Source organism: Sebastes umbrosus, chromosome 16 (assembly GCF_015220745.1).
Source record: "Sebastes umbrosus isolate fSebUmb1 chromosome 16, fSebUmb1.pri, whole genome shotgun sequence".
Taxonomy (NCBI): domain Eukaryota; kingdom Metazoa; phylum Chordata; class Actinopteri; order Perciformes; family Sebastidae; genus Sebastes; species Sebastes umbrosus.
In genome coordinates, this window is record NC_051284.1 from 12,984,553 (window position 1) to 13,218,219 (window position 233,667).

A 233,667-nucleotide genomic window follows, 5' to 3' on the forward strand; every position below is an offset into this window, starting at 1 on the left:
GGTTATGACAACAAGAAAAAAACTGAGACACACAATCGCTGATTATTGTTAATTCTCACCTGTTTTCATGAATTGCACCAGATCTAATCTTATTGCATCAACAAGATATGCGTGACACTATGTTGCCACACTGACCTTGCCATCATCTGCTTAATTTGGAACACATTCATACACCCATCTCCTCCATCACCCACCCACCAGATTTTCAAGCATACTATGACATCACCAGTCTGCAGCTTGTCCCTGAGGCGCCTCGCCATGACATCAGCGTCTGCACCCAGGCGGGGGGTGTCTCTCTCCTTCCCGTGACCCAATAACTTACCTCGTCTTGCCGGTCAGCGACCCCAGTACAGTAACCTTATCCTGGACCTCAGGCTGTACGCAGAGAGGGAGGTGGGGGGGGGGTGAGGCGGTGTGCAGCGAGTGGCGACACTGGAGCAAGGTGAAGAGTGAGGACTGAAGTGGAGGGAGGAGGGGAGGCTATGGTCAGCTAAACTCCTTTCAGGTGTGGAGGCCACACTGAGGTGTGAAGGGCCTGGGAGGGAGCCAGAGGGAGCGAGATTACAAACCTTGGAACCATGTAACAAAAGAGGTGTGAACGAGGAGAAGAGTCTCAGAGGAGTGTGAAAAAGCGGAGAACAAAAGGAAGGCAATGTGGAAGCGCAGATGATGATGGGGCATTGGGAGGTCTGCTGAGAGTGGCGGGGAGATGAGAAAGACTAACATTGAAAGACAGTTTGTTTTCATATTTGGAAGGGTCGTAAGGTTAAGTTTTTGTTCCTTGAAGTTACACCTCTTTGTGAAAATGTCTACCTGAGATTGAAATTTAAGATTTATGTAAAAGAAAGAAACATAAGGGTGAACACTTACCCATTCTATTCTACTAAATTTCACTGCAGTTATCAATTTGTTCGAGCACACTTAACCACATCCCTTCATTCTGTCTCTAAAATATCCCCCCTAGGTAAGTCAGGGGGGGGCAAATAAAGAAAGAATGATCTCACTGTGGGAAACGCCCACAGATCCACTTTCGTTATGAATTGACGATTTCATCACACAGTGGTAGAGTTACATGTGTGGCAGACAGGATATTTCAAGGCAATTTGATCGAAATGATTCTTTGTGGTGCGGTGCTTCCTTACAAAGCCTATATTATAAGTGCTTTGTGGTTTGTCGACGTCCTTTCAAATGGGCCGTTTCTCCCAGACTGTTTAGTTTTTCATAGCAGTTATATTGACTGGCTGTAGCGTCATACCACGCACTTATAGTATTTAAACTTGCACTTTGAAATGAAAAGTGTAGCTGTAACTGATGGAAACTGCAATTAGTGCTGACATAAACTCAAAGGAAAGCAACAACAATGGTTGGGGTGAAAAGTGGTTGAGTTAACCCTCCGAGACCCGCAGGATCACGGCCTCTTTCAGAGGCTGTGGCAGGTTCAGTTTTAAGGCTAGAGTGAAGGTACAGATATCATGTGAAACTAGAACCAAAGGAATCCATTGGTACCAATCATGACATACTAGCTTGTTGGGAAGGAGGCTAAATAACGCTTCAAAGTTAGGCTAATATTTGGCAAGGAAAAACTGGCTTGGCCATTTTTTCAGGTCAGAGGTAAAGGGACCCCTTTGAAAATGCCAGTTTTTCCTTTCCAAAATTTAGCGCAAGTTTGGAGCATTATTTAGCCTCCTTTATGACAAGCTAGTATAACATGGTTGGTACCAATGGATTCCTGAAGTTTTCTAGTTTCATATGATACCACTCTAGCTTTATAAGTGAGCCCACTACAACCTCCGAAAGATCGATTGTGTTATGCGTTAAAGAAATTAGTGGTGTTAAAAGGAATTTGCGTTAACGCGTTACTATCGCCCTAGCCCTAGTAAATGATGGTTAAATTTAGCACCAAATCTGTGTAACAAATGGTATCAACCCAAAAAATTGCTGCAACAACTTATGAGACATAATTGAGCATGGGAATGACCATCATATACTTCCATCATAATGTTCTCAACACGTATCCACTTTCACAATTTATTTTAATTCATTAATTCATGTTTATTTTTTATTTATGAGTAGAACAACTTGACACACAGTGGTGAGCTGCATCTCAGATTAATCTTCAGGTTCCCAGCTTTCAGATGATGTACACCACTTCTATGTGACATCTACTGCTGACCTGCTATCTCCCCCTAAAGACCCCCTGTACCCTCCCTAAAAAAGACAAAAGATGGGTCTATTGTGGGTCTCAGAGGGTTAATCGATGCATTCAGCAGCTCCTGGGTCAATCCAGTGGGTACAAACAAGCCTCAGAGAAATAAATGACCCAACAAATATAATGATATTTAGAACTAATTAAAAACTGTCCCACAATTGTGTCATCTGTGCACATGCATTAAGTCTAACACTGATGTAGCACTTCACTGTCACCAACCTCCACTACTAATGCAAAAATATGAATGATTTAATTTTCATTTCAAATGCAAGTAAACATTCATTTCATAAGCATCGACATGATACTTTCTTTGCAAACAGCTTCCAGATTGAGTTGCTGCTAAAAGCTAAACCTCGTCAAAATGTCCTTGTGTTTCCATTATTTGAATTTAATGGAGGTGATGATGGAAAGGAATCTTTTAACCCCCTGAGATCACTGTAAAGGGGCTTGCCCTGGTCACTGTCCTGATGTGGGGGGGACATAAATAGTCATCCCAGCTTGACCTCTGAGAGCTCCCTTTGTTGATCATTCCTGGGCCGTCCTCAGCTGCAGGTGGTCAGGAGCTCCCTGCTGAGCTCTGGAGAATCCCAGAGTCAGCACATTAGCCTGTCAAAGGGAGCAGATTAGGCAAGCGGGGAGGGCTGGAGGGAGAGACCCCCGCACCTCCACTCACACACTGACTGCTGCTGGTTTACTGCTGTAAACGTTTCTCTTTGTTTTACCAACTAATAAACTTAAATGTATTGTACTGCTTTTTTAGGCCTCTGGGATTTATACTTTACTTGTTATTACTTATACGTTCTGGCACTTGTCAAACAGTGTTTGCTTTAATTGATGCATTCTCAGTGCTATATTTACTGTAGCGCTGCATTATGTATACTGTATAGTTAATCTCCCGAGGAAATTCAAATTAATATTCAAAGAAGAATGTCAAGGAGTTCAGTGAGCAATCCGCAGCGAATAAATGAGGCAAATAAAACAGCGGTGTATTTAGAGATTAATTTCCCTGACCAGTTGGATGGAAATAAACAAACATGACCCTCCATCGAGCTCACTCTCGACTCCCACCTCAATCCTCGTACCCCCTACATCACCGCGCCAGTCGAGAGAAAACTTCACAGCACATTTTTCTGGTCTAAAAAAAATCAATAAAACTGCTTTCATGTGAACTTCACGGGAAAGAACGACCCTGAAACACTCACAGAGGTTCATTAGTGATTATGCTTGTTTTTTTGTTTTACTTCAGCAGACAGGAGACTGTAGTACTTGCCTATGGGCAAAGTGAAAAGGGCAAAAAGACAGAGAAGGAAGATGTTTTCACTGCAAAGCCTATTGGCGCTATACAGTACATCTCTTCGCCATATGGGACTGCCAGCATAAAATATGCATGTTAATCCATATGTTGAGTCTTTTGCCCATGAATATTTAACATTCCAGCCACATCGCGGGTTATAACACAAGGCTTTACATTGTCTAACAACAGTGGAGAGGTCCTAAGTGCAGTGCCAATCTCTCTTTTTCCCTGATCATCACCGGCATCCCGATCAATAAATCATAGCTTCTGACAAGCTGAATCAAAAGATTTCAAAACCGTACAAAAAAAAAAAACTTTTTTGGCCACCTGAATCAAAACATGAAAGAACAAAGCCACACTAGGGGGAAAATATTGATCGAGAGCCACGGCGAGGTGTGGAGAGTTCAGGTGCGTGTGAATATGGATCTGGGCTTCCATAGTTTGGAGGGACAGATGTGGGGTTACGTGGAGGGGAAGGTTACAGGTTCAGACTCACAGCTGTGGAACGATCTGAAGGTTACAGGAAGGTCATATCTTTTGTTGGCGCAAGAATGCATCTTTTCAAAACAATCTGGAACGTGCAACAGAAGCTTTTGTTTTACATGAGAAGTGGCTCTAAAAAGTATGATTTTTTAAAGCATTTGAATACCTTGAGGATGTTATTTGCAAAAGATGGATTTTGTTTGATTTTCATTAAGTCTCCCACTTGAAAGGGGACCCTTCCCCTCCATTAATAATTGACATCTTATTACTTATCCCCCTCGTCGTGGCAGACGCATGCTTTGATGTGTTCTTTTATCAGCACGGTGCTACGTATTGATCGCCGGGCAGATAGGAGCACTATCAAAGGGATTCCTCGTGGGGCAGTCAACACCCGGTCACCTCATACTCCTGGCATGTGGTCAAGCGCCGGTCCAGCTCACTCTCGGTATCACATCCCTCTATACTTCTGAGTCGACTCATCCTGTCTGAGCGTGGCGCTTATCTGGGTTAAATATTCACAAAGAATAACAAAGCAGTTGGAATGACATCATCTGAAAGTGGAAGGAGAGGATGTGTTCAGTAGGAAAGGGGGGTTCCACCAAAAGAAACTGTCGGCTGTCTGAACATTACAGCGGACGATGATCTCATTCATAATGCGCATTATGGTTCACTGGAGATGCTTATCATCAGAGTCACAAACAACTGCAGACGGTATGTAAACAGTGTATAATACAGCAGGTTGTGGTGCATTAAATATGGTATTTCTCTTCTTAATTGAAAAGAATGTGAATATTTGGTAACACTTCATTTTTTTGTATTTATTACTGCCAAATTACCCCAATATTTACCTCAAAATGTGTAAAAAATTACTTTATTATAAACATTATTTAATAATTATATGCTAAAATAGCATATAATGGTTAAAATAGGGCCCTTAGGCTTGAGAGGCGGCTGTACGCTGCTCTTCATCGTCGGTGGAAAACCAAAACTAATAGAAGACACTTCTGATCAGGCACAAATCTCACCATTGTGTGACTTATTGTCTACACAAATGTAACCTGGTCGCATAATGTCATGATTCAGGGAGTTTTTTAAGAAATTTCAATGAAGTTATTTGCTAATTATTATCAGACAGACATGGAAATAAAGCATATCAATTTACTTATTTTCCTGGAAATGTATTGAATAAATTACCAGCTATTGGGAAATAATGGAATATAATTATTAAATAATCTTTATAATAAAGTAATTATTAAATAAATGCTAAAAAGGTAAATATTGTGGTAATTTGGCAGTAATTCCAAAGAAATTTCAAATAGGTTACTTGCTATTTATCACCTAATTACCATGAAATTTGCGGACCTGTAAAATGAAGTGTAATCGAATATTTTATTGGGATGCACTGGGTTTGGCTTGTTATCATACCAACAACAACCTACTCAAACAATAACCAGAAAACCAAAAGCGTATTAGTCACACGGGAGGGAAAAGTGTTCAAGAGTGTCGAGAGAATGATAAGCACCATCCCGCTACACGTGAGTCGGATTATAATTTCAGGAGATTTAAATAATCCGTCCATATTGGCAAACTACAGAACTCCTTTGTTTATTCTACCAGACACTCTCCCATCTAAAGACATGTCGTACATTTAAGTCCCATATGCAGCCTTAAAGGCCACGAGGCATCGATTGTTATTCGACACTCAGAGACCAATCGTCAAAAGCACTTACAATAAAAACACAGAGCATAGTCATAATGAGCGTATCCTATTTAACCGAACAGAAAATACATTTTCACTAGTGCACACTTAGAGACCATTAGCAGTAGTAGTGTAAAAGCCAGGCGTCTCTCCATCATCAATATCCCATAAGTGGGCCGCCGCTTGTACGCCGAGGGCCTGCGTGCTGAAATTCTCCCATGGCTGCCGGTGTTGCTGTTGTTGTTGATGACTTGTCCAGCCTGACTGACAGCACTTTTGTTTTCCGAGGATTAGGCAATCTGACTTCATCGCGGTCCACGAGGGGGTTCACGTAACGCTGCCTGGAGGTCACTACACCCATGTGACCCCCTCCTGTCTACTGGCTGCCCCGATGACAGGCCGTCAGCCCTCCAGACCGAGACTAGACAGTGGACGTAGTGAACCCACCCCACACACCGTCTCCTCCGCACACACACACACATACATACATACATGCACAAACTTGACACACTCTCCGACCGGAGTGTAAATTTTTAATGGACTATACATTAAGGCGCATTCATAGGCTGATATATGATGTTTCCCCGCAGCTAATATTTCAGCAGACTGTGTATCAGATCGGGATTGAATGATTGATTTTCTATCAGGCTGCTTTTCTTGAATGAATAATTCAGGGTCATAGCTTGTGACACCTCCAGCATATTCCGTTACATGCTTTTCAGTTTGATTTTTTTAAAATATTATTAGAAAATGGTAAAAAAAAGTGATAAAAACATTTAGGATCAGACGAAGGAGGACTCTATCTCTATGCCTGCCTAATGTATGTTTTTGTCATAGTACCGTGTACTTGTGTATGCGCGGATCCATGTATTCATACGTTTCTTTTTAGCGTGCTTTTAAGGAGTTTGAGGCGAGTAAAGCGTACGTGCCTGTTGACGACTTTCTCTCTTGGCCTCCTGTCTGTGATGAGAAACGAGAGACGGCGGTGTCTGAGGTCACGCAATGATTACTTGTCCTCACACGGGGTCAAATGACTCTTAAATGTTTTGTTTACACTTCTACAACCTGGAGTAGGCTCTGAAACAAGTATTGTGAGACCTAAAGATTGCATAAAACTGTGGGGTGTCCACATTTTCAGTGGTGTCGTGGCCAATGTGTCATACAATGTGACAAGGAGGGAAAACATGTCATGACTCTGGGGAGATACAGATGTTTGTGAAAAACATGACAACTGTGAAAAAATATATTTTACCAAGATATTTATAAAAGCTACCTCACCAAATAACTGAAATAACACCAAGTACTAATCAAATCTGTGAGTTCTTACTTTATATTTTCATTAGGGCTGTCAAAGTTAACACGGTAATAATGCATTAACGCAAATTTGTTTTAATGACAGTAATTTCTTTAATGCATTAACGCAACTTGTGATTTTTAGGTTGTAGTGGATTCAGTTTTAAAGCTAGAGTGAAGATACTGGCATCATATGAAACTTGAAAACCTAAGGAATCCATTGGTACCAACCTTGTCGGGAAGGAGGTTAAATAACGCTCCAAACCTACGCTCAATTTTGACGAGGAAAAACTGTCATGGCCATTTTCAAAGGGGTCCCTTGACCTCTGACCTCAAGATATGTGAATGAGAATGGGTTCTATGGGTACCAACGCTAAATGCAGTACTTGTGAGGGTTTCGGACAATATTTGTCATTGTTTTGTGTTGTTAATTGATTTTCAGTAATAGATATATACATACATTTGCATAAAGCAATCATATTTGCCCACTCCCATCTTGATAAAAGTATTAAATACTTGACAAATCTCCCTCCCACAAAAAATTTGCAATTAATGAACACTATGGACAATCATGCGATTAATCACGATTAAATATATTAATCGATTGACAGCCCAAATGTTTGTGGTTTCAATGCTGAGTAAATTATGGCCTACTGTTTGTGTGGGTTTACGATAATCAGTGTTTAATTTTCACTCCCAGATCCATAAAATCATAACGGGAGAAATCAGTTACAACGGGACTAGATTCATGTGTTGATTCACAGCTCAAAGAAACAGGATATTGCAGTGTTTTTTGTTTAATAGCTCCTGCATCTTTCAGGAGCATCTCCAGTTTCTGGCTGGCTGGAGTCCTAGAACTGGACGAACAAGTGCTGGATAATTATCCGCACCAGTGTTAAGTACAAATTGCACAGGCCGGCTCCTGAAAGGACTTGCTGAAGCACATCAGATACAGTAACTCTCCAGTTGGCCGCTAACTTGCTATCACAGACGGCCTTTTTACTTGCGCAAATAAAGAAATGACAAGTGAAAACACACACAGACTATAGCCAAATCCCCCACAAAAAAACATGACACTGATTACTTATGATGAAACTGTCTCCGTCGCATGATAAGTGAAGAGCATGACTCGGTGGATTCTGTTTCAACCTGCATGACAATAACAAGGGCAGGTGTCCTGGGCAGACCAAAGTCATATTTGATGTCCAACATGAGACTACTTACACCTGAAGAGTGTGACATCATGATGACTCTAAAGCTGATAACCCAGCAACACACCGGCAGTTGTTGTGAGGATAAAGGATTAGCCTCTGTTTGCTTTCGCTGCTCTTTGAACCAGAAAACACTGAAAAGAAAAGGAGCTCACATGAAAGGACCAAGTTGCTGAGAAAGCACAGAATTGAGGCGCTACGTCTCATCAAAGAGGTTGAGTCACTTCAAGAGCAGAGACATCTTTCCAAAAACCCCATTGACGTGGGGGGGCGCTTATGCGTCGCTGCTATTTGTCTTTGCAGGTGGCGGTTTGTGTGTGTGTGACGTTGTCTATTCTGTCTGTATGTTGACCGTGTCTGTCTGGCATATCAGGTAAGGTCTCTGTCTCCTTCCTACATTGTTGCTGGATAATGAGGTGTGATTAAATATGAATGCTAAGTGTTTGGTGGCTGGAGCCCAAAGCTGAAACCGGATCCAGTCGGGGCCCACAGGCAGCATAATTAGTAGCTGATGATAGATGCCATTAATGGTGCTTTTCCACACGCTGCTCGCAGGCCTCTAAGCTGGACCTCCACGCAGCAGCAGCAGCAGCAGCAGTCTGCCTTTGAGCCATCCACAGTTAATTAACTTGCAAACAAATAAATCCTGATATAAAGCTGTGGTGGTTCTGTACTGTTTTAAAAGCCTGATTGTAATCAGCTTTACTTAAATCGTTTAATGAATAACAGTGATTAAATATTAAGCCATTTGTTCCATTTATTTGATCTTTCTCTTATTATTCCCTCTGGGGGATTTCAATGTTGAAAGCATGACGAAAATCCTGTGGAAAACAATATCAGCATTTCAAAGCGTTGAAGGACCAGTGTGACGCCTTTAATGGTGGAGAAAAAGCCCTTTGTGCACGCTTGAAGGGCTGTGTTGGGTTTTGAGGGTTCTCTTTGGATTGTCATAACCCCGGTGTGAGATTGACTCATTCATGGTGAGCAGTCTCCAAGTCTTCATCCTATGCTTCTCTGGCTGCACGGCTGCGGACACCGCTGTGCTGCCTCACTTCAGAGAGAGAGACGGAGTCATGTCCACAGCTGTTAGGACATGCCTGCTTTGAGGTGCCGTGGCTTTAATGTGTGGAGCAGATTAAACAGGGCGCCTTTGTGGAGGCTGGATAACTGGTCAGCTCTCCCACACAGTTATCCAATCTTATCTGCTGTGTGCATGTTCGTGCACGAGCGTTGCTGCTGCCTGCCACACATACACCCTCGTATTCTCCACAGAGTGAGCAGAACAGCTTGACACACCAGTCAGTCTCATTAAGTGAAGCCCACAGTTTTCAAGACCACTCCTGCCTACGAGTAGCCGGCGGGCAAAATACTGGTGAAACTTGAAGACAGGCCTTTCAATTGATTCTTCGCGCTTGACTTGAAAGTATCACCTGCAGTCTGAGAATTGCTGGACTTCAATGTGTATCCACTATAATATAAAGTGCAACGTATCATGCGGGGCTGTGCTACGCTGCCTGCAGTGAAGATCAAATGGTGGTTGGTTCAGGGAAGGTTCAGCGTATGTAGAGCAGTTACACACGCCACAATAGTTCAGTTTTCCTCTTTTTCCCACACAGGAGAGCCTCCATGAGGTGGGATTAATAGAGGAATGAAATGAACATGTCTAAACTACAGACCACGGTGAACTGATGTGGTGACCGTGGTTAGCCTCATAAAGTCATCACAGGCGACAGCCCGTCAAAGGTTCAACAGTCAATCAAAGAAAAACAAATAATCCCCTGTAAAACTAAATTCATATCTCAATCATGCCCACACTTAATGCCAAAAAATAATAACAAGAGTGTCTATTTGCACCCGGATGAGAATGATCACATGGCACAGCATGTATTCAGCTATTTACACACGGACAAGTTGCATATGCTACTTAATTTAACAATAGTTAGCTAGCCGAAAGAGCTTTCTCGCAGAAAGATTTAGTAGTAGTAGTAATACTAGTATTAATATAAATAGCGACAAAGTATGTACTTACAGGGAGTAGGTTGTAGTGGACTAATGAGTCAAACTCAGGTCTTAAATTATCATTTTTCGGTCGCAGTTTGGTTAGGTTTAGGCAACAAAACTACTTGGTTAGGTTTAAGCAACAAAACTACTTGGTTAGGTTTAAGAAAAACATACATACAGTACATGTATACATACAGTATCTAATGTGTGATCGGGTCGTGTGTAAATAGCATTGTTTGCTACGGACACCTGGGTGCTTGTCTCTACCATGCTATATACACCTTGGTGTAAATAGCCACATTGGCTATTCCACCCCCGGGTGCAAATAGTATTGTTGGCTACTGACACCTGGGTGCTAATAGCAGCTGCCAAAAATAATTTGAAGGATTAAATTAAAACAAACTATATTACAGAATTTATTTTGAACCAAAGGGCTGAATTTGGCTAAAAAGGATAAGGATGGCAATATTGTATATTTTTGTAAAAGAAAATCTCATGAACAGACCAAAACCAACAATGTGTTAGTGCGTTTCTCAATACTTTCCAGCTTTTTCTGTGGCACTCAGCCCCAAGCCCAAGCGTAATCTTTAAAAATGCACTTTATATAAGAAATATACACAAGGATAAATTATTCTTTAAAACAACTTGGAACTGTAGTTTTCAGCAAACATTACTCAAAGAGCAGTAATCAGCACATTTGTTAGGGTCTATTTTCAGTCGAGTATTTGTTACGGACAGTGTATGTGGGATTGACTCAAAATAAGCTGCAGTATACCCACATTTATGGTAGTGAAGGAACATGTCACTCAGTGAAAACAGTGTAGTTGTTGGACAACAGTGGATCTATGTCACAGAGGAATAAGGTATATCAGGCTTTGGTTAAGCAGACAATTCATTGTTGGTTTTTGGTCTTTTCATGGGATTTTTTGACAAAAAGAAAAATATAGAATGATACCAACTTTATGTTTACACCTTTGAGACACATGACGTAGCCTAAATTTTCGTATTGTTCTGATAATTGTAGCCTACTTATAACATTGAATCTAATATGATACATTCTGTTTGTTTTACTGATGAAAGGAAGGAAACAAAAGCCTGTTTACTCCACCTAAATGCACTTATTTGGTCTCATATATAAAGTATTTAACATGTGTATATGTTTTTAATAACACATGCATGGAACAAAGTTGTGATTTATCAAACCTGTATCTCTTCAAAATGTCTGGTTTACCTATTCAAGATAATATAAGGTGGTGTGGAAATGGGAGTAAAAATGGTCAGGAATGTTCATATATGCACAAATGTGCTTTTCTCACCATTTATAGATAAGGCCTGTTGTGAATTGGGTCGCGATGGTTTGTCATTTTTAAAAAGTTGGTTCCCAGAAAGAAAATTAGGAAACACTGTTTGACAGGGAAATTTCAGAGTGATGGTGTCTCCAGTCATCATCAAGACTACTGGAAAGACAAACAAGTGGGATGTTCCTTACAGTAAGCAGCTCTGATGTGATGACCTCATTCACTGAGGCATCCTGAAACGCACATATTTGGATATTTTTATACCAAACACATCTGGCTTCTTCAGTCTATAGTTCTCTTGAGAATGAGTTTTGTAAGTGTGAGATGATCCCCCACAACAACAACAACAACAACAACAACAAAGACCTTTGTATCTGAGTCATTCTGAGAGTGTGAGGTTTGGCCGGTAGTCTGCAGCCAGACGGGGATGTATGATTACCAGACAGCCCTTACAAAGGTGGCTGTTCGAGTCAGTGCTCTCAGTTACGGCGGTCAGATCGGGTGTCATTGCTCTCATAACTTGCCTCACCTTCACAATTTCTAAAAGAGGCTGGGATCAAGCACAAAATTACCCCAGCTCCACCTCTCCACACCTGCTGCATTATTCAATCCGTCTTCACCCGAGAGGACCTGACTGACAGAAAAATAAACACACTTTCACCATTTGTCTTGACGATGATAACAAACCTAAGGCGATTCCCACAGAAGATTTACATAGATGCCTACATGGGTGTGTGTGCATACCTAACCGTACAGCTTCAGATACTGTCAAATTCTTTGGTCTAGATCAGACTCTGCTGATCCTGAACATGTCGCCAAGTTCCCAGGGGGGAAATCCCTAAAACACTACTTGAATTACATTGATATCTTTGAGGTCTTTAGGGCTATCTTTAGCTGAAGTTGACATGAGGAGTGCCAGAGAGGGCAGAGAAGCAAGCCCCCTTTTGTTATCAGGTCACTGCTCCAGTATGATCTCTGCCATTGGGTCAGTGTGCCGCACACGCCTCATCCAACTGGCTCGCAGTCAGGATGCGGTTGCCATGGAACTTGTCCAGTTGGAGCAAATGAAATCCCTCCTTTCTAGTTTCCAGGCAGGATTCACATGCTGGAGAATGTTTTGGTGGGAGATAGCTAGGCAGTGTGTGTGTGTGTGTGTGTGTGTGTGTTTGTGATAGATGTGTGTATGCATAGAGAGAATGAGATATCAAGGGTGGAGAATGGGATTTTGAGGTTACAGAGGAAGTAGGGCATGTGATTGTGCAGCCATGTGTGTTTGTGCGTGCTCGCGTGCGTGTATGCTTCTGTAAGTGGGTGTGGTTGTGCATGCATCGCTTTTCAGAAACAGCTTTCTGCTGTAACATAAACTGATGGAAGCCTTCTCTCTCCCAGGGATCTCAGGCGTCCATGAGAACGTATTTATGAACACTTGCTTTCCACAATGCAAACACAAGTCAGGCATCGTATGCTGTTAATGTATCCTCATTTCGGTGACAGTTTTGTCTGGATAAAGTGTACAAATGTAATGGGTGTGCACTTCAAAGACTTTGAAACGCGTCTTTCGTCAACGCAAAGCCATAATCCACATACTGATAGACATGGCTCAGTTAGTTAAGTCAACAACGTGCTGAATTTAAAATTCATGTTCCTGGAGAGCGATGAGAGCTGCGGTGAATTCATCCATATTCATTATTTATGTTATAGAGGCCTGTCTATGTGTCCCACAGAGAGCTGCCTTATGGCTTCTGCAGCTACTCTCACGTGCTAATACATCACACGCTAATGCACGCTAATGAATAAGTTAGGTTTGTTTTCTTAAGATATATGTACTGTAATATTATATACTTAGGTGTTTCATTAATATTTCATTTCAAGGCTTTCGAGTAACGAACCAGTCAAACGCTTCCTAACAAATTACCATGAAAAGGTTATCTGACTTATGATCACAACTGCACTGGGACACTTTAACCTGCATACTGTGTCTATATGACAATGCCTTGTCTTTAAAAGGATTCTGACTTTCTCTTTGGTAATTACAGGTGTTTTCTTGATAGCCTCTTAAGTAGAGAGGGGGTGGGGTGGGGGGTCTCCTTTGTTTGGCTGGAGCACAAAAGGAAGCTGCAACTAATGCTCCCACTTCTTTCAGCCTTTTGTTGTTTACAGTGGTCACTCATGCAAAGAAGTGATCAAGTTTCCAATATCACAGTGAGCGAGGAAACCAATCCCCACTCAAACAGCGAATCCCCACCTCTCTGGAGAGGCCGCAGGTGGGACAAAGTCCGAAAACCTAGAGGTCTATCCAATTCAGGCAGGACAGAGGAGGCAGGGACCCGTGACTTCTCACGCAGCATCACAGCTGAGGGCCAGGGGAGAGAGAAAGGGGGAGGTGGGGGCAGGGTGATGCTCTGTGAGACAATGCAGAGGGTCAGCTTCAGCTGTCCGAGGGCTTATTGATCAGTGATGGCCCTGAGGGGAGGGAGGAGGAGGTCATCAGCACCTGCATCAGCTCAGCGTGGAAATGGTTAACTGTCAAGCTACGACCAAGAAAATAAAAGGAATGCTGGAATATCTGAACTGAAAAATGTTTGTGGTTATACTGGCTGATGCGTTGAGCCTCCCATGATGACTGTTTTAGCTGTCAAGGAGGATCTATGTCAAAAACCCTGTTTGTTTTCTGTGACACAAACAACCTACACACACATTGATGTGTGGTCTCTTCTACAGGTGTCTAATTATACTGATGGAGATCTAGGCCACTTACAGTAGTATCTAGGTCATTTCCACTGATGATAAACAAAAACTCACAACTGTTTCTGAGATAACAGTTTGTTGATTCAAGCAGAACATACTAGGGTGTTCAAACATGTAAGATCTGGCATTGAAATGTGAATTATAAAATGAAATGTGGGCAATGTTGTAATAAAACGGGAAAAATCTACTGTCAGTTTATAGACCTACAGTATACGCCTCAAGTTGGAACAGATAGATAGATAGATAGATAGATAGTGTTGAAGGAAAAATGCCCCGACCTTGGGCCAGCGAAAGATAGGGCGTCCTCCTTCAGCACTTTTATCGTTATAAATTTAAAAGTATTGGAGTTCTCAAAAATCAGGTTCAAAAATTGGTCGAGAGAAGTCAACAGATCTTGATGCAAAAGTGTTTATTTCTGTTACCAAAAACAAACACGAGTTGTCAGTTCGAACGGAGGACTGACTTACATGACAAACCAGTCCTCCTTAAATACCATGAGCTTCATTCACAATTCTCTTTCATGTTCTTTACCCTCGGTGGGCAAAATGCCCAAAACTCATTATTTTCTTACAAACTCAGCGATTCGGACTTATTTTGGTCCTACCTCTGACAGATTTACGATTCTGAACTTTTTACCCCGAGCCTCCTCCATTCATGCCACCAGCTCAAGGTGTAAAATCTCAGAGCCTTCTCATCAGCCCTCGTTCGTGTGTCGCCACTCGCTTGCAAACTGCCCCCCCCTCGCACATGTCTACAAGCCTGGATGTAACGTTACATCTGATGCTGCAGGCTCGCTGGAGCCTTGCTGGCCTCATCGCCCTTCTGCTAGAAACCCCCTGCCATACTCTACTCCTCCCAACTAGAGAGCCAGTGTGCTTTTCCCTCACTAATACATCAGACACTTTTTATTTTTTCAACATTTTTATGTAATATTAACATTAGCTTGTGTGACAAAATATATGATATTTGATTGTCTCTAAGTTTATATTTGAACCAAAAATACCCTAGAATATGAACATTTTGTGTAATTACATGATATAGTTATCTTAGATTGTACTTTTATAAAAACACTATGAAAATGTACCACAACAATAGATCGATAGATAGATAGACACACTAGTCCTTTATCTCTTTATCCAACCCCTGTGCAATATGCAACCTACCTTGTATTTAGTTATATTTTATTGTATTATATTTTATATGTCCATGTTCATATTTACTATATTGCTTCTTCATTTTGTTATTATATTTTACTGTATCATATTTTATATGTCCTTGTATATTTACTATTTATTTTTCTTTCTTTTATGGGGCCTCCCAGCAAAAGCATTTCACAGGATTTTACTTGTATAACCGGAGTGACAATAAACCTCTTGAATCTTGAATCTAATATGTGTACACTGAATATGCACTGCATATTGTTATAAGACAATATAAGCTAGCCAGACACAAACGTTTTCATGAAGTAGGCCTAGTATTCGCCTATTTACAGAACTAATACACATTCATTTGCCTAATAAACTCTTAAATGTGGATAAATATGGAGGGCATTTGGTTCTTATATTCAAATTTTTTATTGGCACAAAAAGTACAATGAAGCAGTACAACTATAAAGAAATCAGTGTTTTACATGTTTGAAACAGTGTTATCCTAGACCCGTATATCCTGGAATTTGCTCCAAAATGACCTAAAAATCAAGGAGCTGGTATCATTAAATATTTTTAGATCTAAAATGAAGGCTTTAAAAGCAGACTCTATGGCATGCCAATGTTTTTAGCCCCCTTGTTGTACAGCTGACTCCCAGAAAAGTTCCTTTTTGTACCCCCATTTGTCTTTAGATAGTTCTCTTTTAATGCAAATTTTAGTGCTTTTAGTATTTGTGAATTGTATTTTATCTCTATTTGTGTCTGTGTCTGCAACTTTGTGTTCTTGCTGCTGACCGTCTTGGCCAGGTCTCCCTTGGAAAAGAGGTTCTTAATCTCAATGGGACTAACCTGGTTAAATAAAGGTTAAATAAAAAAAAAATAAAATAAAAACATACCCATATACTGTACATATGTATACATACACATATAAATAATAATAATAAAACTGTAATACATAAACCAAAATAAAATAAAAGTTGCTGACACTCAGGCTATGCCCTGTAGGATTATTGAAGGGCATTTGGTTCTTTAAAGTCACTTTTTATAGTTTCTCTTTAATATAACTTTTATGGGGCCCCCCAGCAAAAGCATTTCACATGATTTTACTTGTATAACCGGAGTGACAATAAACCTCTTGAATCTTGAATCTAATATGTATACACTGAATATGCACTGCATATTGTTATAAGATAATATAAGCTAGCCAGACACAAACGTTTTCATTTATTAGGCCTAGTATTAGCCTATATTTACAGAATTAATACACATTAATTTGTCTAATAAACTCTTAAATGTGGATAAATATGGCGGGCAATTGGGTCTTTAATGTTACTTTTTATAGCTTCTCTCTTTAATATAACTGTGCATGTAAGCCAGGGCTGCCCAAAGTGGGGCCCGCGGGCCAAAGTTGTCCCGCCATAAGGTTTGATTTGGCCCGCCAGATGTTTCTGGCAAATTTAGTTTTTTTAATTAAAAGACCTGCGGGATAGCTGGCGATTGTGACCGTCTTTACTCTCTTTTGGAGGTTGTAGCAGGCTCAGTTTTAGAGCTATACTGGTATCATATTAAACTAGAACCTAATGAATCCATTGAAAACAACCATGTCATACTTGTCAGGAAGGAGGCTAAATAACGCTCCAAAGTTAGGCAAAATTTTGGCGAGGAAAAACTGGCACTGGCCATTTTCACAGGAGTCCCTTGACCTCTGACCTCAATATATGGGAATGAAAATGGGAGCTAAGGGTACCCACGAGTCTCCCTTTTACAGACATCTCCACTATATGATAATCCCATGCAGTTTGGGGCAGAAACATGCAGTTTTTGCATGCAGTATAAATGTGTTATTTTCTCATATTCTAAAAATAGTGTATTTGAATATTTCTGCTGGGGTCCATAAACAGTCTTGGAATTGCATAAATTGACTGGAAATGAGCCCACTTGTATTCAGCAGGTACAGTAGGTTTTGAGGAGTTAACTATGTAAAAGTTAAAAGAATCTTCTATTTAGGGAACTTGGGATCCTACTACCATTTGGCATCTTAACAAAACAAAACAACAGGTGTTTGCTTTTGGCTCGTGGCCCACCATTAAGTTCCAGTTTTGGCCCTAAAAAGGGAAAAAGTTTGATGTAAGCACTTCACTGCAACAGATGATCACGCTAGGTAGTAGCGTGAAAGCGGTCTCGTGCTACGGGGAATTTCCCGTCCACGTGTCTGAAGACGCGCTGGAGGAGGCGGGACAAAAACAAACGCGCCGATTGGCTGCAGCGTCTGGATGTAAATCTGCATGCAATGCTCCGCCTCGGCTGAGATGCATAGAGAGAGTGGACGGACAGAAACACTGGCGTTTCTTTTTGAGAGAGAGGGGGGTTTATTTACTAATTTCCATCACCACGCCCAGACGGAGGAGTCAGTTTTTTTTGGAGAGCTGACGTCGGCGAAATGAAATCGGCTCGCAGCACTTTTCCTCCCAGAATGGAAGTAGTAGTCGTGGAGGTGATACGGACTTAAACTCGCCTGACTTGCCAGGATATTGAACCCGTTGTCCTTTTTCTTTTTTTCCCCCCTCTCTCTGAGTATAAGACAGCTTTTTACAACGAAGCCCATCTCTGTGGTAAGAAACACCAAAAACAACACCTTTAAATGTCCTTCAGTGTGTGGACACTTTACGCACCAGCTCTCACCGTTTAGTAACATCCGCGTCCTTAAAGAGGCAACAACGTGTTGCTGTTGTTGTTGAAAACAGCTGCAACTAACTTTGTTTCCATAGTTAGTACTTTACTGTATAAAAACCTTCAAAGGAATCCAACTAAAAAACTGTTTTTTAGTGTAATTCAGTCTGTAGTTCACACGACAGGTTTGAATTATACCGGCTTTCCCGGTTTACGCAGCTCAGTCGGTGAATGAGACTTCACACTGCAGCTCTGTCTGTTTGTGTTGTGTTTCTGCCTGTATTCATATGTTTATTATTATGTTATTACGATGTTATTATAGTATTTAACGCGTGTAAACGTGTAATTACACATTTTAGACGTGTCCATGTAGACAAATGTGTTTATTTTTTTACTTTCTTTTATGTCACTACACATGTGTTTTCAAGTCTCATTTTCTTTCTGACATAATTTAGGATTTAGAATTTTTTAGGTTTAGATTTTTTTTTATTTAAAATATCGCGAGATTCTGTCACCGCGTTGAGTAAGAAAAATGTAATTGATTTATTGCTAATTAATTTATTGCTTTTATTGGCCTTTTCTTGACTGTCTTGTTACCTGTTTATGTGTCTTTGTCCTCATTTGTTTGTTTTGTTGTGTTTTTAGCTTGACAGCCCTGTTGCTTGTCATTGCTACTTTTAATATTGACTGATGTATTTTTTATTATTGTAAAGCACTTTGTGATTTTGTATCGTTAAAGGTGCTATACAAATAAACTTTACTTACTTACTTGCTAAGAAGAGCTTATAAGTCAATTATAATGTGCATTCATTTAATAGACATGGTGTGATGTGAAGCTTTGGATACTATAGTGGATGGAAAGTGTGTCAAAACAGAGCTGCTGCCTCACCACCACCACCACCACCCTCCTCATCTCTCCCTCCTTCCCTTTTGTTAGGGTTGTTTAGTTTGCAGCAGGGGGAGCCACTGTCTGACACAAACACACACAACAGCCTGGACAGTATATAGAGCAAACCCTGGGTATCTTATCTGGAAGTTTTTCTGAGCCTTCCATGTTCTTACTCTTGTGTTTGTCAAAACAAAGCATTAAGTGGTTTTACACACAGGGTTTATTGTGAACGCACACAGTATAACGGTGAGGTCTGGGCATGCTATGAGAGAGACGGGCCCAATCTGCTTATGTTGGGTGAAGAAATGAAAACTCCTTCCCAGAGAGCTGGCAGGCTGACAGACCAGACCAGGGCAAGGAGAGTGGCTTAGGATTTTTCCTCAAAGACTGTCATTACCATTTTGCTGTGGACCCTAATTTGGAAGTGTGGTAGTAGTCTAACCCTGTATTACAACTCCATTGTGACTCGGGGGCTAGCTGTGTTGATGCAACTTGAGTTTCACCCATTATTTTGATAACTCTTTGACCCCACTATAAGATTCAGGGTCGAATGCAGTGCATCATTCGACTCTCTGGAGGGATTCCCAAGTGCTCCCTGAGACTCTTGCCACACTGCGGTAGAGATTTATAATCATTTTAATTATTGCTGTCATCAAGTTTCAGATATTTATATGTGCAGTGATACCTGTAATTGTTTGCTGTAAAAAAAAAAGTACCTGATATTATAAGTTAGTAATCATGGCACAGTTATTTAAGTAGCCAGGCTCCTGTCTACAGGGCTGCTTAGCACAGACAAAGAGATATTCTACCTCTCATTTAATCCAGTCAGCCAAAGTCTCATTTATGTAAATGTGGCTCAATCGAGTCTCCCGACCGCAGTGGATAGTGTGGTTTCATCACTGAGATGAACAGAGCCATTTGTCTATATAAGCACTGAGCTCTTTGCCACAAGTGAAGGCAGATCGTTTGCCTTTTTTTTTTTTTTTCTCTCTCTCTTCGCCAACTTGTCCATGTCCAGTGTGGTTTTATTGATTTGAGGGCACTCATTATAACCTAGACAGGTTGTCTGTAATAATAATGAATGCTTTGGAGGCATATTGAATGTGGCTGAGATCATCTCATCATGCCTAATGCAGACTCGTCCAAGGTTACAACCATCATTAGTGAAGGGATCTTAGGATGACAACTACTGTAGCGGTAATCTTTCTTTCTCTGCCCTGCTTCTTTTCAGGCTGCTCATTTTACAGTGCCCCCGTATGGACGATGAGGAGGATGATGTGTTTGAGCCAGACCCCCACTACTGCTGGCGCACCACATTCAGAGAGATAAAGTGCGAGGACCGGGGCACACAGACACCTGGCCCTGCCCTGGCACCCAACAACGGCATGCTGCCCTGTGGAGTCGCAGAGGAGCCCAGACCACTCTTCTACGGTGAGGCTGTGATGACATACCGTATTTCATAAGAGAAAAAGGAACATTGTCTCGTGCGTGATAGCCAGTGTTATAAAACCGAAGCACGAAACTATAATGCGAGACTTAGTGTGAGAAATGGGTAACAATGTTGCTGCACTGATCTCACGCCTGGCGCCTGATAGTCGTGATCACAGTGGCTTTTATGGTCTGCATGGAGTGTACCCAGCTGCTTTGCTATTCAAAAGGCGCCAGGCTGGCAGTGCAACTGAAAAGGACGTGACAGAAGTGCTCACCTGCGTAAGCAGCAACTGCACAGAGAAGTGATTATCAGTGACAGCAGAGTTACATTGGCGCCATATACAAGTAATCATTCCAGAGTAGCTCCATAACAACTCACTGACCTCAAATCTGTGTCATGTGAGATTGTTGTGTGTCAGTGACTGATGAAACACTTACATGACTCATATTGTTTGATTACAAAAAAAACACACACACACAACTGGGAAAGTTGTGGTTAAAAGTTATGCAATCGGATCGGTCAAAGACACGTTCAGCAACACTTGGCTGCTCTTTGTACCTGTTGCATAATTGGCATAGACGTAATAACAGTAAGACAAGAAAAACACCTTGTCAGGTGTCATTGCTGCACTTACATTTTTATATGGTTGTTGACAAAAATAATAAGTCTCAACCTTGACACTCAACAGGCAACGCGGGTTTTCGATTGCACTTCCCGGCACGCTTTGAGCTTGTCGGGGATCAGGAAGTGAGGCGACAAGAAAGTGAAGGGGAGCAAAACGGGATGGAGCAGCTACCCCGGCAGCAACCTGTGGCCCGCAGTGTGGAGGCCTGCATTGGCCAGAAACTCCAGCTGATAGGAGACCAGTTTCACCGGGAACACCTACAACTGGTGAGGAGATAATATGCATCCTGCTGACTGTACAAGACAGACTCCTTTTTGGCCTCTAGTTTGATGGCAGTAAACAAGTGCAACTGGCCAACCACTACCCCCAGCAGTAACAGAATCTCCACTTAGCGCACTTCATGAAGTGTTGCGTGCAGACAATCCTGATGTAGGAGTGTTTGACAGTTTTTACATTTGTTTAACAGATTGCTACCTGTGACTGCCATCAGGCAAACAAATCTTTTCCCGTTATTTGGATAGCATCTAGATAGGACACTTAAGCTGAGCTGGCAAAAATAAAATGCAGTAAAGCCAGGAGGATACACCGTTATACAAACCAGACTCTGACATTCACTTTATTATTATACTGATATGAGAAAAACACCATAAACGCCTCTTGTTTCTTCGCCTTTACAACACAGAAGTAGTAAAAAAAAACAGTGAAGAATTTCTCACCTCATTACTTTTTAATGCCGGAGGAAATTTAATTTGTTAAATAAGCCACTTTAGAAGCCAAATACTGCACAAGAACCAATTTGAAGGTGGAGGAGAGACTGATTTTTACCAGGAGCCGTATGCCCTTTTAAATGGGATTTGTTTAGTATGGACTGAAGACAGCTGGGGATCAATTAGCAGCTGAAACTTAATGTTAATGCTATATTTTGTTCTGATTATGGCTCATTGTATCTCGTAGTTTATATGGGTTTTACATGGACAGTCCACACAGCTCCACTGGCTTTACAACAGTGCCAAGCTGCAGATTAAGCATAACTCCACTGCCATCAAACTAGATGTTGTTGTGTTTGCGTGTGTCTTAATTATTTGATGTCAGGTTGGTAGGGGTGGGGGTAAAATCCAAGCAGAAAAAAGTGCAGTCCGCACAGTTTTTTTTTATTATATTACTTTAATCCCATGTTGATCCGACAAAAATTTATGGCGGGACAAAAGTTTGCTCTCTTTTATTGTGTTTGCTCAATATTTGTTTTGGAGAGACTGTGCACATGCAGGACTTGCAGAGCCCAGCGTTTCTTCCCCCCCCCCTCACCTACCCTCAAGCCGAAAACATTGCTGAACAAGGACAGCCCTTCCCCCCCACCTCGCCAACCCCACGCTCTCCCCCTGCCTCCTCTTCCTGTTTATTTCTCTCTCTCTCTCTTTTCTCCTGTTTCCTCCTGTGTGTGGAGGCAAGTGGCATGAAGGATGCCTGCCCTCAAACAACACATTACACTGTGGTCAGGGTGACACTGTCCACTGAGTCTGTGCGCTGCGTAAAGCTGCTTCTATGTGGGAGTGTCGTACAATCGTGACACCCCTGTCGCTGTAACATCAGAAAATATACACAAACCCTCGGGAGATATTCTGCAGTCTCTTTCTTGCACAAGTGGTTAACAGTCTTCACACGCATATTTATTCACATGTGCACACTTAAAAACATTCACACATGCTGATACGTCCAGGAAAAAGCAGAAGTGGCGGGAGAAGGTAAACATGTTGTAACCCGAAGCTCAGCGTCTGAGCCCCCAGGGGGACAGCTGTGGTCCCTTCCCTCGGCAAGGAGCGGCCACAGGAGACACTCAAATAAGAGGTCTACGCAGACATAAAGAAGGGGGGGCGGGGGGGGGGTAGGCTCCATAATGATGGTATAAGCATGTATATGAGGGAAGGAGGTTTGGAAATGAGCCGCAAATGATCAAGTAACAACCATCTTCAGTTGTCTTAAAACCTCCCTTTCGGGAAACGGGACCCTCCCTTCTCTGCACATAATATAATTACTTTTTTTTCACTTCATACTCTGAAGATAGTTTCTGATTTTACTCATGCACTTATCAAGTTATTTATATACCCCTGCAGATCAGCATGACTCATGTATTGTGACACTGGCAAACATGCACAGACAACCAGACATGAGAGTTGCTGCTGCGATGTGTGTGTCTGTGTGGCTGGGATCTACTGACGCACAACGGTGGCAGGCCTGGGTCAGGGGATGAGGAAGTAGCTTGTGCTCTTCTTTTGCTGGTTGAGTAAACAGCAGAGCGGACAGTCAGAGTGAGAACGGCCCTGTGAAGTCACATCCTGAAGCTACAAGTGACAGCACACAGATGCAATGATAGTGCGATAGTAAAAGAGCTATTAAGAGAATAATATTTGCACATGTATCGTGAAGAGTGAGGGAATTTTAATGCTAACTTGCATAGATACCAGCGTGACTACTGTTGACACTTCAAGTGGAGCATAACTTCATTTCTGCCAGTGTGTGTGTGAGTGTTCAGAGCCTGCGTGGCTGGCTGTTGCTGAGGGATGTTTTTACAACCCAAACACTGATGTGTGGTTTTGGATGTGTGATTCAACTGCAGCGTCTGTAATTGCTATTTCTGGCTCAGGTTGTGCAATTAATTACTGTATTGTGCCGTGTGTGTGTTTGTGTACATGCTCATGCATGAATACACCCATACTTGTTTTTCTGCATTTTGCCGTGTCTCACTTCTCACTATCACATGGTCTGACAGTCAGCACAAAAACTCTCACCTCATAATAGTGTTTCTGTTTGTCAGGTCTCATTCCTGTCTGCTCCTGTCAGTAGGCGATTGCGGTTATTCAGTGCAGACACTTGTCCCTGAGCCATTCAAGTGCCTTTGACTGCCATCGTCTTGATGGATTTGGGAGCAATGTGGCTGCGAGTGTGCTCCATGGGAGCCTGAGGCCCCTGGCGAAAGCAGGGATTAGGTAGCGAAGGAGTGCTGGTGGATGCTGACAGATAAATTGCTCCTCAGTCAGAGAGGGCTGGAGGGGACGCCGAGGTCCCATGAGTATGGCTGACATTAGCCGGCCCGCCATTCGAGACAAGGCAATAATGACTGTCACAATGGCAGGAAGACTGCTCCAGCCTGCACAGGGCAAGGAGCAGGGTTAGGTTTCATCCCCATGTTTTTTTAAGAGAGACGACTCCTGATGCTTTCGATAGAAGGTGTTGAAAGCAGGGTTGAATATCGCCTGTGTGTGTGTGTGTGTGTGTGTCTGTGTGTGTGTGTGTGTGTCTGCACACACGCAGTGTTTGTGGCGTTATCTCTTGACTGTTCCAGTAAGGGCACGGCACTCTTTCCTTTCAGCACTTGTAGAGTGGAGTTGCACTGGAAATAAAAACATATGAAGCTAGCTTTGGATATTTACTTTTCATGAATTATTCTGTGATGATGATAGTCTATTTGTGCAGCTCTCTTTTATCTAATACCACAGCTCTTTGTAATTCTCCTCGTCTCCTCCCTCATGTGACTAATCCAGAGTTTCTTGCTATTGAGGCCGGTTTGTTTGCACAAGCGATAAGGCAGAGCTTCTGAGCAGCTGGCTTGACAGACAGCCCACATGGGGCACTGATAAAGCACATCAGGCTGGTGTCAGAGTGACGACACCGAGCATCTGGCTAGAGTCTGCCGCTCTATCGCTGGCTAAATTTAGAGCCCGGGTCTCAGTTTGACAGTTGGTGGCGTGACTCATGACTATAAGAGTTGTGAAAGGCCTTTGCACACCTCTTTTTCTCACTCTCCCCCTCTCTTTCTTTCTGTTTGTCTCTCTCTCGGCTTGATAGAGAAAAGGGCAAAAGGTCACCGTCACAGGAACATTCTGTTTCTGTTTATAAAGATTAACTGCTTCTCATGTAGCTTGTAGTAAATACACAAGCTCTGTAGCGTCGGTTGACTCATCTTACTCCTACAACTTTTACTATCTAATGTTGAAACTCTGAGCTTCATTAAAGCAGCAGTGGGTAGAGCAAATAGGATTTAAAAAAAGTTATTTTTATCAAACGGTCACTATATCCTGACAGTAGTGCATGAGACAGGTAATCTGAAAAAAGTGTGCCTCTGTGTCCTCCGGTGCTCCTAATGCATCTGAAAACAGTTGAGGAAATATCAAACACCGCCCACCAGCCGGAGCACAGCCAATAGGAACGCTCTCTCTGAAATGACCTGTGATTGGCCAAAGTCTCCCGTCATGAGCTAGATGTTTTTTAAAGCCTGAAAACAGAGCTATGAGGAGATGAAGAAGTCTAGTTATCTCTCAGAGCACTTGGATTACAATATGCTGAAAGGTTATTATGGGATTTTTTGCCCGATGATGCCAAAAACGTTCTGCCTACTGAAACTTAAAGTATTACACATATATACAATATACATATAATTGCACATATGCAGCCATTCTGCCGTCCTCTTCTTTGATCCCAGAGTTGTAACTTGACTGTAGTCTCTCATGTACTTTAGTTTCAGATTTAAAAGACGTGCCAAGTCAAGCCATGCTGGCTGCCAGCTCATCCACTCTGTGCTGCATATAAATACTGCCTTATGTTTATATGAAGCAGACATTATGCTATTATCATGTCCTTATCAAAATATCCCCAGGCAAGATTTAGATAAGTCATAACAGAGAACTGATTTCATCAAGGCTCCCATGGTCTTTTTTTTTACCTCTCCATTTTTCTTTTGAACAAAAAGCCAGCAAGAGTAAGAGAGTAGTAACATACACACATGCTGGTCGGAAACCTGGCGAAGCTTATGCAACACCCCGCAATGTTCACCACAAATTGATAAGAGCAAAGAGAGGCTTATCACAATGGCAGTTCTTGGCTGCTAACTAGGTCAATGTTTGGACACCACCTTAACAGTCATGTCAATACGGGGCGTATCTAATCTCTGCCTTTAGATATTTTGGCTTTAGTAAACAATAGCAGAATGTTGCAGAGGAAAAGGTAGTTCACTTTGGTGCATTGTCATGAGAAAAGTAATCTCAAGTCTCCCTCCGTTTACAACTATTATGGTCTGTAAATAGCCGCTGCATTATCAGGCGTGGTGGAGTCTGCCTTTCGTCTGCTGATGAGCAGACAGACTACTGTACCTCTCATACAGATACGTGTTTCCAGAGCGCTCCCTCTCTCTCATCAAGAGCTCCCTAATCCCATTCAGTGCAATTATCTTATCTCAGCTTCTCAATGGCAGCGATAGCATTATCCCCCTAATCGCACACAATCCAATTGGCTCGCAAACCCGAGAGAGTCTCCGCTCCTGAGCCACTGGCTGCCGGTCTCCGCCGGGAAGATTAGAAAAAGTGTGACCGTATAATGAATGTGTTGCATGTCTGTTGGGAAGCCCGGATTGTGATCCCGAACACAAAGGGAGGCCTCTCTAATAAGTATTGTTGGGGACAGAAGCAGACTGTTGTGGAAATATGAGCGTTGTTCCGGTGTCTAGTTTTGACTTACCCTGTTCTCAGTTGACCCCTTTCACTGTTTTCACTGTCAATCAGCACACATCACACGCAACACCAACTAGTGACTATTTCTAGCACTGTATTTTGTTATTGAGTTCCAGTAGAGTGCACTAACCTGTATGTTTTTGTCTTCATTTGTTGCTCCAGTATCATCGAAACCAAAGGAACCAGGGGCGGATGTGGTGGCGCCTGGCCGCGACTCTGCTCAGCCTTCTGTTTGACAGGGGGTTCATTGCTGGAGGAGGTGGAGCAGGACGGAGGTGAGGGGGCTCTCCCCGTCTGTCTGAGGGACTGGACTCCTAATGGCACTGTCAAATCTAACACGGGTCTGTTTTGGGGGGGGGAAAGAAAGGAGACAAAGGGTCACCGCGGGACGGAGACAACCAACTTTTATACAAGGTCGTGTGTTTTTTTTCTTTCCGAGAAGATGCCATGATGCTCCGAGATTCCTCTACAGGACAATGTTCATATTTTGGTATACGTGTGGTGTAGTCGTTTTGTACAGTACAACGTTCCTGTTGAAATTTTTGCACTTCAACATGTATCCATCTTTAATGACCTCCACAGACCCTGGGAATGCCTTATTCAACTGCCAGAATGAGTATTGAGCAATTTTGAGATGAGGCGAGATGAGATGGTTAGGAAATGAAAGGAAACGTGGCGTGAGGTTTTCTGAAGTTTCCCAAGTGACCAGACAAAGTTGATTTACTAATTTCCAAAGAGGCAACTTCTCAGAACAAAAGCATTTTGCACCTCACCTCAATGGGACATTTATCTTTTCTTAATTTCTTTATTTTGCTGTCTGTTTTTAGTTTTTCTTACTTCTCCATTTTCTTTGGTATGGTATTACGTTTGAACACGATCCCTCAGTAGCATTCACAAATATTGGGAACAAAGTTTCTGCACATGAAAAAAGTCTGCACACTTTAACTTGTGATCTAAATATCCTTTTTTTTTAATATGCACAGTTGTTTGTAAGGCAAGCCTTTCTTCAGTCGCGTGCTACATGACAGAACATTTAGATGACTCAGGAAGTATCGGGGTGGAGTTTGCAGTACTGAACGTCATTGACTGGTCAAACACGCCTGGTGACTGCCAGCACACCTGTGAACAACAGCATACAACAGCTAATATTGATATTAGAAATTGGGGATAATGAAACTGAAAACAAATTTTTAAAAAGCAGTTAGCTGTAATTAATGAGTATTATTTTTAAATGACAGCGAGAAGTGCATAATCAACAGTCATTACTTTTAATACCAACACACTGTTTAAATCTTTTGGGCTACACCCAAACATTTGAAGAGATCATTTTTATTGACATATTATATATGACTTATTACTACCGTTACTGATTCATTTCAAGTTCTGATTATGCAACTCCCCTTATTGTATTATTACTTCCTTAACACAGCTACTCTGTGTCTGCATGTTGTCTGAGATGTAGCACACTAAAGAAGGCGCGGAAAGAACCTTTAAAGGATGCATGAAAAGATATTTAGATTAAAGTTATGTCGTGCTGACTTTTGCATGCGTTTTAGAGGTCTAGCACCTGTGCACTAAATTTTAACATTAGAGTAAAGCACATTGTTTGTAATACAGAGCAAATTTAAGTATTCTTTACCTAAATAGTAACAAAACAATTTGGCTACCATAAAGATTTTAAAACTTCAGTGAGAACACCCGATATTCTTCCCTCCGTTGTTCCCACATTCATTCCCACATTCAAGTCATCCCTGTGTTTTCCGTGTGTTCTTTTCATGTGATTGTTTTCAGACCTCCATGCCCTTGAAGTGGAGCTGTGGATCCACTGTTTTTGCACTAGACGTACACCCTTCAAGAGTTCAGATTGTTACCACGCTAACCTCTGTCTTGTATGAAGGTTTTCAGTTATGACTTGTTTTCACGCCTCAACATTTCAGATGTATTCACTCTTTATGTCCAAGACAAATAATCAATGTTGAGAGACCTGACTGAACGCAGTCTGGGATATGGATTGGATTCTGGAAATTTCACGCACCAGTGTTTCAGGCTACAATAGAGTTACAATAGAGCCTCAATTGAAAGGTTTCTGTCCTGTTTTGTTTTGTTTTTTTCTTTTTCACAGCCCGTGTGTGTTCTGAACACCAAACAATACTGCATAATCAATCTGTGAAACAGATCGTCTCAGGCTACTTTTACGGGGTTTTACATCATTTTATATTCTGTTGGGTGATCTTGTATTGTCTTTGGTGCTCAGATCCAGATTTGAGACATTTTTAGTACATATAACCACTCAGCAGACAAAAAGACAAAAGTGAAAAAGACTGTAATTATTGTTGAAATATGAATATGTTTAAAGACACTGTTGAAGATGCTGTTTGTTATATTTTCCATTGCTGAACCCAGGCCAACTCGTGGACCCAAGGAGCAGTACATATCAGGGGTCTGTAATTACTCGCTCCTTACAATGTGTCAAGTTTATCACTGCATAATTAGGGTTTCCTCTCATTCTCTTAAAGATGTCTCAGGGACAGACTTTGTGGGCTACTGGTGACCTTGAGAATCTGTTACATGGTTAGAAGAAGAGCAGTGTTTTCATCCGTTTTATTTATGACAAAACCCCTCGAGGTGTCGTCAAGTCTTTCATTTTCATTTCAGTTTTAAAAATCCTCTCGGCCAATTTCTCAGCACACATATATAAAGGTACAGTTTGACTGAGGAGACTGAGGCTGGCTTGCAGACTGTGGTGGTGACGGGGGCTACTGAACGTGTAGACGTGTGAGGTGCACTGAATGTGGTTGTGGTTATATAGTTTCCTGCGGATCCTGAACGCTGAGCCAGTCCCTGTAGCGCCCCTGTCTCACCACTGGCTCTTGACTTCCTTTTTGTGCTGCTCCTTTATTACATTGTTCATCATTGGTTCATTTTTCTTTGTAATTTATTTTCTTCCTTCTTATTTATTTTTGTATATTTGCCCATTTCTACTGTATACACCCGTGTGTGCAATTACTTTCCTTTTTTTTTGTTTTGGTCTTGGACTTGCTTCAGTTGTTTGACTGTGCAGAGCAAGTTGGACTGCATTGTACTGGACATTTCTTCATATGATACTCAACCCAAATTCTACTTTTTGGAGTATCGCTCATCTCCTGTAGGCTCTAAGAAGGGTTTAGTTTTATGAAGAACAGCAGCTATGGTCTGTTAGAATTCATGTTGGTTACAACGTTTGCATAGTGCAATAACACGGTCATTGTTTCGCCAAAATCCACTGCTTCTGTCAGCGCTTCATAGCAATGAGGTGGACAATATTGAGTAGAAGAAATAGCGTATTCATCCATATATCCAAAATGTAACTGTTGGAATACATTGAAACCAACATGAATTCACCGTGACCACAGCTGCTGCTCTTCATGAAGAAGAAAACTACAAGCCTCACCTTTCAAGCCTACGGGATGGGTGTTTGATTCTCAAAAAATAGATTCTGGGTGGAGCGTTTCACTTAAAAGGTTGTGATTTTCCAGGGAAGGGCCCAACCAATTCAGACCTTTTTCATTATCTTCCACCACCCCATTTCACCAGTCATCATGGGTAGATTCACAAAATGCGGTTTAGAAAAGCAGCAGCTTCAACGCAATTTAACCTTTCAACAGGATGTGACCTTTCCTTTGTAATTAATGAGTCATTACCCATCCCACCCATCGCTAATGATACACATGACAGTAGAAATGCTTCAAAACAGAAAAAAGGTTGCCTTCATATTAAGTCACAGGGCGTTTGTTTATGTGTTCAATTCTTTAATCTTGATCATTGTGTTGTAATCAACATGCACTGGAAAGTACTTTGTTTCTGTAGATCCCATGGGTCCCTTATCTGTTGTGTGTTAACGTATAGTATATACTCTGGATTGTTCTCTCGGGCTAGTCTTGCCATGTGTCAGACGTATATCTGTGCATTGACCAAGTAGGCTCGGATTGACGGCCTGTTTGATTTATTGGAAAGGGAAACAAGCCACCGTGGTGCCCTGTATAATTGTGTTAGAATGAGGTTCCCAAACTGCACTCATCACATTATATGTGAGTGTGGAGGATCCCTAGAGTGGGACATGTATTTTATGGAAACCGTCAGTGTCTTGAATTTTGTAGTCCACTTTATATAAATTTGAAGTTTTTCGAGGAAGGTTTTGATTTTTGATTTTTTTTTAATGATAACATTTCTTCTTCGTGGTCTTTCTTAACTTTTTAAAATGTATTTTCTTAAGAAAAAGGGTGTGCTTTTATAAGGACAGTTCATTGCTTGTAAAATAATTTTGAATACGAGTAGGATCCTTTTGAAGTCCATGAGATCAAGGGCATTTTTTTTTATATGAAAAATGAACTTGCAACATTCCTTGCACATCTCATCGTGGTGTATAAAGAAAAAACCAAGCAAACCAAAATATTTCATGGTTGTGGTTAACTTGGCTCATGAGCTTATAGCTGTGGACTATTTGCCCTTCTTTAAAGAACAGATAAAGTGTACATGTATTTCTAAAAAACCCTGGAATATGCCTTTAACTGCTCAGTTTCAACGAAGTCTTGATTATCACACACTCTCTGTATACCAAGAAATGAGACCCAGCGAAAATGTAGCATTTTTGTAAACATTGACTGTGTGTTTTCGAGACTCTACTGTGCACTCATTTTTTTGTGTTTATATATATTTTTTGGTTGTTGATATAATATGGAAGTAAAGACAATTTGTTATGTAGTGCAATATGCTGTACATATGGAGCTTTGCTCTACAAATCTTTTTTCTGGATTTCTTGTTGTTTATTGGTACTTTTTTTTTTTCAATAAAATTTTATTGAAGGTGTCAAGTTGAATCAAGTTTATGTCTTTACATCAACGCATACTACCATGGTACCCATGCTCTACTTAAAGCTAGAGTTGGTAATGTTGAGAAATTAGCAAGAGAACGCTAGATTTTTAAAATTATCCAACCGAAAAACCCAGCCCAGTGTTGCCAACTCATTTCCAATGAAAGTAGCTATAACATCAGCTCCAAAAGTCCCTAACTCTAGAGAGAAAGTTGGCAACACTGACAACCCGTCCCTTCAGGCCTCCCTCCAAAGCCACTCCCCCACAATTATCATAATGAACATAAACAACGAACATGGCTATTGTGGGTACTTACAGCTGTCAACCTGGCAGCTTGTGGAAGACTCCGGTCATTTGATTTATTGACTGCTGTCGAGATGTAATGAGAAATTCAAAAAAATATAACAAAAACTGTTTTTGAAGAAAACTACCAACCCTAGCTTTAAGACAAAGAAAAAAAACTTCAAATTGTCCTTAACGTGTAAGAAAAACAGGAGAAACGTGTGAATTCAGAGAAATACAACTCCACTAATGGCTCAAGTGCAATAGGAACATCAGATGAGGAAGAACATACATAAGTCCAGTCTTTCACACCTGAAAACTGCTGCTGTTTTCTCTTCACTTGATGTCGATGCTCCTGCACTTGGACTAAAAAAATAGTACAGAAGAATTAATTTCCTCCTTTGCTCTTTTAAGCCCAAGCTTTTACTTTATGGACTTGTATTGTGAAAGTAAGCCACTGATGGATTAGCCTTAGTATCTGAAGCTAGCCATGCGTATGACAGAAACTGTGCCCATCACATCCCTCCTGCTGTTAGGTCATTAAATTAGTGGGAGCACCGGGGCTTCCAACCCTCTCTAATAACCGCTGTCTGCACTCTACACACATACAAGCAAGTGTTGCATGACAACTGAATGAGCCTATGTATAGAGCAAATGAGCAGAGTTACCTCACACTGCATTGCTGTCGCCTCCTGAAAGGTTAAGGCCAACGCTGCTGAGCCTGCAGATTAGTTACACTGCAGCGTGGACGCCCTCGAGGCATGGGACTGATTGATTACTTTTGACACATATAAACATAGAAGTTTAGTGGGTATTGCTGGTCTGTGTGGCGAGAAAAAGTGCAGTTTTTTTTTTATATGGATGATAGTTTTTAATATCTGTCCAATATATAAGTACTTTTGTTACAAAGTGCGTACAAACACACCTTGTTGCTCTTTTATTCACCAGACCAGACTACTTACAGTCACCCCCCTGGAGGCTGACGCGTGGCACTTCCATTGTCATACGTGCCAGGTACGGTTTCACGCTTCGCTGACACCTGACTCACCTGTTTGGCCACTTCCAGCAAAAGAACTACCTTGTCTGCGGCCCCCCCGACGCAAACACATGCACACAATGACATAGTGTGTCAGAGGATGTGGTTGAAACAGAACAACAGCTCCTACCCCAGTCACGGTTGGTTGAGAGTACACAACTGCTCAGCGCTCCCCTCCTAATCCTGTTTCTTTAGGTGTTCTTAGTGTAGGAATCTCAAGCCTTAATAGGAGCTAATTAACGGTGCTATTTATACAACTGTCAAAACATATAAAGATCATGTGACTAGAGACCTGGGTGTCATCTGTGCAGAGGGGATATTAGCCTAAATTTCAACCCTGTGTGCCAAGGATGCCCCCTGTCTCCTTCGTTGTTTACCTCGGCTTCATGGCTCCTACGGCCCCTTCCTCTATGCTCAGCACTTTAATAGGGAGAGCATCGGCTTTCCCTGGCCCAAACAATGGCTCCTCTGTTCCCCTGGCCTGGCCGCCTGCTGAAAGAGACACCCATTAGAGAAGCGTCTATCTCTGGGGTCAGGCCCGGGGGTCACGCACAAGTACGGCTCTTGTTTATGTCTGCAAAGCCAATGAAAACAGTGCAGCCTACGTCGTTAACTCCTACTCGCCCGGCTCTCCGGCAGACTGAAGAGGAGTTTCTGCTCGAGTTAAAGTTGCAGAGTGCAACGCATTCAAGCACAGCTTCAATTTGTCCCTCTCACTACTGCGCTAAAGTGGTGCCACTAAGTGAATAAAGTAGCTGCGTGAGAGAGAAAAACAGCAAATTAGCGTTGACAGGCACCTCGGCACCTGCTCTGCAGCACCAGCCGCAGATTCTCCCCCCAGCCCCGAGAGCCGCTTCAAGTAGTTCCTCACTCAAGCACACAGGGGCAATTACTAAATTATCACCTGTGAGCTCATCCTTTTCATTGAGCTGTAATTTTAATGTAGGTATGATTTGAGGACAGGAACTCTGAAAGTCTGAAATTACATTAATGAGTCTGTGACTGTTTTAATTTGCTAACAGCAACATAGAAAGGGCTGCACAGAGAAAAAATTAAGACTAAATGAATTGTTTTCAGATTCCATTACATCAGTGAGGAAGCTTGTTTATGAGTCATATCTCACACTACAGCTCAAACTGGAACTGGTGTGCATGAATGGTTCCTGTCCAAAATAAGAGAGACAAGTAACTTAAGGATTGACATGAAGTTTTGTACATTCATAATAAATCCTACTGACTTGTTGACTTGTTTTTTAGTGAAATATCTCCACAGCTATTGGATGGATTGCATTGAAATTTGGTAGAGACACTTGTGTCGCCCCTTAGGATGAATTGTGATAACATTGTCGATCCTCTGACTTTCCATCTAACGCCATCATCAAGCTGTAATTTGTCCAATACTTTAGGTTATGACCAAACACTGCAAAGCTAATAACATTCCCATCAACCTCAGCTGTATGTTACTATTGGCACGTTTCCACCAAGCAGTCCAGTTCATTCAGTTCAGTTTGTTACACATTAGAACGGTTATTTTTGCGTTTCCTTTAACAAAAGTTGTGGATGGTACCAATAGAACCGCTCCATTCTTGGTACCACTTCAGCCGAGGTTCCAAGCGAGCTCAGCCTATACTAGAAGGTGGAGTTAAAACACTGTAGACCACTGATTGAGAGAGAATCGCCACTAGTGCGACTGCACAAACCCTCTGTTTTCAAATAGACAAGTTACAGTACGGTAGCGATCCCAATTTTGAGTTCACAAACCAGATTCTTAAAAAATGGCAGCTCGCAACACTCAACTACGCCGTACAATTAACAGCTCAAAGCTGTGTACAGCCTCACAGAGCTGCTAGCACGGCTGTTGACTCTTGGGTCTCGTTGGTTTGATTGTGGTTATGTTCTTAGCACGCATGTTTGAGCGGTCCACGTCTATCACTATGTTGAACAATGAAGATGATATCTGCCATGTGTGAACCACACAGCCACTCCCACTACCCATACTCCCAAACAGCCCCAAACATACACCTAATCCTCCCTTTTTCAAACCTGACAGCAGCAAAACACGGCAGGCACGACAGCTCCACTTTGAATTAAATGGAATGGTAATTGTTAGTTATGCAAAAATGCAAAGTTTTCCTTCTTTGTTGAACAAAACCATTGTGAACTCGCACGCTTCGGCTTCATGTCAAATGAAAAACTCAGTGAATTAATAGTGCATTTGGGAAAAGTGATAAATCTGTTTACACATGAGTAGAAAACATGTTACACCAAACTTAACTCCTTCTAGTGTCAGGGCGAAGGAACGTCGCCGCCTCAGCCATAGATGTGTTTGAACACTTTCCATTCTCCTTTCTCCCCTCGTTGCACACATCTGGTGCTCAGGCGGGAAGTTGTCATGGGAATAAGCGGCTAAGCCAACAGTGTTGCATGTCGCCGTGCAGGGGGAGAAGGAGGGATCGGGGTTCAGCTGGGCATGCCGTGGGCGCAGCAACTCAGCAACCATCCCCTCCTCTCTCTGCTGTGACTGAACACAGCTGACCTCCTCTGGCACCAAGACACCAACCCTAACCCCCACCTCAGCCACCCTATCACAGCTGGGAGGAGAGCGTGCAGAAATTGATCTGTTAACACTTTGTAGCTGATAATCAAATAAACAGTTCTAGTTTTGCTTGTGTAACTGGGTCATTTTCTCACTTTTAAAACTCCCCCGTTTCCAACTTCTCCTTTAATCTGCCGTGCTCGACCGGCTCTTTTCTTTACGCTCTCTGCTAGAGGAGAGGTTGGGCAATCACTACACAGCACTGTGAGTTCCCTTTGTTTACCAAGAGCAACCCAGCAGAGCGCAGTGCTTTGTTGAGCAGCAGTCACTCCCGGCCTCACAGCTGTGACACACACACACATGCACAGAGCTGAAATCTCTGACTCACAAACACACTAGCAGTATCCTGTGGTCAAGGGGAGGGATTTAAAAAATCCTCAGAGCACAGCACATGAACCTGCTGAACTTGTCCTCTCTCCGTCTCCTGCTGGCTATTGTTCTTCCCCTCTACGTTTTCCAACTTTATCGCAAAATCTTCGTACTCAACCACCACCATTTGGACCCAATTAAAAGATACACCCTGTAAAGCCTGCACACAGCAGGCAGCTGTCTCTCCCCACGTGTGAAAATCCATTCACTCGGCGTGTAGCTGCGAGAGACACTCGCCCAGCCTAATTATGATGGGGGATGTCACTCAATAGACAGTACATAAACAAGCAGGGTCATTGTTGGGAGCTAATTGGCAGGAAAAAGGTTCCTGTAGCAAGATAAAAATAAGGAGTCACTGTGGTTTCCTGAGGACACACGAGGAGCCCTCTGCGCTGGCACGGCCTGTGGTGTGCAGTAATGAGAGAAGAGCCCGCCTCATGCCCGCTTTCCAGACGCACTGTCGTCGTGAGCAGGCAGCACGCATAAAGAGCTGCATAAAGCCCTCCGAGCTACAGAACCGGGCCAGTTCAGCGGGTGCGTTTTTTTTCCTACCCAGCAGGTTGGCAGCGCGCCAGAGACGTCAGCCTGTCTTGTTAGCACACCTCACCTTGATAACAGGAGTGTGGAGAGAGGGATGAGGCCGAGGAAGAAAAACAACCAGCACACCAGGGGTGGGGCTCTGGGACAAATGTACGTGTGTGTGTTTGTGTAGGTTTCAGTGCGTGTCGGCTCATGCAATGGACCTCCTCCAAACAGTAACAACTGCAAAAACATTGGGTTGAGTGTTAAACTCAGAGCAGTTTTTCCGAGCTCATGTTTCACAACAGAGCACCAGGCGCTCCCTCCCTCCCTCTCTCTCTCTCCTTTTCTCTGACTTTTTGTCTCTGGCCTCCCATCCCCCACTTCCCTCCTACTCTCTTTTTTCCTCGCTTATTGGCCCTGTTTTTCTGCACTCCCTCTTTATCTGTATGTCTATCACATACACATACACACAAAACTTCTCAATCGCCTCCCCCCCCACCCTCCATCCTTACATACATAACCCTCCTCCCCCCCTCCCTGTGTTGCTGGCTGTTGTTGCTGACTGACAGTGCTGATTTACTCCAGGTTTGGCCGTCCGCCAGCTCATCTCAAACAATTGCATGAGCCACAGGGCCGGCTGGCTGAGCCAAGTTTGGATGGCAATAAACAAAGTCGTAGATTGGCTCCTCTCCTCTCCTCCCAGTCCAACCCCAATCTTTGTGATCACTATGAAACTTTGAGAACATTACTCTTTAGATTTTACTGTTACCAAATGTTCGGAGTCCCTGGGAGACCCCTTACTGGGATTAAATATAGCTGCACATTATTTATCCAAACGAGCAAAACCAAGTCTTTCTATTACATTACCTTTGTCTATTTCTATCTCTTTCTCTCTATTTCCCTCCGTCCTTAATTGTCCCTCAGGAAGAACAGTCCAGACGTTGACCAACCAGTTCATCTCGTCTCTTCACACACAGCTGTCTCAGCTAGCCGTCGCTATCCCTACACGCTGATTGGCTAATTCCATTTCCCAGACGACTGTGGGTAAACTCTTGAACCCGTACTTCTCAAAGACAGTGCTCGGGACCTGAAACGGGGGAACCACCTGGGACCAAAGCTCAGAGAACGGAACGCACTCCAATCATCTCGTTTGTTGCGTCTCATCATTAACCTGCGATCACCTCCATCCCACCGTGGGAGGACATGAAAACCCTGTTTAAGATAAACAAAACAACAGATACACAGAATCTCACTAATAACTTCGGGGAAATTGGGACAGTGGATATGTTTGTGCGGGGATTATCATAATGTCTGTAATGAAGCTGTAATTATATTCCTGTTTTTCAAAAACAGTAACTTTTTGTAGCGTGTTTTTGGCAGAATGGCTCCATTAAAAAACAAAAAAACGGTGATTCTGACAGGCGGTCCCTGCAGAACTCCATCAGGGGAGCGCGGTAAAGCAAAAACAAGACAAGCCATTCCAATGAACAGATTTGCTCATAAATAATTCTCTTCCAAGACAGTTGTATGAATTTCAAATGCAGATGGAGATGAGGGTGGGCTGGAAAACAAAGTATAACGTGCACTCGTGTGCAACATTTGTCTTTGACAAGTCCAACCCAACAGTTAAACAGATTGCGGCGATGATAAAAAAAAATAGCTCACCACTTCTATTCGCATGCTGTTTGTTGGACAAACCTACAAATACTATTATGGCCTGAAGGGTTGACCTTAGCTCCTTGGTATTTCACTTTGTGCTCCATGTAGAGCTGTGAACCGTCGTGTGCTAACTATATGCGATGTGGTTGGGTTGACCTTGCGACGTTTATGTCTACTCCTATTACAGATAATTGTGCTTTCCAGCAGTGACCTTCTTGTTCTGAGAAAATTAGTTTTTGGTCTTAGTCTACTCCACCAACCTGACACCACACACGCACTGAAACAAAACAACAACTGCACATCACCCACTCAAGGTGATGTGAAACTCCTACAACCAGCATGATGTGAAAGTATCACCGTGGTGTGCTCGCTTTTGTGGCGTGCATTGTGTTCCCCTCTGCGCTGCGACACCAGGCAGACAGCTCTGCAGACTTGTGAGGGGTGTGAGGGTTTCATGTGACTGTGGCTGTGCGCTGTGTTGTGGTGCGGTGAGGTGTGGTAAGGACGGGCCCTGCCTACCGAACGGCTGCGACGCCGAAGAGAGACGGCGGTGAGCCTTGTGGTCGCAGCAGACGGGAGTGCGGTCGCTGAAACTCACCATGCAAGGCAAAAAGTAGGCAGGGGCTCTCAACTGTAGCCTGACCGCTCCGAAAGCCACCAGCATACCATGTTATTACATCCTATTGAGCATTATAACATGGCTGATCATTTGGGTTCGACATGCACGGAGCTGACCAGCTTGTCACAATTGCAGTGTAGAGATGTCTGCAAAACCGCGAGCCCCCACCTATCCCGCTGGCAAAATGTTTATACAAATCAAGGTTGTTTTGCACAATGCCTCCTGATACTGTTTTCAAGGTTTCCTGGTGGAAAACAGTGAGTGAGCACGATCTGGCACAAAGGAGATAACACAGATGTAAATAACTCCTCATCTGCCGCTTTCGGTGACAACAAGAATGCCTAACACCATTGTTTTTGGCACACCCTGACCTATGACAGTTGTCCGTGTTTGACAAGATCACAGCCCGGCCAGATAATCGCACAGAAGTTGGCTCTTACTTGAAAACAGAGAGAGTTCTCTATCATCTCCCCCTGTCGTTATCTTACCTCCAGCATGTCCCCTATAATGGGTTTACACTGAGAATCAAGCAGATTAACAGCATTAGGCTTAATAAATCCAGTCATGGGCGTGATAAAGACGGGGCTGGGGAATCTAAGCTGTAGCCGGTCCCTCCCTGCTGGGCTCCAACATGGGAGCGCCGCTCTAATCTGGATACCAGTGGGGGGATATCACTCTGGGAGAAATGACATCAGCTCTTACTGGTAAAGGTAAAAAACTGATGCAATAATGGACATGGTGAATATTTATATCAAGCATCAGAGTGTGTAATGAAATGCAAAGATGGTACAATAGAAATTCAGAAGAAGCTCCATGGAAGCAATGACTCAATATAACAGTATGCTAAATCTGCTGTAAAGTATGTAGCTATGGAAACTTTTGCCCATTTCCTACTGGACAAAAAAAACAACACCCACTAACATCTGGATTCTGTCTTCAGCGGGAATGGTTACAATCGGCCTTCATTCTTGGGACAAATAACTCTGCAGTAGTCACAGGTATTTATCGGCTCCAGGTCCAATTGACAGTGATGGAAATATGACACCCTGGTGGACATGCTCATTTTTACCCCTTTTCCAGTGCAATGCTATGTGACGCATGTTGAAGTGAACATATAATAAATAAAATCAACAGGGATTTGGACAATTATTATGTAAGGGATAATGTACAGCGAGCTGGTCATTGTTGTGAAATAAACCCAGACAGGGTTTTGCATCGGAGGTCCACCATCGGGTGCCGCATCGCCCTGGTTTATTTCACAACAATGACCGGCTAGCCGTTCATTATCCCGCTTATAACACGGCTACTTACTGAAGAAATCAATAATTTGTCACAAAAATGGTCGACCAGAGTCCGACATCAGAATTGCATCCATAGCAACGGTCTGTTATAAAGAAATAACAGACCATAGAACGCCATGATTGGCCAATCAGAATTGAGTATTTAACAAAGCCGTGTGATAACATTTATTAACGCACATTACGGATGGTAAATGTGCTCCTCAAAGCCACCAGACTCCATTGACAGAAACAGTAATTTTACCTCACTGATCATTGTAAAACACACTCTTTTAAACTGGACGGAAACAAAATATAACTCATTGAAACCGTCTTTGTCAGTCTTTCCACTGTTCCAACAATCACCAAATATGGTTTGAAAGAGACACTGAATAAGTAACAGATATAAAAAAGAAGCAACCACCTTAACATTTTCACTGTTTACTGACCCTGCTGTCCGGTGTGTTCGTCACGTCGAACGTGACACACCAGAAAAAAACAGAAAGGCATCTACTGGCAATGGGAAAAGAGTCTATCGCCTATTTTTAGCGGGCTTTCCCGTGTTTAACAAAACTGCATGTGCGCCCTAATTTCGGTGGAAAAAGGGTATTTGTGTCCGCCTATAACAACGTGGAGCCACAGTCGGTCTCATTTAGGCTGGTTGCCTAATTCAATATAGTGACACACTGTCACACTGTATCATTTAGCGGGCCAGTCTCAGTCGACTCATTCAAACACGTTGCTCCCTCCAAAAAACAGATTTCTTGTAAAGGCCGTTCCACCTCAGTAAATAGAGGGCGCCCAGGGATGAATGGTGACTGCTCTCATGGGCCCCCAGACAATACTGACTCCTACAATGCCTTTAGCTGGCACACAGATTTCAGTAATTAGACTGTGACTGTTGCTGGCAGGGGGCCAGGGTCAGAGCCAGAGGAAGGGGGTAAAGGCGCTGTTCACTTGCACACACACATATATACACACATGCCCATATCTTTCCCCTCCTGCTGCCCTGCCATGTTTGCCCTTATGAGCTACTATCCTCCAACCCCCCCTTCTTCTATTCTCTTGTGTCGTGTTTTTATGGGTCTGAGTCAGGGTCCCGGGGTTTGTTGGGTTTGTTTACAGCTGGGTAGTTTGGGCTTTTTAGGGGGGGTTGGGGGGGGTAATTACAATGGTGGGGAAAACAAACAGAGGATGGAGCGAAATGGGACTTGGCCCGTGGTCACATGGGAGCTATTTATTCATTATTGGACCAATGGGAACCTTTGTTTTTCTTTGCTTTAGGATGTTTTGACGAGGAGGTGCAGACAACAAATATATTGTGGACCCGTAAACCTGCTGATTCATTAGTGGGCTTATGATGTAGTTAATATGATAGTACTACCATGTCGTTTTTGGCTTGTTATTTCCATTTCTAAAAACAGATCAGTGTGCAGCAGAGGTGGAGTTGAGCAGGCGTCTCTGCAGAGTTCACTGCACTGCTGTTGGCTTGACTTTGCTTCTCCCCTCCTTTTTGCTCTCTCTCTTTCTTTCTCTCAAGACTACCTCCATGAACTCAGGCTGAACCGTCCCCGTACCGCCGAGGTTTTATGATCTACGTATCATGGTCAGTCACCCCAAACCAGCGCCGGTTGGCAGAGTGGCGTCGAGCGGTTTGCAACACAAGACAAACTATCCAGATACGATCTTGAACTCTTGAACTTATCGCAGATATACAGCGAGAGCAATCAGTCTCACTCCGTCTCCTTAAATCTGTGTCTCTATCTCTCTTTTTGTCTTTCAGCCTCATGGCAATTCAACTTGGCAGTGAATATCCCAGCGCCGCCAAATGTCTATGTTGTTACTATGATGTTGCAAACAATCGCCTCTCATGATGGTTGTTTTTATGAGTTTGAGCGGCGAGAGTCTGGACATCGTCTTACCCACTCCAGCCCAGTGTAGCTCCGAGCGTTCCCCAAGGAGGAGTGCAGGGGAGGTGGGGGAAGGGATGTTGGCAATCCCCTGCTCTCACGCACCCCCTGGATTAGAGCATTAGAAATCACAAGGAGAGAACGAGACAGAAATACCCTCAGTGCCTTACAGCCCATCCTCCTCCCTCTGTGACCCCGGGGTCATCTGCTTGGTAGTGACCTCTGCAAACCCACGGCTCGACTCGCGGGGATTGCCTTGTCGTGTCAGTGGAGTTGTTTACATATGGAGGGCAGTTTGTGCTGAAGAGTATGAACAAGGAAAATACTGCTATTAATCAGGAAATTAAGTTCACAGGGAACACTGAGAGCACTGAGTTGTTCAATTTGACATGGAACAGCGATTCATCTTTTGAAAAAGGACCATGGCTTTCTTTAAAAATACGACCTAATTGATGTAACAGTCAGATTTTCTTAAGTTATTTTCTCAAGCACAGGTTTGATTTCAAACAAGAGCTCCATACAACAATATATTTGAAATGCAGATGTTAGTAGCAGTTTGTTGCATCTTGCTCAGTCTCTGGGTAAACAAGTAACCATCTAGTAATTGCTGATAGTGTATTTATTGTGCTAAAGAGAGACGTATCAAATGATATCACATTATCTCCTCCGATCTCTCTTCCCCAATTCCCTGACAGCGGATCGTTTGACTCGCTTATTAGCACGAGCTGAGTGAATGTTTGCGGCACAGGCCCTCGTGTAGCAGTGTTTACCAGTGGCTGTATTAATTCAGTGTCATGCTGAAGCATTTGAATAATGAAAGCTGCAGCAGCTGGGCCTCTGAGAGCAAGAGACAAGAGACCTTGTCTCCCTTTTTCTCGCACTCTCTCTTTCTGTTTTTGTCCTCTCGACAACTTGTCTCACGTGGTTCTCACACCCTGAAACCTCACGCTTTCAATCACGCCCATGAGGTTCGAGTCTGTTACAATGGCACCAATTCCCTGGAGTCCACAGAGCCAAGTCATGCTCATGCTGCTGCTGCTGCAAGGGACAAGGAGGGTTGTGTTTGAAATAATGTGATAATCAGCACAGAGAATGCACATTTTATGTTGTACAGTATGCACCCTGTGACCTTGTCAATGTTCACGGTAAAGGCGCCATACATATGCAGCCTATATGTGGGCAATAAAGTTTTCTATCATGTGCTTAAACCTTTGTATGGTTCATGAACACCCTGATTTGTTTACATGTGACACACGGATGGCTTTCTGCACAGTTGTAAGCCTGTTTATTGGGATTGCATGACTGTTTGGCAAAGTGTTGATGCCTGAAGGCTGAACTTCTAAGAATTATCAATAAAGGGTTAATGACTTGACCTTTAGCGACTCTCTGGTTAAATCACGCTTGGAAATCCCCCTCAAAGAGTGGCACTTCATCTGCACAGCTTAGATTCGTCCCCCTTCCCCCATTAACTTTCAGTCAACCTCCAGCTAACATCATTCTGACAACCCCCCCCCCCCCCAGTCAGCCTCTTTATCAGCTGTAGTGCTACAAACACCTTCTTACTGGTTGGTCCGTAAATCGACCTCAATCCCTCAATGCCCGAAGGCCTGTGAGGATGTGTCAATCAGAGTTCAATCGTATGTTTAAACTGTGATGGTTTACTTATCAAAGCAAGAAGTCCGCGTATAACTGCTACTGTGTGTTATGTTCGTTATCTGGAGGAATTTACCCAGCTTTGAGTGCTTGAACATCTTTCGTGGCATGGCCGCCCGGAGTGCAGTTTTGTTGGGGGCGTTCGGAGCGGGGCAATTGCTTGGTAGCCTCGCGGTATTGCTGCTTGCAGCGTTGTCAAGGGCTCATGCCCTTTCAGAGCATGTGGCGGTTCGCAGCGAGTGACCGTTCGCAGCGAGTCCCGGTTTGCAGCGAGTGTCCGTTTGCAGCACGTGGCCGTTCGGAGCGGCCCCAAGGAAGTGCTGCTTGCAGCAATGTCGAACGCTCAGTGTTTGTTGATTCCAGGGAAGTGAAGGTTCAGTTGTAACGTCAGTACAACCAGCATCCAGCAGCAAAACTGAACTACAATCAATGAGCCACGGTTTGCCAGCTGCGGACGACATGCTGGACTCGGTCTGCAAAGCCCTGAAGCCCGCCCCCCGCTGCTGCACAGAGCACCGTTCGCTTGTTTATTCAAAGTTTATTAATATTGAACATGTCGCATGTCCAAATGCAACAAAGCACTCCCTTGGGTCCCCAGCAATACACCCGCAAAGTGTTAAGTATGCAAAGGACATACAGAAAGGATTCCTCGCTTTATAGTTAGATGCCTCAAAATTAACATGAGAGGAAATTTCATTTTACAAATTGCAGCTGGCTTGTCACAAATTTGGTGAAACGGGCTCCAGGACTCAAGAGAGCCGAGCAAGACTTTCTGGAGCAGCAGTCTGAGATACTGAGGTTGTGATTGCACTGATGACATACAAGATTGTTATGATACCGTTTCTGATTCAAGTAAACTTTCCCAGCTCAGAAAGTGCATCTCACATTCATCAGAATCACTGCTGGTAACATTGCAAAAATCTTTAGGAGAGAGTGGAGCATGCAGAGTATTGATTCCCAAATCAATTCGGATCAATGAGCAGAAAGAAAACTAGGAATTCTGCTTTAGGGGTTGTTTTACCATTGAGGTGATCGCTGACAAACTTGAGCCAGAGGTGAATCAGAGATTATGATGTTTTCGGTTTGGATTGAAGGCCACTGGATCCCTGAAGCGTCCCGATTGTTTATACTGGAGCCTGATGCTCATCTGTTTGCACAAATAAAAGACAAGCAGATTAGAATCACTTCTGATAACTGCTCCATACCAGAATAGTCAGGGTTTGTATGGCGATTACGGACTTAACCATGTGCAGTGACCTTTTGCCTAAAGGCTTTTCTTCATTGCCTCTATATTTAATCAGAGCATCTGCTTAGTAGAATCACTGTAAAACGCATTACGGCTCTTACTCTGTCTGCCTCTCTCTCTCTTTCTTTGTTATCCTTCTGGTACGTCCGACCCTGATCCGCGGAGTTAAACTAAACAAGCTGATGTCTTCCTGGCCAGCTATTACTGCTGGAGGAAGCCAGCAGAGGCTCCGGTCTGAGGTAATCACACCACCGGGGTAATTGCACTCTGTAAAACTCTAACTGGATGTTTATGTCCAGGCGCAGAGGGAAGTCATTAATGCCATCTTAATTAAGGGTAATAAAGCTCTTTTTTGCCTTTTGGGATGAAGCGACCTTGACTTGATCTCTAACGCTCTGTATGGGTCAATTAAGAGACTATCATTTGCTAAACATGTTTTCACAGCTACACTCTGTGGGTGTGTGTAAGCACACATGACTGTTCTAGCACATATGCATGACTGTGTGTGTTTACTTTTGCTGGTTAATCTTTTCTGTGCCAAACCAAAAACACTCATTTCACTGTGGCAAAATTTATAACCAACAAAGCGGAGAACAATGAATAATTCATCAACAGGTCCTCAGTAACTTTTCCCTCCGCGCGGTTATATGATAAATAATTCCAGGCACTATGATATTGGGAAATGATTAAGCTTGACAAGCATTTCAAATTAGTTGTTTCAACCGCTGCGGCAGGAAAAACAGCCCGCCAGAGTTAGGCCAACGCAGTCATACAGTGACTGTAGCTCCAGTGGCTTAGAAAGAATAACACTGGGTCAGGGAGGGAGAGAGGGAGCACACACTGATATGAGTAATGGCAAACAGCTGCTCGGCCAGGCCGCTAAAAATACACTCACATGTGTGTGACAGGTGTGCGTGTGAGCATGTGTGCGTGCGTGTTGTAAACTGCAGTGTAGTGCAAGCTTCATTTCATCGATGAGAAGATTACAATTAAATAGATGAGAAAGTGTACTGACTTAGCACCACAGAGTTAGCGTGAAAGATTGTGCGAAAGATTGGCAGGCACTATTTTACAATGGTGGATGAAATATTCAGTTTTAAAGCTAGAGGGAAGATACTGGTATTATATGAACCAACCATGTCATACTAGCTTGTCGCAAAGGAGGATAAATAATGCTCCAAACTTGCGCTAAATTTTGGCGAGGAAAAAGTGGCATGGCCATTTTCAAAGGGGTCCCTTGACCTCTGACCTCAAGATATGTTTATGAAAATGGGTTCTCTGGGTACCCACGAGTCTCCCCTTTACAGACATGCCCACTTTATGATAATCACATGCAGTTTGGGGCAAGTCATAGTCAAGTCAGCACACTGACACACTGACAGCTGTTGTTGTCTGTTAAGCTTGAGTTTGCCATGTTATGATTTGGGCATATTTTTTATGCTAAATGCAGTACCTGTGAGGGTTTCTGGACAATATTTGTCATTGTTTTGTGTTGTTAATTGATTAACAATAATAAATACATACATACATTTGCATAAGGAAAACATATTTGTCCACTCCCGTGTTGATAACAGTATTAAATACTTGATAAATCTCCGTTTAAGGTACATTTTAAACAGATGAAAAATGTGTCATTAATTTGTGATTAATCATGATTAAATATTTTTGATCAATTGACAGCCCTACTTATTATATATCATGATATCCGGTGAAGGTGGATCTGATTTTAACTACTCTATATGCTTGAGATTGACAGTTCATTCTTAACCTTGGAAACAGCAGTTGACAGAACAATTTCCACTCAAGGGCTGCGTACTTGCTCGTTCTGGAGCTTTTGGCCACCTCACACAGTCATCAACAGCAGATGATAATGTTTGCTCAGCTGTTGTAAAACAGTGGGTGAAACTTTGAGATTGTCAATCTATTGTTGACCTTGGAAAGATGACAAAACAATCTCCACTCAAGGTCAACTTACTCACTTGTTCAATATTGACAAAAAGTCTTAAAAGTGCTCAGACTAATGGAAAGATTAGAAGGAGATTGTTTTGTCAACTATTTATGTACTCATGGTTAATCTAGAACAATGCATCAACAATGCACGAATCTTATGAACTGATTATATGCTTTGCTTGTTTAAACTTGTACAAGTAGCACTATGGAGCATTGTTTTCACGTGTGGGTCCCCGTTTTGTTTGTTCATGTGCACAAGGACACAGATATATGCTCACGTGATCCATATTCCCACCAACGGTTTCACACTATTCCACTGATCTACAGGTGGCGATAGCCTAATGCTAACTTAGGTACACAGCAATGTGCTGCTAGCAAGACGCTAGACTGTCAAATCTCCCTTTAAAGTACATTTTGAACAAGCACGGATATAAACAAGGCAGTTTAAACATTTTTGTTTTTTATTTTAATTTTACGCTAAAAGTAAATGCATTCAATATGTGTGTTAATTAAGGTTACACACAATGCATTTTGTTGAGTAACACTGAATGTAAACAGTTAATGTTTGCTTACAAGAAAACTCCACAGGGCACCTTTAATCTGTAGTAACTAGAGCTTCCACATTAAATGTAGTGGAGTAAAAATACAATATTTCCCTCTGAAATGTGGTGCAGAAAATGGAAATACTCAAAATTGTTCTTCAGTACAGTACTACTAAATGCCTTAATCTTAAATACTTTCTACCGCTGCTATTTTCATCCACATCAGTGCTGCTGTAGCTGAAAGCAAATAAAAAGACAATCTATTTTAAATGATGTAAACTGTTAAGATTTGTGTTTGGGTTGCAGTTTCATCTGGCTCCCGCTCTTTGTGTCCAACTCTCGGCGGGAACCCTGTGGATGGGTCCACAGTTCCAGTAACAGGATCTGGAGAGCTAGGGTCTGGACCTCAGGCAGCAAAAACAATCATCTGGCTTCTACTGGGAGTTAGGAGCAGGCCCTCGGCCAATAATAACAACTCTCTCATCAACCCAGGGAGAGCGAGCGAAAGAGAGCAGCGAGGGGGAGTAGAAGTGTTTATCTCTCGTGTGTTGTGTAGGTGGCTACGAGCGTTTTTCGGCGATGCCTTGCTTGTGGGATCGAACGTCAGAGGGACTTGTGTGTGACCACAAAGTCAGCGTCGTGACCTTTTGTTCTGTCACATGCACAAACACACGTACTGTACACACACTGTCAAACAGCAGAAGAGGCAACAGGAGGTACCTCTCACTGCCGCTGCCACCATCCTCCAACACACGCACACTCACAGCAGTGTATCCATGCAAAATAAAAACTGCTCTTATCAAGGACATACGTAGCTACTTCTCTCCGGTGTGGGTTTGCACCCTCACACACCAGCTAACACACAACAACCACAATCTTATCTGTCTGTTAGTATCATAAAAAGAATGATAAAGTCAACACATCATGCAGGCCGTAAAAAAGCTACAAACACACATCTATAGCTGCTAAACGGCGGCAATGACTGTGCACGTTTCTGGACCGAAACTCGCTCCCCTTGTGTCCTTCTCAAATGTAAAATTCTTTTGGAAATCCTCCAGTGGAAATCTAAAGAAAGGATAACTATACACACACACACACAGAAAAACAAACACAGATGTAAGCAAGAAAACAAATTTAGTGATATCCTGTTTTCTTTTGAATCGCTTCCCCTAAATATAGTTTGTGTGCGTGTGTGTGTGGGGGGTGGGGGGGGGGGGGGGGGGGGGGGGGGGGGGGGGGGGGGGGGGGGAGGGTGGGGGTGGTGTGGGGGTGTGTATGTGTGTGTGTGTGTGTGATTTTGGTTTAACTAAAGGGATTAGGGAGGTCTGTCTTAAATATTCTGTCTGGTTTCCCCTGAGGCCTTCTGGTGAGGACAGATCCCTGCTGGAGACTGACTCTGTCTACATGAATCACAGCGTGGGCGTGTATGTGTGTGTAAGTGTGTGTGTGTGATATCTTGCGTGTTTATATGTATCGGACTTTGTTTGTTCCTGCCAGCGTGCTTTGCTGTCCATCTTATCCCCAGATTTCTCCCTCTCTCTTTTCATTATTTTCTGCCTGACAGCCATCCTCCGTTCAAAACATCACCCATAGGCTCCCAGCTGAATAGACCTAGCCGCTGTCGTTTACGCCTGTTATAAAAAGGCTAACTCTTGTCTTCACTTCTGATTGGCTGAGTCACATTCAAAGCTGCTGTACAACACCCCATTAACGCACACCTGTGACCACACAACAGCCACCCACACCGGTGCTTATGTGTCATTTAGCAAACCAGTGTTCAGCTACTGTTCATGCTTGGATGAACATTTAAGGCATTTTAAAAAAGGACTTCATTACCCAGAAATCCATCTGTCTGTCTGTTAGCAGCTGATGGAGGTGGAAGTGGGGAAAACAGTATTTCAGAAACATACTATATACATTTGCTCAAGTACTGTAAGTATTTTTCTGCATTAAACACTTTTATTTTTAAAGGTGCAGTGTGTACAATCTGGTGGCATCTAGTGGTGAGGTTGCAGATTGCAACCACCTGAAACTTCTCCCGGGTGCCAAGCGTGTAACTACGGTGGCCGAAGAGAAAACGTGAAAATGCGAATGGCCCTATCTAGAGCCAGTGTTTGGTTTGTCCATTCTGGGCTACTGTAGAAACATGGCGACAGGCTCCGTGAAGAGGACCCACTCCCTATGTAGATATAAAAGGCTCATTCTAAGGTAACGAAAACACAACGACTCTTGATTCCTTTAAAGGAACAGTGTGTAACAATTTGAGGATCTATGTGCAGAAATGGAATATAATATTCATAACTATGTTTTTATTAGTGTATAATCACCTGAAACAAAGATTTGTTGTGTTTTCATGAGTCGTTAAATCTACATAGGGAGCGGGTCCTCTGCACGGAGACCACCATGTTGCCAGCCTTTTGCATTTTTTACGTTACCTGAAGGCCACCGTAGTTCTCCGACATGCTTGTGAAACTGAGGTAACGTGAGCCGCAGACTGCAGAACTGTTGTACTGCCAGCTGCCGTCTGATTGCCATTGCTTCAAAAGTAGTGTTATTATAGTAAGGATGGCCTCTGAGCGGGGTAAACGGCGTTACCACAGTTTTGCACTCTGCGGCTCACGTTACCGCAGTCTTGGAAAGGGAGGAGTGAGCTGAGGGGTACTTAGTTGGTTGCAATCTGCAACCACACCACTAGATGCTGCCAAATTCTACACACTGTCCCTTTAACACTTGAAGTACATTTTCCTGATTATCATTACATAGTTTTACCTTAGTAACATTTAATACAGGAGTTTTACTTCTTTACAGTGTGGTATTACTGCTTTTACTTAAGTAAAGGATCTGAATACTTCCTCCACCACTGTCACTTCTTGAAAACAAAGAAAACTCACCACCATTGCCAATACTGTAAATGCAATTAAGTCACACTGTCCTCTGCAGAATACCCAATGGGAGATTTACAGTAGTCTGAAAAGAGGGGTGAATTTTTAAATAAACATCAGTGAACATTAACATTCATTGTTTTTGATAAAACTGTCTCAAGGCTGCTTTTCTTAAAGCCATAAACCTCTCTCTCCTGTGAATTACAGCAACTCAAGTACAGCTAACAGTGGATTTTACTCCCCTTTGTGTCACCTAACGGCTCTTAGTCGTCCTCACATCACTGTAAAATACAACCTCTAATAGCTTTCTGCTTAAATGAGGTTGAGAGTCAAGAAATCCTGACACTATTCGTGTTGAGAGAAGAGAGTATTATTCTGTTTGAGACGAGCTGTAATGTTGGCCACTTGTGTGGGTTTAAAAGTTCAGCAGTCAGACAGATGGAAGTTGAACAGGGTGGTGCTGTGAAAAACCTCTGCGGCCGAGTCGAGTAACCGACGTGTGTGTGTGTGCATGAATAAGTGTGTACGTGCCAACATATGCGTGTCCTTTGCAGAGGCAAGTGCGACCTAGTTAACTTGCATCTTCCAGCAGCAGATACTAAGAAAGACTCTTATCTACTGTGTGCATCTGCAGGGTCTGTGACAGGGAGGGGTAAAGTCTGCGGTTATTCCCGTCTTTCACCACATCGCAGTCTTTCACAGTACTGATCGGCTGACTTGAAGTTGACTTGTAAGCTACAGACTAGATGGTGAAGATCAGTCGCTTATCATGATTACGTTTTCTCTGCAGAATCAATCATGATTCAGACTGAGTCACACAGCGTGTTTGACTCCACGACTTTACTGCAGCAACACTGACAGCACCACGCTATACGTCACAGTTACAATTAATCTATTTGCCAAGTACAATGGATGTATAAAAAGTACCACAGGAATCCAACTTTGTTGTAAAATCAGAGGTTGTAAAGGCGTTTGTGGCGCTCAGCTCAGATTTGGAACGAGCAAGAGCTTTCCGCTACAACACCTGCGGTCTGTTTCTGGTTATGTCATGAGTGTCAGGTCACAGTGTTCCAGTTAGGTCCATGACTGCTGAGAGGATTTGTCACCACAGCAGGGACACATCCTGCTGACTGAGGACTCAGAAGAAAAGCGTAGAAGTTGTACTGTGCCTGTCAATGAAATCCAGCCTGTCATAGAGGTTTGCTTCACACTAATAGTTAGTAATAGTGAGAAAGTTTGTGTCAGAAGAAAAACATTTTTTTCTTTCATTCCACTTTCACTTCTATTTCTTGGCACTTGCACCACTTAATCTCTGGAGATTGTATTAAAAAGCTAGAGAAGTCTGTAAACACTGTAAATTGAGCAAAGTGTGCATCTGTTGCAGGTTGTTTTTCCTCCTCCGGAGCCTGCAGGGTCTGCCCAGGCTGTTTTGATTTCACAGCGGGTGAATGGCAGCCTCGACCCCACCTGACCCCCAGCCCCGGCTTCTGCTGATGTCAGCGTCTTGCAGCAGATTGGAGCGTGTAGTTTTTAAACAAAGCCCCAGTCTCGGCCCCTCTCGAGGGGGGCTCATCCACTCCGTTCCTTAAAGGGGCCGTGCAACCAATTCAGCTGTTTGGATCTCTGCTTTCTCACAGCACATATGGCTCCGCTTTTCACCTCCACATCGCACGGTTGATCCTGTGCACCTAACAGTTTTAACACCAGCTAGATGTGTGTCACTACTCGTTACATAAGCGAGAATAATTTGGATGTCGTGCCTGGTCAGGATATCCTGCCATGCCCTCTTCTTGTCTGAATGAGCTCTCTGTGGAGGAGGAACAGACATCATTATGAAACCTACTCATAACTTGTCCTCTTATCACCATTGTCTGTCTTCTCTCCCATCTTAGACACACTTAGCCACATCGCATTCATCAGATTTATTGGCCTTTTTTTACGCTACAGAGCCAGAGTTTAGTAAACATATTTCTTCTGTTTTATTTTCCTTGGCCTGGACATTCTCAGAAAGCACAGTGGAGGCTTTTAATGGTTAAATAAGGTTAAATAATGCCCTTTTTGTAATTAAATCCATGATGTGAAACAGACAGCAGCCTGTGCTGGAACAGGCTAATAACCGCGTTGTGGCTGCGTTGCAACAGTCCGATATGTCTCAATAGTGAATGCAATACAAATGTTTGACTTTGTGTTTTTCAGTGCTTCGACACTTGTGGTTTTTGCATGCTGCATTTCGTGTCTGTGGTCAGCTCACAGTTGGAACAAATAAAGCAGACACACAGACACACTGTCATGGTGATTCACGCCAGATATCAGTACATCAGATTTTGCAATAAGCCAAAAGAGGTTCGGGAGACAGTCTGCACAGGAACATAACAGACTACAGCTCAGTTAGGTCAATGCAAACATCCCATACAAAACGCCCTATACATTCATGCACTACACTCACTCATAGTGCTGGCATAGTCGTCTGCACCTGACCCAACTTTATTGCCCCTGCGTGCCCTCTGTGGCTGAGTGTGTTGTGTGTGTGTGTGTGTTGAGGTTTTGTGTGAACAGCTGGGTTGAAGACTCCAGGCTCCAGAGCCCGGTCATCTAATATCTCCTGACTGGCCCTGAGGTCTCCAGTCCTGGGGAAACACCATCCATAAAGAACCTCTTATCTGGACGGGGCCCCCTTTACATCACGCTGCTAATAAAACACCACAGAGTCTCTTTGACTGTATTCTAAATCCCTGCCATATTGTAGATAACAACTCTGGATCAAAAGAGTGAATCACTGAGGGTTTTGCCATCTTAATCTTTCTGTTATTTGTTTGGTTTAGGCTAAGTCTCATTCCTCCAAATGAAATTACACACGGTGAATCAGTTATTTAACAGACAGCTGTCCTTCTCGGTTACCCCGGCAACAAAACAAGGAGTTAACTCTAGCTTTGATAGCGTCAGAGTTATTAGGCTTATCAGTCGATTTAATCTCCTCTTACTTTATGCCATTTCAAATCCAATCAGTTAAAAAGCCACCGTTTAAGTAAAGTTACTACACAGATCTCTGGGAATCACATAAGAAGAAATGATCTAACACTGGCGCCACTGTCTGTGAAGCCACACAACACTGCTGACCGTCTCATCATGAGATTCCCATTAGTTTTTCATGAGAACACTCTGGCTTAGTGCACGCATGTCGTGAAGAGGGGGAGAGTAAAAGGCAGCATCACTGGCAGACATTAAAAGGGATACATTAAAGTTCAGATTTTCATGATATCAAAACCCATTTTTGATACCATTTATATCATTCAATGTGTTTGCGTTCTGTAATTTCATCTCGCAGTACTTATCAGGGTTACTGGCGGGTTTCGCCTTTCCTGCAAATTGTGGACCCACGAACAAGGGATTCACAGATGCATGCACATACTGGATGTGACACAGCAGACACAAGTTTGCGTTTCACACGCTATGCTCATAGTTAATTTGGGGTGTGCTGTGATAAGATGCATCAGTTGCCTCTTCCTCACTAACCGTTGATAGACGTGTCATTTTGAAATGAACTCTGGGACCTGTTATTATCAAAATGTTGTTTTAATTACCATCAGTAACCACAGATGTCGCCAAATGAACCAGGGCTAAAATCGTAATGGTTTATAACTTTATAGCGGCTATAATCATTTTTTTCTAATAACAATGGATCAAAGAAAATAAAGAACGAGCGGCAAATGCCAAAAGTTGCCAAAAACTGCAGTTCATTGAATGGCCACTTGAGGGTGACTCCAAAAGTGAGTCAATCCCCATAGATCCAAACGTTAAAATGGACAACTTTACAGCAGAAATAAACTAATAAAATAAATGTACAGCCTGGTACAAAAAACGTTTTTGTTTTTTATAGCTAATATCCCTGTTCATGACAACTGTACGGGGCAAACTTTTATATAACTCATCCGCTTAAAATTACTTTTTAAAGTCTGCTCTGCTGCGTCATCTGTGCCCACCTCAGCTCCACCGACCATCCACCTCTTTACCCATTTTTGGATTAAATGGTCTTGTATTTGCATTTATATAGCGCTTTTCTAGTCTTCCGACCACTCAAAGCGCTTTACAGTACATGTCAGCATTCACCCATTCACATTCATACACACCTGCCCATCAGGAGCTAATCTAAATACTCATTCACACAACGATGGCACAGCCTTCAGGAGCAATTTGGGGTTAAGTATCTTGCTCAAGGACACTTGAGCAAGATACAGGAGGACCCGGGATCGAACCGCCTACCTTACGATTGGTGGGCGACCCGCTCTACCTCTGAGCTTGGATTTAGCTGTCGTCACTACCAAGATGGCGACGGCTGGAGCCACCCACTTTGAGCTTCACAACGGCTCTTGATAAACTTATAGTGACATCACGGAGACTACGGCCATATTTAATACAGTCTATAATAGAGACGAACCCGCAGATAGTTATCACCCAACTCTGCAGTTCCACTCAGCTCTATGGAGTGTTTTAGCTTGTTTAAACCATTGTTTCAGTAAAAAGCGCTAAAAATTGTGTCTGCACTACCTGCCTAGCACCAAACTGCAAACAGACAAAGTAAGCAACTAGCTGGTGAACATATTGGCACATTTGGTAATTTAAGAGCCACATATTTCCCTCAGGAGTTGCCTCCACCAAGTGGCCAAAAAAAAGAGTTATTGCAGGTTAAAATCCAGATATGTGAACTTGTATCCGGGCTCAGTGCAGCCTCTGTTGTGTTGGCCACTGAGTTCCTCCACTGGAGAGTTCGGAGCAGACGTGCCTTCCACAGCCGTAGTTATGGAGTTATGGGAGTGACCCTTGACCCTGTGGTCTCAGATTTGTTTTTGTAGCCTCCAGGCCACTGCTGCCTCATATACAGTACATTACTCTACTTCTGTCTAGTCTGCCTTTCTTCCTCCTGGCATCTCTCCAGTGCCTTAAGCCATCTGAACGGGATGACTCTGTCATCCCGACAAATCTCAGCGGAGGCTGGCCGATTGTTTTAGGTCCTAATGAGCTGCTTATAAAAGCGCCACTTCCTGTCTTTCCTTCCTACATTTCAACAACCTAACAAGTCCAAAATCAATACCACCGGACAATATCAAGGAAATATTAAAAGATTCTTATAACGTTAATAAAAATGTTTTCTTTTCTTTTATTTCGATAATGTTTTTCCTTCAACGTCTGCATTGCTTTGCCCTCTGCAGCGCTACCAAAGAGCTTCAGGGGAACAGAGAGGTGAAGGGGTGAAGTAGAGAAGGGACATGAGGCCAGTTTGGTGGGGAAGGGTCAATGCTCTTGGCAAAAACTAGAGAAATCTGATCCAAGATTACAAACATGCCCATGACAATAACACACATCCATTGTGACAGTTTAGGACAAAGAGGCATGAAGTGCACTGAAATTACAAACGTGGACTTACTTAAAACAGCAGTAGGCGAGATTGGAGCAAATATGATTAAAAAAAGTTATTTTTATAAAACGGTCGCTATATCATGACAGTAGTACATAACAGGTGACCTGAAAAAAATCATGTGCCTGTGTCCTCCGGTGCTCCTGACTACGTCTGCAAGATTTCACAGACCGGAGGAAAACAAGCAGTCAGAGCTGATCTGAGGTCTGCAAATTTGTGTCATTTGTGTAGCCATTGTGAGTTCTCTTGTAGGAACGCCAAATTACTGGTGACATGACCGGAGCACAGCCAATAGGAACGCTCTCTCTCTGAAATGACCTGTGATTGGTCAAAGTCTCCTGTCACTGGCTTTTTTAAAGCCTGAAAACAGAGCCATGAGGAGGTGCTGAAGTCTAGTTTTCTCTCAGAACACTTGAATTACAATATGCTGAAAGGTTATTATGGAATTTTTGCCCCATAAAATATACTGCCTACTGCCACTTTAACCCTCATGAACATTTATTGTCCTGATGAAAAGATGTGTGGTCTTTGCATTTGGAATGAAAATTTAAAAAAAAAGGTTTAGGTTGTATATGATGTTAGACGATTACTTTATTGCTGTATTTAAGCATTTTTCTCATCCTCATCCTGCGGCTGTGATGTTTTACAGGCTCAACAAGCTGGGCTTAAACCAGCCTGTCACCGTCTGAGAACAATTAACATAATAAGCATCTAATATTGAGAGTCATTACAAGGGGGGCTATTAAATGGCAGAGGTGGTAACCACAATGTGACTCAGCACACACAGAGTACACGCACGCACGCACGCCCACACACATACAGTACATACGCACACAGCGGCAATTAAATCTCCCAATCCAGTACAGCGAGCTGCTAGATTCGTGTCCTGACATGTACCCTGACCTCAGCAGAGAGAGAGAAGCAGCCCGAGGCATGAATCCACAATTTAATAAGCCTGAACGTGCAGCTTCGGCTACAGTCTGCTGCTCCCGGCAATGTGACATTTAAAAAAAGTTAAATAAAATCCCTCAATTTCCAACAGCATCCTGCCTCTAGTAATGAAGTTACAAACAAACTCTGCTCTTGCAGAGGGTATGCATGACTGACATACGCTGCTTTTGAAATCTTTTTGGACGTGTTGCCCTCTCCTTCAGCTCCTCCAGCTCCAGCACAATGTGCAACATAAAAGCCAGCCACTTCAGAGAGCTTGTTGAGCTTTCAACTTCAACATGCGCCTCCTGAGACCTCCACTCACTGTCAGAGCGCCCAGAACAAAGCATGCCATCCACACGGCAGCCGCTGGAAACATTCGGCTGCAGTGTGTGTATGTGTATGTGTATGTGAGAGACAGTGGGGAGGGCATTCTGCATTAATGTATGGAGATACTGTTTCATAAGGTTGCTGTTTATCCTTGTTTGCTTTCTAACTTGACTGACATTGATTTGGGTTGCTGCGTTAGTGTTCAAATGCTGTTACGCACGGCGTGTCAGTCAGAGAAACTCTGTTAAACATGATGCTTATCCATTTGGCATGGACAAGACGTTTGTGGTATTGCAATGACGCATATTATCACAACTTAAGAATAAACCTGTGCAGATGTGCAACCCTCGAGCAAACATCATAAAAACCCTGAGAAGAAAAAAGTGAATGTCATGTGTTTGTAATGTACATAATGAAATGCCCTTGTGTTTCTCTCCCCGTCATACAGGCTGTAAATTATACAGCAAAACTTTGGACAGTTGGAGGACAAGAAAGCACAATGGCAAAGCTTGAAAGCAAAATGACTCAGATGACTAGAAGCACACCTAACTAAACTGCAAGCCATGCTCATTCAATCTAATTTTCCTCTTCTTTTTATGTTGTCCTTGGCTTGGACGCAAACACGTCTTCAAAGGGAATAGTTGACCCGTGTCCTGCCTCCCTCCACCCAACACACACCCTCTACCCCTAGCCAACACACTCTGGTTTCTAAAACTCCTTGAAGATGGACACATCAAAGACATCCGTTGGCGTGAGTGACCTGGTCTGACCACTATGACTGGAACCTAGTTTCTTTACACAAGCAAGACTCCAAGCTATGACTCTGCAGGTCACCTGTCTCACCACAGCCTGTGGGAGAAGAGGGGGTGAGGAGAAGCTGGGGGTTTGTTTTTTCCCTCCTCACCAACACCTGTAGTGGCGCAATTTCCTTCACACTCCTCAGGATCCTGTACTCCTGTCTCTTTTCAACATGTAGCCTTCCTCTCACCTCCCTCCCCCCCACCTCCTCTCTCCATCCTTCTCTCTTCACCTCATCTGGGCGGCATTAGCGGTGCCGCTGACACGCATGGCTCTGATAGGCGAGCGGAGCAGTGTGGAGACATTCTAAGTGTGCCAGTGGAAAATTCTACCCTCAGCCTAAAACATCAAGCCCCAAAGCCAGGCCACAACAATACTGCCACCTGGCTCAGCTGGGCGTTTGCACCGGGGCGCTGCGGTGGAAGAGCGGTCCCAGAGGAACGATGAGGAAAAGTTTAAGAGGAAAAGAGAGAGAGAGATACAAGACTTTCCAATGAATGGTGGATTGAGCCGACAGGAGGTCGGTCCTGACCCGTCACTCAGGTTGATGGATTAATCTGTTGACGAGCCCAGCTGCTCCCGCGGCTCAAGCCTTCTCAGAGAGCCTCGGCTCAGAGCAAATTGGCCCGTCCGCTCCAGTCAGAGCTGCCTGACTCAGATCTATGGGCTTAGCTGTTACCTGAGGCGAGTGCAGGCCAAGAGGCCGCCTCCCTCCCTAAATTATAGCCTTGCTCGGTTCGTAGCGCCTGAGGCCATGTGTGTGTGTGTGTGTAAATGCGGTGGCTAACTCATTGCTTTACACATAAACACAAGTACAGGCACCAGCACACACAGAAAAACACAGAAAGAGAGACAGGGGCCCTATCTCGTCCACTTATCTTGGTACAGAGTGTTCCAGATGAGCAGCTTCAGCGGCCTTGGACGTCCTCCCCTCCAGACAGAACTGTATGCTGTAATTATCCTGTAATATGGCTGCTAGCAGTAAATGCTCTGTGCTCAACTAGTTTATATTCCCTGAGGAAGAAGCCTCGGGCATTCCCACAACCTGCACACTCACACTGCTGCTTACAGTACAACTACAACCAGGTGACAGTATGTGATTTCTCCACACACAGGACAACATCTGACCATCTCCACGTTTCAGCACATGCATTGGTCCTCATTGGATTAATTAGTCTTACAAATAACGTTGTTCACATGTCACTGAATGCAAGGATTTTACAGAAACGTCAATAATGATATTCTGTTTGTTTCCCACAACTGTTTTTCCACTGAGGTTATTAAATGCCCGCAGTCATCATTAAGTGAATTTAACTGGACTGAAATCTAATTACACACTTGTGTGCTTTTGCTAAACGCCACATAAACTGCTGTGCATCATACAATATCTCCCCTTTAATTAATAGCTTGGTGAAGACAAGATGACAGGATGTCCCTGCTCCCATCAACATACTTTAAATGGACTACAGACTAATAGTATTTTACAACCCTTTTCTCTACAGTAAATTACTTTTGCTGTCAGACATGTGTCATTTTTAATTGTAGATCAGAAGATGTAAGATATGTAAAATCTCAAATCCCATTCCCATGGGAAAGCGTATAAATAGTGCAACATTAAAGGACATTCCACGTGTCATGAGAGTGCATTTTAGCCTTTTCACGTGTAATTTTTACGCCACGCAAAAAAAGTACGGTAACGGACACTGTTAGGTTTGGGCAAGAAAATCCACTTAGTTAGGTTTAGGAAAATAATCATGGTTGGGCTAAAACTAAGTACGTAAACTAAGTAAAATACGTACGGAAACAACGTAACAGAAGTACAGAAAACACGTCAACTTACATGCACTAATGTCCCTAACATAACTTCAAAATAACTCAACTGGTTGAAAGTCCTGTGTTTGTTGGACCCATCCAGCTCCGCTTCCGCCACCATAAGCAGTCTTTCTCACTTTTCATTTTAAGTCACTAGCTCTGACCGTAACATATTTACGTGGATACATTTACATTGCAGTATACAGACTAAATGGCGTAAATGACATGCCAAAAGCAAGAACAGCGTTCTTATTGCAGTTGCGAATTACAGTGTCATTCATACGCCATTTAGTGCGACCGGGCTGGTAAAATACTGACAAAGTTCTAATACAGGATGTGTTGGCCGGTCAACTCATCCTCCTCCACATACTCATCATCATTGGGATGCTGAGGATTCATTCATACAAGAGCAGTATGCCTCTACTAATGAATGGATGCCACTACACTTCTTTCCCTAAATAAGTTTTGCACTCAAACATGTTTTTCTTTTAGGCTGTTGTGTCAAGTGTTTATTAGAAGATGTCTCAGTGACAGGATGTCATTCATCAGACATTATCTACAGGTGTTAGTGACTTGTAATTGTAAGTAAAATATCACATTTTCACAACTTATATAGAGGGAAATAAATGTGTAACTATCTTTTTGCAATGGTGCTCTATATTCTCTGTATTCGTAAGTGTTTTTAAAAGTTTATCTTACGCTTCAAACGTCAGTGAATAAATATAGGCAGCTAAGCTTTTGACATGTTTATTTCCTGCTGGTAAGAGGCCTGTCATTAGGCTGTCACACAAGTGTCATCACCATCCATCAATAAAGGAACAATCTTTTGTGTTTCAGTTGTGATAAATGAGGTTAATTACAGTCTTTGAAACCACAAACAAAGGTTTCTAGTTCCATAAAACCGAGATGTGCAATGTTTAAACCTGCAGCAATAATGAATGCACATTCATTTCATTTAAACAGAGAAACAAATTTACAGCAACACAAAATTCAACGATGGCTGTCATGTGAGTAATGGAGATTGCAGATTCCACAGATCATCACACCTCAGCACATAATACAGCCACCTGTTACACAGATAGACAAAAACTTGACAACATTAAACACGTGTTTACTGCGACCGAAAAGTGTGACGCTGAGTGGTCTGACAAAGCGTCAGTAATGTGACGAGTTGGGTTGAGAACGTGTTGAGATAGACCACGTTCAGCAACACTTTGCCTGTAGAGCACATGATGATAACTTCAAAGCTGTTCTCACAGAATGCTCTTATCTGGTCCAGGAGGTCTCATTGTACTGTCAATGTAATAAAAGCCATTATGGATACCACTATACTGACATGTGTAATATCTCCCCTCTGCAACAGTTGTCCTTGCTACCACGGTGAAAATTGACTGTTGCATTTTTATACTTTGATTTCACGGTCACAACTTCCACAATGCCCAAACCAATCCATTACAAACTGAAGGTCTTGTGACAGTCTTGAGATTTGGTTGGAAGTTAGAGGTTTTGACGGCGAGAGCCAAACAAATAAGTCTCTAGGCCAAACAATTTAGGGTTAACCCTTATTAGTGGTCTGAATTATACATTCGCACTATCAAGTGTCTGCATGGGAAAGGACTGAGACCTGCAAATCCAGGTCGGTGCAGTTAATGTAGGTGCCTGATTGAAGATGCTTCAACAAAGACTAGTTACACAGTTGAATTTTGGAAAATATGTAATGATTAAGTCACACAAAGTATATCCAGGTTAAAGGGGGAATAGCTAACTAACAAATGGTGCTGGTCTCTTTGGTACAAATTACATAATGTAGCAGTAAAAATAACATCTGTTGCATACACAATGCTATACTTGAATAGGCCAGCTAAAGCTACATGGTATATGATATGGACTTGCATTTATATAGCGACTTTCTAGTCTTCCTACAACTCAAAGCGCTTTACACTACATGCCAACATATACCCATTCACACACACATTCATACACTGATGGCAGAGGCTGCAATGTACGAGCCAAGCTGCCCATCAGGATCTAATCTGATCATTCGCACACACACACACACACACACACTGATGGCACAGCCTTCAGTGGCAATTTGGAGTTCAGTATCTTGCCCAAGGACACATCGGCATGCGCACTGGAGAAGCCGGGGATGAGCCACAGCCGCCTGTATATCTGTCGACAAGTACAATTCTCAAACAGAATTTATTGCTTGCTGTCGCTCATGGCAACATGTTAAGCTATCTTGACGTGACTGGCCTTGAGGACTAACCTGACGCGCCAGATGGTTTGTTACACAGAACCATGCGAGAAGCCGGCCATGGAAACTGTTTGGAAAAGGGCAGGCACTTTCAAAAAATATTTGGCAGGTGATTGATCTGTCAATCAAACTCTTACTGATGCCCAGTCGGGAGAAGAGCGGAAACGTCTTTTCCATCGAGAAAAGCCTCCAGTGGCGTTCTTTGCTCTTATATCAATGAAGAAATACTCTCCAGTTCTGATATCACTGCGGCTATAGCAGCTATGCTAATCTCTTCAGGAGCCCCCATTGTTGTTTAGAACGAACAAACAAACCTAAGCCACGGCCATAGCTGCCAGTAGCTGCTCCCCACAGGACGCTGATTGGTCCATGTAGTGATGTTACATGCTGTGCCGAGGCTTCGGAGCATGTGTCGAGTAATCCAGGAAGTTTTCCGCGATGCACGTATCGAGGCTTGTATCGTTTTAGACCAATTACGTCATTGATGACGTCCGAAGCCTCGCTGCCCGGCCATACCGCTGACTGGTTCAGGAAGTGGTTCAGATCTTCACTGGTTAAACCAATGCCACTTTCCAGAAGTGAAACAGAACATTAATATTACCCCTCCTGCCATTATTATATTATATTACATTACACTACAATACAATTATTGACCAAAGGATTGGTTTACACACATAAGCTGCATTACTTATAAAACAATTACAGTTTATTATACATGTATGTTGTATACTCATAATATACTTACTAGAAAATATACATTATATTATATATTATATAGATATAAATGGATTACATGGTAATATATATTTTTTTTCATTGTTTATAGTCATTCCCAACAGCCTTTACTGACGCAAAATACAGTATATCACAGATCACATGGTTAAGATCATATCTGCCCGTTACACTCTTTGGCCACCAGGTGGTTTCGTGTGCACATGAAGCCCCGAGAAATGAACCCCTCTCCGAACCAATTTGCTGGAAAGCTTCAATGCTTCATGAAGCTTCAGCTCGCCATCACTGGGTCCATGCTCTGGCTTGCCGGACACAAACGTATTACTTGAAGCCTGACAAGATTGATTTTCGAATGATATGTGATCCTGCGATTCTCACGTGATCTCGTGACATTGCGAGAATCCAGCTGCCTTGCAAGGTAACATGAGGACACCTCTGTCTGAAAACCCAAAACAAGAAGACATCAGTTATATAACTGAAAAAAAGCCCATGTGATTTCAATAAAAACAATCCATCATTACATCCATCCATCCATCCATTATCTGTAACCACTTATTCTATTCAGGGTTTCGCGGGGAGGGGGGGGGGGCAAAGGCAAGGTACATCCTGGAGAGGTCCAATAAAAACATAAATCTTAATGTGAGTGAATGTGAAATAAATGAAAAGGGAAGTATAAATGAAAGACGTCTCGACTTAAAAGAGGAAACCAAAACTGAAAACTTTTTTTTCATTAAAACATTTCCCATAATTTTAAACTCTTTTCACTTTCACAACATATTTCACTTTCAAACTTTTTCACTTTCAAAACTTTTCTTTTTTTTCAAAATATGACTGCAGGGGCCCTAAATTAAGCACCAAATCCTGTGATTTAACTATACTGTATATACGAGCAAGAGAAAAAGAGGTGGAGAAGGTGGATAATAAGAGAAATGGGTAGAGAAAGAGACAGATAGAGATAGAGAGAGATGTCACAGTCAGAGACAGAAAGAGTGTGTGTAAAGTCAGTGTTGTCGAGGTCTGGTGTCTTTGATGTCGGCCGGGTAGTGCCCACATGTCCAGCCCCTCTCTGCCAGGAAATTACAAACTCCGTCCCCCTGGAGCCCCGCTGACTGCTGGGAGAAACGGTCTGTGTTTGATGTTCTAAAGAGGGATCTCCAATGCAATTTAGCCTTTCATCTCTCCCCTTCTCTTTTGTCTGTGATTCATCCAGACTCTGGCAAAGTTACTAACATTTTCACAAGTCAGAAGTAATATTGTACTGCCTCGTAAAATAAACAGCGCGTGAGACAAAGAGAGAAATGCAACAATAAGCAGAATGATATGGAGAATGTATAACCTCTGTCCTTTTAACCAACAGACATCAATGATAATCATTGTGTTAATATACCATATTCAAATAAATGATGTTACCACTGAGTGTCAACAGTGTGATCTCAATTCAAGGACCATTTCACCATATTTCAAATTTCCATTTTTTTTTACCACTTTAAAGCTGCTATAATAAATATTTTTATGTTAACAATGTATCAAATGACGCTCGTAGTGACGATCCCACATTTAATTATCTCCTGACTCTTGGCTTTACAGAGCAATTTAGCATCTTTCTGCGTCATCATTTTTGGTTTTACTGCCAACAACTGTTTTGATTGCGTCACAGCTCTCATTAGCATGGTTTCTACACGCAGCAGGACGCCACTCCAGCAAAACAAACCCTCTGTTAAACCCAATGTACACCACCTGCCCAGCACCAATCGGCTGACAGGACACGTTAGTGACAAGCTGGTGGAGCATTTAGCCGCTAAAGTGCCAGATTTTTTCTCTCAGAAGTGGTGGAGGTCAGACCAGAGCTAAAAAGAGAGTGAATTTTGGACTTATATTCGTCATGCGGCCAGACACACAACTCCAAATGAATGCACATGTTTCTCTACGTCTGCTGGATGTGTAAATAGGCAAATGTTTGCTAGCATGTTTGTCGTATCAACTTTATAAGGTGATAATATGTAATTATTGTGATTACAGTTTGTTGTGCTGCCGCCGAGTGGCCACCAAAAAACCCCATAAAATGCAGGTTAAAGGCATGGTCACACAGGCAAGTGATAATCGCCTGCAGAGGCAATATTCACATGAAAGTAGGGCTGCACAATTAATCGAATATTAATCGCGATACTGATTTTGGCTTCCCACAGTTAAATCAGGGATGCACCAATCCAACTTTTTTTCAGTCCCGATACAGATACCGATACCTGGGCTTTGGGTATCAGCCAATACCGAGTACTAATCCGATACCAGTGTTTGATTGAGAAGATGAATGCCTCACTGTGTGGAAGTGACTGGGATCATTCTTTTATGTGTAAGACAACATCAGGCTTGACTTAAGCATTGCTTTCCTAACTTTGTAAAACAAAATGTGAAAAATAAATACATATATATAAATTTACTGAATTGATTGATCTTATTTTGATGCAAAGAAATTGTACATTATAGCAGGAATGCAGCACAATGTGGAAGCGAAAGCAGTGCTCCGTTTATTTAAATGTGAAAGTGCAATGGAATGATTTTGTCCCTAAAATCTATGAATATTCATGATAAATAATCGTGACCTCAATATTGATCAATATAAAAGTGATTATCATTTTGGCCATAATCACACAGCCCTATCTGAAAGTCCACCAAAGTTGAACTCGCAAATTTGAAGATGTGAATTTGCTACGCCACCAGAGGCAGATGTTTTTTCACCCCTTTGCTTGCATAGAACAGAAGTGAACAGGAGGCAAATGTTAATTTCTTGCATGTGTGACCGTGCTTAGGAAAAAAAGGAAATTTGAAAATACAATTCCATGACAACTGAACCAGTACCATCTAATGATGAAAAATGGACATTGAGATGAGCATGCTTTGCAGTCTCCAAAGTTAAGAATTAACTTTTCACCTTAATCATGTTACTATTATTTCTGAATGAGTCACTGAAATCCTATACTGTAGCTTTATTGCTGGATTTAGTTTTTAACACTGTATCTTATGGCTGTTACTGTTATGCTTTCAACATTATTTACTGACCATGTTGACCTTGAGGTAGCAATAAGTCAATAATGCAACACTCCCTTTTCCTTCCACCCTTTTGACAAGTGCAGCTCTTTTCCCCTCAGAGCCTCTGTTTGGACCGTAACTCGGCAGATCTGCCAGTGTACAAACTTGAGATCCAACATCTGTCTTCTTTCTATTGTGGAAAGGGCTTGGCGCTCTTTTACTTTGGATAGGGTCAGTTTCAGATTTTTATACCCAACCAAAAAAAGAAACTGGCTTCTCAGGATTCATAAGCCATCGCTGATGGGTTCATGCAGGCACAAACAGCTGTTTTGGGTTGCCCTCCATTTGCTCTGAGTTTTATTAATCAGCTCTTGGTTCACCATGGTGATTTATGACACAGTAACGGTTTTGCATTGGACCGAAGGAGGAGGGAAAACACAGCAAAGCCTGCAGACGCAGCTGGGGGTGTTTGACTTCGCACTGAGTGGGATTAATGTTCAACAGGCTGTTGTTTGGCCAAAGTGAAGATTGCTTTTCAAATGTGGCACCACCCGACCTCCACTCTGTATCAACACAACATCCTTGCCAACTAACCGGGGTTCACTACATTCATGAGGTTGCATGGGAAGGTCAGGTGATAAAACTTCTTCTGGTTTTGGTTTCTTCTTCTAATGTGACATCCTTTCTTAACCAGTGAGGCAAGATAAATAAGTGTGACCGCAGCAGATCATTTGATTGTTTTTGGAGAAAAGGACACCATTCATGACACGACCACAATGTCACTACCGCAGTTGACAATGTTTTATTCTGAGAACCAGGTTTTTCCTTTTACCACTGGACCTCAGCCTGGAGTTGAGTGAATAACAGCCTGGCTCTGGTTGACCTGGTGAGCATTAGACCTGTCCCCTCTGACTCTGCTTAAATAGCCTCTTTGTAACTTTACAACCCAATAAAGCAGAATTATCAGACTAATAGCAGTGATGGAGAACCGCTTTCTCAGAGGTGAGACAGACTCTTTGACTTCAAGTACACTCAAGAGTGCAAAACGTGGGCAACTTGCTTGTATGCACAGTCACAACAAACAGTGTAATTAGCAGGTCAGTGAGAGCACTGATGACTGATGATCAGACTGACAATATTTGACAGCGTGCAAGTACATCATCATTACCTAAGCCAAATAACACCGGTCCATCCATAAGTGAGTTGTACTTCTCCTAATTGTATACGATTGGACTGTGCAGCCAGGGGATTTGTTTTGAGTTAGCCTCAACCTGAAACATATGGAGCACTATAATTTCTTGGCAGGCTATGTGGCAAGTGCCTTACCTCTTCCTGTGGCTCTTTTGTTCTGAGAGGGGCCAGGAGGTATCGGGGGATTGCTTATCACTCTGACACAGGATGCCAGCAGGGGTCATGGTGCAAGAGGGGAAGTGACAGTGTGGCACTTCGCTTGTTTTCATGGGAATGAGGCGATATTGTGACACGCGGCTGTGCACCTCAACGAAAACAGGAACAGCGATGACGTCCCCGAAGATTGTCAACTGCAATGAACGGTGAAGTTATTTTCTGCTGCATATACATGGTGATAGTGCTGAGTTTAGCTGCTTTTTGTTACATTTTCAATGATGCATTCTGTCTGTCTTCACCTTGGGTTCATTATATCACTTCACAAGTGCATAAGAACACCACTAGAAAAACGAAGAGAGCAGGAATGGGGCCGATACAGTGTCGTGCGCTGGTTTTGGGTGTAGGTGTCCTGGCGAGGGGATGTGGTTTCTCAGGTCAGGCTAGACACGGGGGGTGATAATCTCTCTCTGTCGCAGGTGCATTTCCCTCGAGTATCTGCGGTTTTACACACGAGTCGCACAGCTGTGCGTGTTTGCGTCGCTCTGTAACATAGAGAAGACAGCTGCAGAAGTTTCAGTAAGAAGTAAGTGTGACGACAAGTGACCAAATGATTTGTGGAGATTGTGGGGAAACTAGGTTACATGGTCTTGAGTTTCTGGAATGATTTATGATTAACAACATTGCCATTACTAGAAATGTAAATCTGCATGCTGTGGGGTGTGATGCAAAACAGCTAACCAACAATGCCTAGAAATGCTCTTTATGATAAGCTTGTGAGAAATTGCCACTGTCAGTGTTGGAAGAAGAACTGCGACAAATGCATTGATGTTCACACGAACTGGTGGTAAAGGGTATATTCAGCTCATATCGGCAGCAACAAGATGAAAGATCCTCATAAACACATTACTAAGCGCTTTGTATCCTTGCTGTAGTTTTTGCACAGTTACAGATTTACATGCAGCAAGTGGAAAAGGTTAAAGTCGTAAATGTCCAGCGGGATAAAAGCTGTGCAAGAACAAAAGTCACATCATGTGTAAAAAAAAAGAAGAAAAAAGTCTATCAGCTCATAAATCATAGTTGAACATGTTTGTCTTGTGACTGGTTTCCACAGAAAGGAGAACAGAGGTTAGCGTTGGTCAAACGTCTCCACCCCCTATGACCTCTTGACCCCTGATCCCTGGGTCCTCTTCAGGCCTCAGACTTGGAGGTCAGGGTTTGACCTCACCCGCTTTAGCTCAGCAGGCTAATGGCCTGCCACTGTCACCGGCCTGCCACAGTCTGACAGCTCTATGAGGCCTCATCACACTGGGCAAACCAGAGAGCTGGGCCAAGGGGCAGGCAAAGGGGGTTCGTCTGTGTGCTTCAGATCTCTATGTGCATTAGTGTGACACAACACTGATTTCTGTTATGCTAGAAACACACATGAACACAGAAGCTATAGTTGCAGACATGAACACTGAGGGACTGTGTGTTTATAGTCAGTGGAAGCATGTGGAAGCATGTAACCCACAGAATATTAAAACAAGGGCGACTCTGGTGGTCACACGAATGGGAAGGAGAATTGTGTGTGTCTGTGTTAAGAGGTCCTGTGATGCCGAACAATGGTTCCTCTTCATCTGGTCATGTGGTGAGTGTGTGTGTGTGTGTGTGTGTGTGTGTGCACGTGTGATTTTGTATGCAACTGTTTGAAAGTGTGTGTGTCCCTTGCGGTGCAGCTTGGTCACATGAAAATAGTGCTAATGAGGGACTACTGTTCACAGCTGGCACCGGGGGTCAGACCTCTGCTGCGCGTGCACACACACACACGCACACACACACGCACACACACACACACACACAACACACACACAGTCAGAGATTAGAAAGTCTTGCACAGAATAATGTCAACATTTTCACCAGGTCTCACCGACAAAGACGGATGAACAACAGCTAATAACTGTAAATGCTACAGCTGATTTACAGTAAGCTACTACTTAACCTACCCACCCAGCATCAAATAACAGTTAGCCAACTAGCGTGTGAAAAAAGTCAAATTTAACAAGCTACAGTCCCAGATTTTTTTCTTAAGAGTTGGTGGAGACCAAAGAAGAGCTAAAAGCAGGCTAATCTGCTAGCAGGCTAATCTGCTTGTAGGCCAATCTGCTACTAGGCTATCTGTGCATTCTAATACCCATACTACCATATTATTTACTATGCCAGAAAAAAAATGTAGTGTGTCCAATGCCATAATATGTCAAATGCAGTATGCAGGTTGCATTTTGCAGAATGCAAGCCAGCATGCTTTTCTGGCTATTCTGACCACAATCCCCCAATGTTATGAGGAAGTAGTATGTGACAATTGTATGCATACTGCACGCAACAGTACGCACTTTGTAAGGGCAGCTGCAGGGCATGCCAAAAAGTAAAAAAGAGAAAGTATGCAATTTGGAAGTAGCCTATGTTACTATCGGCTGGCTGCCAGCATCTGTGCAAGCTAGGCTTTTTAATTTGTCAATGCTTTAAAAATATGGTACAATAGAAGTAACCGGTGTTTGCACACAAACGTACATTGCACTGGTGGACAAACGCATCATTCTCGTCACACAAACGACGACACATTTCTGTAGGAATAGACTATTAAGAATTATGATTGTGGGTCTCTTTACTATAATATCACAGAGCCGTGCCCTCTTCCTTATGGTTGTGTATTTCTTAGATTGTTTTGACGGTTCTCTACCCCCTAGTGGCCAAATATATATCATGCTTGAATTAAAACAATAATATTCAATAATAATAATAATAATAATAATAATGTTAATACTGATAACAATAGCACGTCAGTTAGGTATGTTTCAATGCATATATTGGTAATGATTTTGAAATAAATGTGTTTCAAAAGATGTCTGCAGAAGAAAATGCAAATCCTTAACTACTATTATTATGGAATATTATGAAGAGGGCGCAACAAGATGACATAATCAAAAGGCAGCCTGTCACAGCAATTTCCCACTGAGATTAATAAAGTACTTTGTCTGTGAAAAGATAAATTAATTTTCCCTATCTCACTGTTTTGTTAACCTGGAACATCATAGTACTTCATCGCTGCTTTCCTACCTAATCTATGTGACTTTTATGAGTTATATTTTTGCTTCTGTTTACACATACTTCATTTAGTTTTGTCTGGTGCTATTTTTACTTGTTTGACTGTTCCCTCCTCTAGGCTGCAGAAGCCTGGAATAGGGAATATAGGAACAGTCAAAAAAGGATTTTAGTTGTGGGTTAGCTCACACCGGGTGCACACAAACACTTGCACACATGAGTATTCACTCATATTCACATGTGCACACCAGCACATGCATGCTGACAGTTGAGGGCCTATTGTACCAGTCAGTAATCACTGTCCCATTAGGAGGCTTTTGGCCATAGAGGGTTCTTTTAAAACCTTAATCCCTTGTACCAGCGGGGCGCTTTTGCTGGCCACTGCCCAGCATCCAGGTGATACATTATAGGAGGGCAGTGGATGCCATTTGCTGTGTGTGTGTGTGTGCGTGTGTGTGTGTGTGTGTCTGGCTCACAGAGTTTCTCATTGGAAACGAGCCAGCTGACAGTATTTGGCAGCGCCTGTTGAGTCTTTGTGTGAAAACTTTCCTCAGCCAGAGAACCAAACACACTGTGTAATTGTTGTTCGTGTCAGACACAATCTACTACAACGTGCAGTTATTGCAGCCAGATGAAGATGCTATGGGTCTCTGTGTTTGACTCATTTCGGAAAACAAAGCTTTTTTTTTTTTTTCTTCGTTTGCTCTTCTGGTGCCTAATTAGAGAGCTAGATTAAAGCAGCCGGCATGACTCAAGAGCAGCCATCTCATCCCCGGCTCCTTTTGATGGAGGAGATCCGCTGCTTTAATTACTGCTCTTCATTCATTCATGTTTCACTCAAATTGCTCCATGGTCACATGATGGGGATAATCTGCTACTCGTGGTCACGGTCGGTTGTTTGAAGATCACACAGCTTCTGAAGCTCTGATCACACAAACACACCAGCTAACAAAACACTTTCCCTCGTCAGCTTCATCTCATCAACGCGTTGCACCGCCTGATGCAACACGTAATCTTTAAGAAACTAAGGCTATCAAAGATCTATTCTTTCTGCTATTTATCAAAGTGCATATTCATGAATCCCAGGCTGGTAAATCAGTGTAGAGAGAACACAAAATATTCAACAAAAGTGTATAGAAGAGGGAACTAGTTGTATTTCTGGTAGGGCTGTCAAAGTTAACGCGATTAATAACGCAAATTTGTTTTAACGCCACTAATTTCTTTAACGCATTAACACAACTTGCGATTTTTATGTTGTAGCGGGCTCAGTTTTAAAGCTAGAAAACCTAAGTAATCCATTGGTACCAACCATGTCATAGTAGCTTATCGCAACGGAGGTTGAATAACGCTCCAAACTTAGGCTAAATTTTGACGAGGAAAAACTGGCATGGTCATTTTCAAACGGGTCCCTTGACCTCTGACCTCAAGATATGTGAATGAAAATAGGTTCTATGGGTACCCACGAGTCTCTCCTTTACAGACATGCCCACTTTATGATAATCACATGCAGTTTGGTCAAGTTATAGTCAAGTCAACACACTGAAACACTGACAGCTGTTGTTGCCTGTTGGGCTGCAGTTTGCCATGTTATGATTTGAGCATATTGTTTTTATGCTAAATGCAGTACCTGTGAGGGTTTCTGGACATTATTTATCATTTTTGTGTGTTGTTAATTGATTTACAATAATAAATATATACATATATTTGCACAAAGCAAGCATATTTGCCCACTCCTATATAAGAGTATTAAATACTTGACAAATGTCCATTTAAGGTACATTTTGAACAGATAAAAAAATATGTGATTAATTGTGATTTAAATATTTAATCACGATTAATCGCATGATTGTCCATAGTTTATCGATTGACAGCCTTAGTATATATTCAAGAAAAATGTATAAAAGAGGGAACTAACGTATTTTTGTAATAATTCAGTTACTGACTCCTCTGAACTTTAGATTGCTGCTCTGAATGCAACATCAGATCCTGCAGGGAAACAGATGCAGTTAGTCCATACAGTACATTGGTCAATACTGAGGAAAAGAGAATGATTGCTCCATGGCAGTACGTCTACTAATGAAAACCATACACAATCCCGCTGGCCAAGGGGGAAGATGTGCAGTGGAAACAGTAGAAGAGCCCGAGGCCGTGAGTGATACATTACTGCCTAACCTTGAGGGACTGCTTGGCTGACAGTGGGATCAGAATAGTGCAATCAATGCCACATGCCGCCAGGAGCGAATGCATGCAGAGTGGGAATCCATCACTTCTACCGTGACAAGACGGTCTTAAAGTTATGTTTCTGTTAAGAAATGTCTTGATATGAGGTTACTGCGTGTGAATGTACACATGTGCGCTGAAGCAGAAATGCAAAACAAGTGAATAAGAAAAAAAAAAGAGTGGAAGCAAGGAAGGGCTATTAAAACCATGTGTTTGGGGCAGTGCCATGCGGATGTGAGTGCCAGGAAGGAGAGATGGCAGGGTTATTTTGCAAGCCTGCGCGTTGGCTCTGGGTTTCAAATCAGGGAGAGAAGTGACAAAGAATGAAGGCTCGCGGAGCAGAGATGCGTGGAGGGGGGAGAACTGCCTGGCAAGCTGTGGTCATGGGGATGTGGAAATAAAAGTTTTTACATCCCCAGCTGTTTTATAGTGCCATTTACTAGAGAGCAGGTGCAGGCTATTGAAATCTCCCTTTACTAGTAAAAATCAAATCAGAACGACTTGCACAGGCTAGTGTGTGACGACAAATAAGGAGTTGGAGCAATGTAGTAGCAACAAGTGAAGATAAGAAGCAGGGAGGAGTAGCCTCATGGGTTGGAGGTTAGTGCTGCAAGAGTTGAGTCACCCCAAGTACACAAACTTATCTGTTGTTCAGCTAAAAGTCTGACTTCTTAGCTGCACATGAGGGGATGTGGGTAAATAAATGTGTTCCCACAATTTCATACACAAATGCATGTGCAGCTCCTCACACACAAATCAGTGAAGCACGGAGAGAAAGGCACTCCCTCTCACGCAAAGAGCCGAGATTGTGTCAGCGCATCGGGCGTCCTGCCAAAAGGGAGGGGGAGTGAAAAAGTTTTAGGTGGGGGAGGGGCACACAGGTGCCGACACTGAAGCCTGGGGGAGGAGGAGTGGAAGCAGGAGAAATCAAGGGGAGAGGCAAGTGGATGCACTAAGAGGAGAGGGAGAGGGAGAGGGAGAGGGAGAGAGAGAGGGAGAGGGAGGGAGCCAGCAGCTCCCCTCCAAACCTTCTTCCTCCCTGGTCTGTTTATTCTCCTGTGAGGATGGGCAAATGAAGGCCAGCAGCACACATTTTTATGACTTCATAACAGCAAAATGTCCTCAAAAGGACAACAGCACGCCAAGGCCTGTGGCAGAAAAGGCTAAAAGGGAATAATAGCGTGACATCCGAATGTGTCAACAAAAGGAACTGAAGCGCTTTCTAAAGATATCCGAGCCATGACATATGCTCGCATTGCTGCATGATGAATGCTTTCCGTGAGCTTTTCCAAAATGTTGAGAGAGAAGCAGTATAAAAATATGATGTGTGAAGAGTCTTTTCACTTCAACTATTGACTTCCTAGAACTAGTTTTCTCCTCGCTTCTCTGTCCCCCACTCACACACATATTAAATTAGCTCCTTTCAAAAAGAAAGAGAGACGAGGGAGGTGGGAGGGGGGCGGGGGGGGGGAGAGAGAGAGAACATGCTGGTAGATTGTATTTGCTCAGCAGAATTTAATATGAGCTTTTCTTCTGAGGCCAATTCCCTGGAGACACATCCATCTCTGGGAGATGGTTGGGAGGACCAAAAGGAGGACTGCCCCCGAGGCTCAGCCCAGGCGTGCTTAAACACCCACACATGATCACGCACGCAGATATCAACAGTTGCGAGCACACACATAGACGTGCACACAGATGCACTTATTCACACAAGCAGCAGTGCTCAGACAGAGACCGCCTTGTCTGACAAGCAACTACAGACTTTGTCAAACGGAGGAGGGAGGAGGGTAGAAAAAGAGTTGAAAGGGACACAGAGAGGTAGAGATACTATGAAGTAAATGGATGGAGTAAAGGAGAAGGCATTTAATAGAAAGTGACATGCTGGATGTTGGGACTTGAAAGCCAGGGGAGGTTACTTTGGTGCCGCTAGAGAGAGAATGGAGGAAATAGAGGAAAAGAGGGTTGTAGTGAGCAGTAATGCCCCGTGACAGCCGTGTCAGACTGAGGAAACGCGTGAGGACGTGTTTATATCCAGAGTTGTGGCAGGTTTGCCAGGCGGCAAGTGCTGAATTTTTGACGCAACACTTCACCTACTTATGTTACAGCTTCTGTCCGTTCCATGCTTCCCATTCATTGTCTATGTAAGCAGCCATGCAATGCATTCTGGTAACGTGGCGGCGCGATTTAAGAGACGGGGCATCAAGTTTTTCGTGCAACTATTTTCATGATATAAGAAAAGAACGTTTCCAAGCGTTGTCGATCCAAAATAAAGTCAGATTCAGCACTGCGTGGCTTATTTCTTGCATAAAATGTTTTCAGAAACATTCCGGATCCGGTTTGAAAGCTGGGAGCAGCAGCATATGAGGGAAAGTGTTCGTCCAATCAGGTGCCGGGTGCCTTATGTCTAGTGGCAGCCCATCAAGCGTCCAATACTGGGAAGCGAGGCAATCCCTAGTGATAACAAACGCCCCTGTTGACATCTACCATTATGGTAGATGTCCACAGCTTCCATCTTTTCCACGCTTTCCGTTCATTGTCTATGTAAGCAGCCGTTCAATGCATTCTGTAGCGTGGCGGCGCGATTCGAGAGAGGGGGCGTCATGTTGGCCGCTCCTCATTTGCTTAAAGTTGAGGTCTAGGCTACTTTACGCAAATCACGGGCGTCCGACGCGACTCGCCGCCTCTGGAAACTCCCAAGAAACTTTTTAAACTACGCGTTGTCGATCCAAAATAAAGACAGACTCAGCAACTGCATGGCTCATATCTCGCATTAAAATGTTTTCAGAAACACATTTCGGTGAACTGTTTCAAACGAGCCGCCCTATTGGTTCAGGTTTAAAAGCTGGGAGCTGCAGCCCCAAGAGGGAAAGTATTCGTCCATTCAGGTGTTGAGTGCCTTGTGTCTACTAGCAGCCGATCACTGTCAGTGGCTGTCAATCATCTCAGGCGTCTGTCTGACAGCTGACGACCCAGTTAACGATATATTCTCTGAAACAAATCTGACCAGAGCTAGACAATAAGCAAACTCCTTCAACTGTAACCCCACACACTTACTTCAACATATCAAAACCAACTGCAACCTATTATACAAATGTAATATGTAGTTAAGGAATTGGGTAATTGTGTTTTGGTTAGTTGTATAAAAAGTCGCTCTAGTGCCGAACCCCCCGGGAGGATTCATGCCCTGGAACAGCCCATAGCCTCGCTTAGTTCATTTCCTGTTCCCTGGCGGAGGCAATGAGAGATAATAAGCTCTACGCTACGCTTACTGCTCTTGATGATGCGGTCCACAAACCTCACTAATATGCCAATCAGAGCAGAGTTAGAGAGAAAAGGGGCAAGACAGAGAGCTGTCTCACTAAATCCCCTCTCCCCCCCCACCCCCCCCTGGTAATAATGGATGTGATTGGATACAGAGCGTCCCCCCCGGAGAGAAAACTAGTAAGACTTCTTTTCACAAAGACCACAAAATGCGATGCAACCCAAAAGGAGATTGCTCATCTTCTTGTCTGAAAGTGACGGCTACAGTGAACCACTCCTCTGGTGTGGTGCGGTGTGGAAAAGAGACAGCCAGCGAGATATAAAAGTCCCCTGAGGAACATTGGCAAGACGGGCTGTTCTCGACGGAAACTTGAAAGATCATATTTCTGGCCGAGGGGGCTCCACAATGTTGCTGTCGACAGAATTGTGACGGGTTATTAAAGAGAGATGATGCGCTGCTAGCCGCCAAACCTTGAGTCCCATGTGTCATTTTTAGCTTTTCCACCAATGACAACAAGCCATAACATGTAAATACTGCCGAGGCCGTTAAATAAAACGCACTCCAACAACGCATGATTACACCAGAAACCAATAAAAACGGGGTTTGCGAGTGATTCATATTACATCCTGCCAAGCTCGAACCGAAATTAAATGTGATTGCTGCGCAGCTCCACTCACGCCCTCCCGTCCCCCCCACAGCACTCCCCAAATCATAAACAGATCCTCGGTTATTCCGTTGGTGCTGCCGCCTGGGTCACATTTACCCCAGCCTGGTCGCAGATACCATGACCAACCTTATTACACACTTACCCAATTACCTAGTGAGACTGGGCAGGTGGAGGGTGGAAATGGGGCACGCACCACACACACACAAACGTAGAAGAACGCAGGGTTAGCGGGAGGCTACAGGGGTCGTCAAGTGCAAAGAGGGTGTGAGTGGATACTGACAAAGTGCATTGGGTTGCGTCCAGGCCTGGACTCGGCCCAGCTGGCCTCAGGCCACGATACAGGTGCCACCCTAGATCACGCACCCTACAACCCCCCCCCCCTCACAACATATCGCTCTCCAGCTAGTGTGAGCCTCCACAACAGGTGCAGTAGGTTAGGCTGCAGGCCCCGACATGCGAGGAAACAGACTGTTATTGTGGGCCTTCCTTCCATCATCTCCTATTTTTTCGCTCCCCCCCCTTCCACCTCCACCTCTTCTCTTCCCAACAGCCCTGGGGAGCAATCGAGAGGTCCAACCTGAACGTGTAACCCGAGCGCAACTCTTCTGTATTGTGCAAGGATGTTGAAAAGAGGAGGGGAAAGAAAAAAGTGGAGGATACGTTGCAGAGGAATCGGACAGCTCGGTGGTGAGTTATGTGTGTGCGCTCGTGTGTATCGGGTGTATTTTGGAAGCGTAAATAAGAGCGTGAAATGATAGATTCCTCACCCCTGTTGGCTGGCAACGGCGCAGTCGGTGGCCGGATTAGACACGCTGCTTTCGTCGCTGACAGTTCATCCATCTGTCCGGGTCTACCAATGGTGGCGATATGAAAACTGCAAAAAATGTAAATAAGTGCTCATCGATTGTGCATAAAAAAAAGCTGTGTTGCAAGTTTTTAAACTGACATTCGCAGCCCTCTCTACTGTATATTTGCACAGGAAAAACTTTGCAGCCTACTGCATTTCATTATGAGAAATCCAGATGTGCTTCTTGGCTGCGGGAATGTCTTAGCTGTGTATGACACTGTTGTTGGCCTCGCTGCGCCGAGTGCAGACAGAGAAACGACACCTCAGGGCAAGACTTCTGCTCTCTCCCTCTTCCTCTCCTCTCTCTATCTGCCATCTCTTCCTTCTGCGATCTCCCTCTCCTTTGTCTCTTTCTTTCACGCTCCTCCACTTACTCGCACTTTTGCACCCCTCTTGCCTGTCGCACCTCTCATCTTTTTTTTTTTGCTCTGGATGCCCAGTCTTGCTTTTCATCCTCTCTTCCTCTAACTTGCTCTCTCTCTCTCTGCCATCTCTTATCGCATCATCTGCTCAGAGAGACGAGGTTGGTCTGACCAGTGACAGGTAATCAGAGGGCATGTGGGAGTCGGCTCCAGAAAGTCTGCCCCTATACCTACTTTGACTCTCCACTCTCTTTCTTTCTCACACACACACACACACATTAATTTGCAGCCTACATGGTGGATCATGTCAAATGTCAGTTAAGAAAGTAATCAGAGGAGCATGAAGGTTTCAAAGACAGAAAGGTGTTGCTGTATCTACTGAGCCACACACTACGTGAAGGTAGTCATTGTTTTGAATGAATAACACACCCCCCAGTAACTGTATGGTAGATTTACGAATAATATGGGAGCAAAGGTTAAGGTGCAGTCTTGTCTTCTCTTATATAAAAAAACACCAACACCAACTGTTCTTCTAACCACACTGATGATAGTTAGGAGGGAAGTTTGCGGTAGGATTTTTATTGTAAAACATTGACTTTACTGAACATAAGATGAGCAATCAGCTTGATTTTATGCCACACCTCTGGGCCTTCACAACAGTAGACAACCATTGTTCTTCGTGTTGCCTTGATGGGTCGGCGGCAGTGCTAGTCGCAACAATGATTACCAAGCTATGAAACCTCTCTCGAATGATTCTGTATTCTTTTTTGACCTGAAATTGATCAATAATCATTCTCACTGTGCAATGAACATTAAATTACCTTCTTCTACATCTTTGACCGAAGTGACCTTAAAGAAACCCTGAGTATTGGACTGTTGGAATCAGTCTCCCTCTATTGATAAATCATGCAATTGCAGGATTAACTGATTAACTTTTAGTTCTGGATTTTATTTTATTTCGGTGTTGCTTAGGGATCTATTATTATTGATTATTATATTATATTCCCATTATTACCATTCCAGACTTTTGCTAGCTTATCATTTTTACCTCTACCACCTAAAGCAATGCATTGATCTCTTGTCACATAAAGAAAGCATACAAATCCACATGATTCTTAACAGGTTGGATCAGGTTCGGAAAATGCAATATGCAAAGAGCAGGATGTATCAGAATTACATTTTAAATGTCATCTATAAATTACTTTACAAGCATTTCATTCATGCTCACGCTCACACTTCAGGACTATTTAGAGTCGCCTATCAACCCAACATCTTTACATTGTGGGAGAAAACCGGAGTACCCGGAGAAAACCCAGGAAGGCAGAGGGTGAACGTGCAAACTCCACACAGAAAGAGAAATGCCGAGAACCTTCTTGCGTTGAGGCAACTAACTCCTGGACCACTGTGCCTCCCTAAATTATGTCATTTTTGTGTTAATTTGATGCACATCCGTGTTTGTACAGTGGATGGTGTGAAGTCACTGAGTCTCAAGACGAGCTGACCGAGAGGACTCCTCTCTATGTGTTGATAGTGAAGTGAGTGAGGGTCACTTGTTTTAAAGCGTCATTCCATTTATATAGAACTTAAAGAGTGTAGGACTCAGCCTGTCTAACACCATGGGTCAGTCCTGTTTGATCTTATTTGACTCAAGGTTCAAGGTTCTTTATTTGTCATATGTCAATTCCAGCAAAGCAGTCAAACGCAATGAAAATCTTTGGTCCCTGGCTCCTTCAACAAAGCTCATAAAGTATGTGTATATACAGTAAAAGGGGAAATCAAACAAGCAAAATGATAATCTAAGGCATACAATAGTGCAGTTAAAATAAATATAAACATAAGTATAAAATAAGAGTGTAAATGTGCATTTGTAATTTTGTTGATGAAAGTATTTCAGATGGGAAAACTGAATGTAAACAGGATGTATATGCATGATGAGAAGTAATATATGTACACAGAGGTGTAAACAGAAATGTAGCATGTAATAATGAGAAGTACTAAAAATACATATACAGAGGTGTAGACAGGATTGTAGTACGTATGGAGAAGTAATATATATGTATGTATATACACAGAGGTGTAACAGTTTGTAAAACAGGAAGGTAAAGTGACAAGTGATGAGCTGAGGAGCTCAAGTGTTCAGCAGTTTTACGGCCTGCAGGACTGAACACTGGCCTCAGTAGTGTCGGTGACCTCAGCCAGACAGGTCAGCTGTCTTGGCTGTTGTTGAGCTGCACACTGAATCAAATCAGACGCAGCTGACAGATCACCGTCTAGACAAAGAGCAGACCCCTTCCTAGTATTGTTTGTTGGTGGTTAGTGGCGGGAGAAAAACAGGAAGAGTGTGTGTGACTAAGCCAGTAAAAACCTGGGCCCAGGAGGAATAAAGACTTCCTGCCTTTAGATGTTTTCTCCTCTCACACATGAGTTGACGGGCAGGAAGGCAGAATTATGAAGTTTATGTTATGTGTGATAAAATGAGCCTGAACGCCACGGGCCGAGGTGAATCTCTAGTGAAAATGCACTGCCTGCATTCCACCACACGGTGGCAGCACCACACAAAGGTAAAAAAGGTCATTTCAACACTAGTTTTCTGTTTCTCTCTGGCACTGACAGCTCACACCTCTCAGACCATGCAACAAAGGTAGCTGGCCAGGCTCAAACCGTGCAATTAAAGGAATAGTTTGACATTTTGGGAAATACTGTATGCTTATTCGCTTTCTTGACAAGAGTTAGATGAGAGGATTGCTACCATAAGAGTGAAAGCAATCTTCTCATCAAACTCTCATGTTGAACATCTTTTTTAAAACCCTAGGCTACCAGGGCTACCCGACTCCAGAATCTTTAAGACAAAATTGGCCTTTCCACTCCTCTTTGCCATGAAGCGACAGTTCAAGCTATTTACATCTCTGACGTATGTTGTATACAGTGTTTCAAGTAAACATGAAGTTTATGGATTCACAGATGTATTTATATAACATACCTAACTTACACTCTCCCCCTCATTTGACCTGTATCTACTTTCCTTTGGCCCATGTGACTGCAAGCACGCACATGTCAGCTATGGTAATGATGTCAACCCGTTGCTTCACCTTCATAAAGGTCAGAGGACTCGCACATTTCTCACATTCTTGCTCCTGCCGTCTCTCCTTCACCCCCCCACACACACACACAAAGATGGGAGTAAATCTGTGTCCCAGACATAACATTTAACCAGTGATCATTTTCCCCTCGCAAGGTGGTTGTTTCACCTCCATGTTTGAGTTAGTGGCACTGTAATTATGTCAGAATTTACAGCTGAAACACAGGTTGTGACATTCCTCTGCCAGCTGGAGAGCTGCCTGTAAATCTGGCACCTTTACCTGAGGATCCTCCCCTCACAGCCCACAGAAACCGCTAGAAGCATCTATGTAAAGTCACAGGTGGATGTTTGTACGTGCAGAGTGAGCACAGGATTTGATAGGATTCAATCAAGATGATGGAGTGCAAGGAGATGGAGTTAATTCTATGGTCATAATACATAAGAAGCCTCGTAAGCTTGATTCAATTTCACTAGATGAACACGCAGATTATTTAAGAGACAGAGACTGCTTTTGTTTTATTGTTCTTGTCAAGATAGGAGAGTTTATAATTCAGTTGTTCTGACTTCTCACTGGGTAAAGTAAGAGAAGAAGAGTCAGACAATATTTGAGAAAGGAAACTGGGACACAATCTCAAACAAGGAAGACCAAGAGTTTTAGATGGTTGGAAGACATCAGTGACACATGATGACACAAGTGGACCTACTCATCGAGGTCAAAGTTATGCTACCAATTGACTAATTTGATTTATTACACGGCTTTGTTGAATACTCGATTCTGATTGGTCAATTATGGCATTCTACAGTCTGTTATTTCTTTATAACAGACCGTTGCTATGTATAAAAGACCATTGCTATGGGCGCAGTTCTGATGTTGGACCGTTTTTGTGTCAAAATATTGATTTCTTAAGTAAGTAACCATGTAATAAGTGGGATAATGTACAGCAAACGGGTCATTGTTACCTCCGCCAAGGCCAAAGGCCTTGAAGTTATGTTTTCACCAGCGTTGGTTTTTTTGTCAGTCTGTTAGCAGGATTACTCAAAAAGTTTGTGATGGATTTGAATGAAATTGGAGGGGTGGGGTGTAGCACAATGAACAATCCATCAGATTTTGGTGATCCCGATCATGATCCGGATTCAGGAATTCTTTAAGGATTCCGATCAGCCTGAGCATTAAGACCACAGGGTATATGATGACGCGTGACCCTGCCTCCTTCTGAGAGCAGAGAGATACGTGTGTGGATGTGTGGCGAGACATCAAGGTGCAGGAGCTGCTGTCCGTCCGCGGAAAAAGAAAAAAACGGTAGATGACGGGATGGCAGACAACGTAATGTAACGTTATACAGACATAACAAGACTGCTGAAAGACAGAGGCATCCGCCGATACGTCACATGGAAACACCGTGTTAATAATAAGCCGACCACCTCACGGTACCGCCAGCTGTGAGCTGTGATCTGTTTTTAAAGTCAGGCACCTTGGCGGAGGTCTGCGCTCTCCAAGTGCCATTCTAGTTGCTAATGCTTCGCATGTGTGTGATGTGTGAATAAGCAACTGTTGGCTCACACATTTGCCAACAACAACAAATGTATAAGGTGATAATTATGTTCATGTTTACAGTTTGTTGCACTGGGACAAAATATCAGTTAATGAAAGTTTATAACAATTCTGGCCAAAAAAGGCTGCGTTCACTCTGTAAACCATTTGTGTTACAATGTTATCATACAACATAATGCCTCAAAACACTCTAGAAATACAAAATCATGTCTGTTCATGTCAAACCCCATGAACTACCAAATATGAACCTTTTAAAAGGGAAAATTGGACTTCAGGCTCGTTGGAACTTGACAGTTTCAGTTCATCTACATGACAAATATTTCCAGCTACACCCACTCAAAGTTTATGACCAGGTAGAATCTGGGTTACTGCCTCGCCCTACACTCACTTAGTGTAACCGTAGACCTCCCGAGGCTCACTAGTCCTATAGTCTCAATGATCCCATGTATGAAAGGGAAGATTACGCCAGGCAGGTGTTGTGGGAATGGGACACAAGGGTTCTTTTAGGTCTCAATCCACTGAGGAATTCATCATCTTCACATAGATTTTCAGATTAAAACTTCTGAGAGGCCCACTTAACGTTCCGCCGGAGCACGACAGGGGCGAGCAAGTATGCCACTTATAATTGTCAAACAAGCTGGTGGCCGTTCGCTCCGCAAGGTCACAGGATCTCACGGCAGACAGGGGATGGAGGGAGAGTGAGAGGCCCAGAGTTGGGCATAATCTACAGCCAGAGGATTTGAGCCATGACTGTAAGAAGGAAGGGTCTGGGGGCTGAGTCATAACAACTCTTGATGCCAATCGAACCCAGAAACCTCATGTGTCATTACAGTGCTTTTAGAAAGTGTTGATGGAGTTGGTAACAGAACATGTTGTAAGTAGACACTGTGTGTGGTGTAGAGTTTATGGTTATTCTATTGGCACTAAACGGCTGGCTTAAACTTTGTTACTTTATCCACGGCTGATATGTGCTCCTCACAAAACAAGACTACAGCCACGCTAGGAGTTCTCTGAGGCTGTACTAAGGCACAGCGGTGCTTTGAGCTAAATGCTAACATCAGAATGCTAACATATTGATGTTTGGCAGATATAATGATTAGCATGTTTACCATCTTAGTTTAGCATGTTAGCAGCTACATTTCAGGCATTTAGTAATAAACCAAAGTTTTGGACAAATTGAAATTTGACCTGATGGGGCTATATAAAAAGTTAAAGAAGACATATTGCTATGTCATCAAAATTACCAGGAATTACAATTTAACAGGAAAAAAAAAACTTTAACAGGAATTCCAGTATATAATGTATGTAGTATATAAACATAGAATTCAATTTAATAGATTAGCCCCATTGTCACCTATACCCAATCCAGCTATTTGAGTCAGCAACGACACCAATATCCGATCCAGTATCGGTGCATCCCTATTGCCCTCCTTATGAAAACAACTTAGCAAAAATTACCTCACACAGCAATGATTTACATGTCAATATCTAGGATGCATGACTGAGCCTACTAGGTGACTGGACATCTGATTAGATTTACGCCCTGTTCCCATTACTTCACAGAAAACAGCTAATTCACAGACTACAGAGACAAAGTGGAATACCTAACCCTCAGGGCCGGTTGAACCCACTGAACCCTTTAACGTTCAAGCAGAACTGCTTAGAGCCAGAACAAGACGGGAGACGAAGGAGGGGGACTTGTAGTTTTGTATCACTGCTGCTGTGATGACTCTGAGAGAAAAAGACAGCAGGAGACCCGACGGTGTCACAACACATTACTATAGTCCTCGTAAGGAAAACAGCAACTGGACCAGACCTCACAGAGAGAAAGAAACAACAGAGGCTGAGGGAGCAGAGAAGCAGAAGAGAAAGAGTCAAGGACAGAGGAGAAAAGATAAGAGGACAGCATGGATAAAATAATGATGTTCAGTGTTTTTGTAAACTAGACATGGGAATCAGCTCTGATCTCCTGCAAGATGAGTTACTCTTTCTGTTGGACTCCTCCGACTGTTTCCGATCTCCTTCTACAGAGGTCCAAACAAATGAAGAGTGCAAAAGTGAGAAACAAAAGCTCTTGTGAGTCCCTTTGGATGGCAGTAATGGAAAAGAGAAGTAATCATCTCTGTCGATTATTACCTCAATACAGCAGTCTGTTTCAAAAGAAAATCGTGTTTTGGCCTATTTTCTGAAAAGTTTTGTTGTGTTCACTCCTCTTTGTCATGTATCTCACGTTTCTGGCTAGTTTGAAAAAGGCCATTCATTAGCGTCTATGTGTTGCTCACTAAATGCTCCATATTTTCCGCAATTTCGTAGACGTCTGAATGGCTTTGAAACTCTTTCAACCGTCATTGCCATTATAAACCCCCTCACCACCCCACCAACCCCATCAACCCCACCCCTTGGCCTGGATCTGCAAAGTATGGTTCAGTCCAGCACCATGCGCTCACAGATAAGCAAAGCAAGGGCGATAACCAGCACTGTACACTGAATCCCGGAGCACATCCTGAGGACTTGTTATCAGGTGTGCCGCACGCTGTCCACTTGACACGCACTCAACGCTCCATATCACACTCCACGTTCGGCCCCGTGCCGCCCTCAGCTTTGTATTGCTGCTGCCAGTGAGCTCGCCTCCAAAACCATCATTCACACCCATCTACATCCCAGAAACACCTCCTCACCACCAGCCTGACGCCACCACAGCCGGCGGGTGTAAATTAGTTGCCTGTGGAGTGGGTAGATGAGAAGCAACAGAGAGAGGTCATCCAATCTCTGGAACAGATCCCACCCACCGTGACCCATTCATCTTCTAGGGATGATTATGTCCACCTGAAACTGGTTCCACAAGCCCGGATCACAATCATCACACCAGGGACCACAGTGGAGAGAGGGAAACTGGCGCCCCTACTGCTGTATTTTCCAAAAGATCTGTGACTCACAACATCATTAGCACATGTACACTACGGTTATTCAGGCCGTGCGAAACGCCCTTGACTGCCCCACCTTCTCCCCCTGTTTGCTCCACTCAGAGACTCACAACTCTGGTTTTAGTGTACATGGCACTCAAGAAATGTGATTAGCTTTGTTTGGGTCTGATCTGCACTTATTTGAAATAAAAAGAAACAAGGCATAAATGATGTTCGACGCCAGACTTAACAACGGGGAAGTTTTCCCAATGCCGAATTCATGCAACATTTGACATATGAGTCTAATGAGGGTGTATTCTAGTTTGGTCCCAGTCATTGTATTGTTGATTGCTGCCCCTCTGAGAGGAAAATGCCCCCTTTATGATCCTCTAGAGCGTTTATACATGTAATTACTAGTAAAGATGGTAGAAAGAGGACCATAAGGTGCTGCGGTGACCTTTCGGTTGGCAAAAACAAACCTCCGGTCCATGATAGCGGGAAGAGAAGCCTCTGAGAGTAGCCAGCTGGCCCCCCGTTTGAAAGCCCAATGCCCATGCAGGCAAATAGGTCAATGCCGCTGGTAACCGAGGCTCTCCAAGGTCCTGGCCTGATCTGTCGTCAACCAGCAGCGGGTGTCCGGCCAGCGGTCAGCGGGTCGGCCCATTTGACAAGAGCTTTAAGGAGGGGACGGAGCGAGGGAGGGTGGAGGGAGAGCCGGAGGACAAGAGCCGAGTTGTGTTGCAAGGGCTGATTATGCGTGCTGTGGGCTTGTTTCCTGGATGTTGTGTTTGTGTTGGAGCCGGTGGCTCCAGGCAGATGTTGCAAATGAAGGAGGTGCTGTTGTGTGTTGACATTGGGGGGAAAATCATCCCGGATGACATCTGATTTGGTGTTTGAAGAGGAAATGTTTCCATAAAATCTGCAAAATTGGACCATCCTCACACATTTTGATACGTGATATCTGTTATTGTATCATTTACTTTCCAGTAATTTGTATTAGTTGCTCAGAGCTGGCAGCCAGCTTTGAGGAAAGCAGACTTATCACACTTGACTGGTTTTGAAGACTACACGATCTGTCACCGTGGGAAAAAAAAGATCTGTCTGCTTTGCTCTTGCTCACTTGTGCAGCAGAAAGGGGGGACAAACAGTGTTTTTATATTGCTTTCTCTAGGTCTTCAGTGTCTGTGGCACTGACACAATCAGCCTCCAGCTGTGCCCACTGCCCCACACACACCATCCATCTTGCCAAAGTAAGCACACAAACACTGCCTCAACAAACACCAGATGACCTTTTGCCTTTCCAAAGCCACCTGCATATACAATCGGGACACCTACAAACACAAGTAAGCACGCACTCATCCACACACAAAAGGTAAGGTGGTGTAATGATATACAGCCCTGATAATGTTTGATTGTGGGGCTTTGACGGACTTTATGGCTTTATTGTTGAGCGGAGATAGAGAACAATTAGGGGGTTGGTGATAAGAGCACAGCTGTAAATGCACTCCGTGACATAAAAGATACAATCTTAATGAGGGAGTGTAGACTATACTGTATTGTATTCTATTTAGGGCTGCAACTAACGACTATTTTCATTGTTGATTCATCTGTTTGTGACCCTGCAGCCATGTTGAGATCTGTTGAGGAAATACCAAGCACCGCCAACCAGCCGGCGCAAACTTTCCAATTTTACAGCTAAACAGTGCACTACAAGATGTTTCTGAAACATTTGAGGCGAGAAATAGGCATTACAGTAACAGAATATTGATTCATATTTGAACAGCGCTGCCTAGTTTGACCTTTTGATCGGACTTTGTGAGTGATTGACAGCTGCCTCCGTTGAATGAACAGCCAATAGGAACGCTCTCTCTCTCTCCGAAATGACCTGTGATTGGCCAAAGTCTTCCGTCACAGGCTAGATTTTCTAAAGCCTGAAAACAGAGCCATGAGGAGGTGCAGAAGTCTAGTTTTCTCTCCGAGCTGTTGAGTTACAATATGCTGAAAGGTTATTATGGATTTTTTGCCCAATGATGCCAAAAACATTCTGCCTACTGCAGGTTTAATCTGTCGATTATTTTTTCTCGATTAATCGATTAGTTGTTTGTTTTATAAAATGTCAGAAAATTGCGAAACATGTCAATCAGTGTTTCCCAAAGCCCAAGATGACATCCCCAAATATCTTGTTTTGTTCACAACTCAAAAACATTCAATTTACTGTCATAGAGGAGTAAAGAAACCAAAAAATAATCACATTTAAGAAGCTGGAATCAGAAAATTTGGATTTTTTTTATTAAAAAATTACTCAAACCAATGAAATTTATATCAAAATAGTTAGCGATTAATTTAATAGCTGACAACTAATCAATTAAGCGATTAATCGCTGCAGCTCTAATTCTGATTTTATTGCCATATGGTTTCACATACTTTAATTATGTAAAGTATAGTCTACCCTCCTTTACTGGCGTGTATATGATTTAGATTCATAATGTATAGGCTAATAATAGTGTGACCTAAAGCAAGGACTTTAGATTGAGACATTCATGCTTTTTTTTATAAGGAAACACTACATTGCTGTAACACATTTGTAACAAGTATTTTTAACTGCTAAATCCGTTTTCATGGCTCTCAAAGACGCAGAATTGCAGTGATTTACAGTGTGACGCAGAAAAGCAACTTGCACCCTGCAACAATGACCCTCCCTTCCGCTCCCCCCCCCTTTTTATTTTCTATTAACTTATTTGTTGATTTAATTTATTATTACTCGTATTTTTGTACTATTATTGTTGTTTGTTTTTTTTATGTGTGTTTTGTTTTTGTTTTGGGGGGGGAGGGTTTGTTTGCTTTGTTGTTTTGTTTTTTTAACTCTACTCTTTCTTTTTATCATTATTATTATTGTTATTTCTTTTCTTGGTTCTATTTTGGTTTTGAATGTTGAGGTTGTTTTCTCTATAGTGTACTTGATGGGTTTGTCTGTAAGCTTATCTACTTAAAAGTTGGTTTATAGACTGTTATAATTACAAACAGTGGATTACATATGAAAACAACCTTGAAAAAAGGGAAAAAATAAAGTATTAAAAAAAAAAAAAAAGCAACTTGCACTGAAGGCATTCAAAGTTGCATCATTGCGCAACACGGAGACGAGTTGCCGAGCTGGGGACGCATCAGTTCAAATCCTCCCTCCTCCTTTTGGCTCCTTGTGACTGGTCGCTGGTGGTGTCAGTCAGGAGGAGGGGTGCCCACCTAATTTCTATATGCCTCCTGGATGTCAATTGAAGAGTCAGATTGCCTTCTCTAGCGTCGCTGTCAGCAGCAGCAGCAGCAGCAGCCTCACTAACTGGACGTCCACAGCCAGTCTGGGATCTGGAACTGAAATCAGAGGAGACGCTGGAGACGCGCGTCTACCTGAAGCTTGTTGGATATTGCTGCATCCGCACACTTCAGTCTAGTGGTATTTTTTTTGCTTCTGAAGTGTGTGTTAAAAACTTTAAAGAAGACTTTGCAAGTTTGGAGTTCCATGTAGTATAGTGCGCATGTGGTTTATCATCTGAACGAAGCAGGACTATTTCTCTGGGAAGCTTCTTTTTTTTTCTTTATTTTAAACATGTTCAGCATGTGCTCCGTTGTGTTACTGAATGTCATTTTTCTGGTACGGGCACTCTCGGCTCACGAGTGCACGCCGTGTAATCTCCGGACTTGTACCGTCAAAGTACCCTCGCACGGCTGCGAGGGTGGCCGGAGGACCTTGGCCAGAGATCCGTGCGGATGCTGCGAGCAGTGCGCCCGGCTGGAGTGGGAGCCCTGCGGCGGACAGGACTGGACGCACGGCTACTGCGCTCTGGGGCTGACCTGCGCCTCTGTTAACAACACTGGAGCAGCCCAAATACCACAAACTGGAGTATGTAAAGGTGGGTAATGTCATTTATTAAAGGTCCCATATTGTGCTCATTTTCAGGTTCATACTTGTATTAGTATCTAGTAGAAACACAATTCTACTACAACATGTTTACATACTGTAATGTTAAAAAAAAACTTTATTTCCCTCATACTATCGGCCTAAATATGCCTATATTTACCCTCTGTCTTAAATGCTCCGTTTTAGCACATTTCGAAGGAATCGCATTGCTAGGCAACAGCTTGGGTCCATGTGTACTTCCTGTCAGCTGATGACATTCACATACACTGCAACAGGAATAAACTGGGACAAATTTAGAATGTTTACATTCAAAACTGTGTAAAGGGTCTAAATATTGTACATTTGTGACATCACAAATGGACAGAAATTCTTACAGCTTGTTTCAAATGGTTTCAGTTTCTGAATACGCGCTGTGTGTATTTCCCTGTGGATTGAGCATTTCGATACTTTCACAGTATCTATATAGGACTTAAGCCTGTTTTATAATAAAAAAAACGTGGAAATCTAATTTTTTTTATAATATGGGACCTTTAAATCATATGACTTGTGGCAGTATTGAGAGACTGCTGTTGAGTCTTTTTTAACAGCGCAATAAAAAGAGAGGTGTCAATTCATTTGGTAGGCAACCATCCCCTTCCTTTGAGTGGCTTGAGGGCATCACTATTCAGATGTCAGCTGAGTCCTGACTGCAGCGACTGTGTCAGTGTTTACCTTGTCTCTGGCTGCCTGGAGCAGCTCCCCCAGGTCTGAGGGGCTCTTGACTTGCCAGGAGAGGAGTCATGTTCAACTGCTCTTTCTCCTTCTCCTCAAAGCTTCATTCACTCTCAGCTCCGAGGCATGACAATAAGTTTGGCAGCAGTGATTTGGCACTAGGTCACACTTCAGCTTTAGTCAGCTCTGTTCACTTTGCTTCACAACTCAAAGAGACATTCATAAAAAGTGAATTAAAATAAGTCAAAAATGATTGTTTGAATCGGTGCGAGGGGTAAAATTGTGGATTACCCATGGCGTGACCGACAATGATGATTGTGTTTTTTAAACTATAATTTAATAAGAAGCTGCCCCTTTCCAGCACAACTGCAAAAGTCCCCAGCAGATTGTTGTTATTGTGAATCTACAGTGCTATACTGTGCTGCTATATCATGGATTTGCTCACTTTACGCACAATTTAGCAACTTTCTCAACTTCAAAGAGATGTGTAGGGTGTCAGGTTCCTCACAGTGAACGCAGTAAGCAGCAATGGCCTTCCCCTGAGGAACAAATAGCCAAGGTCCACCCCACCAGCTCCTCCACCTGCACTGTGTCCAGCTTGTTTCGGGATGATTGAAATGGGCTGACAGGACTGTAGGAGAGAGTAAGCAGCTCTCAGTGGGTGTCTGGACCCTGCCCTCCCACATCATCCCTCTGTGGGGTGGTCCAAGAGGGTTTTCCAGGGGTCTCAGGCCCCAGGCCATCCCAGGAGACACTGCTGCTGATTGTGCCGCGTGTACAGGTTAGGCTGGCGCCTGCAGGACATCTCCTCTGCAAATTAACAGCTTTTGGAGACCTAATGGCTCCTTTGATTGAGTGGTGCCTCTTCTGGTCCTGTGTGGCTCCAGGAGCCTCGGAGCACGCCGCTGACCCCTAAATCAGACGCACGAACACACACACACAATCTCAATTTCCCAGAGGGTCTAGGTGGGGGTAAATCAACACCTCCCGGTGTGTTTTCAGGGGCCACAGTAGGCAGGCTGCTGGAGGCTGATCCCAGATTTCCCTCCTCAAGCTGCGAGGGTCTTAAAGTGATTAGACTCGCAATCAGGAGAAGGGGGTAAATGTTTCCGCTTTCTGATCCCTTGCTTTTCTGCGCACAGTTTTGATTTTCTGGGTGGCCAAAATCTGTAAGTGTGGAGACGCAACAACCTGTGACAGGTGACATGTTGCACATTATATGAGAGGTATACCTTGGTAATGCGTCATCATCCAGTTTTTAATCTGTCATTGTTAATGGGATTGAAAAACTTGTTGGAATAGCTATCAGATATAAACATTTCAGGGCTCCTGCGGTCAAGGGGAAACTGCAATAGTCATTGATTTTGACTGTTATGTAAGATACTGGTATCTAAAAAGAATTGGAAATGTGCTGGAGATTAACTGATAACTGAGGAAGTGTTAAATCCAGGCATTGTTGCTATTTAAAAAGGTATAATAACCAAAAAAATAATAGCTTGAACCAACTAATGGTTGTAGCTTTCCAAAAACAATACTTTGGATATTTAAATCAGCTATTCTCATGAAGGAATTTGGCACTAAAACACTTAAAAAATGAATCAAATGTTGAATCAAGTTGCAGGTTGAGTCTGTCAAGCGTGTTCTGAGCACACAGGCACCTGCTCTGGGGAAAAGTCCTTTCAACTTCTCATATTTGCTTCAGCGATCAGCCCGTTAGTCAGGTGAAATCATTCAGCCTTTGCAGCTAAATGATTTGTTTTGATGTCGTCACTGTAGTCTCATCGTCTGTCCTCCCGCGCAAGTTTTCACTGAGCTCTACAGGCACTAACATACCACGTAACAGAATGTCTGTCTTACAGGGACGCTATGTCCACTGCACTCCTTCGCATGCCTTCTACTTCTCCCTTCCTCTGGTATTATCTAATGTTTCAAAGACTTCCTTTTTAGCTCGCTATCAGCCACAGGGCCTCTAGAGGTCAGCTTTCCCATCCTGGCCCTGGATGCCAAGACAAGCCGCAGCTGAGAGAGGAATCCCCCTGGGATGAAGCCATAGACCCTGGCTAGAGTCATGCCAGGCCAGATAATAGATAGCGAGGCCAGACTAGACTGGACCAGGGTCAGGCTAAAGGGGGGCTAGGCTGAGGCAGACCAGCTTGGAAGAAACTGGGTTGACAGGGGTCAAGCTAAAAATGAGTTAGCGAGACAATGTCTTTAGTGTTCACGCTTTCATTCATTGTTTTTATTCATTTTCTACATGCCAGATTTAGCACCCCACACAGACAGGCACCCCTGCCACCGCCACCTCAAATGAAAATACCCTCCCAGGCACAGGAAAGCCTCGGGATGGAAAAAATGTGGAGCCGAGGATCATTTTAAGGTGAAAGGAAATCACTGGGAAAGTTTTGGTGCGGTTTATTCAAAAGGCTGCTTGTACTTTGCCAGTCTCGCTGGCCGTCTGGGAGAGCTATTAACAGCACAGGCTGGCTCAGGTTAAAGGTAGTATTACCTTCACCTGTTCCATTGGCCGCCGTTTACTAGCATCGTCCATCACCGATGACTCATGCACACAATTAAACGTTAAAGGAATATTTCAGGTGTTTTGAAGTGGAGTTGTATGAGGTACTTATTCATAGTCAGTGTATTACTTACAGTAGATAACAGTCGGCACGCCCCCAGTTTGGAGAAACAGACAGGAGTACTGGCACGGAAGCAAAGCAATGTACTGCTGGGGACGGGGACAGCAGCAAAACATATTTCAGCCACCTAAAAAAATCAATATCAGTTTAAGTGTACGCTATATTTAGAATATTTTCACCAGTTTACCTTGTCGTCAGACAGCCCTTTCTGACAGGGAACTGAAGCCGTTGTATCTTTCTATGCTCTCGCCAAAGCCACCAGACTCCATTGAAAAAACTTGTAATTTTTCCTCGCAAAACACGGGGGTTGCTGCTTTGTGTGACTTTGGTGAATTTGAACTGGCGAGCATGGATAACAGCTTTAGTTCCACGTCCGAAACATAGACTGTATAGCCATCTCACAGCAAGGTAAACCGGTGAAAATAATCTAAATATAGTATACACTTAAACTGATGTTGATTTTTTTAGGTGGGCCTTTCTTTTAGGTGGCTAAAATACATTTTGCTGCCAGCCCCGTCCACAGCAGTACATTGCTTTGCTTTTGTGCGCTAACACGGTCTGATTCTCCAAACTGGGGGCGCGCCGATCGTCATCTACTGTAGGTAATACACTGACTATGGATAGGTACCTCATACAACCCCACTTCAAAACACCCAGACTATCCCTTTAACTTAGGGGAAAGTGACTGCACGCATGCTGTCTTCTACAGTCACATCGATTCACTCCAGCAGTAAGATTTATTACAGTAAGGGACTGACTTTTTCCCATGGTGGAATATCTGTTTTCAATCAACATGTGTTTTATTATGATTTACAGCATTTAAAAGCAAAGCCATTCCATTTCTTTCCCGTCACAGTTGAGTCTTCATATTATCGTTTTTCTTACCCCTAACTGGGAATGAAAATGATTTTCATTTTAAGAGGCTTTATTTCAGGTAGGATCGCTACAGTAGTCTGATAAATGTACCATGAAGTGCTTGTGTTTATATTGGATAGTTAAACCTTTTCACCTTTTCCTCTGGTGCATTGTGGTGTGTAGAGAAGAAAGCCAGAGTATTATGATAAGCTCCAATCAGGCTTCCACACTGTTGATTGAGCCTGGGAGCTAAATGCTTGGGAAGGGGTTACTCGGGGTTACAGTTTGTCTCATCCCGTTTACTCTGCTGCCACTCTTATAAGATTGGACAACTGTGAAGGAGGGTATAAATATGCGTTTATTCATGCGTGCATGGGAAAGGAACACTATGGTCGATGTGTATGTTGGGACACATTTACTCCCTCATACATTCCTTCCTATGGTGAAGTTTCGTCCAAGTTTGGCTAAGCCCCGAGGTGCCATCTCACTAGCGAAGGAACAATATGTGGGTATGGTGCAAGTGGCCTTGGTACAGAAGAGGCGTTCCAGCAGCCCACAGAGATGGAAACCCTGGGAGGGCCCCCATGCTGTGGAACAAAAGCAAACAAATGGGCTCAATGGCTGAAGTAGCGTGGCGCGACGAGGAAGGAGGAGGGATGGTAGCCCAAAAATACACTGGTCACTTCAGACGGTGGTGCCAGGGCAAATGTGTTGCAACCGAGGCTGTAAGCTGGCTAACCCTTCCGCACTTTCGGAGACACAAATCTCAGTTTCTGGCACATTTTAGCTTGTGATTACGATATTATCTGTAACTCTGCCCAATCTCTCTTTATTCCCAGTTAAAATGGACAAACACTTCAAAGTGAGATGTTTATGATATTTCTCTATTCTAATGTCATCTATCATCCTCCTCGCAGTGCTCCCTGAGCATCCAGAGGCCGGCCTGGTGGACGAGCGCTGTCCCCTGATGACAGGCTGCGACAGAGCCGGAGGTCAGTGCGTGTGCGATGCCCGTCACTCCTGCTTGGGCTCTTTCACCTACCCAGACCAAGAAACCTGCATGAAGGCCAGCAAGTCAGGTGAGCCCTGTCCTCCCATCACATAGTGAAATACAGATGCACACACAGTTAGAGGGAATAATACTGTCCATTGAGAGGAGCTAATCCATAACAGATGTGGCTCTGAGGTGACTAATGCTACTTACATTTCATAGTGATGACACACATGCTAAAGCTTTGTGTAGTGGTTCTCCGCTCACCCTTGAGTGGTGCCATTGTCTGTGACTCATTGATGACTGTGGTTTGTGTGTGTGTGTTTGTGTGTGTCCACGGTTGGATTTCAGAGGGCCGAAGGCACGAGCACCGGGACAGACACAGAGAGAAGTATGTGGGGCCATCCAACCCGGCCTGCATGTTCTCTGGGTGTAACCTGACCACCGAGGGCTGTGTGTGTGAGTCTCAGAGCTGCCACCACCACTTCGCCTACATCAACCGCAGCCAGTGCCAGGAAGCCGCAGGTAACCTTCAAATGACCTGCAACTGGAAACTGACAAACCACACAAAAGGCAACGAACCATAGCTTTACTCCTCTCAAGTTATTTAGTACTGAGATGTGAGGATTTATACCCAACAAAGTCACTTTCACTTAACAGAATTATATCAGTCCTACCTGTAGTCCATGCTTAGTATAAACACTGATATAAAGTGTGCTACACCACTTGCCCCTCTCTTGTACAAATCACCTCTCTGAGTGGAACACAGATTCCTTATGTCTCTGCTCATTATGGTTGAAAGGAAGCATATTGCCGCCCACCAATGAAAACCTTTTGACTCTAAGTTTGCTCACCTTTCATTTTAAGCGAAGACATTAGAATAGGTAGAATAGACTTTAAAGAACAAGTGCTTAAAACTGTTTGCGATTGTACAAATGAATCTACCTGAATATTTGCGTGGAATCACTGGGAAAGCTGGCAGGCAGATCACATGATGCACGGCACTTCCCATGATAACATGCACAGAGAGAGAGAAGTAAAGGAGGAGGAGGATGAGGGAAGAAAAAAGGTGTGAATCTGACAGAGTAGCAAAAACAGAAAAGGTCTCCATTAGAAAGAGTTGCCGAGACTGAAGATGGAAATTGTTGGGGATCCTCAGTGACAGGATACAGTCCTTAAAGGGATAGTTTAGGTGTTTTGAAGTGGGGATCTATGAGGTACTTATCCATAGTCAGTGTATTAGCTACAGTAGATGACGGTCAGCACGCCCCCAGCTTGGAGAAGCAGACACGAGTTAGCACACGGAAGCAAAGCAATGTACTGCTGTGGACGGGGCCGGCAACAAAACTTATTTTAGCCACCTAAAAGAAAGGCCCACCTAAAAATGAGACATGAGACAGCTATACGGTCTATGTTTCTGACACGGAACTGAAGCCTTTATCTATGCTCTCACCAAAGCAACCAGACAAAAACACAGCAGTACATTGCTTTACTCCTGTGCGGTAACTCCTGTCTGCTTCTCCAAGCTGAATGATCCCTTTAAGGTTTAATTATATAGAGTGTAAGATGAATGCTTGCCCTTGAATGATGTGAGAAAATGTGCGTTTACCTCCACTCTTAGCACCCTCTGTGATTGACACTTCTAAGTGAAAAAGTGTTATTGGCACCGAGAGTTTAGCTTCCTCATTTGGATTGTGAGGTGTCTGGTAGATAGACAGGCGCAAAGTGGCGGCTGCCACCTGACTGACACTTGCAAAATAGGACAGGAGTGCCACTGAGTGAACTCAATGAACCTCTGTGTATGTTGGGTAAACCTCATTTTACTGAACAAGCCAGGAAAACCTGGAGACAAAAAAATAGTCCAGTGCTGTGGTGAACCGATTAAGTCCAAAGCATGTGACTGTGGCTGGTTTTATTCACATGTTGCTCTCCTTTGATACTTTTTCTGGCATTTCACATGAAGAACTGCTCTTCAGATAGACTAAACGGTGGCTGGCGACGTGCCACGGAAACATATTTGAGATTATTTAGTCTGCAAATAACAGCCGTTCTCCCACACTACAGCTGTGTGTGAGGATGTTCTTGATCGGTGAATCCCACAGGAAGCGTGTTCATCAAACACTATATTGTTTAGACGTATCATCATTGAAGTCTAGCGTTACAGTGAAAGATATACTATTGTTTCGTAACTCCCTCATCTAAAAAAGCCGACGGATGACAGTTTAAACTAACACCAGCGAAAACTGTAAACAACATTTTTCAGCAGCTTATGAGTTCTCGCTGCAACACACCCGCCCTTCTGATGGCCCCTCATTAAGTAAGAGACCAGGATGTGTGCGTCTGTTATGTCTGCGAGTATGCATGTGGAAAGATGCACACGTGTGTTTATATATCATCACGTGTGTGTGTGATAAGACTATATATGTGCGCAATGCGTGTCTGTGTGCGATAATTATCTTGTTTGTCTAGATTTCCCTTCGTCTGTCACCAGCGAGAGTTTCCTCTGCGACCAGACCGGGACTTTGTGGTTAGGATCTTATTTGCTCCATAGAAACTGCGTCAATCAACCCCTCGTTGGTTTTAAACACAAGCAGTTATTAAGATGTGTTAGCATGCACTGCTAGTGTTTGACAGCAAATAATAAATATCCTATAAAACCTCATGAAAGTTCCACTGATCGCACTTCACACGCATTAGCAGAGTCCCAACATCAGTCGGAAAGATCCTCTTATTGAGTGAGCTCACGGTAAGAGTTTGGCCTCTCACTTTCCCTCTGACTCACTCAGTGGTCTTGTTAGTTCATCCCTCCCCTGTGACACACTGTGATCTGTTAAAGCTCAACATCTCCTCTGCTTCCCCACTGTTGCTGTTCAATCACCTCGGGTTGTTTCAAGTGGGATCCTGTTCTCTGCCGGTGTTCAAGACGCTGATGTAATTTGGCTGCAAACGCTCAATCGGAAGCAACGGACGTCTTTAGCTGCATGTCGGGGAAAGAGGATGTGATAAGTGTAAGAGAGGGAGGGGGGGGGAAGGCAGACGCAGGAAGATAGGGAAATCGCAACTGAGGCCGACCGTTTTGTTGAGGTATTTGTGTCAAGTACAGGCCCCGGGGTCTTGGTAGGGTGGTGTTTGGTAATTTTACACTCTAGGATGGTTTACATATTTCATTCACGATAAGGCCCCTAACTGCTATTGTAGAGGAATTCCCCTGCTGTTGCTCACTGACGGGAACAAGCAACGGCGGTCTGCACATTTTTGGAAGTGTTTAGGTGATTCATACGACTGGCATCACTTAATACTAACATCTGCTCAGACATAGTGAAAACCGAAGCAAAGCTGGAGCAGTCAGGTTGTACTTACTTGCTCTGATAATGGGGATAGAGTAGAGTAAACTCTGTCCCTCACAGGCATGTGGAAGTTCACGAGCGGTTCATCAGACAGGGAAGCAATACCCACTATGATGCCATGGCAACAACTAATCTACTTGCCCACCTGTGCCACCTCCATCCTGCCCCTCTCCGCCCTTGTGAAAGGACCGTTAGTTCTGCTTGGCTGCAGCCCCTTTGTGGCGGAGCTATTACTGGCTGAGCCAGACCGCCGCCGGCTGGCGCGAGACGTCTCAGCGCTGTGTGTGCTGTCTGCGGAAGCAGTGGCCCCTGTCGTACCCTGCGAGCTGCTCGTTTCCCAGTGTGTGCGTATTTGTATGTGTGTGGGTAGTCAGTGATTTCAAAGAGGAAACAAAACTCTTGTGTGGTGATTGAGACAAAGAGCTTCCCTTGAAGGCATGCTGGGATTGCTGTCAACCCACTCGCTACTCGTGGTCAGCCGCTAAACCGAACCAGCCGACGGGAAAGCCAAGACACACACCATGAAGTCAGACCATTCCGGCACGTCCAGCTCTCAATCCATTCACTAAATCTAGATCCAACCATGACCAATGACGAATCAAAGACACCCCAACTGTAGCCTAAGACAACTCCTTCAGTTCCAAGGCACATTTTATCCATCATCAGCCATTCTTTTCCCCTGAAAGGGAACAAATCCATATGGCTAAAATCCATACATAACTCCTATACATTTGCTATAGAGTTATTTTTTGAGGTATAGTGTCCCTTGAGTGCCAGTACACGTGACAACTGTTCCCAGCGCTTTATGTTCAGCACCCTGGAGCAGAGTATGTTCACCCTTTTCATATGCATTTTGTGCCTGATATAACGATTGACCATGCATGGTGATGATCTCTAAGGGACAGGCCCTTTAGCAAGATAGAAAGCCCTCGCGCTCTCTGTCATTGGCCTAATCTTATTGGCCATCTGACGGCAAGGAAAGGGTGTGTTTCAATGGAATGCACACATGCTATGTACACTTGCTATGCACACACACAAACACATGAAAAGTCCATGTGCAAATGTGCACCTACATGTGGACATGCTCATTACCTCACCCCAAACATGCTCATTCACAGCTGCGAAGCGGTGTTACTCGTGACGCTGAGATCACGTTTTTCATCTGCAAATATTTAGCCAAAGAGCGAGAGAGCAAAGGCATGCAGGCAGCAGATGCCGGCCTGCCGGCATCTGCTGCTGCGTGCCAACGCCCGTCTACCTCAAGCTTCTGACCATAGTGTGAAGTTCCCACCGAGTGTTTCTGCCCGGTGACCCCGTCTGTGCCTTTTGGCTTAGACCTGCTCCGCGGTCCACACACATATACTCGCACACGCCGACACACACTGAGTGGACAATGCAGACTTTCTCAGCTGTAACTGCTGGTGGGCGCCGGGCCAGGCCCCCACAGCTTTTACGTGAGAGACCGGCCCTGATGTGTCCATTTTTGCGGAGCAACTTTATAAAACCTGAGGACAGACCAGAAACCCACGGAGGGCAGCTGGACTGAGACAGCTTTGTTCTCCGCTGACTTGCTTCCAAAGTTGGTCGGCGAACAGAACTCACATTGTGCACTTTTTCCATGAGTAAACTCAGGCTGTCAACACAGCCTCCTCTGCCTGGCCGAGCCGCTCCGGTTCGGGGAAAGACTGCGCTCCTTGTACCCGGGCTTGAAGAGAAGAAAAACCCATTTAGATAGGAGGTGTTTTTCTTTCTTCAATGAGCTGCCGAGGTACCAAAAATATGCATTGTTGACAAAAGAGACCATTCTGTGGTAATGAAGCAATTTCCGTATCCCACCTCTTCCAGACCAGCGTCAGGTGTGCATTGAGGTCAAAGGTTTTCCATTCTTTGCCATATTACGGTCGTACAGGAGCGCATGTTGCCTAATCTGCAGAGAATTTATCAAGCATACCAAATCAGGCCTTTTGTGTTTGTGCAAGCTGGAGTATGGCCACCATTGTGATAGGAAGATTGCTTCTGTGGTTGCTGACTCTCTAATTACAGCCATTTACGCTCAGAGATAGAACACAAACAGAACAGGATAAAATCCATTTGCTGCTGACTTCTCCCGTCCTCTCCGTCGGCCTATTGTGCTTATGAATGTGCCAGCTAGAAAATTATATTAATTGGACCTGCAAGGGTTGGACCATTTCCATGGATGGATACAATTCTATTCATTTGAATGACAATGGTGTGTCTGCCAGCTGCTTTTCCCAGCGCACTTTAACCCCCAGTGATTATCACAACTGAAGGAGTAATCAGCCTTCTCTGGGACACATACAATACACAGAAAGTGTTTTTCAGTGTTGAAGATCGTCCCAGGGCGTTTTCTATGGCTTTAAACAGTGTGAGGTTTTCATATGCAAAACCAGTCTTCCAACTGAGCAGCAGCAGACTTCGTTAGACTTTATTGGAAGTAAAACATTCGCCAATCAGCGCCTCCAACTGAAGTTTATTTAACTCCAGCTTAGGAATTAGGCCAAAAACCGTTAAAAGGGTTGTAGCCTCCCTTAATTCAGGGGTTTTCCCCTCATTTTCTATGACACTATTCAGCTACAAAGTTTATCAATGAGAGCTTTGTGGCGGTCCTCACTGTTCCCAGGTTGCTTGGGTAAACAGTACAGTACAGATACCTCACACTCCGGCTCTATTTATCTGGAGCCAGAAAAATTCAACGTTTCCCTTATCCTCAATTTCATCTGTCAGAAATGTTACCCCCACCCAGCAAAATACAGCAGTCACAGTCATACAGCCCCACTCCTCCATCCATGTTTATTGGGTCAGGTAGACATCAAACAGCTACTTAACCGCGATGTCGGCAGAGCATCGGAGATGGAATGGTTGAGAATTTACGATTCAGAGGTCCGGCGGCTGTTGAGTAGAGGACTGGCAGAGCAGAACCATTATCAGGAGATCAGGAGTCTGGACCCCGAACTCCTCACCGGTTCAGTTCCCCCCCCATCTTGGGGAAGAACCCAGAGAGATCCATTTACAGGTCTTCAAATGTCAGGGATGAGGCACATCCTCTGAGAGACTCGTGTTGCACCGTGGAGCCAGGGCCAATCTGGGAAGACCATCAAGAAAACTCAGCTTCTGGAAACGCTACCAAAACCCCAAGCGCTGTTACACAACCTCAGCCTATACGAGTCCCTCTCCTCAAAAACCATATTATGCAAAGATTGTCAAGAATTCCTCATAACTGAATCATAATTTAACTTTCTTATAAGGCAGTCATTTGTTGACACGTTTTCTCCTTTAAAATGTCAGGTACGATTTAAATTACCAGATTTTCCTCTTTCTCATCCATAATTCCTGTGCTAGTTGATGCTGCCTTTCCACTCTCCCTCTCAGCTGTCAGAGCGCTACAAAGTGTGTATTTACGGTGCTTTCAGCAGGGGATCTGGGAAATCACTCAGTGATTGACAATTATAGGACAGGACGTGAATCTGCTCTCCCCAATCCTTCTCCTCTGCCTGCACTGTGTACATTACAGTGACACTGAGAACCAAAATAAACACGTCCCTTTGGTTTGGGTAATCCAATCTTTGTAAGGTAGCTACTGTTCTCATACAATGGCTGTACAGAGGGGCGCTCCACTTTTCTTTTCCTGAACAGGCTCCAAAATACACCCCTGAGCCCCTTGCCCAGATTTCCAGTACCCCTGCACCTCTTTCCCCTTTAAAAAGGGGTATCAGAGCTTATTATGTTGGCTCTGGCGAATGAAAAGACAAACACATCCTGGTATGCTAAGTGAAGGGGGAGATTCTAGACTGGCAAGAAGAAAAGCTCTGTTGAAGGTTGGCTGGTATTAATGACTGGTTTTAGAGCGCGAGAGGCTGTTTGGATTGCGAGCCTGGCTGGGTGGGATCAGAGGTCCGCAGACAGGATATGCGGAGAGCCTTGTCGTGTCTAGAGCGCCCGCTCTCGCTTCTCTGACAGGATGCTGTGAAGCTGTCACGGACTGAAGTGGGGATCTGATGACTGTGCACAGTGAGTTTGTGTTGGGTGACTGTGTGAACTCTGCCTTTAGAGCGTAACACGAGTAGCGCTGTTCTGAAGTGGCTCGACTGACACTACAAGGAGGCAGCACTCGCACACACACACATGCACACACACGTGCAAGCACAGAAAAAAACTCCTCTAGGAGAACAGTATGGGCACTGTCGGAGCCTGGAGCAGTTGAAGGTGGCGTTACAGGATGTGTTACAGAAAAAGAAGAAAAATTATGCAAAAGCTGTGTCCCTTTCACTAAATTCTATGCTACATGCGATACCGACCGGCTTTACTGTCTTTCAGAGATATATCATATGAAACTAGAAAACCTAAGGAATCCATTGGTGCCAACCATGTCATGCTAGCTTGTCAGGAAGGAGGGTAAATAATGCTCCAAGTTAGGCTAAATTTTGGCGAGGAAAAAACTGGCATGGCCATTTTCAAAAGGGTCCCTTGACCTCTGACCTCAAGATATGTGAATGAAAATGGGTTCTATGGGTACCCACGAGTCTCCCCTTTACAGACATGCCCACTTTATGATAATCACATGCCGTTTGGGGCAAAACTCTTGCAGTTTTTTCCATGTAGTATAAATGTGTTATTTTCGCCTATTCTAAAAATGGTGTATTTGTCCCTAAACAGTCTTAGAATTACGAAATTTGACCTCACTGTATAAAATGACCTGTTGCGACCTATAGGATTATCACAGCCTCATGAAACATTACAGCCACAAACTAGAGACCTAGGGCATTCAGATGGTGGATGGCTTTCCTAGGTATATTGGCAATAAGGGGGTTTCTGAGCAGTTTCCAGAGCAGAAGTGTATGACAGACAACTGAGAACCCAGTTCACCCGTCCTGGAGCGTTAACTTAGCAGCCATGATGCTGCGTGTAGTGTCGCAGACATGCAGACACTTTCCCATTAACATAACTTGACACAGTGCTGAGCTGCATCTCAAATTAATCTTCAGGTTCCCAGCTTTCAGATGATGTACACCACTTCTATGTGACATCTACTGCTGACCTGCTATCTCCCCCTAAAAGACTCCCTGTACCCTCCTAAAAAAGACAAAAACTGGTCTATTGGAGGTCTCCGAGTGTTAATGTCAACGTGCATCCTTGTCTGTATGTTTCAGAGGAGCTGAGGTGTGCTGGGGCGACGTGTCCCGCTCTGCAGGTGCCCTCCTGCCCCGAGGGTTCTGTCCTGACCAAGAGTTACACGCCCCCTGCTGGTTGCTGCCCCTCCATACCGCCCCAGTGCACTTGCGACCTCCGTGACTGCCACAAGCCCCAGTGCCCGAGCGGACAGCGCGCTGTTTCGCTCAGCCAGGCCAGCGGTCAGCCAGGAGACTGCTGTGACGTCTTCGAGTGCCAGAAAGGTGATTTCACTGAACAGTCTGTTTCGATTGGTCTCCCGCCGGGTGTAGCAGTGGCACGGTCGGTGTGAGATTCATCGCCTTTGAGGAAGCAATTATTTTCCTCCGAGTGAGGCTTTCCTCCCTGCTGACCAAATGTCCACAGATGAAAAGGAAAGCTGCTGATTGGATAATTACTGTTGGGCTGTTTATCAGGCCGGGCCAATGCCTCCCAGGGTTAGGACCATGGTTCAAAGACATTTTTGCAGGGGTGTATACACAAATACTTCTATTGCCTGAAGGGACATTAAATATAATAGGTCTTTTAAAGCAGATTGCTGGTCTGAAGTACACTCTTGTACCATTTTCTCACCTGGTGAGAAAGAGACAGGAAATGCAGAGAAAAAGTGGCGAGAGAGAGAGCAGATGTTGTGAGCTCAGTGCTCTGTGACGTGGCCCAGAGGCAGCCAGAAGAGTCAGGAAGGCAGGGAGGGGACCTGTGGTATTGGTCTGTTTACTCTGCGCTCCCAACAAATATTCGCTGTTTTACCAACAGAACAAATTCCCATTCTGGCCCCTCCACCCGCATAAATGAGCGCCGTGTCCCGGAATTAATGGACTTAACGAGCCCAGTGACCAGAAAAGTGCTTAGGCTACGAATTTGCTCAACAGAAGTGCAGTGTCAAAGGGTTCCTGTCTGGTCACACGTCCAAAGGGAAAAGGTTCAACAGTTCATTGATGGGAATGCTTTTTATGTGCTCCAGTCTGCCAGTGGGGAGGGTAATCGAGTCCGGCAGGCCGGCGGGGGCTGAATGGCAGCCGTGGGGGCCATGGGATCAGTGTTTTGATAACAAGTGTCTGCTGCTCTTTGGGCCCGGGGCTTGATGCCTTTTGTGCTGCCCCTACCGTCCGTTAGGCCTGCATGACTGCGCGCCATGTCAGAAAGCTCCACAGACAGGGACAAGGACACACACTGGGCCCCCTAGTCACCACCCCGGTCCTGCATGGGCCCCCCAAAGCACTGGCTACTACCAATTCTCCTACACTAGGGCTGTCGCAATAACCACAATATTGACAAGCCAACCGCAGGGCATGGCAAGCAACCGCCACAACCGCTATGTTCACATTTTTTTTAATTCTTTGCAATGGCGGCGCCACATTTTTACACTTTGCTACAAACGGGAGCAGCGTTTCGAGGCGCTGAGCGTCTATTCTGCGCTGAGCGATGCATGTATGTTTTTTTTTATCTGGTCGTCAAGAGTTGAAAAATATTTAACTTTGGGTAAATCTTCACAATGACCAACCCCTACATGTTAGGGGTGTAAGAAAATATCGAACAAATTTAGAATATCGCGATATAATGTTTTGTGATTGTCATTTAAAAAGCAACAATATACTGAATCATAGCCTAACAATAAATCATATTTATATAACACTAAAATCAGGATAAATAAAGGAATTTGCAAAATAAAATAATTCTTGAAATAATATTGCGCTGTTGAACCAATCATTATCACCGTGGGGGTAATTTCTTCACCGCGACAGCCCTATCTGACACATATAAAGTCTACGTCTCTTTCAGATACCATACCTCTTCTCTAATGGAACACACTTTAACACGGCCCCCTATTGTCTCTGCGTGTCAGGCCTGGACTGATTAACTTGTTTCCATTGCCCATTTGGCTCAGGGTTCATATTTAGTCAGGGTCAGTGTGCTGTGACAATAAATCCCACCTGTGTGTTTTGGCCTCCGATAGACTCTTTCCACTGTTGGCTGGAGAATGGCTGTATCTGGGTGGCAGAGCCAAATCTGGCAGCAGCCCCATCCTGACCTGATGTCATCTGATGTTACAGATGATCCTGTTTGGTCCTGTTTAGCTGTTGCCTGCTGTTTATCAACACGTTGGCTGCATATGTCCCCTGCAGTGAGCCCTGGACACAGACTAGCTTCAGCACTGCACATGTTCTTTTGACATTTACGCCGGTGTTAGGCAATAAGGCTGAGATCACCAAACTAATGGTTCTCAGGGGGCTTAGCTTGAGTTTGTTATAAACACGCCTCAACCACGTCTTTCGATATTGATGAGTGGTTGTTTTGGTAACACAAGTTAAACTTGTCATTTGATATTCTGAGCTGATCAAAAAGTATCACTGCGAAGTTGAAATCCCATCATTATTCTTCTCTGGGAAAAAGTCATGTTTCCCTCTGTGGTTTTGCTTCATTCGCCTGTAAACCACGAGAAGCGGCTGTATGACAGTCCATTATGAATGATTTAGACAGCCTCAGGGTCAATGCTTTATGACCCATCCATCTCTACATCCAATCCTCACCTCAATTTAGAGAACATCACAAAGCATGACTGGAATTTAGACTCTGTGCTGCAAGTTGTTTTAGGGATTACCATTAACAAACACTGCGGAAATCACATGTGAGCATCCCCCTCATGTGACTTCCTATTGCTTCTGTGAGCGTTAAAATACGTTGCCCTGCCTTTTGATTTCGGCCAGCTAAAGTGCTTATTGCATTTTCTCTGCTTGGTTTTGCTGCACGCAAAGCAGGACGGCAGAGATACAGAGAGAGAGAGAGAAAGGAAAAGGCAGAAAGAATGGAACAGAAAGGAAGAGAATAAAAGATCAACAAATGCCCGCCCTACTTTCAACTCAGTTGGCCCACCTGCTTTGTATTAGAGACTGCACTACAGTCTGGTTGTCGTGAGGCATGGGGTCATTGGCGCAGACGCTATAAGTCTGCACTCAAAAGGTATGGCGTACAGATGCCGCCGTAACCTCTCATTTATAGAAACCGCTGGCCCCACATCTGCTTGCATCTGTGCAATGCATTTGCTCTCCCTGACTAGCGTAGCTACTCCTCCGTGAGTCTGGGGACTTTCTTACATAACCGCATTGCCTCACTCCCCTGATGTCGGAGTGGGTCTGATGAAAAGTTGCTGTGTGGTTTGTGTGGAGTCACCCAAACCACTATGGTACATTTGACTGTGTAATCTAGCATTACCATTAAGATGTCATGCTGTAATCTTCTCCTTCGGCTACAAAACTTACACCACTCGTTTTGAATAATTCATCATATTAGTTTCATTTTGTGGAAATTGAAACTTAGGTTGTTATTATAGATATTTTGATTACAGACATTTATGCACAGATTCAGACACTTTAAGGGCCAATAGTGCAATGAGGTCAAGGTTTTCCCAAACGTATTCTGGTCTTTACTTGGCCTGTTTGCACACTGGGGATGTGATGGTGAGAACATTTTGTCACCGGTTAATAAACTTGTGACAACACCGGTGTTGCCGATTACACTGGACATTTTACAAGAAAAGACGGCGGTCAACATGTAGAGCGCTTACTTTGGTCTTTACCGTCGGATAGCTGTGTGTCTGGCCTCACCGGTCCAGCTTTCATTGCGAGGCCACAGGTTTCCATCTGGAGCCGCTGCGCTGTGCACACCGGCTGTGACCGCTCCGTCCTCCACACGGAGATGTTTAACGTTATGGTTCCCTTATAGCATTTGGTTTAAATCCGAAGTATTGCCAAATAGGCGTTTTGCTTTTCGCTTTGACATCAAATCCTCCACCATCATCTTGTTTGTCAACTCTCTCTCGTCCGTGTGGGAAATCTGACTCCTGCTGCTCTTTGCTGACACTTTCAGATTGTAGCATCCGTCGTATGTTTTGATAACACGGCGCTGACATGCCAAAATGAACTAAATGAGTTTTATTTCTATAAAAAAATGCATACGACAGTAGGGCCGTTGAGTACGTAATGTAATCAGTGTATGCCCGACCACCGTGTAACCCCGGTAACACCGACTACCACGGCAAGCCTATTGCACAACAAGACCAGATCTTGGTTTTCCAACAGTGCTGTAACTAAGCTCATTTAATTTCATAGTAGAGGGAACACAGAGAAAAAGAGATTCTAAGTGCTTGGATGCTTTCGGGAAAGGCAGGCCAGAGCATTGATTCACTCCACCTGCCAGCCACACACTGAGCCCAGATTCTGCCAAAGCCTCAGACCCACTACTGTTTTCCTTTTACTCGCCACTGCAAGAGTTTGACGCCTTTTCAAGACTTGATATATCCCTGTGAAATTCCTCCTCGTGGACTTGGCTTCATTGTCTGATAAATGCCATTCCACCCCACAGGCTTAACCTCAGCCATCAGCGTCTGCCTCGGCACCATTTGGTTCAGATAAACATTTCCATCAATAGCAGAAAGTGAATGGATGTGTTTATGAATTTTTAAGTGATTGTGTATGGTCGTGATAGTCTAAGTTTGACATCTGTGATGAGAAACTGCATTTTTCTGTCATATAGTCATGAGGAGAAAATCTTTGTGTTAATCTTTGCCAAATGTGATAGACACCTGACAGAGCACAGCGCCCTGTTCATCAACCGCAGAGTGTGTTAAGCATTATCATCCCCACATGGTATTCAGCAGCCGTCTGACTCCTCTTTCCCTCTCCTCAGTCTCTCCCAGTGTGTCCACAATGGGAAGGAGTTCTCCGAGGGAGAGGTCTACCGCATGGACCCCTGCTGGCTGTGTCAGTGCCGGGGAGGAATCTCCTTCTGCTCCAAGGCAGAGTGCGCTGAGCTGGACTGTGAAAACTTCTACATTCCTGAGGGCGAGTGTTGCCCCGTCTGCATAGGTACACGCATCTACCTTATTATTTTGTTAAGATGTGGCCACTTAATTCTTAAATTTGCCAAAAGTTACACTATTGAAACTAGGATATTCTGATGTGGCATAGACAAGAAGGCCTGTGTGGCCAGCTGGCAGAGTGGAAAGTTGATGTAGGAGAGGTAGAGGTGATATCAAAATCCACCATGCCCAACACTTGCCTCCAGTGACCCTGCCTTAATGGCTTCCTCATATAACCAGTTTCCACACTTGTTAACATACCTGGCATACAAGACGCACACTAAAGAGCCAGCCAGGGATTCATTTCAACTGTGGGGAGACTAAAGAACATAAAAACCCTCTTTCAGAGTGTACAGCTTGGCTTTGTAACATCTCGCTCTGGCTTAATGGGGGGACCCAATCGCAAAACACATGTGTTCAAAGCAGGTAGGGAGCTCTGATATGTGCACTTGTTAAAGAAATGGGGTTGCAGCGCATATGGCAACCACATTACAGTCTGCCAGAAGCCAGTGGATGGAGACGGCAGCCAGTTTTAGCCTCTGCCCGCTTGGCTACAGTTCACCTGGAATATGTAGGCATTTACTGTAGATGGTATGGAATGCTTTCATCTTTTACTTATGGAAAGCTGCTCTTACTTACTGCATGGCTCACTGCGGAGAACATTGCCTGTAATGCTCTTAATCTGGATTATGAGATGTATTAAGAGCTACCTGGTTGTGATTATATCAAAAGATGTGCTAATCAATATTTCTTACAGTAGATCAAATTACTATTTGTAATGTCAAGGGATTAGTTGTAATGATAAACTCACAGAGAATTATCACTGGCCACTTTAGCGTCTATTGTTTTGGTTTTACAGCCCACGACTTTACTGTTTTGGTTCATTCTTACCAGTCTCATCAATGCCGTTTACAGCAGGGGCAGACAGCTTGTTTTTAGCAAAAAAGCTAACCAAACCAGATAGATAAAGTTAGAGCCTAGCTGGTGGACATAGTGCCGTATTTAGCAGTTTAAAAGCCAGATATTTTGTCATGAGTAGGAGGAGACCAAAAACAGAGCTAAAAGTATTGTTAACTTTGTTGGCTATTTTTATTTTAGTGTCAGTCCTAGTTCAAATGTCCTTGTCAGTTTTTTTGTCAAGTTTTAGTTGACTAAAAGTCTGGAAAACCGTAACTACTTTATTATAGTTTTTAGACAAATTATCACCTTGTTTCTTTCTCCCGTGCCCTTTTGTTGTCATTGTTAACTTTAACTTAAGTAGCACAGGAAATGGAAATGCTACACTGAAAAAAAAAAAAAACAGTCTATACTATTTTATCTCCTCTTTAACGAAAATAAAGAGAGATTTTGGTAATGTTTCATTTTTAAACTACATTTTAGTCTCGTCTTTTTTCGTCAGCAATATTGCATGTTGATATAGTCACGGTCAGTGTTTAATGACTTCTTAGTCATGGGAAAAAAAGGTTGTTCATGAATATATTTAGTCATCGTTTTTGTTAACGAAATTACCATGGACTAAAAGCAAAGTGAATATTGGACTTAGATTTATAAAATGGCAAGAAACACGACTCCATGTCTGCTGGATGAAATTAATAGGGTAATAATAGGTTAATGCTGTGTTTTCAGCTTGTCCTGGTAGTCATCTGCGTATTACGTCAAGATACGGTGAGCTTTAAGTGGACAGACTTTTTTACACTGAAATCTCAATAGCCTCGTCTCGGATTTGGAGACAACAAATTTTTAACAGGAAGCAAACTGAAAGATACTATGCGTTGCATTATGGAAGTGTAGGCTTCAGGGTTTTAGAGCTTGACCAGTAATGGGGACAAAAACATCACAATATCTAGGCGTCTGCCGCATCTAGGGCTGTCCTCGACCAAAGAAATTCTTAGTCAACTAACACTTATATGATTTTGTCAAAATTGATTTGTTGATTTAATCAACAGAGCTATAAAACTGAGTTTCTCCACAAAGAATCACACAAAAGCGCCACTTTAAATGTTTGTTTACCAGAGATGTGCTCATAAGTTTCTTGGAAACAAGTCATTCTGCAAGAAAAAGCATGAAAAAGCATAAAAAACGACTAATCGACTTAAGAAATCTTAGTCGACTAAGACCAAAACAACCGATTAGTCAACTAATCGACTAAGAGGGGGCAACACTAGCCACATCACTCTCTACCACTCTGAGTCCCCCAGCTTTAAGGAAGTGAAAAACAAAAATCCTGAAGCGACCCTTTAAAGTTTCATAATAAGGGTCATGGTACAGCAATAGAGAAAAAATAGTTCCTGTTCAGGTTAATCACAGCCAGATGGACGGAACCTCAGCAGCCAAAACTCAGCTGGGATCAGATGGGGCAAATAGGATCACCCTTTCTCCCTCCGACACACATTCAGCAAACCACACCAAACACATAAACACACACAGATATATGAACCCCCTTTTGTTTCGCACTGACGTACAAAGAAAATGCTGAGACCTACTTCTAACCTGCCTCTGTTACCAATAAACAGTGTAAGAAAAACAATTAAAACTGTTTATAGTAAATGAAAAACTTCCAGGCATCATACATCACCTCAAGCTGAGCAGCATGGCTTCACAGATTGGCTTTTAAACTGTCTCAGACTTTGTGGTTCCTACTTAAGACTAATGGCTACAGATCTAAAATGTTGCTTTCAAGTTCTTTTGTTTCCTTCAGACTCAAATTTATCAAACGCTGACCTAGCCTTTGACCTTAGAGGTCACAGCTGAAGCTCAGATGGATGAGTTCAAGCTTTCAGTCAAAAGGTGAGCAGACACTGTGGGGACCAGCAGTTATGAATGTCATCACCCCTGCTGCGTTTCCAATGATCAAATCTCTCCCCGGGACGACACGGCGATACCCTGTCTCATGTCTGTCTCATTTCACTTAACCCTATGTATGTTGTCGCGAAGCCAGAGGCCTCTCCTGCCCCCCCCTCCTTATAAATGTAGATAAGTCATTTAAATTCAACAGCTCTTGGTGACAAGCCAGTTTCCATATCTTGTTAGCTCCCTCATGGAGTATCCTGCTTCCTTCAGCTCCGCTATCACTCGGTCCTCCTGTTAATTCAATTACAGTAGAGGATGTAGTATAAAGGACATTGGACTGTAGTTTTGAGTTCAATTCATGGTAGCCAAATCAAACTATACATGTGACTTTGCTGAGAATCAGATCAAAGATTCACCTCTTCTCTTCACTTCATTCCTTAACCCAGTGATTCTCAAAGTGGGGTCCGGGGACCCCCAGGGTCCATGGCAAAAATTTGCTATAAATTATAAAACTATGCTGTATCCTTAAACAGTGCATATCTACAGATGTGGACCATTTGCACCAATAAACAAGCATATTGTGTCCATTACTCCCCACGTTAGCTTTGGGCCAATAGAAGCTATTACTACTTTCTCACTATGAAACAGGTCTGAAGTATTGAGGTTGAATACCAATAGTCCCAATGGCATCTAAGAGTACAAATAGTGGTAAGCATTAATCAGTGTTACGATTACTAGGGGGTTCTTGGAAACTTTTCTCCCCTGCAAGGGGTCCCTGGCCCCAAAGAGTTTGGGAACCCCTGCTTTAACCCACAATGTGTCTTTCTTTCCTCTCAGATGTGGAGTTACTGTCGATGGACAGCACTAAGGCCAGTTGCTGGGTGAATAACAAGCTGCGAGCCCACGAGGAGCAGTGGAAAGAGGACGACTGCACCTTCTGCCAGTGTGTGGATGGAGAACCGCACTGCACGGCCATGGCCTGCAAACAGAGCTGCCAATACCCGGTCAAGATCCCCGGAGAGTGCTGTCCCTTCTGTGAAGGTATACAGTTGTGTTGGCCTTTTTATTCATCATAGGGCTGCACAATGAATCAAATATTATTCGCGATCACGATTTTGGCTTCCCACAATTAAATGAACACAATCGACTTTGGTACTGACGTTTAAAATGCTCTGCTCATAGAAAAAACTCTGCTGCATAAATCAAGCGCTTCCTAAACTAACATCTAGAGATGATCTGCCAATTGCAGCCGATTGAAGCCAGACGGTTTTCAGCAGTCTCATATCAGATTTTTGCCATTCACACACACATATGTGCAGCCGGCACATGATGGTTTTACGTCGGCACACAGCGGCACAGTCAGTAATATTTAAATAAAAATACAATCATATTTTTCTTAATCATTTGAATTGTGTGATTTTATGCAAATAACCATTATAGATGGCAAAAACAAAGTAAAAGGATAAAACTTAGAGTTTTTGACGGTTGGAATGTAGCACAACATGGAAGTAAAAGCCGCACTCTCGTTATTTGAATGTTTTAATTGCAATAAAAGCATTTTGTCCCTAAAATCAATGAATAATCGTGATAATAATCGTGATCTCAGTATTGATCAAAATAATCATGATTATCATTTTGCCATAATCGTGCAGCCCTAATTTATCATATAGCTTATATCTATATGAGGTGCATATTAGCCCACATACCACATGTCGGAGGCTCCTGTGGCCCCGCCAGCTTTGCTACAGAGGCCATGTCGGCATGGGCTCATTAAAGGGGAGGCCACGGAGCATTCTTCAAGCTGCAGGGTTCTTTGTGGTCCTTTATTACCCTTGCCCGCCAAAATGAGACCCACCTGTGTGTGTGAGGCCGTGCCGTGCTTTTAACACAGGAGGCTGCATAATTGAAGTGGATCCCTTTTTTGTGAGTGTAATTAGTTACAGCTCATTGGGCTGCTCCTCCCACTGAACGTGGCGAGAGAGATGGGAATAACTATGGTGCTATGTCTGTACGTGTATCCTCACTTAGAGTGTGGCTTCACAATAAAGCGGCCCTGATTCAAGAGGTCCAGTCCAGGGGACATACCATTGTCTTCACTCCTAGTCCTACAGCTAAAACATGCCTTTATAGACACATTCATCTTATTAACGGTAGACAGTTCCATACAATACGGCGGGAGAGGTATAATCCCCCTTACAGTGCGACCCACCCTGGTGTAATTGCTCTACATTTATCTGTAATTACTGTTTATCCAAAAACAACAGCAGTGTAAAGGTAGCTATTACAGTTGGCACAAAAAAGCATCGGTGAGGTACAACACCTGAGGGATCCTAGCACACGTATATAAAAAAAAACAGAAAGAAAGTCATAAAAGAAATCACAGTTTGTTCTTTGTTGTATACTGCTGCTCTCATGCAACGTTCTTACCCTCCATCATCTCTTTTGTTCTCCAGAGCCTTCTTACGAAACAGTTAGCCCCATGCTGTGCCCTCCCCTGGAAAACTGCTCGCTGTCAGGGAACGAATGCCCATACGGCTTCCAGCAAGACAAGAATGGATGTCTGCTCTGCCAATGTCTCAACAGTAAGTTTCCTCGCTTTACGTTCAACCTAAAGGGTTAAGTTACAGGGATACATTCTTCGGACATGCTGCTTCTTGCATTAAAACGGTGGACATACAGCTCTGTATTTACCTGTTTGCTCATGCTGATGTCAAAACAATTTTGCCAGACCCTTGGTTGTGACAGCAACAGACGTGTTCATATTCATGGCAGCTTATTTGTGTACAAGGTCCAGGAATGTTCCCGTGACCTCATGCTCTTGCTTTTGATGGATTGTTGTCCCATGATCAAGGTGACCTCTCCCTAAACTCTTTCAGATGACTCCTGCCCTGACCTGGGAAAATACTGTTCCCTGCAATGCCCGATGGGGTACAAGAGGATTATTTTGACTGCGAGGTGTGCGAGTGCAGCATCCCCGTGCCCAAGTGCCGACCTTTGACCTGCACTAAGACCTGCCCCTATGGATATGTGTAAGTACAACCAGTAACCCCGTGGGTTTCTCATACCCCCAAGTCCAGCTACACTCATTTGTCCATCCGTGTTTTCAGCCCGTTTACAGACATCGGTGGCAGTCAGTGACGTGATGTGCAGATATATGAGGAACTATACACCTTTGCTTATACATTCTCATAAGACAGAAAAAACCAAGTGGATAGTGATGTTATGTCAGTGAGAGGTGGAAAGATACTAGAATATTGCAACTCAAGCAAAGTACGGTTCTTTAAAGACATTTACTCAAGTAAAAGTAAAAGTAGTTGTGTAAAAAGTAAAAAGTAGGTCAGTTAAAATGTACTCTGGGTAAACAATACTGTGTTAGATTTAAATGAGGAGGGGGGTGATACTGTTAAATTAAAAAAACATCTTTAGGTTACAAAATAGATTTGCCTTCTGTCCAAACCAACAGACTGTGTCTGTGCATACAACTGATTATCAATTATATAAATATACACCTGCCTTCCACAGTGGAGCCTCACAAGAAGAAACCAGTAAAGAGATTAAACTCTGACAATTAAACAAAAATGATCGACCATAAATAAAACCAGCTAACACCACGGGCCGCATATGAAACTACTTTTAACAGCAGAAAAAAACAACAATAACAATGCAGACAATGTGGACATGTAAACAATATAAACTAAACACATATTACTGCAAAGGAGAGACTACACAGGTTTTACACACACCGCCCAGGTGTTTTTGACGTTCTCCTCTGGAGAGTTCAGCAGTGTGTTGTTGTACCAAAGAGTATATAAACAAAGAGACAAAGAACAGTTGACTTTCACCTTTTGGCATATATATGTTCTTTGGTTGTACTCACCTGTCTGAACGGCATCCTGCCAGTCTTGTCCCGAGGTCCTTCATCACAATGTGCTCCAGGTTCAACTCCTCTTCTCGTTCATCCTCAAAGCATAATTTAACCAGTCCACTCTGCCTCTCTGTCCCAGTAAAACCAGTCCACTCTGCCTCTCTGTCCCAGTATAACCAGTCCACTCGGCCTCTCTGTTCCCCAGTAAAACCAGTCCACTCTGCCCCTCTGGTCCCAGTATAACCAGTCCACTCTGCCCCTCTGTCCCAGTATAACCAGTCAACTCTGCCTCCTTCAGCTAGCCAACAGCACCAACAGCACAACACAACCAGCTAAGTAACACAACGGTTTTCATGACCGGTAACTAGGGACCGGTAACTAGGGACCGGTAACCAGGGCAACGCTGGGTCTGGTTAGCATGCGATGCTAACATGCTCAGTTAATGCGCATTAACTCCGTCATTAATTAAGATAACGTTAGACATAGACATGTTTTAACTATGCAGAGGTACAATAATGCTAACCAACCTTTGTGTGCTGCTTAATTTAATTGTACATGAAGTCGCATCCGCGCGTGAACTCTGAGGCCCGTTAATGTAAACATTTATGACGTATCATTTCCGGAGCGTCACCTATCTGACGTGAAGCTGACGTCATCCTGCGGCCGCAGACACACCTGCAGCAGCTGCTGGTTTCCATTTCACACTTTATCAGGACTTTTCATGTGACTTTTGTTCTAAATCATTTACAGATGCGACTTAAAATGTAGCAAAGTACTATACTTGTAATAAATTATTATTAAATAAAAGTAAAATTTCTGATTAAATGGGCATATGCTCATAAAACAGAAAAATCCAGTAATTTTGGGGAATTCTGTTATGTCGGTGAGAGGTGGAAAGAGTAGCCAACTAGTAAAATAAATATTATTTTAAAGAAATTTGACTCTAGTAAAAGGGAAAGTTCTTGTGCACAAAATGTAATTAAGTGAAAGTAATGTTTGGAAATTCCGTTATGTCAGTGAGAGGTGATCAGTTTCATAACGTACAACCCTTACCAAATAGAAGGTTATTCAAGTGTACTATTAGTATATTTATTTTATAATTAAAATAGGAGAGTATTTCTGTTATATATTTTCTGTTTACTGTTTATGTACTTATCAGAGATATACTTAAGTATACCTAGCTTATACTGACAAGTATACAGAAAAGTCTAAGTATATTGGCTTATACTTGTACTTAATCTTTTGATCGATATATACTTAAGAATAATTAAGTATTCTTGCCTTATAGGCCTACAGAAAAGTACACTTAGCTTGTAGTTGTGCTTACTTTTTGATAGAATAGTCTATTAAAGTGTGTGAGATGTTTGTAAACAAATGTTTTGATATGAATTTACTTCAATTCATCAAGAATTTTCTACGTTTTTGGATTCTCCGTTCACCGTGGAGGCATGTGAGAAAAATCTTTTTTTATCATCACAAATCATCAAGTCAAATAGCAAAAGGAGCAAGTCTCTTTATGTAATACACAAATCAAGTACTAAAAGTTAAAGCATGCAAAGTATACTCTCTTGAACTAAAAAGTGGGCCACTAGTATATACAAGTATACTTGCAGTATGAAAACTATTAAACTGAGAGTACTTTAAAGTGTGCTTTCATAAACAAAAAATTGGGCTACAAGTATATAACTACTAAACTAACAGTATACCTATTCACTTGTAGTATAGTTCATAGTATAGTTGAAGTACAAAATACAACATAGATGTAAACTAATTGTGTACTCAAAGTTTACTGTTCTTACACTTAAAGTACACTTAAAGGTATACTTTTATAAACTAAAAAGTGGGCAAATTTAGTACCAAGAAGTATTGAATTAGTGCACTTATAAGTATACTACTAGTACATTGATATTAGTATTCTTACTACATAAAGTATACTTCGGGGAAATATACTTGAACTTTACTCAAGTATACTTCATAAACTACACTTAATAACTTTTTCGTAAGGGAATGTACGTGAGTTTTTCTTGAGCCTTAAAATCGGTTTTCGCCTAGTCACCTCCTGTATTTAAATTGGTATGGCTGAATGACACTTTCAATACTTCTATTATCAAGTGCTGCCCAGAGGCCAGTGCCTGTCTGGTCCTGATCTAAAGGAAGTAGAGCAGGCTATTGCAACAGTAGTTTGGCATCCGAGATCAAAGGGCCCACCTTGGTGGCCGATCCCAGGTCTCTAAATCTGTTTGTTCGTGTTTGTGTGCGAGTAATTCACTGTGAGGTCCTCACCAGCCTCTCAGCCCCCCTGCAACTCCTCTCCACCTAATCCCATTTAACCCAATCAAACATCTGGAAGTGCTCTCTCTGCTGGGACGCTCGGTCCCCAGGCACCACTCTCATTTCATAAATCATCGTTCCGTCTCAAAACAACGATCAAAAACACATCAGGACAAAAGCGGCCTTTATGAAACGTATACAGTTGGGATTCTTTCGGGTATCTCAACCGTGCTCTTGTGGAGCCACGGCTCAAGATGGGCCCGATATGTCTGCGTGGGATGCCAGAGGAGAGTAGAAGAGAGGATGAGGGGGACCCTGTGGGGAAAAGAGGAGCAGGAAGTCCTGGCTTTATCCTTTATAAGCAGCTGTTTAGGTCCAGCCTCAGAAGTCTGAAATCCTCTGAGAGCTTGCCAGCCTTACAATGCAGATCTGTCCTCTCACACACACACACTCTGCATGCAGCCACAACAAAGAAACAAAAGACACAAAGGATCTCTGTGTTTACACTGGTTGTATTGATGACATCCTGTGTGTACTGTAATGTACATATCCAACTGAAGGCCTCTGAATGTAAACTATGCGTAACCATGTGCTGACACCCCATTCTCAGGGCTGTTCTATACGAATATAAGTGGTGTTTTCAATCCTTCATAGCTCAAAATCATCACAGTGGACCTCACGGGGTCATGAATGGCATCCTTCTTGGCCAATCCACAGTTTGCTGCACACTGGAAATTGTGCCGAGCCAGCAGTCCCGTGGCCCCAGGGGCCACCAGTGGCCTCCGCCAAGCCCCTCTCTATCCCCTCTGGAGGCCCAAAGCGCTGCTTGGCATTCCACATGCCATCTTAAACAAGCCTTGCTCTAAGGTCGCCCAGCACTCTCTGTCTCTTGTATTTGTACAGTGAGGCACTAGCCAATGTTGTTTCAATAGCTGTTATTGCTGGTTCAGCATAGATAGGGTGCTCTATTTGCTGAGCCCGAAATGTTCTGTCCTCTTTATGGGACGCAGCACGGTCCATGGGTTCGAGGGCTTCTTTTTATTTATGCTGCCCTGGCAGATGAAGATGAATAGAGTCATTACCCAGTGCCTAATGAGGCCAATGCTTCATAAAATGGGTATCATCACTCACTTACCTTGAGGGAGAGACGCTAGTGAGGGAGGCCTGGCTGGGTGAGAGAGGCTGAATGAGATAAGTGTACATACAGGTCATTCTTTCATCTGGGTTTTTCACAACTTATCAACCTGCAGCTCATCCATGTTTTATTAGGCAGATAATTGGATCCAACCGGCCTATTTCCACCCTCTGCTGCTTACGCACTTCATACTGCTCCGGTGTCTTTGTATGTGACGATATATCCCTTTAATGCTGCTTTGCTCTGACCATGACTCAAGTTTCGCTTCTGGCCAGTTTAGTTAAATTACGAATCAGCCTGGCCATTAGAAGGTTCTATCTGTCTCTCTTTTTCTGTACTTCCCAGTCAACATGCCCACCTCATCCTATTATCCGGCCGCTGCTCTTGGTGCTCTTATCTGTCCGCCAAAGGCTTTTGAGAGCAATAAGGATGGCAAACAGGGTGAATTGGAAGCATCTGAATTGGCTTTAGATTACTCCTTCCAGAGTCGTTGGGTTGGCATGATGTGCAAACCGCAGGATGTCACGTGTCGGCCTTTTATTTGGTCCTCCTTCAAAGGCGGCTAATGTAGAGAGGGGGGAAAGCAGGTCCAGATGTTGATTATACAGACCCGAAGCATCTGGGTTTCACTCAATCCAACGCCATGTTGCTCCACAGACCTCTGCTCAGTCTTGGAGATATCCAATTTTAAACTATTTGAGCTGCACATGAGTGGTGTTGTTTACTTCCTGACATGCTCCTAAAGTAATTAATTCATTATGTGTATGTGTTGCCCTGCAGGAGGAACAAGCACGGCTGTGAGATGTGTCGCTGCGTCAAGTGTCCACCCTTCACCTGCGACAAGCACTGCAGCGAAGCTATCGGCAGAACAGGAAGAGCTGCTCCATCTGCATGTGTAAAGGTAACTGGCAATATTTTCCTGATCCGAATAATACTGATAATGTGAAAATAGTTTGGGGGTGATCACTGATGCTTTCACGAGAAATATAGTGATTGATGAGTCCTAACGATGTTGATGACCTCTGACCTTACTGTGGTTGAACCGTGCTGCTTGTGGCTTGGCCTTCCCTCTGCCACTAGTCTCAAGCCAAAATTTTCATTCTCATACATAACAAATCGTAACATCAAATAGAGACTTTTGTATATGTAGAATTTTTTTTTATTTCTTTATTGCCTTTATACATATACAAATTAAACAAACAAAAAACCATTGAAACTTACAACTGCAAAGAGGAGGATAGAGTTTACACACTATGATGCCGCATAAAGTACTATTTGCTTATTGTCGCTTTTATACAGCAATTTACATTATTGTAGTTAAATTATACAGTTCCTATGCTTTATTTCTAAACCTAATCCATTTTTCCCAATTTTCTGTTAAACTCATCTCTTTCAACTTTTAGAGAATAAGTCATTTTTTCCATCTCAAATATTATATTTCCTGTACTATATCTAACCACCGTCTACCATAGGGATATTTAACCCTTTCCCCGATATGTATATCAATATATTACCCATACTTTAAATTGAGTCATAGCTGCATCTTAAGCTGTCATATATCAAGAGTTATCTCCTGATAACATAACTACAGCTCCACCACTGTGCACAGTGTGCAGGTTAGTGGATAGAAGGGAGATAGGAGAGCTCTGTTAGTGGAGTTGAACTTCTGCCACTAAAAGCTGAAGCGTTGATTTCCTGTGACACTTCTGCTGCTTTACTGTGGACACTTTTATGTTGCATTGTTTTGGTTCTTGTTGGTGTTTAGCTTATCCCAGGAGGCTGTGTGTGCAGCTCTAATTAGATTCCCTCAAGTATGCCCATGCCACATTTATGCTGCACCACATTTAATGCGATGTGGTTATCTTGCCAGTTTAGCTGCATTATAAATATTTCACTATTAAATATACTTGTGTTTTCCTGTATGGTGAGATGATCAGTGCAGCCGGCTCCTCACCACACAGACTTGTGCCTATAAACTGCTGTTTACACTTATTTGAAGCCTTATATCAGTCTCTCTGTGGACTGTTAAAATATTTAGGGGTAGGAAACTTTTTTTTGGAAATATGTGTGTGTGTGTTTTTTTTAAAGATTTAAATAAAAGAGAAGAGACAAGAAACATCTGCCGAACTCTGCAACATCGTACAGGTCACTGTGTTTGTTCCGGATCCCAGTGGATCCCTGCAACTTTAAGAGTTTAAACACATGCTGGGGCCCTTCATAAGTTCTCTGTGTCCCTCAGCTACAACTTTTTCAGTAAGTTGACAAAAAACTGTGGGAAAAGTATGAAGCTTTTGTTTGTGGCTGGATTACAAATGATTATTGGGACATAAATACACAATAAAGGAAGATCAAATACTCCTGACTGATGAGTGTTCCAGTATATGGAACCATAACCACTTAGCTCCCACCTTTAGCCTCTCATGAAATTGGAAACTGGAGACAATAACACTGGCCCATTTACTGTAAATCAATAAATGTACTTAATGAAATTTCCACAGTGGATTTACAGGATCCCATGCCATAGCAGGCTATGCTGCCTTTTGAAGTTTTTACACAGCTGTTCCTCAGCCACCCAGTAATGTCTGTGCCTCTCATGTTTGCGTCTCCAGAAAGTGGCCATGTCCCAAGCACCACTGCACAGGCCTCGATGCCCAGCTATTGCCTCACCTCCAACCGGGCAAAACGCTACGAGGAAGGTGACGGTTGGACCACGACGGCTGTCGTGACTGCTACTGCCATTCCGGACGGGATGATGTGTGTGCTCATATCCTGCCCTCGTGCCCAGCTGTTCTAATCCAGTTGTGAGGCCCAACCAGTGTTGTCCCACGTGTGAAGGTAATGTCTCCGCAATTCAAACGGGGACTTTATTTATAAATCCAGTTTTTAAGACGATTCCTCTGGTTATTATAACTTGGGACTAGCATTTATTGTAGTTTTAGGCCATTATTCCTGTTGGTTATAAGAACATTGTACTCATCAAGTTGATTGTTGAGATCTGGGAATGTGGTGGCAGTCACACAGCTTTAAAGAAACTCCCAATAATTCATATAATAATAAAAATGATGGCCAAAAATGAGACCGCTAAGTTTTGATCAACCAGAATAATCCTTTAATAATCTTGTCCTCATTTGAAAAGACAAACTGTATCAATGGTATAAGAGCAGTTTGAGTGTTTCTTTGTTTCTGTTTGACTTTTTTCATTCTCATGAAGCAATTTACATCAAGGTCATCGCTCCACATGTGTCATCTCTAGCTTTGTTACCTCAAAAGCTAGACGAGGTTATGTTTTTGGCCTTGGTTTGTTCCGTCTGTTAGTCAGTAGGATTACTGGAAACACGTACTGGCCCGGAATTTGCCAGATTACCAGAGGAGAACCCATTCATTTTGAGAGAATCTGATCACAGGGCGGATACACAAGATTAATTTCCACTTTCGTTGCGAGACATTGCGAGATAGAGCATGACCTTGATGGAGATCTGCTCTCTCCAAGGGCCTGTCTAGTTAAAATTGAAATAACATTTTAGAACTCAATTTGACACCCGATTACTCGTTGGAAATTGTTGTAATTAATACACATGCTTGAATTGCACACACACACATCATCCTGGCAATGCACAGTCCCTTAACAGCTCATGCAGCAGAGAGCTTTGGATTCATTAGCTGTGCTTTTAGACATTCAGACTTGCTGGCCACTTACACTCTCATACATACAGTCTCTGTCTGGTTTCTCTAGAAGTGGGAGGCGACACTGATCCCCACCCACCTCTTTTTTTTTTTTTTTTTTATCCAACAACCCTCCGACTCATGCGGATATTTTATGGAGGGTTGACTCAGTTGGCTGTTCACAATATTTAGGAGTGAATAGAATGTCTACAACTTTCAGAAGCTTCGCACCAACTTTGCAGTCGGGGGACAACAGGATAACTGTTTGCAGATGTCTGCTACTCTGCTGGACAGAAAAGAATGTTTTTTCCAACTAGTGTCAAAACACAACTTGGACATCAGCCACCCTATACGGCCCCGAGGCTTCTTTTTAATGGCTAGTGGTCTCCCATGCATCTTGTTCCAATAACCTTTGACTCTGTTTACGCTCTCAAGATTGTTCTCTCATCGTGTAGCAGTTATTGTTATGAATGGATGTTTGGTTGGTGAATTTTGATAGGCACAAGCAATGAGGCATGATGTTTCTTTTCTTTTCCTCTTTCTACTGTAGATGAGTCAGGCAGCGGTCAGATGGAGGGGATGGACATGGTGGTGTGCAGAGCGCCCGGGGGGGAGTTTTACGTGGAGGGGGAGACCTGGAAACCTGGACGAGTGCACGCGGGTGCACCTGCAGGAAGGGGACGCGTCCTGTGCGACACCGAAGTGTGTCCCCGGCTCTCTGCCAGACACCGATCAGGAAACAAGGGACAACCTGTTGCCATGTATTGCTCAGGTAAAAAAAACAGGAAAGCAGAAGTGAATTCAGATAAAAAGTCAGCGGGCGTCACAAGTTGGGGTTGTGGGTAGGGAAGTCTAAATCTGGTTTTGGATGTGCTATCAGCATGTGGTTTTGGAAGGGTCGCACTCTGTTGGCAGTTTTATGTCAGGCACACAGACTCATAAGAAACCAGCCAAGACCGGTTGGATTTAAATAGTGATCCTTCACGCATGCAGGCAGCAGCCACATGTGGACCGCTTTCCACCCGGCGGCCCACAGTCGGCGTTTCATCCAACGCTCTTATAGCTGGAAGGGTGATTCCACTGAATCTGTGCTATTCCGCCCGGTTATGGGAATATACTTTGACACAAATGTCTAGCCGCGAACGCAAAACATACGCATATTTTATTTACAGCCGTACCCCAAACCACTCGAGCCTCTTCTCATACACTCAGAATCAACATATCCCAAGCACTCCGGAGCATGAAGGGCCAACAAATCAGCAATGCATGACTGCGCCTGAGAGCTGCTCCTCGAGAATGCCGGGCCCACCTTATCGCTGCATCTCCCTTCACAAAAGCAGAGGCCTGCCTTTGATATATGTATGGGCCTGGTCACCAGGAATGTGGGGAATAATACACATCTCACTGACAGGCCCCTGTGATGTATGTATACAGTATGGTAGTGCAGTGTGTGTACACGCTAACTAAAGACTTTGGTCGTGAGAAAGCCATAGATCTCAGGCCCGCGGGGGGCTGATGAGACGGAGAGATAAGGCCTTCCGAGTGAACTGACATCTGCCATATGGAGTCACATGTGTTTAACATACAGTCTATCTCGAACGCAACCCTAAGGCCCATAACTTTGGTGGATTTAGATGTTATACAGCTGGGATAAATGCAGGAGTCATGTAGAAGCAGGCCTCTCTAGAAGCAGTTATATATAACTCAGACAGAATTAGGCTTCTTCCCTTTGAAAAATGGCGATTCTCTAAAAGCTATAACCTTACCCTGTCCAAATCCTATTAAGTGAGGAAATAGTCTGGAACACAACCTAGCACACAACCCCCATGTCTTACACTTAACCTTTGTGTAATTTCATTAATAACCCTCCTTTCTAACAACCAAATTTCTGCAACCACAGAGGAGACACTAAGCCCCTTGCTGCCGGTGAACAACAGCCAGCAGGAGTACTGCATCACCAGCGACGGAGACGTGCTGCTGGCCGGTGACTCCTGGAAGGCCAACGCCTGCACCAGCTGCACCTGCAACAACGGCACCATTCAGTGTTTTCTCTCAGCGCTGTCCGGCCGCCAACTGCAGGGTGCCCGTCTTACGCAAGGGCCAGTGCTGCCCACCTGTCTTGGTGAGTATGTAGGTGCATCTCATTAGAGAGAAAGCTGGCCTTTTATAAGTATTTGTGCCGCTTTATTGCACTAAAAATACACCCAACTTTGAGTTTATGTAACACTTCCACAAACTGAGAGCAAGAACTGTCAAAGTTGTACACAACTGCCATCCTTTTTATAACAAGTGGTACCACTGAACAGGGCACAGCCTGTTTGTTGGGGTAAGTTATAATAATTCATGTCAAAAAGAGGGCGTAACTGAGGAATGTGTGAGGCTGAATGTGTTTGTTCGTTAGACACAGCCACTCTGGCGCTAACATGGGCAAACACCATCATTCGCAACAACATTCCATGTGACACACACACAAACACACGGAGCGAAAACATTCCTCGAGCATCCGCACATTCACACGTGTTTCCTGTTCCCGGCTGAATCGGGAGTCGCAACGCTCTCTCTGTGGCGGCACAGGAAGGCAAAGCTCTATGTCAGCTTTTCCTATAGAGGAAAACCTCGGCATAGGCTCCCATTGTTCACCCTGATATGTCTGCCTGTTTTCTGCCCTTTGTTTTGTTTATTTGACCTGTGGAAAACAGCTTTTAAACGTAGTGTACAAAGCAGTACGGTGGAAATTAAGGGGATAGTTCCTATGAATGCAGCTCATACACTGACTCACAGATGGAAATGTTTATGTCTGGATTGTTTTGCATTACACCAGCGTTGTTAGTAATGGATGTTATTCCTGTCTGAACAGAAATTACGACGTCAATGCCGGTGATGGTGGCCACCACGCCCCCAAGAAAAAACGGCCACTGTTACAGTGGAGAGTGCAATTGGTGGATCACCACCGTCACAGGACCGCCTGTCATCGCTGAAACAGTACCATGCTCATTACATTCCTCCACACTCTCCGTGTTCTCTTTAATACACTGTTAGTGGTGGTAACCTCATCCTAGCTTAGGGTGACCAGGTGTGCCACTTTACGAGGGACGGTACAGCGTTTTTTATCCCTTGTCCCACATATTGAGACGATGTCGCCACATTTTCATTGGCTCTAGTTTTTTAAAAAGTCAAACCACTGCAGGACAGACGCTTTTTTTTAAATCTGGCTTTTATCCAATGGCTGTGAAGAAAGCAGGGAAGGCTGTCATCACGGCGCTGTGTTCGCTGTCAACTGCGGCACACGTGGGGTCAAATGCGGTTAACATTTCACAGTATTGTGCTACGCTATGCCCAACAGGGAAAATTGCGAGTCACCGCAAAGTCACAAGCTATGCAGATTTAGGGAAACTACCACAAAGAAAGGAAGAAGGCAGCTACAACAAAGACTGTGAAACTACTTATAAGTATTTATATGCCGGTGGAATGCGATTCTCAGAGTTTTTTGTGAAATTTGCCAGTTATTTTTTCAATTTCCACCGGGGGGAATACGACTTGAAGCGACACAGTTTCATGCGAGTCTCACAAGAAACGTGGGGCTCAAAGAGAGAATGTGCAGATCTATGGATGCATTCGGGCAGAGCATAGAGATGTTACAGATAAGGGGCAGAAGTAGATATGTTTATTATTTAAGTTAGATAGACATTATATCAAAATAGTAGACTAACTCTCAGCCTTGGTAACGTGTTCCACATTGTCCACACAAACATACTCTTTGTCCCACATTTGTTTGTTGGGATCTGGTCACCCTATCCTAGCTATTGGCATCATTAGTGTGTACTCTCCTCTGCCAATCCCTGCAGATGTTTATATAAATAAAGAGTGTTTGGGATACCTGGATTAATGAGTGAAAGTTATACGAACTCGTGCTGAACTAAAACAATAATGATAAATGGACACTGGCTAGCTCTCTCAGCTCAGCTCTCCTGAGAGAGAAATGAGCTGTTTCCAATTTAGAATTTGGTAATAGAGAGGGCACGGTTAATGAAAAAGCAATCGGATATCAATGTTGTCTATGTTCCACAGGATGAGCCAGCTTTGGTGAGAATTACCCCAGCCAAACAGAATGGCCATCATCTACCAATCTGCAGCCTGGATCCTGGCAGGTCTCCTCCTGGCCATCATCATCTTCCTCGTCGTGGCGTTGCTCATCAACAAGAAGAAGAAGTGGGGTGCAGATGTCGTGCTACAGTTGCACCAAAGAAGTGAGATTCTGTTATTCACATAAATCAGATCATTGTTTTGAAGGCTTAGACCGTGTTAAAAGGCAGTGTGCAGCAATTAAGGGGATCTATTGGCAGAAATGGAATATAAAATTAATAAGTATGTTTTCTTTAGTGTATAATCACCTGACAATAAGAGTTGTTGTGGTTTTGTTACCTTAGAATTAGTCGTTTATATTTACATAGTGAGCGGGTCCTCTTCCATGGAGTCCGCTATGTTGCACCGCCATGTTTGAACAGTAGCCCAGAATGGACAAACCAAAACACTGTAAACTTTTCCTGCTTGGGCCGGAGTCGATAACGTTACTCACTCCTGTCGCCGCTGCTCTCTCTCTCTCTTGCTTCACCACTCACTTCCCACGTACACACACACTCTACTACGCGCTGGCTCTGCTCTAAATGGCTCTAGATGGGGCCATTGCGTGTTTTCGTGTCGGCCAACCGCAGCGCAGAGGATTGGTGGGTCAGAATTGTCAGAACGGCATGCTGGCTTGTAAAACTGCAAAATGAGACTCGATCTAAGTAGGACATTCTGGTATTTTTGGCATACTTGCCATTTGACATACTATTGTATGGTGACATAATAAACTATTTGATACGCACAGAGGGAGATTTCCTTGATTTCCAGCTTCTGCTACAACCAGTGCTAAAGCTGTCATGACATTAGGATTAATGTAGTTTTCCCCTCGCGCTGCAGCTTTCAACTGGAGCAGAGGCCACGTCCATCATAAAGGTCTACAACCCGACCATGAAATGAGATTGTAGTGTCAGAAAATCAGAATTCGTCAGCGAGAATTATCAGAAGCTAACATAAATTAGTAGGCCTTTCTCCCCGTCATTCTAATAAACAAAGGGATTATGTTCTTTTCTCCTTTTCCTGCTTAGACTGTGATCCTAAAGAAGCATGTGAACAAGAACTCGGTGGTCTACATGGAGCCCTCCAAGGAGAACAAATTTCAGAATGTATAGAAGAACGACTGCGGCATCATCCATTTCTCGCCAGAAATGAGCTCTAGCTGCGCGGACAAGATGACCATGCCCAGGGCCAAAGCTGAGCATGCATGGGCAATGACTGGACGCCGCGCTTAAAGAAAACTCAAACTCTGCAGATCACAGCTGTCCGGCACCTCCCACTCTCTCTTAACTGCTGTATCCATGGTGATTAGTGCAACAGTGCACACACACACACCTTGGTCGCCGCTGCCTTGTTCCCACCCTTCTGCCTGAGGATGCTCTACAAGAGACAAAGACCTCGGTTTCTTTTAATATGTGTCCATATTCTTCTTTGTGATGGAGTGAGACGCTGGGAGGTGGACGGACGGGTGGACACATAAAGGACACACCCACTCCGGGCTCTGCTTTAAAACAGAGAGGGAGGACGCCAGAGAGGCTCCTCTGTCAGAATCAGACTTTGACTGTGAACATTGTAATATTGTCGCTTTATATTATTCGCCTTTGAAACTGGAACTTTGAGGCAATAAGAGGAGCATAAAAAGCTTTAGGACGGGGGTTCGGGCTGTAGTTAAAACGGGGTGTAGAGGACGCTGCCTCCCCCACCCCCACCCTGAGTCCAGCAGTGCTTCATGGATCTAATCATTGTCATCAGCAGGGAGGCCAAAGGAACTGATAATCCAGTTGGATCAAATTGGGTTCAGCAGCCAAATCATAATAAGTCAACAGGCTTTATAGAGTCCCAGATCCAACCCCCTGCTTTAGAATGTGTGGTTTCCATCTTAGTTTTTGTATATTTCTACAGTATTTGTACTAGTTGTAGTGTTGTTCTTGGCCACCTCTCGTTTTTATTATGGGTGTCTCCGTGGGGCCACATTGAAACATTTTTGCCAGAAACATTCCCGCCGCGGTCAAGTTCAGGAAGGATACGCTTCCCAAATAATAGCCTCCTTTCTACCTTCAAATGACCCGAGTCATTCCATTCAGAAAACGCAGGCAATAAACCGCAATTCTACGAAATTAAATATGTGAACCCTTTCCACAATACAGTAGTCTCCGTCTTTCCCCTCGGCCTCAGCCGACCTTGGCTCTTCCAGAAGGAATCGGTCAAATCATCGCTGCAAAAACTGCAGCGCTGAAGTGGAGTGATGTTTGTCCAGGAAGAATGTCATTTTACTGACTGCAGCGCGGTGCCAGACGAATCATCTAGACCTACGGGGAATGTCTTTGATACCATGCCTCGCTTCATAACTTCATTCACAGCTGTGTTTGGAGCTACCGTTCACACCGAATGTTAGCGATAGTATTGATTTTAAAGCCTTAATTCTATAGCCTTAATGCATATCTTGTTTTCATTTAATAATTATATCAAGGAGTCTTCACCCAATATTAAAGGGGAACTACGCCCATTTTCTAATTCATACATGTTATTCATATGGTCTAAGACAGTCCAAAATATAAGTAAACATGAAAAACTCTCCCAAATCCCCAAACCAGAGCGCTAAAACTCAAATATGTGATGTCATCAAGTATAAAGTGTGGACCGCCCCGGGGAATGATCTGAGTATATGGGAACATTTTCTGTTTCACAACTGACAACAATACAATAGAATAAAGATCATTTGGGTATAAAAAAAGAAAAACATTCTGTGGGTCCATAAAATCAGCCTCCCTATTCATTGTCTATGGAGCAGCTCCAAACTTTATACCCGATGACATCACAAGTTTGAGTATTAGTGCTCTAGTTTTTGGATTTGGGAGAGGAGTTGTTCATGATTACTAATATGTTTTGGACTGTCTTAGACCATAGGAATAACATGTATGAATTTTGAAAAATTGCCGTAGTTCCCCTTTAAGATGAACAGATATTGCTGTACAGTGTCACTGATGGTTCTCGTCAACTCTTCATATACAAATGAATGATGTGGAAGAGTCTAAGGGGAACTCGCTAGTAACTGTACATAATGGTACACATTACAGAGCATGTTAAAGAGACGTAGCACTTTTCTTTGGAGCCAGTGTTTGTTTTTTTTAGTAAGAAAGCTCCCTGCAGGATTCTTGTAGGGATAAAGTCCCTAATCAGGGATTTGATAGGCATATTAAGCCCACGGAGATGTTAAACCACTCAAGTGAACACGCCGTCGCAGCTAGCGGCTCCGTACCAATCTGATCAGTACGGGGGAAAGCATTACGAAACAAACTGGGGTTTCATAGGAAAAGGTTTTGGATCAGAGCTCTCGATCCATTGCCAGTTTTTCTCAATACAAAGACCGTTCTGATGCCAAAATTGGTTGGAGACCATTTATATTGAAGTGTTTTTAGTAACTCTGTGTCTGTTTGAATCATGACCATGTGCTTTAAAAATGAAGAGGCCGACTGTAAAAGCTTACGCAATTCTTTGTTCTTCTACGTGTAAAAAAAAAAGTAGTTTAAATTAGTAGGACAGAAGAGTACCTTATTTATTTTTTCACATAGCTTTATTTATTATTACTAAACTATAGTTTGAGATTTTTTTTTTTTCTTTTTGGAAAATGAACCTTTTGGTAGCCAAAGCTGCTGTACATTGTAGACTATTTACCATTTCTATCTGCTATATTCTATACAACCTTATTTATTTCACTGTTGCAAAAACCTGTAAATATGTTTCCTAGATGATGAACTGTAACATTTACACCTTATTTTGAAAAATAAATGTGTGAACCAAAGTGGCCCGCACGGATGATAATTTAAGTGGCTTAGAGGAACAATTTCCCTTAAGTGCAGTGATGTCATTCAAGATGGTATCTGTTAGTGATTTTTAACTTTGTGGGCTCTTGCACATCTGGTCCTGGAGTTGTGCCCCAAATGGGACTTTGTATTCTCTTAGTTGTTTTAAATCTGATCATTTCCCCTTGTTCTCTTATCTCGGTAGCAGATGTCTTTAGTGGTGGTAGGTTGTTTCTGAGGGGGGGTCCTCTGAGATTTGAGTCCTATAGCGAAGAGCAAGTAGTCATCCTCATCTATCCTATGGGCTATATAAACACTGGAAATGACATGCAGGTCAGACCTGGAAACCTGGATAATCCTCAGTGCATACTGTGCTGTTGTTTTGACTTGTCCGTCAAAGCTCGCTCATAAACTTCAAGGTGAGGGAAGCTTCTCCGGAAGGATCAATAAGTCAACATTAGGGTCAGTTTCCCAGGCCTCGAATACGTCAAATACTGCAACACAAAGCCTTCAGACTACTCAAAAGTAGTCATATTTGACTGGAGATATTTTCAACTCCTCAACTGAGCAACAACTGGATTCATAATCATCAGTTACAAGAAGGATAATGTGTAATACTCACATGTACAATTAAATCAGACGAAACCACAGCTCCATGTGGGAAAAGGTGATTTATTCCTACCATCCATCCGGTTGCTGATTAGAAATGTAAAATCTTCATGACACATAATCTTCAGTATAAAGCTCTTCTATGGTTCTATTAAGGCAATAAAGTCGAGTGAACCTCTTGTCCACTGAGAAAGACAACAAAACATTGGAAACTTCTGGGAAAGTTGTGGATTTTTGGGGTAAAATAGCTGAATTACCATTAAACGTGGTAAACATGATGTCTCTGGGAATCTTGCTTTCCAAAAATAAAAGCTTTGAGTCTGTCAGTCTTCAAGCATAATCTGTAGGTCCGAGGGTGAAAATAGTCTCTGGGAGTCCACGGAGCCTCAAGCAAAGCGGGCCAACCTCTTGGCTTTCAGAGAAGGATCTTGTAGTAGTCGTCCTTGTAGCTGTACAAGACCACCACCGCCACCCTGCAAGAGGACATCGCTCAGTTAGATTCAAAAGAATATTAAAAAAAAACATTATGGAGAACTTCCAAATGGGACATCTCAAAATCAGGACAATGAAATTTAGCCGGGAGGGCTTCCAAGATCTTAGATTTCTCTAGATAAAGAGGTCAGTCTAGTTCAAATAACACAGGATTCAACCATGTCAAGAGTCCACGTCAAGAAAGACCCACAACTCAGTGCAGTGCATGTGTGAAAGGGGGTTCAGTGTAGAAATGGACATCACCTATTCCAAAAAAAAGTCAAAATGACTCCACTTATTTTCATTATCACTTAAAGGGTACGTGCATTTCATGGATGTATCATAAGAACTAGATACTGGACCTGCACCTATTCATTCCAATGAGAAATGCTCGCCACCAGACCAGACTCCATTCACAAAAATAGTGATTTTACCTCACAGACCACAGGAGTGCTGGTCTCCCGCTGCATTGACCGGTTAGACTGTTTGTGTTATTGTGTGACTTTCGGTGACCACAGTGGTGTCCACAGCAGTACATTGCTGAGCTTGCATGCCGGTACGGTCTGCTTCTCCAAACTGGGAGCGTGCAGACTTACTGTATGTAATACATTGACTATAAGGATGTATATATATTGTATATGCAGCGACATCATCATGCAGAAACCTGGAAGGCTTGGAATGGGTTGGGAACTGGATTTGAATACATAAGGAACACAACAGGGAAGCTACAGAATGATATAAAAAGCATAAAACAAACAAAATAATGGACCCGTCCTTTAAAATATTGGTACTCTCCAGAGGTTAGCCATGCTAGCGGCATCTAATTCATGCTGAGGGGACATTTATGTTCTACTCAGGACATCAACATGTTAGCATGTTACCTCAAAGTGCAGCCTCACAGAGCTACTAGCATGGCTGTAGACTTGTTAAATGGTAACTTTTGTATTTTTCAACCCTATTTTCCCTTGTTTTTGTGTCTAATTGACTAATGGGGACAACAATTTCTGAAATCGGTCCAGTATTGAGAGAAAGCGCTGTAACCGGCAGCTGCGAAACGAGCTGCGAGGGCAAGTGAGCAGCGTCAATGTAACATTACGTCCACAAAAAAGTGCTTGTTTTTGCCACTGACAGGCTCAGATTGTTATTTTAAGTATCTGACAGCATTATGGAAAGGACCCTGCAGAGAAATAAAATGTTTTTTTTACCTTTCTATTGATCCGGTCTATTTGTTATTGTGTCCAAGTCCCGCTCAAGGAGAAGTCTCGTTGTGAAATCTGAATATCCGCATACTCTGGCTCAAATAAAAACGGGTGACCATCGAATTCAAAGACCTCATCCACATTGTGGTAATCATCTAAATATTCAGCCATGACATTGAAAATCTTTTAGATAACACTAAGCTACGCTGTCTGTACTCCAACACAACAAACTCTTTCTGGCACTCACGTTTCCACCATGGATGAATTCCACCATTCCATCGTTATCTTACAGCAACTCAACACCTCGCCAGATTACACAACAAGACGTCTCCTTGAGCGAGACTCTTTGCATAATGTCAGCCATAACAATCAGAGCCTGTCATGGCAAAAACAAGCACTTTTAGTGGACGTAAATGACGGTGCCAGCTTGCCCCAATAGCACCATATTGCACCCAGTGAGAAGCTGCCATCTACAGCGCTCTACCTCAACACTGGACCAATTTCAGAACTTGTTGTCCTATTAGTCAGTTGGGTTGAAAAATACCAGCTGTAAGTGTGGGAAGCCTTTGGGATCAGTGTAGTTTATGGTCTTGCTGCAGCCAGGTGACTGCGTGAGCCCTTTAGCCCACTCATCTGGCCTCAGTTGCCTGTGCCCCACATTCGATGAAAACAACTAAACAAACACATGCTGAATAAATCCATTGTTGCCTCTGTGACGCTCATTTATCAGTAGAGACTTTTTTTTTCCAGACAGGAAATTAAAACCAACTGCTCTGGAGAGGCGAACGGGAAGGCAGAAAAGAGGAGCTTTGATTTTTTTTTTTTTGTTAGCATCTCATTCATGAAAGAGAAAATCCTCTGAATCCCTCACAGGGTTGCTCCTCTATGGGCATACACAAGCGTCACAACACTAGAAGCTCAAACACTGAGGATTTAGCTCGGGCTTTGAAAAAAAAAAAACGTTCTGCTGGGAAGCTTGTGAATATTAACCGCTCCGTCCACGACCACAGCAATGGGTGAAGTTAACCCCCCCCCCCTGTGCTGCAACCTCAGCATCAATCAACTTGGGTGTTAAGAGACAGACATCAGAGGACCAAACAAGGCAAATCCTTCTCCAGATTTCACCTCAGGAAATGGGATCAGCTGAGGATTTGATGTTCTGCAAGGCAGTAGTTATCCGTATTACAGCTGCCTTTGAAGGGCCGACTGTCACTGTTACACCTGGAGTGTGTGGTGCTCGGTCGGAGCTTTGGAGTGGCAGCTGCCCGTAAAAGGAAGTCTGCCTTTTTTTAAAGTGGTCTTTAACATATTCTACTGTTTGCCTCAGGTTTCATTTTAATAAAAAATAACAAGTCAGTAGTTGATGGAAACATGTGGGGGGTGAGCAGTGAGGCCAGGCCATGGGGTCTCTGGCTCATCTTCCACTAGGGCTCCTGCTGAGACGAGAACTCTACAACTGTTTGTTCGGAAAATGTCTAAACAGTTTTGAGATCCTGCTGTTTCTTTTCTTCAAGGTGGAAAAACATGTTGACACTAAAGACAAGGCTGTGCTTCTAAAAATGGAGTTTTGAGAGTGTTTTTTCATTGGATTCTTGTACTTTCTCTTCTTCAAATCTTTTCTGCATTTCTTAAAATAGTTTCTATGTAATGTTGGTCCACCACTTTGACCCTGTTTCAAATATCTCAACACCCACTGGATGGATTACCATGATTCCTTAGCTTACCACAAGCACCACCAGAAGCATAACATTTTTGGTCTTTAGTCATAACAACTATTGAATTGGTAGGATTGCCGAACTTTGCCATGAATGATCCCCTGACTTTTCGTCTAGCGCAACCATGAGGTCAAAGTTTTCACTTATCCAGCAAATTATCTCAACATCTACTTGATGGATTAGCACAAACTGTTCATGGTCCCCAGAGAATGAATCCTACTGACTTTGGTGTTCCCTGACTACTAAAGCTGCAGTTGGTAACTTTTAGCAAATATGATTACAAGTTATTTTATAAAACTGTCATTATATCCTGACAGTAGTGCATGAGACAGATAATCTGAAAAAAAAATCATGTTCATCTGTGTTCTCCTGTGTTCTTAATGGCATCTGCAAGATTTCAACATGTCGAAAGGAAAACAACCAATCAGAGACAAGGATTCTCTTCATCAGCGACAACTTGTTTTGCGTTTGACAATAACAACAAAAGTAACTCATCAGTACAGGACTCCAAAGGCACCAAACTCACTTTTTCGTGATTTTTAAATGGTGGATCTCCTCGCAGATGGACTTCAGGTAGCGCTGCTTGGGGAGACGAGACAGCAGGGTCTTCACGCTGCTGTTGAACTGCTCTTCGCTATCAAACTGGACAGAAAGAGAAAGAGAAAGAGAAAGAGAAAGAGAAAGAGAAAGAGAAGGGGTTAATGCAACGAAATGGGAAAGAGTGATAAAAGCACAAGGCCTCACAGTTTCAGTTTCTTCATGTTTGCTAACAGTAAAGGAGGAATAAATGGGGTTTTTCATCTGCAGCCTTGGAGTATATTTTTGCATGTCAAGTGCAGCGGGGCAGTGACGGCTACAAAGCTACAGCGGGTTTATAGATTTCCACGGCTCTTTGTGTGACTTGAGGTAATTTGCCGTATTTAAAACAGGCCTTTCCTGCACGCCTGGCTGTACCCACTGTGTATTGTCATGCGTTTTATATACTGAACATGTTTTCTTTGACACATGTGCTGCGAGGGGGCCGACTGTATAGGTGGCCCATTCATTTATGGAGTGGAGTCTTTTGCTTATATAACAGTGGTGTTAAGAGAGTTTTCCAGCTTTCTTCATGCTTCTTAGCACAATGTAAGTATTTTTTTTTTCAACCTCTGCTTCGAGGAACCGGGGTTTTTATGAGTGCAGCCTTGGTCAGGAGTTAGGAATGTGAATATTAACACCTCTTAAGTTTGTGTTTTGTTAACTGTAGCATGCGTCTGTCCCATATGTGAGCCTTGTTAAAGGACTTAAACGGATCTCCGTGGCTGTAGAGAAAGGCAGGGGTGTTCCCTCACTCCGCTCCTCATCAGGACTGTAAGGAAGCAGACGGGATCCCCTCTTCCTGTCTGGGATGTTGACCTCTATTGGCCGTTCTTTCCACTTCCCTACCTCCCTCCCATTTAAGGATGTAGCCTTTTATTAACTCTGCAATAGTCTGGATGAAGCCAGTATAGGGAACCAACCTCCAGAGACAGGAAGTTGATCAGCGTTTCCTTCTGCAGGTCCACCTGCGGGATACAAAACAAGCATGGTTACACAAGAAAAAACACAATGGAGCCTTATCTCGTTACACAAACGTATTCATAATCGAGCTAAAAATACGCAACCGTTGCCCGATAGCTTGTGTAATTCTTTCAACACAAGATTATCCAGTCCAACTGACATCAGTAAATTACTTATAATTCCACTTTCACAATGCTCTCCCAGGGCTGAAAGCACTCCATGTCCCTTTCACAGGAAGGCTCTAATGGGGTTTATCATTGGAAAATGAGAACTGCTGCGTTCCAGTCTGACTGATAGACTAGCAGGCTGCTGACATGCAACAACTCAGACTTATATGATTGTGCAACTGCTTACCGGAATCAAGGTAATTATGTTGCAATAACTTGTATTTACTGTTGCATCGTTGATTCAATCCAGACCCCAGCGGGGATGACAAATGCATTTGGAATATGCGTCGACATGCTAAATAAGAGAAGCAGGGATGATTTACTTTGAGAATATCTGGCCATAAATCTCCAACGCGACCACAAATAAACTGAATATGGCAGCCATTTACATCCCCCGAAATGACACGGTGACTGCCTTCTGTTTAGTGTTCATTGTTCTGTAGCGGCTGGATCGGACTCGCAGCCATCTTAACCTCCAGCAGGGGATTTTAGCACGAGGCAAAACTGCTATAAAAGGGCTGCTCCTGGTGATGTTTGCGGTTTTAGCTATCAAAGCTCTTTACCTCGCTCTGTGATTTCACACATGAATTCAAGAGATAAGGTGGGAGAGCAGAAAAGGGGGAGCTGGGATCGGGAGGGGTAAACAAACAAATGACTTACTGCCAGAACCTCGATGTCATTGCTTTTGTTCTGCAAATTGCTACCGAGATTCTGTAATCTGGTTTGGATCTGAAAGAGAGAGAAGAAAGAAATGGAAAAGGGTGGCAGAAAATAATAGTTGTTCCCATGATCAAAATGAACCGGCAGGAAAAAAAATCATCTTCAAATGCAGTCATTTTATAAGCAAACCATTGTCCTGGCCTACAGTTATAGGCACCATATTCTCCAATAAAGACGCTGACAGAGAGACTACTATGATTTCATAGTAAGGACTTCGAAAAAAAAACATGTTAACTGTTGGTGTGGGTCGATGAGTTGAGACCTGGCAGCAAGAACTTGGTCTTTTTTCATGGGTATGACAATGCTCGGTTTTCTTATTGATGGGTGAACATGGTTTGCTTTGGAACGGCAGGATGTCCCTATCATGATCCAATAATCTGAAAACATTCAGCTGTTTCTCTACAAAACACAGTTGCGCATTGCACTGAGCTTCAAATAAAGGTTTCAAATAAAGACGAGTGCAGGTATGAGGAGGAGACAACCTCTCTTTATGTCAAAAATAAACAGTAACCTATTTGAAGTTACAATCTCGAGGATCTCCGTTTTGTTCTCTTTGGCAGCACTTATGGCGATAAGCAGTAATTGCAGGTGTGTTTTTGGAGTTCACTTCCCAGAGATCCAAACGGTGTCGCCTGAGTGACGTCAGTCAGTTGGCACCTGTGAACTTTTCTTTGTTTGTTCAACCATACTAACTGTTTAGTCGCAATGCTAGCAGGGAAAACAGTACGCCGCTTCACACACGTGAGTTTAAGAACGAGTCTGTACCGTCACATTTTTAGAATTTTGGCATCGACTTGGTACCGAAGCATCGGTTCTTGTGACATCCCTGCTACCCTCTCTGCCGGACCAACCACTGCTGGGTGATGGAAAACTCATCACTAACTGTGTGCCGCTTGTGATCTTTCCCGGGAATGTCGTCACGGACACCCAGTTTGTACTACTGCAAATGCAAGGGCTTTCATCAGTGAGCCACAGGCTCAATCACCACTGTGTTACCTCATGCGGCGATAGATAGCAGCTAAACAGACATTTATTTAAATTAAAATCTTCAAGATTATTACTTTAAGTTTGAATTAAATGTTCAATCAACAGCTGCACTTTAAAGGGTTATTATTCCAACAGCAACAATCACTGAAACTGGGAGAAATCAACCTTTTTTAAGCCAACGTTGTTGTGTTTACTTCTCTCGCGACGCTCAGTCAATTAAAGTACGTCATTAAGTTTTTCCCCACTTGTGGAGCTGTAGAGAAATGTTTAGATGAGCAGGTGCAGAGACAAACTCCAGTGTTGACTGAGTGGCAAACACTGATGACTAATTTTGATTAACCACATTAGAATATCTGGCAGAACCCAATCATTGATTTCAGTAATGAAATAAAAAAAAAAGCCAATCAGAACAAGTAGCAGGAGAAGCAGAATACTAATGTGTGTGCGCGTGTGTGTGTGTATGTGTGTGTGTGTGTGCTACACAAACCTGAGTCTCGTAGCGTCGTCTAGCACTGGAAGAAACTTTATCCAGGCTGATGACGTTCACATTCATGTTGGTGGTGCTGCTGCTGCCGTGCTGCTCTGAGGAGCCTGGACACAGAAAAAGGACCGTTTCCGCATTTTATCCAAATATAAGGCTTTTTACATTTCCAACATCCAACAGTTCAACATCTGAGTGGAATGCATAAATGTGAGATTAAGGTGTGATTTTCTGTTATTCAATTTAATTAAAACAGTTGTAGGCTACCTGCGTGCCTGCCAGAAGTTGGTGTGAAATTTAACACTACCTCCTCTACTGCACTAATCGTACGTCACTCTGGGTAACAAATCAGTTAAATGCCAGAAGTGGAAATGCAACACCAGGATCAGTCATACTTTGAGGCCACACTGATCACAATATTTGTGGCTCATAACACTTTTATTGCAGCACTTTAGTGAAGTTAGAGCACAACTGTATAAAAACAGAGGTGTGACTGCTCCATGCTGCTGTAAGACTACAAACAGACAGTTTAACTGTATACAGAGGCTGACTGTAAAGAGTAAGTGGTAATCAGACCTGTGGTGTTGGGCAGGGATCCTTTGGGGTTCTGAGACATGCTTTCAGAGATCTCTCTGCAGAGGCACAAGGACAACATTATATTAGAACAACTCCTTACTGTACATCACTCAGACATCTGAGCAGCACATTAAAGCCAAATGTTTTTACCTGCTGCTTCTCTCCTCCAAGAATTTGTTCCGACATTTCTGAATGATGTGGTCCACCAAGTCCGACTCCGGAATCCGTTTCTCAGACTGTCTGTCCTTCTCAAAGGATTTGACCTGAACACAGAAAATTACTTTAACACGTACACAACCTTACCATAATTCTCTCTTATCAAAACAGCTTGGAAAGCATCACAATCTGCAATGCTACTCACAGAAAAGGTGTCTTCTTAAAGGGACAGTGTGTACGATTTGGCGGCATCTAGTGGTGTGGTTGCAGATTGCAACCAAGAGAGTATCCCTCCACTCACTCCTCTATTTCCAAGACTGCGGTAACGTGAGCCGCCGAATGCAAAACTGTGGTAATGCCATTCACCTCGGAAGTGAGATGGCGGCTGCAGTACCACGGTTACCAGTTTTACAAGCGTGTCGGAGACGGTAGCCTTCAGGTCACGTAAACATGTGAAAGGCTCTCGCTAGAGTCAGTGTTTGGTTTGTCCGTTCCAGGCTACTGTAGAAACATGGAGGAGCAACATGGCGGACTCCGTGAAGAGAACCCGCAACCTATGTAGATATGAAGCGCTCATTCTAAGCTAACGAAAACACAACGATTCTTAGTTTCAGGTGATTATACACTAATGAAAACATGAATATTATATTCCATTTCTGCTCATAAATCACCTGAAATGTTACACACTGGCCCTTTAAGTAAAAAAAGACGTTGCCTTCTTAAAATGTAAATGAATACTGCACAATGCTTTGCTGCACTGTACGGCTGGTTTACCTTCACATAGTTTCCCTCCTTGTCAGAGACCAGGGCCATGCAGTTGATGCCGGCCAGCCTGCAGTGCTCCATCAACGTCTCCTGAGACTAAACACACAAAACGACAAAAGGCTGAACACACACAATGTGAGTGATGATTTAAAGGGTGCAACTCAGCTGAACCAGGAGTGCATTTAAAAAATAATTCTTGTTGTAATGGCTTGATTGTGACCTTTCCCCATGTTTCACTGTTGGGGCTTGAGGATGCCGGCCAGAGGGCCTGCGTGGGTTGAGTTTAAAGGGAGGCGTTCAGAGCTGAATTTCTGAAAACTGCAGACTGCTGAAAGCTTGCTGCCGTCATAAGAGTTTTACAGAGTGTTCTCTTCTATTAATTACTAAAAGAGTCATGAGTCAAGTTTGGCATTTGGGTTGGAAAATCTTTGTTTAAAAAATGAAAGCTCATTCTGGGGAGAACACTGGATTCACAAAAACTCTTCTATAGCGGCAGTCAGTCAGTTTAAGAGGAGTTTTGCTTGGAACGAGAGTGTGCGCTGTGCTGGGAGTCACGACCAAAGCCAATGTGTATTCAGGTAATGCATTCAACCATGACAGTGTGTATGCATGTATATGTTTGTGTCAGCCCAATTAATTCCCACCAGCTTCAGCCCTTCATCAGGCTGCTCCGCTACCGGATTAACGCTGCTGCAGAACAAACCCTTCTGTGTGTGTGTGTGTGTGTGTGTGTGTGTGTGTGTGTGTGTGTGTGTGTGTGTGTACGTGTGCATGTGTCGCTTCGCCTCGTCATCATGTAAGCACTAAAACTTCCTCTTTTCTTACAACTCTCTCATTGACAGAACAAATTAAGCCAAAGGTAAGCCATTGCAGCGGCGGGCAGCTCTGGGCTATGTGCCTGAGCTGACCGCATGTGGAAGGGGGTTTGCCATATTTGGCTAATAAAAGCTAAAAGAGTGGAACCGTCTCCTGAGGATGAATTAAAGCTGCAGATTCGGGGCCTGTTAAGAGGCCAGCATGTGAAAGGTGTTAACAAAAGTCTAGCGAAGGATGGGGGGGGGGATGGGTGAGGAGGTCTGAACAAGGTGTTCTCAACATGTTGCCACTGGTCAAGGCAACCGCCTGCATACGTAATCAACAAATACACACAAACACTGTCTGGACATAATGTTGCTCGTTTTCAGCCAAACCTTTCCTAATTGCTTCTAAGTGGAAATGAAGGAGGGCAATCACTTATGTCCTGCGCCAGTACAAAAGACAATGAGGACCATTAAAAGCAAAACACTTGCAGAAGTGGAAAGTTAAAACAATAGGTTATAAAGGAGGACAAAAAAAACCCGAGGAGTGTTTAAATGTGGGCACAGCGGTATGCCAGGGAGGGCGTTCACACCAACACAAGGCTGAGATCAGTTTGTCACATAAACATGAAGAATGTGACAGAGGCATGGCATCAGGAGGTTTTTGGACCAGAAGATAAATAACTTCCCTTTGAAGGGGACTGATCTCGGCTCGGCTGTTCCCCTAACGAGAGCTTATCATAAAAGTTTATTGGAAGCTTGTCTAACAGATGACTGAGGCGATTATAGCAGAAATGACTCCACATTGTTGTATTGTCCCAATATGGCCTGTAAGCCGTCTTTTCAGCTCATTCTCTGGGATGTTTACTATTTCTGATGTTGTCACGATAAGTCTGCTGCTGACAGATGAGGGGCTTTTTGCCCCTCAGGAACGGAAGTCAGGTGTCGCCCTCTGTAGGAGGGCTGACGTTACTGCAGGACAAGTAGGAAATCACTCATTTTACACAACGGCTAATTCTCATTCAGGGATCTGCAAAGTCCGAAATGTGGCTCAATTGTATAATTATTAGTTAAACTCAAAGAAATCCTTCTGCTTGAACTACATGTACAGTGCTGCTCCAGCTACATCCACTCCTGCAGGTTCCTTCCTTTCGCAGGTCCGGAAACAACACTGAGAGAGTGACTTATTGAGAAGTGGACTCTGCTTCCTTTAGCTGAGAAGTATTCAGGCTTGGGCCTTAATGGCTCTGGCGTGACTAGGTTTAAAGGAGTTACTGTGCATTTTTACTGCATTATTGCTTATTTAAATGTCGATTGTCTGCACTTTTTTGATATTTTCAATTTAATATTTTCTTGAAAATACATTTAAAACATATGAGAAGCTTACAAGCATTTGTGGCATATTTGGTTCTCATGATGAACTTCATATATGTGAAAAAATGTCATGACATTTTTGTCATTAATAAATGCAGACAAAGCGCAACTGAAGACATTTCATTGAATCCAGTTAAAAAGGTACCATCTAGAGTTTTTGACCGGTAGAAGCGCTATGGTGCAATATTTGTATGTGCATGCGCATATGGTTGACAGGTTACACATTCTCCAGGTGGTGGTAATGCACCAACAAATACAGCAACGCACTAGCAGCGGCGGGGAAGTAGATTGACTGCTAGCAAGCAAACATCAATGCAGGTTTCAAAATGTTTTAGAAATTGGCTCTGCAAATGTTACCCTTGCCCGGCAGCTGGATTCTCGTGATGTTATGAGATCATGAGAGAATCGTGGTATCACATATCACACAGCAATCCATCTTTTCAGATTTCAAGTAATGAGTTTGTGTCCCGGCAAGCAAGAGCACGGACCAATCAGCATCCTGTGAGGAGCTACTGGCAGCCACGGGTGTGGTTTAGATATGTGAAACGACACAGAGAGGCCACTGTTTGTTCTAAACAACAATAGCGGCTCCTGAAGAGGTTAGCGTAGCTGCAATAGCATCAGTTATATCAGAACTGGAGAGTATTTCTCCATTGAAGGAAGAGCAAAGAACGACACTGAAGGCTTTTCTCAATGGAAATTATGTTTTTGCTCTTCTCCTGACTGGCTTCAGTAAGAGTTTGATTGACAGGTGGTTCATCCAATCACCTGCTAAGCATTTTTTTAAAGTGCCTGCCATTTCCCAAACAGTTTTCAATGACGGCTTCTCTGATGGTTCTGTGTAACAAACCATCTGGTGGGTAATGTTACTGCAAATGCTCTATGAGGAAGGAAATGCAGTCAACACTTTTGAAAGACCTCAAGGATACACACAATGCATATTGGCATTCAGTTTACAAGAAAGCTCCACATGCGGGCAGGCCGCTCACCTGTGAGACATCATAGGCGATGTCTGCAGAGACGCCGGAGTTCCACAGCTTCTGGACAACGTTGATGGCTCTAGACATTGAAGAATGACCCACTGGGACCACCAGCGCATCGCAGGAGCTCACTGATGGCTGATACAAAGAAATAAATAGAGAATGTCAAATACTGAAAGATGCAGTGAACTGTAGCAGAAATAACTCTGTCTTCAGATCTATACACAGTCTGGGCACATCATTTCACAATCTGAATATTGCAAATATAGAAAATGATGCACCTCCAAAAATAACTCCATGGCGTCAAGAGTCACAGTGATCATAGTTATTAACATGTTGCTAAAAGTAGCTGTGTGGCGGCCGACTGCTGTAATAAGGCATCATTAAATATGGAGCTGTCTGCTGCTCCTTCATTACAATAATTAGGAATGTCAGATCCCAGTGTGTGTGTGTGTGTGTGTGTGTGTGTGTGTGTGTGTGTGTGTGTGTCTCTCACTGGCTCCTCCATGTTGGCCATAGCAAGACAGACTTTGTCCAGGGCCACACTGGCCCCCACTGCAGAGGGCACCGGCACTGTGGGAGCTGGTCCTCGAAACTCCAGGATCTAGAGAACAAAGCACATAAAGGTACCACGTAGTCTGCATCATATGGAGTTAATGGAGTACAGACAGAAGAGCTATATTTGGAAATGGAAGAAATATGGTTCATGTCTGGAAAGAAAAGGTTTTGACACATTTTTTAAATAATAGCTGCAGATTTATGTCATGACATAGACTGCATATAAAGATGGACGACACGTCTCCCCTTCCTCCCACTGTATAAAAAGGGAAGGCAAAATATCCCGGATACGGGAGCTGCCGTCTTGAGATTTTGACGTCATTTGGAGACAGAGTCTGCGCAGTAGTTATTGGGAGCTGGAGCCGTGGTATCGAGGTCCCGCCCATACACCCGCCCACACACCCGCCCAAACCAAACACGAGCCGAGCTTGTTAGCGAGAGAGAATCACAGCTGTCAATCATGACGTCTCACCCCTTTTTTAGAGCATCAAATAACAAATTAAAACCAAACTTATCAGAAAAATGAACACTTGAACATACATCAGCGTGATAAGAACGACCTAAAATGACAGAAACCATCTTTGGTAAAAATATATTTGACGTGTGCTTTGACTTTTTAGTTTGGCCCATGTCCCATCCGCTAACATGGATTTATGATCTATACTGCAGCCAGCCACCAGGGGGGCGATCCAGATGTTTTGGCTTCACTTTTGGGGAGCTGTCATGTCGTCCATCTTTATACACACAGTCTATGACGTGACAGAAAACCTACCAAGTGGTCGTAGCGCCCTCCAGCAGCCACTATGTCCGGCACAGTTCGCTTGCGTTTCCTGATGAATGCCACGAACTGGAAGATGACCCCAGAGTGATGCTGCACCTTGTACACCAAGCCTAAGTTAACCACCACCTATAGAGAGGATACATTTGTGTTAAAAGGGGAGAAAACCTCTTTAAGACAGATCATTCATTTACCCACAATCCAAATCACCTGCAGTTTAACTCCCAGTTTATGCAGCAGCACTGTGAGCTCCTCCAGGTCCTTGAGGCCCTGCTTGGCCAGCTGGGTGACGGCGGTCTTCTGTTTGGTGAGTGATGTCAGCATTGGCGCCAGCTCCTGCAGACTCCCCTTCTGCTCTATGTACTTGAACAGCGTCTGCAACTGGACGCAACAGAGGGAGAGATGTTTTACGAGTGAGAACTGCAGCAGGACTGATTATTTTTACAGGAGGAGCTTCATGCGGCCCCGGTGGACACTTACACTGTTGGTTGACAGTGAAAAGTTGCAGAACTTTGCCTCCACCTCACGTTTGGTCAGCTTTTCGCTCTAGGGGGCAAATACAGGGAAAAAAAGGACCAGGAATGTTACTACTGCTATATTTGGGAGGAACACTATTTATATATGTTCATACCAGCGTATCGGCAACAGTCACGCATTGTGAATAACATCTGTGGTGCACGTGTGACCTGCACTGACCATGGCGTCGCACAGTATCGTGGAGGCCTGACTCAGTTTGTCCTCGGGGACTCCGCTGTGGAGGAGGATGGCCTTCAACAAGCTGGTGTGGTTCAGGTAAATGTTATAGTTCCTTTCCTGCGGTCACAAAACACACCTTTAACCCTCTCAGCTGCAATTACAGTCAAAACCAAGATCCCTACTGTACAACGAGCGCCTCAGTGAATAATGACTGTTGTGTCCGGCTGCCCTCTCATTCCGTCTGACTCACGTATTCTTAAAAGCTTTCACACAAAGAGCAGGGTGGTGTAGAGGATCAGAAACAGGATCTATGAGGGATGAACCAGAGGCCAGACCCGGGGTCGACCGGGTTCATGAAACACGCAAGGAGAGCTGCTGCTGGAGACCGACGCGACACTGGGATGTGTGGACAGGAAATGGATTGGACTGGGAGGCATGGAAGGAAGTGGACATAGCTGCGCTTAACAGATTTACTATGCAAATAATAAATACGCCGTAAATCCGTCAGGCTTAGACATACTTTGGTATGTCAGGAATGTGAGTGGGAAGTTAAATGGGAAAAAACAACAGCGGAACAGGTTGCGTTGATAGCATCCGTAGGAAAATAAAGAACAATGATGCGTCCAGGCCAAAAACAAACTGCTCTGAATGTGAATGAGGGTGAGGCAGCAGCACGGCACAAACTGTATGCTCACTGGACCATTTCAAATACAGGTAGTTCATGTGTGTAACCTGGAGCACGGGGAATTCCTGGACTATTTCAGAGATGGTGTAAATGGTCTCGGCTTCGGGGAGCAGGCTGTTAGTGACGGGGGTGATGATGTCAAAGGCACACTCCAGAAGCTCCCTTGGGTGCGCGCGATCAAGCTTCCTGGGGCGGAATACGCGTTCGATGCTGTACCTTGAGAAAGACATAAACCCTTGTGTTTATTCTCAACATTAATGTCAGTTTTGCATGTTAACCGTTAGGGGTGGGAACCACCAGAGGCCCCACAATACGATGTTATCACGATACTTCAAGTCACAATACGATCTTATTGCAATATGCCGAGTATTGCGATAAGATATACCGCAATTTATTACCTTTTTTCTACTGCAAATTATGCAGTTTGTTAACATCTGTTTTATCTAATAAGATACAGTTTTCACTCTGTTCATCTCAGAGATATCTTGAGGTCAGACGTCAAGGGAACCCTTTGAAAAATAGCAGTTTTTGACAGTTTTTCTCGCCCAAATTTTGCGTAACTTCACTTCACCATAAACTAATCTTCATTCTAGCTTTAAGACTGAAACCCGCTACAACCTCTGAAAGACAGAGACAGATTGTTGAGGGGTTGACATAGATTTAGGTTGCATATAATAAATTATTGATACTTGACGCCTGTGTATCGATACAATATCGCCACGCAAAATATTGCGATGCTATGCTGTAAAGATATTTTCCCCCACCCCTATTATCTATTTTACTTTACTTAATATTAGCCAACAAAAATACAATGATCCTTCATTGTATTTTTGTTAGATAATATTGTTAGATGCTATTGACTATATCACCCCTATCACAAAAACATATATATACATAAATACACATCCTACAAAAGATAAAAGATCTTTTAAGTAAAAAGAAATTTATGTACAGCTGCAAACAGTTTTATACCATATGAAACAGTGATTGTGATTTATACGTTAACAATACGTTAGTAACATACACACATATATATAGCTTATAGCTATAAACAAAGGATTATTGGCACATAAATGTGTTAAATCATTCAGCTTTACCTCTTCAGATGCGTTATATTATTGCGGGCGACGAATCTTGAAAACGCCATCTAAAGTAAAAAGAGAGGTGAGACATTAGGTGCAGTGAAGTCAGTGCATGCCGGGCTGTAATCAATCACAGTGTGGAAACAACCATTTAGTCCTCAGGGTTTCCTGAGGTAGCAGGATCTGAAGGCGGCTGCTGATTGCAGCCTCACACTATGTGTGTGTCCGCATGCGCTGATGCTAATAGTTGTATAATTAGTGTTTGTGTGCAAGCGCGGACATGTAGGCCTGCGCGCGTGTTGTGTGTGTATGTTCAGCTCACGCGAAGGTCGTAGGGCAGTGTAACCAGCATTCCGCTGTGGTCCATGAAGCAGGCCAGCTCGCTGCCATCATACAACTTCCTGTTTCTGGGGAGGAACAGCGGTGTCTGGAGACGCACCGCACCTGAGAGCAAACATCACGTATTACTGCAACATCTGCATAAGATACGTAAGAACATAACCCTCACCCTGAAAGAGATGATGCATGAGAGCAGATACAAACGGAGCATAAACAAATAAGTACAGCTGGACATCATCAGCAGCAGCGTTCACAAAAACACAACACCAGCACCTGCAGGGAATCTGCGCTGCCCAACAGTGCACTTATTGTTTAGCTGCCATTCACTGGAGCAGATGTTGGGGTCCCGAAAAACAGGCTTACAGTGGGGTCAGGAGTCCAAGTGGTTCGCAGTGGAGAGTCAACAAAGACTCACACGCAAGACTCATCAAACAGCCGTAGTGTACTCACCGTGCTTCTTGAAGATCCTGGTGATTGTTTCGTACACATGCTGCTGCAATTTGGCACCGTACAAGCTGAAGCTGCCCTGGAGGGAGACCAAACAAACAGCCTCTGTTAGGGATCAGGAGACATCGATTAAGCACTGCCAGGCCTTCTGCTGGTCGCCTATACAGACCAGATGAGTGCAGTAGTGCTGAGGGGTCGGTGCAGCCATTCATATGTTTGCAGTGACATCTCCAGGTAGAGAGGGGAACAACATGCAGAGTAGTAAACTGCCTTTTTACCATGGCTTTACATTTACATTCACCAAAATCCATATAAGTCTTCTATACCTAAATAAACAAAATCACACATCCCTATGTCTCTAAGGACAACTGCCCGTTAAATAAATTCCCTAAATTTTGACTGAATATGTTTGAGTCGTGGACAAAACAAGACATTTGAGGACGTCATTTTGGGCTTTGGGAAACACCGATTGATTTTTCCTACCATTTTCTGACATTTTATAGATCAAAAAACAAATTGATTAATCAAGAAAATAATCAACAGATTAATCAACAATGAAAATAATCGTTAGTTGCAGCCCTAACAAAACTAAAGCAGTAGCACATACCTTGTGTAGGTCTATGTCGTAGGTGTATTCCATGACCGGAGAGGTGTTCTGTGCGAACAGCTGGCCCACCATGGTGCGGTAGGCCTTGCCGTTGATGTTGGCCATGGTGTGCTGCAGCACCTCATGCAGCTCCGACTCCTCCATCTGTGGTGGAGGCAGCAGTTCGCTCTTCAGGAGCTCCTGGGCGGTGGGCCGCAGGGCCGGGTCGTGGTTCAACAGCCACTCTATCACTTTCCTCTGACAGATGCAAAGAAGAGACACAGATTATATCGTTAGATTAGGAACGCATAGGAGAAAGAGTCATATCTACATGTTGTGCTTCAGCGTTCTCACCTGTATCCCTTGCTCATACTCAGCAAAGTCCTCAGGGAAGATCATTGGCTCCTGCAGCGTGAAAAGAGAGGAGGTCAGTTTCAAAGCCCTACGCTTCCTAAATTACCTTCATGTACACGCTTCCAGTTCTGAACATGGACGTACCACACGTAGCTGGCTCAGGACGGTGATGCGCTCGGCCCCCGTGGTCATGGGCCGGTAGGACATCTCAAACAGGATGATGCCCAGGCTAAACAGGTCAACTTTCTGAGCACAGAAAGAACCAGACACTCAAAACCTCAGTAGTGGAACAAGGACAAACAAAAGTTGCATGGAGGCAATTGGACAAGCTTAAATTATATCTATAATTCAATACAAATCTGAAATCGTACTTGGTTGTAGGTGGCTTTGGTGTTTCCTTGAACCTCAGGACTGACGTAGAGCGCAGTACCAACCATGCCTGTCATATTACCTGTAGAATAGCAACACAACGTGTCAGGGAAGAACATGCATATCAGATAAAGCACAGTAACACCATGTGAATGTTTTCAAACACACCTGTTGGGTCTGGTTTGGGCATCACTGCAGTGCCGCTCTCCTCTACTTCAAATTTACCTGCAGCCTGAGAGAGATAAACAGTATCTCCAGAAATTGATAACATCTTCATCACTGTCGTTATACATTTTATAGAGATGCACAAGAAGCTACTATTTGGTTAACTATCAAGCCGAGACACTACAGGCAAAAACATCATTTGTTTCTATATCATTCATAGCCTGATTTATAGAAGATTTGTCTCCCCTTAAGCTAAGCATTGAGTCACAGCTAAACAGTTTCGATGATTCACATGAAGTCCTCCACAGTGCAGCCTGTCAGCAGGGTGAAGCTGTTAACTGAATATCACATCAGGGTAATGCATACCACATTAGCAGGGTGGTCTGTAGCCAGGCCAAAGTCCCCAATCTTCACGTGGTCCTGCGAGTCGAGGAAGATGTTGACTGGCTTCAAGTCCCTGTGAATCATGCCCTAAAAGAGAGGAGGATGGATGAAGGGATCTGCTCGGTTATGGGTAACTGAAAACATGGCTTCCCTCTTGTTAACATTTATGCTATTGCTATGCTATAACCACACAAAAAGCAGTGGAAGTATGAAAAACACATGGCTTTGCGGTTACGGGACACTTCTGTGGCAAATGGACTTATTAGCTTTAAAGGAGGGTGGAAACTAAAACACTCAGATAAACACCTGCTCGTGGATGTAAGCAATGCCGTCCAGTATTTCCCTGAAGAGTCTCCATAACCGGTTCTGGTCCTGGTGCAGGTTGTGATCTATTGTGTCCCTTAAAGTGCTCTTTTCACAGTATTCCATCTGTCAGGAAACAGAAAACGTGCATTAGATGTGAGGCAGAGACCTCTAGTGGTGAAGAACGGTGCATGACGGCAGTGAAGCTTACTTGTATGTACAAGTGATGTGCTATAAGGAGGGATCGATCTGAGTCTGTGCTCTCTGATGTGTCGATCGGCGGCCTTTCGCTCGGCTCGACCTGCGAGAGGAAACATCTGTTAGTTGCACTGACAGACACTAACAAGTGAATGATTAATGAAGTGTAAATATTCAAACCTGTGACATCTCGTCTGTGCTTTCATCGCCATTGTCAAAGACGATGTCACTACTTGAGTCACTGTCTGATGGCCTAAAACAAAAGAAAAAAAATACAATGATGTAGCAAGAGTTTGTGCAGGAGGAAGTCTTACTGCCACTAAAAACAACACTTACAAAAAAGAGGCACCAAACACATCTTCATCGTCATCATCGTCCTCCTCATCGCTCGACTGGCGCCTGCTACATTTGGCACTGGAGGATCTCTCGATGGAGGTGGACCACTCTACCGAGCTGGACAGGGCCAGAGGCGGCGCGGCGTCCTCCACGTTGTCGGCGAGGCCCAGCTCGTTGATGCGCTGCGGAGACTCTTTGCGCCGAGGAGGCTTTTCGGGAGTGCTCCATGGCTCGGAGCTGTCGGTGTTGCTCAGCATCCCTCCAGAGGGCGACTCATGCCGCTCGATCCACGCGTTGTAGTAGCGGACGATATTCTCATGGTTGAGGCGCGAGAGCAGCGTCACCTCGCCTTTGATCCGTCTGAACTGTTTACTGGCCGGGTTGACCAGGATGCGCTTCACAGCATAGTAGCAACCATCTAGCTTGTTCTGAACCTGGAGATGGAGGAGAGGGAAAGAGGAAGAGACAAAGTGGACACAAAGAATTAGCAGTCAGCTTTCTTGCCAGTGTAACGTCATCTCTCAATAAAGCTGGTGTGTAAAAAAAAAAAAGAGCTTACCTTAATCACAGCACCAAAGGCTCCCTTTCCAAGAAGCTGGAGTTCCTCAAACTCATTGAAGTAGCGAGAAAACTGCCTCTGCACCCCGAGGCTGAACGGAGCATTGAGGATGTGACTCCGGGGGAAGACTGATGATGCAAAATCCACGCCAGGATCTGAGATGAGGAAAAACTAGAATTACCACCTCACGGTTGTATTCCTCCACCAACCAGTCAAGTTGCAGTTTACTTCCATATCTGTCCAAAATGTCATCACTTCATCATTTGATCCTGTTAGACATTTGTGTGACATTTTCATAATCATAATATCAATTCTTATTATCTTAGTTATGGCCAAAAACTTGTTTTGTTAGGTCACAGTGACCTCGACCTTTGACCACCAAAATCTAATCAGTTCATTCTTGAGTCCAAGTGGAGGTCTGTGCCAAATTTGAAGAAATTACCTCCAAGCGTTCCTAAACTATCACTTTCACGAGAATGGTCCAGACGGAGATACGGACGTACAAACAACCTGAAACATGATGCATTCGGCCATGGCTGTCGCCGGCGCGGAGGCAGCAAAACGTGACAAACTATTGGACTGTCTTGTTGGAGTTGAACAGTATGACATCACAAATTTGGGGGTGGAATCAGCTCCCTCTTCTTTACACTGTAGACACTTGTTTTGGACAAAATAAGCTATTTGAAGACGTCACCTTGCTTAATTGTAATGTACATTTTTCACCAAGTTCTAACATTTTATATACTAAAGGATTGTATGGTTCAGTTTTTCTGTAGAAATCTCAAATTTAATTGTTTGTTGACTCAATTTTAGGACACTTTGGTTGCACTTTGTAGTTTTGTTGTACTGACTTTTCAAAGGTGATTTTAACATTTTGTCCACCTCATTTCCACATATATGTATGTGGACGTGCGTATCACCTTCTGGGCTGGACTCCTGGTGCTGTGGCAGGTCTTTAGGCGATGGAGGCTTGAGGAAGGAGTGGTCTAAAAGCTGCTGGGTCGTCCAGCGTTCAGCATCATTCAGGCACACACACCTACAGTATGACAAAGACACAGTATAATAGAGGGTTCAACTGTAGAACAGGAACACTCTAGTCTACTGTACAAATCCACGTTGTGCTGGTGGTCTGCATATTAAAAACAAAGAAAATGAAACCTGTGTATAAAACAACTTCATGTGAAACCCATATTTAAACAGCCAGCAAAGCAAGTAGACAGAAAGCCTAAAAAATATCACGACCTAAAGGAACAAACCACATTTCAGCCTATTTACAACAAATTACATATGCTTCACATTACTGCCAACCATTTTCCATGACACGGTCCTCAGCTTTAGAGTTTTGAATGTGTTTTTTCCTCCCTTCCAGGTAGGCACTGGTTTCCCTTCATGTTTGTACGTACGGCATGACAATCAACTCATAGAGACATGACTTGGCATTATATCTTTCAGTGTAGAGCTGCAACGATTAGTCAGGTAATCAATTGGAATTTGTCGATTGAAAGAAAATCAACTGGCAACTATTTCCGTAATTGAGTACTCATTTGATTTGCTGCTTTTCTTGGTCTTACATTTTAGTAAATTAAATATTTGGGGGTTTTGGACTAACGGTCAAGTAAAACTATCTAGGATCTAGAATAATATGACGGACATTTTTCACTGTTTCCTGATAAGGAAAATAATCGCTCTACTTCAATGAACATTCTGTTTTTGTCATTATAATAATAATGTTCAGACTTTTTAAAATCAATCTGCCTATAAATTTGCATTACCACGTGATAATAACATGACTCTGATAACAAAAACAGCTGCAGTGAGAGTGCAGCTATGTTACATGGTCAGCACCAAAGGTTGATGATGATCAACTATTTCTAGTAAATGAGCTGAAACGCTGGTATACTCCTTTAAAAAGCTGGTGATGTATCCATCCATACATACTTGTGGAGGAAATCCTGGAAGTCTGGAGGCAGGCTGGCTGGCACCATCACTGGATACTCCTGCGTCTCCTTCCCCTGACTCAGAGCCAGCAGCATCAGCCCCAAGTTCCAGATGTCCCCCTTTTTGCCCGTTTTCGTCGGCATCGCCGTATCCTCTGAGAAACGCACGTGGGCTTGCTCAAAAATGTCTTCTTTGCAGATATCCGCAAATCTCTTGGATAAGCTGTAATCAGTCAGTCGAATGTTGCCCTCGGAGTCCACCAGCACGCTGGAGGCCCCCAGCTGTTTGTGAACCACGGAGTTGGAGTGAAGGTAGTCGAGGGCAGCCAGCAGCTGGGCCGTGTATTGGCACAGTTTCTCCAAAGGGACTGGGGTGTTTGTGATGAGGCTCTGGGTCAAGTTGATGCCGGCCACGTGCTCCACCAGCAGGTTGACCACGAGGCAGTCCTCCTTCTCAGTAGAGCTCAGCGCCATGTACTGCACCAAGTTTGGGTGATCCAGCCGCAGGAGGGAGTTGAACTCGTTCTCTGCCCCGTGGATCTACACAGGAATTCAGAAGTATGGTATGGTATTTCAGAAGTGTTTAGCAGTTAAATAATACATTTGACCACCAAATTCATAATGATAATAACCGCTTCCTCCTCTACTTGCCTGCTTTTTGCAGTTCTCAATCCGTCCTTTCTCCTGGCTGGTGAAGAACTTGCCCATCTTCTTGTTCCAGAGGAGCGACCACTCGTAGATCACAGCAAAGTCTCCAGAGTTCGCCTCAAATCCATAATAGACGTTACGGCGAAGCCTCTCGCTTGCACCTGTCAGAATCATGAACACAGACACAAACATGTTACTCAAGTGGATTAAATGACTTTTGCAGTGGACTAGCTGCATCGTGTCAGACGGCTCTCACCTAAGCTTTTCCCTCTGTGGACAACAAGTTCTCCAAATGTGCTGCTGTAGAAGTGAAGGAGCTCTTGTGAGCGAGGGTTGTCTTCATTTACCGTGTCACGTCTGGGAAAACAGCAGCGGTGGAAAGTTACGAAAAATACATTCACTCAAGTACTGTACTTCACTTTTTAGGTCCTTGTACTTTACTTGAGTATTTCCATTTTCTGCTACTTTATACTTTATACTTTATACTCCATTACAATTCAGAGGCAAATATTGCACATTTACTCCACTACATTTATTTAAAAAGTTAGTTGTTACTTTGCAGATTCAGAATAATTGTAAAAAATGTAATCAACAAATAAATTATGATGTAATGTTATAGATTAAGATTAAACTTTATTGATCCCCGCAAAAATAAAATTCCCAAGCTGATCAGCAGATAAAGTATATAAAGTAGCCGGGATTAACTCCACCTTTACCAGTTGAAACAATAAAGTATTGTATATAATAATGCATCAATAATTAGAATAATCCAGTGATATTATACACATTATTCTGCATAATGAGTACTTTTACTTTTGGTACTTTAAGTATATGTTGATGCCAATACTTTTCCTGAAGTAAACATTTGAATGTAGGTCTTTTGCGTGTAACCGAGTATTTCCACACTGTGGTATTGCTACTTTTACTTAAGTACAAGATCTGAGTACGTTTTCCAGCTCTGGAAAACAAAAACAACTTTAAGCATTATCACATGGAGAGCATCGGTGGGTTTGCTGTGTACCTGTGGCGTGTATTCGAGGTAGTCCGACGGCGGTTACTTGCTGCTTTCTTTGCCTCCATCAGCTCAGGGCTGGGTGGGCTCTTCCCTAACAGGGAGGTGCTGGCAGCAGGTAACTGCTCCATGCTATCAAGTCGCTCCTGTGATATAAACACCACACAAAAAGGTAAATTACAACGATTTTTCTGCAGGCGACATAACATAAAGTGTGCACGCTTTTCGGTGGAGATCAGTAGAAATAGTGCGGCGCAGACACCTGTTTGGCGATCTCCTTTCTCCTCTTTTCTTCTCGCTTCTCCTCCTCTCTTCTTTGGATTACAGCCATGATCTCTTTTTCCTATAAGAACGAAAAATACCGCAGTCAACATCCCGTTCAACTGGAACTTCTGTCAGTTGTTGGGGTTCAGTTATGTAAGGAAATAGCAACAAGGCGCATCGTTTTTCACATGATCCTTAGTACTTACAGGTCAGGCAAGTAACAAAAATCCCAAATTCAGAGGTCTTTCAGCAAAAGCAATCCAATAGAGAGGTATCTAATTCTGCATTTTTATGTGTAGTTAGTAGTTATGTGTATCAGTTACATAACAAGTGTAGGATTTCTATTATTTAATAATTAGCTGATGGGTTTTCTGCATTTTCTTCACAGCATTAGTGGTAAGGATTTAGTTTCAATTACATAGAAAAGATAAGATTATTGCTCCCACAAGAGGAAATTCAAGATCCTTTGTGAATGAGCCGAACAAATCAATTAGAAATAACATCAGCGCAAAACCACAGATAAAACAAATCCAGCATGAATTGCTTTTTGTCCCTTTTCTTAACCAACCGTGTCCTCCTCCTGTTTGCGCCGCTGGTCTATCTTCTGCTGCTCCTCCCGGGCTAGTTTCTCTTCCTGCCTCCGGTGGTTCTTCAGCATCTCCTCGTGGAAGGAGCTCGACGGGGGCTTGTTGTGCTCGCTCAGGAAGCTCTGGATGTAGACCGCCAGCTCGTAAATCATCACCTGGGTGGACAGGTAAGTTGGTTAAAAGCAGTCTGTGTATGTACTTGTATCTGTGGGTATGTGTTTGCATCCTCACCTCCCCACATCGCGCTGCCGCCAGTTTGGTGAGTTCATTCTGGAGAGTCTGGATGTTTTCGTTGGACAGACCTTTGGCGTTGTTCAGCTCCAGCTCCGGGGGCCTGTTGGTGCCACAACAAGACATAAATTACCAAAGAGTGAATGATCACTGGTAAACACTGAGATTACACTTACAACTCCACACTGGATCTTTGTTTAGATTGTGCCTGGATCAAGTACTAACTGGAATGTTAAAAGCCACAGTTTGGCCTGTAGCAGCATCTTTCTCATTTCTTTCCAATCATGTGGGCTCATGTGGTCAGTTAGTCCGTTAGTGGAAAAATCTCAGTATTCATTTAGTTGTGTTGTTTAGCTTTTGGGTCATTTCCTTCAAGCTATACTGTGTGTATTTATGCATGTGCTTATGTGAAAAAATCACAAGTCAAATATCTAACATTCTAGACATTAAAAGCTGTAACTTTGATTTCTAACTTGTATGATATGAGACACACTGTACTTGGTGGGCACAGGAAGGAACAGCTAATATGGAAATGTAGAGAGCGGACAATGCTGATAAAAGACACAAAAGAGTGGAGTGGAGGTGGGGCAGTAGGGGCCCATTAAAGAACATAAATTCTAATTAAAATGAATACAGTCAAGATGTTGACCTGAGCAGATGTACAAGAACTTTGCCTGAAAAATATCTCAAGGTTACTGCTGATATGGAAAGTTGAATCGTTACAGAGCGTCCTATTAGAACTGGCACAGTCACTGTTTCTCAGCTGAGAAACAGTGACTGTGCCTTGAATCGCACACTTGGTCGTTCCACTTGAACCGTTTCTTTATTGTTGCCATATATTGAAGGTGTGTAAGGATAGGTGGGTGTGGTTCTGAAACAAATATGTATAGGGAAATAGGGAAATTTACAGCATATATTGAACCACAGCAAATAATTACACATTATGGAGGAAATGATTTCCCTTTGTTACTAAATCAACTTAGCACTTAAAGTGAGGAAAACATAGCAAAGAATAGTTCGACCACAACTATCATTACCCAAATTATCTATAATGGCTCCTATGCACAGCATGAACAGGAATTGTGGTGGGTAATAACCTTAATAACAGTTCATTAACAAAGTAATGATATTTAAATCCAAATTAAGGTCACATGCACACCAAGCCTTAATGAGTAACACCTGCACATCTGCTTTCATCACCATACAACAATGCATTATGGTAGTTCAGTTCAATCATGGCAATTACGAGCAATTAACTGCATCCTTATGTTAAATATAATAGTCTAAAATTCGGATTTATATCTGGAACTATCTGATCAAAGAAAAAGTAAACAAGAGTATGACTCATTCAGTGTCAGCTTTTGGTATGTGACATGTGTTGGTTATCGGTGCTGCAGAAACATTTTGGTTGGTACTCTTACTGGTACAAACATTTACTTGTAATCCACTCAAACTGATAAATATTTAATTTATTCTACTTTATTGTAATACAGACGTCAACAACATAAAGTAAATAGATTGTATTTGGGATCAAATATACCCTTGTCTAGACTAGAAAACGGTAGACATGTTCATTCGATTGTAAATTGTTGTATATTGTATGTATGCATGTATATATAACACAACATATATTTATTATGTTTACCCTATCAGGAGCTATAACCCCATTATTTGTTATATCTTAAACTGTGCAACACTGACTTAACAGAACAATAATTTAGTGCAATAATCTGATTAACTCCGGCATTAACACTGCATTTATTTACACAGTACATTTAAACTGATATTCTTATTTTATACTATTCTTGCATTTTTTATAAATGCATGCATTTATATTATTTGCATAGATCCTATTTTTCAGCATTATTATTATTTGCACTGTTGTTATATATATATATATTTCTTATTTATATTTTGGCAAAAAAATGACTTGCTCCAGCACACACTTTTCTCTGCTTTATTAGTCAACGTTTCAGTCAACAAGGACCTTCATCAGGACATTAAAGTTTTAATGTAAAAGTACATATATTGACAAAGTACATATTGGAGGGGATCTACTCCCAGTACCACAAACAATTTTGAGAATGTGCATGTTTTCCTCTCCTTATTTATATTTTGGGCCATAGTGAATACATGGCAGAGGGCAGAGGTCAGGGGTCAGTACTCACCTGTCTGGGTATGTGGGTGGACATTTGACCTGCAAGTCCACAGTCACATAGCACTCCTGTCCATTGTTGAGCCCGTTGGGCCGCAGGTAGAGGTGCACCTCTGGAGGCCTTTTAACCTGAAAACACAGATAATGGACACCTCAAATCACTACAGGTAAGTTAACAGTAATAATGTATCCATGCATTCTGATAATATATATATATATATATATATATATATATATATATATATATATATATATATATATGTGTATATATATATATGTGTATATATATATATGTGTATATATATATGTATGTGTATATATATATATATATATATATATATATGTATGTGTATATATATATATATATATATGTGTATATATATATATATATATATGTGTATATATATATATATATATATATATATATGTGTGTATATATATATATATATATACATATATATATATATACACACATATATATACACATATATATATATACACATATATATATAATATCTCTAGCTAACCTTCCACGGATCCTTGTCCCGCAGGTCCTGGAAATCATCTCCAAAGATAGACGCCAGAGCCTCCAGCTCGTTCGCCTGCTGCACCGTGTGTTCGTCTGTCCTCTCTGCTGGAGGCTGCTGCTGCTGCTGACGGCTCATTCTGCAGCTGAAGGCTACATGGCAGTCCTCCTGTCCTCCAGTCCTCCTGTCCTCCAGTCCTCCAGTCCTCCAGTCCTCCTGTCCTCCAGTCCTCCTGTCCTCCAGTCCTCCAGTCCTCCTGTCCTCCAGTCCTCCTGTCCTCCTGTCCTCCTGTCCTCCTGTCCTCCAGTCCTCCGGTATCGTCACACTCACAGCCGTCGGACAAGAGGAGGAAGCTCGCCGCTCCTCTGTCACTTCGTGAGCTCTAAACTTCCGCAGATAGTCGCCTCGCTGTCATTAAACTACTCAGCAGTCTCTAACTTAGCACACAGGCGACCACAACATTGCTGCAAACTGGCGCGTAGCTGTCGCAAGCTGCGTCGCAGGTGAAACGTCATCACGTTGCTTTGTCATAAACTCGCCGCTAGAGGGCGTTATTTTTTATTGAACAAATTCAAATTTACAAACATGGCTCATAGATCATTGCATTAGAGTAAAAGGACAAGATGCATACAGAACAAGAACATTATACATGAAAATAATAATACATTCAATTAAGGGGTATAAGGGCTGTACCTGTAATTCATATTCTTCTATTATACTAAGAAGTTTCAAAGCATTTTTGTTTTTCATGACTTTAAGGGCTTTTATGTAAGAAAGAAACTCAGAATGAAACACATTAAACCTATAGGTTTCACTTTCATATACTTGGATTTGTGCAAATAAAATTTTCCAAGAATGAGAATGTTATTCACCAGAAAGTCTTCTTCTTTATTGTCCATGACAAGACCATAAACAATGTCATGTATATCCAGCCATAAAGCTCCAGAATACAAACAGTGAAAAAATAAATGATCAGTAGTTTCAGTATCATCACAAAATACACAGTTATTGGTTTTAATTCCAAATCGTTGACGCAACAAATCACTAGAGAGAGGGAGGTAATTATCCTGTACTGATGCTGGGGACGGAATGTACAGTGTGTCTCTTCACAAGTACTTCTTGTAGTAACGGTGGTGTACCAGTACTGATAGGTACAAGGGGAGGAATGCGAAGTTAGAGAATAAAGGGGTAATAATTTATACTGTAGGTGTAGGAGGTTCCTGTCCTGTTATTACTTGTACAGTATGACATTTTGGACATGTCATAGCAGGGTAAACACAGGTGCAATTGATCAATTTGATTATGGTCCCGTTCTATTTAGGGTGTCACAGCCATTCCAGTGAGCCACCATGCACAATACCAGAGCCCTGGCCCACCTAAATGGAACATAACCATAATTAATGTGATTAATTACACCTGTTTTTAACTTGCAATAACATGTTAAAATTGCTGCAGTGAAAAGGGCCTTCCATGGAGCACTGTAGGGATGCTATAAATGATTTAATGCTACAGAACTAATTTACCCCATCTTCCCCCACCCTTCTAGCTCTCTTGCTAAGTAATGGTCATACTGTAATAACAAAATAGCCTATGTATCCAGTACGCCAGGTTAAAAAATACTTACAGTAAAACTTATTTTTAAGTTCCCACGTTGTTATTATTCCCCAACTACGTACTGTACTGGTGGGCTACGTAGTCAGTACAAACAATGTGCTGTGCTGGTCGGGCTGGTCCTCATCCTCCTGGCTGGTGGGTGAAGAGGGTGGTGTCGGGGTTTGGGGTGGAGGTGCAGACGATGCTTGGTGGATGCTGGAGGTGAGTAAGGTGCTGAGAGTGGTTCTGTGGTCTGCTGTGGTGCTGGGCCTTCCTGGGATGTTTGGTTGATGTCCACTCTCAGCAGCAGCCCGAGGAGTCCTGCCCTATGAAACAGAAAAACAGGTAATGAATAATGTTGGACACAACTATACATCCTCTGCATTGTTGAATTTGACCTCCAATGACGGAATGACATTCTAAACAATGGAATATTATCCGGGTTCCTATATTAAATATAATCCACATATGTAAAGTTAACTTATCACCATGTTATCTCACTATTTTTTTGTAGTCTTAGTGAGGGGATGACTTACTTAATCACAGAATTATAAAGAAATTGATAATACAATTTCATGGAGACTTTTCTTAATGTTAGTAGTTATTACCTTACCTCTGTCTGTTACAGCCACAGAGTGAGTAAAACATGCCACCTAAATATTAAAGTACAGTACAAGTGCCTCCAATGTGTACTTCAGTAGCCTACAGTATTTGATTAAAAGTACTTAATCACAATCCACCACTAAAAACTTATTTTAAAGATAAGACGGGTAGGAGTACCAGGGTGAGAGGGTCAAAGGTCAAGATGGATAAATAAGTAATTTTACTCTTGGCTATCAAAGTGGATAGTAAACCTAAGGCCTGTTGCAATATTAAACATACTTCTCAATGATACAGTAGATATAGAAAAAGATTTGTAACAATTATGCTCCAAAAATGTATTTATAACCCTTCAATTTCCTTTCCCTGCACTGCAGTGATTTAGTATGCTTCCATAAAGTTGGGGGGCTCACAAGAGTAAGATTTGAAGAAAGAATAGTCAAAATGTATGCAGCAGAGGCAGAGATATCCTGACCTTTAGTACCTAGTATCCAAAAACACTGGATCCTACACTTCCCACAATACACTCTACCTATCTAGTGCATCGTCTTTTTAAACCTCACACAGGCTCTTTGACATTCAGATAACGGTGAGATGCTTCAGCTGCATCCAGCTCTGTGGAGATAGAGAGGAAACACAGCTATATATAGGAGTCTTTGTATCTGGTAGAGCAGCCTGGAGCGAAAGAATGCTCTCACATACCTCCAGCTCTGATATAAAGTCACATATTACTGCTCTTGAGCCATTCTTCCTCACCTGAAGACCGGAATTACAAATACATGACTGGTATCCCCTGAGATCTGACCATATATGATATTTTCTCTGGAAATGATGTTGCATCAACAAATAATCAGTCAAATGAGTGTATCATTCCTGCAGAGATGAGAGTATTACCTCATAAGGTACACTGTACATCAAGGAAAATATATGGATAAGTGGGTGGCACAAATATGGACCTCCTCCTTGCAGACCTCAGTGGCTGCGTCTCATTAATGACTCTGCTGCTCACCATAACCCTACAAGGAGACAGCCGGGCCAATCAGCTCACAGCACAGACACCACATGCCACTACTCAGACAGCCAGATCCCACACAGAGCCCGGCTGGCGTTACCATCAGCTGTTCCCCAAGTGGAGGAAGCTCAGAGTGCATACCAGCAGCGTGGTTCACAGACATATGCAATGTTTTCATCTCCTTAACAAGTCACCGATGACGCTATCCTGACTGGGTCATCATAGTGGGCTTTCTGAGTATATTAACACCTCTTAGAGATATTATGCATCATAGTTTTAAAATACAATATTTGAAAACTGATTGCATGACATCCATAATGTCTGGATTTTAATTTATGATTGCAGGGCTATAAAGAAATTATACTCACATACAAGTATGCATTGTTTTAAGGCATGAAGTTACATATTTCATAAAGTTCATGATATAAACTTCCATCTTAGAAATGCAGACTAGTCTTTATGTTCCTTTCAGAAAACAAATGCATTATTTTTACTATGTTCTCTTGTATTAAACATTGCAATAAATACAATAATATTCTATTAACTATCACATTAACTTCTAAACTTTTTTTGTTTTCTACCAACATTTCATTAAAACTGTGTCAGTCAAGTGACTTCATCCCATCCCATGTATGTAAAACACACTTTTCCCGTGGCTTGTTGATTTTTTGCCAGCAGCTCTTATTTGGACTTGTGTGAACCCCCCCCCCCCAGCCCCGCCTCTGGTCCCTAGACCCGGTCTGGGTCTTATTTAAGGGGCTCCTCTCACCCTCAGCCTTTGTCCCAGTGGAAGCATCCGCCTATACCAGAGCACCTTGGTGAGTACATTTCACAACTTGTTCCTCTGATTCGCTGTGGATGTTATCTGTATCACTTGTGTGATTATGGTTTCACAAAGTCACAATGAGTTGATGAGACTTAAATGAATGAATGAACGATGTAACTTCAGCTAACTAATAGTGTTCACATGTTGTAACGACTAACTGAACAATTAAAACTGGAGATATGCTAGGTGGTCTGCCATAGGATGTTGAAATTAACTTTATTAGATGATGTGATTTTCTGTGATAAAGGCACTCCATGCTATGGAAAAAGCATAGACATAACTACTGTATATTAAACATATCCTGTGGGAGTATTACTTGGATCAGAGCACAAAAGCTGGGGAGAAGTGCCAAATTCAACCGCACTCCAATGAATGAAGTTAGCTGGGGCATGGAGCCATGTAGTAAAACAAAAGTGTGCAGACCGATGGGTGCTGGCTGCCAAGCTCTCTCACTCAGACCTGAAATAGCAAGAGGTCCATGTGTCACTTGTTTTACCCTGTTAAGCACAGTGTGGGCGCCAAGAGCTTAAAATCTTAAAATAGATCACATGCAGGTCTCTGTGTTATGCCCCTTTTTGGTGCTACCTCAGCAGCTCTGAGATGTCCCGAGAACAATCAGGGCTGTGGTGATACGGTATCAGTAGTAGTACGACAAGGTTGGGACCCAAATAGCATCCAAAGGCATGTCTAATTAGCGCTCTATAAATAGCACCCATTGAGTTAGTGTTAATAACTTTAGAGCAGTTATGAGAGAGTGTTGGCAGATCCTCAAAGGCACTCTGGATCACAGCTAATACATGTATTAATCATATTAATCTATTGGTCTAGTCACTTCATCACATCATCAGCCAATCCAGTGATGAAGTGTCTGTGATTTTTCAATTACAAGAGGCCTTGGTGCTATGTATTCCAGTTTAGACAGCTGTTCCTAACACCCATCCTAAACCTCCTTGGTGCTATGTATTCTATGATGGCCAGTTTAGACAGCTGTTCCTAACACCCATCCTAAACCTCCTTGGTGCTATGTATTCTACGATGGCCAGTTTAGTCAGCTGTTCCTAACACTTATCTTAAACCTTCTTGTGTTTCTACCCCACCCCTCAAATTTTTTAGACCACCCCAGTAAAGCCTAATCATGTGTGACGACGACGAGACCACCGCCCTCGTGTGCGACAACGGCTCTGGCTTGGTCAAGGCTGGATTCGCCGGAGATGACGCTCCCCGTGCTGTCTTCCCTTCCATTGTTGGAAGGCCCCGCCACCAGGTACGAAGCTAAAATAAAACTCTTCTTAGAAAAGTTTGAGTAAGAGTAGCATCTTCCTATGCCTTATGTTCCTTTTGTGCTTCTTCCCTCAGGGTGTGATGGTGGGTATGGGTCAGAAGGACAGCTACGTAGGTGATGAGGCCCAGAGCAAGAGGGGTATCCTGACTTTGAAGTACCCCATCGAGCACGGCATCATCACCAACTGGGATGATATGGAGAAGGTGTGTGTGTTGACAGTGAGACTCGTTTACAACATTCGCGGCAGCTGACCTTTCCGCATCCTTGAGAAATCGCAGCCATCGTAAAAGCTGCTTGTTTTTAGAGGACCTGGTTGTTGTTTCAGTTGTGACATCAGCTGTTCTCGCTCCTCCTTTGTGTAGATCTGGCACCACACCTTTTACAATGAGCTGCGTGTGGCCCCTGAGGAGCACCCCACCCTGCTCACTGAGGCCCCCCTGAACCCCAAAGCCAACAGAGAGAAGATGACCCAGGTACTTTTACAGTCACTGCTCCGCTTTCTCAGTATTTGTTCTCGAGTTAAGACAAACCTTTCACACTCTGCTTGCTTTTTCTCGCAGATCATGTTTGAGACCTTCAACGTTCCCGCCATGTACGTGGCCATCCAGGCTGTCCTGTCCCTGTACGCATCTGGTCGTACCACCGGTCAGTACGCTGCAGCTTTTTCACCAATTTAGTCTGTGGTCAGGAGCTAAAATAAGAGGAAATGTTGCTGCGAGGGAGAAACTGTTGAACATTTACACTCTGCGGGTGTCTATCATCTGTATGGATTCCTGTGTCATTGTCAGAGGGAGGTGTTAATCCCTCTGCAGCAGGGTTTGTGCCAAGTGATGTCAGCAGCATTGTATAGTTTATGAAGTGAGACATACTTGGCGAGACCTTCACAGGCATGAATAGCTGACTGGTCCTTTTCTGCTTGCTAAAGGTATCGTGCTGGACTCTGGCGATGGTGTGACCCACAACGTCCCCATCTACGAGGGTTACGCTCTGCCACACGCCATCATGCGTCTGGATCTGGCCGGTCGTGACCTGACTGACTACCTGATGAAGATCCTGACTGAGCGTGGCTATTCCTTCGTCACAACTGGTAGGTCTCTAATGTCATTCATTTGTTTAGTGAGAGGTGTGTGAAGTGTTGTTTCTCAATACGTGAACTTTCTGCTTCTTAGCTGAGCGTGAGATCGTGCGTGACATCAAGGAGAAGCTGTGCTACGTGGCTCTTGACTTTGAGAATGAGATGGCCACGGCTGCCTCCTCGTCCTCCCTGGAAAAGAGCTATGAGCTGCCCGACGGTCAGGTCATCACCATTGGTAACGAGCGTTTCCGTTGCCCAGAGACCCTCTTCCAGCCTTCCTTCATTGGTAAGTATTGGTTGCATTTGTCTTTTTGATAGCCAGTATTTTGTCTCAGACAAAACTCATCTTTTTCGCTTGACGCCTACTAGGTATGGAGTCTGCTGGTATCCATGAGACCGCCTACAACAGCATCATGAAATGTGACATTGACATCCGTAAGGACCTGTACGCCAACAATGTGCTGTCCGGTGGTACCACCATGTACCCTGGTATTGCTGACCGTATGCAGAAGGAGATTACAGCTCTGGCCCCAAGCACCATGAAGATCAAGGTGAGAGAACTGCAAAGATTTTAAGTCACCAAGTTCATTTACAAAGCGAATGGACACTCAATAAACGGTGTTTATTCCTCGCCTAGATCATCGCTCCACCTGAGAGGAAGTACTCCGTCTGGATCGGCGGCTCCATCCTGGCTTCCCTGTCCACCTTCCAGCAGATGTGGATCAGCAAGCAGGAGTACGATGAGGCCGGCCCCTCCATTGTCCACAGGAAATGCTTCTAAACATACCACCAACCTCCTTCCATACATGCCTTTGTACGTTATTGTCTCCTGTATATATATGTGTATGTTCTATTGTAATAAAGATAAGCCCTTGTGAGAGTATCTCCTGTACTGTGCTTGCTTACAGCAATGCAAATACACAGAATAATGAGTGACACTGTCATTATACTGTGACATTTCTGCATACACCACAGATTGCATATTATGAATGACCCTCACATGAATGATCAAGAGTTTGCTGAAACATGGTGATGTTTTTCACCTAATGGTTAAAGACAGAAGTGAACATTCACTTTTACTTGTCTTGAGAAACTGAACAAGTACTGCAATTGTCTTACTTTCCTTATTCTCTCTGGTTATTTCTTTGTTTTAAAGACATATACGGATGAATATAGAAAGATAAGTTGATAAAGCCATCATCAATATGGGCTGTGAAGAGCTCTTGCCACAAATGAGACCATTTTGCAGATGACGTTACATTACAAGGCTTTCTTACAGCTAGGACAGAGGATGTGATGGCAGTCACCAGGGTGTTTTAGGTTTAAAGGTACTATTGATAACACTGATAACATTCAGCCACTAGATGTCACATTCTCCCTCCCTGTTCCATTGCATTTACTTCACAACAAGTTGTTGCCATACACTTACCGTTAATTTCAGCCATTTATCCATTTTTTCCCCACTAACTGACGACACAGAGATTCCATGTGATGCCAATCTTGTTTTACTATTGGCTCAAAAGCCTTGTTAGAAGTGGGAACCTAACGTCAGACATCTTCCACAGAGATAAAAAAAAAGATTAATTCTGCCATTTGAAAAAAAAAAAAAGATTAATTCACAATTATAATAATTTTTTTCCAGGAAAAGCCATTTGGCACCTTTCTAAAGGCCATGTAGATGTATTATTTTCACAAATTGATTCATCTACATAAAATGTTTTGCGCCATAAATACACAAAAACGAGGATTCATCAGCTAATAATTTAAACCTAATCAAATATGGGAATAAGATAAGATAAGATAAGATATTCCTTTATTTGTCCTGCAGTGGGGAAATTTGCAGTGTACAGCAGCAAAGGGGATAGTGCAAAAAACAAAATGCATCAGCTAACACAGTAAAAAAAAAAGAGCTAAACAAACTGTAACAAAATATGAACCATTTAAATAGAAGGAAGTATAAAAATAGGAGCAGTATATACAGTATTGACAATAAACAGACTATTAACAAAATTGCACAAGTGGAAAATGATATTGCACCGTGAGAATTACACCTGAGTAGTACTGATAGACAGTTGGTGTACAGTAAAGTGCAATTCTTGTCAGATGACGCTTTCTCTAACTTCTGTCCTCAAATCACAAAGTAGCTTTTGCATCTGAAACTGTGCACGTATTCATTAGATGTCCACATACTGAGACACTCTGGAAAGATTTTGAAAAACTAAAAAAAAGTTATTCATCAGAGAAACTCAGTGTTGAGGATGTCTATATCTTAGAACAACTTACATTTATTGTAAACCTTTACATTCTTTTGGCAAGTTCTTTATTCATACAATGAGTGGCCTCAGAAAAAAACTGATGGGGAGTCCTATCAAAAGCTATAAAAAGCATGAGATATGTATCTGAATGTGGGATTATAATTTGGTGACACTGCTGGATTTTTTGTTATATTATATAAGAATTAAAATTCCACTTGAAAATATCAGGTTATTGTCAGCTTTTGGTGTGCACGTGTAAGTGGTCTACTGGGTATGTATCTATTAAAATCCCGGACGTGGTTATAATGTTTATAAAATGAGCAATACGTGCAGTACACTGCATTTTCCATTTTAAAGGTGCGTTTAGTTTGAATTACAGAGGCCACCGGTTGACAAGAAGCATCCAGTTTGAAGCCTGACAAAAAACAGCCCCGCCCACTAGGGTTACCCCGGTTAATAAAACACTCGCCCCAGAGAATGTTGTTCGAACCGTGACCAGCCAATCAGAGCGCAGAGCGAAGGGAGCGCCTCTGTTTGAATGCTCAACCGGAAACGGTCAGTTAGCGTGGAAACCGACCTGACGAGCTAACCACACCACAATGCAGGTAGCCAGCTAGAAAACGACTTAAATCTATGTAATTCACACGGGTTTTCGGTTTGAGAAGAGGTGAACACGAACTGTAATTCGTGTGACATCGATAAGCTGTTTTGTTTTTTCGTATGAGCTAATGTGGCTTGCCAACTGCATTGTAGTTAACCGCAACACGAAGCTAGCTGGAGGCGTCAGGTCGTTTACGTCTCATTGAGACTGCGTAGCTTTGAGGGTACAGTTAATAATCAAGCGTCTTGTGAGCAGTTCAAGATCTACCTGAGGATGACTTAGAGTCAGGTATCTGGTGATAAAGTTAGAAAGACTATAGGGTCAGAAGAGAGTGAATCAAACTACAAGATAGGACAGGAAAGGAGTGTTAAAATGAAAGTCATGGAGAGAAATGTGATGCGTCTGGTGGCTGTGCAACACCTCCGAGCAGCGTTTGCGATCAAGACAAAGAACTGGAACAAAAACAAAGCAGCCAGCTGTAAGACAACAACCAGCAACTCGGTAAGTTTAAAGAACAAATTAAGATAAGATGAGATATTCCTTTATTAGTCATGCAGTGGGGGAATTTGCAGTGTACAGCAGCAAAGGGGATAGTGCAAAAACAATATGCATCAGCTAACACAGTAAAAAAAAAAAAAGAGTTAAACAAAGTGTAACAAAATATGAATAATTTAAATAGAAGGAAGTATAAAAATAAGAGCAGATATACAGTATTGACAATAAACAGACTATTAACAAAATTACACAAGTGGAAAATGATATTGCACAGTGAGAATGAATGAATTAAATTCCACCTGAAAATATCATCTACCAATGTCAGCAAAGAAAGTTGTCCACTTGACAATCTGTTATTATGGCAAACCAACGAATCAACAAGTTTTTTTTGTTTTTTTTTAAACAATATTTTTATTGAATTTTACATATAGACATATATACACATACAGACAGACTAACAATATTAATAATTAAATTATACAATGAAATGTTTAGTCAGAATTTCAAAGAAACAGAGACATGACATTTCATGTATTTCACTTATCTAACAAAGAAAACAAAGAAAATAAAAGGTAAGATAAAATAAATAAATACCTCAAAAAAGAAGAACAAAAAACACAACAATTTCAACAACAGCACTCAGCACCACACAGCAGTTTCAATTTGACTGTGTCCCCTGACGTCCAAGAAACTCCGACAAAGGTTTCCACACTTTTTCAAACTCTGCTGCTTTTCCTCTGGTTATGTCTATAAGTCTCTCCAGTACAACACAAGATGCCATCTCCCTCACCCATACATGTATCGAAGGTAAATCCATTTTTCTCCAAGACAGAGCTATCATTCTCCTGGCCTGCAGGAGTCCAAAGTCAATTCAAATTAACTGTTTAGAGCTAACGATAAAGTTATCTGGATATAAACCTAGTATACAACGAATCAACAAGTTCACAGTATCAGCCTCAGACCCACTATTGTTTAGGCAATTGAATCAAATTAGCATATTACTGAACAGCTTGCCCCCATTGATGAGACCCATTTGTTCACAGACCGTGGTCGCCCATGTCAGTCACTGCAGATGCTTTGTTTGGCTCTTCTCGGGATTATTCACACCGTAAACTTCTTTACCAGTCATAGAAAGCCAAGTCTAGCAAAGCACAAAGGGGCTATGTTTTCTCATAAATCTCTTATGGCACCTTGTTGTGATGGATTTTTGGGATATTTTGGCAGTAGAAACTTATATCTTGCTGAATTTAATTACAGTTAATTTAATAACCCCAAAGGCCCTGTTTCTTCTTGTGTACTTTTCTCGTAAGTGGCTCACAGGAGTCACAAGGTATGCTGCAAACAGACGTTGTGACTTTTCAAATCAACTTCCGCATTTGCAGGGAATGCCCTAAGATGTGGTAATAGAAAACAAATGCCACAAAACTTTAGTTCAGACTAGGTGAAGAAATCAGGAACTGAAAAACAATAGACAATCAAAGACCAGATCATTGAGGTTAAAACCAGCATGAAATGTCAGTTGTAGCTTTCATCACCCTCCCCTTAAACACAGGAATGTGCGGCAGTGAAATTCCTGTCAGACAACTCTTAAGCATTTTGATAAATATGGTAAAATAAAACGCCGCAGGTCCAAGAGTTAGACTTAGATTAATACTTATTTATCAGCTGATTGGGCTTTTTCTCTTATTGTTCAGACTTCCTGTTTAAAATCTAGCAGTTAATGTTTTTATTTTTCATTGTTTGATTGTTCCCTCAGACAAAGGTTTTTGGAGTATCCCTGGAGACCTTGCCGTACTATAATATGGAATGTGGGGGCGTGCCAAGGCAAGTGGATATGCTTATGTAATTTTAACAGGGCCGTTGGCAGGTTATTTCTTGTCCTGTCTTGTACATTTTATTCTAATGGTATTTCCCTGCCTTCTTATAGCTTCCTGGTCGATGCATGTATGATACTGCTGGCACATATTGACACAGAGGGCTTGTTCAGAAAATCGGGCTCTGTCGTCCGCCTGAAAGCACTCAGGGTGAGTGATGGCTAAAGTTGACCTTGCATACACTGAGGCATCTTGACCCTGAGAAGGGTCTAACACAAAACAGAGTGTTTTCAGACTGTGTTTTGTCTGTCCAGGCTAAACTGGACACGGGTGAGGAGTGTTTGTCCACTGCTCTTCCCTGTGACGTGGCCGGCCTGGTGAAGCAGTTCTTCAGGGAGCTGCCAGAGCCGGTGCTGCCCGCGGAGCTGCAGGAGGCCTTTCTCAAGGCCCAGCAGCTCCCCACCGAGGAGGACAGGACCTCCGCCACCATGCTGCTGTCTTGTGTGCTACCCGACAAAAACCTAAGCATCCTGCGTCACTTTTTTGACTTCCTCCAGAATGTGTCTAAGAGGTGCCAGAATTATTAACAGTTACATCTTTTTTTTCTTCTTGATTTTTTTTACAAACATCCATCTACCATTTAAATATGTTTTTCTTTTTCTTTGCTTAAATCACAGGAGCGCAGAGAATAAGATGGATAGCAGTAACTTGTCTGTAATCTTGGCTCCCAACATCCTCCACGCTGGAGACGGTACAGAGAAGATGAACGCCAACACCGAGAGACGCCTCAAGCTGCAGGCAGCCACAGTGCACTGCTTCATCGAGAATGCTCACAACTTTGGTACAACTTGAGGCATCTTACCTGCAGGTTATCTTTGTGTCTGTAGCTTTTTAGCACTAAATGTTTGTCTCACTCTTTGTCTGTGTGTCACAGGTGTGTTACCACAGTTCCTTCTAGAGAAAGTTCCAGCCATGATGGGCTGCGAGGCGGGCATTCTGTCCCCTACTCACGATGGACTCGAGGAGCTTGACTTAAACTCAGGGATGAAGAGGAGACACAGACGCAGCTTCGGAGGTAAGACTATATCATTAGAGATTTATTTATTTATTTATTTGCATGCAAACTCAAATCTCGGGTTGGCCAGATAGATTCCAGTTGCACTGGTGCAACCACCCTGGACATATCTAGAGACATTAAACAAACAAGTGAAATGGAGCCCTGTATCTCCGTATCTGTAAATAAATCATGTCATGTTGAAGCAGCTTTAGTCAGTAAATACTGTTCATATGGTTCGGTTTGTCTCATATTTCAGATTTGGTCAATGGTGCTCTGAATAAGATAAAAACTAATAGAACACCCACAAAAGCCCCCCAGTCAGACAGTCTTGGTAGGTAATAATGCTGCCTGTCGTATAGCATGACGATACTGTACCAATCCATCTGCTATGCTCGTGAAACAACAAGCTTTTTGCAAATTCACATTTGCCTTGATAATGAAAAATGGGTGTGAATAATATTAAATTATGCTTCTTTTCAAATGTCTATTTGCTTTTGTTTTCTTTGCCTGTCTGCCCGTCATTTGCATGGATCATCTTCCACAAATTTCAGTCGAGACCTGCTAATTCTTCCAAGCGCCTTGGCTCAGAATCAGTCTTTCAAAAACAGATCAAATATATAAAATAACAAAAATACTATACATTTGAAGATATTAATCCTTTTGTGATTTTGCCAGTCTTTTCTTCTGCCACTCCTGTGATTGCAACACCAACCTCAAAGCGAAAACAACCTATGGAATCTGGCCACTCTTTTGGATTCTCAAACAAGAAACGTAGATCTGTGAAAAAGACCCTTGGGATTGAATTACTTCCCAATACTTTGTTCAGCGGGGTCTCCACTCCTGGATCAGGTATTGATGGTTGTTTGATCAAATGGGTATCAACTATTCGGCCGTCTCTAAAGCCTGCGGTTAAGTGTACATCTTTTTCCTCCCTTTTTATATGTTGTAGCTTACAGCGCTCCGGGGATCTTGGACTCTTCCCACAATACGCTGTCATCAGCAGGGAAGTCTAGAAGGCAGTCGGCCGTCTCTGTGATGAGGAAGAGCCGACGACTTAGCAACAGACACGCTGTCAACAGGTACACATTCACAATTATGTTATTTGTATTCAAGTGCTACCATATAGAAATGACACTGACAGTATGGTGCAGTAACAGATATTCACAGCCATGTATTTCCCACCTGCCAAGTATTTGTCTTTAAAAGATTAATTCAGAGATAAGAGTTTGTAAAACATTAACCTCTCAGAGCTACACGGCACTCTTAGCACATCTTATGCTGATAATTGTTTGAACGTTTATCCCTTTCAGAGTTGAATCTGGAAAAGCCGGTTGCTTCTCTCCTAAAGTCGGCAAAAAAGAAGCACCGCGCAAATCTCTGCGCCTGCGTTTTAGCCTGGGGAAGAGCAGCAAGGAGGCTGTAAGTGTGGTTGCCCGACCGACTTTCCACTTATCTGGTTTACAGAGAGACAATGAAAAATGTTGTTGAACAATTGCATTCATGCATATGCTGCAATTAACTGTATTAAAAATCAAGTAACATTTGCACATTGGGGTTTTTAACGGGGTAAAGTGTTGCATGTTAGCACTTTTTTTATTGTGTAACACTAAAAAGTTTACTTTCAGTATCTAATAAATTTAAACTAATGCATGCACGGGTTTAAAAAGAATGTGGATTGTTGTTTCACATTTTGTAATATTACAAAATGAATTGCTCTTACTTGTATGGTACAAAGCCATAGGATATGTCCTGTGATTTACTATGTTAAGCACTCAGGTGAAAGAATGTGATTATATACTATAATAGAGCTGCAACGATTATTTGATTAATAGAGTAGTTGTCAACTATTAAATTAATCACCAGCTATTTTGATAATCAATTTGAGTAATTTTTTAAGAAAAAAAAGTTAAAATTCTGATTCCAGCTTCTTAAATGTGAATATTTTCTGGTTTCTTTACTCCTCTATGACACTAAACTAAATATCTTTTGAGTTGTGGACAAAACAAGATGTTTAAGGACGTCAGTGGGAAACACTGATCGATATTTTTCACCATTTTCTGACATTTTATAGACCAAACAACTAATCAATTAATCGAGAAAATGAAAATAATGGTTAGTTGCAGCCCTTAGTATATACATAGAATATATTGTAACCTGTTTTTGGGTACATGGGTTGAGCTGTTGGTTGCATAACGTTCTGATGCTCTATAGATATACAGTATATGTATATTCTTGACTTAATAAAAAGTTGTTGACCAACAAATCCAATATCTTGTTTCTTCTGAGTGATTCTGAAGAACTAACCACAACAATCACTGAATTAACATATTAATATGACATCTTGGGTGACACCTTTGGGCTCCTTTTTAACAAAATGATAATACACTAAATCTTCCTCCTTCCTGAAGTTTCTTTCATTTCTCATTTCATGCTGGTGATAAAGGGATCTGAGTCCATAGGCTGGCGACTTGCCTCTCAGGAGAGCACCACCACTTTCCATTTCACCAAAGAGACCGAGTTCAGTCCGTCAGTTCTGCCTAGAAAAGCAGAATCCAAGAGTGAGTAACAAATGAAGAAATCATATATTCCAGTGTAATGTTACAAATGTAGTCTTTTATGAATTGTAATATCCCACTTTGTTTTACAGGCTCCAAGTTCATCAGTAAGTCTGAAGACAACCTGCTGACCCCTCAATGTGACTCGAGTGTCCACCAGATCTCGTGGAGCGGGGAGACTCCCGTAGGAGCCCAGGCTTTCAGCGGAGGCTCTTTCACAGACACCCCCATGAGCATGTGCTTAAAGAGCAACTACAAATCTGAGCCAACCATCGTCGTGTCAAAGCCTCCAGCGGTAACCAGCTTTCCCAAGAAGCTGTGCTGTGCCTCCAGCGCTGAGAGCCTGGAGAGCGAATGCTCCATCACTGAAGCCAAAACCGGCCCCACCCTGCTGAAAATAAAGAAGGCCTTCACAGAGTCGGGCAGCGACCTCCAGTCTGTCTTACAGGAAGCCTGCAGCTCTACGGGGCCAACAAAAACACCAGACATCGTACTAGTCCCTCCACCAGAGACTCACACAGTCAAAGCTCTGTCTGTGGACACAGGAGCCTCCAGCTTCTCACCTCAGCGTAGTCTTCTGGCTTACGAACAGAACATTACATTTAGCCAGATTGAAATCGCCGCTTTATCCCCTTTGCATATTGACAGCGTAGTTTTTGAGCCTGGTGTGTACTATACTACGGCAGCTGATAAAGGTTCTCTCTGTGCTGCTCCCGTCAGCAGTCAGAACAGCTCCATGGTGGGAGACAGCGAAGGGGAGGTAGAGCAGGTGAACTGCAGCAGGCTGATCGACGCTCTGGACATCCAGAGTCCTGCTCTCTTCAAACTGGGCGTCTCCTCCGGGCTGCAGTCCACGCCATACAGGCTGGGCCTCAGAGACGAGTTCGGTACGCCTCCTAGAATTGGTCCTATAGTCCACGTGGTACACGAAGAAAACGAATCTTCCCCAGAGATTGTCGCCAAAGTCCAAAAGCAACAGCAGCCCCTCTCACCGCGCAGCCTGGAGACCGAGAAGCGCCGGGTGGCGGACCACATCCATCACTTCAACAAGCTCACGCTTCATTCTCCCAGAGGCCCCAAGGCCAAACACATCAGATCCCCGCTCAAGTTCCAGCGCACACCGGTGCGTCAGGCCGTCCGCCGGATAAACTCTCTCCTGGGGGAGAGCAGGAGACCCGTTAGAAACGCAGAGCTCGCCATCACCCAGAGCAGTCCGGTGGTGAAGGCGGTGAGCCTGGAGAGCGGCCTGTCCCCGCACCCACAGCTCCAGCCTCACCGGGGACGCTCCAACAGCGTTTGTCCCATAAAGAAACCGCCTCCAGTCCCACCCAAAAAGCCAAGCACCCTAGCCCGTAAAGCCAAAGCCTGCGCTCTGGCCGACATGACCAACAAGGTCCAACCAAAGACCAAAGTGGACTGTTCTGTCCCCGATCCACCAGGAGCCCAGAAGCGTCTTGTGCAGCAGGTAGTAGAGAAGGACATGAACTACTACAGAGGTTCACCCAGAAACCCACTCCACCAAGTACAGCTGCTGTCCGCCACCAAGCCTGTAGATTTATAGCTTCACATCTTTTTTTATATTTCCTCCTCACTATGCAGGTCTCCGTCTGCTAGGACTACATGACATTAAAACATATATAATCCATATTTTCAGGGGTTTTAATTTATTTTTTAGCTACGGTAGGTGCTGCTTGTGTTGCGTTAGGGTTCTTAATGGGAGATGGTCATACGCCTTATGTTTGTTTTTACTCTAGTAAAACAAGTTTAAACATCGAGACGTATCGGTTTACAGGATTATTAGTGTTTTGTAGTGTGCAGGCTAAAAATGATGTGAAATGTGATTGACGGTATGACAGGAAATGTTTAGATCAAGTCTTATGCTTTTATTTAATGCATTTTTATATCTAATCCTTAGTTAGACGTCCTTAAAAAAACAAAAACTGTTTACCGAAGTTGAAGCTGTTTCTTAAATTACACGATATTTTTTTAACAGAAAGAAGTTAAAAAAATGCACCTTTTTTTTTGTTGGATTTTATAAGCTAAAAAAAAAAAAAAAAGCCAAGCAGTATTGATCACATCATCATGTCTATCGCAGTCCATTAATTTACAAAATCATCAGCCATTAAAAATGCTTTGCTATGTGAACTGCTGCAGATAAATAAAATCAAACGGTATATACCTACACCTTTTTCTCTCTCTCTCTCTCTCAAGTTCAATTCTTCTGGTTTGCATCAATAATTAGCCACAAGGGGGAGTCATACAACCACTGCTTAAACAATACTATACTGACAAGTTCAGTTAAACATGTTCCTGTTCAATAAGGCTCAGGAATTTACTCTGTCAAAAACTCCAGACTGACCTGTTGCATGTATCCTGATATAACAGCATTTACTGGATCAAAGTTGGTTCTGGTACATTTAAAAAAATATATATGATTTGTGTCTGAGATTCCTTCATAAAATAAAAATAAAATGTGCCTTCTGTTTAGTGTAAATATGTGAAACTCCCAGCTACTGAAAGGCTGCATGGATCTGGCTCAGTGACTTCTGTTGACTTCTGTCCTCCTGTAAAGGATCTGAAGAGTAGACAGTGAGTGGCTGAAGGTCACAATCATTCTTTAACATTTCTCCTCCACAGCCTGCTTTTCATGTGCAGTAGGAGAGGTTGGAGTTGGGTGTTAAACTCCTCTGTTACTGCAGCAGCTTATTATTATTATTATTAATATGATTATTATTATTAATATCACTGCAATGACTGTAGCCTATTGTCTGTTTGTGTCATGGGTGTGACAGGCGTTGGACAGAGGCCATGTGTTCAGCAGATGAATATTCACCTTTATCAAACATGAAATATCAGAAACGTAAGGAAAATCCAGTAATTTATATGTAAATAAAACGGTACAATGAGTTATGTTCTAAAGATAATAGGCATGTTTAATGTTCTAATCCTGAACCAACAGCAGTGAGGCTGCTGGGGTTTCACTTTCCACGATTTCATAAGGGCTGAAATGTGACTTTATATATTTACTAATGTTTTACTCATCCAAGTTTAATCAAAATGAGAACCAAGTTCTGCATATACAACAAAATTAGAAATGCCACTCTATTGGTGCACATTTAACATAACACAGGACACTGAATAAAAACAAGAATATTAATATAAAACTAGGTATAAGGATAAATAATCAGTATTGCACATGGTTGTAAAGTGCAGGGTGGATAGCAGCATGAGTGAAATGATCATGAGTCATTACTTTTGGGTTGCCAGGTTGTGAAAAAAAACCATTAGCCGGTGATCATCCTACTTCAGCAGAACACTTGATTTTCTTTTTAGACATTTATTTAATTCATCAAGTAGAGACTCTAATGAACCATTTTTGGGGGAAAAAAAACCTGCAGAGTATCTGGACCAAAATCAATTTATCATCAAGTTATAAACATTTATAATCCAGCCTTGTGGCTTATTAGTGCAAACATATACTATTAGATTGCCAACATACTGTATATAACAGCATTTTACTACAACATCAGCCAGAGGGATATTTCACAACCTGGCAACCCATAAGTTGCTCATAATATTGGTTTAAACTGATTTATAAAAGCATTAGTAAAATATGAATAACTAACAAAAAATACATTAGTAGCCTAAGTTATACATGTATAAAAGGTGCCTCATTAGAAATTAGTACCATATAGGGCTTATACAAGATTTAAAGACAGTAAACTCAGAGTGCTCAGAAGGCTAATTTGGGCATGCGTAAACGAGGCCTATATTGGAGACATGTACAATAATTAAAAGGCTATCAAATGGAGCAAGGAACATTGTATTTCTATACACTACCTGCGTTCACGAAATTCCCAATCTTCTGTTTCTGAGAAAATGTTGTCATTTTCTATTAAACATGCTGAAAAGCCTGTTTGGTTCCCTGATGTCTCTGGTGTTCAGCTGTAATGATAATGATGTTGAGGATTCACAGGTGTGCTTTAATCAACCGTTCTGATTTGCAGGCGTGTTCATAGTTTACGAGAGGACAGTGAACGCCTCCTCAGTTTTACAATAGTGATTTATTGCACAGTGTTATTATCATGCCTCCTCTTGATTCAGAAACAAATCAACTCTTTCACTTTTTCCATCTGCGCATAAACTTGAGGCCTACTCCTCCTCCTCTTCCTCCTCTTCTTCTTCCTCCTCCTCCTCCTCCTCCTCTTCCTTCTCCTCTTCCTCCTCCTCTTCCTCCCTTTCCTCCTCCTCCTCTTCTTCTTCCTCCTCCTCCTCTTCTTCCTCCTCTTCTTCCTCCTCCTCCTCCTCCTCTTCTTCCTCCTCCTCCTCCTCCTCTTCTTCTTTCTCCTCTTCTTCCTCCTCCTCCTCTTCCTCCTCTTCCTCCTCCTCATCCTCTTCCTCCTCCTCCTCCTCTTCTTCTTCCTCCTTTTCTTCCTCCTCCTCCTCCTTCTCTTTCTCTTCCTCCTCCTCCTCCTCTTCTTCCTCCTTTTCTTCCTCCTCCTCCTCTTCCTTGTCCTCCTCCTCTTCTTCTTCCTCCTCTTCCTCCTCCTCTTCTTCCTCCTCCTTCTCTTCCTCCTCCTCCTCCTTTTCTTCCTCCTCCTCCTCTTCCTTGTCCTCCTCCTCTTCTTCTTCCTCCTCTTCTCCCTCCTCCTCCTCCTCTTCTTCCTCCTCCTTCTCTTCCTCCTCCTCCTCCTCCTCTTCCTCCTCCTTTTCTTCCTCCTCCTCCTCCTCTTCTTCCTCCTCTTCTTCCTCCTCTTCTTCCTCCTCCTCCTCCTCTTCTTCTTCCTCCTCTTCTTCCTCCTCTTCCTCCTCCTCCTCCTCCTCTTGTTCCTCCTCTTCTTCCTCCTCCTCCTCTTCCTCCTCCTCCTCCTCCTCTTCTTCCTCCTTTTCTTCCTCCTCCTCCTCCTCTTCTTCCTCCTCCTCCTCCTCCTCTTCTTCCACCTCCTCCTCCTCTTCTTCCTCCTTTTCTTCCTCCTCCTCCTCCTCCTCTTCCTCCTCCTCCTCCTCTTCTTCTTCCTCCTCTTCCTCCTCCTCCTCCTCCTCCTCTTCTTCTTCCTCCTCTTCTTCCTCCTCCTCCTCTTCTTCTTCCTCCTCTTCCTCTTCTTCTTCCTCCTCCTCCTCTTCCTCCTCCTCCTCCTCCCGTCCCTCTCTCTTCTCCTCGGTTGTCTGTGTTCTTGCAGTGGGTTCATGGAGAAGTGTTGAGTGGGCGGATAGTTTTGATTTTCTCTCCATCTCGCTCAGCCAATAATGTAGAGGGAAGTGTTGTGCACATCTCAGCTGGCAGACATTTAAAAGGGAGACAGTCCGGCGCTGCAGCAATTTCTATTAAACCCTCCTGGCTCCTGATCCTCTGTCTATGGAGAGGTTAGTCTCCCACCCATCCACAGACCCTCGAGTGTTCAGTCCACAGCAGTAGGTGCCCATCACATCGGGAGGATCACATCATCACACTTGGTGCAGTGGAGGCTCGCACAGGTGAGTGGATTTGGACTGTCTGTGATCATAACATCCACTTACATTTGAACTTTATTTGGTTTATGACTCATAGAAATGATCAAACTGCATGTTTGTTTGTTTTCCACTGGTGTGGACACGCAGATGGTTTATTAAACATATAAGAAAGTTTATATGCCAGACATTTGGTGAAAAATTGGCTCAATGCAAAAACAGTCCAATTCACAAAGATCAGCGCTAAGACATGCAATTACAGTGAAATGATTAGTGTCTTCAGAGAGTTGCTGCTAACTGAAGGACATTTGTAAGGGATACTCAAACTCATTAATTGTTGGGATGCAGTGACCGGTTGCAATGACAGTTATAGTGTTTAGTATACAGTGTATGAGACATATTACTACTTAAGTTCTGAAGACAAAAAGGTGCGTCCGCCATAATATTATCTTTGCCCTTAATGTGCCAAATGTCCAAAAAAAAAGTAAGACTGCAAGATCAGATCCCACGCATGACTGATTTGGGTTCTGCAGAGAGTTCAAAAAGGTGAGCAGTAAATACACCGATTGGCATTCTGGAGTCAAGTTAGCCACGGAGGTGCTGCAACGCCAAGATTAATGCCAACGCTTCTTTCTCATTCAAGTGTGCTATTGATATACTTCCTTAAACTTAAAATAAGTTTAAAGACAATTTTTCACCAAATGTCTGGCTAAATCTGGTGCCATTCCTTTGCGTAATGTATGTATAATCTTAAAAAATGTGGGAACATGCATTATATTTCTCACTCATATTTTATGAGTGATGTAATTTAATTAGACAGTTGTTTTTTATTCTCCAGTCTCGTTTTGCGTTTAACAAAAAAAAAGCAAGCTGCGTCTGTGCGTCTTTACGCAGCGTAAAAGCTCTGACAGCTGTGCGTAAAAGCGTGAAGCTCATAGAAATGATAAAACTGCATGTTTGTTATCCACTGGTGTGCACGTGTGGACACGTAGATGGTTTATTATAAACATAAGAAAGTGTATATGCTGTATATGCTTTTCCTTTGGCTAAATCTGGTGCCATTCCTTTGCGTAATGTATGTATAAATCTTAAAAAAGTGGGAACATACATTATATTTCTCACTCAAATTTTTTGAATGATGTAATTTAATCAGACATATACGTTGTTTTTTATTCTTCAGTCTCATTTGCATGCGTTTAACAAAGAAAGCTCGCACAGGTGAGTGGATTTGGACTGTTTATGGCTCATAGAAATGATAAAACTGCATGTTTGTTATGTTATTGTAGATGGTTTATTAAAACATAATAAAGTTTACATGCTTTTGCTTTTGGCTAAATCTGGTGCCATCCCTTTGCGTAATGTATGCATAATCTTAAAAAAAAAGTGGGAACATACATTATATTTCTCACTCAGAATTTAGAATTAGAATTAGAATGATGTAATTTAATTAGACAGTTGTTTTTATTCTTCAGTCTCGTTTTGCAAGCTGCGTCTGTGCGTCTTTACGCAGCGTAACAGGCTCTGACAGCTGTGCGTAAAAGCGTCCAGAGTTGAAACGTAGATGATGAATTGTTTTTCTTCTTCTCCCCAAAGGATGGCCAACTCAACTTGTATCTTGTGCAGTATGGTTCTCATCATGGTGCTGCTGCTCTCCTCCTATCCAGTGGAGTCCAAAAGAAACCGAGGTTCACAAGGCGCCATCCCTCATCCGGACAAAAACAACCCCAACCAATCGGAGCAGCAACCTCCTCAGCAGCCTGGCTCCGGGTCCCGGCAGAGACAAGGCTCGTCCTCGTCCTCGTCCTCTCCGGCCGACGAGGTGCTGGAGTCCAGCCAGGAAGCGCTGCATGTGACGGAGCGTCAGTATCTGAAGCGGGACTGGTGCAAGACGCAGCCGCTGAAGCAGACCATCCACGAGGAGGGCTGCGTCAGCCGCACCATCATCAACCGCTTCTGCTACGGACAGTGCAACTCCTTCTACATCCCGAGACACATCCGCAGAGAGGAGGGCGCCTTCCAGTCCTGCTCCTTCTGCAAGCCCAAACGATTCACCACCATGACTTTTACTCTGAACTGTCCGGACCAGCAGCCACCCACCAAGAAGAAACGCATCCAGCGCGTCAAACAGTGCCGCTGTATATCCATAGACCTGGACTAAACACATGGATGTTGTGCGTAAATGGTAAATGGACTTGCATTTATATAGCAGCTTTTCTAGTCTTCCGACCACTCAAAGCTCTTTTACACTACATGTCAGTATTCACACACACATTCATACACTGATGGCAGAGGCTGTTAAGGTGCCAACTTTTTGCACACAAGCAGAATAGGTCCTCTTTAAAGTGTTACTTGGTGACATCACCACGTTACGGAAGAAAAGGCAGGACTTAAAGCAAGGCGTGAAGTGCAGACCTTTTACATGCACAAAAAACTATATAACACACTAAAAAAGGGAGAAAAAAGCACACAAGCAGAATAGATCCTCTTTAAATTGGGGAACAAGACAGATTAAAAACATTTTACACAGAAGGGCAGCGATATCCCTATCCTACATATCCCGGATCCTACATTTTCCAAAATGCAACTCAATATCATCTATTGTTAAATCCTGTCTGATTTGTAAATGCCTGTCTTTCAAACTCCATATCTCAAATTTGTAACACAGGCTTATTGTTAAAAAGTTTCAAGAATCTGAGATAAATGGTAAATGGACTTGCATTTATATAGCAAAGCTCTTTACACTACATGTCAGCATTTACCTATTCACACGCACATTCATACACTGATGGCAGAGGCTGCTAAGGTGCCAACTTTGTCCATCAGGATCTAATCTAAATATTCATTCACACACCGATGGCTATGCCTTCGAGAGCAATTTGGGGTTAAAGGTCCCATATTATAAAAAAGTGTTTAAAAGTTTTTTATTATAAAGCCAGCTTAAGTCCTATATAAATACTGTGAAAGTATCGAAACACTCAATCCACAGGGAAATACACACAGCCCATATTCAGAAATCCTGCATTTGAAACAAGCTGTCAGGATTTCTGTCCATTTGTGATGTCACAAATATACAATATTTAGACCCTTTACACAGATCTAAACATTCAAAATGTGTCCCAGTTTATTTCCTGGTTGCAGTGTATGTGAATGTCATCAGCTGACAGGAAGTACACATGGACCCAAGCTGTTGCCTAGCAACGCAATTCTGTTGCAATTTCGTCGCAATTCTGTCGAAATGTGCTAAAACGGAGCGTTTCAGACAGAGAGTAAATACAGGTATATTCAGGCAGACAGTACGAGGAAAATAAAGTTTTTTTTTTTAACATTACAGCATGTAAACATGTTCTAGTAGAAACACAAAATACAAGTATGAACCTGAAAATGAGCACGAAATGGGACCTTTAAGTGTCTTGCTAAAGGACATGTGACCCGGAGCAGCCGATCCGGGGATCGAACCACCGACCTTCCGATTGGTGGACAACCTGTTCTACTCTCTGAGCCACATTGAGCCCCATTTTTCTTATTGGAGCGGATTGTTTGTAGAAAAAAAAAGACATACAGCCAAGAACACGTGCCTGTCTGTCTCCATCTAAGGAGGAAGGCTTCTTCTTCTTACATGTAGGATTATCTTCTTGCACAACGTGTGAACAAATATGGACATGCAACAATTTATAAGGCGACGTTGAACTGCAATGAACATTTTACTCCTCACCAGTTTGCCAAGTTTGAAAATCACTGCACGAGAGGACTGCATTAACCCGGTTTATTTAATACATCCAAACGCTTATTGGGGACAGGAAAAACAACCCTGTCATCATTTTTTTTTTTTTGTGCATACATGCTTGTTTAACTGGATGTTTCCACTGTGTGGAATTGTGGATGGATGACTTTTGGAGATATTTGTAAATGGAAAAAAAAAAAATTGATTTTATTTCTATATTTCAAGAATCTTTCTGTGAATTTCGAAGTCCATCAGTTCATTTTTTTTTTTTTTTTGTAAGTTTGGTGCCTACTCAGTTTGTAGAGACAATAGGCTTCTTTGTTACAGCGGTGGTTTATACAGTATTGAGATTAAATAGTTGTAAAAATGTAACCGGTTTGTTTATCACCTTGATTAAATTATCCATGAAAACATCAAATAAATTGGAATATGTTGGGATTTTGTTGCATATCATCTGTTAATTTACACCTGATGTAGATTAGAAAGGTGTTTTAAACAAGATGTTAAATGATGCCCTCATCATGTGCTGCCCTCCTCCTACAAGGAACACTCAGACCTTGGAATAAACGTCATCGTAAAAGTAGTCAGTTTTATGAGAAAAGATGAGGTTACCTGCTCCAATTATCCCTTGAAATGATCTCATTAAACTTCACTATATTTTGTCCCATGGTTTGCCAGTCTACCGCAGGACTGAGAAGAGGAGCACGCGGTGTTCATGTGCAAATTATGAGGTTTTTTTTTGCCTAAATGCCACCAATCCAAAGTTTAATAAATAAAATTGCAAAATGCTGGAGATTTTTTAATTAGAAAAGGTATTCTTCTTCTGAAGATTACCCTTATAATATATGCTCTAAAACATAGAATTATTTTGGTGTTTGAATAAAAAATTCTAATGACCTGGAAGTGCCCCAGATGTAAAACTACAGTCAAAAATTAAATGTTTTTATCAGAAAGAATTGGTGATTTACCTATCCTTGTTTGGTGAACATGAAGGCACCACGCAATGCAATTTGAATGTAGTTTTTGATCCGACTGTAAATATGTAAAACAAGGTCCTAAATTTCCATTGTGGCACAGAGTGACTGTTGGTATTTAAGTGTTACAACAAACTTCTTCAAACGAAGTTCAAGTGACACATGACAAATTGCTCATGTTAACACTGCTAATCACTTTACTTTGGGAGTCTTCCAGGAACAACTTTTAATGTCTTAAAATCTGAGGCTTGATTGAATGATTTAATTCTGACTCACAGCTGAATTATGAATCATCAAATCCTCTTTGATGACTCAGGTTTCTTACATAAATATCACATTTCCTCGGTGCACCGCCGTGCTTCTAAAAGCCAGCCTAATTGGAGGTGTTGACAGGAGAAAATTCAGACGTATTGCTCCAGTTTGTTCGGCATCCAGTAGTTTATTCTTGAAATTTAAAACAATTCCATAAAATTACAGAGCACCTATACGAGAGCTACTGAAGGTTACACCGACCGACATACACACGGTAGAGGCTACAGCAGGTCCTGGGTCAGTATCAGCTCTTTTTTTTTTTTGCTTTTCAAACCCTCAGAAGTAAACCAGCAGTTTATGAAAGATTTTTTTTAACAAAATAAAATGGCACACGTGAAAGACTTTGGAGGGTAAATAAAAAAAAAAGGAATTCAAGGTGCAGTTTTAAGGATACTCTGATAATGGAAGTCTGTCTGAGGTATAACAACTCACATGGCTTCAGGTGATATGCTTAAAATGGTCTCAATACCTAAAATACAACCCTCATCTCTCCAAAGCTAAAAGTATCATCTCTAAGCGAATTACTCAAATTCCACATATCATCACTCTTAATCATCGGGCACAACATACACGTAATATCCATGTGAAAATATATCTCTCATCAGGCAGCTTCTCAGTCAGTTACAACTCATACAAATACAGCCTCAAAGGGAACAAAGCTGATGCTTTTTGGCAGAAAATAAATCTTTCCTTTACATAAATAGACATTTCTTGAATGTTACAGGAGCGTGGTTACATCTTACATTTGCCAAAATAAAACATACTCTTTCTTAGAAAAACAAAAAAATCTAATAAAGGGATTTCATCATGAAGCAATACAATTCATAAATCTTCTAACAAGGAACCCTTGCATAGGAAAAGAGGTGCAAAGAAATGCGTCTGAAAAATGCACACACTTAAAGCATAACAGGGGAGTGTGGCTTATAGCGAGCTACGACATACAGCTATACAAGCAGTAAAGTGCTTAAAAGGACACAATGTGATGAGGGATTGCATAATGTAGATTTAATATTTTGGGTGCAAAACTTGTTGTGTTCTTCCGATGTTTTTAAGTACATGTTTGTGTGCGTGAGGGGGGCAGAGTCTCGCTGCCAGCTCCTGCTCTTTTCTGGCCGTCGCCCAGGAGAGGTCTGGTGCAGTGCTACACAATACAGTGAAACCGCCACGCACACATGCACGTGAAACCCCGGCGCTGATCATTCATCATCCTCCTCAACGCTGCTCGGTCCCTGCCGATTCTACCACATGACATATTTACAAGGCTTTTAATGAGCCGTGGTGAATGAAAAGCTATTCGCTACAGCAAAGAACACTAGCAACTGCTTTTTTTTTTTTACCGCTTCCAGAGAGAGAGAGAGAGATCTGTTTTGTCAACAAGGATTTTCGTCTTCCTGCAGCCGTATCTGTTCACATAACAGCAACTTAACACTTTGCAGGAGCGTTATCACTCTGCTGTCTTAACATCTACGGTTCAGAAAGAAATCTCAGCTCTTGTGAGTCCAGAAGGAACCTCTTGGATGTGTCAGCTGTTGTGAATCCCACTGACCCCTTGAGACCTTTCACAAGCTGGGCACTCAGAGGTCGCACCGCGCCGGATGAATGAGATCAACCTTTGGCCTTTGAGACTCTCGTCACTTCGGCCGTGTCAGCCGTGCATCCTCGCTACAGGCCCCGGCTTCTATCTGTACGGCAGACAGGAAAAAGGCTCGACATGAGGGTGGAGGAGGGCAGGGTGTTAGTAGAGGGCAGAGATATACGGCAGTGGGAGTAGTTAGTAGGAGTCCGGTGAGGTTTTATTGTGAGTCTGTTTGGGGCACAGACGGAAGCCCGCTGTTGTTGAGGCAGGTGGGAAACGCAGGAGAGATGAGGCCTGCGCACTTTCTGATCTGCTCCAACCGCTCCTTTTGTTTGCGTCGTTCACTCAGCTGGAAGACACACCGGCTTCCTTCTGCCGCAGCCTCTCTTTCTGTTGGCAAGAACCGCAAAAACAAACAAACTGTAGTGTATCAATTTCACACAATAAAAGAGCAGCTTTTAGGAAATTCATAGATCAGTTCTTACCAGGCTGTTGGCGTTGATCTTCTTGGTTTCAACTCTCTTCTCCGCCGTGATCTTCTTGATGTTTTCTTGAGCTTCCTTCAACCTGCGGGGGAGAAAAAAATCCACTTGAAAACTTGAAGCACAAACTGAAAGCTTTGGAACTAAACTTGTGAAAACAATATAGAGTCAGAAGCGTCTCGTCACTGTGTCCTCGTGAAGTTTGTCTGTAAGGGGCAAGACATTTTAGTGTCTCCCTGCGGCGCCCTGTGTCATGTTGAGTTTCACACACACTGATCCTCTCAGGAGTTTGCGGTCAGTGAAAGCCCTCTAAGTGAGAAGCAGTAGAGAATGACAGTGGGTTGATGAGATAATGAGGCAGCCTTTAAAAAACACTTGGCTTTTTATGAGTGCCCAAACAGTTAATTGTACATAAGCACAATCAGCTGTGAGTAATGTGAGACACGATTACCTAGTAAACAATTAAGAGAGAGCACATGGATCTGCGGCGGGGCCGACAAAGCTCTTCAATCTCACAGAGAGAGTTCGGATCGCAATAGCTGGAGGACATGAAATGTAACATTCATGATATGACGACGTCTTCAGTGTGAAGAGCCGTGAAGGCACCGCATGATACCTGAAGCTACAACCCCCAAATGACCACGCGGAAACGAACAGCTTCACTCCTGTGCAGTCCTCCTGCCCTTTGGGCTGCATGTCCAGCATCATTACAGTGTTTATCAGTTGTCCCATAACGCTCGCTAGTAAAGCCAGGCGGCCGCCAGGAGGGTCTGCTGCTGTCCTTCGGTGGAATTCCCCCCCCCCGCCCCAACATGACGCCTCAGGTCAGAGGAAACATCATAAATTCAGGTCCCAGTGCTTCAGACAGAGGGCCGAGGCCTCAGTTACTCCCGTTTGCCTCCTCTTTGAAGGCCTCCCCTCTCTGCTTTAATTTTTCTGCATCTGCATATCACCCTTGTACAATTAGTGCTAATTTGACATGAGGTCGTTAAGCACCTATCCGAAGGTGATGGAGACAAGAAGTCTGACCCGAGGATGAGTTGGTTCAGCCTCCGTTTGGTAGCTAAGGTTGTGTTCTGCAGAGGGGTACATCTACTGAAACAAGATATTTTACATCAGGATTTAAAGAGGATATCAGTCAGCTCTTTATGACCGTCACTTTGAGGGGAACTTCAGCAACTTAGCACTGCATGCTATTAAAGAGGACCTATCATGCTTATTTTCAGAAGCATACTTGTATTTTGGGTTTCGACTAGAACATATTTACATGCTTTAATATTCAAAAAATGCTTTACTTTTCTCATACCGGCTGTGCTGCAGCACCTCTTTTCACCCTCTGTCTGAAACGCTGTTTGAGCTCCTGCCCTCCTCCCAGTCTGCTCTGATTGGTCAGCTGGCCCACTCTGTTATGATTGGTCAACCGAACCAAACTGTTCGGACTCCAGTCTAGCTCCGCTCTAACTAGACTTGTTTGTGGGCGTGCCAAACCAGCCGCTAAGCAGATATTATTCAAATGTGTTCCTTGGTGACATCACCACGTTACGGAAAAAAAGGCAGGACTTCAAGCAAGGCGTGAAGTGCAGACCTTTTACATGCACAAAAAAACTATATAACACACTAAAAAAAGAGAGAAAAAAGCACACAAGCAGAATAGGTCCTCTTTAAATTGGGGGACAAGACAGATAAAAAAAAAAAAGGTGACATTTTTTTCACAGAAGAGGCAGCGATATCCCGACTTTTAGTCCCTAGGATCGGTTAAGCTCCAAAAATACTGGATCCTACATTTCCCATAATGCAACTCAATAACATCTTTCATTAAACCCTGTCTGATTTGTAAATGCCTGTGTCTTTCAAACTCCATATCTCAAATTTGTAACACAGGCTTATTGTTAAAAAGTTTCAAGAATCTGAGAGAATACTGATGACTTTTTTTTTTCCAGAAAGCTCCCAGAAAACTGTTTTCACAAGTTGAGCAGCCCTCCTCCTGATAAGTGTACTAATCGTCATGTGTCTTTGACAGAGAAACCCCACCAGAATCCAACCCACCTCTCCTTGGAGACGTTCTTGCTTTGTCGTATCCACGTGTTCTTGAAGTCGTTGCAAAACTCGTACCAAAGCATGAAAACGAAACTCGGCGCCACCTCTTTCTCCCCGGACTTTGGCTTCACCCCAAAGTAGTTCACCGTGTCCTGGAAACTGTATCGGAAAAAAAACAGAGCAGAGGCACAAATAGTGTTGTCTTATCACACATAAACACACTTATAAATAATCTCAGACAAATAATAAAACGTGTTCCAGTGAACTAAGCACAAGGAAGCTAAGGTGTGTGTGTGTGTGTGTGTGTATGCCCGAGAAACACAGACGAAAGGAGGGTAAAAAGAGTCCGATACAGACACGGCACACGGGGGGGAAAATGATGGATGTAGAGTGAGGCGGGGAGGCGAGAAACAGAGCTGGAAGGAGAGTGTCCACCCTGCTGGGCCACGGGGGAGAGCCAGTAGCGGCGGCTCCATTATCGCATTGACCTCCACGGCCTGCTGGGGAAGACTGCCAGAGGAGACGGAGACAGCCAAGAACAGGCTGCTCCTCCTCCAGGAACACACACTCACACTACTGTGGAACTCACACACGCAGCATTTTATCTGGCAGACAATCAAAGATGTGAATATGATATGATATATGCACGTGTGAGCTCACACAGACAGGTGTGCACACACAAAAAAACGCATCAGATCTATGTGAATAAATAGATTTCTGTTCACTGCAGCACCGTTACAGGCCAGCTCCTCCGCCTAATTCAATTGTAACCAAATCTGAACTCTTTGCGAGGCTCCCAGCAGCACACACAAGGCAGGAAAAGCAGTCCGCTGCTTCAGATTCCCTCCCTAACCCAAACATGAAAGACATTTTCTAGCCGTGGCTGTCAAAGCGTTGATAAAAGGGGGGCTATGATTCAAGGGATGCTCCCTGTCCCATTGACACCCAGATAGGCTTTGACCTCCAGATGCTAGGTGGCTTTTCGCGACGCTAATCGAAGACACGTTCGGCGAAATGGTGCAATATGCTGCCCAGACGGCCGGCTAAAAGCTGAGAAAAAATAGGGGGGCTTCTGCGTGAGCCTGCTTCCCATTTCCAAGTGATGCGTCATTTTTGCTCCAAAAGAGAAGGAGAGCGCTGTAGATCATCCGGTACAAAAGAAATCAGAGGCTCTGGGATGTTTAGATTGACCAAACTGTTCCAGGTAGCTTTGTTGCCTGGTCTGGTCTCTTCTCCATCAGCTCCTCTGTTGACCCCTGGGTCATCATGTCAAAGCGCGCACAAATCAAGCTTTTCCTTTCACCCCCACCGAGCATGTGCAACAAGCAGATACACAAAAAAAGCTTCATTCAAAACAGATGCACTCACACACGCGAGCACACCTACGAAACATAAACAAAATCAAGCGGACCTTTGTTCGTTTGCGAGCGCAGAACAATTACACATGCACACACACTTCTGTAATGCTATGATGCCATTGCCGTGAGAGGGTTTAGTGCAGCACCCATAGCCGGCATTCCTCACTGACAGCTATAAAAAAAAAAAAAAAAGGCCCATTACAAAACCATGAGCAGCCGTGAGAATCTGGGAAATATTTGGTCAGGCAACCCTGCATTCCTTTGTTTCCCCAGTAAAACGATTACAGGAGTAAACTCCATGTTGTTGGCTGATTCAGCAGAGGCACTAAGCCTGCTTTGCGCCATCGTCGTCATGCAACACCCGAGTAGAATAACTTACGAGCTAAGAATCTATGAAGTCGTGACTGCATGGTGACTGTGGAGGAGGCGGTTGGGCCAAATGAAATTGAGCATGATGTGGGAGAAGGAAACTTAATGAGACGGAACCGAGGACAGAACCAGAAAACCTCAGTGAACCCAAACATGGAGCAGACAAATTAGAACTGCATGTTGAGGGAAAAGGCATCGGCGCTCGCCGCAGATGGGCCAAGTTACTTTTTTTTTTAATTACAAAAAAGGTCTCATTAGAATGACATCTCAATTAATTACAATTAAGCTCAATGTGTGTACAGTGTGTCCCAAAGAGCTTACTCACTGGTAGGGCTGGGCGATAGTTTAATATTAGCTCTAATTGCTATCTGTTGTCTAAATGGACATCCTGAACAAACTGTGTTAAAAATGACCAAAATTAGCTTTTAAAGATGTGTGATAGTTTCTGCATTAGGTCACTACACTAACATCTAACTATGTCACATGTGATTTTGCATACATTTGTCATATACATTTGTTATGTATCAATATTGGAGCAAGTCTACAGTCACACTAGCAGCTCTGTGAGGTCACAGCAGTGCTTCCAGCTAACGCTAACATGGCAACATGCTCACAATGACAATGCTAACATGCTGACATTTGACAGTTATAATATTTACCATATTCACGTTTTAGCTTAGCATCCCGAGCATGTCAAATTAGCAAGTTAGCACTAAACACAAACTACAGCTAATATGACGCCACTGGGCTAACTCTGGGTCTGAGAAGTGAAGCCAATGAGGAAGTGCCTGAAACGTGCATTCTTTCTAACAGCCAGCAGGGGGCGACTCCTCTGGTTGCAAAAAGAAGTCTGATTGTATAGAAGTCTATGAGAAAATGACCCTACTTCTCACTTGATTTATTACCTCAGTAAACATTGTAAACATGAGTTAATGGTCTCAATCGCTAGTTTCAAGTGTTCATCAATACAGCATGATGTTCATTTAGTAAATTATGGTCCCATTTAGAGTCAAATTATATATATACACGATACTAGTGCAAATATGATACCAGAGTTTCGATACCAATATTTAATATACTTACTTTGAGGAATATAAAAATGTTTTTCTACAAACTGTTTTTTAATTAAAAAAAAAAAAAGAAGCCAAGCTTCTCTAATGTCATCAAGCCAAGCAGCCGTAAATAAACTTTGTCTGAATAAAATAGTATTAAAATGGCAAAAAGTCCAATTTATATCTGAAAAGATAAAAAAAAACTACAAATATTTACAAATATATATATAGACAATTTATATAGAAACGATTAATTGAGAAAATAATCGTCACATTAATCAATGAAAATAATCGATGGACACATTTCAGACACGTTTCAGTCCTAATTTGCATCAGTATCCTGATGCTGATTCATATCACCCGGCCCTTCTCCCTGGTGGTTGACTTTGACTCGCAGGCATCTAAACTCACTGACTCCTCATGAGGCCGAGGTATTAGGTAGCACCGAGGATGTGTTGTCTATTTCCTTTATTAACACCATAATGTTGCGGCCGCTGCTGCTGTTGTGTGTGTTTGTGCGAGGATCCCTCATCCAGCGCAGATGTGAGAGCCCACCCAGGGCCATGTGAGCCCGCTGACGCCCATATTCATCAACAGCGTGTCACTTTTACGAGGTGGCTCTGTGGGAACCTGAGAAAGAGCCCCCCCCCCCTCCTCCTCCCTCCTGCTCTACCTAGCGCCAGTCAGCCAGCCCCCTCTTTAGATGAAATTAAAGGAAAACTTCATTAAAAGGCAAAGGTGCTGTCAGCTGCGGGGCCCTTTTGATCAATATTCCCCTCCAAGTTCAACGCCTTCATTACAGTGGTGTCACTCGTGTGCACACACACACACACACACACACACACACGTGTCAGTCCAGTTCAACAGGTAGAGATATCACTACATGGCGAGGAGGGCGGGGGTGAGGGACCAGGACAGAAAGCGAGAGGTGCAGCAGCTCCTCAGCAGTTCTCTTGGCTTAAAAACAGCAACATGAAACAGAGCACTTTGAGTTATAGTAATTGTCCGAAGCAATCAACTTCCTAATTGTTTATAGTTTCCATTTTCCTGCGTCCGGCGTCTTTCACTTTGTCCTTTCATGATTTATTTTGGAAGTGGAAGAGTTGCGATATAAAGCAAACAACTCTGCTCTCTGTCCAAACAAGGCAAAAATAATCTGTTTGCTTTTTGTTTGCCTGCCCCACCATCTTTTTCCAATATGAAATGTTCCAGATATGATTTCGCTCGGACGGCGAGCTCGGCGGCTGCCAGTGTGTCTCGCGCCTATAAATCTCTCAGAAAACTCTCGGGAGTCTTCTGCGCAAAACATGGCAGATAAGAATGATAGGAACTGAAGGGGAGGAAGCCCAGGGCGTTCAGGCTTAAAACACAGCATGCTGCACGCTATCAGTGTGTGGAAATCCTACGCTGTAATAATGTTTATCTGTCTTTTTACAAAAGGCCTAGAAATTAGTGTATATATAGTTAAAGAGGAACACCACCTAAATTAAGAATTCCAATATGTTATTTCCATGGCCGAGTAAAGTTCAATCAATATTTGTGAACATGAGCTCCTCTCTCTGAAAGCCAGAAACCAGAGAAGTTAGTCTCAAACTTGTGATGTCATCAAGTATTAAGTCTGGAGCTGCTCCATAGACAATGAATGGGAGACTGATTTTGTGGAGTGAATGGACTTTATTCTATTGTGTTGTCAGTTGTGAAACAGAAAGTGTTCCCATATACTCAGATCATTCCTCTGGGTGCTCTCAGTGTCATCTATAACATCTCTCCCCATTCATTGTCTATGGGGCAGCTCCAGACTTTATACCCTATAACATCACAAGTTTGAGTTTGAGCGCTCTACTTTTTGGATTTGGGAGACAGTTGTTTATGTTTACTAATATTTTTTGGACCGCTTTAGACCGTAGGAATAAAATGTATGAATTTTTTAAATGGCTGTAGTTCCCCTTTAAAATATATATAAAATGAGGCTTAATCCTGCCAAATAAATTGCTTCCAAATCACATCCAACATTCCTGGTCTACTCAAAGTCGGTGTGCAGTTTCAAAATTTGCGAAACTATACAAACAGCGAGCATTAGTGCTATCAGAAACCAGCCATGTTATCTATGTGAAGCATACAAGAATTCCCCTTGTCGAGGAAACGTAAATATCATTATCTAAACATAATCTTTCATTCATAATTTTGAATGCATCTCGGCTTGGGGTTGTTAAAGTTGGTCTCCTACCTTCTCTGTGCTGCGTCGAGTCGATCCTCTTCAGCTGAATGCTCCTTTTGAGCTGTAAAAAAGAGAACATATTGGATTAAGATATCTCATGGGGCAGATTATGGGGATTTTGGTGACACGGACAACCAAATGTTTCCATTGAGAAGTGATCCCAGGAACACCGGCGTGTCCAGAGGGGGTCGCTGTGGTCATTAGCCCTCCTTACATTTGTCAATTGTAGAGAAAAGAAGACGAAGAAGAGGGGCTCTGGGTTGAGATGTCAGTGACACGGCGAGCACGTTATCCAAGTGACAGTTAAACACACTGTAAAGTTTGACATGCTTCTGAGTGTTGACGCATGAGAGCGTGAGCCTGTAACGCCTGTGCTCAGGGCGGGGAGCGGCGGTCTGTTTGTGGAGGTTGCGTATGTGTGTCGACATACGTGTGCATGTTCTTCTAAGCAGAGCTAAAGCAGGGGCGCAGGGTTGAGCAGAGCAGAGAGAGGCTTGGGAACTGGAGGCTCCTGTGGACTCCTGCCATGTAAAAGTGTCTAAATGCAAGGCAGATGTGTGCGGCGGGCCAGGCCGAGGTGCAAGAATTTATCTAGGGCCAGAGAGTGCCTGTGATCTCAGATTTATTGCATTTTTCCAGATTCATCCTTTTTACAATGATGGGGGACCTTTCCTACTTGAAGATTTAAGAGGGGGAAGTCTCCAAAAAATTGTTCAAAGGCAGGTTTGGGGGTCTTTTGGGAGAAGGTGAGCTTAAGCCTCCGACCAACCACCCCTTTTACTTTTTTTTTTACATGTATGTGGGCAATGGGGCTGAGGTAAACCTAATGAATGAAGGTTGTGGCCATGTCTGGGATAGGAGGAGGAGGGGGGGGGGGGGGGAAGAGTGGAGGGGCCGTGACCAATGGCGTTAGTCTCAGTGGGGGTCAGGCTGGCGCCTGAGGTACCCCTCTGGTGCGACTGTGCAGAGGTGGCACTGGAGCCGAGAGGCTGAGGGGGAGAGAAAGAGAGAGAGAGAGAGAGAGAGAGAGAGAGAGAGAGAGAGAGAGAGAGAGAGAGAGAGAGAGAGGACTGGAGAGAGAGGATGTGTGAAGTTTCTCTTCCTCCGCTCCCTGTGTAAACATGAAACCAGTAGTCGCTAACTAGAAAGTTATGAGATGTGCATGCTGAGAGGGACAATAAATTAGGGCTTTAAAACTCTGACACACTTTTCCAAACCGCCGCTACACCTAGCAGCGAGATAACAAAGAGATGGAAAGCAGTCTTAAGAGGGATGCTGAGGATTTCCACAAAGCTCTGTTTCCCTACACCACAGAAAGCATCTCAGAGACTTCATCAAAACCAGCCTCCTTGGACAGTCGCTATCTGCAAATTCTACTCGGCCTACGTAATTCACAGTCATGTGAACAAGTGGAATTTTTGGTTATTGGGCTCTGACTCACTGGCAACAAAGAAAGGATGTGATGATACACATGTATTTCCTAAAAGAGAGCCGACGAAATGAGACGAACACGAGCCGAGATTAAAAGCAGGAATTTGTTTTCAATTAGTCGCGGCTTGTATTCAACGTGAAAAATATGCCCGTAAGAGTATCCCCAGAGGTTTCAAAGAGCTCCTATTAAAAAAGGGAAACGAAAAGGTGGCTGACTAAATGTTTAAACCACTACGGGGCCGTTTTACCTTAGAGAACAGTTCTGAAAATAGAGAGAGAAATAACTTGTAGGGGGGTAGAGAGGAGAGCAAAAGCAGCGAAGGGCAAGCACAGGAACAGCCTTACAAGAGGACGGATCACTGAATTTCAGAGGTATCCCCTGTTAGATGTGGGAGAGATCACACAGGCGAGTTTAAGAGGCAGAGCGCAGGGCGTTTGGGTTCACCTGCAGGCCCCGCTGTGAGCTTCTCCACAGGCCGGGTTACGGGTCAGCGCTACTCGGAAACACAAGTCTTTATCCGTTGATTCACTGCTATACTTTGATCCTCCTGGTATAAGGGTTCATTTCAATATGTAAAATCATGTGTCAAACACATGCATCTGTGGTCAGCCTCCTGAGCGTCTACCTGGGTGAGAAATTCACTCGTTCACCGATGAGTCACAGTTTAAGAGTCTCGGTCGCTCTTTGATGTGAGGAGCTGTTACTTTGTTTTGCCTTTTGAAGCCATGGAATCATCACGAAACGATGATTACACACGCCGCTCCTCCCGAAGCTCGGCCAACGGCTCGAGGAGTTCTGTTTATGAAAGAGAGGTTTACAAGTATCCCACTGGAAAAGTTTATGTTCAAGATGTGCCTTCTGCAAATCAATGCCGCTCTGTAGCCAGTGGCAACTGCAGTGGTTCTGAAAGCTTTGTGATACTGACCCGAGCTCAGGGGGAGGCTTTAGCGCTCAGAAGTAGTTAAAGTGGATAAACTAACTAGAACATTGTCATGGCACATTTCCATTGCAACAATAGTACGTAATCCCAGCACAAGCTCTGTATGCAATAACAAACATCTTTTCAGGAGTTGTACTGCAAACATGGACTCCCCCACAAATTTGCACTCTAACATGTGGCTACAATCTCCCTGTGAGATACTTCATTTGACTCTTTTATGATGGAAGGAGTCCATTGTTTCTGCTGCAAACCATGCAGGCAATTAGTGCTTTAATTAATGAAGTCTGGTCCTTAATGTCATAGTCACACTTTCCTCTGCCACTAAGACAGGAAAAGATGTCGTGACTTGAAGCATAAGTCCTTGTACTTAAAGGGTTGTTCCACCCAAATTACAAAAAGCACATTTTGTCACTTGCCTCTAGTGATATCTAGACAGTTTTGGGTCTTTTTTTGCCCAAGTTTTCAAGACATCCACCTCTCAGATGTCTGCCTCCATGCCAATACAATAGAGGTGAACAGAATTTTGTCCGTGGTGTTCACAACTTTGATTATTACATTCACAATGTTCAAGCCATCCTAGTGGTTTAAGTTGCTTACCATATAACTGTGAACAGTTCAATTCCAGCCATCATATACAAATCTAGACTAGTTGCAGTTTACATCCATGTCTGTCCAAAATGTCATCCCTTCATCACTTTATCCCATTAGACACTTCTGTGAAATCATCTTAATTAGCATATTAATTCTTGAGATTTGAAGAAATTCCCTCTAAGCATTCCTGAGATATTGTGTTTTCAAGAATTGCCCGGACGGATGGCGAGGAGGCATAAAAAAAATCGAACAACATCTCATCCAGAAGATCCAGAAACAAGTTAACAGCCACTGAAACGGTCCATAGATCTCGCTGTGTGCACTTTTAGTAGTGACTATTTCTTTAGTAGAAAATAGATCCAGTGAAAGCTATTCAATGTGAGCTCCGTGGATCTTTTAGAGTAGCAGGGAAACCGTTTCCTGTTATTAATTTGTGCGAACCAACCCTTTACAAATCTGTAGATAAATGATCCCCACTTATCTGCAGATTTCTGAGAGCATCGGTCCACAGGCTGCTGTAAAAGTTGACATACATATACAGTATACTTGTATGATCAATGGTGTTGGCCCAAGACAGGTAATTCTCTAAAAAATGCCTGTATACTGATATCCAATCAGACCCTATAGGCTAACCGGATTTTATGAACAGCTTGTGCACAAAGGAGGATTCTTGTCCATAGGCATCAGTGCAAAGCCTTCAGGACAGATATTGAAAGCAGGTGGATTCAACTGACCAGTCTCTGGTGCCACATTTACTGTTTATCCAGGCACAACTGAATCAAGCGATGTGACAGCAGCAGAAAGAGATGGAGCCATCTGTGGCAAACTAAGACGCCTTAATGGCGTTCACTCGGATGCAGTGGACGGTTTGTGTATAATAAAGCTCTGGTGAAACAAACGTAGAGCGGCATAAGGGTGTCTAATGGCCGGCATGGACCGTCACTTTAATGATAAGTGAGCCATAAGTCATGTACATGTGTACACAGTCAGCTTCATTAATGAACCAAGCAAAGTACTTGTGTTTAAAGTCTTACACTCAGAACAAAAGTAATGAAGGTTGAAAGGGACATTAGATGTGGAGGGACTCTGGGCACCTTAGGGGTATTTTAACAGTGTGTTACCAGTAAAGTGGGAGCTACTACAACTATACAAAAGGGTTGGAAGACCAGTGTCTGGGTTAGAAAGGGGACAGACGGTGAGATGATCAGAGTGTGTCGGAGGTGAAGCTCTGCTCCCGTCCCGGTGGTCCCCAGACCTGATCCACTGAGGCCGGCCACTCTTTACAAGGCCGCGGCCAGAGATGTCCTGCCAGCTTTATGACAGCCGAGAGTACATGAGAACCGTGTTAGAGGCAATGTGATCCCTTCTATAGGCCTGTAGACTCCTGTCCTCATGCTTCCTTACTGCGCAACGAGACGCCCTCTCCCAGCAAGAACATACACACACACACACACTAAGAGGCAGATTCTGCACCACCCAGCTGACTGTCTGACATGGCAAAAAAACATAATTATACCTTCCTCTGTTTAAAGGTCCCATGCTGTGTGTCTAGGTGAAAACGGGGCTTTTCTAGCTCGGTTTTCACGACTATCTCCTCAGCTGTAAATCCTCTGACCAAATGAATGCCTCATCTTTAAGACGTTGAGAATTTTTTTCGAGGTCCTCTTCACAATTTTTCACGAGACATGCCAGCTTTTGAGCAGGACAAACACCTACTATCACTGGTGAGGACTTGAGTGTGTCGTTGCACGTGATTTATGGGCAGTGGGAGAAGATGCGTCCTCTTGACTGACTCAACATGGCGTCCATTCCCTAATCAGTGATTTAATACGTTGTGTTAAAGTGGTAATTAATGATTTCATCATTTTTTGTTTATTTTTTTGGTGCTAAAGGGTCAATGCTGAGTTGTTTTTGCACTGCACTTTTCTGTTTCTACATCATGTGCAATGCATCGATTCCTGTGAGGATTTTCCCCAAAATTTGACACTACTGACATTTGCTTGGTGTGTTTCAGTTTGTCAGTCTGCTTCCTTGTTTCCTCCCCCCCCCCTCTTGTCCTCTCTCTCTTTCTCACTACTCACCTGGACATAATCTGCAATCAACGCTCCAGTCAGCACACCAATCAAGCAATCTCCACTTTACTTTACAAACCCTGCTCCAACGGCCAGTCTCCGCCGGATCGTTGCCATTCATGGTTTGTCAATGTGCCACGCTTCCAGCTGCTGCTAGTGTTCTTACTGCGCATGTGTTGTACCCCAAAGATATGACAAGTTGATGACACGTCTTTCCACCCTCCTTGCCTGCCTGCTCTCCGCCCTCCAGGAAAAACCTACCCGACACTTCACCTCATCCAGCCCACCTGCCAGCTCACATCCCCGGAACCCCCCTTTCCCTTCACCACCGCCAACGCCAGAGCACAATATCAAAAAAATCCTGTAATAAAGTACTTACCTTTACACCTAACGGTTCGTCCAGTATCTGTATTTGGGTCCAGCCACAGAAACCCTGACAACAATGTTTCTGTGCCTACAGTTTAGCCACAGATACGTATACAGTAAAGTCGTTTCGCTCACCAGCAGAGATAAATCCTTCCATCTTGTCCTTGAAGGGTTGGAGGTTTTCCTCTGACGAGTTAGCGCACACCGTCTGCACGTTCTTCTCACAAGCTGGTAGAGAGAGCACAGGAGACAAAGGAGGGAAACGGTGAGTGATATACAGTAAATGCGACTTGGTAAATGGAGGACAAATACTAGTCAGATATAAATCCCGCTCCCTGTGTAGATATAAACAGCTCATTCTAAGGTAAAGAAATTACAACCATTCATATTATCAGGTGATTATACATATAGAATGTTAATTAAAGTAAAAAAAGACTAAAATATCTAACTTCTAACTATATCTTAATCTAAAAAAAGAAATATTTTGTGTTAACATATTCTATATTTTCATTATCTTCTCTTTCTGTGACTGTCTTCTTTCTTGTTTTGTAAATTATATTGAGACACTCAAAATTAACATACTCACAAAATATGCCACACTGGAAAGCCACAGACAAAACAGTAAACATTCAAGCATTCAATTCAAATTTTAAACACAAAACTAGAGTTTTATTTGTATTTTAGTTATTTAATTAGTTAGTCTTTTCCCCCTTAATCCACTCCTTTCAACTGATTGACTATTGGTGGAGACTAGAGCATCCCATGGTTTACGAATCAGTAATATTTGTCTTTTGTTTATATGTTGTTGCTGTGTCAGAAGTCTTAATATTGTATTGTGTAAAAGTGTTTTCAAAGACAAATTTCCACTCTGTATTATGCCCTGCTTGGACCTGTCTGTCCGTGTGAGTGCAGCAGATGTGTTTGCTGTTTGTTGCCGGGCTTTGAGCCAAATTAGCCAACTCACACAAGCTCATAGGAGGGATCATCCGTGACTGAGCGTGTTACAGCCGAACCTTCTTCATTTGCTCTGAACTGTAAGCCCAGGTTACTAATATACACACAGACGCCTGCTGAAAGATCTTTGGCACATTCCTCCAACCTGTAACTCATTAATGGCTGCAATAAATACCTTCACTTGCTTATGACTGCATGGCGTAACAGTTCCGCAGCACAACAAGAGCATTAACAGGTCTGGCCGCTGTCTCATTTCACTGCGTCACGGCTCTCAGATCAGAGTTTGGCTCTCATATGTTTGCATGCGGAGCCGCTGCACCTGCACCTCGGTGAACTCGGTCTATTACATCTTTTATTTATTGGCTGTCTTAATAAATCAGACAGGAAACGGGACGTCTGCGAGTTAAAATTGAGGAGTAACTACGTACAGCCTCACAGTCTGGGTTCCAGGAGATTTCATGGATACAGTGAGAGCCGGCAGTGATCAAAATAAAAAACAGAAACCATACAAACATGACCAAAATATCCTGTTTGGACAAACCGCGTTTCCTTACCAGAAATCCCCCCAACTCAAAAGGAGCCATTAAAACAGTGTTCAAAACAGCAAGTCTACAATTTAGAGGCGGCTCTCTTCCAAATGTGGTCCAGACAGCAACGGCCGCAAGAAGGAAGCCCACAAAAACACAGCAGCTGTAAAGAATAAAGACTAAAAGCTCCAGTTTGAGACATTGGCTCAAAGAGATGATACATATTTCAGAGGAGGGCATTCAAAAGGAGGATTCTCCTGCGAGTAAACGACTGACGCCATATATGTCAGGTCAGATGGAAGACCTTTGTCTGAAATGTTTATAATTCTCTATTGGTCACAAATTGTGTCCTTTGTTCGTGTGGGTTTATTAGTCATCACTTTGTTTGGAGTATTTTTTATTTTGTGTATTTCTTAAAATTTGGACTAAGCGTGTAATTTGACCTAAAACTGCTTTCTAACTACTGAGTACGGCAGCCTTTGATATTTCAGTAAAAGTGGAATTACATTTTTATGTGTTTATAAAAAAAAGTTAGAATTAAAAGGAAAATTGACTGACAATTAAAAAACAACAACAACAGATATCTCAAATTATTATTATGGTAGATATATACATAGGTAAATGTTTAGACTCATAATTCAAATGCATATATACTGTAGATATATCTCAATAGTAAATAGTAGCATGATTCGTCACAATACAATTATTGACATTCTTACTTTGTCAATTATTGCCAATTATTACTTGTCAAACTGTATGTGAAATTATCTGCAAAAGAAAAATAAATGAGAAAAAGTCAGCGATGGTTTTTGTCTTAATTCTCAGAATTAAGTTAGAAATAAACAGCATTCATATTTTGGCTAATCAAACCTGAATCATGCATATCTAGAATTCATATTTTGATGTGACTCTCCATTCAGAAATAGATACCAAAATGACCAATCAACCTAGTCAGACAATAATTACATACGTGTACAATAAATTATTTCATATATACAAAATGTCATAAGCAAATCAGAGATTGTCTTAGTTAATGAAACGTCTGATTAAAATTGATGTCAAAATACTATATATAATATAAAATAATAATATATAACTCTTATTGTTTACAGTTACAATAGCTTCCCTTCTCTATTTGTGACCAGTGAAGAAGCTGATTTTCCAGTTTACAATGACTACACTAGAGTGTCGCCTGTTGGCTGCTGGGACAGTTTGTCCCATTTGGCTCTCTGTCCAGTCATGTAGCCACAGAGGACTGGTTTCCCACCGCAGACAGACAGACAGGATCATGATGGGAGCCACAGCACCGATCTTTAAAGCCCTTCCACTGTTACTACAAGCCGGGGAAAACAGATGAGATCACAGGCAGTGAACTCAGCATCTTTGAAAAATGGGGTGCTAATGTATTCTCCATCAAGACATCACTGAGCAGAGGTCTGGGAATTTTTGTTTGGCTAGAAGTAGTAGTTTGTAAAACCAGCGTCCTGATTGACATTGACAAGTGTTTTATATGGACTGTGTTAAACCAGCTAAAGCAGAGGAAACTAGAACGTCTCCTGATCCAGATTTGAGCTTCCATGTGCAAACACATCTAACCAGAGCCACAGGTACAGTTTGCCACACTGTGGGACTGCAACACATACAAACATGCATCTATTTCTCCAGAGAAATCATCGCCCCAATCCATCTAATCCGAGTCGACCAGCTATTGTGTAATATGAGGTAATACAACAACAGCTGTGGGTAACTGGGGGCGGCGGTGGTGGAGTAAACGGGAAGAAAAACAAACAGGAAAGCCAGACTTCTGCTCCAGGATTTACCCTGTGTGGTTTGCAAAAAAACTTGCAGAGACTTTGATGTCAATATGTACTTATGATTTTACCGCAGTGAGCAAGAGAGCCCCCACTGCAGCTACCAGGAAATCCCAGCACACCAAGACAATGCACAACTGTGTGAATGTGGAATAGAGAAAATGCTTAAATGGTGGATGGGGAGCCTGCGGGGCACCGCAAGATGAGCGTAGTAGCTGTGTGATGGATGTTTCTGTCTGGGAAAAAACGCCCCGCCACCTTCCGTCTATGTAGCTCTGGATCATTATTAAAAGTAAACACTGCACTAGCAGACAGATAAACACTTAACAACACACGGGCGATTCCTTTTTGTTTTGTAAGTTAGCCGCCAAGAAGTTCCTGGTAATTTTAGCCCCGCGATTACCTTTCAAAGATCTAAAAGGTTCCTTCAGCCCATTGTTGTCTGCGTTTCCATAGTGGCCTAAAGACCAGCAACGATTAGGCAAATTAGTCTGATGTTTGACCAATCAGCAAAGGTCATCTCTGCAAACCACGCCCTGAAAGTTCCTGTACTTAAAGAAAGTACTACCCCCCCACCCAGGGCCTTTTAAGGTGGTAAAATGTCCCCGAAACTTAATATAAACACTGGACCCTGCCGTCGAAACGCAATAAGTTCCTCAAAAGTTTCCTAGTTCCGGGGGATAGTTCCTGTGGTCGAAAATGGATGGCACATTTCTGACCACAGGAACTTTCCCCCCGTTATTCAAAAAGATCAGTTGCCAGCTGAACCAAAGAACGTGTATTGCCAAGAAGTGAAAGTCAATGTAACATCAGCGCCCAGCAGTAAAGCCACACTTCTGGCATTTTGGACTGAATGCGACTACCGGACGCCAGTAACACGCCCGCCTAAAAAGTGCCGTACAAAAGTAAAACCAAATAGTTTCTCTTGTATTGTGATATTTTACCGAAATGGCCTCTGTTGAACAATAAAATATTATAAATATAATAAGCGTTTTCAATCCAAAGTGGCGGCAGCGGCTGTTTCGTCCCTTTGCTTCTATACTCTATGGCGGAACTACAGTTCCAACTATTTTCAGTTTTACAAATATGCATGTTGAATCAGATGGCTAAGTCCTGTTGTAAAAAAAGAAACATTTTTGGAGGTACTTTGGAAAATGTATTTATCAAAGGTTAAACCAGTACAGTGCTCCAGCCCTGACATATTCTAGTATTTATACCTGGAGAGGGAAATTCTCTCACTGATCCCCAATTATCTCCAATCCCAGCAGACTGTAAGACTTCCAGCTCCCCTTTCTACGGGATGCTATTCCCCCTCGGTGAGGCCAGCCAGGAGACTGCCTCTGTAGGGAAACGTAAGACACTCTCTCCCCTTTCCACTCTTCATAAATCAACCCGTATCCATCAAACTGTAACCCGTCTTGTAAATTTTAGCTGGAGAATACTGTGCTGACAGGTAGAAACATGAGGCAGGACTTCATCAAAATCACTCTGGTGCTGCCTCACGAGAGAATGCTGCGATTAGTCGTTGTAATATTTATCTATAATCGTCATACTAGCTCACTAATATGTGAAGAGTATTGTTTGGTAAAAGGACCTCTATATCTATATCTATCTATCTACATATATATAGCAAATCATTGACAAATATCCCAAAATGTACCACTACTTTTGTGTTATTTGGTCAGACGAGGAGCAGTGACCGTACCTCAAGCACGCCGACTTCACACATGCCGTTCCGAGCGGAGCCTCCGTCCGTCGTAAAACAGAGCTCAGGCTAAAGGCCCTGCCTGAACCTGACATTAAAGGCCATTTAAAATCAGGACACTGTCTGATTTGCCACAGTGATGGATGCCTAACCCGGGCCAGGCCTTCTGTGAAACACTAAACTCCCCTGAGCAGCAAATGAGCTCTGACTGTTTCTTTTTATTTGATCCTATTTCATTCGGTAGCGTCCCTGACTCTCTGTCCAGTCCAATTACGCGGTAGTTAAAGGGATCTTTATGAAGGTGCTCGCTGGTCTGAGAATCCAACTTCAAGTTTGATTAGCAACTCCTTGAAGAAGAGCTGCAGTTGTACAAGATTTGAAAGATAAATGTCTGCAGCTAATTGCACTACTATACATGATTTGAAACAGAAAAAGAAAAGAAGATATTCGTCTTTATGGGAGCTGAGAGTCCTACAGTAGGTTTGGGTCCTCATGGCCTCCCACTCATCCCTCTCCCCCCTGAGAGGAGCACACAGAGAGGTCATCACCCTCTCCCCAAACAGGAAGCCCCATCAAAATGAGGATCATGTTTCTGCACAAGCCAGTGAAGCAGAGGGCAGCCAAGCGGACGGAGAGACCATCACTGATGACTACGCGCTGCACACACGCGCAGAAAAGTGTCACTACGTCTGCAAACACACTCCTGTGCCAGTTAAAATACAGTATGTTAAGATTCGTATGAGAAAAAGCACCCATGGATGCTGTCTGAAGGAGGAGGTTAAGCTAGCGCCGAGTCTCCTGACCTTTGACCCCAAGCCTGGAGGGCGAGACACCGCCGACCACTGCAGTCGCCACCTCAGGATCAGGTGAGGGGCAGTCGTCTCAGTCAAGCAGAGCGAAGTGTGATCCAGTGTTAGCCTCTCAGTGTCAATGTGGATGGAAGTGATCTGTGTTAGCGTTATAATTAAGACCACTTGCTTTCTTTAGGCTGGTTTATAATAGCCAGGCATAAATATTTATTCCTGGCGGCTGGAGAGGATAAAAATGGTGGGAGTCAGAGGTGGAGCTCGCCAAACATCCAGAATCCAACGCTCGCCCTGTGATGCCAATACCCCCGAGGACTGCCGTGCCAGACTGCGCTGCAGCAGAGATCAAATACGAGGGCCCTTGTGTTGCATTTATTGTCTTCAGGTCTTCCATTTTTCCTAATAAATGAGTGACAGCTTGAGGTGGGTCTGGGCGCTTTAGTAGACTCTTTGTATTTCTCCCCCGGGTCAGAGAGGAGAGGGCTTTAACAGCGATCTAAAAAACGTCGGGGAGAGCTGCGGAGCATATCTAATTGCTTTCATATGCCGTATTATTGGTTGATTTAAATAACCACAGACACCAGGGGCACTGGGGGGCGTCGCCTTTAACCTCCGCATGGCCCTGGCCAAGACTGACTGGCTGGGTTGCTGAGTGGCTCGGCGCCCACGACACTTTGAGCACAAAACACCAAAATTGTGTTTTTATCCATCAATTGTCACTCTGATGTTTTGTCAATGAGCTGGAATCTGCTTCTTTTGGGGATTTTACTCCTGTCACTGGTGCTGAAACAGGAGAGGTTTTGGTGTTATGATGACACGGCTGTTAAGAGATACAACGTCTGGAAGCTGGGAAAAGCCGCCTCAGGCCATCCGAGGCTGCCCTAAACACACCCACAAACCTCTCTGCACAGGGCGGGAAAAGAGTGCATGGGATGTACATTTACATTCAAACTGCTCTGGTGAAAGATGGTACTGTATACAATTACACTGTCTGATTTACAATGAAACAAATGTGACCTATAAGCACTGAAATGCAATGCGGTGTGCGGATTAAGCCTCAATACCCACAGTGAAAATTAAAATACTTATACTAGAGCTGTCAATCGATTAAAATATTTAAATGCGATTAATCGCGTAATTTTCCATAGTTAATTGCGATTAATTGCAAATTAATCACACATTTTTAATCTGTTCAAAATGAACCTTAAAGGGAGATTTGTCAAGTATTTAATACTTTTATCAACATGGGAGTGGACAAATATTCTACTTTAGGCAAATATATGTATATATTTATTATTGGAAATATATTAACAAGACAAAACAATGACAAATATTGTCCAGAAACCCTCACAGGTACTGCATTTAGCATAAAAAATATGCTCAAATCATAACATGGCAAACTGAAGCCCAAAAGGCAACAACAGCTGTCAGTGTGTCAGTGTGCTGACTTGACTATGACTTGCCCCAAACTGCATATGATTATCATAAAGTGGGCATGTCTGTAAAGGGGAGACTCGTGGGTACCCATAGAACCTATTTTCATTCACATATCTTGAGGTCAGAGGTCAAGGGACCCCTTTGAAAATGGCCATGCCAGTTTTTCCTATCCAAAATTTGGAGCGTTATTTAGCCTCATTCCCGACAAGCTAGTATGACATGGTTGATGCCAGTATTGAGCCCGCTAACAATCTAAAAATCGCCTAAAAAGGCATTAAAGTTTGATTTAATGCGTTAAAGAAATTAGTGGTGTTAAAAATAAAATTTGCATTATTACCGTTAACTTGTTAACTTTGACAGCCCAACAGGGCGTGTCCTACCTGTCAGATCTCTCTTCAGCTTCCTGATGTCCTTGGTGAGGTCTTCAAACTTAACCTGACCGGCCTTCAAGAAATCCTGAGGCTCCGGCATAGGGAACACACTCTTGTCTGTGCCGGCATGCTGGAACAGAAACATAAAAGTATATGAGTGACGTTGATGTTTTAAGAGTGTAAAATTGTGTGAATACAATTGACAGCGCCTTACCTCGTCGAAATTACGCAGGTAGTACAAAACCACGTAATCCACCAGGTTGCTACGATTGTCCTGAGGAAGAATCATACTTTACATTACAGATTCATACATCACTGTGATTTCATTGTATAGGCCTACTTAGCTAACATTTATTGAGGGAATCATTGCAGATTTTCAGAGTAAAATTGTCGGTGTTACCCTGCTTTTGACGTCCTTTAGTTTGGGGAGGATTTCCAGTCCGAAGCCATCAGCCTGACCTCTTGTCCTGTTCCCTCCGTTCATATAGTTCCCAAAGGCCAGAACCAGACCCATTACATCCCGCAAGCTATCACACTCTAACAGCTCCTGACACACACATGGCCTTTGGGTTAGTAAAGCTTCACGCAGCTTAAAGACACTTTTCTCAAGTTTATTTACGTGATGTTCTTACTTTGCTGACAGTCGAGATGATCTCCACCTTGCGACGGATGGAGGAGATGGTATCGAGGAACACCGACTGGAAGATGATGCAGTGGGCTCGGCCCGTGAAGTCGGGAATCTGGGAGAGCTCATAGAGAAACCTGGAAAACAAAAGAGGAGGAGGAGGAGGTGGTGGTGGTGGTGGTGGAGAACGGGGTGTGATGTGTTATGACAGAATTAAACAAAACGTCTAACAGGAAGAACTATTTCGGGTGCTTGGCAGGCTGCGATTCCCCGCGCAGGCCCGGCTGAGTCAACGTTGCTGCTCGCAGGCAGTTGATAGTCATGAGCGGCGCTGCTCGGCTGGGTTTGAAAGGTCCGCGGGGTCGGGGTGGAGGGAGAGAGCAACGAGCGGCGCACGGAGGTTGATCAAAGGTAGCTCCGGCCTGATACGGGACGACTTGTGTAAACAGTGGCGTGTCAGAGGGGAGCGGAGCGGTAACATCCTGTGTGATTAGGCCTCGCTGATGGAGGTAGATGCTGAGTAGGGATGACTCGTGCAGCCGTAGTGACAGCTCTGGTCAAACATGGAAATAGGAAGGCCAGGCTGAGCGGCACCGCTGGGTCCAGGCCTCGTTAACAGGCCCGGACTACTTAACCCTGACAGGAACTACTGAACCAATGTCCATTAATGCATATATGTTGGCACACACACACAAAGATGGAAAAGACTTATACCCCAAAATGTTGGCCAAAATGACCTATAACTTCAAATAAATAATTAATACCGGAATCATTTCATTTTTATTTTCATGAATTGATGATTGATGTGTCAACCCATGTAAATTAATTAAATTTAACTAAAATACTGGGTGAAATATTAGGCAAATAAATACTGATAGCACTAAACTCAATACCTAAACTCACCTCAATTTATCTAACAAATACAGCAACTTTATCACTATATATGAATGTAGAATTTTTAGGGCCGTCAAAGTTAACACGATAAGAACGTGTATAAAGCAAGCATATTTGCCCACTCCCCTGTTGAGAAGAGTATTTAATACTTGACAAATCTACCTTTAAAAGGTACATTTTGAACAGATAAAAAATGTGCGATTAATTTGCGATTTAATATTTCAATCGATTGACAGACCTAATAATTTTCTTTGTGGGTGCATTATCAGTGATCTTACTGTTCAGGTTTGTCCAGCAGTTTGACTTCGTCTTCTTTTGAAGTCTCATAATGTTTCATTATCTTGGTCATCTCATCACTGGTGGCCCTCTATGAAGAAACAAAACACAAAGTCCAAAATCAAAATGTATATAAACACAGTTCAATATGTTCAGAAAAAGACATGACATGCAGTAGAAATCTGAACGGGGACTGCAGCTGTTACAGTGCGAGATGCTGCACAATAATAAAAAATATATGCACTGACAATAGGACACCTACTATAGTAAAACCAATTTGTAGCAATAAAAATAATAAGGTTCTGTCAGATGACTTTACAGCCTTATGTTTCTCCTTTTTTTATTACCTTAGACAGGCCGCTCCTTCATACTTACATTTTCATATAAAGCCTCAATGGTCTCCAAATCCACCACAGAGTTGTCCACAGTAAGAACAGCTGGAACAGTAAAAGATCTTTCATTATAAGCAGTCAGTCTTATAAATGGATAAGATCTTGGCCAAAGCATGCTGCCTTTTAAGTGCTGCCAGTGCTCGAAGAACAAACCGTTTTTTTCCGACTAGGGATGTAAACTCATGATAGCCCCGTAATTTTGTTTAACTTTGGTTAATAGAACATTATAGGTGTGGCTATACAACTATAAGACATACTACATATTTATGAGAAAGAAACAAAAGAAAAGTGCCAATTGTGTCTACTCACATCTACACCACACCTGCACCGACAACCACAACACATCAATCAATTATCACCTAATTTAGACTATTAGCTGTGTGGGTTAGACTGGGTCTGAGACCACGGACGCTGGGCCAAACTGGCTCAAAACAGGGAGTCTGCTTAACCTTTTTAGAGTGAGGCAGGAGAAGGTGAGCCAAGCGAGAAACGGAGGATGCAGAAGAGAGAAAAGAGTAAATAAAGGCTGAGGTTTCTTGACCGGCTTCGTCTACAAGCTGCATGTTTGTCCAGCTTGACTCAAACGGTAAAAAAGTGTGCAGGGAAGGTAGAAAGCAGAGGACGGCACAAGAGGAGAAAGTGACTCCTGTTCTTTGTCTGAGAGGTGTCACAGGTTTATGGCTCAGTGAGGGAGGAGGGGAGGAGTGGAGGAGGAGGACACGACGGGAGGGATGGCTCCAGCGCTGCCGGATCAGCTGACAGTTGTCTGGTTGGTGTCAGCTGAGGAGGGCTACACACCACCTACTGCTCTTAGATCAGTCAATCTCAATGTGACAAAACATCTCTAAATGTCACCAAGAAGAACTTTCTGATTAGAGATCATATTGTGATTTCAGCTACAGGTATCGAAACATTTCCAAAACTAAAGATTGGCAAGAAATACTTAAAGGGAAACTATCTAACTTTTGGTTAACAGCCACTATATGGCCACAAATGTCAATTACAGCATGACTGCAAAATAGTATAATGTAGTGTAACAGTAGCACAAGTAGAGAAAAGTCACAAACTGACTTTAGTAATGTCATTGCAAACCTGGCTTAAGTTTGCTAACATTAAATTAGCTTCTTAACATATAACGTTAAACATTAGAAAAATGTAAACTGGGTAACTTTTGATAAATAACAGCAACTGTGGACACAAGTGATGCTTATTCAATGACAGTAAATGGTAAAAATGGATTGTAACAGTAGTTCAATGTCAGTTACACAAAATCGAACAAAAGTAAATAAAAATTAAACTTAACATCAAATTAAAGCACAACTGGGTAACGTTTTGGCCAACAGCCGTGGCCACTAGTGGCAAATATGTGATGGCGGTAGATGGTCATTAGCACAATGTGACCACAAGTAACGATTATTGACAGTAATTGATAAAAATGTTTTGTAGCAGTAGCACAATGTCAGTTATACAGCAAAATCTAGTTTGCTAACATTAGCTGACATTAAATTAGCTTCTTAATATATAAATATTAGAAGAACATAAACTGGGTAACTTTTGCTGAAATTTTCTGTGGACACAAGTGATGATTATTCAATGACAGTAAATGGTAAAAAAAAAAATGACTGTAACAGTGGCACAATGTCAGCAAAACATTTAGCAAAGTTTTGCTGACATTACATTAGCTTCTTAACATAGCCTGTAGTTAAACATTAAAGCAAAACTTGGTACGTCTTTGGCTAACACCCACTGTGGCCACAAGTGAAAAATATATGGCGGCAAACAGTCTAATGTATTGTAACAGTAGCACAATGTCAGTTACAGTACACAGCAAAATATTAGCCACCATAAACTACTGGTCATACCAGAACAAGTACGACCATCTAGCAGTAAAACCCCTGAGTGTGTTGAACTGAGGAAGGATGTATTTTAATGCTTAAACGTTTAATTTGTAAGATGGGAAAATGTGTTATTTCATGTTGTTAGTAGCTATAGCCTTGCTTTAATAATTATCTCGTCTTAATTTAAATTAGGATTAAAATCATGATTTTGTAAATTCTATAGTGCCAAAATTCATGTTGCCTATGGTGCTTTAAACACTAAGACTAAGGCATTTGAGTCTTGGAAAAAAATGTTTCAGGTAGAAATTCATGTTTGTATCAGTATAAAAAGGTGCAGTTTTTGGTATCAGTACCATGTATTGTGTATCGCACTGACACAGGTAAATAAAGCTATTTTAACAACACAGCCCTCTGTTTCAAACACTCACTGCTTCCAGCTAACAAGGTAATACTTTGCATTCTGGTTCCCAGCTGTTCCCGTTGCAGAGAAGCTGTCAATGTGGTCCCAATGTCTGGATCAGAGAGAACGCTGGAGGTCCATTTCCTACATCTTATTAGAGTGGATTATTCAGTCCCTCAGCCATGCAGCCGTCAATCACACACCAAAGGGGGGGCCTGCTCCAGTGTGCACAGGAGCACTCTGATCAGAGGGGAGCCGGATATCTCTCCACACCGACAGATCAAAGCCTGCCTCCCGACCGCCTCACACCCTCTCCTTCCACTTTTCACTCATCGGCTTTGGTGTGGAAGGGCATGTGTGGTGTGTGAACATGTGTATGTGTGCGTGTGGTGGTGTGTGGGACAGAGCCTCCCTTTGCCCTTGAACCATGGTGGCCCTTGAGGTCCCCCAGTCACTCCGGTGGGTGCAGTTGACCCCCTCTCTCCCTCGACCAGAGTCCTACCTTCCCTCCTTAGTAGCTCTAATTACATTACATGTCCCATGTCCTTTTAATTTGGCAACAAAGGGGAGGCAAGCAGGCGAGTCCAGGGACTGGAGCCCTTAGGACTGCTTATTAAGGTGCTGTCCTTCATTGTCAGATTCAAATTGTCCATTTCACATACAACCCCCATTAAAAGGCACAAGAAAGCAGCCTCACGCTGGGTGTTTTACCAAACCGCCTCTACAAACTGACACTAGAACAGAGAGAAAAAGGGAAAAAAATCCAAACAAAATGGGCGTCCTGGTGCTGTTTGAGGTAGTTTTATGTGGTAGCGCAGTGTCTGTTAACTGTGGAAGGTGGTTTTGTACATGCTTAGATCATTAGTGGGGTGTCAGTCCCATTAGGCTTGTGGAAACCGTCACTGGCTACAATAAACAGATCTGCTGGCCGCATGCTCAGACTAGCAGGCGGCAGGCACTCTCCGCCACAGTCCCAGGACAGGACCGGTTCTACGCTGTCCCCAACACACATATTATGTGTTTACACACACACACACACACACGTCTGCATTTTCCACAGAACAACCAAGCATGCAATCAATCCACGCGGCTACTCAAATGAATTAGATGGCAATTTGATTTTAACCAGTGCGGGATTTCAAGCAGCCTGACGGAAAAACTTAAAGACTGCTTTTATCCCACTGTTGCCATCTCACATTCTGACAAATCGAGGCATTTTCCTTCCCACCATGGTAACTGGAAAAATCATCCACTTGAGACACAAATTAATCAAATAAAAAGTGTTTCTAGTTACAAATTAGTAGCTGTCAAGAGGTTGGAAATTATCCTCTGCTGCAGGGCTCGCTATCTCATCTCTAAAAATAACTCCATCCGCATTTCATCAGGAGTCATCCTCAATTTACAGTTAAACGGGACTGTAAATCCAGTTTATTGCTGTTGAATATAAATAGGAGCTCCTTTGGTGAAAGAAATTGAAATGATATCATAGCGTGTGCATGCATCAGAAAATATTTTTCACCTTGCTGGATGTCCTTCATCTCCAGATGCAGGCTTGATAGGAGGATGCCGACTGCTTGAGAACGCTTCCCGTCCAGCAGCTTGATAATCTGGAAAAACAGAAAACAAATTCATATTATTAAACTGCAAGAATATTAGTGGGACTCAGTGTAAAACCCACGGTCTGCATTTCAGTTAATAAGGCTTAAACTGATTGCCATATCTTAAATTAATTCTATGACTCATTATTTAGAAGAAAACAACATAATGTATGTACATTAAAGCAGCAGTGGGTAGAATTAGAGAAAATATGATTAAAAAAAGTTATTTTTATAAAACGGTCACTATATCCTGACAGAAGGGCATGAGACAGGTAATCTGAAAAAAATCATGTGTCCTCTGGTTCACCTAACGGCATCTGCAAGATTTCACAAACCGGAGGAAAACAACCAATCAGAGCCGGATTGGAGCCTTGCCATTTCTGAGCAGCTGTCAATCACTCACGAACTCCGATCAAACGGTCAAACTAGGCAGTGCTGATCAAATATTAATCAATATTATGTTCCATTAATGCCTATTTCTCTCCTCAAATGTTTTCAGAAACATCCCGTAGTGTACTGTTTGGCTGTAAAATGATAAAGTTTGTGACCCAGCAGCCATGTTGAGATCAGTTGAGGAAATACCAAGCACCGCCCACCAGCCGGAGCACACTTTCTCATTTTACAGCTAAACAGTACACTACAAGATGTTTCTGAAAAACATTTGAGGCGAGAAATAGGCATTACAGTAACAGAATATTGATTCATATTTGATCAGCGCTGCCTAGTTTGACTGTTTGATCGGAGGTTGTGAGTGATTGACAGCTGCCTTTGAATGAACAGCCAATAGGAACGCTCTCTCTCTGAAATCAGTGAATGTGATTGGCCAAAGTCTTCTGCCACGGGCTAGATGTTTTAAAGCCTGAAAACAGAACGATGAGGAGGTGCAGAAGTCTAGTTTTCTCACAGAACACTTGAATTACAATATGCTGAAAGGTTATTATGGAATTTTTGTCCAATGATGCCAAAATTATTCTGCCTACTGCCACTTTAATACTATATTGTATGACGTTGGTTTCAAATTCCAACTACTATTACTGTTAATCACTTTAAAATCTTCACATCTTGACTCCAAGCTATTGCTCAGATTTCTTCACACCTACGTTAATCATCTATTCTATTATTCAAACACAGACATAAAACAAACTGAGGAACAGATGGTGAATTAAAAAGTTCATTTCTGCGTGTGAAAAGTACTTAGTCACTTCCCCCGGCTTGGAAGCAGACAATAGATGATGAGCCGAGCCGAAGCGCCTGAAGCGCCTGAAGCTCCCACTTTGTCTAAGCAGCCGCCTGGGAATCATCTGGATTGACCCAAACGACCAGACTAATCAACACACATTGTCATAACCCATCATCGTGACGCAAATGACTGGGAAATGCGGAGCAAGCACACACGTTGCCGGGACGCACTTTGTCAAAGTTACATCAATGAAGGGAGCAGAGTCTGAACAGAAAAAAGCTCCTCCTCCAGTTTACCGAAGAACATGTGTGAGATATAATCAGAAAATATCAAGTCGCAGTGAAAGTACAAAGGCAAAAAGTGGCACCATAAAAGGACAGTCTAGAAGAGCAAGCTTTTATAACAAACTATAAATTCACAGGATTTTTATTTGTGCCTACACATGGTCACAATTACTTATGGCTGAATTAGCCGTAAAGCCAGAGAGAGTTTTGGCAAGGTAAAGCCCCGCTCTAAAACTTAATGTGTCAGGCTTCTTCATTAGGTATTATGGCGTTGTCGGCTACTGGGCTGTCCAGTGGAAGCTGGAGAGCAGAAGCCTTAGAAGTGGGTATTGCATTACAGTGCGTTAGTGGGTGCCATGCTGCTTCCAGCTCTATTACCTGGATCACTGGGGATCTCCCACTCTGGGGACTTGAGACGGCTGAGCACCAGGCTTTCCCAACACCTCTAATTAACCACTTTGGACGGGCCACACTAAAAGCAGCACCTTGGCTGCAGAACTCGCCAATTAGCCTAAACAGTTACGTTAATGAGAAAAGACAACTGATGCTGGATGCTTGGTTTCAGACACGCAAACAGCTTGGGTTAAAGCGCGTGATGCTGATGCTGAGGCAGGTAGACACCAATAGCTAACGGCACCCTCCTGTGGACAAACGGACAACTCTCATTTGAAGCTGCTGTGGAGTAGCACAGTCGGGTCAAAGGAAAGAGGAGAAAGAAGAAAAAGCAAGCGGTCTAAGAAAATAAACACAATGATGGAGGGAGACGTTGTGAGTGTCGGCGGTTTGAGCCGAAGCAGGTGGCTGATGTTAGGCGAGGAGGTGGGCAGGGTGATGCTGGTTCGGATAGTTTACACAACCACGGCTGAGCGGCCAGCCTGCTCCGAGAAGACTGTCTGTCTGACTATCTGTCTGGAGTCACCCAGGCAGATGTTACAATAACAACTGGATCAAGGCTTCCCATCAATAACCACCTACGACACACTCCGCAACCTCAGTCTCACCCAGCGGTGTTAATCTTACACCCACTCTCCCACGTCACAGCCACAGCTCCAAATATGTCTTTAATAAACGCAATATGATTGCTCATAAGTTATTCCCAGAAATTGGTTAAAGCTGCTGTTAGTTTAAGGAGATCCGCTATGTGTAAACTTGATACAAGTTTGATTTATGTGGAGAGAGGAAATTGCTGTTTTTGTGTTGCATATTTGCTCACAAACAGCACATTTGGCTCGATTGATTTCCACATCTTCATCCATCTCAATCACGAATGCACCGACATGCCCATCCTCGCCCCCCCCACACTCCTATAGGTGCCCTGTCTTCATTGCCTCCTCTCGCCAGTCGAGCGGAGCCACATGCCTGCAATTACACCCCGGGTCCAGCCCGGTCCGGTCTGGTCTGCTCGGGTGGGAGAGCTCTCTTCCATGTCATCTCCTCTGCTTTGATATGCTAATCAGCGCAGAGAGAGAGAGAAAAGGGCTCCAGAGTAAACAAGAGCTTTGATTTTTCTATGGCACACATGATAGAGATTAACTTGCTCATGTAGGCATCGGCTGCATCCCCACCAGTTTCAACTTCTGCCTTGTGGAGTTGTTGGAAAAGCGGGGAAGTGGCTCATATGCATAATGTACACACACATTCCTTTCTCTCCCACTCATCTCCTCTCCTCTCGCCGGCGCACACGGCCCCGGGCCGTGGTGTTAGCATGATCTGGCAACACTTTCTGAGCAAGTGCATAATGACTCGCGAGGAGGACGTGCCGTCATCACACACACACACACACACACACACACACACACACACACACACACGTGCGTTCAAGCAAAGGGACGCACGCACACAGAAACGTATGTTGGTGCATACACAAACACACGCGGGAACAAACAAACAAGGTAACTGAAACACACTCAGATACATACATAGATTCAACGGCAAGATAATAAATGAATCCTGTGCTGACAGAGACAGAGACAGGCAGGTAGTCTGCATCAGTGTCCACTGGTATTGGACAGAGACCACTGTCTGGTCAGATTGTGCAGAGTAAAGACTCTCTAAAGCAGGGGTGCCCAAACGTTTTCCCTTGGAGGACCAAACCTGAAACTTAATGGTGGGCCACGGGCCAAAAGCAAACACCTATTGTATTATATTCTATTGTATTGTTAAGATTCAAAATGGTACTACCATATCAAGTTCCCTTAAGTGCCAAGTGTCACTCAGCTCCGCCGTGTTCAGATTATGAAAAATAAATGATTTAAAGAGCATTTTACCTTACAAAAAATAAAACAGCATAAACAGTGATTTATATTATATTTTTAAAATTATTATTATTCTTTTTTTAAATCTTTGCTAGAAACATCTGGCGTGCTAAAAACCAAACCTTATGGGCCCCACTTTGGCTTGCCCAGTCTTGTTTTGTCCACAGTCAAAGATATTCAGTTTACTGTCATAGAGGAGTAAAGAAACCAGAAACTATTGTCATTTAAGAAGCTTGAATCAGAGAATTTAGACTTTTTCTTTCCAATTAATCGATTATCAAAATAGATGGTGATTAATTCAATAGTTAACAACTAATCAGTTAATTGTTGCATCTCTATATTAAATATTCAATAACTCAAATGACAATTAACACTATAAATTAACTAAAGCTGTTAATTAATCAAGTAGTTGATTGTCTGAATCGGCAACTAATTTTTGATAATTAATTCATCTATTTAAAGTAATTTTTGAGGCAAACATTTTTATTTTTTTTAATATTCTGTTTTTTTTCTTGGTCTTCTATGATAGCAAATAAAATAACTTTGGATTTTAGACTGTTGGTCTGACAAAGCTATACATTTCAAGTTGTCACCATGGGCTCTGGGAACTTGGGATGGGCTGTTTTCTTACTATTTGCTGACATCCTATAGACCAAATAATAAATTGATTAATTGAGAAAATAACCTCTAGATTAATCAATATTGAAAATAATTGTTTCCCCTAAAATTAACAACAAGTAGCAACTAGCTACTAGTCCTTATTGGCTTTTTACCCCTCATTCAGTCCACCTTTATGATCCATTCCTCCTCCACTCCGTAGCAACAAGTCTTTAACCCTACTGCTCTTGTCCCTTCCTCCGAAAAAATCTTTGTTCTACGCTTCCCTTCCTTTCTTTCCCATCCGTTGACCAGCTGAGCTTCTTGGAAGCCACCATCCGCTGATGATTCAGATGATTTCTTTCCCTTTAACTCCAGAGTATAAACTTTCAACTTGGATAAAAAATGATGAAGTAAACAAGTTTCTTTTATTTTGACGACCTTTCCAGCGAGTTGGACTTGCGAGCGAGCTGAAAACAACCATGCCTTTCACGTGTTCACTTCCCCTCTTTAATCGTGGAGTTGGACTCTGAATGCTCTCGCTGGCTCTAAACACAGACCTTTATATTAAATATGAGACTCCTGTCTAATCACAAAAAGTCTAAACATAGATATCAACCACAGCCAGTGTACAATATCTAAACTATATGAGTCATTCTCTCAAATAAAAAAGAAAAGCCAAATACTATGTTGGAGATGGAGTTTTGTTTTAGATTGATATGAATTTGTCCCAACAGTGTTTCCATTAGTGGGGTCAAACCTCCTCCAGGCTGATGTAAGCCCCCAGACAGGAGACACTTGGCAAGATTTATGTCTGGATGTGGCTGTCTGAGTTGGATCAAGTGTTGGACAGTTTAGAGTGACCAGACTGAACGGAGAGACCTAAGGATGGAGACCAAGGACAGAAGAACACACACACACACATACACACAACCACACACACATTGTGGCCCTCTGGAGTGGAGTGGAGCCTTCACAAATTGATCAGAATAGGGGATGCGTATGGATTTAGAGGGGACAGTCTGGGGCAGTGGCCGATTTTTAACCGCTTGGACGCCACAGTGAGGACCACGAGGCGGCCAAGGTGCTGACACGGCGCTGGCTGCAGCAGAGGTGCAGAGTTGCAGCATTTGACAAGACACCCAACAAGTGTGTCTTAGGCGGTTAGGGGGGAGGCGGTAGATCAATCTGGCACCCCTTCGCTGACTTTTCTCGAATGATTTCATCTATAAAAACTAAACTTTGAAGCTTCAACAACATACTTCTGAAGTCCTACCGACGTTACAATCTTGCACAGTGAGCTTGGCTTGCACAGAAAGAAAAACAAGGGAGTGAACTCATAAACTGATAGCCGGCGTTGGCCCAGTGCAAGACCTGGCAACTGCAGGCAACAGTCTGGAGTTGCAATCCATTTCTTCCCGGTTCAACCTCTTGTTATTTCTTTTTTTTGATTTATGATTGAACATGACAGCATACAAAATGTCTTTTTTTAAAACAAAGCTTAATATAAAAGCCTTCTAACGACGCCCTCAGGTGGCCGCAGCGAGAGACAAAGTGAACAAGATAACCATCAAATGCCAAAAAAAAAAGTTGCGCTTTCCACACAACCAATGTCAAGGAAAAACCAAAACACTGAGAAGTAGGGGTGGGAATCACCAGAGGCCCCACGATATGATATCGTCAAGATACAATCTTATTGAGATTTTGTGAAAAGATATATTGCGATTTATTAAATTGTTTCAACTGCAAATTATTCAGTTTGTCAACATCTGTTTAATCTAATAAGATACAGTTTTCACTCTGTTCATCTCAGAGCTTTCATTCACACATCTTGAGGTCAGAGATCCCTCCTCGACAAATTTTTCATAACTTTGGAGCATTATTTAGCGTTCTTTCCGACAAGCTAACATGACATGGTTGGTACCAATTGATTCTTTAGGTTTACTAGCGTCATATGATACCAATATCCTCACTCTAGCCTTAAGACTGAGCCCGCTAAAATCTCTGAAAGACAGAATAGCGGCCGGACTGTTAAGAGGTTAATAGTTTATATAATAAAAGATCGATACTTGACGTCCGTCTATCGCTACGATATTTCCACGCAAAATATCGCGATACTATGCTGTATCGATTTTTTCCACCACCCCTACTGAGAAGATATAAACCAAACTGAGGAGGAGTGAGTGGAGCAACAGGATGTACCTTCTTAGCTTTGGCTTTCTTCTCAAAGGTGTCCGACAGCGGCTTCTTCTTGGGCTGCAGCGTGGCCTTGGAGAAAAGATCCTCAAACTCGTTAGCGTTGACGATGTTCGGCTCCTCCAGAGAACCCCACAGTGTGTTGTTGCTGGAAAGAGAAGTGAAGATTTTCATTTGTGATTCATTTGATGCTGTTTTAAACTTAAATCTGTGCATTAAGACTGAGCCACACAACGACAGCGTCTCACAGCAGGGCAGGCCAGAAACATCGAGGTCACTTTCCTCGAGCTAAACAAATCGTGTGTTCTATTTGTGGATTAGATGTTTATTCAACTTGCCCGCTGCTTTTCATTTTCCATTTCGCCGTCCCACAAAAACTTGGCAGGAATCGCCGCAATCTCGACTTTAAAAAGCACTGTTTATGAGCTAGGTGATAAAAATAACTAAAGTTTAAGACAAGCTTGTTTCTGTAATAAAGGACCATTTCCAGCAAACGGACGAGGACACGGGAGGCGATGTTGTGTTACAGAAGTTGCTGAGTAACATGGAAAAAACAAACAGAGGCAGAAATAGGGAACAAGAGGTGTCTGAAGTCAAGAGGATGTTCAGGATTTAAGCGCTCTGCTGCTGTTACCATCACATCTGTCTCTGCTTTCCTTCCCTGAGTCTATTAATAAAACAAGAGACGCAGTAAACGGCTTGCTAACGAATAAACTTATTCAAAAGAAAGGAATGATGCCATCATGCCTCACTACTGGTTTCCTATTGTCTTCTCACACGTCACAGGTCATCGTTTAATGACATCTCATCTGTGAGACTGGCAGGTCAATCCGCCCGAGTCGAGGCCCATCTACAGCGAGAAAGAGAACCCGGACACAGCACACTAACACAAGCGCTGGCAGGCTTATCGCAGCATAAATACCAGAACAATCAACCGCACTGCCAGTGACTCAATTAGGGTCGAGTAAGTCCAATTGTTTCTGCATGCAGTTGGCGGTGGTGGGAGTATTCATCTGAGGCAGCCAAGAGGTTTTTCTGCTGAAGACATAATGATACTGTCCCAAAATCCGCCTTTGATTTTACACTCTTTTCTGAGAGACTGAGGAAAATAAGACCAATGAACAGCCTTCGACTGTGCAGGAAATTAGCTCGGAAAAGAAAACGGCATCCAAACCCCAAGGAATATTTCCATGCTGGACAACTTTTTTCTAATTGACTGGATTACGGCTATAAATGTGCTTTACTTTATGCAGCTTCCCAAGAAAGTTTGCCCCGCACGCTGCCAACCGTACTTTACATTTAGACACCTGGCATCCTTTCACTGTTCCCCCCCCCCCTCATAACTCAGAAGCTCACACCATTAACAGAGATCACACAGCTGATCCAGCTACAGTTAAACATCTGACCCATTTAATGCCCCTTAACTTGGCCCTTTACGGTTAAATTTATAGCTGACATGAAGCTGCTGTAGTGTAGTCAGTGAGTCCGTTTCAGTCAGTTTCCCGCACTAATCCAACCATGGAAATACAAGGCCATAAAGCTGGAACCCTGGCACTCAGAGGCAACAACCACAGCCACTGTAGTAAATGGGCTGGATAATCCACTTACAATTACAGAGTATCTCAATGGGGCAAGTAGAAGAGAGAGTGAACCAACTGTATCTTTGATGACTCTCTGAATAGGAGTGTTCAGGGCTAAACTAAAACCCCATTACACCAGGGCCAGTGAAGTCCAGAGCTCCATTAGGCCTGGACTTTCTAAACCTCACTTTGATGACATTCTGCAGTAATCACCAATGAAAATCAAGTTATTCAATCGATTATTACGGTAATAAATAATAAATACAAACGTGTGCTATACTAACTATTTTTGCATAATCACTGCAATGTAAAGAAATTTTAAAAAGGATAATTCCAGTACGTCACTATTTGAGTCTTAGTTTTGTAGATTTGGCCATCATTTCTATAAATTATAACGACATGGTATTCACCAGAGTAATTCTTGATGTCTGGGAACGCAGCAACATCTCTGCATTGAAGTCCAGTGGGGCAAGAAATGAGTGGTCAGACGATTAGAGAGGTTGTAATAGTTACACCAGATTATCTAAACTACTTGATTTGTTGGTAAAAATTAAAGTGAGCACTGCCAAAATGTAGGCAATAATCCCTCATTGCGCAGGAAAATTCTGTGCATAAAATTATGGTAAGTACGGCAGGTCAAAGTCGAACCAGAAAGTAAGCCTGTAAACTGATATACATGTTTACAACCGACAGTTTGGGGAGCAATTTTACACTTATCCTTTAATTTCTCATTAACTTGCTGAGTATAATGTTATTATTGCAAACTGAAATGATGGCCAGAACTCTGAAAATAAGACCCATGTTGTAATCAACCACATTATGAGTGAATTTAAACAATGTTCCACGTACTTATTGTCCTGTATCTGTATCCTGGTCCAGTACAGAGGCTTCATGGGACAGGCCGGCTCCATGGCAAGTTTCCGTGGGGCCTTCTCCACCTTCTGGGCGAAACTGAAGCCCCCCATAGGGGGAGGAGGTGGCGGGCCACCGCCTGGAGGAGGTGGAGGAGGAGGTGGACCAGCTCCAGGTAGGCCTGGGGGGGGAGGGGGAGGTGGTGGGGGGTGGCGGACCACCTCCAGGGAGTGGAGGCGCTGGAGGTGGAGGGGGTGCTGGCGGTATTCCAGTGCTGCCTGGCAAAGGGGGAGGAGGAGGAGGAGGAGGTGGGGGTGGTGGTCCTAAGAGGCCTGGTGGGAGAGGGGGAGGAGGTGGCGGGGGTGGGGGTGGTGGTCCTAAGAGGCCTGGTGGGAGAGGGGGAGGAGGTGGAGGGGGTGGGGGTGGTCCAGAAGGCCCTGGGGCTGTTTCAGCTTTTAGATTTAGTCCGATGGAGTCCAAGTTGAGTTTTTTCGGCACGTTCTGGTTGGGGCTCAGAGCTATCCCGCTATCGTCGCCCTCGGGGGTCTTGATGAAGGTCTCCCTGTCCGTCTGGATGCTCACGGTGCGGAAGGTCTTGGGTGTCAGGTCATCTGCAGTGGACACGGCAACGTCGTGGACCTCGCCCCGCTCTTGACCTGTATTATATCCCTTGTCTCTTTGCATCTTAGCAATGACTCCCTCCATGTGTGACATCGAGACAGCATGCTCACCTCGCAGTTGAAAGATTTGAAGCTCAAAGTCAGACTGTGAGGAACAAGAGCAGGATGCCAGGCACAAAACAAATGCAGAATATCAGAAACCTCTGTCACTTCCCATCATATAATATAATAAGATCATATTAGGTGACTGACAATACGTTTCCTTGAATGAACTTGGATTTAAGGCGTAGACATGTACGTGACTCCTGGTTGAAAAATAACAACATTATTTTTTTCCAGCATTGTTTTCAATTTCATTCCCATTAAATTTTCCCATTTAAATCGGAGAGATTAATATCTGACAGCGACAATCTGGTCCAGCTTTCATTTGACATTTATAACAATGAAAACAATCCCACCAAAGCAAAGTATTGATTTGATACAGAAAGGAAATTGTTTTGCAATAAACGTCACACATGTTCCTTATTAGCTGGTGTCAGTTTAGAAATAGCATTAGGCACGTTCCCTCCCTCTCTTGTGGGCCGACTGCGGTGCGTGTTCCTCAGTGTCAGCATCAGTCCTTTAAAAAGGGTCGACGTCAAATTAAAGGCTTTAAGCAGACAGGCTGAGAAACCAACTCTGAGGTCAGACTCCTCAAGGAAACAGCCCATAAAGCAAATGATCAGTGGTACAAATTATGCAACACGGCCACAACTATGTTCCTTTAGTTTTCCGAGGGAACACAATTAGTTTGACTCTTGATTTAGTTGACAGACGAAAGAAAAACACCTGTGAAAAACTGCTATACACTATTTTATGTCTTACTTACGCATTTTTTAAAATATTAATTTAATTAGCACGGTTGGAAGGAGCTTGAGATTTCTTTCATCGACGACTGCTTCTGTAATTGTTGTGCATTTGATAACAAATAACTTGAAACTTGTTCCCGTAACCTTCTGATAAATGAAACAGACACCTTTGAAATGAGCAATCGTATTGGAGACCATCCCAGAAATCTGTGTGTTTGGAAGACATTTGGAAGACATATTATTATACATAACACATGCAATTCTGGTCTTTTTTAGATTTTTTTTTAAATTGAAACAGTGCAGTTTTAAATTAACATGTTATGTAAGATTTTGGCTCCATTTATACATTTTATTTCACTGAATGACTAATGAACTTCAGTTTCACTTTTTGTATAAAACTGCTAAAGGTCACATTAAAAGTCACAGATCAGGACATTAAGCCATTGTGAAAAAATGGTTTGATAATTCAAAGGTTTTATGTTTTTAATGGTTTACTCACTAATTGTTGAGCTAAATGCTCACAACATTTAACAGGGATTTGAGTCATATATAAGTTTTTTTTTCATTCTAACCTATTTATACTGTTTCTCTGGAAATGTAAAAATACGAAATTAACTTCAAAACTTAATAGACAGGTTGACTAACAATTTACATTCAAAAGACATTTTATACACAATACTGGGCAACTTCAAAACTTGTGACGTCAAAGCTTCTACTGCTGTAAGTAAATGCTCAGCACCAGTCCGGCTGCTGCACTTGAGTATTTCGTGCTTACTTAGTGCCATCTTGTGTTCAGGAGAGTCAACTGCCACACTATGTCAGACAAGATATTTCAACATATTGAAGTGATAAGTTATAAGTGCCTTATAAATTTAGCTAAATGTCTCACACACATTAATTATTGTCACAAATCTATTGCTAAACTTTATTTCCCAAATGTTAGTTTGTGTCTGTTTAATATTTGTCAGAATTTCCTCACTCAACTTTCTTTAACTAGTCTGCCCTCACAGAGATTCCTGGGCTAGTTTTCTCCAGTGTGTAATATTTTTTTCAGTCAGCGTGTTATTCACATGTCTTATGATAACTTACATGCATCCTCTCCAGATCTTCCTTGCACTCTCTCTTCAGCTGCAGGAGGGCAGCCTGGTGCTCTGAAAGGAGGCAGACCAACAACACTTGTATGACTGACGACACAATCAAACTCATTCTGTTGACAGTTTTGATTTATTATAAATATACACTGGAGTGTATACTCAGTTCAATAATCATGGCTCATAGCTGGTTCTTTATTCTTTATAGATTGAGAAAACAGGGTTAGAGTTATGTTTTCTTGAGCTAAGATTGGTTTGGTAAATCATTATCAAGCTAATATGCAAGACAAGAGACATATCAACACGATCTACTGGTGGTTAGCAGTGAGATTCTAAAGAAGGGTGGGTCACTTTCAATAAAGAAAAGGGCCATATCTATAACCCAACCAACCAGTTTTAAACTATACAGCTGGCTCAAATGAAAGCCTAAACAAAATAATGTGTCAGGCCAAAACACTTGAAGAATGCTGATGTGTTGGTTCTGATAAGATGACGGCATCACCCACAACATAATTCACCCAACGTCCATGATGGTACGGTAGTATTTGGAAAACATGTTCCCTACCCTATCCTGTGTGACTTGGTATCCTTCACTACCAAGTTATATAGTATATCGCCTTCATTACAATGTTTGCCACCTGCTGTCAAGCAATTTATTTGAGGATTAGTCTGTTGAGTCTTTATCCCTATTTACAATTAAAGTGGCAGTAGGCAGTATGTTTTTGGCATCATTGGGCAAAAATTCCATAATAACCTTTCAGCATATTGTAATTCAGGTGTTCTGAGAGAAAACTAGACTTCTGCACCAATCACAGGTTATGTCATTGAGAGAGCGTTCCTATTGGCTGTGCTCCGGTCATGTGACTGGAACTTGGCGTTCCTTCAACAGATTTTACAATGGCGGCTGCGTCACAAACTTTCTAATTTTACAGCTAAACCGTGCACTACAAGATGATTCTGAAAACATTTGAGGTGAGAAATAGACATTAATGTAACATAATATTGATTAATATTTGATCAGCGCTGCCTAGTTTGACCGTTTGGTCGGAGTTCGCTCTCAAACAGCAGACCTCAGATCAGATCTGACTGTTTGATTTCCTCCGGTCTGTGAAATCTTGCAGATGCCATTAGGAGCACCGGAGGACAAAGAGGCACATGATTTTTTTCAGGTTACCTGTTTCATGTACTACTGTCAGGATATAACGACCATTTTATAAAAATAACTTTTTAAAATTATATTTGCTTCAATCTCGCCTACTTCAGCTTTAAGACTAAAATCAAGATCACATGAGGAAGATGGGACTGATTCACTAGCATAGACCCACACATAAGCTATTTGCTGTCATGAATAGCATTGTACTGTAGCGTGTAAGTGTTTGAAAGAAATGCTTATGATGATATGAATGTGTTGGTTTATCTATATGGCTCACTTGGACTTTTGCTCTGATTCTGAAGTTCCACATACTCTTCTCTTATACAAGAGCAAAGCTCCATCGCGGCGCTCCAATCACCAGAATAATCCACATTTGCTAGTCTTAATCTATTCTCTGGGATGAAGCTGCACCACGCAGAACATCCAACAGCTGTTTCACTGCTGCTACTATAATGCAATGTACACAAAACAACTTCACTGTACCCAGAACATGAAAGTAAATTGTAATTCAATCAGCCCATCGACAGCCGTGTGTGTTTTTAACCTACAGTATCTGTGTGTCATTACACCTTTAGAGTACAAGAGGGGCCAAACATGGCGTGCTGCCCAGAGTGTGTACTCGATTTCATTAAATGTTTTAACCTCTAACACCCACACACGCAATCCTGTGGTGCCACGAAACAGTGACCACACAAACAGCAGCATTAAAAGGTGCAGACACAGCCTCGCTGTGTTCTTAAATGGATTTAAAGGATGTATTACATGATATGTCTCAGAGTTTTAGAGCAAAGTGTGAGTGCTAAAAAGGTGTGATAGTGGTGGCTCTACTTTTGTTTCTGTGTTCACAATAGAGATCCATTCACAGCGTTATCCACAAAGCCAAACAGGTGAGACGTGTGTCAGTGTAAGCTGGTGATACTCGGTCAGCATTCCTGGTCTTAAGATGTAAAGGCAGACAACATGGTCTAAAGCGACAAGCGTGCGGTTCTTACCTGCCTCGGTGTATTTGAGCCCCACCTTCTCTTCCTCATCTTTAGGTTTGGGCGGGGGCCACACAGCCTGGAGCCGCCCTGGGGTCCGGTCTTCGCTGTCTGTAGGGGACGTGAGCTCCGTCTGCAGGGAGAAAAAACATGCAAAAACATCAGCGTGGACCGTGGCAATGCAATGATACAGCATTTCATATCTCATCATTTCCCCCTATCATTGTACAAACCACATGTGCAACTTAAATTTCCAATAAATAAAGACAGATGTGATTTAAAGGTACAGGGTGTAGGATTTGGTGGCATCTAAAAGTGTGGTTTCAGATGCAACCAACTGAGTACCCCTCCGCTCACTCCTACCTGCAAAACCGTGGTACAGTAACGCAGTTCGCATCGCTCAGAGGCCAGAGTCCTTACTGTAATGACACTACTTTAGGAGCAATGGAAGTCAGACGGCGGCTGGCAGTACCACGGTTTTGCACTCATGTCAGAGAACTATGGTGGCCTTCGGGTAACGTAAAAACAGTGTTTGGTTTGTCCGTTCTTGGCTACTGTAGAAACATGGCTGAGCAACATGGCGGACTCCGTGAAGAGGACCCGCTTCCTATGTAGATATGAAGGGCTCATTCTAAGCTAAAGAAAACACAACAATTCTTAATTTCAGGTGAATATACACTAATGAAAACATAGTTATGAATATTACCATTTCTGCTAACAGATGCCCCGAAATGTTACACACTGGCCCTTTAAAATAATTGTGATTTCATACATTAGCCTCTGTGGTGCCGTTGGTTTCCTTGACAGGGGTTTTAGAGGCTCTCTCAAAAATAGACCTCAGATTTTCCTTGTCATTCTTGATTTTCTTCTTCACTGCCTCCAGATCCACTTCCTCCGTTCTGTCCTTTTTGACAGTTTTGGGGCCGAAGATGCTCCTGAAGGTTTCATAGGCCAGGTCTGTGGTTTTCTTTATCTCCGTTGGAGATGTGGCGGTTTCTGGGCCTGGAACTTTCTCTCCCGCAACCTCCTCTCCATTCTCAGACTCTTTTCTGCTGCGTTCAGGATCCGGCCCGACGTCTGACTTTTTGGTCTCATCTTGGTCGTCTAGGTTGAGCAGCTGACTGAGGTTTCCCATTACGGCGCTTTTAGTTTCCGAAACGGGTTTAGGCTCCGAGTGTTTTTTGGTTGGAGTGGCTGCCTTCTGCTCGGGGAAGAGCTTGGCTTTGTTCACCGTCTTCTTTAGGCTGAGCAGGGCCAGGTCAGCATCCTTCTCACTCTGCTTGATCTCCGACACCGTCTCCCTTTCCTCCCCCACCGCTCCTTTCTTCAGCACCCGCAACCCGCTGAAGAGAGCCGGCATCTGGAAGGAAGGGGGCGAAGAGAGCGCCGTGCCCCGTGATGGGGATGAGGTGGAGGAGGAGGGTGCAGTGGATGAAGATGGAGGTGTTCCTGGTGTCTTTGGAACAGTTGTGCGCTGCGAGGCTGGACTGGTTCTCGGCTGGATGACACCTGGGGACTTTTCAGGAATAGATGACAGCGACGTGGGTTTTTTAACCTTTGTCGGTTGATTTGTGATAACAGCAGAGTCTGACTGTCCCTCTGGACTGGAGGATGATTGGACTGAAACTTCAGAAGTCTTAGAGCTGGAGGGAACAGAGGAGGACACCTGGATGGAGGGAGCTTCCTCAGCCCCCTCCTTAGCCTTTTGCTCATGTGTGCCCTCCTTCTGAATACTATCCAAGTCTTCCTTTAGAGAAGAGGCCGTGGCAGCATTATGATCTGAGGCCTCCAAAGCCAGATGTCTGCGCCAGATGTCTGTTCCAACATTGTCTTTACTGTTGTCTCCAGCATCAGATGTTTCTACATCCAAAGACTTGGTGGTGGTGGTGGTGCTCTTCTTGGGACTGCTGCCATCTCCTTTTTTGGAAACTGAAGAGACCAGAGCTGTCTTAGAGTTAGTCCTGCCGAGGAACCTGTCTGAATATAGAATAGCTTCTATGCGGGATCGCTCCGTAAATTTGTTTGTCTTGACTGCAGGCGCCTTGTACTCCGCCTTACTGGCATATTTTAGCTTATTTCCATCACCATGCTCCAATTTATTATCATCCTTCTCAGGTAAGGTAGACTCCTCGGTCTTGGCAAGCTTCTCCGACAGACTAGTGTTGCTTTGGTCCGCCTCCTCTTCCTCATTTTCCTCATTGTCACTGTACGTTTCCACCCTAGTGACCTTGACCAGGCCGAGGTCAACCGAGGCTCCAGCTGCTGTTTCAACTTGGGTGTCAGACTCCTTGCAGGTTTCCAGTGAGGAAACAATCACATTGTTCTCACTCTCAGTAGTTTGACCGCCTTCAGGAAGAGGACTCTCATCCGGCAGCCCCTTGAAAGACGTCAGTATGGCGGACTTTGTGTCTGAAGAGGAAGGTCTCTCTCGGCCGAATAAACTGTTGAAGACACTCAAAAGGGAACTAGTGGGATACTTCCCTGGTCCATCTGAGCTATTACTCGCACTGTCCATTTTTGCTCAAAGTGTCACACCAACTGAGAGCAAAGAGATGCAAAGCAAAACAGGTAGCGGCAAAAAGTGTCCATCGAAAATGTCCCCACCTCCAGTTATCCAAGCTGCTCCTATTCCACCTCTACCTACCGCTGGCTGGGGACAAAAAGGTCTTTGTATGGACGAATCTCCCCCAGCTCCTCTTACCACTATCCTGGATTCCTGTTTAGTGAAACGCAAACAGGTTCCACGTAGTAGTACTTTCATAGTATCACATCATATCTACTACTGACTGCATGTTGTCAGCAGTACAGTTCAGCCTCCCTCTGTGCGAGCAAGATTCCCATGACGCTGCAAGTGAAGTCAAGCTGTTCAGTGGCTGGAAGCATGTAATCTCCCTGGGAGAGCAGAGTTCACCTGCCTTTCACAAAAGCATTCCCAACTGCTCCGACAAGTTGAGCGGTATAGTATCCGTAAAGTTGACGGTTATCCTTCTCTATGTGCTGGTAAACATACTGGAGTCCATGACTAGGCTTGTTTGTCTCTCTCTTCTTTACCTTGTCTCTCAGTTTACAGGAAATCCCTGTGTGCTGCTGTGTGGGAAACAAAAATGTGTCTCACTGGTCTACCCAGTCTGAGGACGCCTCCCTTCAGGTTCCTCCCTTCCTGGGAGGGGACCTGAACAGCCCGGCACCGCAGGTGTCTGATTACCTCTGCTCACTCCTGTGAAATGGCTGCCGAGGTAACAGAGAGGTAAACACAGAGTGGGAGTCGGTCTGTGGTCAAGGGGAGAGCTGCTCAGGTCCATTAGACCCAGCATTGCACCATTAAGCGCTGAGCTACTGTGATACAGGGCTTAGTGGTGCTGATCAGCCTGGCCTTAGCAACATGCTAAGAGGCTAATGTGTGATTAGCAGCTCATGAACAAGCACAAAGAACAGTTTTAAAGTAAACAAAATGACATATTGATTCACTTACCATACGCAAACTTAGTTTTGAAGACAGTATTTCTCTCCAGAAAAAAGTTTTTAAAAGTTTGCAAGTTAACGTTAGCTGAAGTTTACAAGCTAACAACATGTAATACAGTGTGTCTGTTTGGGAAAACAGCTTATCCTTGATTTGGCTTGCTCTAGCTAACCTTTGATGCATTTTTAAATAAATGTCTCAAGACAGTGGTTAGGTAAACACAGCATTCTTCCAACTGTGGTTGCCCTTAGCAACCAAAGGTCATCCTCTGTGACTGCATTCCTTCAGACTGCCTGATGGAGCACTGAGCTGGATGAAAGGGCACACCTCTACAGGCCTGCTTCTCAAATGTTGTCTCCCCTGACACAAGACCAATGACGAATAATTAAATAGGACACTATAAGAAACAAAACTGGAAGACAAATAGGAGAAATGGACATTTTTCATGATTAAGAAATGGTGATATGGACGTAATGAAGCCAGCAAGTATTTCCCAAACAAGTATTTCTTTGTCACTGTTATTATTCCACATCTGAAATGTCTTGCCAATAAAAACTCAAGTGAAAAAAAATAATCAGAATTGCATTTTTCCTAGGATTGGGGTTTATTTTTATCCCCTCATCTGAAGAAAGCCACCAATAGAATGGGGGCTACTGTCGCCGAGGAATTAAGTTATGTAAGAGCAGAGGTGTTTCATACACACATAGTAAATCCTCCCCCCAGAGGTTGTACTAGAAAGAGGTACCACTGATCGATGATGTGAACACAGATCTGACACATGAGCTCAAAATAGAGGTGAAATTAATTTACAAGTTGCAGATCATGCACACACAGAGTCTAACACACGTAATCAGATTGTGTCATTCCCACAACCCTCTATTTATGTGTTCAGCTGGTAAGACACTGAGAACACATCATGCACAATAGAGATGTGTGTCTTTCTAAGAATATGAAAATAGAGGACGGTGACAATGACGTGTGTGAGACGTCTGTCACTTTCACAACAATACAGAGGGTCTAATTCTGTTCAGCACGGCCTTTGTTCTGGTTTCTTAGCTGATCATGCTCACAGGGTTACAGTTATTGTGTCTTGGGGAAAACAATTTGTGGCTTGCGCTGATACACTACCCACCTAAAAACCACACCCAGGTGATCTGCCTCATCTGCCACAGGAATGAATGTCTTTGCCACTCAGCATGAAGGAATGTGGAAAGACTTGGAAATAGTTTTTCATTCCATCACGCCATCATTGATAGATTTAGTTTGATTGATTGATAGTTTGGCAGTTCTTTAGTCACACTATTAGCATAATTAAAGCCTGCAAACACCTGTAAACAAACAACACATTGTTTGCTGCAGGCTTTTTTTTTTAGGAGACACACACACTGTACACAACACAGTAGGATTACATCACTCACATGCTATGTGGCAAGCAAAATATCCTGTGTTGCAACTTCTCTTCTACTCAAAAACAAAAAGAAGTCAAGCTAATTACTCCTAATAGCCTTTCATAATAAGGTTAAAAAAAAGTGTTACAAGAGAAGGAGAAATTTTCCTGTCTTTGTTCTGAATGAAAGAGGTTTGAGTGGAGTGATCTCAGTCAGTTTTGGCTTAAGACCCCAGCCTACAAGATTAGAATCCATGACCTGCTAATCCATTTCTAAGAATTCATGATCAGGTGGTTAAATGCCCGAGTGGAGAGAAATCCCTATGAGTCCCACGAGGGGGGATAAAAAAAAAAAAAAGTGCTATGGTACACTGATCTGAGTGTGATAATACATATTACAGCTGTGTTTGTGCTGCTTAAGGGCCCTCACCGTGCAATCCAGCTTGGGACAGTAGTAGGGCGTGTCCCCGAGGATGTCGTCCTCAGGCGGTGTGATGCGTAGGAAGTCGAGGTGATCGGGGCGTGGAACGCGGGAAAGGGGCTCCTGTGGGTCGTCGCCATCCAGCATCCAGATGTCATCCTGACGCAAGAGGGAATCATCTAAACAAACACACCACCACCACCACCACCACCACAGGGTAATTAGCACTCCATGTTGTGCAAGGAAGCATTAGCATGGAAAAACAGCATCACAGGTGTGATCATGTGTGACAAGGCTAAATGAGCAGGACGGGTAATAAAAAGTGGAACCAGTTAGAAAGCAGGCATCAGAATCTTTTAGCATCAAGCCAAGAGAGACCACTGTTTCGCTGCAGGCTTGAGGGCGCACGGCTATTTTTATCTGCACTTAGCCGTCCCGTTCCCATCGTCAACGCCAGCAGAAAATCACACTGATCCAATAAGGAAAAATGGCTGCAGAGCGCTGGCCTCAAAAGCAGATACCACTATTGATTTGCATTCAAGACAGTGCATTGTACCAGAACCATGGCGCTGCTCAGCGCTACCAATGTACTATAATAAGGTCAGATGTGTTAAGTTGTCCAAAGGCCCTGAAGGAGTGAAAATATAGGAGTTTAGATTGAGAAAGACTGCCCTCTCCTGACCATGAGTGCACTGTAATGATGAAGACTGCGAGAACAGAGTAAAAGTACATCCCCTCCCTCCCTCTGTACTGTTTATGATGCAGTATGCTGGGGAGGGTTGGATTCATTCTGTGCATTTCAGAGCAGCTGGCCTTTAATATTTACTGCTCAGCGACACACTGCAGACTCAGCATCAATCTGCAGAACCTCCTTCGTGCGCTACACTATGCCCCGAACAAGTCACATGGTATTAACTTCAGAAACCAGGCTAGTGCCTCACACAGGAGGCAGTCGAGTCGCACGAGCTGAAATGCAATTTCAAATTCATCTCACGTGTACGTAATATGATACATCATGATGAATGCATTCACTGTCTAAAGAGAGTCGGTCATACAAGAAAAAGGGGGGAAAGTGCAAGTCGGGAGATATAAGGCATGCAGGGACAGTGAGGTGAAAGAATAAGGAGGAAGAAGAGGAGGTGGAGTGAGAGGGGGGGGAGGGTAAAGATTTTGAAGCTTGTTGACCTCAATTTCCTCCAGCTGTAAGACAACACTTTGACCTGTTTGGGCTGAATTATGAGCCGTAAACTGAGGAAAATCACATCCCTTCCTGTTCAATAATCTGCTAACATATCCCATAACCTCCCTTCGTAATGGGTATCCTCGAAGAGGACATACAGTATTACTGTATCGCCGCCCAGCAGCCACTCTTAAAGTCCCCTTGTATAGCTCCACAGAGTCTGAGTCCCAGCCAAATTCTGTTATGAGCCCACACACACAAAACTAACTGGGTGGGGGCTTCATTAAAAAATGGAAGCATTGAAATTCAGCTTCAGTACTCCACCACACTCAGTCATTATGAGACAGCAGCAATGCCTGCAGTGAGTCCCTCCAGTTATCTAGGACTTGGACAGCAGGGGGAGAAAGGATTAGATTAATAACTTTTCATTATGATAATGCTGCGCTGCATGCTCCCGCAGTGGGAACTGCTGACTGTAGGTTGGGACACTTCCAAATGCGGAGATAAGCCCAGACCGGGCCAAGGAAAGAGACTAGTGATCAGAAACAGCTCTCTAAAAAATTCAAACTGAACTACTTAATATATGAAATAGTCAAACAATGAACACCTATTGATGTATGATTGCTATGTTCATTAATTTCATGACTCCCATTTATGGCTAAACAATCTTGATCTTGCACATGTGTGCCTATGCTTCCCCAGACTGACAGCCACTTAATTAAATAAGTGCACGGTGGCCCACACTGCCCCCATCTGGACAGGGAGGGGAAAAGTTTCTCCCTGTAGTTAAACACACTGCAGTGAAGCTCTGATCTGTATGCTAGTAATGAGACATAGTGAAGTAAGTAATGCAATGTAATGACAGTTAATAGATACGTTGAAGGAACTCTTAGATGCATTAGGTAATGAAGACACTGCACTCTTACATGTACACACACACACAGACAGAGGATAAATTATCTGGCCCTGGGGAAAACTGTGCGTTATTACCATTTAATCTCCCCCCCCTGCTGCTCTAAAAGCTGAGACTGAATTACATTGTCCATAACTGAGGGAGTGCAGGGTGCAGATGGGATTGTGTTTGTCATACAGTCTGAGTCTATATACACATAATACACTGCCCTTTAGCAGAGTTAACAGTGTACTTCAATAGAGACTTTCAGACAGGTGGTTCCTTGGAGCAAGCCTGCAGGTGTTGACAGTGAATATCACTGCGTGTGAGTGAGCAGCTGTCAGACAGTAATGGATGTTTCTGTGCTACTGTAAGCATTATGATTTTTAACAATAAAGTATGTATGTTTTTGGAACGGCTCAGAGGCCGTCTAATGTCTGATCCTGACAGGTGGGTGTTGTCGGCGCCGATTAATCCACCTTTCGCTGTGTCAGCTGGTCATCACTCATCCAGTGGTCAGAGAACGCTGTGTGGTGAATGTATTGAACACAACTACGCAGACATGAAATCACTTAAAGCAAAGCTATTCTTCAAATATGAGCAGGAATGATCACGAGCGAGTGTTTGATATCAATAAGAGAGTACTATATGCCAGAAAAAGCATAAATATCTATATGCATGTCTATAAATACATTCACAAAATCGAACTATAGTCCACCTCCTCTCACAGTACAGGCTGTCATTCTTATTACAGGCACTCAAACAGCTTTAGTCTGCTCTATTTTATCCACTAAAAATCCATAACCTCATCATTCAAAAGGAAAAGAACTGGGCCATGTGGCATGCTGAGTGCATCTGGCAGCCTCCAACCCCCCCCCACCCTCCATCACTTTTAGCCTGGAAGAAGGATCATAGACTTTTATATAAATCACTAAAAAAGCAGGATTTATAAATCACCCCGTTTCTTTTGCACCTGTCACGGACGTTTTTCCACACTGGCTTGTCGGGCCTTTCGCGACTGTCAGGCTGGCTGATTGACTGACTGGTTTAGCTGGCAGTGATAAGGTCCATGCACTGTAAAGAGGGGGGTTGCTACAAGTGGAAACTCAGGGATGTTGTGCTCTGAGGGCCAGAGCAGCAATGTAGCATGACACAGACTCAGAGTCATCATTACTCAGTTGAAATGCAGTTCTGGAGGCTGATGTGATATACGGAGCTGAGGAAGAGGGAAGAGTGCTTTCATTGGGCCTGGCGGGCCAACGACCGTGAGACAGAAAATTTGGTTAAGTTCACTTCAGTCCACTGGTTAGTGCATGCTTAAAATAGTGTGACACTGAGGATAGAAGCCTTTTAAAGCTGCTCATACTGAAACGCATGAGATGGAACGTAGCTAACATTTGACAAAGAGGTCAAGCAGTCATTTATTAAAGTAAACAAGTTATGCGTTATATGAGAAGGACCTTTGTGCCCTGTTTCCCTGCATGTAGTATGCAGCTCAGAGCAACAGACTGAGAGAGACACTCTATTTTAGCCTGTTTATGCAGAATCCACTTCATTATCTGGATGAAGCTGACCCTTGTCTTCACCGGGTGGAACAATGTTGCATGGCAGGGCAATTTGTGTTGAATGACAGCTAGCAGGGAGAGTGGGGTGATCTACTCTTCTTGCTCTGCAGTCTGCACTGATCAGTTTCATATGACCTTGCAGGAACGTATCGGGTAATCTGATTATGGTGTTGCCCGCCTGCCATATGTCAGACAATAAAATAAGTAGGGAATGAAGGGAGGGGGGATAAATAGAGAGAGAAACAGAGACACTAAAGGCTGATTGGACTGAAAAGTGATGTTATAATAGCAGCTATAATCAATATTTTAAAATGACAGTGGATCAGAGTGATGTGAAAATGTTGCTTTTAGTGAAGAACCCACAGATAGCAGCCGCTGCCCTTACTCAGCTCTAGAGAGCATTATAGTGTCTCTTAGCTTATTGTTTTGGTTTTCTGGCCCACAACTTTACTGTTTTGGTTTAGTCTCACCGCTCTCATCATCATTTTCAGCCACAGGCCAACGTAAAAGCTCTAAAAAACCCATTGTTCTATAAACCCATTACACTACCTGCTCAGCACCAAATAGCAAAGTTAGTGGCTCGCTGGTGAACACAGAGGAGCATTTAGCTGCTTAAAAGCCAAACAGTTCCATCAGGAACTGGTGAGGACCAAAACAGAGATAAAAGGAGAGTGAATATTGCATTAACAAGTTGCCTTCCACTTAAAAGGTGATAATATGTCAGTGTATTTGCAGCTTGTTTCCGCTGCCCCCAATTAGGGCTGGGCAACATATTGATATTAAATCGATATCGTGATACGAGTCTAGATATCGTCTTCAATTTTGGATATTGTAATAACGCATAAGTGTCTTTTCCTGGTTTTAAAGGCTGTATGACAACAAAGTGATGTTATTTTTTTAACTTACCAGACTGTTCAAGCTGTTCTATTATTTGCCCTTACCCACATTACTAATAATTATTTATCAGAAATCTCATTGAAGATCGAGTGAAGA

The 233,667-nt window shown here is 43.1% G+C and overlaps 8 protein-coding genes and 1 long non-coding RNA gene across 14 annotated transcripts; 5 read left to right on the top strand and 4 right to left on the bottom strand.

Annotated features, from left to right (window-relative positions):
• Positions 1–17,680: 17,680 nt before the first annotated feature.
• On the top strand, positions 17,681–31,344 carry bmf1 (BCL2 modifying factor 1). The gene is made up of 4 exons (XM_037746826.1): positions 17,681–17,993; positions 20,172–20,371; positions 21,061–21,263; positions 26,661–31,344. The coding sequence occupies exons 2-4, from the start codon at positions 20,197–20,199 to the stop codon at positions 26,775–26,777; spliced, it is 495 nt and encodes a 164-aa protein (XP_037602754.1). The 5' UTR covers positions 17,681–17,993; positions 20,172–20,196; the 3' UTR covers positions 26,778–31,344.
• LOC119474662 lies at positions 26,627–113,956 on the bottom strand. Its single transcript, XR_005203610.1, has 2 exons — positions 113,672–113,956; positions 26,627–26,841 (listed from the first exon to the last, which is right to left on the bottom strand). It is a non-coding gene; the product is annotated as an uncharacterized LOC119474662 (long non-coding RNA).
• Positions 87,494–127,583, top strand: crim1 (cysteine rich transmembrane BMP regulator 1 (chordin-like)). Its single transcript, XM_037746828.1, is given in 29 exon segments — positions 87,494–88,411; positions 93,539–93,700; positions 93,964–94,137; positions 102,128–102,370; positions 102,980–102,990; positions 106,843–107,011; positions 110,632–110,835; positions 112,248–112,376; positions 112,671–112,727; positions 112,730–112,823; positions 117,846–117,919; positions 117,922–117,966; positions 119,675–119,772; positions 119,775–119,816; positions 119,818–119,841; positions 119,843–119,900; positions 121,279–121,367; positions 121,369–121,389; positions 121,391–121,405; positions 121,407–121,434; positions 121,437–121,496; positions 122,626–122,774; positions 122,776–122,854; positions 123,586–123,710; positions 124,797–124,831; positions 124,833–124,941; positions 124,943–124,975; positions 125,879–126,049; positions 126,052–127,583. Coding segments are annotated over 29 exon segments (2,910 nt in total). The 5' UTR covers positions 87,494–88,107; the 3' UTR covers positions 126,160–127,583.
• A 1,719-nt stretch (positions 127,584–129,302) lies between these two features.
• On the bottom strand, positions 129,303–156,917 carry eif2ak4 (eukaryotic translation initiation factor 2 alpha kinase 4). 4 transcript variants are annotated; one of them, XM_037746818.1, is made up of 40 exons: positions 156,699–156,917; positions 156,387–156,602; positions 155,873–155,988; positions 153,705–153,807; positions 153,455–153,628; positions 152,885–152,965; positions 152,632–152,768; positions 151,867–151,967; positions 151,614–151,771; positions 150,964–151,502; positions 149,946–150,061; positions 149,026–149,180; positions 148,467–148,900; positions 148,311–148,383; positions 148,144–148,233; positions 147,936–148,058; positions 147,612–147,716; positions 147,249–147,312; positions 147,083–147,162; positions 146,856–146,957; positions 146,712–146,762; positions 146,379–146,615; positions 145,775–145,850; positions 145,308–145,429; positions 145,001–145,050; positions 143,951–144,119; positions 143,219–143,335; positions 143,003–143,068; positions 142,733–142,903; positions 142,517–142,651; positions 141,683–141,790; positions 141,196–141,324; positions 138,045–138,131; positions 137,265–137,377; positions 137,115–137,170; positions 136,545–136,648; positions 135,011–135,079; positions 134,144–134,188; positions 133,171–133,286; positions 129,303–129,732 (listed from the first exon to the last, which is right to left on the bottom strand). In XM_037746818.1, exons 2-40 carry the CDS (start codon positions 156,522–156,524, stop codon positions 129,675–129,677), a joined length of 4,968 nt encoding a protein of 1,655 aa, XP_037602746.1. In that variant the 5' UTR covers positions 156,525–156,602; positions 156,699–156,917; the 3' UTR covers positions 129,303–129,674. The 4 variants fall into 4 exon arrangements, with proteins under 4 accessions (XP_037602746.1, XP_037602748.1, XP_037602747.1 ...); XM_037746820.1 differs by having other exon boundaries at positions 156,387–156,618; XM_037746819.1 differs by having other exon boundaries at positions 156,387–156,607; positions 156,696–156,917.
• Positions 156,918–160,269: 3,352 nt separating this feature from the next.
• LOC119474663 (actin, alpha cardiac muscle) lies at positions 160,270–163,657 on the top strand. Of its 2 annotated transcripts, XM_037746829.1 has the most exons (9): positions 160,270–160,409; positions 161,531–161,681; positions 161,774–161,902; positions 162,062–162,172; positions 162,260–162,344; positions 162,625–162,786; positions 162,869–163,060; positions 163,144–163,325; positions 163,412–163,657. In XM_037746829.1, the coding sequence occupies exons 2-9, from the start codon at positions 161,553–161,555 to the stop codon at positions 163,553–163,555; spliced, it is 1,134 nt and encodes a 377-aa protein (XP_037602757.1). In that variant the 5' UTR covers positions 160,270–160,409; positions 161,531–161,552; the 3' UTR covers positions 163,556–163,657. The 2 variants fall into 2 exon arrangements, with proteins under 2 accessions (XP_037602757.1, XP_037602758.1); XM_037746830.1 differs by lacking the exon at positions 162,625–162,786.
• Positions 163,658–165,565: 1,908 nt separating this feature from the next.
• Positions 165,566–173,735, top strand: arhgap11a (Rho GTPase activating protein 11A). 2 transcript variants are annotated; one of them, XM_037747167.1, is made up of 12 exons: positions 165,566–166,131; positions 167,882–167,949; positions 168,053–168,149; positions 168,254–168,510; positions 168,617–168,780; positions 168,874–169,014; positions 169,253–169,327; positions 169,672–169,845; positions 169,946–170,075; positions 170,307–170,415; positions 171,440–171,554; positions 171,644–173,735. In XM_037747167.1, exons 1-12 carry the CDS (start codon positions 166,003–166,005, stop codon positions 173,110–173,112), a joined length of 2,928 nt encoding a protein of 975 aa, XP_037603095.1. In that variant the 5' UTR covers positions 165,566–166,002; the 3' UTR covers positions 173,113–173,735. The 2 variants fall into 2 exon arrangements, with proteins under 2 accessions (XP_037603095.1, XP_037603096.1); XM_037747168.1 differs by lacking the exon at positions 169,253–169,327 and having other exon boundaries at positions 165,567–166,131.
• A 2,127-nt stretch (positions 173,736–175,862) lies between these two features.
• LOC119474319 (cilia- and flagella-associated protein 251-like) lies at positions 175,863–176,495 on the bottom strand (the record flags this gene model as incomplete). Its single annotated transcript, XM_037746287.1, has 1 exon — positions 175,863–176,495. A coding segment is annotated over one exon (633 nt), but the record flags the coding sequence as incomplete, so codon positions are not given.
• Positions 176,496–176,745: 250 nt separating this feature from the next.
• grem1b (gremlin 1b) lies at positions 176,746–179,306 on the top strand. The gene is made up of 2 exons (XM_037796390.1): positions 176,746–177,026; positions 178,593–179,306. Exon 2 carries the CDS (start codon positions 178,594–178,596, stop codon positions 179,155–179,157), a length of 564 nt encoding a protein of 187 aa, XP_037652318.1. The 5' UTR covers positions 176,746–177,026; position 178,593; the 3' UTR covers positions 179,158–179,306.
• A 2,807-nt stretch (positions 179,307–182,113) lies between these two features.
• On the bottom strand, positions 182,114–226,932 carry LOC119474362 (formin-like). Its single transcript, XM_037746361.1, is given in 18 exon segments — positions 182,114–183,972; positions 184,068–184,149; positions 186,111–186,260; positions 191,108–191,159; positions 196,635–196,727; positions 204,120–204,240; positions 204,325–204,384; positions 204,511–204,657; positions 204,743–204,872; positions 205,908–205,996; positions 206,281–206,342; positions 210,055–210,142; positions 216,652–216,793; positions 219,075–219,286; positions 219,288–219,842; positions 221,635–221,696; positions 223,782–223,902; positions 224,542–226,932. Coding segments are annotated over 18 exon segments (3,954 nt in total). The 5' UTR covers positions 226,285–226,932; the 3' UTR covers positions 182,114–183,927.
• Positions 226,933–233,667: the final 6,735 nt, after the last annotated feature.

Bases quoted from the DNA above. Each gene is read 5' to 3' on its own strand.
- bmf1 (XM_037746826.1), top strand. From the start codon at position 20,197: ATGGACGATGAGGAGGATGATGTGTTTGAGCCAGACCCCCACTACTGC. The intron at 20,372-21,060 runs GTGAGGCTGTGA...GACACTCAACAG, and splicing joins GCCCAGACCACTCTTCTACG to GCAACGCGGGTTTTCGATTG. The intron at 21,264-26,660 runs GTGAGGAGATAA...TTGTTGCTCCAG, and splicing joins ACCGGGAACACCTACAACTG to TATCATCGAAACCAAAGGAA.
- grem1b (XM_037796390.1), top strand. From the start codon at position 178,594: ATGGCCAACTCAACTTGTATCTTGTGCAGTATGGTTCTCATCATGGTG.
- arhgap11a (XM_037747167.1), top strand. From the start codon at position 166,003: ATGAAAGTCATGGAGAGAAATGTGATGCGTCTGGTGGCTGTGCAACAC. The intron at 168,150-168,253 runs GTGAGTGATGGC...TTGTCTGTCCAG, and splicing joins TCCGCCTGAAAGCACTCAGG to GCTAAACTGGACACGGGTGA. The intron at 169,015-169,252 runs GTAAGACTATAT...CTCATATTTCAG, and splicing joins ACACAGACGCAGCTTCGGAG to ATTTGGTCAATGGTGCTCTG.
- LOC119474663 (XM_037746829.1), top strand. From the start codon at position 161,553: ATGTGTGACGACGACGAGACCACCGCCCTCGTGTGCGACAACGGCTCT. The intron at 161,682-161,773 runs GTACGAAGCTAA...TTCTTCCCTCAG, and splicing joins TTGGAAGGCCCCGCCACCAG to GGTGTGATGGTGGGTATGGG. The intron at 161,903-162,061 runs GTGTGTGTGTTG...TCCTTTGTGTAG, and splicing joins ACTGGGATGATATGGAGAAG to ATCTGGCACCACACCTTTTA.
- eif2ak4 (XM_037746818.1), bottom strand. From the start codon at position 156,524: ATGAGCCGTCAGCAGCAGCAGCAGCCTCCAGCAGAGAGGACAGACGAA. The intron at 150,062-150,963 runs GTATGTATGGAT...GTCATACTGTAG, and splicing joins TTCCAGGATTTCCTCCACAA to GTGTGTGTGCCTGAATGATG. The intron at 149,181-149,945 runs GTGATACGCACG...TCCTCATCTCAG, and splicing joins CCAGGAGTCCAGCCCAGAAG to ATCCTGGCGTGGATTTTGCA.